This window comes from Dipteris shenzhenensis, chromosome 29 (genome assembly GCF_047967505.1).
Source record: "Dipteris shenzhenensis isolate YYH24624 ecotype China chromosome 29, Dip_SZ_1.0, whole genome shotgun sequence".
NCBI lineage: Eukaryota > Viridiplantae > Streptophyta > Polypodiopsida > Gleicheniales > Dipteridaceae > Dipteris > Dipteris shenzhenensis.
In genome coordinates, this window is record NC_141624.1 from 8,722,108 (window position 1) to 9,010,465 (window position 288,358).

At 43.8% G+C, this 288,358-nt stretch overlaps 5 protein-coding genes across 7 annotated transcripts; 2 read left to right on the forward strand and 3 right to left on the reverse strand.

Moving 5' to 3' along the window:
• Positions 1–26,159: 26,159 nt before the first annotated feature.
• Positions 26,160–29,294, reverse strand: LOC147882397 (uncharacterized). 2 transcript variants are annotated; one of them, XM_087400848.1, is made up of 3 exons: positions 27,143–29,294; positions 27,017–27,066; positions 26,160–26,717 (listed from the first exon to the last, which is right to left on the reverse strand). In XM_087400848.1, exons 1-3 carry the CDS (start codon positions 28,749–28,751, stop codon positions 26,700–26,702), a joined length of 1,677 nt encoding a protein of 558 aa, XP_087256974.1. In that variant the 5' UTR covers positions 28,752–29,294; the 3' UTR covers positions 26,160–26,699. The 2 variants fall into 2 exon arrangements, with proteins under 2 accessions (XP_087256974.1, XP_087256973.1); XM_087400847.1 differs by having other exon boundaries at positions 26,160–27,066.
• Positions 29,295–38,520: 9,226 nt separating this feature from the next.
• APC2 (anaphase-promoting complex/cyclosome 2) lies at positions 38,521–160,274 on the forward strand. The gene is made up of 15 exons (XM_087400926.1): positions 38,521–38,947; positions 39,045–39,143; positions 78,013–78,253; positions 78,458–78,921; positions 79,039–79,110; positions 79,222–79,466; positions 107,114–107,533; positions 107,617–107,818; positions 107,930–108,304; positions 108,452–108,571; positions 108,779–108,867; positions 109,165–109,246; positions 109,472–109,675; positions 113,303–113,371; positions 159,565–160,274. The coding sequence occupies exons 1-15, from the start codon at positions 38,729–38,731 to the stop codon at positions 159,682–159,684; spliced, it is 3,021 nt and encodes a 1,006-aa protein (XP_087257052.1). The 5' UTR covers positions 38,521–38,728; the 3' UTR covers positions 159,685–160,274.
• Positions 160,275–183,059: 22,785 nt separating this feature from the next.
• On the reverse strand, positions 183,060–216,267 carry LOC147882399 (chaperone protein dnaJ A7A, chloroplastic-like). The gene is made up of 9 exons (XM_087400163.1): positions 216,127–216,267; positions 215,792–216,000; positions 202,280–202,415; positions 187,465–187,522; positions 187,293–187,335; positions 185,371–185,419; positions 184,540–184,623; positions 183,595–184,436; positions 183,060–183,305 (listed from the first exon to the last, which is right to left on the reverse strand). Exons 2-9 carry the CDS (start codon positions 215,914–215,916, stop codon positions 183,299–183,301), a joined length of 1,344 nt encoding a protein of 447 aa, XP_087256289.1. The 5' UTR covers positions 215,917–216,000; positions 216,127–216,267; the 3' UTR covers positions 183,060–183,298.
• On the forward strand, positions 193,985–201,818 carry LOC147882400 (uncharacterized). Its single transcript, XM_087400206.1, has 2 exons — positions 193,985–195,167; positions 201,741–201,818. The coding sequence occupies exons 1-2, from the start codon at positions 194,013–194,015 to the stop codon at positions 201,816–201,818; spliced, it is 1,233 nt and encodes a 410-aa protein (XP_087256332.1). The 5' UTR covers positions 193,985–194,012.
• Positions 216,268–259,313: 43,046 nt separating the features above from the next.
• LOC147882401 (actin-depolymerizing factor 8-like) lies at positions 259,314–260,830 on the reverse strand. Of its 2 annotated transcripts, XM_087400275.1 has the most exons (3): positions 260,637–260,830; positions 260,012–260,277; positions 259,314–259,927 (listed from the first exon to the last, which is right to left on the reverse strand). In XM_087400275.1, the coding sequence occupies exons 1-3, from the start codon at positions 260,637–260,639 to the stop codon at positions 259,780–259,782; spliced, it is 417 nt and encodes a 138-aa protein (XP_087256401.1). In that variant the 5' UTR covers positions 260,640–260,830; the 3' UTR covers positions 259,314–259,779. The 2 variants fall into 2 exon arrangements, with proteins under 2 accessions (XP_087256401.1, XP_087256400.1); XM_087400274.1 differs by lacking the exon at positions 260,637–260,830 and having other exon boundaries at positions 260,012–260,283.
• Between the last annotated feature and the right edge of the window lie 27,528 nt (positions 260,831–288,358).

Sequence of the window (288,358 nt, forward strand, 5' to 3'; positions counted from 1 at the left end):
AATTGTATATTTCAAGTGAGTGCACTTGACTTTGAAATCTGCAATTGATTTTGACCTTCACAGCTCGAAAATGGAATATGTAATCAATGGGTCGAAATAAGTGCCTACATAATGGCAACTATCGAGACTGGAAACAATGGTAAAAAGACTTGAAATTTTTTGTTTGATATAGGTCTTTGCATGCATGAAGCTTGGTTTTAGACTGGGTGCGACTTGGCCTTCAAACAACCAAGATACGGGCCTTCGAAGAAGGACGAAGAAGGGGGAAAAAATGTTGGGGGGGTTAGAGATGTGTTAATGTAGTTGGGAACATTGTGTTAAGAATGTGCCTAGGATTCTCCCACATGATTGTGGGAACATGCCACTGCAGATGGATTGTCGAAGGTCACAGTGTAAACTTATGAGCGAATTAGTGCAAAAAGGGCCCGCATGGGGGCACAAATTGACAAGTGTTAGGATGAAAAAATGGTGTGGAATGGGTTGGAAAATTTTCCCATGGCGTGATGTTTCTGTGTGTGAAACGGTGGTTCAAAATGGGTTCAATTGACTGCCAAACAAGCGAGCTATGGAGGGTCAAATGTAGGTCAAAATTAGGCCTTTTTGGGGTCTTGAGTCCTAACTAGGTGTGAATGGACTTAAAGTCTAACTGGGGAAGACTAATTGACCTAATCCATTTGACTTAACTGAATGAATCCAATAAGTGTAATTGTTAGTTAGCCGCTAACCTCACTAGTTAGTTCAATTAACCTCATCAAAATTTGGTTACTCTAACCTAACTGTGAGCCTAACTAACTATAGTTACTAAACTAACTATAGTTAGTTGAACTAACTATAGCTAGTCTACTAGCAAACCTATACTTAAACTACAATCTAACTAGGGTTAATGGGGGTAGGTTAGGGTAAGGACTTTTTTTTTTTGGGGGGCGACGGGGGCGATGGTAGAGGGGGGCGTGAGGTGGGTGGCAGAGGTGGAGAAGGGGGGGGGGGGGGGCATGCAAAAGAAGGCAGGAGGAGGGGAGTCACTTGGCGAGGCAAAGAGGACGAGCTCGATGGAGGGCTGAGGTCGAGGTGAGCACCGTCGTTGGGGGTAGGTGCGGCCATTGCTAGGCAAGCATTGCCGCTTGGCACACGCCACCTCTGATGGGATGGTTGCCTGTAGACAGCACCTAGGCCCTTGGGGCCTTTGAGAGGGGGTTGGCAAGGGGGGACGGGGTTGGAGGGTGGAGGTGGAAGAGGGGGGCTGGTGGAGGGGGGGGTGGTGGAGGTGGTAGGGGGGAGGGGGGTGGGGGGGGTTGGGGGGCCCGGGGGGGGAGGGTGGGGTGGTAGATGGTGGGGGGGGGGGGGTGGTGGTGGGGCAGTGGTGGTGGAAGGGGAAAAGGGGAGGGAGGGGGAAAAGAGGATATGGAGTGTAAGGAGATGGGGGTGTAGAGAGAGGTAGAGAGATGGTGGAGTGGAGGTGGAGGGGGAAAGTACCTTGAGTGGGAGAGATGGGGGATGGACCAAAAAAGTGAAGGTGGTGGGTAGGAAGATGATGAGAGGTGGAGATGGAGATGGAGGGGGAGGAGAAGGGGGGTTGAGGGAAAAAGTGGTGGTGGAAATGGTGGACGAAAGTTGGAGGATGAAAAATACGGAGGCTCAATAAATTTGGAGATGGATGTAGCTTGGAAAAGTGTGGGGAAAGAAGTGACAGGGGGTTGGTGTTGCTTTTATAGGATGTGGGGGGATTCAGGGTCAATTTTGGGTGTTTAGTGTATTAATGTGATTATGTAAGGCAACATTATCCTTTTGCACCATTTGGAAGCAATTTTTCACGCCTTTGCCTTGAGGGATGTGTCTTGAATGGTTTTTCTAAGGGGGTTCTTTTTCACACACGTGCTCCGCTTTTGATTTCGGTGCTAACCTCCTTGGTAGCGGTAGCACCAAAATGTTGTCAATGTTTCTCCCAAGTGCAGTTTCCGAGGGTGTTGGTCACCTACAGTTGTGTCAATCATTGCTTATTGTAGCATAGGTGTTCACAAGTATAGCATAGGTCCTCCAGTCGTATTCTGATGAGAGGTTTGGGCTAAAGCGTGGAACATAGATCTGTGAGAAAAAGGGCCTGATCACAATGATGGATGGAGGCTCTCGCCTCCACGGGAGTTTAAGGTTTTAAAAGGGGTTGAGAGAGCTATCTAGGAGTTTCAGGGTTCAGAGGGTTGTAGGGTTTAGGAGGAGTCTAGGGTTGAGGAGTGGAGAGCTCATCTCCTTCACGGATTTGAGGGGTAAGGGTTGAGGAGGAGGGAGGAGGTAGGAGGAGGAGGAGGAGGAGGAGGAGGAGGGAGGAGGAGGGAGGAAGGAGGAGGAGGAGGAGGAGGAGGAGGAGGAGGAGGGAGGAGGAAGGAGGAAGAGGGAGGAAGGAGGAGGAGGAGGGAGGAAGGAGGGAGGAGGGAGGAGGGAGGAAGCAGGGGAGGGAGGAGGGAGGAGGAAGGAGGAGGAGGAGGGAGTACAAGGGTAGGGAGTGCAAGGGTAAGGGCATGCTAGAACACAATAGTGTAAGACAAAGGAAAAACATGATGGAAATTGATGAAGGAGATGGAGAGGAAGATAGAAGATTATACACTAAATTCCCCTGCCCACCACTGAGTGCTCACAAACGACAAGGTCTAGGAAATGACTATGATGAAGATTTGGTGTCAACAGACAGAACTGATGGCATGAATTGACAGGATCATCGATCCCAATCAAAGTGGTCTTCTGATATGACCTTTGAAGACACATTTCTAGAACTCCCTAGAGAAAGAACACTCGCTACCAACCTCCACTAGTTGAGCCTTAAAAGGGGCTCAGAGACCCTCAAACAAGACAGAATTTCTCCCACCTTGAGTGAAAAACCAACACCATAGGAAAAGAATGGATGCACGTCGCTAGATTTTAGAGCTAGGAGGGGAGGCGCCACGATATCTTACTTGGCTGTTGCTCAAAAAGCTAGAGGAGGGTTCTTCTCCCTCTTAGTGAGAAAGGAGCTTACTACTCGCTTTGCCAACTTAGGAAGGACAAAAAAGGCCAAAGAAGGACTTGTTGCCTCTACTTCAGCCCCCAACCCACAAGAAACCATAGCCCCCCAGAGCAGTTCAAAGCTCTTTGATCATAAAGGAGGTCAAAGAGGAACCCTTTGGAACTTCTCTAAGAGCCAAAATCCACCGAAGCGCGAGAGCGATGGACCCCAAGGGGGAGAAGAAGGAGGAAACAAGGAGCCCCTTCACCGCAAGGAGGAAAAGAATGACTCGCAAACCCCAGAAGACAGCACCAAACCAGCTGAAGAAGAAGAGGCTACTTATGGTGAGGGCCAAGAATCTACAAGAGCTACCTTCATCAATGAAGACTTGCTTTATGATTCCATTGAATGGTTTAGTACCCATGCATTAATTGGTTTCCTCCCAGGGCCTAGACCTCCTCTAGCCTTCATTGAGAATTGGGTGAGAGCAAATTGGGTTAGACACGGCATTAGTGTTACCAATGTTAGATTTCTAAGAAAAGGGTTCTTTCTCTTCCTATTTGAGTCTCCAAGCATGGCCTACAAGGCTCTCAACTGCACCCTCTGGACTGTCAGACACCAACCTCTCTACTTAGAGAAGTGGAAGCACAACTTTAACCCTGATCTCCCTAGATCCACTGTTACTCCTATGTGGGTAGAGCTCCCAGATCTGCCCCTCTCTCTCTGCAACCAACTAGCTTCCTTATGTAGCTATTTGGGTGAGGTAGTTGGAGTTGAGAAGGAAAACTTCATCAATCCTAGAGCAACCCGCAAGTGTGTAATATGATGGATATTGCTGAGGACCTTCCCAACACCTTGGTTATGGTCAACAAGAATGGAAGTGTGTACAGGGAACAACCCCTTCTCTACAAAAATCTTCCAAATTCTTGTTTCCTATGTCGACTCTCTAGTCATGTAGTTAAGAACTGCCCACAGAGGAGGATCAAAGCTAAGCCCCCCAAGGATCCTGCACCCACCAGTAGTAAACAAGCTAAAAAAGGGATCCCCAAGTCAGTTTCTACTGAAAAAACCCTTCTCCAAAAGATAAACTCTATCAAACCTTTACTCCCCTAGGATAAAGGCAAAGGGATGATTGATGACACCTTAGCTTTGAACAATGCTTTTGACACCCTGGCAGACAGTGAAACTAAGGAATGGATAAGAAAAAATCAAAACTTAGACATTGACTCTCAAATTGAAGTAGGTTGGTCAAAAGATTTTGAGGAGGATATAAACAAAGAGGATGAGATGGCCTCTTCAAAATTCATTTGGAAGACCTAGGAGGTGATCAAGATATGGGGGCTGAAAAGGATACTACTGACCAAGGTAAGGCTTTTACTCAGGTACAAAGCAAGAGAAAACTCTCTCAAGAAAAAAATGCCTCCCCTCAGATAAATAGCCCCAATCCCAGGGCTAGAAAGGGAACTAAGAAGAATGTCAAGTAAACCAATAGCCATCCTCTCACTCAATGTCAGAGGTCTCACTGACCCTAGCAGAGGAGGAGCGTTAGCTTATTGGCTAAGAACTAACACTCTTTCTCCTACTTTCCTTACTCTGCAATAAGTTAAAGTCTCTGGACCTTTTTTGGAGAAAAGACTAACTGTTATTGACAAGAGAAGGAAATGGTACTTCGCTGACCATGAGGAGGGCAAGGGTGGGGTAGCAATTGGTATACTATCTAACTATGCTCAAGGTATTTTGGATGTGGAAGTGGATACATAGAACAGATGGATTATGGTTAAATGCATGATACATGGGCAGACATTCACAATGGTGTCACTTTATGCTTCTAACAATTCACAGGAAAGAATGGTTAGCTGGGAATCACTCCTGGTGGTAGGAAATAAATGTTTTGTGACTAGTGATTTTAACATGGTGGAAAGCTCCAAGGATAGATGGATGGGTAAAGGAACAGTCATTAGAGGTAGAGAACTGACTCTCTGGGAGGACTTGAAAGAAGAGCTAAGTCTAGTGGACATGGGGATGAAGGACACCTTCACATGGTCAAACAATCAAGTGGGGGACAACAGACGAGAGGCCAAACTGGGCAGGATATATGTCTCACAAGATCTAGTTAGCCAAACTAGCTCTTGCCAGACTCAGGTCTTTTCCTCTTTCTTTCTTTCAGACCACAATCCAATCCTACTCAAGTGTGACTTTGTCCTAGGCCAAAAAACCACATCATGTTTTAAGGCTGATCCCAAATTTTTTGACTTGAGTGTTCAAGAAGGTGTTAAACTTATTTGGCTTAAGGCTTTCACTGAGTCTCCTTCTGCTAGTGAATCCAGTTGACCAGACTCAAAAGTCCTCTGAAAAGCTAGAAAGGATACAGCTAAAATTAGGGCAAAGAGGATGGATAGCATTCAGAGCATGATTACTACCCTGGAGACCCTAGCTAGACAGGGAGACCCTCAAGCACAGGCTAACTTGGTGCTCAAAGGAAATGAGTTTAGGATTCAAGAGCAGATTCTTCTAAATGACTCTAAGGTATACTTCAAAGATTGGTGGGCTGGCAAAGCTGACAGACCTACCAAGGAATACTTTAAAAGTATAAAAAGGAAAAGGTCTAATGAAGAGGTACCCCTTCTTAGAAAAGCTGACAACTCTTTGGCCCTTTTTGATGAGGAGAACATTGACCTCATTCAGCTTCATTTTTAGAGTCTACTGTCCTCCACCATTCAAGTAGACAATGAAATGATTAAAGCCAAAGAATTTTGCAAGGAAGTTAGAAAAAGCACTGTTCTCAACTTTGATAACAAGTACCTGGAGAAACCTCTGACTATAGAGGAGCTATTTGAAGCTGTCAAGGTGATGGCTAATGGTAAAACACCAGGAGAGGATGGACTACTGAGTGAATTCTACAAAAGATTCTAGTCCATTGTTGGCCCATACCTCCTTCTCTTATGGCAGGAAAGTATTGAAAGTGGGTTCCTACCTATACATAGCAATGGTGATGTTATAAAACTTATTCCTAAGGAAGGAGATAAGACTGAGCTAAGGAACTAGAGACCTCTTACTATGCTCAACTATAGCTATAAAATCTTTGCTAAAGCTCTAGCTCTAAGGATTAAAAATAGAATGGACAAGTGGATCCTACCAGAGCAAAAAGGCTTCATAAAGGGCAGACATTTACTTGAAGCTATCATCAACATTTGGGAGGGATGTGAGTATGCCAGAGAAACAAAACAGAACATATGCTTCTTGAAGGTTGACTTTGACAAGGCTTATAATAGACTTGAATGGGAGTTCATCCTAGCTGATATGGGTCTTGTCCCCCTTTACATTTCTTTGATCAAACTCCTCCTCACAAATGCTACAGTAAAGATTTGTGTTAATGGGATCATGAGCCAACCATTTGAGCTTAAAAGATATATAAGGCAGGGGTGCCCTATTGCCCCTTTACTCTTTGCAATTGCAACAGACTCCCAGGGATGGCTTCTCCATCAAAACAAAGCTAAGAAAACAAGTTGAAAGGTGCTAAGCTACCCTCAGGCAAGCACCTTATCTGTCAATAGTTTGTTGATGATACAAACTTAACCCTTAAGAATGAGTCACAATATATCAAGGTGGCCATGGAGTCTTTAGATATTTTTTGCAAAGCCTCTAGGTCGACCACTCTAAAACTAGATATGCAACTCTCAAATGTGATGAACAATAAATGGAAGGGATGGGATGCTAAAGGGTCAAGCATGGCTCAGTCTTCATGCTACTGGGTATCCCCATGGGGTTTGATATTTCCCTCAAGCAAAGGTGGGACTGGTTCATGAACAGATTCCAAAACAAGATGGAGAAATGGATAGGATTTCAGGCTAGTTTGGCAGGAAAAAGGACTGTTCTTAACCATTGCATTTATCATATTCTTATCTTCTACCTCACAGCTTGGTCCCCCTCCAAAGCTAGAATTAACAGATTCATAAAAATTTGCAGATCTTTTCTGTGGGGAGGCAAGATACCCAAGGTCAGGTGGGACTTCTATATCAAACCCAAGTAGGAGGGTGAATTAGAAGTTATTGACATAGAACAGGCTACTTTGAAACTCTCCTCAACTTGGATTTTAAAGGCAATCCTAAACCCTATTGAAGACTCTGGGCTCAACTTCTCCTTAGGAATGTCAGCTCCCTAAGACCCCTCAGAGTTCTCAAGTGGAAAAACTACTCCATGCTATCAGCAGCTATTTGTAACCCAGAACCCTGCAAACCTAAAGGCAGCCAGCTTTGGGTCTCTCTTTGGACAGCTTTTGAGGGGATTAATAGCGAAATTGTCTTTTCAGGTAAAGGTGCCTTTATGAACTTGGACTTAATTTGGATTTCTGTTATTTTCAAAGAAGCTATTCTTTCTTATGAAAAGAAAGGCAGCTCTTCTATTTAAAAAGGGTTTGCAAAGCTAGGGGCAGCTGTGGAATAGATCTGAACTAAGGTGGAAAACTTGGGTAGAGATAGGAGAGAGTTCAATCTAAACAACAAAAGCCAGTCACTTGTTATGAAGAGATTACAACTTTGGAGTGGCAGCCAACAATGGAAGGGGGGATCTTTCCTTGTGTACAGTAGGGAGTTCAGCTGGGTGGAAAGTTCCTCTTTCTTCCCCATACCCACACCAAGTAGGGACATGGGTGATCCCTGTAGGGTTCTTAATGATAGGTGGAAACTTCATGACTCCAAAGAGAAATGGGAATTTAGGTTCTGTGCCATCTAGTCTCCTTCAATTCCAAACAAACTATCTGCCCTGATGTGGCTCATATTGCATAAAGCTATGTGGACCAATATTAGAGGACTCAGGATTGGGAAGGGTAATGGGGTAAATGTATGAATTGTCCCTCTACTAAATGAAGATATCTTCCATCTCTTTGTGGCTTGTCCAGTGGCTAAAAAGGTATGGAAAATAGTCCAACTAGAGACAGGGGAGCCAGTGAATTCCATGGAAGGCCATCTTGCTTAGAGACTCTTCAAGGACAAAATAGGACAGCTAGTCACCCCTGAGAGCAGATGCACTTTCGTTTATATGGGTAACTGGGAATAATCTTCAATTTAATCAAGCTATTTTGCAAGCTGACTTATTATTTGTTAACTGGCTGAATAGGACCAGAAGAAAATCATAGAACTGATCGACACTTTCCAAGCAGAGGTTGCCATCTTCAATGCTGACTTACAAGAACACACTTAAAGCTGCTTTGGGATTGATAATTCCACACCCTTTGAAGTGCCTACTGAGATCACTAAGTTTCTTAATCAGGTACCCTCCACAAAGGACAAAAAGCAACCTGACTCACCTTGTGAAGCCCAAGCAGATGACATTGATAGCTCTAGAGATTCAGAGAGTTTCAAATACTCTGATTACTTCAATGATGACAATACAAATGACACTGAGGACTCCTATGTCCCTCTCTTTTGATTTTGTTGCTACTGTTTATGTTTTACTAAAAAATGTTTTGATGAAACTCTCCCCATGGGGGCTAGTTGTTCTTTACCAAAGAACATGTAAATACTTATGATGATGATGATATCCTAATATAACAAAAACTTTTTCTACCCAAAAAAATAGTGTAAGAGAGCATGGAAGCAATGGAGATCAATCACATGAACATAATAGTGAGTTTGAACACTAAACCCCAAAGAGTGGGAGTTTCATTCTATTGAGAGATATCTATACATGTTGGTCTCTTTACAATGTGTAGGTACCTCTGTTGTGGGACCTCTTTTGTAGGAGTCCTTTTGGACAAGAGTCCCTCCACTTGTGGGGGGGGACCTTTTGGGTCTCTACACAAAGTGAGGGGGCCTTTTGGGTCTCTACACGAAGTGGGGGGACCTCAAAAAGTGTTGGCTTTTAGTCTTTCTCTCTCTAGATTTAGTATTTCTCTCTCTATATCTTGATTTTGCTAGTGCGATTAGATCTTTTCTAGAGAGGATTTTGGCTATCCTCATCCTTTAAGATTCATCATACCATCTTTTAGGCTCAAGATATTACAAGCAGAGATTTGCCGCTACTCTACACACACAATGCTCTCATTGTTGTTGTCCTAGGCTAAACTTCCCGCCCTTGTTGCCATAGGGTTAACACCCCTCAGCAAATTTAGGACTTGCTATGAAAAAACAAGATCTATTATTAATGCTCGACAAAATAGCATGATGGACTATATCGGCCTACTAGAGAAGGTTGATCATCTCCTTCCACACTCTGGCCATGCCTGCCGATCCCATAATGCAAAGTGGGAACCTTGAGCATAGACACTCATACAATGACAGGCCTTTCTATCTATTGCTTCTGATGCCTCTACCTTTCTCAATGAAGGATTTGATGATGTCAGTCCACAAGGCGGCCCCTTGGAAGAGTCGTAAGAGCCACTTGCAAACCAAGGAGCATTTTTGAGTTCGGACATCTGGGAGGCCAAGCATGCCAAGGCCTTTGGGGGCCTTCAGGGGCTCCCACGGGATGTGATGCATTCTCCTCTTCTGTCCTAGTTCAAAAGCCTTTGAGCTAATTGCTCATGCCATTATTGGTCTTTTTCCACGTACAAAATTGAAAATATTTATATCATTGTAATGGTCAATTCTTATCACCCATTAGGCATTCGCACAACCAATACAATCAATTAGGTAGTTTATGCAACAAAACTTCTTCTAAATCAAGCCATGTTCATTCGAGGAGGTCCTAAGTTTGATTGTCAAATTAAGATAAGATACAAAACTATGTTTACAAAAACATGTTAGGCAATTGCACCACTCAATTTGGATAGTTGTTGTAGCAAAAGCTCTGAAGTACCAAGGCATTCTCATTCAAGGAGGTTCTAAGTTTTGTTGTCAAATGAAGACAAGATCTAAAATATATGTATGAATTGATGTATATAGACATTGCAAATTATTAAATGTCAAACAATAATTTTATAGGCTTTCTCACCTCTACCTCTAAGTAAAAGGTCAAATAGAACCATTAAATTATGGCTAGCAAGAGTATATTAGTCCTACACATTGATAATAGAATGCATGTCTTTATGTTGTAATGATCACTACAACTTTCAAGAATTAGCCAAGGGGGTTCCATTTGAAGCCCTTTTTTCTTATCAATGTTAGTAGACATCAAGGATAGAAAGTGAAGATGAAGTATTCTCTTGCATTTCTATATTAAAATGTCTATTGAAAGCTCATAATAGGGAAAAAGAAATGTGATCATTGCCACAAGAAATTATACTTCACTAAATGATATCAAATTCAAGGATAAATTATCAAATAGGAAGACAAGACGTGGCCAAGAGTTTTTGGTTTGGTACCTAATGATTTGATAAATGAGCACAGCATATATTGTCTATAAACATCCAAGATGATAGCCACAAATTTGGGGATGACCATTTTTTGAGCAAAATCTTCTGAACGAAGGAAAAAAAAAAGCTTCTAACTATGTAAAAGTATGGCAAAAATGGATTGGAAGAAAACATAGTTTCACTTTAGAAATATGCAAAGTATTATAGGAATGCCCATTTCATACACAAATCTTTAGATAAATATTTGGGGATGGTGAATAACATAACGGGATGGCTTTTGAAGAAACCCGCATGTAGAGGAGATTTCTCTATGAAAATTCCCTTATGATCCTTCTTACAACTTTCACTTAATAGGGGGGTGACATTGAAAACCCTCTTCAACCTACTTCATGAAAGGGTTTCTCCAAAGAAAACTCATTGAAGCAACCCATCCAAGGTAGTTTCACTAGCAAAACCTCTTTGAAGTAGGTCTCCCAAGGTAGTTTCGCTGGCAAAACTACCTTAAACAACACTTTAAAAGTGACATAAATGAGGTCATCCAAGAACTCTTGTCTAGCTTTATGGTGATCCATAGAAAGAGCACACCTTACTACCCCTAAGGGAATGGACAAGCCAAATCCACAAACAAAATATAATGCATTTTCCTCACCAAGGTAGTAGAACCAAAGCATTCTGATTAGGCAGAGAAACTAAATGCAACCTTGTGGGCATACTGAACCACACTCAAGGTCAGTATAGGAAGTAAAGCAGCTCAACAATTCAATAGTCTAAAGCTTGCAGGCACCTCAACACTAGGTAAGTATAAAGAAAAGTGCATAGAGTGGCAAAATCAAAAGGCAATAATTTCCCTGTTGGAACTTCATCTACTAGGTCAAGCTGATGATGATGTGGAGGGGTCAGCACAAGTTCTTTTGCTCTAGGGCATCACTACATTATACCAAGAGCTTGTTGTAGTCCTTCAGCAAGAGGATCACCTTGAAGGAAGAATATGCATATCGTGGAAACACTTGCAAATCAAGATGTTACATGCAGTATCTGGTCTTGATTAGACCAGGCCAGTGAGCACAAAGACTCTCTGAGATCTATGCCAACAAATGGATGAAGACAAGAAGAATGTGTTCTATCTCTCAGTGCATGCAAATCTCATACAGTTAAAGGCTGATGCAATACTACTAAATGAATGCTTGATGGTGGGAGGAAGCCTCCCTCTTCGAGTAGAAGAGGGTAGTAGCCGGCCTCCTAGCCTTACTACAACAATCACCAGCAACTTCCTTGGGATATAACTTTTAGAAAAATCCTACATTAAAGTTGACAATGCCTACTAGAAGTGACAAAGATCTGCCATCGGAATATGTGGTCTAATTTCAATCTAATATCCCCTATCTTGCCACTCTCTATTCTAATCTTCTCACATCCCTCCCTAACTCCAATACTATCGTCCATACCTTTCCAAAAATCCACACTAACCCATATTCCTTACCATGCCTCTTCGCCCATGCCTCTCAACACTACCGCCTAATCCAAGAATCTAACTTCTATCATCTAGTTCAACTAACTTTTTTCCAACACTTGACAATCCATCCCTTGAAGACTATCAAGTCACTAAATCCATTTGCCCTGATCTCCCTCTACTTTCCACCAACATCCTTACTTCTACCTTCTCAAATTCAGTACTGGCTTTGACCTCAAGCTTTTCCCCTATACCCTCTTCCTCTCCCCCAAGACCACATATTCCTCAAATCTCACTTGAGTTTTCAATGGAATATACCATTAATGATTACATTAATGAGCTAGAGAATTGGTGGATAATCCAATTCGCACCCCCACACGGGAGTTGCAACAAGATATAGATAGGATTCCCATGCCTCGTAATCCCATTGGTGATTTTTGGAGGCAATATCTAGATATGCAGTCAAGACGAGGATGGGACCTCTCCAAAATTTCAATCAGTATTTGCCAAGTACAAATCACTCCAAAAATTAGCAACAAATTCAAGCCATAGCCTGCTTGACGTAGACCAAAGCTGTTCAACAAAAAGTACATCCTTGAGTACTTACAAGCTCTGTCTTCCTTTCAAACATTTCCCGTATTTGATGTGGTACCTCGTCGCTATCGATGGGATGCCAATCATCATGATCCAGATAGTGTAGATGCTGGAAAGTGTAAAAAACAGTGAAGCCTTACCAGTAATCCTGGAAATGTCCTTCATCTCATTGATGACCATATACCCAACCTCAGCTTCAATCCAAATCTACATATAGATGATCAAACAACAAGTCGCCTCTTACAAAGAGCCATATCTCTTCAAGGGCGTTGTGTGTGTTTGTTTGAAGAAATGGTTGACACTGGCTGCTTAAAAACTAAGCAAACAATCTACAGTGTTCTTGGATTACAAGGAAAAAATCACCAACAAGCTCACCCCATATGTCATCAATGCTATCTTTACCATACTCATTGGGTAAAGACAACTGCAGCAACACATTACCTACAGATTCAACCATAACCCAAGTATGGGTAATCAAATCGGTCTAGCAGAGTTGTTAACCCTATGGCAACAAGGGCTAGAAGTGTAGTCTAGGGCAACAACGATGAGAGCATTGTGTGTGTAGAGTAGCGGGCAAAGCTCTGCTTGTAATATCTTGAGCTTGAAAGATGGTATGATGAATCTTAAAGTATGATGATAGCCAAAATCCTCTCTAAAAAAGATCCAATCATACTTGCAAAATCAGGATCTATAGAGAGAAATACTGAATCTAGAGAGAGAAAGACTAAAAGCCTACACTTTTTGAGGTCCCCCCACTTTGTGTAGAGACCCAAAAGGTCCCCCCACTTTGTGTAGGGACCCAAAAGGTACCCCCTAAAAGTGGAGGGACTCTTTTCCAAAAGGTTTCCCACAAAAGAGGTCCCACCACCATAGAGGTACCTGCGGATTATGTAGAGACCAACATGCATAAATATCTCTCAATAGAATGAAGGTCCCACTCTTTGGGGTTTAGTGTTCAAGCTCACTATTGTGTTCATGTGATTGATCTCCATTGCTTTCATGCTCTTTTACACTATCATGTTCTAACATGCCCTTACCCTTGCATTCCCTACCCTTGTACTCCCTCCTCCTCCTCCTTCATTGTCCTCCCTCCTCCCTCCTTTTTCCCCCTCCTTCCTCCCTCCTCCTCCTCCCTCCTTCCTCCCTCCTCCTCCTCCTTTGCCTCCTCCTTTCTCCCTCCTCCTCCCTCTTCCTCCTTCCTCCCTCCTCCTACCTCCTCGTCCCTCCTCCTCCTCCTCCCCCCTACTCCTCAACCCTTACCCCTCAAATCCACAAAGGAGACTAGCTCTCCAATCCTCAGCCCTGCACTCCTCCTAAACCATGTAACCCTCTCTGGACCCTGGAACTCCTAGACAGCTCTCTCAACCCTGTCCCCTTTTCGAACCCTACAATCCCCTTCTAAACCCTTGAACTCTTGTGGAGGCGATATCCTCCATCCATCATTGTGATCAAGCCCTCTTTCTCACCCATGCATGCATGAGATCTGCTTTCCATGCTTTACCCTACACCTCTCACTAGAATACGACCCGAGGACCTATGCTACACTTGTGAACATGTATGCTCGAACGAGCAACAACACGACTGTAGGTGACCAACACCCTTGGAACCTACACTTGGGAGAAACAATGACAACAAGGGGATACAAAAAGTAAATCCCCATAACATGGAGAGCTTCACTTACAATATTGGACTCCTCAAAATAGGGGTGCTATAATTAAGGTCATAGCTCCCTGATACTAAAATCTAGTTCTTGAACCTTCAGGAAAATCAATATCCCTATCCACAAGCACTAGCTCTATGCTAGCTCTGCATAGACCCTTCCTCCTTTGGAGATAAAGATCTATAGCCTTGATTCACCTTTAGGATTAGGCTTATGCTTCACTTGTGTGCACAACATTAGGGCAAAAAGCCCTTCTTGCATCAACCAAAAACTTAATCTCTTAAAGTCCTCTTCTTCTCTAGAATTGGAGTGATTTGTCCAGTAGAAGGCCTCCCCAACTTGCATTATCATTAGTCTAACCATCGAGTGTATCCAACCCTTACTCGGATCACCATATAGGCACCAAGAAATCCCCAATTTTTCTTCCATAAACTCAACGTTTATTAACGAAGTTAGGTGATTAGATATTGAGGCAATTGCTATCCATCAACACCCAAATCAAAAGGAACAATCCTCCTTGTCTAGTGCAAGGCTTAGTCCTGAGGAATGTTCAGGTTGTTTAGGGATTCACAAGGATTAGCCTAACCCTGGAGATTAGGACTCCCATCCCTATGCTTAGGCATAGGAAAGTCTTAAAGGCATTCCTCGAAGCTCTGTTCATATTGCAAAACCAAGAAATGCCAATTCGGATGTGTCAAGAGCCAAATGGAGATCACCTAATATCCTATTTTCCAAGCACAAGCTTTTAAAAAATTAGCACAAACATGGAAGATAAAGATGCCAAGGTCCTATCCAGAACCTCAACCAAGAAAACCATAGCGATTAACTCTCATGGATGTTCTCTCAAAATCCATTTGAAGAGATGACAAAATCCATCTCTAGCATACCATGGCCTAAAGACTCCCGTTAGAGTGCGAGGTAGGTTTATCTCGTTCAGTGGCTTTGATACCAACTAATATCAACCCTAGGCCCTAGTGGGGTATCCACATCAACTCCATAACCAAAAACACTAAACGGAACACAGGCCAAGCCTACAAGCAACCCATCCGAGTTAGGGCATCTTCCCTAGACACGATACATAAGTTTTAGCATTAGCAACTCACCTCCCAATAGTAGGCTCATCTGAGCCACCCCCGAGCTAGATGTCTAAACCAGTTGTTGCTTTTGTAGAGAATCAGACATTGTCAGAGTCCATACTTGCATCCAATACCACTGGGCAAAGGCTATTCCCCTTCCAAGTCCTTTTCACCAAAATACATGGTTGTTGTGCAAGCTCCCCATAGGAGGTCCCTAAGAGTTGGAACATGCATGAGATTCACAACAGTAGCCACCACATCAGATGATACTTTCTTAGGAGTTATAGAGGGTTGTGGTAGCATGGGTAGTTTTCACTTGATCTAGGAGCTCGTGTTGTTAGGAGTAGATATCAAATGTCAACACTACCTTCTCTCAGGGAGAGGCCCTAAGGTTTTTGGCCCTTGCAATAGGCAAAAGTAGAGCATCCTACATTTTTATTTTCCAAGTATTGGCCCCAGATGTGTTCGATCAAAATGAGCTTATCATAAGGTAGGTAGTGCAAATTGGTTTATGGATAGGGGGACTCTAGGATTATGACCTTGAATATGTCTACCCTTTCTTGCATATAGCAACACCCTATATTTTTTGGAGGTGGCTTACTAAGAGCCTCATAAAGGTTGGCCCTTGGGTTGTTGGACTTCAACCTCCTGGATTTTGAGGGGGACAAGCAAGGTGATCCAAGGGTGATGCAAGGAGTAATGGGTAATTTGGCAGGTGAGACGATGTCAGATCATTCCTTGATTGTGCTTTACTTGGAGCATTCCCATCATGAACTCCCATAGAACGGGTCCATATCCTAGATGCCTTATGATAGGAGAAGGGTGTTTAGTAGGGATGACTAAGATTTTGTAGTAGCCACAGAGACCCTCTAGGGGAAATTGCTCTACCTAGGTGACAGATTTAATTCCAAGGAGTAGGAAGGAGCTCTAGTATCAATCTCATCGTCATTGGCATTCTCTTCAAGAGTACAAGAGAGCTCAAAGACAAGATCTAGCTCCCATAGAGTTACTCAAAGAATAGGACCCAGTCTCATAGAGTGGCTTGTAGACCACTACAAGATCATGAGGCTTGACCTTCAAGTAACAAGGATTCACTGAGCTGACTTCACTCCTGCACATGGTGGGTACAGTAGGGGATAGGGTGACCATGCAATTTTTCTAGACCACTATCCCATGTTCAATATGATCATAGTTCTAGTGATTGTGAGATGCAAAGGGGGAGATTGGTCTAGCATTCACCAATGGGCACTGATTACTCTATTGGTCTAACATCTGCTACTCGGAGTGCTACCATTGTGCCTTAAAATTGTGTGCAACAAAAACTTAAGGTGATGTTGGAATTGCCCAGTCAACATGGACAGAGCTGTTTCTTTATATAGCATATCATTCTCTTATTCTTACCTTCTTTCTTGGATTTCCCCATGTGACATGCATGTCTCACTGATCCTCTCATGATCCATTTTTGGTAGCAATCCCTTGCCTCCTATAGATGTAAATTTATAGAGTGGGACCTAAAGGCCTTATTTAGCCCAAGATAGTGGGGGACCTTGAGGCAGATGAGGTTTTGGACTCGCTCGAATGGTAGAGGATTAGGGTAGTTACCCACTTGGGCAAGCACCAGACCATTAGGCAAGGAGAAGAGGAGGCATGGTGACACCTTTGGCTATGTGAGGGTCTAGCTTTTTTAAGAGATTTGATGCAATTTTAGTGATTTTTTTTGGCCCATACGAGTAGAGCATTCAATCATCAAAAGAATATACGACAAAGTTTGCAAGGGTCATTACTTTTTACCTATTCCAAGATGTCTCAAAGTATATTTAAGAATCAAAAAGATTGAATAGCTTTCCATACAAAATGAAGAAAACATAACTCTTTAATAAATTCTCATAAACACAAGCGAGCTATGGATCGCATATGGGAAGCCACAACCAACAAAGGGTAGGGGACCTACACCAAAATTTTTTGTAAAGTAAGAAAAACTTCATTGTTGCTAGAAGGTTATGATAAATGGAACCCAATCAAGCTCCAAAGATTTGAGGAAAGAGATTATAAGTTATAGGGAGTCTAATTGCAATTGCCAACAATTTTCACACAATAAGATCTTTAAAATAATAGTTGATGAATGCATCACATCTGAATTTGGAAAAATATTCTATGCTCCTTGCAAAAAACCCAAAAAGGATATCCTATGAGTAATATAACATATGGTTGGAAAGAGGAAAGAAACTAAGAGGATAATGTCAGTCATTTGGCGCATGCCTCTATGAATTATTGCTAATAAAATTTTCAAGAAGGTATGCCACAAAATTAAAGGCTAAGCATTTGTTTAGAAACAAGGACAAGCATGGAAACATATAGAAAATTTTTAGACAAGTTTGGATAAAACTACTCATTCGGCATTGATTTTTCTTTTTTGAGATGAGAAATTAGTCAACTTAAACATATGATATGGATAAATAGAAAGCATGTGTCCTTGGTCAAGTCAGTGATAAAATTTTGGCAATCAGTTGTAATGAAGTCATGAGGAAGAGATGTGACACTAACAAAGGATGTAAGTGTGAAAAGGTCAAAATTTATGGAGGTCATGTATGCAAAGATAAGAATGAATGCCATGGGAACCACCATGAATATTACATTAACTAAGAGCTTCACCACTAAAATGTCAAAAGTTAAGGATGAATGCCATGGGAATGTACCATGCCTATTAGATGGATGGGTAAATGGTGGAAATGTACCAAATAGGATCTATTGTAGATGCATTATTGGGTTATTGATGTATCATTGATACTGGATACTATATTGATTACTTTGACACATACTTTAATTTTTGTATATCTTTTGAAGTGGAACTTTTGCGTGGGGATGAGGCAGGCACTAAGACTAATCCCATCTCAAAAAGGTATAAAATCATTGGAGAGAGAGCCCTGCGAGTGTATGCAGATGTGAAGTTAGAACAGAGAGACAATACCAAACATTGGAAAACGGTATAAAATCATTGGAGGAAGAGCATTGAGATTGGATGGAGATGTGAAGATGGAAGAGTGAGATGGAGGAGAGAGACAATAACAAGCATGATTCAAGCTCTACATCAAATCTTAAAGGATCATGGAAGTTAAGAGGATGATAGCTTTTCATCAAAGGGCTCAATGGATCAAGTGGGAAGGAGCCAAGCACTGAATATGAATGCAAATGCTATAGCAATTGTGAGTTCTGTAAGTGTAGATTACATGATAGATGGTGCAAGAAAGATTACAAGGTCATGAGACAGACTTGGAAGCAAGAAAATAAACATCCCTTTTTCATTCATGGGGTCACCTATGCATACAAATTTTATGAGTATTAGGATTAATCTTCATCTCTCATGTCACTATTAATATTTATGAAAATTTCTCCATTTGAAACCTTACGCATGTTTTTAAGCTTAATGTATCACAAGAATTAAGAATTAATGTTTATGCATAGCTTTTTGCTCTACTGGATACAAAATTTCAACATCTATAGGTTTAACAATTCCCCCCACCAAATCAAATTCCATCCCCCATATAATGGGGTTACAAATAGCTTCGATTGTACTTCTATGGATTTGAGATGCAATGAATTCCCAACCCCTTCTATACCCAAGCACGATTGGCTCTTTCTACTAACTCATTATCCCACATATTTTGTTGTGCTTCCACGTATGCTCCACCAAGGGCACTTGCTATAAAATATAGCCAATGGGAGAAACATGGAGAAAGATTACTATTGAGGTTTTAATTCATAAATCCTAACACATAATCAAGATTGGTTTTCACTCATATACACCTAGCCAATAGCACAATAGTATACTACTAAGCTAACATGGGAATTTGAGATATTGTTCTACATGTTTGCATGCACCTCCACATTCTTTTACATGTCACCTTTTTGCTTTCTAGTCTCTACCTAGTAAGACCTTGTTATCTCTCCCTACTCCATGATGTGAGGCTTAGACAAAGGTACAACATCAAGACCATGCATGCACACTGTAAAACAATGGCAAGGTACAACATCAAGACCATGCATGCACACTGTAAAACGATGGGGCCATAAGATATCATAGGCAGTTCTTCTTCTTATTCAAGAGGAAGAGATATTAATCTTCTTTGGGTAGTGGATTTCCTATAAATTCTTCTAAAACACCCTCCTTTGCATTGTGGGCATCATTGGACCCTTTGTAGAGTAAGTATCCACCCTCTAGGAAAATATAGATATTGCTACTTAAAAAGTATGATGGGTTAGGAGGGATCACGAGCCTATTTCCAAATTGAATATATATTTGTTGGATAGGTGTTTATGACAAATATTTCTTTTTCTTGCCAAAAAGTATTATATGATAAACTCTTACTGGGTACTATATTGTGCTAGTAATCATACACTAGTTATCAAAGTGACGTTTCACTTGGATAAGCACCAAGAGAAGGTTTAGTATGTAGTTCATCTCTATGTTTGGGGGGATAAACTCAATAGAAGAGAGCGGGTGTACGGTATGAATAAGAGGGGAGAGTTTGGGATGTTTGAGTTCTAGTATGACCTAATGGAGTCCCATCCATGTCCTAAAAAGTCCAAACTTGAAGCCAATTGGGGTGTTCGTGCTTTGGGGGACACAAGAGAGGAGATTTTGGGACTCTTGACCTCTAGTATCCCATCCATGTCCTCAAAATTTCAAGCTTTGGGTCCAATTGAGGTGTTCAAATGATTTTTTGGTCATGGGTGCCAAAATGTTGTTGGATCTATGGGTTGAAAGGATAGGAAGTGTGAAGAGATTGGGCCCTCATCTTCACAGGAGGGGAAGGTTATGGGAGGAAATGTAGCAAACCGGTGAAAATATGGGCATAAACTAGCTCAAAGAGGTCTAGGAAATGAGTAAATTGCATCCTCTAAGTATGAAAATTGTCTTGGTGTATACTACAAGTGCGACTGGAAAAAGTATAGGGAAAGAGGGGTTTGCCAAACTCACCCATGTTATTATGAGAGCCATAGTCAATTATTTAAGAAGTTGTGATCCTCAATTACTCAAGATTTTATGGGCATTCAATTATTTAAGAACTCGTGGTAGCACATATAGCAAAAGAAAATACTTTAAGAAAGTTGAAGTTTAATTTTTTATATTACAAAGGTAGGAAAATGGTTCAATGCAAATTACAATCCTTATCGCCTCCTTGTCTCCCCTTTCTCTTGGGATTTGTGACACCATAAGCTCAGTGCTATATTCCATGAAGAGGTGTATGTACAAAGGCATGCCTTGCCACTCTCATGTTTGCCCTCATGTCCTAGATTGCATCCATAAGTATATCCATATCAAAATACCCTTCATCTTTCATATCAATGTCCAAACTTTGTACCTATTCTAGTGCCATATGCATCCCTAGTAAGAAGGCTATGCCCACTCAACCATTCTAAAGATGGGAAATAGTCTCAACTAAACCTTCAAAATATCAATACCGAGAGCAGAAAGAGAGGCCATTGAAAGAAAAGAACTTAATCTGTTGCACAAAAGATACAAACTATAATGTGGAACATAAATATCAAAAGTCGGATAGACATACAAATGTGTGGCAAAACATCCCTTACCTTTGTGTTAGTATAATGCATGAAAGTGGCATTTTCGTTATATCTCAACAAGCTTTTTCACATGCCAATTTGTCAAAATGCACAAACATTTGTGATGCAATAGAAACGCACTTGAAAGACTTGCTTAATGTTTGTATCTTCTCATAGTTTAATGCGACTGACTTTTGATGGAGTGCATCTAAGTACTACCGCAACCCCTAGAAAATATTTGAACTATAATGTACCATCAAATATAAGTGCACCATCATCCTAAGCATATCTACAAATGACTCTTAAGCACTTCTCTAAAGAAATATGTTGAAATTATCCTTTTACAATCTGCATCTTCATCGTCCTCTCATTCTTCTCAACTCTCTTTAATGAAAGTAGAAGTTGATCTTGTTATGGAGCAAGTTATGTGTTTGAAATCATTTCCCTGAAATCTTTTTAGATCCTATTAGCACAAACCAAACCATGGATATTGGTCAATTGATTGAAGAAGCACTTCACAACATCTGCTCTAGGATTAATGACATCAAGTAGTTTAGACAAGATTGTCATGAGAAGTGCAATAATTGTAAATTTCTAGTTGGGGAAGATCATTAAGCCATGGTTGGAGAGAAGGAGGAGGAAAGAGTTTGGAAGAGGCAATAAATATGGCTAGTGACTAGTGAGCATTGCAAGGTCAAAATAGAAGCACCTTGGAGACACCATTCATGATGCATTAATGCTTTGTCTCATTTGCAAAATTGTAGAGAGTGATTCAAATAGTTTAGGGTATAGCTCATGCAAAAACTTGAAAGACAAATATTTGATATAGCTTGCACACTGTGCAATTACAAGCTTTTAGACTTTCACAATGAGGTTGAGGTGGAACAAACCCTAGGGAGTCAATTGAATCGAGCCTCGAGCCTTGCTAGATAATTTTAAAAATTGGTGTTCTCTAAAAAATTGGCATTCTTTCTTAAAGGAGTAAATGAGGCCTTTTAGAACCATCTATGCTTTTTTCCTAGAATCCCAAAACCTAGGGTGATGGAGGGCCTACAAAATAGGGCCACAATGCATCCGTATTTGTTGGGATCAAAAGGGCAATATTTTTTAGTTTTACTATGCTTGCTTGAATTTCCAAAGATGCAAATAAATTGGATGCTTGAGGGGATGAGAAATAGGGACACATCTTATCCCTATTTTTTATGCAATACAGAGTCTCCAAATTTAAGACTTGCACGTTCGATCCATTAACTTTAATGGAAATTTATGAAGTGTAAAGCACGTCCCTTTTGTTAAACGAATGGTAGTTGCTTAATTTCACCTATGCACCCAGAGTTGATTGCATTGACATGAAGATCAAGGATAATAGTAGCATGAAAAAGGGACATGATGCATCCTTATATTTTAAATACTTCATCTATCAGCTCTCAATGGGTTTCTTTTTGTTTGAAAAAAAAAATTCTTGTGTTGTGTTTAGTTGAATTTCTATGTTTATGGTTTTGCCTCAAAATACATGTGCAGCATGTCTACTTTTTCCTCTCTTGGTAATCGTAGAGATCTTTGTTCCCAAGTGGGACATTTGAGAACTATCTTCAGAAACATGTGCCTTGCAACTTTGCACTTTGTTTTCAGTTTAGAAATGGTTAGAGAAAAGCCATCACCGTTCTTAAGCTACAATTTTCATTATGAATGTAGTAGGAGTTTGCGTTGGTCAAGCATTGCTTGCATTTCTAGCACAAGGTCAAACAAGAAGAGGACCCACCATATGTGAGGTGAATCATTATTGTAGGTTGAATCCATACAAGAGGTAGTGAATATTAAAGAAAAAGAATTGATGGAATTGGAGGAGCCTTTGATTTAACAATGCACACAAGTAGAAGACAACCCTTTGGGCTACCAACATTATTAGGAAATTCCTATCACAACCCATAAGGCTATCACAACCTATAAGGAAAGACCTAGTGTTGGCCTAGGGAGTTCTAAGGAGCCCATAACACCCCAAGCGTAGTGCAAGTAATCTCCATCACTTGCCTAAAAGAGTGAAGAATATTTTAAAATCCTCTTTCCCTTTACTTGACCAATTCTCTCTAATATCTCAATAAAATTATATTATTCCTTTGGAGGGACCTAATAAAATCCAAGACCCTAATCCATAGGCTATGTATGCCAACTAAGGTTGTTCAAAGGACACAATCTAGGAGATTAATCTTTGTTTGGAGGTAATTGGGGTAAAATCCACCAAGAAAAAATGGATGAGCTATAGTTCGTCCGATAGCCTCTCAATAAAGGCCACAATAACAAAAACAGTGGGAGAAGTCATATAGAAATTTAGGAGGTGCCCAAGTACAATGTAAAGGGTCATCAAGAAAGATTCTTATAGTGTTTGATACACCTTATAGAGACTTGACAGATGAAGCAAAGGTGATATGGGCTTCAATGGCCCTAAAAATGGAAGCCTCCAAGTGGTCATTAGGGGTTTGTTTGAAGACTGTCCCTCATTAGGTTTATGAGGACAACGTCAATATAGGTGTCCCACTCCAAAATCCGTACATGATATTGGAAAATTTCTTCCTTGCACCTAGCTTGGTTTTCAAATGCTTTATTGGAACCACCATAGTCAAAGTCTCTTGGGTTTTTTAGGGTCCCTATTATAGCTTGTGGTGAAGGTTATATGCTCCTTTTAAATGAGCACATGATTCTTAATGACCCTTAATAAAAAGTAACAGTGGTTGTTCTAGCCCAATATTTTATTCCTTATTTGGATATTTCACATTGGTTCCCAACATCTAGGCCAGAAGTGTGGCTTAACTAGTGGTTTTTGCTTGTGATTGGGGAGGGAGAACTAGAGGAGGTAGTGGCACTTCAAGGCCCACCCTATACATCCCTCTCCCCATGGAAGGTTGTAGTCTAACCAATGGATTAGGTGCCTATGGGTTGGATTGATTTGAATAGGTTCCCATATATCAAATTCTTAGCATTGTATGTACAAACACTTGTCTCATGATTTTCATACTTGGCACAAATGACAGTGTATCTATTAATCGGTCTCATTTTTTATGATGGTAGACTCAATTTTTGGGTGATTATGTCCACAAACTACACGACACACTAAGTCTCTTCTTGGAAAACTCTACCCATTCAATTGCCTAGTTTGATAAATTGTACCTCTAGTATTCCCAAGCTACCACCATATTTTTACTTTCCTCAAGGAAAAGAGGCTTATTGGTTGGGTTTTAAGGCCTTGACTCTTGAAAGGGATGGAACAATGATCTTGCCTACAAAGTATCCTCATTCACTTGTGTTTCTATTGTAGTAGAAATTTCTCTATCATCCTCAATTTGAATAGCCTCCTTGCAAAAGCTGGGAAAATTATTGCCATTCACTCACGTGCAAGTATGTCTACTCATTAAGCCTAAATAAGTAATACACTTCTCTCTAGGGGGACCTTAGAACTTCTATTGATAAGAGCCTTATTCTTTCTACATAGTTCCTTAACTTCTCATTTTTTAAGTCGTTTTATTGAATTCAAAAGGTTTGGAGGATCACCGCTGAGTCCCCCCTAGGCTAGAATCTAAAATTTTCTGATGTCTTTACATCAACGTTCTCTTCATTTGCCAAGTCCATTAACCAATCCTAGGCTACCATTGAGACACATTGAGAACCTTAGTGATGCTAATGCCACATGTTATCGTAAACACATTGCACAACAATAATGCTAAAACTACCATGTCACTAGATCTTCAAGGTCTAGTCAAGGCAAAGAGAGATCTAGCCATACATCTTGAATGCCTGAAGGCTTGGTCACGGCATTGAGCACTAACTAGACGCCTCAATGGGATCTCCATCTTGCCACTACTTGTTTGTATAGGGTTATACATCAAAGTATGCTCGTGCCTCTTCACATTTAGTGGGCTAACAAACAAATGGAGTAGACAAAGTATACAACTAGGCAGATCATAGTTTTTAGTTGATTTTGAAGATATCTTGAATGCCTGAAGGCTCGGTCAAGGCATGGAGCTCTTAACAAGACGCCTCAATGGGATCTAAAGGCTTGGTCAAGGCATGGAGCTCTTAACAAGACGCCTCAATGGGATCTCAATCTTGCCACTTCTTGTTTGTATAGGGGTATAAATCAAAGTATGCTCGAGCCTCTTCACATTTAGTGGGCTAACAAACAAATGGTGCAGACAAAGAATACAACTGGGCAGGTCGTAGTTTTTAATTGATTTTGAAGGAGTGTTTTTTTTGTCAATGGTTTTAGCAAGCACAAGTGAAAATGGCAAGCATAAAGTGTCTCTCTCTCTCTCTCTGCATGCAAAAAGGCAAGGTCAGCAAGGTGGAGTGAACAACAGAACTTGGTTGGCCCAGTATGCAGGGTGGGTGCCATTGTACAGTCAGCTAAGATGGCAAGTTGGCCAGCTCAGCATGCTGGTTAGCCAGCCCCTCCTCTACATAGAGATGCCTCATCATGGGCTATCTAGACAGCAGGATCTTAGCACAGTCCCAGCAGTCACTGAAGCCCCTGATTTGGGCATGCGGCAGTAGTACTTTGCTGCAAGGAGAAGACCCTTTTGGTACTCAGTCTGAGCAGCACTTGCCTGCAAGTGTGAGGCACATGCAGGGTACCTCTGTCGTAGGTCTATCCATTTTGAAGCATCACATACGCATGACATTTTGGCTGTCTACTTGGCTGTACTTACACTGGATTCTGTGTATTCACTTCTCTGGTATACTTGAGTGCACATGTCTTATGGTGAGATATTGAGTGTTGAATGATCCTGGGTATATTCTGCTGCAGGAGTTAGGCTGTAGCAAGCTAACCTCCATCACTCTAGCAGTATATATTGGCACAAATTGAGATGGGACAACTTCAGCATGTGTACCTAGACAAATCCACAGGCTGCCATAAGAGCTCATATTTGAACTGAAATGCAAAGGGATCAGGAAGCCAAGAAAAGCTCTAGTAAAGATCCTCCAAAGGCTGCAAATCTTCTTCTTGAATATAATTTTTCCATGAGAACTGCATTATCAGAAATAAGACTTTACATCCTCCTGGTAAGTAGAATCTGAAAGCAGTAATAAAAATCCCAGCTCTAAATTGGCTCATCTATTCCCCTAATGCGCAAATAACAAGTATATACACCTTCATAAGAATAGAGCATATCCAATCTTACAAATTAATTTTTTTATAAAACAAGCAAAAGAACAAAGGAGTAAAAGAGACAAAGGAAGAAGGGAGTTTGTAAGCAACATTAAATAAGGTTAAGAATAAATGAGAAAATTCAAAATAAAAATAACTTGAAAGCAAAGCTACTTAGGTTCTCATCAGTACCCAAGCATAAGCTGCAATCTGGGTTTCAAAAGATTCCGGAATCTCTTGGGTAAATCTAGTGCTTACTAAGCTTTAATATAAAATTCCAAACAACAAAAACTTCAGTAGCAAAAAGGAAGATAAACAGAAGAAAAAGAAGAGAGAGAGAGAGAGAGAGATGTGAGCATAACAAGTGATTAATAGTTACAAGCAGAAAGAAACTCCAGCAGTGACGCTTGAATTAAGCTTGAGATGTTTTCATCCTAAAAGAGATCCAACGAACAAACGGCCACATCGTAGATACAAGACAGGCCAAGTAGAAATTGCAAGCTTGACCACTTTGGACAATATACCAACTCTGTACAATTCACCTTGATGTTTCACGCATCAGATCAAGCCTTCCTAGATCCCTGCTTTTTAAAGCTTCAGAAAAGCTTTTGAGCAGGCTGAAATGAACTTACTACATACATGATACCTGAAGTTCCTGCCACTGATGGTGATGTAAATTCCAAAAAGCTGATTATTTCAAAGGGCCATATAATCCTCCACAGTCAGCATCTCAGACATGGTTGAATTGCAGCAATCACCTGGAAAACAAGCATATAAGCCCCTGCTTGTATAAAATGCAGGGCACTATTTTTAAACCTTCTACCACAGTTGCTTTGTACATACATGAACAGATCATTAATTGTTCACTAAATAGCTGCAGGGGAGTCCATCATTGGGTAGCAATGGAAATCCCCCCGGTCTTTAAAAAATCAAACACTTGTCACTGCTGCGACTACATGGAGCGTAAGACCTCATTAAAACCTAAAATACTGCCTCTCTGGCACAGAACCCAGGTGGAGACATCATTTACAACTCCAGTGACTTAACCTTGTTTCACAAATGCAATCCTTGACACCTTTGAAACTCCTATAAGTTTGGCATTGGTACTGATCGCCATCCCAATAGCCGGAATTCCAGCACTATCCACTCCTTGATAATACAGACACCATTCATTGCCATCCATCTGCACCAAACAAGGGCAATGCACTTCTCTACTGTCCCAGGCATTCCTAGATGCTGTTCTTGCACTACGTGGAGCGAAAATAAGACCCCATTCAAACCTAAAATACTGCCTCTCTGGCACAGAACCCAGGTGGAGACATCATTTACAATCCAGTGCCTTCACTTTGTTTCACAAATGCAATCCCTGACACCTTTGAAACTCCATCAGTTTGGCATTGGTACTGATCGCCATCCCAATAGATGGAATTCCAGCACTATCCACTCCTTGATAATAAAGACACCATTCATTGCCATCCATCTGCACCAAACAAGGGCAATGTATTTCTTTACTGTCCCAGGCATTCCTAGATGCTGCTGGCAAGAACACAGGTTTATTGTGGCACCTTTCCCACCGAGACAATCCATCAGGGGAATGAGCAAGCCCAAAACTACTGCTTCCATCTGCTGCAACACCTTCGTATATCATCAAGTAACCTTTGCCTTCCGGATGAGGGATCACTTGCGGACATTTGACTCCGAGCTCATCAAAGGAACCAGGCTCACCCCCGCCCAAAACCTTTCCAAGCTTGACCCACCGCATTCCATCTCGTGACCTCGCAAATCCAACACTGAAACAACCAGACTTTGGATCAAACGAATGATAATACATCCGTAAATCATCAGCATTAAAATACACAACATGGGGAGCAGCAATGAATAGGGAATCCCAATCATTTTCACCACCCACATCAAAAAGAGAACCACTGTGATGGTCACCCTCTATCCTTGCCCAATTTCGTCCATCATGACTCATGACTAGGCCAGGTCGGGTTCGGTGCACTATGACTTTTCCATTGTAGTACTTGAAATCAGGCAAATTCAAAGGAATAGTATGAGCTTTTGGAATCTCAACCTCCTCGAGGGAGCCTCCTGTATAATACATCCAGTAAACTCCTGCAGCAGCTCTCACCTTTAAACTGGACATAACAAGAACATCAGAAGGACGCATGGTCTCTGTGTCAAATGCCCACCAATTGCTACTGCAATCCAGTACCTTACCGACTCCTTCGCTCCCCTGCTCGTTGCTGTCCACCAACCCATTGCCCCGTTCCCAGTGTATGCCGTTGGAAGAAACAGCGAGACCAATAGCCTCGTTCTTCGAACCCCCTTCAAGACCTTGCTGATCAGCAGCTCTCCCACTGTACCACATTAGCCATCTCTCCTCGTTATCACTTAAGTACCGTCTAATAACAGGCGCCCCAATGCTTCCGCTGTCCCAAGCATCAGACTGCCCCAAGCCTAATACAAAACCCTGGTTTCCTGCCTCTACATTGGACACGGCCACCTCCACACTGCCACCAGAAATTTCCAGCCTGACTTCTGTCAACTCTGCCGGAGCTCCAATTGCTCCTTCTCCTTCCAGGCCTCTGGACTCTTTCTCCTCTGATACTGCATCGCTTCGATCAGCTGTGTCGTGTTGGCTGGAGTCTTTTGCTGCTGACCTTATTCGCCTACATGAACCCCATCTCTTCTCCCTAAAAAACAAATTTACTGCTGCTCCTGGCAGTGCCTTTGCACTATCAATTCGTGGTCGCAACGTCTGCGATGACACAAACCCGAATCTCACAGGACAGCAAAGCCCAAGATGGCTACTCTTGGCTGAAAACTCATCGTCTGTGACACCAAGTTGATAGCGTCCCGAATCTAATCCAAACTGTGCGCCCCTGTGCCGGACGCTAGTCGCAGGGAGGCATCCGGCGCTGCGAAGGACTGTCATACATTCAACGGAAAGTAGGTTACGTTGCTGTCCATTGGGGGCACAAACCAAATTGACCGATTCCATTCGCAGCTTAGTAAAAGCGCCCAGGGGAGACCCAAGCAAAACACTTAGTACAGGCTTGGGTGAAGGGAAGTAAGAAAATGAAGTGGAGTGGTGGTGGAGGATGAAGAAGAAGAAATGGAATTCTGCAAAGGAAAGGGGGGGGGATTTTCACAGAACAGAGGGATGAGCAAGATGGGAGCAGGATTGGAGGATTTGAAAAAAAAACAGCAGGAAACTGCTCTCTCTCTCTCTCCGTCTCTCTGTGTAATATGAATGAAAGTGTTCCTCCTCCTCCTTTGCTCTTTCTCTTTCTTTCACATGTGCATTGGCGCTAGTAAACACATAATTTATAGAGCTAAGACTTTGATTCTCGCGCTGCTCGCTGTCTCTTTCTTTTTTATTCTCGCGCTTCTCTCTCTGTCTCTCTCTCTCCCTCTCTCTGTCTCACACACACACACGCTCTCTGTGCCTCTCCTGATAGATTTCCAATGCGCAACCTGTATTTGACTGCTTGCTCCAATTCTCAACAAGAACAAGAATGCCAAACACTCTCGAATCGGATCTGGAGGACAATTTTGCGTAGTACTTGCTCTTCCATGGCGGCCACATGTACACCATACGAACACAACCTTAGCCTTTCTCTCTAAGCTTTCAACTTCCAAGGAGGACCCGCTACACCAACAAATGCCGCCGTTGGTCGCTCATGCCTGCCCTTGATGTCTGAGAAAGCACCTCGGTTAGCATGACAGACTAGTCTTCCGACTACTTTCGCGGGTCTCTTGCACGCCTCCCTTAGCACTTTCCCTCTGACCCCACCGCACGTTGGATAGGTGAGATCTTGGCCTCTTACCACGTTAGGAAATGGATGAAGAGACGAAGGCAATATGTTTTGTCATGTATCTTCTTGGTCTCTACATTTGTATGTTCCTATCTTCTAGTGTCTCTCTTCCTATCCCTCGTTACGTTTATCGGTGCAGATGCCATAGTGTTTGAGCCCGTAGAGCCCAAAGCCTTTTACAAGCTCCCCAAATGGCAGTATGTACCGTCGATGGTCAGAAATGCAAGAGCTAGAGCAGATAAAGCCCTTCTTCTAAGGGTTGGTGTCTACTTGATATCACCAGCTCAAGTAAGGAGTGAAGAATCCATGGTCTCAGTTCCGACAACGAGTTTCAGTAATATCAACACAATTAAAGACACTCTTACACAACTACTAGAGCTGCACAACAACATTCCAAGATAGTGTCTCAGTTTGGCACTAAGTTGACACATCTATTGGTTTGCTAGTGGACCCAAATATGATTGAGAGGATCTCAAGTTGTTTTTGTTGTGGCCTCGCTTAAACCAACAAATGCAAGATCAAGGTCCCTAGACCTTTTGAAACAATTCTTTACTCATAAACAAATCGATCTCTCTTTCTCCAATTTTGGAGCTAAATTTCTGAAAGTGGTTGTATAATGCTAATGAGAGAGGATGCAGGCAAAGATATTTCATGAAATCCCACGAAGGGACTAATAGCCCATCTTTATAGCTCAAAGAAGAAGGTCAAATAAGGAGAATCAAATTCTCAAAAAACTATAGCAGTATTGTTAAAATATAACATTATTAAGCACTAAAGAGTCTGTGGGCATGTGAGCCACATTTCGTCACTTGCAAGTTTTGTGTAGATTTTGGACCTTTGAACAAGGTCACTACTCAGGATGTATATCCCCATTACCCAATTTGGATGATATTTAAAAGGCAACTTGTTGTACTCATACAACACAATCTTTCTAACTACAAAATGTTCTACTGATAAATTCATCCAAATGATGCTTGAAATCTTGAAACCACATAGAAATGTCATTTTTCAACCTTTTTAGTGATTGTTTTGCTAACACATTCACTATCTTTTCTGATACATTTCCGTGGAGATCCATGATCTGCTTGAATGTTCCTTTTCCCAAACCCCGAGTAATCCGAAATGGATCCATTGTATTGGAGTTTCAATTTGTTTGGAAGCATTCCTTCTCTTTTGGATGACCTAAGTTGTGTATCGATTGAACAGTTAGTCTTCATCTAGTTGTAGCAACTAATGACATTGACATTCCATTGACTCTTTTGGAACTTTGATTTTTTGCTGCAATCTATAAATTGGATGAAACGAACTCCATGGGAACCACTACTTCTAGTCCATATACTAATCTGAATGGAGTCATGCTTGTGTTGACTTTGAATATTGTGCAAAACGTCCACAATTCAGAATCTAGTTTTGTGTATATTAAAGAGCATGCACCTCAACCCATCTGATATAATAGTCTCTTTTCAACCAAAATGTATTTGTTACCAATGTATCTTGCCGCTAGCTTAGAGGGTATGATGAAATCCAACCCTTACTTCTATACAGGTTTCAATGATAATATCGAATTTTGTGGCATCCGATCTACATTCAATAGATGTCCTTCTCTCTGACAATACTAGCATTACTTTGCAAACTCATGGGTATCTTTTGATTATTGTAGGCCACAACAAACCTACCTGAAATATTTTTCTTGCCATTATCTCACCTGAGAAGTGACCTATGGAAAAAATCCTAGATGTGCCTCCTATAGTAGGCTTTCTATTCATGCTCTGGAGCACAACGTCGAAGTACTTGGTTGACTCCACATTGTGAAGTGCTCTTGCAAGCACCATAAATGTCCACTTCTTTAAAGTTGTCATCCTCATCGTCTTCAACAGACCTTTCTCTATTCTTGCTTGCCATAACTCTCAAATTTCCATCATCGTTTCTGAGCCATCGATCTCTGTTGTGCCAATCTACTACTCCTATTACCCAACCTTTTCACTAGCCACCTTCCTCCTTTTTCTGTACTTACGTTATCTTTGTTGTCATGGAGGGAGCGAAGCACCCCAATTGAGAGAAGCAAAAAACAAGCTCTTGTGTTTCACCCTCGCACCCAATTGAGGACTTCTCTAGTGATGTCCTCATAGGAATTCTAGAGGCCAATCATACGCTGAAGTTTATGTAGCTACCATGGAAGGAGGTAGGAGATGAGGAGCATGCGGAGGATATCCTTGACTCCTATGATGAGGATGGTCACTTCCTCATCATCAACAAGACTCATGTTAGCTTGGACCTATTGAAGAGAGCTTTCAGGTTAAAGCTTGGACTTATAGAAGAGAGCTTTCAGGTTGAAGCAATGCACTAACCTTGCAAAGTTGGTGGATGCCAAGAGGTGTGATGCCTACTTTGAAGACGATAGCTACTCTTCCTTGCAAGATTATCTGGTTAGCAAGGCTAGCAACAAAAGCTTTAAGACCACGTGCTGGTTCAACAAAAGCTTGAAGACCACGTGCAGGTTCCTATTCAAGTTCATTGGATTGAAGAAGAGCGTCGAGTATGTTCCAAGGAGTATGTGGCTTTAGTGGTCTCTGCAGTGGAGGACTGGTTGATGATATATTGGTTCACCATCTTCAAAAAGGCATTTGAGAACTAGCTATGAGCGGTGAATCGGGGACAAACTCACTCCAAACTTAGCCCACACCTCTACATGTTGCAACATTGTCTGGTGTCAAGATGGGTGCCTTAATCGAATACATTTCCTCTGTTAGGTAGGGTAGGGTCATCTAGGACACAGAACGATGAATAGAAGGAGCTAGGCAATAAGGATGGTTAGGATGAGCAAGGGCCGAGCGATCAAGGAGGAGTGGAGTAAGAGACATAGAAGGTAAAGGATGGGGATGGATAGGTGCAAGAAAAGTAGGCCACAGAGTAGAATGAGTGTGAGAAGACCCAAGGGCTGGAGGGGAACAATGTTGAGGGCACCTCTGAGGTGAAACCAAGTAACCCAGAGGGAAACAGTGCTACAGGAATCTAAAAACATCAAATAATTGTTCTACACATACATGGAAGCAATTGTTTATTTGAACGTGCACTTGTGAAGGCACATGGACAAACCAAAAAAAGAAATCCTATATGACTTTACTTACCACTACTTTGTCCTCGTCTCTTGAGCCATGTGCAAAAATAATTTGGCTCGATGCATCACCATTGTCAACCTTGATGATCACGCATGCAATAGTGTGCATGACCATGGTAAATGTCCCCTTCTTTGATCTTATCATAGAAGAGGCCCACAGCACATAACAACTTATAGACATCTCAGGCATGAAGCCATGCTTCGACACCATGGGGAAGTTCAATCAGAAGGTGATGCTGAGCCTTTGCAAAAGGTCAAGCAATTCAACATTGGCCACTCTTATTATGTCTCCTTCATTTGCTTAGCTTGATTTGTTCCACACTCCTCGCTACTAATACTAATTGGGTTTATTCAACATTGTATGCACCTATAGAGAGAGAATCTTACAAGACACTACTATTTCATCATATAAATCCCTAAACATTACAAGCCCATAGCTTCTAAATCTAAAATCCAAATGGGGTCACATAGCTTTCACCCAAAAGATAAAATTAGTTTATCAAATATGCATATTACATTTCCCATGATTTTAGTCAATAAAGAATTATTGTGAAGGTCCTAAAATGTCATTTTTGGCTTATGACTTGTTTGAAACTATAGGCATGATTTGGTGATCAACAACAGCCAAGGGCCATTCAATCAATGGCGACCTAACCTTCCCTAACGTTGAGGCCATTTGGGGAGGTAAATATGATGCCATGTCTATTCGTTCAATTGATGTTAACTCCCTAGTTGATTTTGAAGTTTTGCAAATTGCATGGTGACTGAGAGGCTTCATAGGGAGGGAAAAGCATTGACGTAGAAGGACTTCCATCCCCCTCCTCTTAGAGTTACTAGTGTAGTGGCACCGACCATCACATAAGCTCTAATGGTGGTGTAACTTTTACATTTTGTGGTTCTTGCATATTTTCCTATTCGTAGATATAGGCATGCACTAGACATCATGTGCATTGCTAGTCTTCATTGAGGTCTAGCTATATCTTTTGTTTATTAAAGTCTCATCGAGCTCTATCCCTATCATAACTCTGATTAAGATCAAGATTTATCAAAGCAAGGTCTTGAGCAGCTAGTGATGGTTAGCAGAGAATTAGATAAGTTGCATGTTGACTAAGCATGGCTCCAAATAAGGTAATGCATAGAAAATTATGAACAAATTGAAAGAGAAATTATCTCTAATATTTGAAGATTTAAGAAATGTTTGTATACTTTATGGGAGCAATAGTAGAAGTCAAATTTTTTATGAATAGGCTTGATTGATGTTGCAAATGGAGAAAAAGGAAGATAGAAGCTAGCTCCAAAAAATTGCAACGTCCTCGAAACAAGGCAAGGGGTTGAAATGTAGATTATGATAGTCCTTTTCATGTTGATATCCCAATTAATTGGTTGCTTAAGCTAAATTAATAAGATAAGAGGTTCTCCCTTGAACCACTTGTATCTCAATTGAGGGAGTTTGTGGAAATGATGAAGAGTAAATTTCTCCCATTTGGCTATGAGATGTAACTTTATAAGTCTTGCCACAATTGAAGGTAAGAATGGGATCAAAGTATCACACATTATATGGATACTTTTTAAAAAGTCATAATTTAAGGCAAGAATGGGATTATAATTTAAGGCAAGAATGGGATCAAAGTATCAAAGTTTATAAAGATGCATTTAACAAGTTGTAAATTAAGGAGGATGTTCAAGAAGGTGATATTATGAAAGCTATAAAACTCATAAATGAGCTTGAGATAGCTCAAGACTGATATGTTGAGAGAGCTTACCAAATTTCCTTTAGAGTAAGGGAAATGGGGAGAAGGCTTACCAAATGTCCTTAAGAGTAGAGAAAAAGGCTTGAGATTGATAATTGGAAATATGCATGAAAAGTATGAAAGAGAGCAACCTATAAAAGGTAGGCTAATAAAAAGGCTTAAAAGCAAACCCAAGATTGAAATTATGAAAGAGACCAAAATCACATCAATGACCATGAATTTGGTTGGATTCAAAGGAAGATTATTTTTTAGATTTGAGGTAGGTTAAATTAAAGGATATGCATATAACTCTAGATAATTGTAGCATAGATGATCAAGTGCAACAAAAACTGTACATGAGATGAATCTAAAAAGGGAATTCCCCATCTACATCCATATAAGCTTGGCTGGGTACAAAATTGGCATGAGCTTTACGTGCGTCTGCTCAATACCTTGTTCTAGTAGATTTGGGAGTATACTTGTGGCTTCTTGTGATATTTTACTTGGAAGACTTTGGCAATATGTAGAAACTTTTAAATTTACATGTCCTTTCTCATGATTGCCTTAGCCACTTCCATATGGGCATGATACATTGTTTCCACATTGGTCAAGCATTTCTGTTTATCTGCTATATAGGATGCATAAGATCATTTATAAGCTAGTTACTTTTTCTTAATAACAATGCAACAACTACATGGTGATGTGTTCCATCATGAAAATTCCCCACCTTTTTAAGTTATAGCAAGTTGGGAATTTTGAGATGTTCTAGTGATTCCATGGTAATAAACATGCATGATGATGTGGATGGTATTAACATGTTAGGGTGATGTTATGGCTATATAAAACTGTTAATGTATGGGCTTGAATTGGCTTTGTAAACTAGCCTTTTGGGGCCATAAATTTATTTATATTGGCAGTTGTATTGTGAACTAGTAACATTTCACAAGCAAGTGCATAATCATTGATGTCACAAGACAAAACTTAGTATTCGTGTAGCAAGGTGCATATGGAACCATATGCCCCCTGGTAAACCAAGTAAAGTTTGACTCATTATGCTTTGACTTGCACCACCAAAAACTACACTTAATCTCAAGATAATTAAACCCATTGTTAAATAAAAACCACATGACATGGCCATTTGCTATAGCCCATGTTTCGCCCAATGCATTTTTGTTGAAGCATGCAATCTATGTCATTGGCTGTCCACACTCTATTTTCAGTAATTTTAAGAATTCATGGGTGACAATGTAGACACTAAAAACATGAAAGATATCCTCTTGGCTTGATGGGCATCTCTTTGCCATTTTATTTTCAAATGCTAGCTCCTTTAACATAAAATACTCTCCAATTCTAAGTCCCTTAACATAAAAGGTTTTCTCTAGAAGTTTTGTAGTAGTATGGGTGAACTTTATACTCTCCAATTCTAAGTCCCTTAACATAAAAGGTTTTCTCTAGATGTTTTGTAGTAGTATGGGTGAACTTTATACCCCTTTTGCATCTATCATTTGGCTTTTTGATCATTTGTTGAGAATGGGAATGAGTGCATGATCTAGAGCTGGCTATATAGGAACTAGCTTGGTCATCTTGAACTTGCTAAATTGATTTTGTAATGCAAAATTGATTACCCCTTTCCATTCTGTTGAGATGTGCAAGCTGTAGTAAGTTGCCGCTTGATCCTGTGCTTCTTGCAAAATCCATTGAACTCAGTACTCCTCCTAAAAAAGTAGCTAACCTATAAACAATATCTTATATATCCAAAATACCCAAAAAACATAGTCACCATGATGCTCATACTAGAAGAGGAGCTAGTCGCCATAAATGATATCTTACACATCCCAAATAACAAATAGACAAAAATGAAACACATCAAGTGGGAGCTAATTGGGAGTCATTTCTACAAAGAAAAAAAGAAGATAGGAATGGTTTCATAATTATGCCTATCAAATAGGTCCCCACGCTCGAAAATAATTCAATAATTTCCTAATTAGGGGAAAATGTATGACGAGAGGGGTAAAGAGGAGGTGATTAATGAGTGCCTCCCTATATTGTGGATTGAGGGGTGATTAATGAGGATATCCCCCTTATTTATGAGGGGGATAATTTAAAAACCCTTAACAAAAGTTGAAACTCAGCCAGGTGTTGTGAGAGGATGAAAACATAGGTCAACTTTGGAAAAGTTGATCGAGAAAGGGAATCAATATTTTCACTTAATCTTGTCTTAATAAAGTTTAGGGTGTGGCTCTTGAGATATCTATGAAGCACCCTATCCATCTTTTCATAGTGGCTACTAGTGGATTATGTATCTTATTCAATCATTCTATTTTCATGTGCTGATGTAGCATATACCTATGCCTCATCATAATGTACACATTAAGTTAGTGTACACCCCCAAGCAAGGGCAAACCAACCTTGAAATTCATTTTCTTTCTCTTCATTATTACAGAGAGGATGGCATTTAGGTACCCTATAAGCATAACCACTCACACCATGTGCAATGGATCACCTAAATAAATATTGATTTGGAAAATTTATACTCGTATACCCCAAAAGAAAAGGTATCTTGTGCTCTTCTACCCATGATTTTAATAAGAATATTAGTTAAATGTAGTAGAAGAGTTCGCATACAACTCCTAGCCATTGGCCATAGTTTGACAAGCGATACAATCCACAATAGAAAGGTAGTTCTCTTATAACTCCTAGTTGTTGGCCACACTTTGACAAGGGAGACAATCCACAATAGGTGTTGGTGTGAGTACACATAAAGCAATGCAGATGAAAATGAAGAAGACACACCATGCCATATGGTTCAACAATCCAAGCAAGGCACATAACAAAGGTGATAATATATGCCATGTTTGATGGAACTGTGATTAGCCTTCCCATAAAGACATTGCTTGCACTATATGTGTGAGTAGAAACACAATGGTGCATTGAATGATGGAAAGCTTACCTAGTTCATCCAAGTTGAGGTGAGTTCTAGACCACACTTGGGTGAAGTGAACATATACATCCAATACAAATTGCCAATATGGAGAGGTAGAGGGTCAAGGAATTTGTAACATAGTCGGTTGCTAGGTATTTGACATGGGGTATATAAAATCTACACTTCAATGGTCCTTTATTAAAATGCATGACATGGGGTATATAAAATCTATGACAAGTGAGACACTCCCCTTCCCTAATTAATGAGTCTCCCCCTGCTATGTTAATTCCCTGTCCTTGTTCACACCTCTCCTCGACTCCCTCACTCATGAGTGAATGAGTTTAATCGATTTTTTTTCAGACTTTAGAGAAATTATAGGATATGGAAGCTCACATGAACATAAAAATGATGATGGCAAGCATAAAAATCAATAACATCACCAATTACAAATAAAAAGGCTATATTTGTATTATGATGTTGTTTTCTTTACATCTTAGGTTTTGGGATGTGACAATTGTTGAATGAGGGTAGAGGGGCCCCACTAAGAGAGGGAGCACCAATAGTAAAGTTTACCTCCCCCAAATTTTATGATGCCAACGTACAACTTGCTAAAGAGGCAGCAACATTTGACTTGTTTAGAAGTGACCTAGTACTAGGCTTTCAATATTCTTATACTCCTTTCTATGATTATTGCTAGTTGCAAGCTACGGTGCATCCTACACATGGTTTAAGATCTAATATTTAAATACCTTATGATCACATGAATACAATGTCTTGATTTAATAAAAATAGTGCATACTTTGGTACAACGTGGCCTAAATCTCCCAAAACTATGATGGGCTTGTATTGGCCCTATCCTACACTAAGAGTGTCTTATTACCTCATTCCTAGTCGGGCTTGTAGTGGATACTTCCCTTTGATACTATATCCCCCATAACCCATCCAAACGAAATCTCTAAAGTGAGTAGAGGGGCATATTGGATCTCTTTCTTACACTAGGATCTTTGACCACCACAAGCTCTTGGACTACCACCCTTGAACTCTTACACTAGGATCTTCGACCACCAGAATACTATAAGCTCTTGGACTAGCGCCTTGAGACTCTTAGACTAGCACCTTGAGACTCTTAGACTAAAAGAGGGTCTTCAAACTGATTTATTGTAACGTGAGGAGATCTCCCCTCCCGCCTTCAATGTTTGAAGTACCACTTTAGTCCACCTTCTCCACTACAACGACTATTGAAGAGTGTATATGTTCACCTTTCCTATTGTGCAGAAATGGTTTGGAAACCCAATGCTACATTTTTAAGCTTCTGGGATTGGGGTCTTCACAAGGTGTGCTCTAAGGTGTTGCTTGCAACTGTTGCATTTCCCTGTGCCACAGCACTCCATGGATCCTTTGCACGATGGACAAGCAAACACACTCCCTAAGGAAACGCTGCATGAGATTGCACAGGCCTGGCGTGTGTTTTGCAGCTATTCTTCCTGTCTTTTATCCATGTCTCAAAAGAAACAGCTGGAGAACGTAGCATTTTTGAAGAGTGTAACTCTGCTTTCCGAGCAGGGACTACGATCGCTCATGATTGACTACTTCTTACATCTCCTTGAGGTACGATCGTTCTCTATGTTCGCTCAACCTTTATACACAAAAGGAGTTTGTATAAACTCCTGGCTGCTTACCTTGTTTCGCATAATGGGTCTATCAGCAATCATTTAAGGAGCAATGTGCAGCGGCCTTTTGGAAGCGTTTTGATGAATTTCCTGGGCTGAAACACACCATGAAGGAGACGGAAGGGACGATTCAGGTAAGTTGTAGTTGGAAATCAGCCTTGTCACGTGTAGATTGAAACTGCCGAAGAGCTCTGAGCTTATGAAATCAAAATTTTATAATAACTGGGTGTAATTGATGTAATACCGAATTCCATTTCACAATTTACATTAGGCACGTCGAATAAGTTTGCTGTATGATACCTTACGTTACAGCTTTTTAAAAGCGAACAATTCATAATGCGGGAAAGTTAATTTTAGGGCGGGTACACACCGCCCAGTGCCCGCCCAAGTGAGAACAGGAAGCTGCCTACGTGGTCTAAGGTGGGCAGGGGTTCGATTCCTGCTGTCAGCCAAATTCGCTCTTGGGCGGGGATGCTGGCTGCCCATGGGATGGGCGGCCCTTTATGTGCGTGGCCTATAGTTTTTAAACACGTGGTGGCCACATATTCATACGCCCCTACCTGCCCAACTATGGGCCGTCTGTGTGTAAGCGGCCTTAGTTGACAGTCAATGATACATCTAAGTTCACTAATGACATCAAGGCTATCGTTTATGAGGTAGCTTGGATCCCACCATCCACTCAAGCCTTCAGACTCCAACCATGGGCAATTCTGTGCCAAGGCTTTGAATACACAGACACCCCACCGAGTCTAATCGCTCATCCTACTCAACGGCATGTCAAGCATGATAAAATGCAAGGCAATGGGTGCTTGACAAGGTACAAACGTCAAATTGTTTTTTAAAAAAAATTTGGGGAGGAGGTGGGTGTGTTGTGTACAAAGCTGCCAAGCTGTGAATCTTTTCAGGTCTACTTGGTACCACAGAGATTGATTCAAAGCTGCCAAGGTTCACCTTAGGTCTACTATGCCTTTGCTTGTAGAGATGAGGAAAGGTGGTCAGACTCAGAAAATTGCCAAGATAGTGGAAAGGAAGAAGGGTGTAGAGAGAGAGAGAAAGAACAAAGAGAGATTTATTAACGTCTTCTGGACGCCTCACGAGCCTACGAGGCAAAGTACACTGAAAATTAGAATATCATACAAGCCACCATGCAAGAGATTGCTAAGGCCCTTGCTGAGTGTTATACTAAGAAACTCAAAAACTGAACTCGAAGCTCAAAATTTTTGAGAGAAAACAAAGAGATTTGATCAACTATGATCTTGGTGCCTCGGCAGTCCTATGCGGATTCTTGTATCTGACTCAGTCGGGTCATCTCTCCTTGTGGTGGGGGGGGTGGCCTGCGTGGTCTCTATATCCTATGGGCCATCTCAAGAGTGATACCTTGACTCTTGACGGCCCCCCCTGAGTAGAGCCGGGATAGATTCGATCTCCATCATGTGTGCACTGGTCTATCTTTGCACTGTGCGTGGTCTCTGTGGCTCTGGCTCCAATTGGCCTCGTCTCCAATTCCCGCTAATCCATGCTGCCCTCATATTGGCTAGCTCCTCCTTTTCCACTCCATTGCTATGTGGTGCCAACTCGAACGTATAGAAGTCCCGTGACATGCGTTTGTGTCCAGTCTAGCTTTGTCTTTTGTGTCCTTGTCACCTCTTGCTGCCTGATTCGTCTCATAGAGTCTCTCTATATCGTCGCATCTCGATCAAGTAGAGACCGATGTAGACCCGATCATGAACTTGGATCAATTAGGAAAGTGGTCCGAATCCGTGTCCCTCTTGGAAAAGGCAGTCATATCATGCACAAATCTCATAGTAGACTGGGCTTGTACATAGAAAGTGCTCCTCTCTCTCCACCTCTTCTAGTGTGCATAACCTATAGATTTGCTGCTTTGTAGGTGTGCCTGTGCTCTCCCTGTCTCAAGCTGCAACTGGTGGGATGAGACTTGCAACTGTTGAATGACAATCCTTCTGGAAAGGCAACATGTCCCGTATTTACATAGGAAATGTTCCTTTGTTTCTACCTCTTCTAGTGTGCATAGCCTGCACAACCGTTGCCCTCTAAGTGTGCTTGTGGTTCTCCTTGTCTCAATCCGTAGTTGGTGAAACAACACCCACAGCTGTCCAATCCAATGGTAATCCTCAATGCATCTGAAACTCGTTTGTCCTTCAATATTGGGTTTTGATAATCACTCCATATCCTCGGATACTCTCAGGAATTGATTGCGATAGAACTAGAACTTGGTAGGAAACTCCTAGTCCCCCCCCCTTCCCCTTCCCCGAGAAAGAAAGAAAGATATATTAATGTCCCGCGGGAAGCCGAGAGAAAGAAAAGAAAGAAAGAAAGAAAGAAAGTTTATTAAAGTCTTCGGAAGACCGATGGGTCTATGAGACTGTAAGAAACCTCATACAAACAAGCTGTGGGGGTGGAGCTACTGAATGAGCATCCACACCAATGTAGAATGTAGAATGCAAAAATGCAAAATGATAGTACTAATTACAACATGGTCATGCCAGTGGTCGACTACAAATCAGCATCAGCATACTCATCATCATCATCATCATCATCATCGCCATTAGGACATTAGGGTGGATGAGGCAATGGAGGCATGAAATCGGCGATAGAGTGCTGTCGGCTACTCACGGGTGTGGCTTTGTGACGCCTCCTAGTCTTAGCTCCGCGTCTAACAAGGGCCTTAATAACCCCTATTGGTCGGGCTCCAACTCTGAACAGAGAGGGGATGTCTCCAAGTGTAATATGCGCGTCAACCCTCTGAGTTGTTGGGTCATTGGCTCTAGATCGTGATCATGTCGAAGCCTCGTCTCGTGAGTGTCCATGTGATCTGGCAGGAAGAACTCCGTGATAGAGCTTTGAGAAGGGTGTGCTAAGGAAGAAGTCCGCTCCTGTCTCCGTGATTGAAGTATCCTCTCGCGGTGCCTGACTACCTCATGGATGAAGCCCGCCAAGCATCTTTGGTCTGGGTAGGAGAGGAACCGGGACAAAACCCCAAAACTCTCTCTGAAGAGGCAGTAGAAACACCCTCGGATCTCATAGTAAATAGGGCACCTGAAGATGAAGTGCTCCTCCGTCTCAACCTCCTGCCTGTCACATAATGTGCATATGCGCCTCTCCTTGGGTATGCCCTTTGCTTTGCCGCTTTCAATACGAAGTCTATGTGAAGAGACCCGGATCTGCGTATATCTTGGTGGGTTGATGAAACCCTCCTCTGTGATGTGCAAGCAGCGATCTCTGTAGAAGTTGAGCTTCACTGGGAACTCGCTCGGTCCCAACTAGGTCCGGAATGTGTGTAGCTGCAAGAGATCCTCACGGATTACTTGGTTGACCTTGTATTACAGGAGGGGAGAAAACGGAGCATCCATACTGTATTGGAAGGGAGGGAGTCTATCCATGTGGAGGCTTAGTCGCTCAAACCATCTCTCAGTGCGTGCATACCAGCATCTCTGGTCCCCCCTGCTGAAAGCGCCATAGAGGAGGACAAAGCTAGCCAAGGTAGTCTGCTGCGCCCAGAAGTGTAATCCCCGTATTTCCTGACTCGGTGCAAATACGTGATGACGTGAAATGCAGCATCTAGCTGTAATGGGGATGACCCAAACTCAGCCTGAATGATCTGATGAGGAATGGATGGCTTATTGCGAATTATCCGCGATAGCATGAGAACCTGTAGCCACTCCACACGAGCCCACTCTGTATCCGACAAATCTAGCCCCAACAAGGGCTCCCATACATCCCCGCTGGGCGGACCAAGGAGTCAAAAAGCTGCCCCTTGGTTCGTGGATCCTGAAAGTGTGAGCGGAAGCACTGTCTCTCTAGTTTGGCCAATGAAGCGTATCCCCTACCTAGGCGGGCTTGCATCGCGGCATAGTAAAGATGGGTTTGGAGAAGACAACCCCTAGATACGTGTGTGATGAAACTATCTCAATAGGTGACCCATCAAACGTGAACTGGTCCTGGTGCATGACGGCTCGAGATGTATTGAAGGTCATAACCTTGGTTTTACCAAGGTTGACCTTCAAATCATGAGACTCATAAAAAGATTGTTGTGCGTCAAGGTGTCTCTGGAGCTCCTCCACTGAGAGAGACAAAAGTGCCGCGTCATCTGCATATAGCAATATTTGGATCAGAGTGCCAGCAAGAGAGCATCCATCCCCCCCTGTATCTGCACACTGTCTCAAGCTCGTCAACGCAGAGGCCAAACAGGGTAGGTGATAAAGGACACCCTTGTTTGACTCCAATAGTGCTCATGATCTCGTCTGTCCACCCTGACCCTGCCTAGGAGACTCTCGTAAAGTGCTATGTCAGCCCAAATGATCTCCTGGTCATAACCCAAATCCTGTAGGCGTCGGGGGAGGCGGGCTCTCGGGACCGTGTGAAATGGTTTGCGGAAGTCCACAAAGCAACAGTAAACCCTCTGCTTCCGTGCCCTCGCCTCCTCGATGATACACCTGAGCGTGAGAATGTGATCCATGGTCCCATGATTCCGTCAAAATCTAGCCTGTCCTGCTGCTCTAAGTCCTCGACACTCTGCGAATCGACTGATCTCGGAATCAAGCACTGATGCATATATCTTGGACATGACATGTCCAATCATAATGGTCCTGTAGTTCTCTGGGCTCATGGGATCCCTTGCCTTGTGGATGGGTGAAATAGTGTTAATGGTCCAGGTGCGTGTAAGATCGGGGCTAGGAGATTAATCCTGTATGCAATGAACTCAGTGCATAGCCCCTCATGATCCTTCGCTTGGCCATTATGAAGTTTCATTACGGCATCCTTCAATCCCCCCTTAGTGAAGAGGGTGCAAGAAGTGGGGCGTGGTATATGTGAGGTCAGGGACTGTTGGCTGATTTGGGATGTCATATAATGTGCGTGCATAGTTATGCCAGACCTGGGTGTCAGTGAGAGGTGAGGGGGACTGTCCCTCTAGAAATCTTTGCCAAAAGTCCTTAGAGTTGTTACTTAGAGAGAGAGAGAGAGAGAGAGAGAGAGAGAGAGAGAGAGAGAGAAGTAAATAAATTTTATTAGAGTCTTCGGAAGACCGATGGGTCTATGGGACTGAAAGAAAACCTGATACAAATCACAGTAAGGGTGGAGCTACTAAAACGAGCATCATCACCCGTGCTGAATCATAAGTCTGATCATACATAATCAAATACATCTGGGTGTGACAATGAAAAGAAAAAAGACTAGAGCAGAGCGGAATCCTCTGTATGTCATGTCACCCTGGCTGGTGCGTAGCCGGTGATGGGACGTTGGCGTCCGTCAAGGGGTGCCGTGCGTCTCGGTCTCTTGGACGAGGCTCGACGCAAGACTAGAGCCACCGTGACTCCCGTGGGACGTATCTTGGGTCTAAACAATGACGGGAGGTACCCCAGAGTGATCTGTGTAGAGAGAGAGAGAGAGAGAGAGAGAGAGAGAGAGAGAGAAGAAGAAGAAGAAGAAGAAGAAGAAGAAGAAGAATATATTATCGTCCTCTGAAGACCAAAAAATCGGCCTATGGGACCTGAGCAATACAAAATCCTCGTACACAAAGACTCCTTCCTTGGAGGGGAGGGTTTAAGAGAAACTACTTTTATGTCTTAGGTGAGTTCCTGTGCTTGAAAAGCTTATAGACAAACGTTCCTAAAGCTGGGGGTGACCCGCTATGTAGCATATCAGCCAGTCTGTTATGTCCCTCGAGAAGAGAGCTAAATGCTTTCCGGATGTGAGTATAGTAAGGGCATATCATTACCATGTGTTCTTCAGTTTCTGCCATTCCTTGGTCACATAATTGGCATATTCTGCTCTCTTTTGGCATATCTTTCCATCCTCCTATTTCAATCTGCAGCTGGTGTGATCGGGTGCGAAGTGAGGCCAAAGCTCTTCGCTTATGTATTGCCATAGGTATTAACGTCTTCAGGAGACCTCGTGGGTCTATGAGACAAGATACAAGATATATGTAACCCATAGAAGCCACTGTGGGTTGAAAGCAAAGGGCACACTAAGGCCCTTGCTGAGTGCTAAATGATAAGAATGCAAAAAAACCTAGTACAACTAGTACAAAACATAGTAGAAAAAAGAGGGCAATCAACTACTCAGAGCCAGAGCTCCATGTACATGTGGAGGCTCTATATAGCCCGGCTCCTTGATGGCCCTCTAATGTGATGCCAAGACCTCACGTATCTGTCTGTCGGGCTGTCTCCCGTGGTGGCGAGGGGCGCGATCTCTTGGATCTTTGTATCCGATGGGCTACATCGAGAGTACTGCGTGATAGAACTCTGAGAGGGATCAGCCAAGGAAGAAATCTGCTCCTGTCTCCATGCTCGAAGTACCCTCTTGCAGAGTCTGAGTGCCTCATGAACGAAACCTGCCAACTGAAGTCGAGGAGTGGTGCCTGACGAGCGCCCGTCCTCGCGTTGAAGTCCCCAACTAGGAGGACTTCTTCGCGGCTGGAGAAGTCACAAACAACCAGTGCCCCAATCCTCTCCCGAGCCAACGGCAGGGCATCCAACCTAGTAGGAACTCAGTAGGAATGGCTGTAGCAAAGAGTGTAGAAGGAAGATGAGAATTCAGCCAACAGAAAGAGCCTGTTTCAGCCCGAAACAGCTCCAGAAGTAGGATGGGAAGCGGACAGCAAACTCTGGTAGGAGAGTGCTGCCTAGGAGTGTCTTCCAACACCAGAAAAGATCAGAGAGAAGTGCGTCCAGCAAGCTGTAGCAGATCAGCCAATCACCAAAACAGAGTTTACAGCCCACAAACAGCTCCGTTTTCCGTGCGCCTTGCACGAGGCAGGAGTAGGAAGAGAGGTGCCCATGAATATGGCTTCAGATGCAGAAAAGAAGAACTTTTGTCGCGAAGAAAGTCGAAAACAGCCTCAAAAGTGGCTCAGAATGAAGGCGTCCAGGTCCCAGAAACATGCCAGCAACAGAGGGCACCAAGGGGAGGAGAACTGTCGCAAAGGAAGCATGAAATTCCAGTTCAGCAAGGAGAGGGAGAGCTACAGAAATCCGCCATGAAGAGAATGAGGCTGCCCTGGTAGGGGTGAAGTCTCAAAACAGAAAGGAGAGCCAAGGAAGGGATCCAAGGCCTTCCAGGGACTTCCAGAGGTGACACAAGGCAAGCAGATAGGCCACTAGCAGACACCTAAGCAAAATGAGGCGTGGGATTTTTAATGCCCCTAGGGGGTCAGATGGCACACCATGACCCTAGTGCAAAGGAACCAATGACCCTATTTTGAAGGATCTCTAGGGGGCCAGTTTTTAAAGGATGACCCCATTGAACCAAACCAATGACCTTAGAAAATGAAACCACTCTAATAGCACCAGGAGTTGCACTTGTTGCACATAAAATCATAGGTACCTTTTGGGCATTAACTAAGGTCCCTAGCCTGGTATCCTAGGCCAAATTCAGTGACAGTTAGTTTAGACACTTCACCATCACCACCACGTCCCCGTGACATACCCCCCTCTTGAAACAGCAAACTATCTTGTTTGCTGTCCCAATATTACAGCAAATAGAAAAGGGTGTCACAATAGGCATAAAACAGCCCATAATCAATAGTACAACATCACATGAAGTACCAAAAATACAATGTAGATACAGCAGGACTGCAGATCCATCCGTATGTCAGTGTATCAACCAACTGATACGTGCAAAAGCATCATTTGTAGCATACTGCTCCTTCATGGCATCTAGCTCATTGTGATAAGCAATGGTAACTGCAGATACATGTGGTTTCTTGGACATAGCTTCCGTACGTGGCCTTTTGGAAAGTGCATGAGCCACTACATTTTTCTTTCCAGCCACATGTACAATCTGAAAATGAAAAATGGAAAGGAAGTTTGCCCATCTCATGTGCTTTTCTGATAACTTTCTCTGAGTGAGAGAGTATCGCAGCGATTGATGATCAGTTTGCACATAGAAATCAGCACCTAAAAGATAGTGCTTCCACATAGTAAGAGCATGAATTACAGCTACCAACTCTTGCTCATATACATTCATGTTGTGTTCAGCATCTCGGAGCAGCCTGCTCTCATATGCAACCACTCTGCCTTCCTGCATGAGTACTCCTCCAACACTATTGCCGCTTGCATCACATTGAAGAACAAAAGGCTTTCACAAGTCTGGCAAAATGATGACAGGATCTGAGCATAGCTTTTCTTTTAGCTCATTAAATGCTGCAATTTCTTTCTTTCCCCAACGGAAAGGCACTTCCTTCTTCTGCAAAGCATGTAATTCTTCAATGGAGGCCAATTCTTGATTGCCTCTATCTTGGCAGGGTCCATCCTCATTCCATCTCATGAGATGATGTGTCTCAAGAAATGTATCTCTGGCATGAAGAACTCACTCTTCTTGGTGTTGACCCAGTAAACTGTGTTTCTTGAGTTCTGCAAATACAACTGCCAAGTGTTGCCTATGCTCCTCTTCATCTTTCGAGTGCACAATAATCTCATCAAAGAATGTATCCACAAACTCCCTTGCTCTCTGAAAATGCAATCCATCATACGATTGAAGGTAGCAGGAGCATTGGTTAAACCAAATGGCATAAAGCCCAAAAGTGGTCCTGAAGGCAGTCTTATGTACATCTTCGGGCCTGATTCGTATCTGATGGTAACCACTCTTCAAGTCAATGCGACTGAAGATGGCTGATCCCTCTAATCGATCCAAGATATCATCAATGCGTGGAATTCTTGATAGAGATCTTATTCAAAGCCGTGTAGTCAATACACATTCTCCAAGATCCATCCTTCTTCTGCACAAGTAGGACGGGAGAACAGTATGGAGAAGAGCTTGGCTGAATCAGCCCCTTCTGTAGCAATTCATTGACTTGACACATGATCTCCTCTTGCTGTGCCGCACTTACCCCGAATGGTGGTCGGTTAGGTGGAGAACTGCCAGGATTGATATCAATAGTATGATCTTAGGAGGTAACTCCTCTGGAAGTTCATTTGAAAAACAATCTTGAAACTGAAATAAAAACTCAGTTTGCTGTTTTTCCAGCTTGGAAAAATTAGAGTTATCCTCATCAGGTTCTTTTTCTTTGACAAAAATCAAATATGCAGAAAGATGCTTTTTCATTATAGAGTCGCCGAAGAGGATACAACTGGGACTGATTCTCCCTTTGAGTTTACATCAATGATTTGGGTTTTACCCCTATAAGTCAAGGTAAGCTTCTTGTCATGTGTATCTATGATAGCATGCACACGGTACATCCAAGGCATCCCCAGCAAAACATCACACTCAGGTAAAGGCATCACATAGAAATCCTCATAGTCCACATATCCCTGAATGTGAATCCGTAGCTTCCCTATGATAGGAGTGACAGGGGTACTGTGACACAAAACTGGGGGTTTGGTTCTGGTCATGTCTCAACCCACAAATTGAAGAAGAGAGAAGAGATTTGGGCATTAGATGAAGCTTAAAGAGACACTCACTCTCTATCTTAAAGATATAGACGTCAAAGGTGAGGTTGTACTCTAGCATTGGAAATAAGAAAGGCTGAGGGGAAGCATTGATTTGAGCTAATCGGTCAGCCCGAAAAGTAAGGGCAAGCCGTTGTTGGAAGAACATCTTTTGACTCAACACAATGTGAACTGATGTGAAACGTGTGACTTGACTGATTTGGCTGAATGGGACGATCGGGACGAAACATAGATCTCGAAAAGACGAAGATTCTGATATCAGTTTCATTCAAAACGGAGCTTGGAACAGAAAGTTATGACGGTTTACGAAAGGTTCTCAAAACTGCTCCAAACAATAGACCCGACCACTCAGACAACAATAACTTTTATTCTACTAAATGGAACAAATATTTGAATACATCAGTAGATAGATCTTGAAAAGACGAAGATTTTGATATCAGTTTCATTCAAAATGGAGCTTGGAACAGAAAGTTATGACGGTTTCACGAAAGGTTCTCAAAACTGCTCCAAACAACAGACGCGACCACTCAGACAACAGTAACTTTTATTCTACTAAATGGAACAAATATATGAATACATCAGTAGATAGATCTTGAAGAGACGAAGATTTTTATATAAGTTTCATTCAAAACGGAGCTCGGAGTAGAAAGTTATAACCATTTTACGGAAGACTGTCAAAACTGCCCATACCCGATTGCAGTTATGGAAAGGGCAATGATCTCCTTCAGCAGAGAAGTAGCTTCCCAGATATGGCAAATTGAGGTTGCCTAGGGGAGTAGAGAATACCCTTAACACAGATCTAGAAATGGCTCACTCATGTGGGTACACTAAGCTTTAGAGCGAGGAGATGGAAGAAGGATGAGGAAAAGGGAGCATGAACTTTTCAAAACATCAAAAGCAAGAAGAGGGGTACAAAGTGAGAGCCTAATGCTCTAGGGAGAAGGGAAAAGATAGGCAAAGCTAGATACAAGTGATGGCATAACTACAAAGGGAAGAACCAGATGCTGGAGAGGGAGGAGAGAGGTCTCTTTTATAGAGCAATTCTCACCCTCCTTCACCTTGTTACATTTTAAGCCAGTATATTCCTTCACCCCTTGGTGACATAAGGACATGGGTCACCATCAAATGTCCTTTTGGGCACAGTTTGACAAGTGTCCCATCACAAGATCCTCATGACTCTTTAAAAATTGAGAAAGTCAAGAGTCTTTCCCCTTGGAGTCCATAGGGACCCTCTCTTTTCCATATGTCAACATCCTCCATATACCACCTTGGAATTCTAGAAGGATTTCTCTTGACTTTACACTCTTCCACACTCCTCCACATGCCCTCCATGTGCTTGGCATGTGCTCTCCATATTATTTTAGTACATTATGGAGGCTATGCAGTCATCTGGTCCACTCAAAATACATGACTCATTTCTATTTTCCCAATTACAAAGCAAATAATATCTCTCTCAAACCATTCTATCCCTATACCAAGGTATTTATAATTCATACCTGTGGTATTTACAATGATGCACTCCACTCATAATCACATTTGCAATCATTTTCACTAATTATTCTATTTAGTGTCAAATCCACATTAATGATTACATGAAATAAAGTAGTCGACATCAAAAGATTGACAAGCCACAACGAGAGTAGCCGCAAAGAGCCATCTCCCGCCACCAACTTCCTCGTCATACTTCTTGGTTCTTTTTCTCCATGGCTAGCTTTTGTCACCTTGCGGGCCCCACAAATCCTCCCACAGGTTTCAAAACAAAATATCGTTTTTTGTTGTCACATCTTTCCCTCCCTAGCAGATCGCCAAGCTTGTCTTGGGGGTCTGCTGGCCAACAAGGTGGTTGATCTTAAAAGAACATGTGCCAATACTCACGGGTGCAACCTGGTGTATCCTTGCCTTGATCAAATACATAGTGTACCATTTGAGAAGGATTTCCTTGATCAGAGGTACAAGATATTGCTGGAGAAATATAAGAAGGTCCTCGATCAAATACATTATGTGAAGATGTATCATGTGCAAAACTATAAATGCTCTTTGTATATTGAAGATAAGCATCTATCTCGACCTCTCCCTCCTCCTTGCTGCCCCCCCATCCCCTTGCTGATTCCTCCTCTGCTCATCTTCTCTCTCCCTCCTTCCTTTCACCCTCTCCCCTCATCTGGAGTACCCTATTCTCCGTTAGGGGTCTCCTGGGCTTCAGGAAAGCGGACGGAGTTCTTCCTTGCGTTTGAATCGGCCTTTTCCACCTCGATTGACGAATGGGTTCCCACTCAGTCAATCCGTTACCGCCCACACCGGCCGCGAGAACCATCACTTTCTCAAAAGACGAGCTGCAGCAGTTGCAAAAGGATTTGGAGCATGAGTGTTCCATGACTCTCTTCGCACGCATTCATGGCTCCCACTCCTCCAGGTCACAAGCTAGAGATTGGATGCTTGCGACACTTTCCCAAGAGCTCGCCTCCCACCTCAAGGATGTTCGTTTGTTGGGACGAGGTTTCTTTCAGGTGTGCCTAGATTCCCCGGACGTCACGAGAGACCTGCTACAGGCCGGGTTTCTACTTCTAGGCTACAAGAGGATTTTTTTGTTTCCCTTTCATCTGGGCTTTGACCCAGTTGAAGAGGACAAGCAGGGAGTTTCTGTTTTCATCAGGTTCCCTGGTCTCCCCTCAGTTCATCACCGGCTTCTTTCAGTTATTGGAGAGAGGTTTGGTGTGGTAGCAGAGATCCCCCCTCTTCCTGGCGAGCTCTCTTCAGCTGCTGAGGTGGTCAGGATGGATGGGGTACCCAGGGTTAGGGTCATTTATAAAGAAAATACTTGGAGACAAATAAAACAATACTGAAGACAATCAATGGCTGAAGAAGATATATATATCACAAACGGAACTCAGTACAAGTGAAGATATGAGAGAAGCTCTGGAGGAAACAAACGTCAGTCCTGACAACTGTAGTGGACTTCTGCACTAGCTCCACAAGTTGGAACTGAACCAAATCTGAGACAGCAAACTGATGCAGGGGTTGCTGCAGATTTGGAATAGAAAGAACAGAATCTGGAGCGGAAGTTGGAGGTAGATCTGGAGCAGAAGTTGAGGGCAGATCTTGGAGCAGAAGTTGGGACAGATCTGAAGCTAAAAGAAGGCAGATCTGGATCAGAAATTGGAGCTGATCTGATGCAGAAAGGAGGGCAGAACTGAAGCAGAAAGGAAGGCTGTTCTGGAGCAGAAAAGAGAGCAGCTCTGGAGCTGAAAAAGGGAACAGATCTGGAGCAGAAAGGAGGACAGATCTGAGCAGAAAGGAGGGGCAGATCTGGGGCAGAAAAGCGGGCAAATCTGGAGCAGAAAAGAGGACAGCAGAGGAGGCAGCCAGGAGGCAGAAGTGGAGGCAGCCAGGAGGCAGAAGTGGCTCAGGGTGTGCAGGAACCTCTGGAACTGGAAGAGAGATTGTATTTGAATACCTAGCCCCCCCCTTTTAAATAGGAAGGGGCTTTAAGTCGGTCAACCAACAGGTTGACCGACCTGGTCAGATTTGACCGACCAGGTCAATCTGGTCGGCCAGAAAAAAAAACATTTTTTTTAATTTTGTTTATCCTCTGAACCGGGGCTTTTGACATTTCTTTGGTTGTGGTTTTTGCCTCCGATTCGGGGTTTCTTTGACAGGATTTGGAGAGGCACCAGTGGTGTTTGTACCTGTTTATCTGGTCCTGGAGAATTGGAGATTGCCTGGCTTAACATCATTGTCCAAGACCCTAATATTTCAGATGACCACATCATGCTACAGCGACCCGATGGGTCCTTCCGCCAGAGATTTGAGGTTGCAGGTCGGCAGGACCAGTGCAAGATTTGCAGATCCTCGGGGCACTTCGCCAGAGATTGCTTAAAGAAGAAAAAGAGGCCCAGAAAGCAACCAGCTCGTACTAGCTTATGGCAGAGAGCAGGAGCAAGACCCACTGCTGCACAGGCACCGCCTCAGACACAGGCTCCTCCCCCTCCTAGGGCTACTTGAGTCCCTCTTGCACCCCGCACCACCTCTGGCCCGCAGTGGGTTCCGGTCGCAGTCAGGCCCTCTACTTCAGATCACACATCCACCGCTTCGGAGGCTACCCCCTTGGAGCCTCGGGAGGAGACTAGTGTTCAGGAGCCTTGTTCGACTCCACCCCAGGATCAGGCTGTACCTTCCTCAGCAACCCAGGTTGTTGGCACCTCATCCGCAGCACTTCTTGATCAGGACTCAGTACACGTGCCTCCTTCTGTGGATAGAGGGAAGGGGATCTTACATTCTATCCCTGCTTCGGTAGGAATCCTTCACACCCCCTCCCCAGGACTGGCTTAGCGGAACTCCTTTTCCGCTCTGGAGGACTTCTCTGACCTCCCAGATGTTGATTTTGTACCTTCCACTTTCGGAGAGCCAGTTATCGGCATCCCTCTTGAGAGATCTTTCTCTCTCTCACCTGTGGACTTTCCTCCCCTTGGATCTCGTGTGTATGGCAGGAGGTCAGCTCCGGTGGAGTTCTTTTTCCGCCACCAGGTCGGGTAAGGTATTCCAACCCGCTTCCTCCCGCTGATGAGGATAGCCAGTTGGAATATACAGGGATTGGGCGGCATTCCTCATCGCCGTCACAGACAGCTGATTAGGAAACAGCTCCACCATTCAGGTGTTTCAGGTGGTTCCCTAGACATGCTTTTTCTTTAGGAACACAAATTGGATGTCAGAGATTGCTCCAAGTCAGGTAAGCTATTTTCAGGCCGGACTTTTTGGCTTCCTGCCTTGGGAACCAGAGGAGGTACATGCATATCAATTTCAGATTCTATTCTCCCTCTGATCATTGGACACGGTACCATAACCCCCTTCAGGGCCCAGTGGGTTTTACTTCTGATTGATGGACGTAAGTTTCCTCAACCTCTATGCTCCGAACAACAGAGGGGACCACGTTCTGTTTTGGAAAGAGTTGCTAATAAGCAAGGAGGCAGAGAAGGTGGTATTCATTCCCTCGAAAGAGCAGCTTGGGATGCCTTCTTGTTCAGGTTTAGTGGTAGAGATGTTTGGTCAGATGATGATTTCATGTTCAGTCTTAGTCACTTTTGTTTTCATGGTCGAACCATAGGGTGCAGATGCCTATCCATGCCCGGATTGACAGATTCTATGTGGATGACTGGGCTCTTGATAGAGGGGGGACAGTTTGCATTGCACCTAGTGTTTCCACTTCTGACCATTTTTCGGTAGTTTTGTCCATCTCAGAGCTCCATCTGAGAGGACGGTCTCACAGTATCAGGATCCTCGATGCCTTATATACGGATGAGACCCTCACAGAGGCAGTCTTGGAGATCTGAGTTTCTCACATGCAGGGGGAATGGCCGGTCCTTCACATGTGGCCACAGCACTTGCCAGTATCAGCGACTTTTATCACTCCGTTGCTAGTGCTCGGCGAGGTGAGGTACTCAGGCGGGAGATTGGTATCCGTCAGCAGTTGGCAGCCTTGCAGAGGGAGGAGCAGAAACGACCATCTGATGCTTGGGTACAGGAGCGCCTTGCTACGACAAGGGCTCACTTACAGACATTGCTAGATCAGAGAGCAGAGTATGCCTTCCATGCACGGGAGTCCTTTTGAATACAGATGGGAGGGAGAGTCAATAAACACTTTTTCTCTACACTTGGTCCCAGACATAGTAGAGAGAGTGTCAGGCAGCTTATTGACTCTGACGGCGTTTTGCAGTCTCATCTGGATACCGTCATGCACTTAGCGACAGCTTTCTATGCCTCCCTTCTTTCCGCAGATCCTGACACACAGGCCAGAGATGTGGCTAGAGATGAGATTTGGTAGAGTTTACCTGTGTTGGTCACACCAGAGATGATATGCTTACTTGATGCACGCTTTACCAACACAGAATTCAAGAGTGCTCATAAGGGTGTTCCGATGGTCTTACTCTTTTTTTTACAGCCTTTTGGGATATGATAGGTGATCATATTACTTCAGCCCTGCAGGGCATTTGGGACTCGGGTGACATGTCTGACTCATTGACCGAGGGATTCATACACCTTATCCCAAAAGGTGGCAACATGAATTTTGTATCCCATTGGAGACCCATCACTCTCTTGGGCACTCTGTACAAAATCCTGGCCAAGGCGATCAGCATCCGGTTGCAGCCCCTTCTTCCAGACCTCATCCATAATACTTAGACAGGCTTTGCGCATGGCAGGAGCATATTTGATAATATATTTTCCTTTTGGGAAGCCACAAAGTGGGCTATGCAGAGCGGGCAGCGGCTGGCAGTTCTACTCCTGGACTTTGAGAAAGCCTATGACAGAGTAGATTGGGGTTTTCTTGAGGGCACTCTTTTACGGTTTGGATTTTCAGATGCATGGATTAGAGGGGTGGCCTCCCTTTACAGATCAGCCCACAACCAGGTTTTGATTGGAGGGGTAAGGGGTGACAGGTTTCAGTTTCGAGATCAGTTCGTCAAGGATGCCCTTTAGCCACCTTCCTCTTTCTCTTTGTGGCAGAAGCTATGAGTGTCTTCCTTAGATCTCAGGCTGAGCTTTATGGGTTGAGATTGCCCTTGAGACAAGAGCAAGAGCTTCGTGACTATGAGTTGGCTGATGACACTGCTATTTTTATTGAGGCCTCTTCGCAGTCACTTGATTCTTTCCGGACAGCCTTGGATATTTTTTGCTCAGCTGCAGGGGCACACATCAATTAGCATAAATCCTTTGGCTTTTGGATCAGTGATGAGGACACTCCAGACTGGGGAGTTGACATTGGCTTTTCTTGGATTCAGAGGAGTGTTCCTGTCAGGTATTTGGGATGCCAGGTAGGATTGGGCATCTCTCCAACATAGCAGTTCGCCACAGTATTAGAAAGTATAAGGAAAAAGCTCCTTTTTTGGAGCTCAGCTAGGCTCTCTTGGCCACCGCCTGGTTTGTGTGTTCTTACTAGTGCCGGTCTAGGGAGGATTGCATCACTCAGCTCATTAGACCAGTCAGGAATTTTCTATGGAGTGGACTTGATGGCACGGCAGATGCTGCAGCAAGGGTGGCATGGGAGACCATTATTTTCCCTACATGGGAAGAGGGACTTAATATCATTGACTCGGACTTGCAGTGCAGGGCATTGCTTTGTAAGGTGGTGGTGAGGGGAGTCATGCCTGGGTAGGAATCTTGGAAGGATTTCTTTTTTGGACGCATTCAGGCTTGCACACCTACCTTAGGAGATGATTGGGTAGACAGCCCTCGCTGGATTTTTTCTTCCGCCTCTCTCAGGTCTCCTGCCTCTCCTCGCATGACTGTCATCCTCAAAGCTTGGGGGAGCTTCAGGAACACTATTCGAAGGGTTCCGCCCTCTACCCTTGAAGAGATTGATAGGTAGCCGATCATTTGGAATGATAGTATACTTGATGAGCATGGCAGACCTCTGGGCACTTCCCATTATATGCAGTGGTCTGGATGGGAGAGAGGCCCCACCTACACAGTAGGCACTTGGAAGGCTTTTATCAGGCTACCTGAGGATCAGAGACTACAGTCCGTGAGTCACCTCAGAGGGATAGCACGCAGGATTCAGTAGATAGATGCAGCCATCCCGGTGGAATGAACAGTTGAGGTGCCTATTACTTCCACCACTTGGATGGGAGCTTTTTCGAGGACAGCAGTTCCTCTACAGGTGATCGCTCTTCGAGGTTTCGGAGAAGATGCTTTGGTCTTTGACGTTGGGGATGGAGGTATACTCTCTAGATCCACGGATGATATTCTTCTACCACGGATGATATTCTTCTAGAGGTTGCCTTTCAGCCTGTTAGGATTGCTGGTTTTGTGGACCATGGAGAGGGCTTGCAGTGGTGCTTAGACCCCGACCCTCTGTTCTTGGGAGTGGATAGATCATGGGCACCGAGAGAGGGGGATTTTCTTCTTTCGTTTCACGGTTGGTAATGCCAGGAGATTTCAGATGAGCAGTAGAGGTTGGATTCCCTCCAGAGCCCCCCATTGGGATAGCTTCTTCATCACCGCAGATTTGCATAGGAATTTCTGGAGGCTCTGGAAATCCCTCAAAAATAGAAAGATCACTCTTTTCTTTTGGCTTTCTATTCATGGAGGGATTGCAGTGAACCTGTGGAGATCATGATTTGGGGCTGATTCCACTTGCCCTTGTTGTCATTCTGCAGAGGAGTCAGTGCGACATTGCCTTTGGGACTGCAATCAAGCGAGAATTGTTTGGAAAGGAGTTGCTCGGATACTCAGCATTTTTCATACTTTCCCTTTCTTCATGACTTGGGGCTCGGTCGCATGGTTATCCCTTACTGGGCCCCAGGTGCTTTATGAGGGTGAGCCTTCTTCTTGGCCACTCTCGATCCGCCGATAGGAGATAAAGCCCTGCTCTCTTCAGGATGTGCCACATATTCCTTTCAGAGCTTCACATGTTTCAGTGGACACCTCTTGGGAGATTTTGGCTAGCATTTCCTCTTGGCACATTTGGAGAGCCAGATGCACAGAGGCCTTGGATGACACCCAGATACACCCATCACAGGTGTTCACGGGTATTTGCAGTGACACGGTTCACACTTTGATAGCCATATGGGCTAGCATGCAGGGCCCTTCACAGGCAGCCTCTTCTAGGAGGACTGTATTTCTTCGAGTTTGGAGGGGTTCTCCCTTTTTCTCGGAGGTTGCTACCGGATTGAGATGGCACTATCAGCCCCAATCCTTTCTTTTTGGCTCTTGAGCTTTTCATGCATTGCATGGTGTATCCCGTATGTCCTTATGGAGCTTCCTGTAACAGTAAAAAAGGCATCATCGAGAATTTCATAGCATTCTTTGTCATTTTCTATCATCATCTTAGATTCCAAGTCAGCATCATTTGCAAGTGTCAACATTGCAGGAGCCTCAACATCCTTAGGATCACTAGCATAAACGTCATCCTTCGGGACTATGTGGCTCTCTTGATTAATAGCAAATATGGATTGCTTGCTCTCAAGACGGTCAGTATCTAAAAGGTCAACACTTTCATAGTCACATGTTTCAAATGCAACAATGTCAAGATCTTCACATGGATCTTCAACGAACAAGCATGAAACTCCATCAAGAATAGAATCAAAGATATCACTCTCATTATCCATATGGGTTGATGCACTAGTTGTGAATGATAAAGGAACATTTTCAAGATTTTCATATTCACCTTTTGCTTCACATTCATATGTGTCAACAATTAAGATTTCTTGATCACCACATGAGTCTTCAACAAACAATCCAGAAACTCCTTCAAAAGACTCATCATGTTTTGTAGGAGGAGAAACATCACCCAATAGAACAGAGGTAGAGGTATCCTTATCCAAGGATGGAAATGAATGAATCTTTGACTCCCCCCAGTTTGGCATTTCTTTGAGAAGTTCAAGAGTGGAGGATCCAAACCTGCTTGAGGATTCATCTTTTGTTGGGATGACCTTCACAACTGTCGGTTGCTCTATGCTCTCTTCCATTTTCAAAGATCTTGCTTTCCTTTGAGGAGTAGAAGGCACAATTTCACTGTGTTTCACTGCAAGATTCCAGACCTGAAGTTCTGAATCCTTTGCCTTCGCTTGTTTTGTTTCTTCCATCATGAGACTTTCCTCTTTCCCTCGTAAGGGAATTTCTTCCATCATTGCTAATGTCTTTTCTTCTTTTTGCTTCAACCCAGGACACTCATTGCGATAGTGTCCCCTTTCATGGCATTCATAGCAAGTAATCCTAATTATACCTGGAGGACTCTCTTCACTCTTATGACCTCTAGGCAGCCATGCATTTACCAAATGTAATTTCAAATCGGCAGACTCAGCCATCAATTGAGAAATATTATGATCTAACTTTGAGGACTTTTGTACTTGAGGAGTTTCCATCACCTTCGCCTGGGAAGCCAAAGTCGATGATGTTGGAGTAGACATAAATAAGGATTCAATTTGTAAAGAAGCTTCCTTCTTGGTTGCAATACGAAGTGCCTCCATGTATGTCGTTGTATCTTTACACATTACTTTTGAATGAAGACGAGGCTCCAAAGCCATCACAAACTTGCTCATCTTAAGGTGCTCCATTACCAAAGAATTTTTAGAGTCCCCCATGGTAGAAGAAGAAGAAGCAACAACATGTAAAGCAGCCTGTTGATACTTCATGAATAACGCCTCATACCTCACTGATAAGGTGGAAACTGACTCTCCTTCCTTTTGGGAAATCTGGTCCAACTGCAATAGTAAGGCATTTGGTGACTCCATCGTCCCAAATCTCTCATTCATTACTTTGGTCAACCTTTCCAAATCACTCTTGGTCTCTTCTGGCAAAGCCTCATGTCAACTTAAGGCCACGCCCTCCAAGAAATCTGGAAGTATTTCAGTTCGCTCCGTCATAGACCAACCTTTCAAGCTACATGCTCGATTGAACTCTCGGAGATAATTCCCTAGATCTTCTTCCTCTGATCCATGGAACACTGGGATGTTGAACATTTTTGCACCAAAAGATGAGTAGAAAAAAAAAACTTTTCCAAAGATGACTTTCTTTCCTTCAATCTAACGGGACCGTGTGGTTATGATAGAAGGATTCTAGGCAAAACCTACCCGGCGTCTCCACCAAAAGATGTGACACAAAACTGGGGGTTTGGTTTTGGTCACGTCTCAACCCACAAATTGAAGAAGAGAGAAGAGATTTGGGCATTAGATGAAGCTTAAAGAGACACTCACTCTCTATCTTCTCAGATCAAAACAAAGATATAAACGTCAAAGGTGAGGTTGTACTCTAGCATTGGAAATAAGAAAGGCTGAGGGGAAGCATTGATTTGAGCTAATCGGTCAGCCCCAAAAGTAAGGGCAAGCCGTTGTTGGAAGAACATCTTTTGACTCAACACAATGTGAACTGATGTGAAACGTGTGACTTGATAGGGCTGATTTGGCTGAATGGGACGGTCGGGACGAAACATAGATCTCGAAAAGACGAAGATTCTGATATCAGTTTCATTCAAAACGGAGCTTGGAACAGAAAGTTATGACGGTTTACAAAAGGTTCTCAAAACTGCTCCAAACAATAGACCCGACCACTCAGACAACAATAACTTTTATTCTACTAAATGGTACAAATATTTCAATACATCAGTAGATAGATCTTGAAAAGACGAAGATTCTGATATCAGTTTCATTCAAAACGGAGCTTGGAACAGAAAGTTATGACGGTTTAACGAAAGGTTCTCAAAACTATTCCAAACAACAGACCCGACCACTCAAACAACAATAACTTTTATTCTACTAAATGGAACAAATATCTGAATACATTAGTAGATAGATCTTGAAGAGACGAAGATTTTTATATAAGTTTTATTCAAAACGGAGCTCGGAGTAGAAAGTTATGACCATTTTACGGAAGATTGTCAAAACTGCCCATACCCGACTGCAGTTATGGAAAGGGCAATGATCTCCTTCAGCAGAGAAGTAGCTTCCCAGATATGGCAAATTGAGGTCGCCTAGGGGAGTAGAGAATACCCTTAAGACAGATCTAGAAATGACTCACTATTGTGGGTACACTAAGCTTTAGAGCGAGGAGGGAGGAGATGGAAGAAGGATGAGGAAAAGGGAGCATGAACTTTATTCAAAACATTAAAAGCAAGAAGAGGGGTACAAAGTGAGACCCTAATGCTCTAGGGAGAAGGGAAAAGATAAGCAAAGCTAGATACAAGTGATGGCATAACTACGAAGGGAAGAACCAGATGCTGGAGAGGGAGGAGAGAGGTCTCTTTTATAGAGCAATTCTCACCCTCCTTTACCTTGTTACATTTTCAGCTAGTAGATTCCTTTATCCCCTGGTGACATAAGGACATGGGTCACCATCAAATGTCATTTTGGGCACATTTTGACAAGTGTCCCATCACAAGATCCTCATGACTCTTTAAAAATTGAGAAAGTCAAGAGTCTTTCCCCTTGGAGCCCATAGGGACCCTCTCGTTTCCATATGTCAACATCCTCCATATACCACCTTGGAATTCTAGAAGGAATCCTCGACTTTACACTCTTCCACACTCCTCCACATGCCCTCCATGTGCTTGGCATGTGCTCTCCATATTATTTTAGTACATTATGGAGGCCATGCAGTCATCTGGCCCACTCAAAATACATGACTCATTTCTATTTTTCCAATTACAAAGCAAATAATATATCTCTCAAACCATTCTATCCCTATACCAAGGTATTTATAATTCATACCCGTGGTATTTACAATGATGCACTCCACTCATAATCACATTTGCAATCATTTTCACTAATTATTCTAATTAGTGTCAAATCCACATTAATGATTACATGAAATAAAGTAGTCGACATCAAAAGATTGACAAGCCGCAATGAGAGTAGCCGCAAAGGGCCATCTCCCGCCACCAACTTCTCCATCACGCTTCTTGGTTCCTTGTCTCCATGGCTAGCTTTTGTCACCTTGCGGGCCCCACAAATCGTCCCACAGGTTTCAAAACAAAATATCATTTTTTGTTGTCACAGTACTAAGCTTTGGATTAGCCATGTTGGCCTCACAAAGAGGACCAATCTCCTCTGGTCGAAGACCCAACTGAGCTGCAAGTTCAGGAGTAATGAAATTTGATTTGGTTCCTGAATCAAAGATGTACAGAAAATGCTGATCCCGTAGCTCCCCATGCTCTGCACATCTCTGTCTTCTTCATGCTCACCCCCAATAATGTCAGGTATATGGCCAGCACTTGGCTTAGGCTTCTTGCCTCTCGGGTCCTCTCTATTGCCTTGATTAGTGTCAGCCCGAGTTGCTGCAGGTTCTTTCCTCTTCTTGTTAGGACAATCTGCTGCCCTATGACCCGTCTCTTTGTAGAGGAAACACCTCCCTTCAGTAAACAACTTGTTCCTCTCCTCAGGAGTAAGAGAAGAGGGCTGCTGTTTTCTCCTTTGTCCTGCCACAAACTTTGATTTAAGAGGGACTTTTCCAGCTTGCTGTGGTTTCTTTGGCTCCTCCTTGAAGTTGCTCTTGAAACCTGAGACTCTGCCCTGCATGAGTGAGTAAGCTGTGTTGGCATTCTCTATCAACTGTGACATGCTGGAAATATGTGTCTTGGTGCAATAGTCCCTCAACTCTTTGGGAAGACCACAACAATACTTTTCAGCTTGCTCTGATATGGGGACGGTTCTGTAAGAGCTCATAGGTAGAAGTGCATCCCAAAACTTCTTGTTGTAATCCTCAAGATTCCTGCATTCCCTAGCATTCAAGTTATGCCACTGAGTCATGACATCCACTTCAAAAGTAGTGGTGAGCCATGCGGCTGAGAATGCCTTTTTGAATTCAACCCAAGTAGCAGGTGTTTGGGCCTAGAGGAGAAGGTTAGACCACCATTGCATGGCATTTCCCTTAAGGAATGTGGCTGCCTTTCTGATTTTTGAAGCGCTCTGAAGTACCCTCCAGCAAAAGCCAAATCAAATTGCTGCAAGAAAGTAAGAGCCTTCATTCTATCTGCATGACCATTAAAGGTCTCAAACTTAACTGCTGCCCCCCCTTCCTTGTAATCCGTCATCTTGGGCCTGGGCTCCAGCTGATCATAGCCAGGGGGCTGCAAATAAAGTGGCTGCTGTCCTTGGGGTCCTTCAGGAGCTTGAAGAACACCCCCCACAGCTGGGTTTGCAGGCACAGGTGGTACTAGCTGAGTGTGTGACATCATAGGGCTGCCTCCCTGCAATCCACGCTGCTGTATCCCCACATTAGCATACAAAGAATTTGGGGCTGGCTGTGAGGTCATGGCCTGAAAAATGGATTCTTCTCCAAAGTGTGTAGGCTTAACCACTACTGTGGTTGGGCTTGCTGCCCTTGCTGCACATTCTGAGCATTGCTACCATGCTCATTCCCATTTGGTCCCTGCCTTTGTGGCACTGCAAGTGGCTGTACCACTGGTGTAGGTGGCTCTGATAGTGGCTGTCCCACATGCATCTGTGGGCCCTGAATGGATTGTGCCTCTGCCCTTGGCATCAAAGCTGGATTATGCACCATCTCAGCAAAGCTCTGAGTGACCTGAGTCAAAACTTGCAACACAGAAGCCATCTGTGTTTGCATTACTGCCATAGCATTTGCCTGCACACTTGGGTTGACACCCAATGCAACTGTACCCACAGGATTTTGCATTTGTGGAGCTGGCTGCCCCAATGCATCAACTTGAACATTCTGCCCTTCATGGGCTGCATTTTGCACTCTTATTCCGAGGTGTGCTCCCCTTATCTGTGGCTTTGGGTCAGATTCTGAGTTTGCATCATAACCAAGCCTGATATTATCCCATCCAGGAGACAAGCTGGTGAGCTCCCCCTCTGTCCGTGGCGGCCTGACTGCCCCGCTACCTCTTGGCTGCTCCGCTGCCCGTTGCTCCTCCGCCCCGCCCCCTTTCCGCCTTGCCGCCTCTCCTCCTCCCCGCCCTTCCACCTTGCAGCTCCTCCTTCCTTCCTTCTCCCCGCCATCTCGCTGCTCCTCTGCCCCTCGCCCCTGCTCCGCCCCTCCTCCCCTCCATTTCGCCCCCTCGCCTTCTATCCCTTCTGCCTCCCCCGCCAGCGCGGCCCCCCCCCCCCTCCGCCATTTCGCCTCTCCCTCCATCCTTCCACTCCGCCTCTCCCGGCCTCTTCTCTGCCCATCTTCCTCCTCCCCCCGCACCTCCACCCCTTTACTCCCTCTTTCTCTCCTCCTCCTCTCCTTCTTCTCTCCTTCCCCTTCTCCCTTCTACCTTCCCTTCCGCCCTCTCCTTCTCTCTCCTCCACCTCTTTGCCTCGCCTCGCCTTCGCCTCGTCCTCGGACGCCCTCCTTCCTCCCCCCCTCCTCTTTCCTCTTCTTTCTCCCTGTAGCGGGAGCATTTGTGCTTGTTAAGGTGAAAAAAAATCTTGGTGGTGACCCTTGGTCTGGCTAGAGGGGCTCTATGGCAGCACCCTCGACTCCCACAGCTGTTAAGGTTCTTTTCCCAGCTGACAAGCAACAGGTACAGCAGGCTATTTAGTCCCTTCAGGACAAGGCGCTCGTGGGCCTCACGCCTACACGGAGACAAGTGTGAGAGTGGATCCAGGCGAGCTTGGCATTAGAGGGAGACCACATCCAGGAGGTCACCATCTATGGAAGAGGCGTTATCCTCATTCAGTTGAGCTCCCCCGACACTGCCTCGACACTTGTGGAGTAGAGCCCCATCCTCCTTGGCCCGCATCTTGTTTACCTCTTTCCTTGGTACCATGGGTTCACAGTGGAGGACATGGATACGACACATCATGTTCCACGTTTTTCGGTAACACTCTGCTTCCCAGGGCTCCCCAAGGAGTATTGAGCCATCCTCCCTTCCATTGGTCGGGCATCTGGCACAATACTCGAGTCCCCGCGAGAGTCGGCCGCCTCAGTTCTAGCAGATGATGGAGTCCCCAGGATCAGACTGGTGGTTGAGAGTCCAGAGTCCCTCCCAGAGTTGATCCTTCTCGAGACCCTTGAAGATTTTCGGGTTACTAGGCCAGTGTCTTCGGTGCAGACAGATGGGTCACCTCGCCAGAGATTGCCCCCGTGGCCTCCCCTGTGCGCCCCCCCCTCTACTGTAGAGTAGATAGAGTCAGAAGGCCCGAGTCCAGCGTCCTCTAAGGCAGGAGCAGCAGGAGTCTCAGACCCCATGGGTTACCCCCTCAGAAGGGGACTGGACCCAGGTTAAAAAGAAAAAGAAACCAAGCAAGCAGGCCTGCAAGCGCTGCAGGCAGAGGGCCGATCGCAAAGAGAGGGACAGGGTTGACCCAGAGGCCTCGAAGGAGGAACAACATGAGCCATCTCCCCGAGTGGCAGGGGCCACCGCCCATCCAAACGATCCTCCAGTTCCGGAGGTTCAGCCTCCGCACCCACCCTTACAAGAGCAGCGAGCCCAGGAGCTTTAGATGCGGTGATGGCGAACGCCGTAGACGCTAGCCCGACCGGGGCCGCAGAGGAGCCGATCTAAGCAGGGGGGGCCTGAGGTCGTCCTTATCCCTCCTCCTCCCCCTCCCCCTCTCCCCCCAGACCCCTCCCCCTCTTCCTCTTCACTTCCCCTTCCTCCTCCAGGGTTTCCCCCGTCCCCTCCCCCCTCCTCAACCCTCCCTTCTATGGTCACTCTCACCACCCGTCCCCCTCCCTCTGTCCCCCGCGTCCCTATCCCTCCCTCTCCCGCTGTCCCCCTCTCCACTTCAGCAGCAGGTTCTTCTACTTCGGCACCCCTGCCAACAGGCAAGGGAATGATGACGCCCCCTTCTACGTCCTCATCGCAGTAGGAGATCCGTTCAAGAAGGGATCCTGAGGGACGAGGCTCGTGTTCTCGGTCAGCAGCTCCCAACGTCTAGCCTAGGCGTCTCTCATCGCGGGACTTCTGGAGGTTAGGACCGTGGAACTATCTGGAGATTCCGGACTCATATCCTCTACCATTGGAGGTAATGCTCACGGTCCTTCAGCCTCGGAAGGGGGGTTTGATCAGTGCTGTGGGATCTCAGACACACCCCGTTTGGAGATTTTCGTTTGCCTCCATAGGGTTGGAGAAGTGGTCCCCGGAGGTGTTCGATGCTATTTCGGGAAATCAGATTACACTCATGATGGACGAGTGGATGGGGCCATAGGGACTAGACCTTTGGTACGCCCATGGCGCGGAGGTGAACTTTTAGTTGAGCTTCACGCGCAAGTAGCCGGTGTGTGGTTTGGTGACAGGAGTTATCAGATTTCCGCTGGAGGCAAAGGTGGAGCAGGCACATGTCTGGCCCCTCCAAAAGTGTGCGGAGCTGTTCGGGGTGGAAGTCTCCTTCATGATGAACTGGGCACGGAAGATCGGTATTGAGCCGGTATCCACCCTAGTACGGCGCCGCATAGACACTGATTACTCGCCCTCCAAACCCCTGACAAAGCCACACAAGGCAGTCTTTCTGGGACATGCACCCACTCACAGGAGGGCCTTGTTCCGGACTCCCCGTCCTCATGAGTTGGACCGTAGTGAGTTGGAACGTACACGGGCTCCATGACCGTGTTCATAGCCAGCCGCAATACCTGATACTCGGGTAGGAGTTGCAGAGGGCAGTGGTAGGGCGGGCAGTGGACATCCTTATGATTCAGGAGCACATGTTTTCAGCCGCAGACATCAGACGACGCCATCACCTTCTCCCAGGGAGAGGTCCAGAGGAGTGGTCTCCCGCAGTAGGACGGAGCGGAGGGGTCTGCATCTTAGTCGTGAGAGGGGTCTGCATCTTAGTCTCATGACTGTGGCTCCAGAGGACTACAATTAGGGCGAGCTCATTCCAAGACAGGCAGTTTGGATAGGAGTTCGGACGGGAGAGTCCAGGATTGGGATCGTTTTATTGTATACTCACTAGGTTTTTATGTGTAGCTTCTTTAAAGAGTATCTGCACCCTTGGACTCAACTTGCTAAGTTGAAAATTCCTTTCATATTGATTTTTTTTTTAATTGAGTGGACTAATCAATTGCATATACTATGAATGGAAAGTCCTATTTTGAATGCAAATGCAAATTTCTCTATGTTGATTGCCAATTGCAAAGTGCTATGTGCCAAATTCAAATTGCTATATGCTATATGCAAATTGCTATGTGCTATATGCAAATTGCTATGTGCTTAATGCAAATCTATATGAAACCTAAGAAAGGGCACGTTCCTTGGTCTTAGAGGAGAGGAAGTGTGAAACTTTCCCCCCATAAAAGTGTGTGGTTATGTGTTGAACTATAAGCCAAATGCAAAGTGCTATGTGCCAAATTTAAATTGCTATGTGCAAAAATCAAATTGCTAAATGTGATAATTGCATATTAAACTAAACCCAAGGAAGGACACATTCCTTGGTCTTATAATTTTTAGAGAGGAAATGTGCCAACTCTCCCCCGATACAAATGTGTGGTTATGTGCTAAATGCAAAGTACTATAGGCCAAATGCAAAGTGCTATGTACCAAATTCAAATTGCTATGATGTTGGAGGTGACTTTAACAACCTAGAGTTTGGGGAAGACAAGCAAAGCGGCGCCTTGTTCTCTGAGATGCAAGCAGCAGAGCGTAGCACCTAGGAGCAGTTCATTTTCATGATCAGTGGCAAAGACCCGTGGAGAGAGCCAGATTTCAGCAGGATACCTGGCAGCCTTCTCTTCTTCTTTGGACAGAGGAGACACGATGGATTGCTAGAGAGATTAGACCGTTTCTATGTTGGGGACTGGGCACTATACAGAGGCGGTTCTACCGGGATTCTAGCAGGTACCACGATGTTAGACCACTCTCCAGTGGTACTTCACTTGGATCAACCCTACCGAGGTCTCCCCCAGAAGGGGGTCCGCATTCCAGAGGACCTCTTGCAGGATGAGGAGATTCAGCAGGTCATGGCAGGGATTTGGGAGCAGTCAGAGATGACACCGTGTGAGGGCTGGGTTGCGTGGGTGGCCGATGCGATTCAGAGGAGCAATGAGGAGCTGCAGGCTCATGCCCTTAGGCGGAGGAGGACCCTTCAAGAGCGTGAGCGGGCTTTGTGGAGAGACCTCGCCTCCATCGAGAGGCTCAGGGAGCAGGATCCAAGTTCTTAGTGGCTTAGTGACAGATTTGAGAGCGCTCGTCTTGAGCTTCAGGACACGGAGTTGCGGCGGGTTGAGTTCTCCTATCACTCCTCTCGGGCTAGATGGGTGTAGCAAGGGGATAGAATGACAAAGCAGTTCTTTCAAACCACTGGGCCCTGATCGGCAGGCACACAGCTATAGCATCTCCGGGACTCGCTGGGCATCATGCACACTGACCCGCAGGAGATTCTGGACATGACCACTGGTTTTTACAGCCAGCTCTTTCAGACGGAGAGGATGACCCTAGCTAATCTTGTGGCCCGAGAGCTAGTTTGGGATCACGTTCCGACAGTAGTCTCGCAGGCCTTATGCAACAGACTTGAGGAGCCTTTCACAGATGAGGAGCTCTGGGAAGCCCTCAAGGCTCTCCCGATCCAGAAGTGCGTGGGTGAGGATGGCTTGACTCCGGCCTTCTTCCGGAATTTCGGGGAGATTATCTCCACCCCTTTCCATTTAGCTTGCTAGGAGATTTTTGACACAGGCCTTCTCCCTCATTCCTTGAGTAGGGGGTGGATTTGTTTGATCCTGAAAGGGGGAGATAGGTCAGACATCCGACAGTGGAGGCCGATCACTCTGCTTGATATTGCATACAAGATCCTCGCCAAGGTCTTGAGTTTGTTGTTACGGCCCCGTCTCAATCCTAGACAACATCTTCACGTTTTGGGAGGCAGTGGATTGGTCCAGGGACGAGTCACAACCGTTGGCCGTCCTTCTCTTGGACTTTGAGAAGGCCTATGACAGGGTGGAGTGGTTTTTCCTAGAGGGCACTATGAGGAGATTGGGTTTCTCAAACAGATGGGTCAGAGGAGTTTCAGTGCTATATGTAGAGAGGTCTAGTCAGATGCTTATCGGAGGACACACAGGTGAGGCCTTTTCTCTCTCTCGCTCGGTCCGCCAGGGCTGCCCACTCGCTCCCTTTCTCTTCTGATTTGTGGCGGAGGCTTTGGGCTACTGTTTGAGATCACAGGTGGCGGGTCTCACAAGGTTGAAGCTCCCAATTAGACAGGAGGAGGAGCTACTTGACTCGGAGTTTGCAGATGACACGGCCTTGTATGTTGAGGGCACCACATCGAGTCTGGAGAGAGTCAGGGGCGCCCTGGCTACTTACTGTGAGGCACGGATTCAACTGGACAAAATCTATAGGTTTCTTCACAGGCTTTGAGGAGACACATGAGATCCGTGAGTGGGGAAGTGACTTTGGCTTCAGATGGATATCGCGGGGCCAGACAGCGAGATACCTCGGATGCCAAGTGGGTATTGACATTACAGCAGAGCAGCAGATTGCCCCGGTCCTTGAGAGTGTTTGGCGCAAGCTTCTTTATTGTAGCTCGGCCAAACTCTCCCTAGCAGGTTGCGTCGTAGCGGCAAACCGGGTTCTTCTTGCCACAGCCTAGTATATCGCCTCCTGCTGGTGCTTTCATAGAGGATGCATTGGGCAGCTCTGACAGTTGGTATGGAACTTTCTTTTTGCAGGTTCAGACGGCACGAGGAACACTAGGGCTCGAGTAGCTTGGCAGACGGTGATGATGCTGCAGGCACTGGGAGGCTTGGGTGTCATTGATCCAGAGATGCAGAGCACGGTCCTTCTGGGCAAGTTGGTGGTTCGTGGCCTCACCCCAGGTGCAGAGCCTTGGAAGCTCCTCTTACAGCGAGGGCTTTTGAGGAACGCCCCACGCACTGGGGGACAGTGGCAGCCTTCACATAGATGGATCTTCTCAGAGGCTCCCCTTACGGGGAATGACTCCTCCTTGATGAGGAGTCTTCATAGAGTATGGTAGAGACTGGAGACAGAGGCGAGGCTTGACGCCCTAGCGCATCTGCAAGGGACAGGGCAACGGATGGGTGAGATTGACTTAGCCATTCCTGAGTCCTGGTGGGAAGGACTTCACGTTTGGAGAGACAGCAGATGGTTGGGGCAGTTTTTCCGTACTGGTGTTTCCTTGAGGATGTTAATGCGGCGCGGCAGCACGCACCATGGCTTCTTCCGTGTAGGACCTGGAGGCCTACTTCAGCCACTCACTGAGAGAGACCCCGAGATGGATGGGGATCTTGATGGGATTCACTGGTAGATGATCAGAGTGGTAGGGCGTTTGGGGAAGGAGTGGCACATTGATCCTCCCAGTATCTCTCAGCAGGACGCCTCTAGATGGCACCTTTGGTTGTGGGAGGGTAGACCCCTGAGGGAGGTCCAGTGGGATCCGGGAGAGTGGTTTTGGCCCTCCAAGGGCGGTCTAGCTGAGCCGGTGGATGAGGTGCCCTTCTTTTCTTACACCACACGGATTGGCAGGAGGCTTCAGATGGACTCGTTGAGGTGGACCCCCTCGAGGGAGAGACATTGGGTAACCTAGAGAGTGCCCCGGGATGTTCGCTCCAGGTTTGGACGCGGTTGTGGTCCAGCTTGCGGTCGAGGAAGATCTCATACTTCTTCTGGTTGGCCGCCCACGGAGGCTTGCCCATTGGATCGTGGTTGGAGCATATGCGAGTGGAGGGGCAGTGCCATTGTTGCTCTGATGGTGTCCTGGAGGCTATCCCACATTGCCTGTGGAGCTGTCGTAGCGTAGGCTGCAGTGAGGATTTGGATGGGAGCCCTCACAGAATCCATTCTACCTACATGGCTCTCATCCAATGCTCATTGTCTTGAACCTCCTCAAAACTGCATGGTTCTTCTGTATCATACAGGGAACTCATCCAAGCTGTATACATAAAGTTTGCTCCATTTGTCCCTCTTGAACCACTGTCAGTTCTACTAGAGAAAGACGTGGCTGTACACTGAATCTCATAGTCACATGAAAACCCGTTTCGTCGTCCTCTTTGAAACCTGGAAACGTGAAACAGACGAAACGTTTCAAAATAGGACGAAATGTTCTCAATGAAACCTTTGTTTCGCTCAAATCAAAATAAACATTTTTGCCCCGCTTTTTCTAGAATTTAAGGTGTTTATGTTTTGAATTTCCTTTTAGTATCTTGACTTATATTTCTCTTTGTTCACTCTAACTTAAATATAACATATCTTTTTGTCCTTATAAGGGTATATATATTAAGTATCAATTCGAAACCTATCCGTTTGATCTGACAACACGAAACGAAACGAAACAAAACTTGTTGAAACAACGAAACAGACGAAACGTTTCTTGTGACTATGACACTGATGCACAATTCTTTCCTTCAAGAATTATTTGAAGACATCTGACATGTATTCCCCCCCTCTGTTTATTTTCAAACTTGCACTTTGCACCTAGACTCATTCTCAGCCATAGCAACAAATTTCTTGAAGCACTGAAAGACATTTTCTTTCAAGAAAAACTTTCTGTCCCCTCTTTTGGGAAAAGAGGCTTGGCTGTCATGTTTTAAGATGATAAGTGCATTGTTAGGAGTTATTGTAGAGACATGGGATGGTACATGATATGCTTGCTTTGGAGACTCCTCTTGGACATGTGTGTGTTGGGAAGGTCACCTCCCCATCTGTAAGCCCCCATATGAGGAGAGCATGGGGGAGGTAGACCAAGGGATATTGGGGCTGCCACATGGGCAGCACACAGAAAGGGCAGAGGTTGCCACATGGGCAGCACATAGTCTGCCATGTAGGCAGCTGTCAAAGCAGGAATTCATGGGCCTGCAAAAGAGGCCCACAGGTGGTGGCATAGGCAGGTTGGAGGCGCCTGCGTGGTGGGCTATCTGGCATAGGAGATGGCGCAGAAGGGCGGGGCAGACCAGCAGATTGGGTCGGCCACATGGAGGCCAGGTGGAGCAGCAAAGGGGGCTGCTAGTGGGCAGTGGCATGCCTTATATAGGGCTGGGCCCTTGCCTTGATTGGAGGGCCAAGGCCCTAGAAGTGTGGGACAAAGGGCCCCGGTTTTAGAGCCCTTAAAGGGCTGGACCAGCAGCAGACTGGTCGGCCAGTATGAAGCTGACTGGTCGGTTTTTATGACAGGCCCCTGGGCCTATAAAAGGAGGGCCTCCAGCCCTCATAAATCATCACTTGGAGCAGCAGTTCAGGGAGCAGAAGGAGCAGCAGATCAGCCACCTGCGGGCCTCTATCCAGGAGGATTCAAGTGGGTTGTAGAGCTGCAGACCTAGCTCAGAGTGCTGCCCACCTAGGCTGGTGCAAAGACAGCAAGGTGGAAGGGATCTGGACAGATAGTCTACAGAAGCTCGAGGTGGAGCACGCGGGCTCGAGTCTAGAGATAGCTAGCAGATAGGAGAAGTACCTTGTGGTAAGATCAGAGGACCACACCATTGGTGGGACTCTGGATCTATCTCTTTTGTATTGTGTCCATAGCTTTGGACGAAAATATATTATTTTGGTGGTTTCTCTATCTGGCTGGTTCAGTATCTATTGATGAGTCTGCACATCTATTTCATGCACATAAGTTAAGAAGTTTGTGATTCCACACTCCACACCACACTGTGTGAGCTCCTGGGCTTTTCTATCAGTCTTCCGCTGTGCGTACCCTCTGTTGGGTAATTTCTAACAGTGTGAAGGGTGCATATTGATAGAGAAAAGGACTATCAAATAGTCACTACAGGAACTTTAAATCAGGGTTTGTACGAGGGTTCACAAGATCCCTGATAGTGATCATGAGCAAGCCTCGAGCTCCCCATCACAGGTTGTATCGGGGGTGTATTTCATGATGTATTCAAATTTTGGTCTCATAGGTAGTTGTCGGCCTTCTACACCAGGGTACCTACAGCCTTCTTTCTTTCTCGCATGAGGGTACCAACGTTAATAAGGCTTTCTTTCGTTCTTTCTTTCTTTCTTTCTTTCTCGCACGAGGCTACCTACAGATTCACCTTTTGTTGGAAAGGTCACCTCCCCATCTGTAAACCCCCATATGAGGAGAGCATGGGGGGGGGGTGGACCTGGGAACTGATGGAAGGCCACATAGGCAGCACTATGGCTGCCATGATAGCAGAGATCAAAGAGGAAAAGGAAAGTACCTGGACGCATCAGAGTGGCTGCAACACATGGCGTCAAGACCATGGCAGATGGCGATGCATACATGGCGTGGATCTGGCCTGGAAGAGGCTGATCTGAAGCAGCAGACATGGCGTGGTATTCTAGAGGAAAGTCGCCTACAAGGAGGGGTCTTGGGCGAGGTATATGAACAGGTTAAGGGCCCTGCAAGATGGCCTGCGAGCATTGCAGGGAAGGGAGGGGCTGCAGTGGGCAGCACCCTGCCCTTATATAGGGCCAGGAAGCTGGTCAGACACATAGGCCAGCCCACAGCCCCATGCATAGAGGGGAGGGGAGGGGGGGGGGGGGGCTGGCACACAAAGCAAGGGGGCTGGGCCCCCACTTAAAGGCAGGGGGCACACAGCCCAAGAGAAGCTGCCGACAGCCCCAAATAAAGGGCATGTGGGGGCGGTTTTAGGGGCAGACTGAGTCGTCCAGAAGGCCTGCTCCAGTCAGCTACTTCAAGGGACCCTTTGGGCCTAAAAAATGAGGCATTAACAGTATCCAGCAGTCAGCAAGAGTGAGTAGACAGGAGCAGCCAAGCAAGCCTCTCCCTTGGGCCTGAACACTGGACGTGAGGGTGAGCGAGAGGTGTGCTGCAGACTGAGTTTACAGGGCTGAACCTTAAGCTGTCTGTCAGGGCAGCAAGAAGCTGAGACGGAGAGTCTACATATGCTCGAGGTGGAGCACGCGGGCTCAAGTCTAAAGATATCCGGCAGATAGTAGAAGTACATGGTGGTAAGATCAAGGGACCATGCTCTGGTGGGACTTTGGATCTGCCTGTCTTTTGTATTGTGTCCATAGCTTTGGACAGAAATATATATTCTTTTGGTAGCTTCTATATCTGGCTGGTTGATTGTCTATTGATGAGTCTGCACATCTATGTGATGCACATAAGTTTAAGAAGTTTGTGACTCCACTCACACACACACACTGTATGAGCTCCTGGGCTATTCTATTAGTCTTTTGTTGTGCGTACCCTCTGTTGGTCGATTTCTAACATGGTATTAGAGCCCAAGTAGGAGGCTCACAAGTATGGGAGCTTGAAGGCAAGGACCTTGGTGAAGGACGGCCCCGATTGAGAAGCTCTTGGGAATCGACTTCCACGATTGGAGGACAGTGCCCTTGTGAGAAGGAGGGTGACTCAGGTTCAGTGATGAGGACACTTCCACGAAGAGGAGGCAGAAGAAGAAGTGCTTTTATTGTGACACGCCATGCCATTTTGCGAAGGATTGCAGAAAGAAGAAGGCGGATATAAAAACAAGGAGTCGTCGTCCGACTCTGATTTAGAGGGTGACACAAAAGCCAAAGCTAATGTGGCAATCAGAGAACTGTTCTTGGTGACATCTCTATCTGTTACTGAGATGTTTGACATTGAGATGTGGACTGACGAGGAGTCAGAAACCTTTGTGAAGAAGAAGGACATCATGGAGTGCTTTGAATCTTCAAGGTATATGGCTGTTGATACTCACATGAGGGTGGATTCCATGGAGTACCCTAGGGTTTCATGTTCAGATGGATAATGTAATTCAGAAGGAGGTAGTACAGGATTGCACAGGTTATTGGTATGTGCCTCGATGAGGTGCATGGTTTGCTTTCAGAGCAAGCACACAGGCAGTACGACGATCTAGTATGCACTTGATATTCTTAATTTGAGCCTTTATATCATGTTGTGCAGAGAATTTGCTCTTCATATATCTCAGGTAATGCGAGATTGGAAGGAATGGGCCTTCTTCGAAGGTAGAAGGGGAAGTGTGGGTGCTTCTTCAAATCTCGGACACAGATTGCTGGAAGGTGATAGACAAGGTGTACTGAAGCCAGAAGAGTACCTGCTTGAGAGCTCAGTGAGATTGCGTGGTCTAGGTTATGTGGATATATTCTTGGGATTTCATTTCTCGAGATGGTTTTTTTGTTGTGGACCTTGCCAAAGGAAGGACGGGGTTGAAACAGACCCTCAGAGCATGGTGCTTGGAAGACTTCACTCATTATGAGGGGGACAACTGGAAGATCGTGGCGTTTGGATTGCTCGAGTTCGAAGGCGGGAACGTGACTGAAGGTGTTGGTGCCAGGAGGTGCTACTAGAGATGGACCTATGTACCAGGATGGTGTGCGGAAGCGGAAGCAGACTTGGTGGAGCAAGAGCCATTGGATGAAAAGCCAGCAAAAGACTTCGACATCGGAATGTTCCAGAGGACTATGACCAGGGAGTTACTAGAGCATCGTCATCGATGTGTTGGCATTGGGCTGAGATGTGTCGGTGAAAGGCGGTGTTGGAAAGGTCACCTCCCCATCTGTAAGCCCCTATATGAGGAGAGCATGGGGGGGTGGACCTGGGAACTGATGGAAGGCTACTTGGGCAGCACTATGGCTGCCATGAGGGCAGAGATCAGAGAGGAAAAGGAAAGTACCTGGATGCATCAAAGTGGCTGCAGCACATGGTGTCAAGACCATGGCAGATGGCGATGCATACATGGCATGGATCTTGCTTGGAAGAGGCTGATCTGAAGCAGCAGACATGGCGTGGTATTCCAGAGGAAAGTTGGCTACAAGGAGGGGTCTTGGGTGAGGTATATGAGCAGGTGGAAGGGCTTGCAAGATGGCCTTGTTGGAAAGGTCACCGCCCCATCTGTAAGCCCCCATATGAGGAGAGCATGGGGGGGGGATAACCTGGGAACTGAGAATGCCACATGAGCAGCAGCATGGCTGCCATGGGGGCAGAGATCAGGGAAAGAAAGAGGCACCTGGAGGGAACCTCGTGGCTGCAACAGATGGCGCCTTGAATGGACAGAAGCTGCAGCAAGCCAGGGCAGGGATGGTGGCTTTGGATGGCCAGCCATCTGACCATAGGAGTGCCAAAGATTGGGGCCCAATGAGGGCCGACCTTAGGGCCTGGCAGCAGCACCACAAAGCCCCTTATATAGGGCAGGAGAGCCAGCCAACCAGGCCGACCAGCAGGTCGACTGGTTAGGGCTGATCAGGCTGACTAAGTCGACCTGCAAGAGGGGCTGGGCCCCTGCATAGAAATGAGGGCAAAAGCCCCAGTTTTAAAGGCACCAAGGGGGTTGGTTTTTGGGACAGACCAAGGCGGCCAGGGAGGGGCTGACTTAGTCGGCTATTGCCCCTCTCCTGGTCGGTTATTTTGGGCAGGGCTGGGGCCTATATAAAGAGGGCCTCCAGGCCCTCATATATAATCTTTGGAGCAGCCTTTAAGGTGCAGAAAGGAAAAACACCAGCAGCAACAGTTGGGCCTCATCCTGGAGGTGAACTTGGCTGGAGACCTGCAGACTTAGCTCACTCATTGGCAGCTCACCTAGGCTCGTTTGCAGACAGCAAGGTGGAAGAGATTTAGACGGAAAGTCTACATACGCTCGAGGTGGAGCACGCGGGCTCAATTCTAGAGATATCCGGCAGATAATAGAAGTACCTTGTGGTAAGATCAAAGGACCACCCTCTGGTGGGACTTTGGATCCATCTCTCTTTTGTTGTGTTCATAGTTTTGGACGGAAATATTTTGTTTTGGTAGCTTTTATATCTGGCAGGATTATTGTCTATTGATGAGTCTGCACATCTATGTGATGCACGTAAGTTAAAGAAGTTTGTGATTCCACTCCCCACACACAGTGTGAGCTCCTCGGCTATTCTATCAGTCTTCCGCTGATCGTACCCTCTGTTGGTCGATTTCTAACAGGCCTGGCAGCAGCACATGTGTTGCAGAGAAGGGAGGGGCTGCAGTGGGCAGCACCCTGCCCTTATATAGGGTCAGGAAGCTGGTCGGCCACAGGACAGCCCACAGCCCCATGCATAGAGGGGAGGCCGGGGGGGGGGGGGGGGAGGGGCACACAAAGCAAGGGGGCTGGGCTCCCTCTTAAAGGCAGGGGGCACACAGCCCAAGAGAAGCTGCCCACAACCCCAGATAAAGGGCATGTGGGGGCAGTTTTAGGGGCAGACTGAGTCGGCCAGAAGGCCTGCTCCAGTCGGCCACTTCAAGGGGCCCTTTGGGCCTATAAAAGGAGGCACTTGGGCCTCATAACATTATCCAACAGTCAGCAAGAGTTAGCAGACAGGATCAGCCAGCAAACCTCTCCCTTGGGCTTGAACACTGGAGTGAGCCAGAGGTGTGCTGCAGACTGAGTTCACAGGGCTGAACCTTAGGTTTGTCTATCAGGGCAGCAAGAAGCTGAGATCTGGACAGAGAGTCTACATACGCTCGAGTTGGAGCATGCGGGCTCAAGTCTAGAGATATCCGGCATATAGTAGAAGTACCTGGTGGTAAGATCAAAGGACCATGCTTTGGTGGGAATTTGGATCTCTCTCTCTTTTGTATTGTGTCCATAGCTTTGGATGGAAATATGTATTCTTTTGGTAGCTTCTATATCTGGCTGTTTCATTGTCTATGCAAATCTATGTGATGCACTTAAGTTTAAGAAGTTTGTGATTCTACTCACACACACACACAGTGTGAGCTCCTGGGCCATTCTATCAATCTTGCGCTGTGTGTACCCTCTGTTGGTCAATTTTTAACACCTTTGCCATGCAACATGGATCACTATGGGAGAGCTTAGGACTTCATCTCACCAATTCTTGATCGAGGCAAATCGTACGGTTGTAGCAACCCGACATCGTGGAGATCTAAGGCTTCGCACGCTTTGCGACACATAGGAGGCGGAGATAGAGGAGCATGTCTTGAGGGATTGCCTTAGATACTATGAGATCCTGGGAAGATACGACTATCTCTTACACAGATATGGTGAAGCATTGATTACCCATACTAGAGTTGTGCTACACTACGCATGTATGAGGTTACCGGACTCAAGTTGAGACTCATTAGACTTGTCATGATCAAATAGCAAGAGATCATAGACTTGTTCTTCATAGGAAAAGTTGTCACAAGACGCCATGACCGTAACCCCGGTTTCCAGTCACGTTGGACTAGCATGGGACTGGACATTGGTCCTGCGAGCACCTGCCTCATTCAAAATACCATCATTGCTGCATCATGGCGTCAAGCGGGTTCACATTGCCCATGACAACTCCCTACGGAGAGAAGTTGAGGATGCCAACAATAGATCTCAGACATGTTCCAGAGACATCGAGACTTCCTATTGGACCAAGGTGGATCTCAGACTACTCATGATAGACACATGATACTTGACACATGCTAGAACATGACATGAACTACTCTAGATGTCAAGATGCCTCATGATCTTGATGCCTCATGATACTCGACACATGCTAGGACATGACATGAACCATTCATGATATCAAGATGCCTCATGATACTTTGGAGAGAACATGGAGCAACCTAGGCTCGGATACTATATTGGAGTAAAGGGGTGAGAGGGAGAATAGTGTAGAGACTAACTTTACACTATATAAGAATGAAGAACAAAAGGTATTTATACAATTGAGTGGATAGGGTTAGGTCCCATCGCCCGTTCTCTTATTTGAAAGGAGAATGGGTTCGGTTTGCTTCTGGTCTCCATCTTCCCTTTCTCCTGCCCATACTCCCTCTCTCATTACTTTTTCTTTTTCAATGCAATATACTTTTCTCTAAATTTTTAATTATCGAGAGTGCAGTCTCTTTGTACAGTTTACTGTGTAATGGAAGTCTTGTATTGATGTTGCTTTGAGGGTCTCCACTATTTTTTAAACTCTTTTATTTGTTTACAGTAACTTACAGGGGTTTTTCACAAATGCTTACTATGCAAGAGTATTTAATGGTCACTAGCAAAGCAAACTGTTCTTTTCATCGTCTGATTAATCTATAATTAATCAGCAACAGATCCAATGGTATCCGTTACTTCTGAGCATACAGCAGGAAGCCAATTAATGAATCTCCCGGATTGTTACTGAGAAATTTGGCTACATATTGTAGCTCTTAATATTCACACTAGTGTAGGTTTCGGCATCTCTGTCCCAAATGCAGATATCCACAGCCAATTGCTTCAAGGGTTTCCATATTTTAATGTAGTGATAAAGCTATGAATGGATTCTATTGTGCCATGCAGATTACTTGGGCCAGTGCAAAAATGTTTGGACATCTAGATCTCTAGTTATTGACTTCAACCATTCCTGCAGTTGTGCGACTGGATACAATCTACACTTCCCCAAGCACTTGAGGATGTTTGTGTCGCCAAGTCTTATCAAGAGGAATGCTTAGCTGTCCTGGTGCATGCACTTCAGGCTCACACTGGGGAGTTCAATCGTTGCAAAAGGGGCCAGGTTACCCCAGGTTCAGAAATCGGTGATGGTTTATGCTCAAAATATCAAACTTCTGTCACAGCTCTGCTTCTAACAAGTGCTCCCAAACACTTTATTGGTGCGTTTTTGGAGTTTTGAACTTAGCTTTCTTAATTGGTGTAAGCTGCACAGCATGACTAGTCTTCAATTTACATTTATTGGACTGTTTGTTAACTCCAGAGGTGAAGGCTAGCAATGATCACCTTTACATAAAATTGTAGACAGTATATTTGTGCAGTTCTTGAGGATGCTAACTGATGCACACTCGATATGGAAGCTGCAGAGGTTCTGAAGATATACTTCAAAGCACGATTGGAAGATTTCAGTAGTGTGGCAAACAAGCATGCATCGCTCTCTAGAGAGAGAAGTGACTCAGGTAAAGATGGTGATGAGTCTCAAGCTGAAGCAGGCTACAATAGTGAGATTGATGAACCAGAAGACATTCTTAGCAGCAGGCGTACCTCGGGGTTTGGGGAGGACATGGAAATAAATGGAAACTGCAGTCCTTTCTGCACTCCAGATGGTAAAGGTGAGGATCAAGCTGGGGTGCAAGACATGGAAGACATCGTCTTCTGCTCTCCTAACAATGCAAGGCTGGGGGTTGGTGGAAGTTTGCTGGAGGCTGCTGAACTTGCAGGCTCTTCCTGGGTCACAGAGGTTTCTAGTGTGGTTCGGAATTTACAACAGCTAGGATTTGCTGCCATGACTGAAGAAGCATGTGCTTCTGCTGTATACTCTCTTCTTAAAGTAAGCCCGTGGTTTCTTCCTTTCCTTATCCTTTCACCACTGCAGTCTAGTTTGCGTTTTCCATTCTGCGAAATATCCTTGCAAACTCAAGCTGCTTGTTGCCTGTATGGTTTGCAGGACAAAATTCACTCTGTTGCTACAAAGCATTATGAGAAACCTGTCCTCCTTCGAATTCGACGATGGATTAAGGTTTTCCTCTTTCCTTTCTTGGAAGGGGGTGGCAAAAAGCTGATGGTCCAACCTAAGCGCTGCAGTGACAAAGTATAACTTGATGTATGACCAATAGCTGTGTTTCTGCAGGCCATCCCTCTGCAGTTTTTGCATGTAGTATTGGCTTCGAGTGCTCCAGTGAGACAAGATAGTACAGATTCTTATGTGCTACCCTCCCCTCTTGCTTCTTCCACTTTTGGAAGATTGGGTGGGAGTAAAGAAGCACATGAAAGAGCTATCAGGTGGCATTTGCGCCTTGAATTCTTTGCATATGAGACATTGGGAGATCTGAGAATTAGTGAGCTTTTTGACATTATTGTTGACTATCCTGAAAGGTGAGTCTATTACACACCTACGCAGGTCACCCACTCTTTTCCTTCTTCCACCCCTCCTCTTTCCTTCTTTCCCTTCCTTTCCCTGGTTTATTTTGTTCTGGGAATGGTTGTCAGTAAGTTACAATCTCTGTTTTTGGAAACACTCCAAACACCCATTGCCATGCTTTTAGAGTAGCATTTTGTATCATTGGTTTAGATTGTTTATGTGTATGGACTTTAGATGCATTCTTTGTAGTTTAATTGGGATGGAAGCATTACTCATGATGACCAAAAGTTTACATCTGGGGCTTTGTTTTTCTTTTCTTTCTGGGATCTGATATCCAATTTCTTTCTTCAGCCAACCTGGAATTTTGTGCCTCATTATTTCTATACCTGAAGACACTGATCGCTAATGACTGATGTGACATCTCTCTTCCTCTCTTCATTCAACCACATCAGTGATCAGTGAACAGACTGGAGACAGCCATGTTATGGGCATGATGGTCGCTTGCATGCTGCCACAGGAAGACGTGTACATGACAGGTTTCTATATGCCAATTTTGAGGGTTAATTGGCTTGGAGCTTGCTTGTAGGGTCATAATATGGGTAACATCCCTAAGTGTGGGGCCTTGACCTGCTTGAAGTGTAACATGCAATGGTGATCTGATCGTGTAATCACAGCAAGACCTTCTTTAAACCTTTAGTGAAGAATTAGTGTTATGCACCATAGAGAGAGTGTTGAGAAACCATGCTCAACATCATGTATTTGATATGTGCACAACACTAACCCAATAGAGTGCTATAAAGGAAAGGGTTAGATGCCGTAACTCTAGCCCTAAAAGGGTTTGTATATATTCTACAATTTCAACTAAATCTAGTGTACAGTTAGTCATTTGTGGTGTGCTCTCTAGCTATGCCCTCTCTCCTCATCTCCACTCTTCTCCTCTCCCCTCTCATATTTTGTCATGGTATCAGAGATGGTTCTGCCTTCCGCTAAGGTGCCATCTTTGTGAGAGTATGTGAGAGCGATTGTGAGGTCGAGAGATTGAGAGTTCTTGAGTGTTCTCTTCCGTGAGAGACTTCCGTTCATGTGAAGAATTTTTGTCCATTGGTGAGAGATTTCCGTCATAGAAAGATTTAGATTCATTCTTCACTTCATTCTTGAGATTTTGTTGTGAGAGAAATTGAGTTCTCATTACATTATGAGAGAAATCTGCTCATTGCATTGATAAATTTAGATCATTGAAAGAAATTGTGAGAGGATTTGCATTGAAAGAGAGAGATGTGGAGAGACTAAGGAGAGATCTCTACTCTCCTATCGTGCTTTGAACAAAGACTTTTTGAGAGAGTGACTACTCTGCACAAGCTCAACCCCTGATCCATGTGTCTGAGAAGCCAAAACGAGTAAGTATGCCCTCCGGAAAGCCCCAGTCTACCCTGTCATAAGATTTCTCAAAGTCCAAGAGTAGAATGGCCAGCCTTTGGCCATTATGCATGGCCCAATCCGAAGCCTCCCAAAATAAGAAGATGTTATCAAAGATGCTCCTACCATGCACAAAACCTGTTTGTGTATAATGAATGAGATCTGGAAGACAGGGGTGCAAACGAAGGTTGATAGCTTTAGCTGGGATTTTATTCAAGGTACCGAGCAAGGTAATCGGTCTCCACTGAGACACTAAATTCCTGCAACCCCCTTTCGGAATCAAATGAATGAGGCCCTCCGTAAGTGAGTCTGGCATCTCACCCGAGTCCCATACACCCTGATCCCAAAAAATAATAAAAAATAAGGGGGTAAGTCCATCGAACCAAGACACTTGCCCTTGTGAAGGGCAGAAAGAGCAGTCCCGAACTCTACGTTGGTGAAGGGTGCATCAAGTGAAACAGTCGTATCCCTTGTCACCAACCCCGGTAAGTGCCGCCAAATAACCACTCTAGCATCATTTGTGGCCTGAGTGTCAGGATCTGTTGTAAGAAAGGAGGCATAGAAATCGGTGGCAACCTGCAAGATGGCATTTGGATGTGTCTGAAGAACTCCGCTTGAGTCAACAAGCTGTGAGATGCTCTCCGTACTATGTCTGGGGCCAAGAGTAGAGAAGAACTGCTTGTTGACCCTACCTCCCGTTTGAGTCCAAAATGACTCTCCGGCATGAAAGATATACTCTGCTCTTTGATCTAATAGTGACTGCTTTTGAGCCCCTGCTGCTGCAAGGCGCTCCTGAATCCAAGCCTCTGTAGGCCTCTTTTGCTCCTTCCTCTGGAGGGCAGCCAATTGCTGGCGGATACCTATCTCACACCTGAGGATCTCACCCCTCCTGATACGAGCAACTGAAAGATAAAAATCACTAATATCAGAGAGGGCTGCGGCTAAGTTTGAAGGAGAAAGCTGCTCATTCTGCAAATGAGATACCCAGGTCCTCAAAACTGTCTCTGTAAGGCCCTCCTCTGTATAGAAAGAATCTGGAATCCTAACACTGGCAGAGCAGCGCCTCACATGGGAGTCTGAGACCATCAAAACCATTGGAAAATGATCCGAAGTGGACACCCTAGCTGCAATGCAAATAGTACGACCTCTGTCCAGAGCCCAATCATCCACATAAAATTTTGTCAATCCGTGCATGTATAGGCATCTGCAATCTCCTGTTCGACCAAGAAAACAAGAGAGAAAGTGGCTGAGTGTGAAAAGCATCATCGTGCCAAGCATCCCTATCACTGTACTGAAAAAGAAAGGCATCCCACGCTGCTCTCTCTAGGAAGTGAATGCCACGTTCTCTACCATCCCTTTTGTCTGAGGGCATTTCAACCATGTTGAAATCGCCTCCTATAATCCAAGCATCTGCAATATGTGAACGCAATATGTGAACAAGAGAGCAGTTCCTTCCACAAAAGAACACGATCCCCTCTAGAATTGGGTGCATACAGGTTTAAAAGACCAACCTTATGTCCACCAATCAAAAGTAAAATCCACTGAGCTCTGGAAGGGACTATGATCCCGTGTCCAATCACCAAGGGGAGTATAGAAGAAGAAACATAAATGCAAGTACCTCCCTTGCTGCCCAAGGCGGGTGACCAAAAAGTATGGCCTGAAAGAAGCTTAACCGACTTGGCACAATCCCTGACATTTAATTTGTGTTCTTGAATCATCAGAATGTCCATGGGACTCCCCAGTAACACCTGAATTAAGTTGGTTATGAATTAGTTGTCTGCGGTGGCGATGAGGTACACCTCCGAGGCCCTGAACGTTCCAACTGACAATCCTCATCTACAAGAGGAGGTCAGATGGAATATCCTATGCGACCTGGTTGCAGAGAAAGCCCTCTCCTGCGAAAATTTCCTCCTATCAAGAGGAGGGAAGTCGATTGGGGAAAGCTCACCCACACCTGCTAAGGGGAAAACTCTGTCCACGGATTTCTGAAAGATGTGCTCCCCGAGCGTAGAGGGTATAAACTCCTCCTTTGTTTCAAACTGAGCCAAATCTGCTAGAACTGAAAATTAATTCCTATGAAGTACCTCTGGTGCAGGAGTGCGAAGGAGCCCTGTAGAAGGAGTGGAACCAATAACCTCCTTACATCTGTCAGGTGTAGACATACGTGTAAGAAAAAAAGGGGGCTGTCGCGGCATGACCTCTACATGAATCTTCATGACCTCAGCCACAACTTTGGCATTGTTCTCAAGTAAGTCACGGGTCTCTGCAGAAAGGTTCTCCCTAGGTGAGCGCTCCTGAACATGAACAGGGACAGGAGCAGTCTCATCTGCACATGGAACCAGGACATGAATGTCTCATGCCTGAAGAAACGGGTCCGTGTCCCCATTAGTGGTAGCGTGAGGTACTGGCTCCCCAACTTTGACAGGCACCCAATGGAGGACGACCGAAGCAGGACATGTTGACTGTCCTGTCCGCGCTCTAGAAGTACCAGGACGAGAGGTTGATGGTCCTGGCTGTGAAGTACAAGGTCTAGCAGCGCATGAGGTGGTAGGAACTGGTTGTGATGAAGGTCCAGGTTGGGTGAAGCTATAAGGCGCACTCGTGGATCTTTTTGGTCTTTTCTTTTTCCTTGGGCTATCTCTAGCAAAGTGCCCAAGGGTCTTGCAAATCCTACACTGATCTAGTCTCCCTGCAATCTCGACTCTCTGTCTGAAGAAGGAGCCGTCTAGACGCTAAAGCATAATGTGGTCATTCGAGATGTTAGGGTCAGAGACAATGACTATAACACGTGGTACCCCATCGGACTTGACTGCCTCTACTGCTGAAGTAGGCATCTCAGGGAGAGGGGGGACCTTAGTAACCACTCCAAAGGCGGCTCCAATGGAATGTAGCAGTCGATGGTACACCTGAGGAAGGCCTAGAAATCTGATGAAGAGTGACGTCGTCTGGCTGTCCTCCTCCACAGGATCAAACCCCAAAGAAAAAGGGATAAAAAAAATCCTCCTGGAGCCCAGTGCTAACGAGCTAGCCTGTAGCAATGTACATGCTACCTGCGAGGAGTCCAAAATAATCTGGAAGAAACCTCGGTCAAGCAGATGAACATCTGTGAAGGGCCCTACGAGGTCTCTAGGTAGAGTGGCGAGCATCCAGTCCTTGGCCTGTAACTTGGAATGGTGGGACTCATGGATGCGAGCAAAGAGCAATGTCGAGCTCTCCTGTTCAGTATCTTTTTTGAGCTGTTGCAACTCGTCTTTTGAGAAAGTGATGGTTTTCGCCCGGTGGAAGCGGGCAAGGATTGACTGAAGGCAGGGCCATCGTCAATCAAGGTGTGAAGGCTGACTCGAACACAAAAAGCTCCGTTCGACCAACAGTGAGAGGGAGAGGGTAAGGGCTAAGGGGAGAAGGGGCAGCAGGGGGAGAGGGAGAGGGTGAAGGGGGCAGCAGGAGGGAGAGAGTGAGGGCAAGGGAAGAAGGGGGACAGCAGGGCGGGAGAGGAGAGGGTGTAAGGAGGGAAGGGGGAGGAGAGGGTAGGCGGAGACTAGGGAGGAGAGGGGAGCGCGGAGAGGCTAGGGAAGGGGGAGGAGAGGGTAGGCGGAGAGGAAGAGAGGGCTAGGGAGGAGAGGGTAGGGCTGAGAGGCTAGGGGCGTGAGGGTGGAGAAGAAAGGGCAGGCGGGGAGGAGGCCGTACTGCCATACTGCAAGGAGGGCAGTAAGGGAGTGGGGTAGAGAGGAGAGGAGAGGAGCAAGGTAGAGAGGAGAGGGCGGCGAGGCTGAGAGGAGCTATGTGAGGGAGAGGAGAGCGCAGAGGGGAGAGGGCGAGAAGACCGTACAGTCGTACGGCTGAGGAGAGGGGGGGGAGCAGTAGCAAGGGCGAGGAGGAGCAGCAAGCTCACTAGAGTGCCAACGTTTGTATTGGAGTTGTAGACAAATGCATCATGTTTGGCTACAGTGAAGATAGCAAAGCATACAAGTTGTATGATCCTATCAACTGAAAGGTTATTATCTCCAGAGATGTAATCTTTGATGAGGAATCAGAATGAAAAACCTCAAATACACAGGAGATAGACACACTGATTACAGAGTCATCTACAGAAAGGTTGATGAAGAAGAGCAAGAATAGCCAAAGATACCCTAAAAGGGTCACAGCAACTCAGACGGTACTAGGGAAAGCGGACTCCCTGCCAGATTGACATGTGCTCAGAAAGGCAAAGCAATTCAAGTCGAAACCACCAACTATGCTCTTATGACTGCCATCATGGCTACAGAGAAGAGCCAGTGTACTTTGAAGACGTAGCTGACAAGCCAGAATGGCTCCAATTAATTGCTCGGTGATTTGTGGTTCCAAACCGCCTTCTTGATTCGAGCTTCTCAGATTTTGCAATGGTCTTCATCTTGTCGAGCTCCGATCCCTTATAGGAGCCTCCTTTCTCTTTTATACGCCCTTGCTGGTCGGTGAGGTGGCTTAGCACTTGAGTTGTAGGTCGCCAAATGGAAAAGAGTCTTCTTGAGTTGGCCTTTAGAACACTTTGGTTGAGAGGTCTCCCCAAGGGCGGTGGCGCGTAGTCTCTCGCAATCTGTGAAAAGACGTAGGATTGCTCACTGCTATGAATGAAGAAATGGAAGCTTTGTACAAGGATAATACTTGGGAATTATGCGACCTTCCACCAAGATAGAAGGCCATAGCAAACAAATGGGTTTATAAAGTGAAGTACAATCCAGATGGAAGCATTGAAAGATAAAAAGCGAGGCTATTTGCAAAAGGATTTGCACAGCAATATGGTCAAGACTATGATGAGACTTATGCTCCAGTAGCAAAGATGGATTCCATACGGTTCTTGATATCACTAGCGACACTCAGCAAATGAAATGTGTACTAGCTCAATGTCAAGAATGCATTTCTCAATGGTTACCTAGACGAGGAAGTCTACATGTAACAACCGGCAGGTTATGTTGAACCAGGAAAAGAGAATCATGTTTGCCATCTCAAGAAAAGTCTCTACGGCTTAAAGCAAGCACCCAGAAGTTGGTACAGATAAGTATTTTGCTAATCTAGGATACATGAAGTCCAATGCAGATCATACTCTCTACTACAAAGTTCAAGGGGAAGGCATTACTATTGCACTTTTGTACATAGGTGATTTGATTGTGACTGGAAGCAATGATAGCTTCATTAAAAAGTTGAAACAAGACTTATTAGCAGAGTTCGACATGAAAGATATTGGACTTATGTACTATTGTCTTGGAATCGACAAGACGAACCAGTGAAGGAAGACCATGAGAGCCATTAGTTGCATTGGATGCAAGTGGGAAGGCCCTTCATCTGAAGCTCTGCGAGTACGGGAAAGAGCATGCATAGAAGTGCAGCTAGAGCCGTTGAAGGAAACATGGAAGAATTATGGCTGCACTATATTATGTGACGGATGGTCAGATGTACGCAGGCGGAATGTGTACAATATTTTAGTGTCTTGCTGCAAAGGCACTATGTTTTTGAACCATATGGGGAGCTTTGGTCGAGAGACGGAAAAGTTTTGAGAGACTCAGCTACAGCCTGTCTCATGGTGGGAGAAGTATGGGAATTGTGCTCCCACATTGGTAATTTACTACCCATACACTCAAGTTTCAGCTACATGCATGATGCATCATGCAACATAGTATAGTTATAACAACTTACATTCTACTTAATTTTAATTTCTAAATCTTAAATTTTAATGTGTGTGCAGAAACACATTGCCATTCGAGTGCTCTCTCAGGATTGCAGTTCCGGTCCATGTGAGAAGAATTGGAGCACTTGGGTACTCTTCCATACAAAGAAGAGAAATAGGTTGAGTACCTCTCAGCTAGAGAGGTTGGTATTTTGTCATTGCAACCTCTAGCTCCTTGAGAGGAATGCCAAGAATCTGGAGCCTTCTCAGGTGAATGTGGACAAGATTGACATAGAGAAGGTGAAGTTCATTCCAGAGATCCCACAGGAAGAGGTGATATGTACTCCTTACTTTATGAGGAGTTTAGATCATCAACCCGTACCATTCGCTCTTCCACCCGCTCTCAGAGGCAGAGATCGAGGGTTGTATCCCATCGCTTCCACTTCAGCAGGGCGAGAGGCGCATGTGATTCTTGGAGCATGTATGATGCTTGTCAGATTTTTGGATCCGATATATCATATCATATATGGATTAGCTTTGTATTGGCTACAGCATAGACTGTAATACTTATTTTTAGAATTTGTCATGTCACATGTGACATGGATCATGTTTTGTATTCACTTTTATGAGGCTTCAGCCTAGGTCCCAAACTACTTGCCATTTATGATCTATCATCTATGGTAATTGATGTAGCGTGTGGGGCTTTGCCGAACTTTGAATTCTTTAAAGTTATAAGTTATTGTGAAATGTACTATCTTTCAACTTTGTAATGTATGACATATCTTTCAACTTTGTGAAACTCCGTTTTCACCATTTCTTCCAGTGGCCAAAACTCCGAAACACTGTTTCCCGCCCATTTCCATTTCCTTGTTTTTGAAACTCCTGGGAACTATGATTGCAGCCACTCCCATGGAACAGAGTTTGAAACTTACAAAAGATTCAGAAAAGCCTATCGTCAATGACAGGTACTATCGGCAGCTCATCGGACCTCTTATATATCTAACTATCACATGGCCAGATATTTGCTATGCAGTAAGCTTACTAGCACAGTTTATGGCAAATCCAATCTCACTGGAATGCAGCCAAAAGAGTCTTGAGATACATCAGAGGTACAAGACAGTTTGTAATATAATATAGAGGAGGTCATCCAAGGTTGCATGGATATTGTGACAGTGACTATGCCGGAGATCATGAGACCAGGAGATCGGCACAGGGATATGTATTTTTCCTTGGTCAAGGTGCTATATCATGGTTGTCAAACAAGCAGCGAACTGTTTCTTTGTCTTGAACTGAAGCAGAATATAGGGCACTCACTACAGGTGCATGTGCGGCTATATGGCTTAGAAGACTGTTGTCAGAAATAGACTACTTTGATGAATCAAAGCCAACAATAATATATTGTGATAATCAATCGGCTCAAGCATTGGCTAAGAATCCACATCACTCCAAGACAAAGCATTGATGTTAGAGAGCACCTCATCAGAGAAAGAGTGTTACTTGGTAATATCACACTGCAGCATTGTGATAGCAAAGAGAATGTTGTAGACATCTTTACGAAATCACTTGGCAAAGAGCTTTTCGAGAAGCATCGACAAGCTCTTGGTTTGACGCAGAGGAATGACATTTCCATTAAAGGGGTGTGATGGAATGTAATGCTTAGTCTTTCTTCGATTCCCTTGAATCATCATCTTGAGGGAAGGCCTACTTCATGATGTTGATCTTGAGGGAAGGTGTTGAGAAACCATGCTCAATATCATGTATTTGATATATGCATAGCACTAACCCAATAGAGTGCTATAAAGAAAAGGGTTAGATGCCCTAATTCTAACCCTAAAATGGTTAGTATATATTCTACAATTTCAACTAAATCTAGTGTACAATTAGTCAGTACAATTAGTCATTTGTGGTGTGCTCTCTCTCCTCATCTCCACTCTTTTTCTCTCTCCTCTTCATATTTTGTCAAAGAGAAAGGAGATAAGGGTAGAGAGAGAATGGAGTTGACAACCTATTGGGTCCCTTTACCCATTGAGGGTCCCTCCCCCAATCAGGGGAGAATTTTCTTTATACTTGGAGAATTGAGAAATACAAATAACACTCTTCGAGAGAGTACGGAAACGCGCTTCTGAAGAGTACACTGTGCACACGTATAGCAGACCCAAAGACCTGAGAGGAAACGTCTGCCAATATTGAGATCTCGATGCTGCCCACACTAACAAGGTAGGGCACTTCTGCAAGGCAAGGAAGAGTCTTGTGCTGTCCACCGGAATGCAGGGTTACTGCGTGAGTGAGAGAGTGAAAGCTAGGAGTAATAGATTCTAAAAGAGAGCTGAGAGATGTCTGAAATATAGAGCTGAGAAATGAGCTGTGCAAACTGTAAAAGATAACTGAAAAGAGCTGCTGAAACAGTACCCCAAACCTTACTCCATTTGTTGATCCGAATCCCTGACTGATACGTTGTGTAAACACCTTCCAAGAGGGCTGAATTGAGGCTGGTTAGAGGCCAACTTTTGGAAGTGTCAGGCTGCTCAAGAGGGGCTGGAGTGGAGCTGTAGGAGTGCTGAAGGTAGGAGGGCTGGATGAGATATAAGAGGGCAGCAAGGGCCCTATTTATAGGGGCTGGGGAGCCAGCCAACCAGCTTGGCTGAGCTGGCTGAGCAGCCGACTGGTTGCTGGCCCCTTGGCCTATAAAAGCCCTTCCTTGGCTCATTTGCCAGGGAGCTTTGTGGGCAGCCTTTGCAGGCTGCCCTGCTTGCTTCCCTCTGGTCTACTGATCAGCCTTTGGGGGCCCCTCTGGGGCTCCTAACCTAGGCTATGCTAGACCTAACCTAACCTAAGATGGAAACACTAACTACCTACTGTTCTCTAGTGGGTACCAGTGAACAAGACTGACTGTCTGACTTGACCTAAGGCTTAGAGACTGACTTACGTAGCTTGTGCCTAACTGTCCCTAGACAAGGGCTCACAGCATACAATAGAATCTCCTATTAGGGAACTATTATGCACTTGTCGATGTAGCCAGTGTGTCACATTGTATCCAAGTGCAGGGATGCATGTGGCATGAAGGCCCTTCCTAACAACATTGGGTTTAGATTTTGAGATTGGTTTCCTTGGACTTATTCATCTGTGCAATACCGTATCTTAGTAAGGGTGTCTTGAAATAACTTGGATTCTTTTGGTGAAGGAGATGATGTCAAACAAGATTTCTCTTGGAGTGAGTAGAGGTAGTTGAATGAACAGGCAGCAGTAAGAAAATGCAAACAAGCAATCATGTAGACAGTAGGAAAGACAACAAGATCTGCTAGTTTGCTATAAAATGGCAAAGCTGTTGGAGGTGATGCGCTAGGATACATGACATGAGGGGGAGAACAGAAAATCAAAGAGGAGGAGCCACATGTATCTTAGTTGGGACAGCGATGTCGGATCATGCCCCGTTAGTGCTTTACCTAGAGCAGCCCCGTCGCCCCAGAAGGGGGTGCGGATCCCCAATGCTTTGTTATAGGAGGAGGTGCAATAGGCCATACTAGAGATTTGGCAGTAGTCGGCCCTGCCCCCCCAAGAGGGCTGGGCCAATTGGGCAGCAAAAGCGATCCAGAGGCTTAGCAAGGAGCTATAGTACATTGCAGCGACGGTATGCTGAGGGGGAGAGTTTTGAGAGGTGACTTGTCTTCCATAGAGAGAACATAGTGACCAAAAAATGTGTTTTGTCAGGTCAAAACGTGACGAAATGTTTGTGTTGAAAACATTCCCATGAAATGTGCAAAACGTGGCGAAACGTCATTAACATTTTTTACATTACTTTCAGAAAATGTTTTAAAAAACATTTGGGTTGGCTTTTTTTTGGGGGGGGCGGTGGGTTTTTTTGTTTGTGTGCATTGTGTACTATAATCTATGTATGTGCATTGTTTTTTGTGTGTGTGTGTGTTGTCATATGTGTGTTTGTGCATTGTTCACTATAGTCTATGCGTATGTGCATGTGTGTATATTGTGTAGTCTATGTCTGTGCACTATTTTTTGTATGTGTATGTGTTTTTGTTTTTTGATCATGTGTGTATGTGCACCAAAAGAGGCCAACGCAAACCATGGTCATGGAAATGGATCAGTTGGGAGAGTGGCCTGAATCCATGTCCTTCCTGAAAGAAACAGTGGTACCATCCTCGGATCTCACAGTAGGCAGGGCAAGTACAGAGGAAGTACATAAAAGAGAGATAGAGAGAGAAAGAAAGAAAGAAAGATGTATTACTATCTATGGGAGCCTCGTGGGCCTATGAGACAAAGTACAATCATAGAGTAACTTATACAAACTGCTATGGGCTGAAGCAGAGGGTTTTCTCCTAAAGAAACAGTGGTACCGTCCTCGGATCGCATAGCAGGCGGGGCAAGTACATAGGAGGTCCATAGAAGAGGGATAGAGAGAGAAAGAAAGAAAGATGTATTACCATCTTCGGGAGGCCTCGTGGGCCTATGAGTCAAAGTACAATTACAGAGTAACTCATACAAGCCGCTATGGGTTGAAGCAGAGGGCTCGCTTGTTAGAAATGAAATCCCCCCAGAGTGTATCCCATAGAGGAAGACTAATAGATGAGCCCAAGAATTACACGCGAAGTGTTTCACTACGGAATCGAACTTCATAAACATGTGTGTACTTCTCAACCATTCAAGTGTGTGCAGGCCAGTAAATAGACTGTGCATCAAGACAAACATAGAAGCAACACTTATATATTTCCGTTCGTCCACAAGCTAGACACAATACAATACCAAAATGTATGCCTGGCACCTCTAGATCTCTGAGCCCGCATGCTCCGCTGAGCTTATGTACACTCTCTGTCCAAAGATCCCTTCCACTTTGCTGTCTGGATACCAGCCTAGGTGGGCTGCCACTCTTGAGCTAAGTCTACAGCACTTATAGGTCTCCTTCACCTCCTGGATGTAGGCCCAAGGAAGCCCTCCTAATCCTCCTTGCTACTTTTGGATTGGCTGCTCCAAGTGATGACTAATGGGGCTGTTTGCCCCTTCCAAAAACCTGACTGATAGGCTGACTCAAACAGGCCCCCCCACCAACTGCTTCCTTGCAGCCTATAAAGTCCCCCCTAGGGGCACGCTTGCAGGTCTTTTGGTGGCCTTGCCTGGCCACGGGGCAGGCTGCCATTGGCCCAGGCAGGCCTCCTCATATCCAGCCTCAATTCCAAGCCCATAGACCCTCCAATACAACCATGATTCTTGTCCTTTCTGTCTGCAACAGATCTGCCTCTGTTCAGGTCACTTCCAGCCTCCGGAACAGATCCAAAACTGTCCGCACATGCTGACGTGGCATTCCATACACTTGCTGATGGCATCGCAGCCTTGCTTGCTGGTTTTCCCCCAGTCTGTCCTCTCCAAGCATGGACAGCATCTGGAACCTTCTCTGCCAGATCTGCGCTCCATGGTGGATCTCCTGTGCTAGCTACTTGCCCTCTCTCTCTGCTGCCCACATGGCAGCCCATGTGTTGCCCATGTGGCAGCCCCATGTCTACTCCTATTCTATGGTCCACCCCCGGGATGCACTCCTCATATGGGGGCTCATAGGTGGGGAGGTGACCACCAACCCAATCCAACATCCCCTCACCGACCCACATTGGCCAGACCCAACTCCGTTGATGAAGATGCTCCGGTAGCTTTTGTGTCGTAGCCCTCTAGAACACTTTGGTGTCGTCATAGTCTCCTCGTGGCTTTTCAACCTCCTACTCCGCCAAGTCCGGTTCTACTTTCGCTCACCAGTCTGGTACACAGGTCCATCCTTGGCAGCACCTGATGGCACCACCACCTTTAGTTACGAACTCGCCTTCAAACTCAAGCACTCCAGGTACTTCCTCCAACTGTCCGCCTCATGATGGGTGAACATCTTGACGTTCTCCATGCAGCACCAAGCTCTCAGGGTCTGTTTCAACCCATCCTTTGTCTGGCTAGGTCTGCAACCAAACAACATGCCCGAGACATCATATCCCAGGCATAAGTCCAGTTCCAAGTGTGGTTATGTGTTGGCCCCCTCTAAGCCACAGCCTCCGTTTGTCCTTGAGTCCTCAGTCCTGCCCCTCTACTTTAGCAACACTAGCCAAGCGCCCAGATGACTCTAGGCACTCATCATTGTTCATCACCTTTACAAAGGATCCTAACTCCTCTTCTGACCACTCCTCAATGTCTGACATCTTGACAGTAACACTGGGGTCCATGTATCTAATCTTAGCAGCACTCGGATTTGCCACCAAGAAAAGTTCCTTTGTCACCATCAATTGAGCTGACTCTTTTGACTCTGAGTTGGCACCCTTCTTCTTCTGATTAGCCTTCTTCTTTTTGCAATCCTTCACAAAATGTCGTGGCTCATCGCAATAGAAGCCTTATTCTCTCTCTCTCTCTCTCTCTCTTGTTGTCTTCATTTGAAGAGTCCACTTCGTCGTCAAATTTGGGCTTGCCTTTGCCAGGCTTACCCTTGTCCTTGCATTTGCTTCTGTCGTGAGCTGTTAGGGCCTTGTCATCCTTATCCATACCATCGTACTTCCTTTTCTTGAGCTTCTTGTTGCAACATCAATGGAACCAACTCCTTGAAAGTCACTGGCGCCGTCCTCTGCCTTGCAATCATAGTAGTCACAAAACTACTATAGCTTAGGGGGAGCATTCCCAGCAACAGCCTTGCCATTCCAGTGGAGGTCATCCTTTGACCAACTGCGCCCACTGATCCTGCGGCACCTTCATCTTGGTGATGTGATCCTTTACTGAGTCCCCTTCATCCATTCTCATGCCGTATAGCTCCATCTCGAGGTCCAAGATTTTTGCCTTGTTGTTGTGCTCATACATATCCCTCAATGTTGTCCAAGCCTCAAAAGAAGAGTTCGCCATATGAGGAAGCACCATATCCGCCGTCGTACCCACAATGATAGCCAAGGCTTCCGCACCCCGGATCTGCCATGACCTCACTAGTACAGGGTCTGTTGGTGTTATCACCGCTGCTTGATGTCGATGTGGTTGGGGTAGTCACGGTGGCTGAGGCAATACCGATCGCAATCCCCCATGCCTCTCAACACTAAGTGGCTCCAAACCTGCATTTTCCACAATGGGTAATTGGTCCCGTCGAGCTTCCCTGTCTCACCAAAATTTGGGATCTGATATCTATTGGCCATGATAATGAACTGAAAGAAGTAAAGAGTTATGAAGTTTGATTCTGTAGTGAAACGCTTCCGTGTGTAGTGCCTAGGCTCGTCTATTAGTCTTCCGCTACGGGATATCCTCTAGTGGGATTTCATTTTCTAACATAGTATCAAAGCTCTGACGGAAGTTCTCGTGAACTGAAGCTTGAATGCAAGGACCTTGCTGAAGGATGACCTTGATTCATTGCTCGGAGGAATTAGCTTCGGTGTTTGAAGGATTGTACCCAAGCGGGAGGCTCAGGTTCATGCAAGTATTCGAAGGATTGTACCCAGGTGGGAGGCTCACGACATGTGTGTATTTCACAACCATTCAAGTGTGTACAGGCCAGTAAATAGACTTTGCATCGAGACAAATATAGAAGCAACACTTATATATTTCCGTTCGTCCACAAACTAGACACAATACAATACCAAAATGTTCCCCTACTATATGCATGGCACCTCTAGATCTCTGCCATGTGCTCAAAGAAAGAAATATTAACGTCCACAGAAGGCCTCGTGGGCCTATGGGACAAAGTGACACCAAAGAGAAAAACTCATACAAGCCACAAGGGGCTGAGGCAAAGGACGTGCTAAGACCCTTTGCTGAGTACTGTGCTGAAATAAAAAGAGCTCAATGGCTCAAACAAAAACAAGTACAAAAAATATATCATATCATATCATGTGCTATCTACTATTGGGAGCAGGCTGAGAAACTCAAAAACCGAAACCAGGCACTGTGGTGGCTCGTCTATGAGCGGTGAAAATGTCTCGAATTTGAGTCTGTTTGGCTATCTCATACTGTGGCATCGGAGGGGGACGTGGTCTCCTCCATCTTTGAATCTGCTGAGAGAGATCCAAAACTGTGCCCCTCTTGAAAGAGACAATGGTATCGCCTTTGGATTTCATAGTAAACCGGGTAAGTACAGAGGAAATGCTCCTTTGTCTCCACCTCCTCCTGTATGCATAGTTTACAGATCCGCTGCTCTCTATGCGTGCCTGTGGCTCTCACTTGTCTCAATCCTTAGTTGATAAGATGGGACCCGATGGTGATCCTAGAACCGGATCCTTGTGGGGAGATTCCCCCGTGCCCAAAGTCGGCGATGTATAGAGCTAGAGTAGGTCCAACCGTGCATATATATATATATATATATATATATTAGGTAGGTAGTTAGTTTATTAAAAGTCTTTGGTGTGTATAGTGTGTGTGTGTGTGTGTGTGTGTGTATAAATATAAAAATATATATATATATAATACACACCAAAGACTATATATATATATATATATGTATGTATGTATGTATGTATGTATGTATGTATAAACCATGGCAATGTGTCCTCCCTTGGCTCCTTCTGATCATCATCAGGATGATAGATCCCTAGCATTCTAGGGTCAAAAGTACCACTGGATGAGGGTTCTCCCTCAAGGAAGCATACATGTAGTGCTGTATCACTCACCGGTACTGTTGGAATTGGTGCACTCAGCATGTCTTTTGACATAGGTGGTTGTGTTGGGGCATGCAGTATGAGACTAAAAGAAACCTGATACAATAAGCTGAGGGGTGGAGCTGCTAAGCGGGCATCAACACCGATGAGTACAAAAACGAACGGAAAGTCCATAATCATGATCATAACGGCACCGATGTGTGTGTGTGTCTCTATATATATATATATATATATATATATATATATAGATAGATAGATAGAGAGAGAGAGAGAGAGCGAGCGAGAGAGAGAGAGAGAGAGAGAGAGAGAGAGAGAGAGAGAGAGAGAGAGAGAGAGAGAGAGTCTTCGAGACGAGGCGTCAATCCTGAGAAGGGGGCGTTGCCATGTGAGGCTGTTGCGGTGGCATAAAACCTGTGATGGGACGTTGGTGGTTGTCGACATGCGTACCCCACTGTGGTCTCTTGGCAAGGGCCCTACGGCGAACAAGTGCCACTATCACCCCTATGGGTCGTTTCTCGGGTCTAGTGAGCATATATATATATATATGGAGAGAGAGAGAGAGAGAAAATAAGAAAGAAAGAAAGTGTATTATTGTCCACTAGAGGCCAAAATGGGCCCATGGGACATCAAGAACTCTGCATACAAGATAGCACAAAATCAACGTGCCCCAAAGAAGAGGCATCGTCGAACTCTGACTGTGGTTCGGGTTCCCACGACCACCGCCTTTGTGAATCTTGTTGGTCAATAAATTTCTGGCTGGAAAAACTCAGTGATCATGCTTTGAGTGGAGTCTGTGTGTGTCAGGATCTCCCCTACGTGCCCTGAGCATTTGCTCCCTATGTCGTACGGCCTCATGAATGAAGACTGCCAAGCATCTCTGGTCTGGGTAGGATAGGAGACAGGGTAGAGAGCTGAAGCCATCTCTGAAAAGGTAGTGGTATCGGCCTCTGATCTCGTAGTACATTGGACACCTGAAAGCGAAATGGTCCTGTGACTCGATCTCCTTTGAGTCGCACGAAGTACAAATGCGGCCCTCTCTGGGTTACGGGTATCCCCTCCACTCGACCACTCTCTATACGGAGGTGGTGTGACGAGATCCGGAACTGCCCAATTGCAATCCTCATAGAGTGGGGGAGGTGGATCCGTGTGTATCCCTGTGGGGGGTCGGTGAAGCCCTCCTTTGAAATATGTAGGCACTGGTCTATGTAGAAGCTGAGCTTCACAGGGAGCTCATGGGGTGCCAACCAAGTCGTGAATGTGTGTAACCGCAAGAGATCCTCTCAAATGACCTAGTTCACCTCGTGGTATGTGAACGTGGTAGAGGGGGCCTCAAAGCTGTACTGAAAGGGGGGTAGCTTGTCTATACCAAGACGAAGGCTCTCAACAATCTGCAAGTACATGCATACCAACACCTTTGGTCTCCCTCTGTTGCCAGTGTCATGGAGGAACATAAAGCCAACCAAGGAAGCCTACGTCGCCCTGTGGTGCAAGATCCATACTGTCGAATGCGGAAGAGATATGTGATGACCTGGAATACTGCATCGAGCAATATTGGGGATGCATAACTATTTGATGTGGAATGGAAGGCTTATTGCGGATCATCTGTGAAAGCATGAGAACCTGAAGCCCCTCAACTCGACCCACTCCGTCTCTGATAGATTAAGCCAACAAGGCCTGCGGGTTGAACCAAAGAGTCAAAGAGTAGAGACTTGGTCTAAGGGTCCTAGAAGTGAGAGTGAAAGCACTGTCGCTCGAGACTAGCCAAGTGTGACATAGCCCCTGCTCAGTCGAGCCTGTAGTGGTGGTCGAATTGTAAAGATCTGGCCGTAGAACAAGATTCCCAGGTATGCGTAGGATGCAACCACCTCCATTGGTAACCCATCCAAGGTAAAATCCTCTGTGTGCATGGCTGCTCGGGATGTGTTGAAGATAATGACCTTGGTTTTACCTAGGTTGACCTTCAAGTCACGTGTCTTACAAAAAGCATGTAGTGCGAATAAGTGTCGCTGGCGTCCCTCTGCTAAAGAAGATAATAGGACCACATCATGTGCGTATAGAAGTATATGAAGCAATGATCCGGCAAGAGAGCAACCAGTCCCTCCTAGGGTTCCGATAAACGTCTCAAGCTCATCTATGTAGAGGCCAAACAAGGTTGGTGATAAAGGACAGCCTTGTTTGATCCCAATGATGCTCATGATCTCCTCTGTCCATCAAACTCTATAGCTACTTCTTTTTTAGCAGTTTGTACTTGAGTATGAACTAGATCTTTAACCGTAGAAACTAACTCAAGGGTAGGAGGGGAAGCCTTGCAGGACTTTACAACCTCATCAATGACTACTTGCTTGCCAAGTCCTTCAAGGATTTGAATTCTGGCCACTACATCCGCTAGTTGCAGATTCAAATCTCTCACGTCTTGCTGTAGATAATAAATTTGTTAATGGTGCCCAATGATGGGCTGGTTCATACCTCCTCGTTCATACGGAGAGGGTGTCATAGCTGCAATTGTGGCATATCGTAGCCTGCTGGCTGAAGCTGTTGGGGTGGAGGAAGACTTCGAAGAGAGGCTGGGCCACTGCTTGCTGGCCATGTCTGCTGCTACCCCCTTGCTGAGCTAACCCCCCAATTGGACTAGGGGTTTGAGCCCAGCTTGGGGTTAAGAAAGGCTGCTGCCCTCCCCCCTGGGACTTTTACGTTGGAGCTAATTGTTGGAAAAAAGAGCGATGTTTTGACCCCTGTGTGTGGCGTTGTTGTTGGGATACGCTGAGGGCTACATAGAGGGCTATGCTGACGCTGATGACGAGGCTACGTTGGGATACGCTCCGGGCTACATTGATGTGCTACATTGACGTTGATGATGAGGGCTACGTTGAAGGGCTATGCTGACAACGTTGAGAGAGGAAGGGGGCAAGGGCCCCTTGTGACAAGGCAAGGAGGAGAGAGAGAGAGAGAGGAACAAAGATGAGGAGGTTGACAGTGGCTCAGAATCACTCCTACGTATAGCCCAATCCTCCAAGAACTCAAGAGAGTATGACATGGGTTCGGATCCAAGTGCACTGAGAATCCTTGCCGTGCTCCACACACCCTATGATCCTGATAAGCTGAAATGGAATGCCCAAGCGACTATCATCTGAAGATTTGGACAGCCTCCATCTGACTAAACATCAAAGACCAAGGCATCCTCTTGTGCTCCTCGAAGGGCTATGACTTGAAATGGAATGCCTATCCCTCAAAAAGCCCCTATCCAAGTAGAACAATCGGCTGGCCTGTCATTTGTATCCACCTAATCGTCAGGTAAGCCTATCCTTGAGAAAGCCCCCTTCCTTTGTGGAAGGATCAAAGTCTCCCAAGCCATCCTGGCTAAAATGTCTGCGGTGCCATCTAGCCCATTCCACAAAAAATTCCTTATAGGCATCTTGAGCTAAGTAATGCAATCCCTAGAGTTCCACTAGCAAGAGCAAACATACCAAGCCGTGGCCAGCAAAAGTTGGTTAACAACCACCACTCTGGAAGCTAGGTTCAGCTTAGTTGAACTCCAAAAAGGAGTTTCATCTTCATGCTCTCGAACACTAAAGCAGATTGCTTTGAAGAAGAGATACCCATACTGACTTGCCATCCTAGATATCTGACGGTAACACCCCTATAAATCTAGAATCAGCCCCCCAATTTGGAGTGTCCCGTTACTAACCCAAAAACCATTGGTTTTGTCCCAATTGACAAATCCAAGACTGCCTTGAAAGAAATGAGAGTCTGAGGAGTGGCATCCAAAGAAACAGCAGTGTTATCTGCCAACTCACAATCCAAGAGTTCCTCATTATATTTCAGGGGAAGCTTCAGCCCAAATATATTAGCTTGTGATCTAAGAAAAATGCTCATAGCTTCAGCCACAACAAGAGGGCGTCCCCGATGGACTGATCTGGTAGTCTGAAATCTCTCTCTCTCTCTCTCTCTCTCTCTCCCTCTCTCCTGCTACCCCTGCGCTACCCCCTCCGCTCCCCCTCCGCTCCCCCTGCGCTACCCCTTGCTCTCTCCCTACGCTACCCCTACACTACCCCCTACTCTCTCTGCTACCCCCTACTCTCTCTCTCTCCCGCTACCCCCTACTCTCTCTGCTACCCCCTACTCTCTCTGCTACCCCCTCGCTACCCCCTCTGTACCCCCTTGTTACCCCCTCGCTACCCCCTGCGCTACCCCCTGCTCTCTCTGCTACCCCCTCGCTACCCCCTCCGCTACCCCTCCGTACCCCCTCGCTACCTCCTCCGCTACCCCCTCGCTACCCCCTCGCTATCCCCCGCTACCCCCTCGCTACCCCTCTGCTACCCCCTCCGCTACCCCCCCCCCCGCTACCCCCTCTGCTACCCCCGCTACCCCTCCGCTAGCCCCTCGTTACCCCTTGCTCAGCCCCCCCCCCTCTCTCGTTTTAAAAAAATAATAATAATAAATTTATTATAAAAAAAAAGGGTCGGAGCTGCGAGCGGGGGTTCTCCAACAGCTCCGACCTACTGCAATCCCTTCTTTGCCGCTACTGCCTCCCCCATAATGAAGGGAACAGGGGGATGAGGACAGGAGACTAGGCGGGACACCCTTTGGTCCAAATTTGCATACGTGTGGAGATGGTGAAGGGGAACGGTGACAAGGTGAAAACACAAAAGCAACTCAATCTGGAGGACTTCAACAAACGCAGCAACCGGAGCGGTTTGACAGTAGACAGCACCGCGGCCCAGAAGAAAGGGGCCCACCCAAAGCCCATGCCGCTCACCACATCCTCGACCTCTATGGTTACCACCACTATTTCACCACCATCATCCGCCTCATCATCTACGCCATCTCTCTCCTCCCCCTCTCCTGCATCATCATCACAGGTCTCCTCTCCAGTAGCCTCACCACTGGCCCCACCGGCCACGGCTCCATAGTACACCTCTATCTCTCAGTCAGCCACCCTTCATCACCTCGTCCAGCCTCGCTACTCCTACATACCACTCCCCCGCCCAGATCATGCTGTCCCCACCCTCAGTACAACCTCAGCAGCCCACCTTCATTCCAACCCCTCTCGAGATCCAGTTCCCACCTGGACCAGGACATCTTAGGCCCCCACCAGATGCTTGGGACTCCCTATTGGCTGAGATACGCAGCATCCGGCCCCGTCAGGTAGAGCTGACACATTACACCCAGGAGCCAGCCTGACACACCCAGGAGCAGGCCCGCATTATACACGAGCAGGGCACCCTTATCCAGGGACTCAAGCACGACATCACATAGCTTCGAGAGGAGCTCGGGACCTCAGAGCAACGCCTGGAGGGACCGTAGTCACAGAGATGGAGGCACAAATAGCCACGATACAGTCGGCTATAGCAGAGACGACTAGATGGGTGGACGTGGCAAAACGGGAGCCCGCAAAGGCAACCGTTTCAGCCGCCATACAGGAGCAGTAGCAGAGGGCTTTGAAGGCCCTCAACATCCGGATATGGCACCAGCACCACTACGACGCCCATGGAGGAGGCGATCACCTTTGTGACCACTACCATGGGGGTCCCCGACCATGGCATAGAGGGAGCATGGCGTGTTGGGAGAGATCCCAACCGAGAGTAGCTCCTAGTCATTCGCTTCAGAGATTCACATGCTGGACTTGCGACACTCCGACGCCGAGCCGCTCTACGAGAGCATCCCACCCTGTCCATGGACGAGGATTTGACACCACTACAGATGGAGGAGCGACGAGTTCTTCCTGCAGCAGCGGGATGTTGCCCGCAAGGAGGGGAAATGGGCCGTGGTCCGAGATGGTAGGTTGTTGACCGGCACCCGTTGGGCTCCCACCTGTACCCCCTAGGGGGACGGGGCGTATGAGACTCAGGTTTTCGAGACCCTAGATTGCACCATTTGGAACTGTAATGGTACCTTATGGTTAGACCCAAGGAACTTCTCAGAGTCTTATACAGGACGAGACATAGTCTTTTACACGGAGACACACTAGAGCCCAGAGCGTCCACTACCGATAGTCAGTGGCTACACATGGGAGTTAGCCTTCAGGGATGAGACGAGGGATACAGGAGGAGTCCGAGGATCAGGCGGGGTCGCAGTATTGTACAGGTCTTCCCTCGCTGGAGCCATCTCCATTGAGAGGAAGGACGCACACTCCCGATTCATGTGGATCCGGATCGGACTCACAGACACCCGTGACCTTTTCATAGCAATATGCTACTTCCTGCCAGACACATCCCACTTCGCCAAAGTGGCACGAGAGGAGGGTGAGACATCGCCATATGCACCCTTACATCAGGATATCCCAGACATTTCAGCCCGCGGGGAAGTTTTCCTTGTTGGGGACTTCAATGCCAGGACGAGCATGCGCCAGGTACCACTCCTGGACTTCCGAGACGACTCTATCATGCTACCAGACATGGACCTAGACGGAGCAGGTATGACCAGGACCTCATCGGACCAACACAGGCGTGTTACATCATATGGACATGTGCTCCTTGATCTAGGCAGGATGCATGATCTCATCATCTACAACGGGCTTGACCTATGGCCCTCCTCAAGTGGCTGTACTTGCTTCCCACACGGGGGGGGCACTAGTGTAGTAGATTACATCATGGGATCCCCTACCTTCACTTCATGTATCACCAACTTCACCGTAGCACCACTCCCTCCAGGAGCTGATCACACATACCTATTCTTCACTATTGCCACCCCATGCTTAGCCACACCACACACCACATAGGAAGCACGACACCTACCACGACATACACTTTGATCATAGCCTCTCACCGGCCTACTCTAGACGCCTAAACAGACTCCTAACCTACATCGATCACATACCACTCATAGAGGACCGTGCTGCCCTGATTAGTCGCACACTCCACGAGGCTGCCCTCCAAATCTTTCTCCACACCACACGGTCCACTAGACCACCACCTCACCTCCCGAACACACTAGACACGGTACGCAAGTATTGACGTCTCGTACGTCAAAAGAAGCAGGCATTTCTTCGTCGAAACGAGGAGCTACTGCTGCACATCTTGTACAGCAGCAACTCTAAGGATTTTTGGGCGGAGATTCCTTGAGCGTAGGTCTCCATCACCCCTCACCGACACGAGAGTCTGGCACACGTATGCACACCATCTTTATGATGTCCCACACCAGCCCACTCCAGATCTCATACACACACGTCGCCCCACCACTTGCACGTTGTTCACTAGAGGGGGAGTTAAGGACACGACATTGAAACTGCACATGGTCGAGCTAAGGATCACGAGGGGCTATGCACTGAGTTTATCGCATATGGGATCGACACGTTAGCCCCGATCATAGCAAAGCTATTCAATGATGTTGTTTGCCTTGGCTTCCCCTACACCTGGACACTCAACACCATCACCCCCATCCACAAGGCAAGGAATCCCATGGACCCGCATAACTACAGGACTATCATGATTGGACATGTGATGTCCAAGATCTATGCAGCTGTATTGGATGCGTTGGTCAGCCTGTTCGCAGAGATGAGAGGGCTCAGAGCAGAGGGTCAGGCTGGGTTTCAGGTGAGACCATGGGACTATGGATCACATACTCACACTCAGGAGTGTCATTGAGGAGGCCAGATCACGGAAGGAGAGGGTATATTGTTGCTTTGTGGATTTCCGCAAAGCCTTTGACACAGTACCTCGAGCTCGTCTCATCACACGCCTACAGACATTGGGATTTGATCAGGAGAGCATCTGGGCAGTCATGGCACTGTATGAGAGAGTCTCAGGCCGAGTTTGGACAGGCGCAGGTTGGACAGATGAGATCTTGAGTACTATAGGAGTCAAACAGGGTTGTCCCTTATCACCGACCCTATTTGGCCTCTACATCGATGAGCTTGAGATTTTCATGGGGGCGCTCGGAGGGACCGGTTGCTCACTTGCCGGGATCATCATCAGGATTCTTGTTTATGCAGATGACGTGGCACTCTTGTCGTCCACACCCGAGGGGCTCCAGCGACACCTGGATGCATTGCCAGCTTTTTGTTTATCCCATGATTTGGAGGTCAATCTTGGCAAGACCAAGGTCATGATCTTTAACACCTCTCGAGCAAACATGCAACGGAAGCAGTTTACTTTTACTTTTGGTGGGTCATCAGTTGAGATTGTATCCTCATACACTTACTTGGGGGTCATCTTCTCCGGCCCGATCTTCACGATGAGACCAGCGATGCAGGCCAGACTGAGCAGGGGATACGCCTCACTGGCTCGGCTAGAGAGACAATGCTTTCACTCCCACTTCCAAGACCCTTGGACCAAGGCTCTTCTCTTCGACTCCTGTCTCATAGACCCATCGGTCTTCCGAAGACTCTAATAAAATTTCTTTCTTTCTTTCTTTCTCTCCTGATCCCTCTGATAAGCGCATGGCTGTGCCTAATCTATACAAAGAGGAGACCCAACATTTGAGAATCCAAAACGAGGAAGGGTGCCCTCTAGAAAATCCCTATCTACCCAGTCGTAAGCTTTTTCAAAATCCAAGAGTAGAATGGCTAGTTTCTGGCCGCTATGCATAGCCCAATCTGAAGCCTCCCAAAAAAAGAAGATATTATAAAAAATGCTCCTGCCATGGTCTGCGTGTCATGAATGAGATTAAGAAGAAAGGGTTGCAACCATAAACTAATTGCTTTCTCCAGAATTTTGTATAAGGTGCCTAAGAGGGTGATAGGTCCCATTGTGACACCAAATTCTGCAACCCCACTCTGGAATGAGATGGATGAGAACCTCTTTGAATGAGTCAGGCGTAGGATCAGAGTCCCAAATGCCCTGACAAGGCTGAGGTAATGTGATCCATAATCTCATCCCAACAGGCGATAAAGAAGGTTGGTGAAAGCCCATCCAAACGCGGGCACTTGCCCTTATGGAGAGCAAGAAGTGCAGTCCTGAATTCCATATTAATGAAAGGCGCATCTAACGAGATCCTCATATCTGGTTTCACCGATAATGGAATGTGCTGCCAAATGTGAAACCTGGCATCATCTCTGCCCAATGTATCAGGATTTGCTGCAAGAAGGAAGGCATAAAAATCAGTATCTATATGCAAGACGCCATCTGGATCTGTCTGCAATACCCTGCGTAAGTCAATAAGCTGTGTGACACTCTCTCTACTATGTCTTGGACCATGAGTAGAGCAGAAATGCCCACCCATCTGAGTCCAAAAGACTCTAGTGTATGAAAGGCATACTCTGCTCTCTGATCTAGCAATGTGTGATGATGAGCCCTTCCTGTAGCAAGGCGCTCTTGAATCCAAGCATTTGTAGGCCATTTCTGCTCTTCCCTCTGTAGGACTGCCAACTGCTAGCGAAGATGAAACTCTTGTATGAGAATCTTATGCCTTCTAGTACTAGCCATTGAACGGCAGAAGTCACTAATATCAGAAAGGGCTGCTGTCACATGCATAGTCACATGAAAACCCGTTTCGTCCTCTTCGAAACCTCGAAACGCGAAACAGACGAAACGTTTCGAAATAGGACGAAACACTCTGAACGAAACCTTTGTTTCGCCCAAATCAAAATAAACATTTTTGCCCCGTTTTTTCTAGAATCCAAGGTGTTTATGTTTTGAATTTCCTTTTAGTATCTTGACTTTATATTTCTCTTTGTTCACTCTAACTTAAATATAACATATCTTTTTGCACCTATAAGGGTATATATTAAGTATCAATTCGAAACCTATCCGTTTCGTCTGACAACACGAAACGAAATGAAACAAAACCTATCGAAACAGTGAAACGGCAAAACAGACGAAACGTTTCTTGTGACTATGGTCACATGTGAAGGGATGGCACTTCTCCCTGCATATGAGAGACCCAAATCTACAATACTGCCTCAGTGAGATTCTCCTTTTGCATAAAAGGCATCCATGGTAACCAAAATGTGTGACTTGAAAGCAATTTAGCTAGCTTTGCACAATCTTTGGCATCTAGCTTGTGTTCGTGAATAGTAATACATGGATGGAGCTGTGTACGGATAAGTTGCCTACGATGGCAATGTACCAGCAAGGCATTGTGGCAAAAACAAACCCCTCCATTGGGGAAGACCTCTTGCTCTGGAAGAGCGCCAAGTGGGAGAAAATCCATGGGGGAAAGAACTTGTTCACTTGAGGAGGAAGACGCTCTGTCAAAAGGAATACCAATCATTGCCTCACCGAAGGTGGAGGGCACAAAATCCTCCTCAGGAAAGTCCGCTAGATCCACCAGGGCACAAAAAGAGTTCCTGAAAATAAGGCATTTCGTTGGGGTACATAAAATCCACACAGTGGAAACTGGAGAGATGGTATGCACAACCCCTTTCGCTCGGTCCATGAGGGGAGATGTGGACGAAGAATGGGCCTACTCGGAAGAACCATGACCATGAAGATCCGCCGGAGGAATAGTGTCAAGGAGAGGAGTTGCAATCGGGGCAGTGTCCAAAGCAACAAGCAGGGCAACATCTAGAGCAGTTCATCCTGAGCTGAGCAAGGGGTACAATTGCGGTTGCATCTTGAGGAGGATCATGAGAATCACGATGTGCAACCAGAACATGAATTCTCGAAGCACCAATTGGGACTGGGTCCAGGATGAGTGAGGGCCGGTCCTAATCTACAAGTGGTGGATGGGCACGGACACTACTTGAAACCCAATAGGAGAGGCCAAGAGCAATGGGTGGTGCATCCCGTGTCGGATGTGAATGCGGTGCCGGAAGAACACTCTGTCAAGGTCGAGGAGGAGCTGCACCAAAAGGCTTTTTAGCATCTTCTTCTTTATTGGGCAATCCTTAGCAAAATGCCCAAAGGTCCTACATAACTTGCACTGGTCCTGTTTGCCCGCAATCTGGACTCTTTGTTGAAAGAAAGAACCTTCAGGGCACTGGATCATGATATCGTCATCGATGACAACCCTAAGTCTAGGAATCCGATCCGATCTGACGCCTTTGCTACTGAAGAGGGTAAACTAGGGAGGGGGGATCTCTGTAACTACTCTGAAGGTAGCTCCAATCGACGGGAGAAGCTGATGAGTGAAAAGTGAAAAGCCTGGCTATCCTCTTCTACTAGGTCAAAACCCAGCGTGAAATGCTGCAAAAAGATCCTCCTAGAACCCAAGTGCAATGGGCTGGCTTTAAGCACAATGCTCGCAGCCTCTAGAGAATCAAAGACCACCTCGAAGAAACCATGTCCCAACAAACAAACATCTTTAAGCCATGGGACGAGGTCCAAGGGTAAAGCCGCAAGCATCCAATCTCTGGCTTGACGAACATCTTTAAGGCATGGGATGAGGTCCAAGGGTAAAGCTGCAAGCATCCAATCTCTGGCTTGAAGTTTGGAAGGGTGGGATCCATAGATGCAGGTGAAAAGGTGGTGAAGACTGCAATTTTATATCTTTTTGAAGCTGCAGCAACTCGTCTTTTGAAAAGTGCATCTTCTTGTGGCGGGTGGAAGTGGATGGGGATTGGTTGAATGCGCCATTCTTCAATTGAGGGAGAGAGGCTGACTCAAACTGAAAATAAATGGCTCTGTCCGTCTCGAGGGAAAGAGGGGAAGCATGAGGGAGGCTGAAAGAGAGAGAGAGAGGGAAACGGAGAAGATGGAATGAAGAGAAAAGAAGTGGGAGAGGGCTGAGAGGGGCGGAGAGGCAGGGAGGGGGTGCGGGGAGGCAGAAAGGGCAGGCGGGAGGGCTGAGAGGGGGAGCAGGGGGCAGGGAGGGGAGGCGGGGTGGCTGAGAGGGGGGACGGGGGGTAAGGCGAGGAGGTAGGGAGAGGGGGCGCAGGGGCTTAGAGGAGGTGGAAGGCAGGGAGGGGAGGCGGGGGGACAGGAAGAGGGGGTGGGGGGCTGAAAGTGAAGCGGGGGTCTGGGAGGGGAGGTGGGGGGGGCTGAGAGGGAAGGAGGGGGGGCAGGCGGGCTGAGAAGGGAGGGAGGGGGCTGAGGGGGAGACGGGGAGGAGCTGCAGCTCCACCTCAAAATTTTTCTTGTTTTCTTGTGTCTCACATGTGTGATAATTTTCTTGTGTTTTGAAGCTTGGCTGCTATAGAAGATTTGCGGCAATGCTTAGCCAACACAGGACAGCATACAAAGCTTGTGGAGTCGTTTCGCACAGCTCTGCGACATCGGTTGCTCACTGCTGGTGCAGCTACAACGGATATATTACTTCAGTATATCTCGACCATTAAGGCTCTTCGAACTATGGATCACACTGGGGTTTTCCTTGAGGCTGTGGGAGAACCTATCAGGGAGTATTTGAAAGGAAGGAAAGATACAATCCGATGCATTGTCACTATGCTCACAGATGATTCAGGTGCTGGTGGTACTTCTTGTCTTGGAGGGGTGGGAGAAAGTCTTTTGGAAGAGCTTAGCAGGGGTTCATCTGTTCTGGATAATGTGGACAGTGAAGATGAGGGGATTGTAGATGATGAAGAGGCCTGGGCTGCTGCTGAACGGTAACTTTCTACCTGGTTGGAAAAAAAGTTGTCCTACTTTCTTCACAGGGCTCCTTTTATCACTCTATGTTGCCTTGTTGCAGTTGGGAGCCTGATCCAGTGGAGGCAGATCCGTCCCGAACAAGTAAGAGCAGAAGGTCAATGGATATTATTGGTATGTTGGTTGGTATTTATGGATCAAAGGAGTTATTTGTAAATGAGTATCGCATAATGTTGGCGGAAAAGCTGCTGAACAAGTCAGATTATGACATTGATCGCGAGATTCGCACATTGGAATTGCTGAAGGTACTTCATATCTTTTTTTTACGAGTGATCCAGAATGCTTGTTCTTGTTTAGCTTTCAGTCATGCCATTTTTGTCGCTTTCTATGTGATTTCAATATATGTGTAAATTCAGCTGCGCTTTGGAGAAAGCAGCATGCACAGCTGTGAGATTATGCTGAAAGACATTGCGGACTCAAAGCGGATCAACTCCAATATAAAAGCTTCAGTCTCAAATACTTCTCTACAATCTCCTGTTCCCAGGGTGCAAGCACCGACTCCATCTGGTGGGTCAGTGGCTTCAATTGCACCAACAATGCCTTTATCAAGAGGTAGTGATTCTGGTTCAAGGCTCGCAGCTTTCTATGCACGTGCCAGAGGGGTATTTTCGCAGACAGAACAGACAACTGGTAGCTCTGTCAATCTGACAGATGAGAAGAGGGACAAGGATTTATGCTTGGATATTCTCGATGCCACAATTATTTCATCACTTTTCTGGCCTCCATTTCAGGTGTTAATGCTAGCCAGATACATTTTTTGTCAGCTGGAGACCCTAAAATTCTCAGCTGGAAAAGCTAAGCAGGATGCTAGTTTCTTTTGCTTTTCACCTTGAGTAGCTTCATCTGCATAGGAATTCTCACTGACAAATTGACTGCAGGCTGAGACTATCAAGATACCTGATGCAGTAGATCATCTTCTTGAAGATTATGCACAGAGGTACCATGCATTAAAGGCACCCCGCAAGCTTCAATGGAAAAAACATCTTGGAATTGTCAAGGTTACTGAAACATATCTTAATCGTTCCTAGAACACATATTTTGAATCTTTGTTTGGATCAAAGTTTTCTGCTGCAAGCTTCAATGGAAAAAACGACTTGGAATTGTCAAGCTTACTGAAGCCTATCTGCTGGTTTCTAGAGCATAAATCTTGAATCTTCATTTGGATCAAAGTTTTCCATTTTTTCACGAAGTTCAAGTTTGTGCAGTTGGAGTTGCAATTTGAAGATCATGCTGCTCAGTTCATGGTTTCACCCATGCATGCATCTATCATCATGCGATTTGAAGGATGTTCAAGGTTGGCTCTTGGTCATCACTCTTGCACATTAGTAGATGGTTTCCATCAAGCAGGAAACGAGGAATCAGAATCTGTGTACTTATATTTGTGGGTATTGGGTTGAAATCTGATGCATATCTAAAAATCTGACCTTTACTCACTTAAGGCCATCAACAACTTGAATACAGATGCGATCCTATGCATTAAACTTTTATGCTTTGCCTTTTTTTATCGCATCAGAAATTTGAGGCTATTTTGGGAATGAACTTGGCTGTTTCAGTAATGTAGAACTGTTGTGTTTATGTACCTGGAATTCAGTTGGGCAGCTACAGACCTTGCTGCTGCTTTGGGAGTGCCTGTAGCAACTTTGCGCCGACGAATAATGCTGTGGGTTAACCAAGTTAAGGGTCATGCCTATCACACATCCGTAATAATGTCTGATTTGGTGATTGTTGTTTCCTGATCTGCGCATACTCTGTCTGGATAGGTGAAATGATGGAATTGGAGTGTGTTACTGTTATGATGTCTGGTGTTCGTGTCCAGCCATAGCGTATCATTATTGATTGGAGTATGTATGATTAAATTTATTGATGTTGCCTTTGGTATTGGTTTTTATCTTGTTTAGGGTGTGCTTCTGGAGTCTTCTGGTGACAAACCAGGGGAATCTTACTACACCATAGTTGAGAACATGGGTGATGTGGGAAGTCGCAGTGGTGCCCCTACTCTAGGGGCCACTGATTCCGCTGTACCACTTCTTGGAGAGGAGGAGGGGGAGAGTGCAGTGGCTTCAATGGAAGATCAATTGCAACAGGAGATGAATGTTTATGAGGTTCTATACTCTTCTACTCAAATGTTGTTTGTTGACATACAGTTCTTGGCACGGACCCTTAAGATAATAAGCATGGTGTAAGTTCAGGGCATCGATCATATCCATGTACAATTGTCCCCATCTTCCATCTACCATTGTATCTCTAGAGAATAGAGAGTTAGCCATGGCTCCAAACTTTTTTTTGAACTCACTTATCTGAGATGCTTTAGGATCCGTGTAGGCTCTTTCTGCTTATTAATGATGATTGGTATTATCATATGAAGTGGGAAAATTTAATTTTTGCATCCTTGAGTAGTGCATCTATCAAACCATTTGGGTTTTCAGTACATTTTGCTAGCACAATGGTTTTAAATGTTTTTGAACCAAGTTGTAGCACTGGTACTTCCTTTGTTTCCAATTCTTTGTGGTGCTTTGCCAAGTATTTTTCCTGGATCTTTTACCAGTAAGCAGGTTAAAGCTGCCAAATGCTCACCATTTTACTGGCTGTATCGCGATGAGATTGGAAGGACTGCAGTTGATTAACTTGTGGTAGAATTTTTATCATGGATGATGCTGGCGTTTGGCTCCTGATGAGTAATATTCAGCATGTACATGCATCCATATATATATATGTCTCCATTGGTCATCTCCCCCTACACAAATACTCCCTGGATGCACTCTTCGTACGTGTGACACAGCTGGTCATCCCTCGGATTACCTGAGACAGCTATCATTGGTGTACACTCAGCAGACATAGTATTCCTATTATAGCCACATGTCACCAAAAGGTCATTATACAAAGAGCATGGTATTTACCTTAGCGAGGATGGTATTCATTCAGGGACCAGGGTACCTATAGATATACCTCTCTGACACATTGCGGATAGGGTCAGCTCCAAACATTACCCCAGTGATTCTAGATGATGTTTAGACAAGAGGTTCGTTACCCTTCACAGGAATCCATTACGTGCTTGGTGGAGCATTTGATGGGCCTGGGTTCCCTTAAGGAGACGATGAAGGTTGTGTAAAGTGGTGGATTTTGGTCTCGTCCCTGTTTATTGTAGCGAGAGAGTGGTTTGCAAGTGGGGCATTCTCCATCATGATCACATCGCAAGTCATTCAAAGCTTGTCGGGTTAGGTCAAAGTCTATGTGTATTTTGTAGCAACACACATTCATGTCCTTGTGTCTCTTGACATACCAGGCTTGCAATGCTCAAAGCTCTTCTACCCAGCTCTTGCATTAGAGTTCTCAGCCGTTAGGTAGAGACCTATCTACTCATCCAATAAAATGTAAAAAAGTACATTGTAGACCCATTAAGAACATTCATTGTGTTTGCAATATCCTTGTTTGAATATGGTAAAGCTTAAGGAAAATGAACATTCCAGCACACTAAGAACATTAGTTCACTATAAGAGAACCCCAATTCATGCAAAGTATATTCAACAACCTTGCTAGCTTATTGTTTTGACCATTGGGCTGGTCCCTAAATCAACAGGTTGGCTAGATAGGGCCAACAAGCTTCTTGTTCCAACCATTGGGCTGGCTTCTCATTTGAGGTCAATGATAAGTGGTACTGAGAAGCTAGTAAGGCATGCTCATACCAAGTTTAGTTGCATAGGGTATAACATAACGTTTCTTGAGTAGAAGTCTGTGAATATGCTTGTGTGGCACACTGATCTGATCTTGGTTATATAGAATACCACTTACAAGGAATAAGCAGAGAATATGCGGGAATATGAACTTTAAAGGCAGTGCTGAAATCTTACTCATGAGCATATTGTGCTTCAAAGGAATGTGGGCTATCCTTTATGGTTCTACTCAGGGGGATTAGTGCATTGGAAATCCATGGCATTGCTCTTCAATGGAAATCCATGGCATTACTCAGGGGGATTAGTGCGTTGATAATCCATGGCATTGCTCTTCATTGGCCTTGTGGCAAATAGATGTCAAATGTATATTCTTCAATGAAGACTTTGATGGGAGGTAAACATGGAGCAAGCACCTGATTTGTGTAGAAGAGGTAAGGGGCAAGAGTTATGCAAGATTTAGAAGCCTCTTTATGGACTTAAACAAGTACCCAGGTCATCGTATGATATTCTCATTACTGGCAGTGGGCTCAAAGTGGATGATCTTATCACTATAGGCGATGATGTTGGCTCTCATAGGGCAACTCAAAGCAGCTTAATGCAAGGACTTTAGGATTTAGGACAGCTGAATTATTTCTTGGCATAGAAGTATGGAAATTAGCCTGGCAAAATAAGATAATTGCTTGCTGGAAATTTTCATGCAATACTACAAATTGATTTCGACTCCCATGGAGATAGGTCTAAATTTGTGTTGATGGTAATCAACTAAATGCAACTAGTGGGGCAGCTTCCTCTGTCGTATGACGAGTAGGCCTAACATTCAATGCAATCAGTTGTGTCAGCCAGTATAAGACACATCCCTAAGTGGGCTACGGGAAAGTAGCAAAAGGAATCCTTATGTATCTCAAAGCTACTCTGGAATTTGGGATTTTTATGGGCAGTCCAAAATTGTCAAGTTGCAATGGTTCTGCAAAAGGTGATTGAGGACAGAAGTGCACAATCAGCTGCACCTTTTCTCTGAGAGGTTTTCTCAGATGAGCAAAAAGTATAATATCATTGCGCTTTCTTCCATTGATGCTGTTTATATGTGGCGGCAAATGCATAATTATGTGAAACCATTCAGTATTGGAGATTGCTCGGTGATCTTGGCATAGCAGAGGAGGGTTCAGTTTCATTGGTTGTGATCACCAGCCATGTAGTGCGTGGCCAAGAATACTGTGGACACTTCCAGGACTGGACACATTGATATCAGGTATGATGAAATTTATAAAAAAGTATAAAATGAGGTGGTTTGGATGTCTACCAAGGACAATCCGGCATACTTTCCTTTACCAAAGGATATTTTCAAAATCTCCTTGGTACACAAGATTCTAAAAGGGTGATTGATGTTGCATATGATGCAGCCTTTGAGAACTAAGTCAGATTCATTACAAACATTTGCATTGTGGGGGGAGTTGTTGGGATAATGCCCACAATGGGTTTGGTAACACCCTCATGGGTTGTAAAACTGAGTCTCGGCTTGTATGACCAATGTTTGGTCCTTGCTTATTTGTAGTGTTTAGATCTCCAATCTTTAAGCCAAGGTATAAGGACTTAATCTTAGTCTAGGATCCACCTTAAAACCCACAATTCTTGTGTTTGTCCGTGTGTGTGCAACTTATTTGAGCTTTCTCCAACTTTCTGTCTTCTGTTGCTCTCACAAGCTTCACTACTGGCCATCCTTGTAAGGAGATTTTTTGTGTGATCCATTTTTCTTTCCTACAAGCACCACATAGCATTAAAGGCTCTACATAATAGAGTTAAAATGCGGAATTAATCCTATTATGTAATAACTTTAGAATTTTATGAAAGTAGGTTTTCTTTCCTACAAGCGCCATATAGCATTAAAGGTTCTATGTAACATAATTAAAATGTTGAATTAATCCTATGATGTGTGACAACTTTAAAGTATCTGAAATTGGTTTTTGAAAGATTATTTTGCTCTGTAATTTATCTCCATTTTTTAATTTGTGTTTTTTATATGTTATTTATTAATTCTTTTATGTTTGCTTGTGTATGCAGTCTTATGTGTTAGGCATGCTCACCAACTTTGACTCATTGCCACTCGATCGGATACATAACATGCTTAAGGTACTGTCTCTCTCTCTCTCTCTCTCTCTCTGTGGAGCAGCCAGCCAAAAGCTAGGAAGCTACTTAAAAGAAGTTTTGGAATATTGCAACAAGGTACTAGGGCTAGCACACAAGCTAGTGCCACAAGTGCTCACTACATAGCAAGTTTGTAATGTTTTCTTTCTTTCATCGGATGTAAGGGATCACTATTAGTTAATAGTGATAGCTAGCCCCATAGATCTTGAAGGGTCTCATGTGAACTTTAATAGAGTCATATCATATTATCTCTCTCTCTCTCTCTCTCTCTCTCTCGCAGCCCCTCCTCGCAGCTCCCCTCTCCCCCTCGCAGCCCCTCCTCGCAGCCCCTTCTCCCCCTCGCAGCCCCCCTCTCCCCCTCGCAGCCCCTCGCAGCTCACCCCTCCCCCCCCTCTCCCCCTCGCAGCCCCTCCTCGCAGCTCCCCTCTCCCCCTCGCAGCCCCCCTCTCCCCCTCGCAGCCCCTCGCAGCTCACCCCTCCCCCCCCGCAGCCCCCCCTAGCAGCTCACCCCTCCCCCCCTCGCAGCCCCTCACCCCCCCCTCGTAGCTCACCCCTCCCCCCTCGCAGCCCCCCCTCGTAGCCCCCCCCCCCCCTCGCAGCTCCCCCCCCTCGCAGCTCCTCGCCCCCCCCTCACAGCTCCTCCCCCCCCCCCTCGCAGCTCCCACCTCTCCCCTCGCACCATCGCAGCCCCCCCCCCCCCTCGCAGCCCCTCCCCCCCCCTCGCAGCTCCCCCCCCCCCCCTTCCCCCCCCGCAGCTCCCCCCTACCCCCCTCCCAGCCCCTCGCCCCTCGCAGCTCCTCCCCCTCGCAGCGGCTCACCCCGCTCAGACCCTCCCCCTCGCAGCTCAGCCGCTCAGGCCCCCCACCCCGCTCACCCGCTCATCGCGCATTGGCAGCGCTCGCCATCTCCCGCTTTTCAATGCCGCCGGTTTCCCGTTTCCCGTAATTAAACATGGCCGACATCGTCGAGCATGTTACAGAAGGAGCAACAGTAGCAACATCAATGGCCTCCACGACCGACATGCTGCACTATAGTAGAAGAGGACTTGCATCCTCTTCAAAGGACAGAGCAGTACCCGCACTTGCCGCACTCCCAGTTGCAGGTACACCGGTTTCAGCTCCACTATCTCATCTTCCGCCCAGCGCAGTGCCCGCACTTGCCGCACTCCCAGTCACAGGTACACCGGTTTCAGCCCCATTATCTCATCTTCCACCCATAGCCACCTTGTACCCGCAGTTTTTTTCACCCCTCCCCTCTCAGGTCCCTTCTTCTCCTACCCCTTCTCCAACTTTAGCCTTCCCCTCCTCTCCATCCTCGGTACCCGCTTTCTCTCCCCCTCTCCGGCCTTCTCCCTCATCCCCGCTACCCACCTTACCGGTTTCCCCCCTTTCTCCTTCTCTTTCTCCTTCCATGCCTTGCACTGTTTGTCCTTGCCAGCACATCCTACCAGAGCTTCAGCACTTTCAGACCCACCTCCGAGCTGCCCTTCAGATGCTTCACAGGAAGGACGAGACCATTGCTCTACTTACAGCTCAGGTTGCATCTCTTACTGATCGAGTGACACAGCAGGATCGGGAGATCTTGTCTATTAGAACAGATCTTCAGGTCTTACAGGCGACTCATAGGACTCTTGCTGGAGAGATTCATGGACACACAGAGCGAGTGCAACAGATCGAGACTCGCGTTCAGCACATAGACACATCTCCCACTACAGCAGTAGCAGCGGTTGAGGAGCGTTTGACCTCCCTTCAGACAGAGGTCCAGAGAGCCACAGAGTGGGTGGATGTCGTCCGCCGTCAGCCATCACAGCCTCAGAGATCGACTGTATCAGCTACATTGGCCGAGTCACAGCAGAGGGCCACAAAGGCCCTCAACATTCGCATTCGTGGTATCTTGCCCTCGGAGACAGAGTCCACGATGACACAGGCTGTGACCTTTGTCTCTCAGACATTGGGAGTACAGGATCATGGCATAGTAGGAGCATATAGAGTCGGGAGAGATCGTACTAGAGAGCAGCCCCTCATTATCAGATTCAGAGATGCCCAGGCACGTCTAGCTGCCCTCAGGAGGAGAGGGACACTCAGAGACCACCCACAGATTTCCATGGACGAGGATCTGACTCAGATACAGGTTGAGGAGCGCAAGGCGCTCATGCCTCAGAGAGACGCAGCCCGAGCTCAGGGCAAGTGGGCAGTGATCAGGGATGGCAGACTCATCACAGGCACCTTGAGGCGTGCTCCCACAGTGCCTAGGGATGACAGACCAGCAGATATGGCCCCACCTCCACCTCCTGCTCCGACCGCCTGACGGGACAGGGCTCATGGGACACACCACCTGTCAGATAGTCTACGCATCGCTGTATGGAACTGCAATGGTTCTTTTACAGCACAGCCAGGCAATCTACGGGGGGCATTCTTTGGGAGAGATATCATCTTTTTCACAGAGACACACGAGAGTCCAGAGAGACCTTTGCCACGAGTGACAGGATATACATGGAGATCTGCCTTCAGACAGCACACTCGAACATTTGGAGTGAGAGGATCTGGAGGAGTGGCCATTTTGTACAGAGAGCATCTCGATCGGATCATCACAGTGGAGAGAGCGGATTCACATGCCCGATTCTTGTGGGTACGCATCCACCGCAGAGCCCCTCAGCGAGATCTCTTTATTGCAGTTTGCTACTTCCCCCCGGCGCAGTCGTTTTATTCTTCCACTGGACCAGGCCAGTCCATATTTGAGGATCTCTCAACGGACATTGCAGATTTTTCACATCGCGGAGAAGTCATCCTCTTAGGAGACTTCAATGCGAGGACCTCAAACAGACAGGCCCTCACTTATGACTTCATGGAGGATCCGGTCATACTTCCGGCATCTCACAATGATAGCCTCTGTCGGACTTCATCAGACTGCACAGTACAGCCCACAGATCAGGGACGTCAGTTACTAGAGCTCCTCACCTCGCACAGTATGGTCATTTATAACGGCTTGTCCAGGTGGCCACAGTCTTCCATGCCTACATTCTCTTCTGCTTCTGGGCGTGGCACTAGCGTGATCGACTACATCATAGGTCCCCCGACTCTAGTCCCTTCCATCCATAGCCTTACTGTTAGCCCCTTCATGCCCTCTGCCGACCATGCACTCATCCACTTTACTTTGACTCATGTCTCCCATGACCCACCCCCCCCTCGTCATCACGACCGCCAATCCTATTATGAGGTTCATTTCGACCACGAGTTCGATGATGTATATAGCCAGAACCTCAGCCGCCTACTCCGTCCTCATCTATTAGATGCTCTACCATCCACGCAGGACCGGTGGGAACTTGTACATTCTTCACTCGTTTCTGCCGCCCACATGTCCTTCCCTGCCACGTGTCATTCGTCTAGTCCCCCACCGGTTGGTCTTGTTCCTTGCAACGGTTGGTATGACGAGGAGTGTAAGGAACTCTGCAGGAAACTTCACCTTGAGACCAAGGAGAAGTCTCCCCTCCTTACCGAAACCAAGAGAGACTACAAGTGGTTGGTTAGGCGCAAGAAACGCCGATTTCTAGCCCAGAATGAGGAGGAGCTGAGAAGCTTGCTTTTCAGCTGTGACTCCAAGGAATTCTGGAGAAAATTCCTCCGCTCGAAGTCTCAGAGCCCCCTTACAGATCCACGTGTCTGGTCTGCATATACTTCAGCTCTATACGATGTTCCAGATCAGCCAGCCATCGATTTATCCCATTCCCCTAGGCCAGCTTCATCTAGTCTTTTCACACCAGAGAGTGTCCGTGCAGCAGTCCACCGATTGAAGAACGGGAGAGCTAAGGATGCAGGCCCAAAATATTATTGCAGGATTGCCTAAGTTCAAGGTTGTAGAAATGCATAAGGTATGATGGATTGCAAGCGGAGTATGTAATCCATGGGATTGATGCCTTAGATTTTGTTCTTTCCCGTCTCTTCAATGAGTCTGTTTGTACAGGCCTACCACAGTCCTGGCTAGGCAATACCATAGTATCTATCCACAAGTCGGGGGACCCTATGGAGCCGTTGAATTACAGGACCATCATGATCGGCCACGTTATGGCCAAGATCTTTGCATCAGTTTTGGAAAGCCGTATAAATGACCATGCCGAGACGACAGGACTCAGAGCCAGAGGGCAGGCTGGATTTCGTAGGGATCATTCGACACTTGACCACATCCTCACACTTAGGGCACTGGTGGAGGAGGCGAAGTCACGAAGGCAACGGCTTTATTGTTGCTTCGTGGACTTCAGGAAGGCATTTGACACAGTTCCGCGATTCAGATTGTTTCAGAGGATTCGCCAGATGGGCTTTAGTGGAGAGATACAGTGGGCTATCATGGCTTTGTATGAGAGGGTCACTGGTCGGGCTCGGACACGTGAGGGGCTCTCAGAGGAGGTATGCAGCACGATTGGGGTGAAGCAGGGCTGCCCGCTCTCTCCTACTCTCTTTGGATTATATATTGATGAGCTAGAGATGTTTGTACAGATGACAGGTGGTGTGGGCTCTACTCTCTCAGGATCCTCCATTCCTATCCTCCTGTATGCGGACGATGTGGTTCTCATTTCCTCTACTGCTCAGGGCCTCCAGGCACATATTGAGGCACTCCACAGGTTTTGCCAGGACAGGGGGTTGACCGTAAACCTTGGCAAGACCAAGGTTATGGTTTTCAACACCTCTGATCGTATTTACAGCACGGATGAGTTTTGCTTCACTTATGACGGACAGCCCATTGAGCTTGTTAGAGAGTACACTTATTTGGGGGCAGTTTTCAGGGGACCGGTCTTCACCATGACATATGCAGCATGAGATAGGATTAGTAAAGGGTATGCTTCGTTGGCTCATCTTGAGCGTCAGTGTTTTCAGTCCCACTTTCAGCATCCCGATACGAAATCCTTGCTTTTTGATACACTGGTGAGACCAGCTGCGATGTATGCAGCTCCTTTCTGGGCAGGAGACCTCGGCGCTGCAGATTGGAGACGAGTAGAGAGATTACAGATCATCATGTTCTCCCGGCTCATTAGGGCCAAGGCTACAGTTCCGCACGAGATCATGCTAGCAGAGTTTGGAGCTACTCCCCTTGCATTGGATGCAGCGTTTCAGTCGGTCATGTATCTGCACAGGGTCAGGGAGTTTGGAGACTCAGCAGCAGGCAGAGCTCGGTTGCCATGGTTAGCACTTGCATCTTCTATGGAGTTGGCACGATCAGGGACCCGATACTGCTGGTACTTCAGACTCACTAGGTGGCTCACATCTCTTGGACTAGACATGGATAGACTGCCTCCGTTCCGATACAGCATAGATGCCCCTCATCTCGAGTTGACTCGCCACGAGCTTAGCCAGGTCATGAGAGCAGACTTGCTGCAGCTTCATACGTATCGCACTTGGATTTATCCCACGCAGCTTCCGGTGAAGATGGCCACATATCGTGACCACTTCCTTCGGATCTCAGAGGATGGATTTGTCATCCCACCAGGCTATACAGGTACCCACATGTCCCACTCACTGAGGATTGCCCTCGGCCAGCTTAGAGTCTCTTCGCATCAGCTCGAGATAGAGGCTGGTAGGATGCGACGCATGGAGGATGGACGGCGACCAGGCCGAGAGACCAGGATCTGCCCTTGTTGCACCATGGGAGAGGTGGAGTCAGAGGAGCACTTCATCTGCAGATGCCCGCTATATTATGAGATCAGAGGTAGATTCCACTGTCTCTTCACGGATGGCTTTGGACCTCTCTCACGAGTGATGGACTACGAGGATCAGCATTGCCTAGCCCTTTGCTTCGGCGAGACTACCTCAGAGAGCACAGACCGGAGCGTGATAGAGCCCAGCCTCATAGAGCTCAGGCACACGCCATACCAGAGGACAGAGACCAGGAGGAGCACGAGGACGGCAGAGCCCACACAGGACACATGCCTCCACCATGTGGATGTACATATGAGATGGTTTGTAGATGCCGCAGGATCTTGTTACATAGGGGACGTACTCGCCGCTTCATCTCCAGACGATCCAGGATGATGGCAGCATTTCGGAGGAGACTTACTCATGGAGATCTCGCCCCACCAGCCGCTCACCTCACCTTTGCCCAGATTTGTACTCTCATAGCAGGAGGCAGAGTCGATGGACAGGATTTCCAGTATTATTTTGGTTCTCAGACTCCGTGACACCTGGACTTGTATCTTTGCATTGGCATATTGTGCTCATCCCCCCATTTTGCACCCGGGGGCGATTTCCTTGCATCTAGTTTACTCTGTATTTTAACATTATGTACTTTCACTTGCATTATATTGCGTAGCACTTAGATGATATTCGACGATGCCTCTTCTTTGGGGCACGTTGATTTTGTGCTATCTTGTATGCAGAGTTCTTGATGTCCCATGGGCCCATTTTGGCCTCTAGTGGACAATAATACACTTTCTTTCTTTCTTTCTCTGTGTGTGTGTGTGTGTGTGTGTCTCTCTCTCTCTCTCTCATGATTGGCCACACTCTAGCTAAGATATATGGGGTCGGTACTAGAAAGGGAGATCAACAGCCACACAGAGGGTCCTTGGCATCGGGCTTTTGGGTAGGCAGGTTTTACTCCGCCTTGGACCACATCTTCACTATCATTGAGGAGGCGAAGCCGAGGCGCCAGAAAGTCTACACTTGCTTTCCAGACTTTTGTAAGGCACTTGAAACTGTCCCATGTTCCCACTTGATCAGGAGGTTACAGGAGCTACAGCTCCTAGAGATCATGATTTGGGGGGTGATGAGTCTATATGAGTCTATTAGAGGGAGAGTACGTGTCCCGGGAGGTCTATCGGACTGGGTTGAGAGCACTATCGGAGTGAAGTAAGGCTGCCCTTTCTCACTGACTCTCTTTGGGCTCTATATCTATGAGATTACATCCTTTGTAGACTGTCTAGGTGGAGAGGGTTCACTTCTAGCTGACCTAATGGTGCAGATACTGTTGTGCGCAAATAAATAGTCCTCATATCATCCTCAACAGAGGGATTGAAGAAACATCTAGAGGCTCTGGAGATGTTCTACAGAGAGACTTGACAGTCAACATTGGAAAGACCAAGTGTTATCCCGCCAACATAGTTTCATGTACTAAGATGAGCCCATAGAGATGGTGCATCCTTACATATATTTAGGGCCAGTGTTCACCGGACCAGTTTTCATGATGACCCATGTAGTTACAACACAACTCATACGAGGGCGGGGAGAGAGGTAGTGCTTCCAGGCACACTTTCAAGACCCTCCGACGAAGGGTTGGCTTTTTGACACCGTGGTGAGACCCGACTACCATGTATGCAACGCCTTTCTGGGGGAGTGACATTTCAATGACAGAGTCGAAGAGATTTGAGAGGTTACAGATGACTATGGGATCTAGGATGATTCGGAGTAAGCCCTCGGTCCCCCATCAGATTATACAGGCAGAGTTCACCATGACCCCTCTCCAGGTTGATGCCATCTTTCAGATAGTGACATTCCTCCACAGAGTTTGGGCCTTACGCCAATGGAAATTACTGAGGCTGGCACTAGAGTCTTCCAGGCGATTGACAAAGAGCGGTGTTGATACAGCATGGTACACTTGTATCCACATGGTTTGCTAACCACGGCATTCAGATGGATAGACTTTCCCTCTTTCAGTACATCATGGATGCACCACCCGAGCTGATCCCACGAGATGAGATCAACCGTATCATACGGTTGGACCTCCTCCAGCTTCATATGTCTCGGACCTGGGGGGGAGACTGGGACTTCCCCACCAAGATCCAGGTCTACATGAACAGTTTCTTAGGGTCTTGAAGTATGGTCTCGTCATCGGATCCCAGTATCTCAAGGATAGGAGAGTCTCACATGCATTGATGACTGTCATCGGACAGTTGCGAGTTTCATCACATCATGTGAGGATTGAGGCAGGGAGAGCTGCAGGCACACCCAAAGAGCAGAGGATCTACATACTATGAACGAAGGGAGAGATCGAGACAGAGGAGTACTTTCTATGTGTCTGCCTAGTCTACTATGAGATCTGTGGACGATATCACTATCTCTTTCAGGAGGGGCATGGCTTAGGTCCCCGCTTACACGGCTAATCCATTGTTCTGACAAGGTTTGTGTTGGGCTCTGTCTGATTGAGATGTGACGACACAGAGATTAATTGATCTGACAGACCAGAGAGCAGCAAGGGGTGATGCCACAGGTCACCGAGATCGACCGAGCAGAGATACATGTCACATACTTCTATGCATCTGAGTCAGCTCCCGTTGAGTCAGCTTTCGAGAGGTTGAGGGAAAGGAGCTAGATTAGATGAGAGCATCGTGGACTAGCAGTGAGCTTCCACGATGCTGCCACATGTCATAGACTTCTATGCATCTGAGTCAGCTCTTGGGAGGTTGAGGGAAAGGAGACACATGTCACAGACTTCTATGCATCTGAGTCAACTCCCGGGAGGTTGAGGGAAAGGAGCTAGATTAGATGAGAGCATCATGGACTAGCAGTGAGCTGCCACAATGCTGCCAGACGAGAGGCACACATTCCACATGCGGCACAGAGAGTGACCAGAGCACACATGATCAAGTTCTGGTCTAGTTCTGGTCTATTTAAGCCCTTAGAGGAGACCGCCAGAGAGAGGCGTCACCCTTAACGTAGCCCATCAGATACGGAGATCAAGGAGACCATGCCCTCCGCCACCCCGAGAGATAGCTCGACAAACAGATATGAGAGCTCCTTACACCCCATCAAAGAGCCACCAGGATGCCTGGATATGGAGCTTCTACATGTACTCGGTGCATTAGCTTTGAGCACCTGATGCTATTTGGCCCTTTTGCTACTTTGCTATTTTGCTCACTAGTTTAGCACTTTAGCTTTCAATAAGGGCCTTAGTGATCCCTTTGCTTCAGCCCATAGCGGCTTGTATGAGTTACTTTTGGTTTCGTACTTTGTCTCATAGGCCTCCCGCAGACTGGCGGCACTCCGACACAGATCGACGCAACGTGACCACCCCACGATCTCCATGGATGAGGACTTGACACCATTACAGATTGAGAAGAGGCGTGCCCTCTTATTGCAGCGGGATGTGGCTCGTAAGGAGGGGAAGTGGGCTGTGGTTCGTGATGGCAGACTCCCTGTCAGGCAACCACACGCCCTCCACATAGGGGGGCGGGGTCTATGGGACTCAGGATACGAATCCCTTGCATGCATCATTTGGAACTGCAGCGGTACCTTATGGTTAGACCAAGGGAATTTGTTGAAATCCTACACAGGACGTGACATAGTCTTCTACATAGAGACACACCAGAGTCCAGAGCGCCCACTACCGATCATCAGCGGATACACATGGGAGTCAGCATTCAGAGACGAGATGAGGAAGACAGGTGAAGTACGAGGGTCAGGAGGAGTGGCGGTGCTTTTCAGATCCTGTCTCATCAGAGCCATCTTCGTTGAGAAGAGGGATATGCACTCCAGGTTCACAGGGGCCTGGATCCAGCGCACTGGTAGCCGTGACCTCTTTATAGCGGTATACTACTTCCCACCTGAGACGTCTCACTTCGCTAGAGACATGCGCGAGGAGGGTGAGTCATCACCATATGCATCCCTCTTCCCAGACATTCTAGATCTCTCAAGCCGTGGGGAAGTCCTTCTCATGGGGGAGTTCAACGTTAGGACGTGCACCCGTCAAGCGTCACTACTAGATTTTCGAGATGACTCCATTCTGCTACCCGATATTGACTTGGATGAGGTAGGTATGAGCCGAGTATCAGATGACAAACAAAGTCCAATCACATCGTAACTAACACTCACTTTTGGATATGGGGAGGATGCATGATCTTGTCATTTATAATGGTCTTCAGCTATGGCTCTCTTCAAGTGGTTTCACTTGTTTCCCACACGGGGGGGGGGGGGGGGGACTCTAACATTTAACTATATCATGGGATCCCCTGCCTTTGCATCACACATCATTGACTTCTCTGTCTCACCACTCACTCTGGGGGCCGACCACACTTATCTCTTCTTCAGCATCTCTACCCCCGTCTCACAGTGCCGTCTACTGCTCCGATCACTCACACTACTTACCATGATATACATTTTGATCACGACCTAGCTTCAGCTTACTCTGCACAACTTTGCACACTACTCATGTACATCAATCACATACCCCTCTTAGAGGACCGAGCTGCCTTGATTAGCCGCTCACTCCATGAGGCTGCCTTACACACTTTTCCCTACACTACACGTCCCACTTGACCTCTATCTCTTAGATATGTGCCTTGTAATAGTTGGTACGATGCGGAGTGTAAGGCCTTTGTTGACAGCTCCAATTCGAAGCCAAACATAATCTTCCGAACAGTCCAGACACGATACGCGAATACCATCATCTAGTACATCGAAAGAAGCAGGATTTTATCCGCTGAAATGAGGAGTTACTGAATACACTATTTAGTAACAACTCCAAGGTTTTTTGGTGCAAGTTCCTTGAGCGAAAATCACCCTCACCTCTCTTCGATACCCGAACTTGGCTCGCATATGCACGCAGCCTTTGTGATCTCCCACACCAGCCCGCCCCGAATCTCTCTCACTCACCCCTCCCCACCACTTGCACCCTGTTCACTAGAGGTGGCGTCAAGGACGCTGCATTGAAACTTCACAATGGTCGAGTGAAAGATCACGAAGGGCTCTGCACTGAATTTGTTGCATATGGGGTTGATATCCTACCCTCATCCTAGCTAAGCTTTTCAATGACGCAGTTTGCCTTGGCTTCCCACACGCCTGGACCCTTAACACTATCACTCCTATTCACAAGGCAGGGGATCCCATGAACTCAAGAAACTACAGGACCATTATTGGACATGTCATTTCCAAGATTTATGCATCAGTACTTAACACAAAGGTTAGCCGGTTCGCAGAGATGCAGGGACTTAGAGCAGAGGGGCAGCAGACAGGATTCCGGGGGGACCATGGGACCTTGGATCGGCTATTATGGCACTCTATGAGAGAGTCTCAGGCCGAGTTTGGACACATGATGGATGGACAGAGGAGATTATGAGCACCATTGGGGTCAAACAAGGTGTCATCAACCTTGTTTGATCTCTACATAGACAAGCTTGAGACATCTATGAGGACATTAGGAGGGGTTTGTTGCTTTCTCGTTGGTACCTTGGTTGAGACCCTCCTATACGGAGATGATGTGGTACAGATGTCCTCCTGTCCCGAGGGTCTCGAGAGACACTTGGACGCATTGCATGCCTTTTGTTGGTCGCACAATGTGAAAGTCGACCTTGACAAAACCAAGGTTATGATCTTTAATACATCTCAAGCAACCATGTACAGGGAGGAGTTCACTTTCGATGGGGAGCCGGTTGAGATTGTCTCCTCGTATACCTACTTAGGTGTTGTTTTCTCTTGCCCGATCTTCACGATGAGGACAGCGATGCAGGCCCGTTTGAGTAGAGCCTACGCGTCACTTGCCCAATTGGAGAGACAGTGCTTCAATTTACATTTTCAGGACCCTCGGACCAAGACTCTCCTATATGACTCCTTGGTTCGACGACTGGGCATGTATGGCCGCCCTTGTTGGGGGCCAGATTTCTTAGACACAGAGCTGGCTCGAGTAGAGTGATTACAGATCCTCTTGCTCTCGTGGAGGCAAGCCATAAGTGCCACACCATATAATCTAGGGCGAGTTCAGAGCTACTCCCTTGTAGCTAGATGCCGCCTTCCAAACTATCACCTATCTCCATCGAGTCAGACAGTATGGATCTTACACATCGAAAGGACGTAGGTTACCATGGCTGGCTCTGGCATCATCCATGAGTCTCATAGATGGAGGAGACAAGAGGGGTTGGACACGTAGGTGGTTCAAGAGACTGGGACTCCAAGGTTGCCTCCTTTCTGATACAGCTTAGACGCTCCATCTATCCCACTTGGGTACCATGAGGTGAACCGGGTCATTTGAGAGGACCTCCTACAGCTACACACTTTCAGGACTTGGTTGGAGCCGAGGGAGCTTCGAGCGAAGCTCAACTTCTATAGGGATCACTGCCTTTTCTTCTCGGAGGATTACCTCCCAGAGTATACGTGAATCCATCTACCGCACTCACTGGAGATCGCCATCGGGCAGTTTCGAGTGTCATCGCACTGACTCCGTATCGAGAGGGGATGAGATGAGGGGATCTCCAAGGAGGGCAGCATATGGATCGACAGGAGATCGAGTCTGAGGAACACTTTACATTTAGATGCTTTCTATACTATGAGATCCCTGGCCAATATCATTGCCTCTTCATAGACGGTTTTGGGTCCCTCACCAAGCTCCTTACATACCCAGACCAAAATTGTCTTGCTGCCTTCCTTCACGAGCCACTTCGGCATAGAGAGCTTCTACTCAGGGCGCGGAGATAGACCTACGACACACAGTCCGCTCTCTCTTAGAGCATGATTACTGAGTTTTTCCATTCAGACCGTATGGACCACACAGCTCCTATCGGGAGACGTAGCAGAGTCCTAGAGCTCGAGACACGCCATACTCGACAATGGACACATAGATTATACTTGGCGAACTCCCTCCTTATTCGGATCTAGAGCACGGCCCACAAGAGTTACAATAGCTTTGGTTAGGAGCAGGGTCATCGCCAAGAGACCGAGACAGACTGCACCCACAGACTGCACCCACAGACAGCCATCAACGCTTCACCACAGGCTACACATCATCACGATCTCGCCCTTCCCTCGAGTCCCCCTTGACACCTACACCATCATGAGGTTACATTGTACTTATAAGGATGATGTTGATGACACCACTGATGCTATATGACTATCTATTTTTAGGACTTAGCGTTCAGCTTTGGTGATGATGCTCGCTTAGTAGATCCACCCTTCTGCTTGTTTGTATTAGGTTTTTTATCAGTCTCATAGACCCATCAGTCTTTCGTAGACTTTAATAAACTTTCTTTCTTTCTTTCTTTCTCTCTCTATCATTGAGGAGTCGAGGTCTAGATGCCATAAAGTCTACGCTTGCTTTGTAGACTTTTGGAAGGCCTTCGACACTGTCTAGTGGTCTCGCATGATTAGGAGACTATAGGAGATGTAGATCCTAGAGACACTGATTTGGGGTGTGATGATCCTATATGAGTCTGTCAAAGGGAGAGTTTGTGCCCCAAGAGGTTTATCAAATTTGGTCTAGAGCATGATAGGGATGAAGTAGGGTTGCCCCCTCTCATTGACCCTCTTTGGACTCTACATTGATGAGATTACGTCCTTCATAGGCTGCCGAGGGGGCAAGGGATCACTACTGGCCGAGACCTCATGATACAGATATTGCTATACGTTGATGACACCATCGTCATATCATCTTCAGCGGAGGGTCTGTAGAGGCATCTGGAGGCTCTAAAGGTGTTCTGCTAAGAGAGAGACCTGACAGTCAACCTTGGGGAAACCAAGACTACGATCTTCAACACCTCGCATGTAGTGCTTCATCAACATAGCTTCATCTACCGAGGTGAGCCAGTGGAGATAGTGCATACCTGCAAGCAATCTTCTGCGAGCAATCTTCACATGACCCATCTTCATGATGACTCATGCAGCCCAGGGACGACTCACACATGGGAAGTGTGCTATGGCCCGACTAAAGAGACAGTGCTTTTAGGTGATCCATCGATGAAGGGCTGGCTTTTTGACACTCTAGTGCACCGACAGCCATGTATACATGACCCTTCTGGGGGAGTGATCTTCTTTTGGCAAAGTGGAAGAGATTTGAGCGGCTACAGGTGACTATTGGGTCTAGGATGATTCACAGTAAGCCCTGAGTCCCACATGAGATAGTACAGGTATAGTTCGCCATGACACCTCTCCAGGTTGATGCCCTCTTTCAGACAATCACATTCATCCACGGAGTTTGGGACTTACCTCACTAAAGACTACCAAGGCTGGCCTTAGAGTCATCCAGACGACTAGCAGAGAGTGGAGCAGATATGTGGTATGCTTGTATCTCCACATGGTTTTCCAGGCATGGTATTCAGATGGACATGCTTATCCCCTTTCAGTACAGCATGGAAGCGACACCTAAGTCGATCCCATGAGATGAGATTAACCATATCATACGGTTAGATATCCTCCAACCCCATACATCCCGGACTTGGAGGGGGTACTAGGAGCTCCCTACCAAGATCCAGTTTTATCGCGACTACTTATTGTGAGTATAGGAGGAGGGTTTCATCATCAGACCCCATTACCTCGAGGACAGAGGAGTCTCATATGCATTGAGGATCGCCATCAAATAGATGCGAGTTTCGTCCCATTAGTTGAGGATTGAGGCCGGGAGAGCTGCATCTATACCCAGAGAGCAGCGGATTTGAATGTTATGCACACTGGGGGCAGTTGAGATAGGAGCGTTTTCTTTGTGTCTGCCGAGCCTACTATGAGACGCGAGGCCGATACAATAGTCTCTATCCGGAGGGGAGCGGCTTCGGTCCATTGTCATGACTAATCCACTTCCGACACAGGGAGACAGTACTGCCGCAGATCAGAGAGCAGTAGGAATGCGACCAAGCCACAAGGTAGAGAGGTTGACCGAGCACAGCGACGCATGACATACTTCTATGCATTGAGTCAGCTCCAAGGCCTAGTAGGATAGATGAGGAGTTAGCTGATATGAGGGCAGTCTGGATCAGGAGCAGGAGCCGACATGAGGCCGTCAAAAGAGGGACTAGAGCACACTCTATTGAGGTCTATCCTATTACAGCTTTCCTCAATGGAGACTGCCAGAGATGAGGGGTCACTCTGGACATAGCTCCGTGGGTTCAGAGATCGAGGAGATCGCGCCTTTGCCACAGCGGCAGACAGCCTGACAGGCACAAATTCGAGATATTTTCACAGCTCACTGGAGAGCCACCACGATGCTGGGATTTGGCTTTTGAGTCCCAACTCTCAGTTTGCTTTGACTAAGCTCAATAGATCACTATAGATTAGTACTCAGCAAGGGCCTTAGCCCTTTGCTCCAGCCCATTGAGCTTGTATGAGTTTCTCTTTTGTGTACTTTGTCCCATAGGCCCACGAGGCCTCCCGCGGATGTTAATACATCTTTTATTCTTTCTTTCTCTCTCTCCCCCTCCCTCTCTCCTTAGACTCTCCCGCGAGACTCAATGATAGTAGGCAAGAAGCAAGATTCTCATGAAAACCAATAAGCTGAGAGGTACCAAGATATGGATCTCGGAAGAGCTCACCCAAACCCAACTCAAGATGAAAGCCATAGAATTGAACAAAGTGAAGGACACTCGCAAGGAACGAAAATGGGTTGTCTATAGAGACGGAAAAGCACTTATCAAAGACTTTAAATCCAAACTCAAGGACTCTGTCAATGATAGGAGGCCAAGAAGCAAGATTGTCATGCAAACCTATAAGCTGAGAGGTACCAAGATATGGATCTCAGAGGAGCTCACCCCGACTCAGCTCAAGATGAAAGCCATAAAATTGAACAAAGTGAAGGATGCTCGCAAAGAAGGAAAGTGGGCTGTCTACAGAGATGGAAAAGCACTTATCAAAGACTTTAAATCCAAACCCAAGGACTCTCAGTCTTAAACTGATGTAATACAGGCCGATTATCTTACGTAGTATATTGTAGCTAAGCTATAATAACTTTGGGAGTGGTATATACATTTCCAAGAGACCCTCAGTCTATAACTAATGTTGGTGTTTATTCTTTTTGTGTGTGCTTTGCCTCATAGTCCAGTGAGGGCTTCTGGAGATGTTACTCTCTCTCTCTCTCTCTCTCTCCCTCTCCCCCGTCCGTATGTAACTCTCTGTATCTCTCTCTCCCTCTCGTCCGTACAGCCCATCACCCGCCAGCAGCAGCCCGTACCTCTCCGTTCGTGCCTCTCCATATAACCCGTCAGCCGATTAGCAGCCCTCCACCCATCAGCCCTTTGTCTCAGCCAGCAGTTACCTCGGCTAGCAGCAAACACACTAACCCTAACCCCGAGTTAGGCTAAACCCCCAACCCAATGCGGGGGTTAGGTTAACCTAGGGGGTTCAATAGACAACCAATCATGGATTGGCCTATCCTCTCCTCCAAGTCCCCGTCAACTCCTTCAACCTTCATCAGGACTCGGTATCTACAGTTGCAGCCATGACACCCTCTCCATATGCACAGAATTACCAACAAGAAGGCTCAAAATGACCCATCCTTGGGCAACAAGATCAGATTTTTTATCTGCAGCAGGCAGTGAGAGAGCTACGATTGGAACTGGCAGAAGTGAAGGCTCGACTTCACATTCTGGAAGGGCTTGGTAAGTAGGCAATAATTGATGAGGCTGTAAAATCTTGTAAGGATTCCCCTCCTACTCCGCAGCTAGTCGTCAAAGATCTTGTCCACATTGAAGTACAAACTGCTAAGAAGGAAGTGACTGTGGAAGTGGACACCAAAGCAAGAAGGCAACTCCACCATGTTGAAGTCATCTCCAATGACCCACAAGTCTGCAATGGGGGCCCAAGAGAGAAGCTCCTTCCACAAGAGGACACGATCCCCTCTATTGTTGGGAGCATAAAGGTTGAGGAAATGAACCTTACATCCCCCAATCAAAGAATGATCCCCTGTGCTCTAGAGGGTATGATGATACCATGTCCAACTACCAAGGGAAGAAAAGAATCTGACACTGAAGTACAAGTCCCTCCCCTAGTGCCCAAAGCAGGTGACCTAAAAGTTGTTTACCGGACGTTGCACAATCTCTAACGTCCAATTTGTGATCGTGAATAAAAAGAATGTCAATAGATCCCCTAGTGACGTCTGGATAGAGCGAACTACAAATCAGCTGCCTACGGTGTTTATGAGACACACCACCAAGGCCCTGTATGTTCTAGTTGACAATCCTCATCTGCGGGAGGAAGCATGGTGGAAGACCTTACACAACGTGCGGAAACCCTCTCCTGTGAAAGAGCCTCTTGCCATAAGATCTAGAAAGAGGAGGGAAATCCACATAGGAGAGAGCCCCCACACCTGAAGAGCAGATGCCCTGTCAAAAGGAAAACCAATAACTGGCTCACCAAAAGTAGAGGCCACAAACTGCTCATCACCAAAATTCTCCAAGGCAGAAAAAGAGCTCTTGTGAAACAAGCCTAGCGCCAAGTGCGTGGAATCCCGCACTAAAAAAGGGTGAGGAGGCAAAAGCCACCCCCTTTCCTCTATCAATGAATGGGTCCCTCCCCTAGTGCCCAAAGTAGGTGACCTAAAAGTTGTTTACCGAACATTGCACAATCTCTAATGTCCAATTTGTGATCCTGAATAAAAAGAAGGTCAATAGATCCCCCAATGACGTCTGGATAGTGAAACCATAACTAAACCAAAGAACAGCCCTCAAACCAATTGCAAATTCCTCCTGGGCTCCCAGGCACGGCTTGCAAGCTTCTTGGATTGTGGTCACCAAAGAGAGCAACCAACCTTGGAAATACGCAGATACAGCCCGGGGAATCAGGGCCAAAAATACGCAGATACAGCAAGGACCTGCGAATCTCTGAGCCTGCAAGCTTCTTGGATCGTGGTCACCAAAGTGAGCAACCAACCTTGGCTCTGATACCGCTGAAACCGTAACTAAACCAAAGAACAGCCCTCAAACCAATCGCAAATTCCACCTGGGCTCTCGGGCACGGCTTGTAGGCGCTTACGGGCTTCAATCCACTCGTAGAAACCAAAATCGCAGCAAAGGGAACACTCTGGCACAGAATCGCAGCAAAGGAAACACTCTCGGGCTCAAGAACTTGGCACACAATCCAAGACAGGTTCTGTAGAAGAAATCACAATTTGCTCCTGCACTAGAATCTGTAACTGGAACTTGAACAAAGTGTGGGAACTTTGAAGAGCTTGTGAAACGTGATTGCCGACAAGTAGAGTAGCTGGGAGATGAGGGGGAGAAGCAATAACACAGCACTAGGGGCCAGAAAGAAGGGCTGCCCCCCCGCCCGAAGGTCTTTATTGCAAAAGAAAATAGTCTTTGTACAACTGGCTCTTCACAAGAGCATGAACTGAGTACAAAACTGAATGATCTTGAGCTCTTTGGCTCTTCTTTTATAATCTTGGCCTAGCAAAAAGCTAAACCTGCTTTCTGAAAGCTATTTCTAGCTTTAGTGCTTTTTAAAAGCTATTTTATGCTTTTGTTCTTCCTAAAAGCTACTTTTATACAAAACCAAGCTTTCTAGCTTTTTCTGCTGCTTTTAGGGCTTTTTTTGAGAATTGCACTGCTTTTTCTGCTTGTCTACCTAGCTGGGGCCCTCCTCCATATTAGCACCCACTTTTGGGTGCTTTTTGCCTTTGGTAGGACCTGATTTTTGCACTTTTCCCCTAATTCTAGGGCTTCTTTGCACTTTCCTTGGTCCTACACATTGCCACAAACAACATTCAACACTTTAACCCGTTAAAGGTTAGTCTAATGCATGCATTCTAGTTCTTGGACTATTTCTAGTCCCTTGTGGCCGTCCCCACAGTTCTCTTTTTATTGATGCAAAGCAAAAGTAAAACAATAAAACTTATTCTTGGTTAATTAACTTAACCATTCTTTGACCAAAGTCAATTCTAATAAAGATTATTCTTTATTTTCTTGGGAGAAGCCCCAACTGGTGATAGATAGAGTTAATTACAAATTAGTTGCCTACGGTGTTTATGAGACACGACAAAGGCCGTGTATGTTCTAGTTGACAATCCTCATCTGCGGGAGGAAGCAGGGTGGAACACCTTACACAACGTGCGGAAACAATCTCCTGGAAAGAGACCTCCTGCCATAAGATCTAGAAAAAGTAGGGAAATCCACATAGGAGAGAGCCCCCACACATGAAGAGGAGATGCCCTCTCAAAAGGAAAACCAATAACTGGCTCACCAAAAGTAGAGGCCACAAACTGCTCATCACCAAAATCCTCCAAGGCAGAAAAAGAGTTCTTGTGAAACAAGCCTGGTGCCGGGGTGCGTGGAATCCCGCACTCAAAAAGGGTGAAGAGGCAAAAGCCACCCCCTTTCCTCTATCAATCAATGGGAAACAAAGAGTTGATGAGGGAGGGGGCTGCTTGGATGAAGGACCTGGACCATGAGGAAGATCAGCAACACTGGCCCTATCCAAGACTGGATTTGGAGAAACTCTGGCTGCAACCTGAAGGTCATGATCTCATCAATGTAGAGCCCAATAGTTGTCGGTGAGAGAGGGCATCCTTGCTTCACTTGGATCATGCTCTCAATCCAATCTTGAGGCACGTACCCTCCATTTGATTGATTCATCGCCTCCTAAAGTCTCCTAATAATATGAGATCATGGAACTGTGTCAAAGGTCTTTCAAAAGTCTACAAAGCAAGCATAGACTTTCTGGGATCTTGATCTCGCCCCTTTGATGATGATCCGTAGCATGAAGAAGTGGTCTAGAGTAGAGTGTTGTTCTCGTAATCCAGTTTGTCCCAAAGCTCGCTGCCTTTGTGCCTATGTGAAGGTATTGATCTTGCCTCCTTCAATGCACAAAACATACGGGCTGCACTCGGTCGGCTCCATAACCGAAGAGCTCAAGATCATAAAGGAATAATGATTGAGCATTTCACACATGGACAAGAGGTCCTGTCTCTGATTTTGGTGCAGATGTTTAACCAGGTTGTATGCCATGGTTTCCTACCTACTTGGAGCACTACCACCACTGTGCCCTTTCACAAAGCAGGGGACCCCATGGACCGTGGGAATTACCGCACTCTTATGATTGACCTCACTCCTACCAAGATCTATGAGTTGGTATTAGAGAGGGACATCAGCAGTCACACAGAGACACATGGGCATCGGGCTCTAGGCCAGGCAAGTTTTTGATGACAAAACTCCACTCTAGACCACAAATTCACCTCAAGGGCTATCATTAAGGAGGCAAGATTGAGGTACCAGAAAGTCTATGCTTGTTTTGTAGACTTATGGAAGGCCCTTGTCAATGTCCCACTATCCCATATGATTAGGAGGCATCAGGAGATGCGGGTTCCAAAGGTTATGGTTTGGGGGGCGATGAGCCTATATGAGTCCGTGAGAGGGAGAGTTTGTTTCCTAGGAGGCCTATTAGATTGGGTTGAGAGTACCAAGTGAAGCAAGGATGCCCTCTTTCACCGACTCTCTTCAGGCTCTACATTGACGAGATCACATCTTTCGTTGATTGTCTAGGAGGTGAGGGATCACTATTGGCTGAGTTGATGGTATATATGTTGCTATATGCAGATGACATAGTCCTCATACGGTCTTTAGTAGAGGCATCTTGAGGTTTTAGAGATGTTTTGCAAGGAGAGAGACTTGATAGTCAACCTTGAGAAGACCAAGGTTATGATCTTCAATATCTCATGCGTTGTGCTAACTGACATTGCTTTGCATATCAAGATGAGCCAATGGAGATAGTGCAATCTTACACATACTTGGGGGCAGTCTTCATAGGACCAGTTTTCAGGATGGTTCACGCAGTCAGAGCACGGCTAACACGGGGACAAGGAGCTTTGGTCCAACTAGCGAGGCAGTGCTTCCAGGTGCCATTTTAGGATAAGGTGTGGCTTTTCGACACCCTAGTGAGGCGTCTGCTGCACCTTTTTGGGAAGCTCAATTCCCCACCAGACAGTACAGGTAGAGTTTGCCATGACCCCTCTCTAGGTTGATGCCATTTTTTAGACAATGCCTTTCCTCCACATAGTTTTGGGCTTGACATCACTGAAGACTACCTAGACTTGTACTAGAGTAATCCAGACGAGTAGCAGAGAGCGGGGCCGATACAAGATAGTATGCACACGTATCCACATGGTTTGCCAAGTAATAGTATCCAGGTGGATCGGCTTCCCTCCCTTTCAATACAGCATGGATGCACCGCTTGAGTTGATAGCCTCAAGATGATCATACTCTTAGATCTCATCCATCTCCACACGTCTTGGACTTGAGGGGGACCAAGAGTTCCTCACCAAGATCAAGTTTTATCACGATCACCTCCTGAGAGTATGGAAGGACGGACTCATCATTAGACCCCAGTACCTCGAGCACAGAGGAGTCTCACATGCGCTAAGGATTGCCATTGGACAGATGCGGGTCTCATCACATTCGTTGGGGATTGAGTCAGGGAGAGCTGTAGGCATACCTAGAGAGCAACGGATTCGCAGGTTATGCATACTAGGGGAGGTTGAGACAGAGGAGCATTTCTTATGTTTATGCAAACTACTATGAGAGTTAGGGACAATACCACTTCCTCTTCCAGGAGGGACACAGTTTTGGTGCACTCTTACGACTGATTCACTTCCATGACCAAGTATGCATTGGGCTCTATTTTATTGAGATGCAATAACACAGAGAGATGCTACTACAATAGATTAGACAATAGCAGGCTGTGACTGAGCCGTAGGATGTTGAGGCAAACTGAGCACAACGGCATGTCACGGACTTTTATGCATTTGAGTCTATCCCAGGACATAGTGGAGTCAAGGAGGAGTTTTGAAACCGGCCTCTAATCACTCAGAGGGCAGTGGAACTAAACCTTTAATCACTTCAGCACTTATTTACAGCTCACAAAGCATATATCACAACCATTAACCATTGCATGATCACCATCTGGCATTTACCCATTTGTTCACAAACAAAACCACTGAAAAAGGGATGGAGGCTAGAATGCCCCTGCTCAACAGACATAGACAAGTGCACCCGATTGGCCCCAAACACCGTGGCGCCCCTTTCGGTATTTCTTTATATTTCACAGTGAAATGATTACAAGTTGCATCTGGGAGACCTTCCCTGCAACTGAGCACGCAGCCCCAATTCACTAAGCCTTCGCAAGGCTTTCAAGCATAGAACACCATCACATAAGTGCACTTAACCCATAGGCTCAACCTAAAGGTATTCTCTTTTCCGAGTGCAATTCCATTGGCTGTCCAGATGCAATCACACTGCACCCCAGCTGCACTCTCTTTGAGTGGTTTCCAGATGGCATTCACAAAGCTTTTCAAAGCTCCAAAATAAAATCAGCAAAGTACCCAACCAAAGAATGACTCATGTAGCTCTGCCTGGGCACCTGCGAACCAAGAAAGAGGCGGCACACGAGGCCAACCAATAGCTTATGGCAAAAAGAAATTGCAGTAGCAAATTCACAACTCACCAAGCCCTGAAAACTCGAACCAAGTCCTCAATCGCCAAGAGGACATAGTAGCCAATGCCCAATTGCATTCTTAGCCAAAGAGGAGTGCAAAGGCATGAAGAAAGAGCATTTACAAGAGCCGACCAGCAAGAATTCCACTGAAAAATGCGAAAAGAAGCACTTCTGTCGCGAAGAAGTGGGAGTTCTTGGGCTCAAAAGAAGCGTGCTTCAGAGAGGAATGCATTGAGAAGGTTTTGGAGAAGTTTCATCGCCGGAAAGTCCTCCAAAACTAAGAAAAACCAGTCAACCAGCGCGTCGGACCACTCGAAATTCAACAGAAAGCTGTAGCTTTGCAAGAGGAGAGGCCCAGGAGGCGGTAGAAGAAAAAAGGTCCAGAAAAAGCCACTTTTGCAAATTCGACCAGCAAAAGAAGTGCTCAGCTCTGCCCGTTCTACCAAACGCACGGAGGGAAAAGCATATCACTACGAAGGGGAGGCAGAGGGGAAGCCATCGGGCCAAACGGAAGTTGAGGAATCCAAACGGGTGAGGAGTTATGAAGAAAAACGGAATTCAGCTGAAGGAGGCTGAAAAACCAGTCCAAAATCTCAACAAAGGGAGAAGATGAGAGAGAAAACCACACATGTGAAGTTTAGAAGGCCTAGGAAGGTCCAGGAATGGCAAAGGAGCATGTAGAATGTTATGCTCTAGCCGAGATAGCATGACCTCGGATAGATCGGTGGGCATTTTCTCTTAGATGGCCAACTTTTGTAATAATTAATGTGCGTAATTAAATGGTCAAGAGAAGTAACTGCCAAGGTCCAAGGTGAGGGCGTAATGGCATTGACTAGATAGTTCTAATAGGGCTAGGGCCTAGGTGCATCTAATGTGTAAATTGCCAAGGGGCAATTGTTTTAAAAGGGAACTCCAAGAGAGGGGTGAAAAAAGGATGCATCTAAGTAAGGGCCTAAAATGTGACATGTGGCCAAGAACTATCTAGGGAGATTGGGGTCTCAAGGATAAGGATGAGAAAAGAATAACGAAAATAGATACGTAATGAGACGAATCCTTCCTTGAGAGTTTGGCTGGGTGGATAAACTTGTTGCCAACGCCCGTGATTACTTGGGTTTTAGGAACGGACTAGAGAAGGGTGTTACACTTGGTATCAGAGCGCAGGAATTTAGAGAGGGTTCGAGGGACAGACGGAATTTATGCTGGCGCTACTCGTGGATTACGGAGGGAGACCTTCGACGAGGATGGTCCGTGACTGACGTCAGTAAGTGAGAGTCGACGGGCAGCGAAAATCTGATCGACGAAAAACGCGCAGCAAAGGGGTTTCGTTGAGTTCGAGAAACAGGTACTGTAACAGTTGAATGGATCGCCCTCGCCGGAGATGCCATCGCCCATCTGCAGTGTTGGTCCTGAGGCTTAGCTCTTGCAAGGGCGAGGGGCGAGTTCCTTGAGCTATGGTGGCTGGACCTAGAGGGTCGTCGTGACGACGGAGAGCAGCAGTTTGGAGCGATGGGAAATCAGAGACGTGATTGACCGACGAACATAATCAGGCGCAGCTTCAGTTTACACCTGACGAAAAGCCCAGGGAGCATTTTTTCCGTTCGCTTCAGTTTATCGTTTTTCGCAGAGTGAAAATTTAAAAAAAAAAAAAAAAACCAGAAAAAGGAGGCAGTATATATTTTCCTTTATATTTAAAAAAAGAAGAAAAAAAAAAAAAAAATCCCTTCTAACAAAATGGAACCAGAAGGGCAGAGTTCAAGGGTGAATCCTAGTGAGTCTAGAGCTCAATCTACACAACAGATGTCACATCATGCAGCACCTACATTGATTGGTAGGATCTCAATATTAGAGGATGCTTTACAGCAGATTATGAACCAGCAGCTTCAGGTGAATGCTGGTCAAAATGAGATTAGGGAGATGGTGCAAGCCTTGTCGGCTAGACCGTCTAGGATTGACAAGGGCAAAGCTCCAGCAGAGCCAGAGCCCAGTGTACATTCCTTAGAGCGCGCTAGAGTCAAAGTGCCCAATATTGCTAATTATAGACCGGAGAAGTACGCTGGTCGGATGACCGAGCGCAGCTCTGATGTGATCGAGGTTTGGTTGCACAAGTGGGAAGAAGCCTTCGCCATTTGTGAGATTAAATCCGATCTAAAGAAAATCCGCGAGGCCACACACCTGTTTATTGAGGCAGCGGACAGATGGTGGATAAAGCAACAGAAGGATCAAGTTGCTCCAACCACCTGGGAAGGGTTCAAAACTGAATTCAAGAAACACTTTCTCCCACCTGATGAAGAATCCCGAGCTTGGGATGCTTATAGAAATCTTCGTCAGAGGAGTTTGTCAGTGGCAGAGTACACTGACAAATTTAGGGAATGTGTTATGAAAATAACAGACCCTCTCCCTATGTCGGTTCAGTTAAAAGACTATATTTATGGACTGAACGACAAGATAAAAATGGAAGTTCGGGCTAAATATGTGACTACATTAGATGAATCTATAGCAGTAGCCCTGAACTACGAGGATGCCAGAGGTAGGTCTGGTGGATTTGTGCAGGCAGGGACTCAGTATGAGCACCCGAGGAAAGGGGGATTTCAGAGGAAATGGGTTTCAAAGACAAGTGTCTCGCAGCCAAGTGGCCAAACCAAGCAGGTGAAGCCGGTTGAGGGACCAGCAAAAACAAGTACCACCGTTGGAGTGAAAAGGAAAATAACTCCAATGGCAGCCCGGGCTTGGTCAAAGTCCTCATTGACCCCTGAACAAAAAGAGAAAGCTAGGAAAGAAGAATTGTGCTTCGGCTGCCTTCAGCGACATCAGTGGAAGGATTGTCCACTGAACAAAGATCGTCGCACGGCTAATATGATAATATCTGAATGCGACGTAGAAATGCAGGAGAGTCCCAGTGCGGAACATATGCAGATGCAACTGGCGGGACCTTCTCAGAGGTTAGTACCTTGTTTGTTATGTGTATCTGTTGCTAAGTTAGTGACGAGTGCACCTGATAACATCCTATCTAAGCCCACAGCAACGGGGTATACAGCCTTCAATGATACGGAGCTAATCAAAATGAAAGGGCAAGTGGCCAATCATGATGTCATTGTGTTGTTTGACTCAGCGTCGACTCACAATGTGATTAACTCCAAGCTCGTGAAGAGGCTGAAATTAAAGACAAGTCCATCTGACTATGCGTACACAGTCAGGATGGCAGACGGAAGTTCAACTGAAGTATGGGACCAAAGGGTTACCCAGTTGGAGCTTCGGATTCAGGACTATACTGAGAAGCTTGATTTTGAAATGACCAAGCTTGCTCATGCGGATATAGCCCTGGGAATGGCGTGGCATTCTAGTAAGAATCCAGCCATTGATTGGAAAAAGCACGTGTATCAATTCAAGATGAATGATGTGCTTTATGTCTTGCGAGGTGAAAAAGATATACCTCAGGGACCGTTGGTTTCCGTGATGGAAATCAGAAAGGCTCAAGTAGAGTTTTTGTACCTTTGCACCGCATCGGTAGAGCCGGTGGATGAGTCTTCGGCTAGCACTGATGTTACGCAAAGTGGTGAGATGGCCAAGCTGGCTAATCTTATAACAGAGGAGTTCTCTGAATGCTTTAGGGATGAACTACCCTATGGGTTACCTCCAGAGCGGAATGTTTAGCATAAGATAGAACTGATCCCGGGGACAGAGCCTGTAAATAGACCTCCCTATAGAATGAGTTTTACTGAAGAAGCAGAGGTGCATAGGCAACTGGAAGAATACCTCAAGTTGGGGCAGATTCAACCAAGTTTCTCACCTTTTGCTTCGCCAGTGATATTAAAGAGGAAAAAGGATGATACGTTTCGCCTCTGTATAGATTACAGAGCATTGAATAATATCACTGTTAAGCACAGGTATCCGATGGCTCGGATTGATGATTTGCTAGATGCATTACATGGAGCCGTGATTTTCAGCAAGATAGATCTTAAGTGCGGCTATCATCAGATCCGGATTAGAGCCGAGGATGTGCATAAAACCGCTTTTAGAAGCAGGTTTGGTCATTATGAGTTTTTGGTAATGCCCTTCGGACTTACCAATGCTCCAGCGACCTTCGTCATGCTTATGAACGATTTACTACGTCCGTATATCGGAAAGTTCGTAGTACATTTTATTGACGATATTTTGATATTCAGTAAAAGTGTTACTGAGCATTGTGAACACTTAAGGATAGTGTTCAGTACTTTGAGGAAAGCCAGTCTTTACGTGAATAAAAAGAAAACTATACTGTGTATGGTTAGGCTTGAGTATTTAGGGTTCATAATTACTCCACAGGGGGTAGAAATGGATCCGAAGAAAGTGGCTGCGATACTAACTTGGCCAATCCCTCAGAGTCTGACCGCGTTGCGATCATTCTTGGGATTTGTCCAGTTTTATAGAAGGTATATCAAAGGATATTCCGAAATAGTATCGCCATTGACTGATCTGACCTCAGATAAAGTACCTTTTATTTGGGGACAGAATCAACAAGAAAGTTTTAACACCATAAAACAAGCTGTGGTCTCAGGACCGGTGTTAAAAATAGTTGATCCCCAGAAACCGTTGTTCCTAGAAACCGATGCAAGTGGCATTGCGGTAGGAGCAGTCCTCCTTCAAGAGGGAAGGCCAGTAGCCTTTGAAAGCAAGAAGCTTTCTCCCTCTCAAAGGAATTGGCCAACTCATGAATTGGAGTTGTATGCAGTTATCCATGCTTTGAAAACATGGAGGCATTATCTGTATGGTTCAGAGTTTTATGTGGATGTAGATCATGATACTCTGAAACATTTTTGTAAACAACCTGACTTGAGGGGCCGCCAAGCTAGGTGGGCAGAGCTCATGCAGGAGTTTAATCTAACGATTCGGTACCGAAGAGGAAAAGACAATAAGGTGGCTGATGCGTTGTCTCGCATTATGCACAACCTGAGTTTCACGGTATTAGAGAGTGCTCTAATGACCGAGATCAGAGAAACTCAGAAGGTGGACGAGTTTGTCCAGAGCTTATGGCCTAAGGCTCATGTGTTAAAACCCGGGGAAAGTGAAAAGGATGACCTGGCATCCAGAAAAGGCCAAACTTATGCAAGATATACCATAAGGGATGGTATGCTAGTTAGAAATGGCAAGGTTGTAGTACCTGGTCAGAATGATCTCAGGCAGAGAGTCATTCGACAATGCCATGATAGCCCGTGTGCGGGACATCCAGGTGTCGAGAAGACATATGATCTCGTGAAGCGAGATTTCTTTTGGCCAAAGATGAAAAGCATATTCATGAATATGTGACACGGTGTTTCTCGTGTCAGGTAAGTAAGGCCGAGCGGGTGAAGCCACCCGGACTTTTACAGCCCTTGGAAATACCACTAAGTAAGTGGGAGAGCATTTCCATGGACTTCATTGTAGGGTTACCTGCAACACAAGGTGGGTATAATTCTATCCTTGTGGTGGTTGATCGTCTAACCAAGATGGCTCACTTCATTCCGACTAGAGAGTCTATTAGTGCCCCGCAAGTAGCGGATTTATTTATTAGACATATATTTCGTCTGCATGGATTGCCTAAATCCATAGTGTCAGACAGAGATGTCAGGTTTACCGGTCACTTTTGGACAGCGGTATTCGAGACACTGAGGACTGAGTTAGGAATGAGTAGTGGGGATCATCCTGAGACGGATGGTCAGACGGAGAGAGTCAACCAGACTTTAGAGGATATGCTGAGAGCATATGTGTCATTGAGGCAACATACATGGGACAAGTGGTTACCATTGTTGGAGTTTGCCTACAATGATAGGAAACATTCATCTACTGGGTTCAGTCCGTTTGAGCTGAACTATGGTTATAGACCGGCCAATCCGACTATAGTTGGAGTACCTCAGAAAGTGCCTAGTGCCGCGAACTTTGTAGTTCAGATGCGGGAGATGCTAGCACTTGCGAGAGCTAATATCCGCCAGGCTATGGATAGAGCCAAGGTGTATGCGGATGAAAATCGGTCTATAAGAGTATTTGAAGAAGGAGAAAAAGTTTTTCTCAGAATTCCTTCGCACTCGAAGTCGTTGACTTCAGGAGAGTGTGCTAAGTTATCACCTCGATACTGTGGGCCGTGGTTAATTCTGAAAAGAATAGGCAGTGTAGCCTATAAATTAGAATTGCCACAGGGGTGTAAGGTGCACCCGGTTTTTCATGTTTCACGCTTAAAGAAATTTTTGCATACAGGTGACTCACTAATCGAAGGTGTGGTTTTGTTTCAGGAGATAGAGGATATTGCAAGGCGCAAACCAACAAGAATCCTGGATCGAGGAACAATGCAAATACGAAATCGAAAGATACCCACGGTGTTGGTTGCATGGCATGGTCAGCCTCTATCGGAAGCTACTTGGGAATCCGTGTACCAGTTGCGGAGAGCATTCCCAGATTTCATCATCGAGGACGCTGATGCTTGAAGAGGGAAGGAATGTTATGCTCTAGCCGAGATAGCATGACCTCGGATAGATCGGTGGGCATTTTCTCTTAGATGGCCAACTTTTGTAATAATTAATGTGCGTAATTAAATGGTCAAGAGAAGTAACTGCCAAGGTCCAAGGTGAGGGCGTAATGGCATTGACTAGATAGTTCTAATAGGGCTAGGGCCTAGGTGCATCTAATGTGTAAATTGCCAAGGGGCAATTGTTTTAAAAGGGAACTCCAAGAGAGGGGTGAAAAAAGGATGCATCTAAGTAAGGGCCTAAAATGTGACATGTGGCCAAGAACTATCTAGGGAGATTGGGGTCTCAAGGATAAGGATGAGAAAAGAATAACGAAAATAGATACGTAATGAGACGAATCCTTCCTTGAGAGTTTGGCTGGGTGGATAAACTTGTTGCCAACGCCCGTGATTACTTGGGTTTTAGGAACGGACTAGAGAAGGGTGTTACATAGAAGGCACTAGAGCCACCTGGAACTCTAGGGGGGCCACTGAAGGTACATGGCCCTCTAGGGGGCCCATTAAAAATGCCACGTCATCATTTCCCAACAACCACTCTTTTAATTCCTTGGAATGCCTTTGGGCCTAGGGATTAATTACGCTTATGTGCTAGGCACCATACCGCGTTTAATTACACATTATTAAGCCCACGCTTGGACTTTTAAAACCAAAGCTATCACGGTCTTGTAGTACATTAAAGTACTTAGAATTTCACGCCCCCGTGACATACCCCTCTCTTGAAACAGCAAACCACAGTTTGCTGCCCCAAAACACAGGAGCGAGCATGAAATATAGCATAAAAGAGTATACAAGAAAGCCGCAGCTATAGTATACAGAGACAGTGAAAATATGGCTAGGAGAGGCATGCATCCATCCATATATACTGCTCAAAATCTATGTGATCCTCGGCGATCAATAGTCAAGATGCATCAATATCATGAAGTCTCACAGCAGAAATACTGTCAGCTCAGTATCTCGGATGAAACATACAGTGTCATCAAGCGACCTCATGAAATCACAGTGAGCCCGTCTGTACTGAGGGAGTGGAGGTGCTACCCCCCTCTCGAACATCAGGTAATGCTCCAGACGCTCGCTCTGCTGAACTACCTGTAGGAGCCCGGACCGCAGTCGGCTCTAATTGGAAAGCATCAAGGTAAAGCTGCAATATCCCAGGTGAATCTGCCAGTTCACCTTCCTCCATCCATTTCGCATCAAGTGATGGGTAATTTTGAAATTTTACCCAGTAGCGACGGATAACTTTACCCTTGAGCTTTCTATCTCTGTGTGCCAGAATCTACTCTGGGACCAGAAGTTCATCCTGTTCTTCCACTTTAGGCTGCACCTCATCAGGTACATCCTCGGGAATATCTCCATGATATTGCTTCAATAAACTCACATGAAAGGCATTATGTATCTTCCAATGCGGAGGCAACTTCACCTCGTTTATCTTTTCAGAAACCTGGAAAGGACCATAGTAACGCATGTTCAGCTTTGTGTACAACCTTTCCTTGCCTTTCTTATTTTTCAGCCTTGCCTTCTGAAAACGCAGCAAAACCCAATCACCTTCTGTGAATACCGATTCCCTGCGGTGCTTATCTGCTGCTCTTTTCTGCTTGTCTTGACTTCTTTGCAAGGCATATTTGATCTTCTTGTAAGCCTCTTCAAGGCTTTCCACAAAACGATCAGCTTCGAAGATTTTCTCTTTTGTATGCAAAATGGGAGGTATCTTCCTGGCACCTTCCACTATTTCAAAAGGTGCTTTACCTGTGGATGTGTGCACCGTATTATTGTAAGCATATTCCAGCAAAGGCAAATAATGCTCCCATTTGCTTTTGTGGTCTGAGACATAGCATTTAAACATATCCAAGATGGTAGAGTTTTCCTGCTCTGATTGTTCATCAGACTGAGGGTGAAAAGATGACGAAAAATTCAGCGTAGTGCCCATATTTTCAAACAGTCCTCTCCAAAAGAGGCTAGTCATCCTCGGATCTCTATCACTGATTATGGATTCAGGCATCCCATGATACTTGAAGACATGCTGCAAAAACAATTTGGCCATTTGATCTGCTGTAATTTTCTTTCTTACTAGCACAAAGTGGGCTTGTTTGCTAAACCTGCAAATTATTGTCCACAATCCATCATGTCCAGTAGGAGTACGTGGAAGATCAAACACAAAATCCATAGCTATGCTTTGCCATGGTCTATCCGGAATTGGCAAAGGGTGTAACAACCCAGGTGCCTTCTGCCTGTCAAACTTTACTTTCTGACAAACCATGCATGTTCTCACATATTCTTCCACATCTTTCCTCAAAGATGGCCAATAAAAGTATTGCTCCACTGCTGTAATTGTTGCTGTAATTCCCCTATGTCCTGCATATGGAGTAGCATGACTTTCCATTATGACTTTCTGTCGCATTTGATCAGTGACACAGAGTCGTCCATGCATCAAAATGAAACCCTCTTTCAACATATAGTGATCATGCCTTTGACCATCAGAAAGCTGTTCATAAATAGTTGAAAAATCAGCATCATTAACATACTGATCTTTCATCACATCTAACACATTGTTATAAGCAATGCTCACTGCTGAAACACTGGGTTTCTTGGAGACTGCTTCAGGCTGTGGTTTCCTGGAAAGTGCATCAGCCACGACATTTTTGTTACCCGGCACATGTACAATTTGAAAATGAAACATTGAGAGGAAGTTAGCCCATCTCATGTGCTTTTCAGATAATTTTCTCTGCGTGAGAAAATATCTAAGTGACCGATGATCAGTTTGCACATAAAAATCAGCTCCAAGAAGGTAATGTTTCCATGTGGTCAAAGCATGTATCACTGCTAACATTTCCTTCTCGTATGTCTGCAAGTACAATTCAGCATCTTTGAGAACTCTACTCTCATATGCAACCACTCTGCCATCCTGCATCAAAGTGCCTCCTATGCTGTTCCCACATGCATCACAAGTTACAGCGAAGGGTTTTGCAAGATCTGGCAAGATAATAACGGGTTCAGAACACAATTTTTGCTTCAGCTCTTCAAAAGCTGCATTTTCCTTTGGTCCCCACCGAAACGGTACAGCTTTCTTTTGTAAAGCATGCAAGGGAGAAGCAATTTCTGCAAAGTACTTTATAAACCTCCAATAGTATGAACACAACCCAAGAAAGCTTCTGACTTCATGCAGATTTTTCAAAATTGGCCAACTCCTTATGGCCTCAACTTTTGCAGGATCCATCTTGACTCCATCCTTTGACACTATATGACCGAGAAAATGAATCTCATGCATAAAGAACTCACTTTTCTTGGTGTTTATTAATAGCTTGTGTCTTTTCAACTCTTGAAACACAATAGTGAGGTGTTTCCTGTGCTCCTGCTCATTTTTAGAGAACACAATGATGTCATCGAAGAAAGTGCCCACAAACTTTCTGTGTGCTCTAAAAATTCTGTCCATCATTCTATTGAAAGTGGCAGGTGCATTAGTCAAACCAAAAGGCATCACAAGGAACTCATATAAGCCAAATGAAGTGCGGAAGGCAGTCTTGTAGACATCTTCAGGCCGTATCCTTATCTGATGATATCCACTTTTAAGGTCAATACGACTGAACATTGAGGAACCTTCCAACCGATCCAATATATCATCAATGCGTGGAATTGGAAAACGGTTCTTAATTGTGACTTTATTCAAAGCCCTATAATCAATACACATTCTTCAACTGCCATCCTTCTTTTGCACAAGCAACACAGGGGAACAGTAAGGAGAATTACTTGGCTGTATTAATTCCTTTTCCAAGAGTTCCTTCACTTGTGACATTATCTCTTCCTGTTGTGCCTTACTGACACGATAGGGAGGTATATTAGGCGGTGAGCTTCCTGGAATTATATCAATTTGATGATCCTCGGGCCTCTTGGGAGGTAATTCTTGAGGAAGTGCATCTGAGAAACAATCTTGAAAATCTGAAATAAAAGCAGCCCTTTCTCTATCTAAAGCAGAAAGAGTAGAGCCTTCTTGAACTGGTTGGCTGTCCTCTTTGACAAAAATCAAGTACGCTGAAATATGACGCTTTATTACATTGGAAATACAAGAAGCTGAAACTATAGGGATGAACTCCCCTTTCAACTTTACATCAAGTACATGATTTTTGCCTCTATGAGTTAAAGAAATCTTCTTGTTTCTCATCTGCACATCAGCCCCCACCCTGTACATCCAAGGCATCCCAAGCAAAGCATCACACTCTGGCAAAGGCATAATGTAGAAGTCCTCTGCATCCTGATATCCCTGGATATGCATCCTCAACTTGCCAATGATAGGAGTGACAGGTGTGTTGAGTTCAGGGTTGGCCATATCACACATGCCGGATGGCCCCATTTCCTCAGGCTCGATGCCAAGCCTTCCTGCCATATCAGGAGTTATGAAATTTGCCTTTGCCCCAGAATCAAAGAAAAACAAACAATTATGATTTCTGATTTTTCCCCATGCTCTGCACATCTCAGTCTTTTTCATTTCCTCTTCATCATGTGCATGTGGCAAACTCCCAATCACATCTGGAAGAAGTCCTGCAGAAGGTTTAGGCTTTTTGCCCTTCCGATCAGCCTGTTTATCACCATTCTTATCATCATCTGACCTGTCTCTTTTCTTGAATGGGCAATCATAAGAGCGGTGTCCCTCTCCTTTGCATATAAAACATTTGTTTTGCTCCATGAGTGACTTTTTCTCTTCATCAGATAACTTGGTACGGGGCTGTTTATTAGGCTGTCCACGCCTTTGACCAGCTTTGAATTGGGCTTTTCCTCCCTTTTGAAACGGTCGTTTGCCATAATTTTTATTTTCAGATTTGATGTCCTTATCCTGGTGTTTGGCAGCCCGTTTGTTGTCTTCTTTCTTGCTGTCCATAAAGCCCAAATTCTTCTCTTGCATCCATGCATATGCTGTCCTTGCATTCTCAATTAATTGAGTCATAGAACCCACCTTGGTTTTGATGCAATAATCACGTAGCTCACTAGGCAATCCACAGCAGTACCTCTCTATTTGCTCTTTCAAAGAAACATGCCTATAAGAGCTCAATGGCAGCAAAACATCCCAAAACCTCTTGGTGTAATCATCAAGATTCTTACAAAGTTTGTATGACAAGTCATGCCAGTGTGAAAGTACTTCAACTTCAAAAGTTGGAGTAAGCCAAGTAGAAGAGAACACTTGCTTAAATTCCAGCCAAGTAGTAGGTGCATCTCCATGAAGCATAAGGTTGGTGTACCACTTAAGTACATTGCCTTTCAAAAATGTGGCAACCTTCCTCATCTTGGATGTTTCTGTAAACAAACCCCCAAGAAATGCAGCATCAAACTGTTGAAGGAATGTGAGGGCTTTGTACCTGTCCTGTACTCCATTATATGTATCAAACTTGACATGAGAACCACCATCCTTAAATTCTTTATATACATTTGATATTGGCTGTCCCAAAGATGGCTGTATATTTGCAGCATTCCCTTCACTAGGGAGAGCCATGCTTGGCTGAACATTAGGCATGGGAGCATATGCTGTGGCTTGCATGCCTGGCTGCATTCCCACATTGTCATACATGGCTTGCTTTCTATGCCCAATTGGCGGTGAAATCAACATAGCATCAAAGATAGAATCTGTACCAAAATATTCAGGTTGCTGCCTCAAATATGGCTGAGGTGGTTGAGCCACATTTATGGACTGCACATTATTATTTTGAGGAGTAGAAATACCCAAACCAAGGCCTTGTGCTGGCTGCTCATACTGTTGCACTGGATGTACTTTTTGTACCTCTTTCTCAAGTGCTCTTTTGGGCGATTCCTCTCTCTTGGAAGTCACTTTCTGAGTCATTTTTGATGGCTGTCCCTCATGGGAAACTGATGCATGAGTGTGCGGTCCGCCATGAGAAGCTGATGCATGTGTGTACTCACTCTTTCCGTGCTTGTGATTTCTTGATTTCTTCTTCTTCTTGGCATTTGTTTGCACAATCTGAGCCAAATTTTGAGCCAGCTGAGTCAAAGCAGTCACTGCACTTGCAAGCTGTGCATTCAACATAGTAGCATCATCTGACTCACTGCTAGAACTAGTATCACCGTTGAGCTCAGTTGTAGCTTCATGTGTGGCCTGCTCAAAAGGCATTTGTTGTGCTTCCTGCAGCTGTACACTAGCTGGATCATTAAGGCTTTCCTGCCTTCTCCTTTGAGGAGTTGTGGAGCTCTCTTGCTCATGGGTACTCACCATGTTTATGGTTGTAATATTCAGGTGTCAAAAAGTGCAGCAAAGATATCCTTCCACCAAACTACCGAGGCCCACCTCTTGAGAAAGAGTGTGTGGTGTCCCGGCAACGGAACCAATGAAACCGGCCTCTAATCACTCAGAGGACAGTGGAACTAAACCTTTAATCACTTCAGCACTTATTTACAGCTCACAAAGCATATATCACAACCATTAACCATTGCATGATCACCATTTGGCATTTACCCATTTGTTCACAAACAAAACCACTGAAAAAGGGATGGAGGCTAGAATGCCCCTGCTCAACAGACATAGACAAGTGCACCCGATTGGCCCCAAACACCGTGGCGCCCCTTTCGGTATTTCTTTATATTTCACAGTGAAATGATTACAAGTTGCATCTGGGAGACCTTCCCTGCAACTGAGCACGCAGCTCCAATTCACTAAGCCTTCGCAAGGCTTTCAAGCATAGAACACCATCACATAAGTGCACTTAACCCATAGGCTCAACCCAAAGGCATTCTCTTTTCCGAGTGCAATTCCATTGGCTGTCCAGATGCAATCACACTGCACCCCAGCTGCACTCTCTTTGAGTGGTTTCCAGATGGCATTCACAAAGCTTTTCAAAGCTCCAAAATAAAATCAGCAAAGTACCCAACCAAAGAATGACTCATGTAGCTCTGCCTGGGCACCTGCGAACCAAGAAAGAGGCGGCACACGAGGCCAACCAATAGCTTATGGCAAAAAGAAATTGCAGTAGCAAATTCACAACTCCCAAGCCCTGAAAACTCGAACCAAGTCCTCAATCGCCAAGAGGACATAGTAGCCAATGCCCAAATGCATTCTCAGCCAAAGAGGAGTGCAAAGGCATGAAGAAAGAGCATTTACAAGAGCCGACCAGCAAGAATTCCACTGGAAAATGCGAAAAGAAGCACTTCTGTCGCGAAGAAGTGGGAGTTCTTGGGCTCAAAAGAAGCGTGCTTCAGAGAGGAATGCATTGAGAAGGTTTTGGAGAAGTTTCATCGCCGGAAAGTCCTCCAAAACTGAGAAAAACCACTCAACCAGCGCGTCGGACCACTCGAAATTCAACAGAAAGCTGTAGCTTTGCAAGAGGAGAGGCCCAGGAGGCGGTAGAAGAAAAAAGGTCCAGAAAAAGCCACTTTTGCAAATTCGACCAGCAAAAGAAGTGCTCAGCTCTGCCCGTTCTACCAAACGCACGGAGGGAAAAGCATATCACTACGAAGGGGAGGCAGAGGGGAAGCCATCGGGCCAAACGGAAGTCGAGGAATCTAAACGGGTGAGGAGTTATGAAGAAAAACGGAATTCAGCTGAAGGAGGCTGAAAAACCAGTCCAAAATCTCAACAAAGGGAGAAGATGAGAGAGAAAACCACACATGTGAAGTTTAGAAGGCCCAGGAAGGTCCAGGAATGGCAAAGGAGCATGTAGAAGGCACTAGAGCCACCTGGAACTCTAGGGGGGCCACTGAAGGTACATGGCCCTCTAGGGGGCCCATTAAAAATGCCACGTCATCATTTCCCAACAACCACTCTTTTAATTCCTTGGAATGCCTTTGGGCCTAGGGATTAATTACGCTTATGTGCTAGGCACCATGCCGCGTTTAATTACACATTATTAAGCCCACGCTTGGACTTTTAAAACCAAAGTTATCACGGTCTTGTAGTACATTAAAGTACTTAGAATTTCACGCCCCCGTGACAAGTTTTCTAACATATGAACCATGTGGATCATGTTGAGATATCGAGCTCCACTCGCGATATGCCAGGGTGACCGTTGTGCATTTATGTCACCGACTTGTTAGCTGCAGATGCGGTTGGTACACCGCCCACGAATAATAGCTGGATGACAGCTATCCTTATCTACTCTAGTTCGTGGCTCAGTTAGTATGCCACCTTAGTTAGTTGAGTTTGGTTTGAGACCCACATATAGGGTTCTTCTATTTCTTTGTACTAGAGTTCTTTTGGCTTTCACAACTTTCAGCCTCCACCTTTGTGTGTATTCCCCCATTGTGTATGTGAGAAAGCCGCAAGTGAGACTCCTTCCCTCTCTCCCACTATCTTCACATGGTATCAGAGCCTGGTTCGTGGTAAGGAGCTCAAGAAAGCAAACCAAGTTCGTGGTGTCCTGGTAAAAGGACCAGTGTTGCTTTCCTTTTTCGAGTTTGGAAGCAAATCTCTGCAGGTAACATAGCCGGAAGTGCAAGAGTGCACTGTCTCAGATTGAGACGCCCTTCGCGGTGTGGCGAGAGGGCAGTATTTTCTGATTCGAGGCCATTTCGAGGCCCGTTTTGAAGGCGGAAGTTCTTCGCAGGCACTCAGAAAAAGGCCCTTTTTTGCTGTGCGACCATTGCTCTGCTGGTCGGTGAAAAGTTGCCGCAGAAATTGCATCGTATGCCTATGTGTAGAGATATTGAGAGTTGCAGAATCATGCTTGTTGCCTGTTGATGCAAAATCGTCACTAGGAAGTGACTGTGTGGTCAAATACCACTTTCGTCCGTTTTGCAGATCTGCCCGTGTGAGGCAAAAGCTGTGTTTTTTGCAGTGACAGAATATTTTGCAATGTTTTGTAATGGCGTCTGATTCTCTTTCACAGATTGTCACTGAAAAGCTTGACAAGAATAACTTCCAGGAATGGAAGTTTAGAATGACGAATTTCCTTATGGGAAAAGGCTATTGGGAGTTCATTACAGGAAATGAAGAAGAACTAGTTCTTCCTAATGTTCCCAATCAACAGGAAATGCAGGCATTTAAAGGATGGCATGAGAGAGCCAGAAAAGTTATGTACTGGCTGTCTATCAGTATTTCGGATTCTATGATTGTGCATATTCAGGATGCAAGTACGCCAAAGCAGGCATGGGATACTTTGGCAAAAATGTACAGCACAAATACGCAAGCCAGGAAAATGCAGCTCAAGCAGGAGTTGCACAATGTGCAGAGAGAAAATATGAGCATCAATGACTACCACATGAAGGTGAAGAAAATTACAGATGCATTTGCTTCCATTGGGTCGCCAGTGGAAGATGATGATCTAGTTTCTGTGACCTTGAATGGTCTAGGAAAGAATTATGCACAATTCCGGACATCCATTGCCGTCCGTGAAAAATTTTCTGATTTTGAAGAGTTGTTTGCTCTTCTAATTTCTGAAGAGCAGAGAAATGGGGGTGTATCTTCTTCAGGAGGAACTTCAAAAGAAACTGTCTTCTACTCAAATGCTGGAAGAGGTAGAGGCAGAGACAGAGGCAGAGGCAGAGGCAGAGGAGGCCGATCTGGAGGCCGTGATAGAAATCAGAATATGCAGCAAACTCAAGAAAACCAGTCCTATGGAGGAGGACGTGGTAACTCTAGAGGCAGGGGGAGCCAAAGAGGCCATGGTAGATGGCAGAGAGGCCAAAATGCAAACAGCAATGTTGAATGCTACTACTGTGGTAAAATGGGTCATATGGCTAAGGACTTCTACAAAAAGCAGAATGACATTATGAATGGAAAATTGCAGCAAGGCAATTATGCATCTTCTAGTACACAGGGTGATGACAAAAATGAGCATCTATTTATGGTACAGCACATGACCAATTCTGTGACAAGTGCAGAAACGAAATGATGTGTGGTATGTTGACTCAGGTGCGTCAAACCACATGACAGGTCATGCAGAATGGATGCAGGATGCAAGGAAAATGGAAAAACCAGGATTTGTGGAGACTGGTGATGATACTGTACATCCTATTGTGCAGATTGGTAGAATTTCTTTGTCTATGCAGGATGGGAAAAAGAAATACTTGTCTGATGTATTTCATGTCCCGAACATCACCAAGAACCTGGTTTCTGTTGCTCAAATGGTTGAGCAGGGCTTGCAGGTCAGATTTAATCCTCATGGATGCTTTGTTGAGGATATGAAAAATAACGGTCGCTTGATAGCAAAAGAAAGAAGAAGGACATGATGTTTACGTTGGATGCGGACATGCCTGAATTGAGTGCAGCAATGTTTGCACATGGGACCGGTGTAGTTGCAGATATTGATATCTGGCATAAATGCATTGGTCATGTTAATATACAGCGACTTAAATCAATGCAAGCCCAAAATATTATTGCAGGATTGCCTAATTTCAAGGTTGCAGAAATGCATAAGGTTTGTGAAGCCTGTCAATTTGGAAAACAGGCAAGGAAATCATTTCCTAGGCATGTTCAAGAGAGTAAAAAGCCATTGGAATTAATCCACTCTGATGTGTGGACTACTAAAGCTGCATCTATTGGAGGCTGTCACTATTTTGTCACTTTTATTGATGACTACAGTAGAAAAGTTTGGGTGTATTTTATGAAAAAGAAAAGTGAAGTGTTTGGGCACTTCAAAGCTTTTAAAGCTATGGTTGAAAAAGAAACAGGCTTGCAAATAAAATGCCTAAGGTCAGATGGAGAGGGAGAGTACCTCTCAAATGAGTTTGCAAGGTTCCTGCAGGAGCATGGCATAAAGCAACAATATTCATGCAGTCATACCCCACAGCAAAATGGACTTGTAGAAAGGAAAAACAGGCATATTGGAGAGGTATCTCGAGCCATGCTAAATGAAAAAGATCTACTAGATTATTATTGGGTGGAAGCAGTTGCTACAGCAGTTTACATAATGAACAGGACTCCCACTGCAACAATACATGGCATGACGCCAGAGGAGATGTATACTGGTAGGAAATCAAATATTTCTCATTTGAAAATTTTTGGTTGCATTGCCTATGTTCATGTGCCAGATGAGTTGAGGTCCAAGTTGGATTCAAAAGCTGAGAAGTGCATCTTTATTAGTTATTCTCTGCAGCAGAAAGGGTATAGATGCTATAACCCTTCTACTCGTAAGTTTACAGTGAGCAGAGATATTGTTTTTGATGAGATGAGCAGCTAGTATAAACCAGTAAATGTGATGATTGATGTAGATGCATAAAATGGTAATGCTGCACAGAATTCACAGCAGCAATCACAAAATATCAGTGGACCTGCAGTGTCCTCTAGCAGTGGTTCACATACTTCGCCATGGACAGACAGATTGAGATCAGGAGAATCTCCTCAAAGCAATGCAGATAGTGGTACGCAGGTATCACGAAAAGGAAAAGAGAAGGTAGATCAGCCCATGTTTGATGTAAATGCAGGTCACTCTTACGTGGATGGTGAATCCAGTGGCTCAGAACAGAGCATTGATGATGAGTTGGGTATTCCTTTCTGTTGTTACACCTGGAGTAAGGAAGACCAAGGATGTTTTGAGAGCACCTGGAAGTGAGCCTATTTTGCGCAGGTCTACCAGAGCTAGGTATCCTGTGGATAGGCTGAAATATGATGGATTTACAGCCATTCACTATGCCTATATGGTCAAAGTGATACAGGAACCAGAATCCACTTCTTTTGAGCAAGCCATGGGAAATGAAAAATGGGAGAAAGCCATGGATGAAGAAATGGATGCCTTGGAAGCAAATGCTACATGGAAATTAGTACCTTTGCCTAAAGACAAGAATGCAATTGGCTGTAAGTGGATTTATAAGATCAAGCACAATGCAGATGGTTATGTGAACAGATACAAGGCAAGATTAGTTGTCAAGGGGTATGCACAGACATATGGCATTGATTATAAAGAAACATTCAGTCTAGTTGCAAGGATGGCAACTGTAAGAGCAGTCATTGCTATGGCTGCATCAAAGGGATGGTCTTTACATCAGATGGATGTAAAGAATGCCTTCTTGCTTGGTGATTTGCAAGAAGAGGTCTTTATGGAGCAGCCACCAGGTTATGTTCATGCTATTCATCCTGAGTTTGTTTGCAGGTTGAAGAAAGCCTTGTATGGCTTGAAGCAAGCACCTAGAGCATGGTCTGACAAGATAGGACAGTATCTTGTCACTATTGGCTTTCAGATTTTCAAGGCAAATTTCTCACTCTATGTGAGAAAAACAGAGAAAGGTATTATGCTGCTTGTCATTTATATTGATGATTTGATCATCACATGTGATAGTGATGAAGATATCCTTCATGTGAAAATGCTATTGAAGCAGAAGTTTGAGATGAAGGATTTGGGAGAGCTGCGTTATTTCTTGGGTATTGAGGTGATTAAATCACCAAGTGGGATACAGCTCTTGCAGAGGCAGTATGGATTGGACATGCTGTCCAAATATGGGATGACAGGCTGTAAGCCTATTTCAATTCCTTTGGAGCAGAATGTGAAGCTGAGCACAGATGCAAGTGAGCTTCTGGAAGACCCTACTATGTACAGACGCATAGTAGGAAGTTTGATTTATATGACTATTACCAGGCCAGATTTAAGCTATGCTGTTAGATTGATAAGTCAGTTTATGCAGGCTCCAAGGAAACTGCATTTGGATGCGGATAGACGCATACTCAGGTATGTGAAGTCTACATTGCAGTATGGACTATTTTATGAGGTTGGGGTTCAGATATAGTTGCATGGATACACTGATGCTGATTGGGCTGGTAGTATTTCTGATAGACGATCTATCAGTGGATATGTGTTCTCTTTTGGGAGTGCTGCAGTCACCTGAAGCAGCAAGAAATAGCCTACAGTTGCCTTGTCGAGCACAGAGGCTGAGTACAGGGGTGCAGCAATGGTTGCATGTGAGGTAGCTTGGTTGCATAAGCTACTTTATGATATGCATCAGTCTATCATGCTAGAACAAAGCACATTGAGGTGCATTATCACTATGTGCGGGAGAAGGTTTTACTAGGTCTTATTGATCTAGTAAAACCCAGTCTATCATGCTAGAACAAAGGACATTGAGGTGCATTATCACTATGTGCGGGAGAAGATTTTACTAGGTCTTATTGATCTAGTTTATGTCAGCACAGAGGATCAGGTAGTTGACATATTCACGAAGGCATTGGGCGCAGAGAAGCTGCACAAGTTCAGAGACCTGCTTGGTGTGCAGGAATTGGGATTGAGCTCGCGGGGGAATGTTGAGATATCGAGCTCCACTCGCGATATGCCAGGGTGACCGTTGTGCATTTATGTCACCGACTTGTTAGCTGCAGATGCGGTTGGTACACCGCCCACGAATAATAGCTGGATGACAGCTATCCTTATCTACTCTAGTTCGTGGCTCAGTTAGTATGCCACCTTAGTTAGTTGAGTTGCAGCAGAGACAGTCAGGTCCGATGGGGTACCGCGTGTTAGGGTCATCGTCTCTGATCTAACATCTCGGATGATCACATTATGCTTTAGCGTCCAGATGGCTCCTTCTTCAGACAGAGTTGAGATTGCAGGGAGACAGGATCAGTGTAGGATTTGCAGGGCCCTTGGGCACTTTGCCAAAGATTGCCCAAGGAAAAAGAAAAGACAAAAAAGATCCATGGGTGCGTCTCATAGTTTCACCCGATTGGGACCTTCATCACGACCAGTTCCTACCGCCTGACGCGTTGCTAGACCTTCGGCTCCATAGCCAAGACCATCAGCCTCTCGTCCTGGTACTTCTACAACGCGGACAGGATAGCCAGTACGTCCTGCTTCGGTCGTCCACCATTGGGTGCCTGTTAGAGTTGAGGAGCCAGTACCTCAGGCTACCATTGATGGGGCCCCAGACCCCTTTCTTCAAGTAGGAGACATTCCTGACATGGTTCCATGTGCAGATGAGATTGCTCCTGTCCCTAGGAGAAACTTTTTGTAGGAGAGGGCTTTTTGCACAACCAAGTCGAGTAGGATATTCCATCGGGCCTCCACCTCTCACAGATGAGGATTGTCAATTGAAACATTCAGGGCCTTGGGGGTGTACCTCATCGCTGCCGCAAGCACCTGCCTGATTCATAACCAACTTCATCCAGGTGTTACTGGGGGTCCCATGGATATTTTGATGATTCAGGAACACAAATCGGATGTCAGGGATTGTGCCAAGTCGGGTAAGCTTCTTTCAGGCCATAATTTTTTGTCACCCGCCTTGGGCACCAGGGGAGGTACTTGCATTTCTGTTTCGTCTTCTATACTCCCCTTAGTGATTGGACACGGGATTATAGTCCCTTCCAGAGCTCAATGGATTTTACTTTTGATTGGTGGGCACAAGGTTGGTCTTTTAAACCTGTATGCACCCAATTCTAGAGGGGATCGTGTCCTTTTTTGGAAGGAATTGCTCTCTTGGTCACATATTGTAGATGCTTGGATTATAGGGGGCGATTTCAACATGGTTGAACTGCCCTCAGACAAAAGGGATGGTAGAGAAGGTGGAATTCACTCCCTAGAGAGAGCAGCGTGGGATGCCTTCCTTTTTCAGTACAATGGTAGAGATGCTTGGCACGATGATGCTTTTCACACTCAGCCACGTTCTCTCCTATTTTCTTGGTCGAACAGGAGGTCGCAGATGCCTATATATGCACGGATTGACAAATTTTATGTGGATGATCGGGCTCTTGACAGAGGTGGTATTGTTCACATTGTAGCTGGGGTGTCCACTTCGGATAATTTTCCAATGGTTTTGATGGTCTCAGATCCCCATGTGAGGCGCCGCTTTACCCGTGTTAGGATTCCATATTCTTTTTATACAGAGGAGGGCCTTACAGAGACAGTGTTGAGGACCTGGGTATCTCATTTGCAAGATGGGCAGCTTTCTTCTTCAGACTTAGCTGCAGCCCTCTGTGATATTAGTGATTTTTATCTTTCAGTTGCTTGTATCAGGAGGGGTAAGATCTTCAGACGTGAGATAGGTATTCACCAGCAGTTGGCTGCCCTCGAGAGGAAGGAGCAGAAGAGGCCTATAGATGCTTGGATTCAGGAGCGCCTTGCTGCAGCAAGGGCTCAACAGCAGTCACTCTTAGATCAAAGAGCAGAGTATGCCTTTCATGCCAGAGAGTCATTTTGGACTCAGACGGGAGGTAGGATCAATAAGCAGTTCTTCTCTACTCTTGGCCCCAGATATAGTAGGGAGAGCGTCTCATAGCTTGTTGACTCAGACGGAGTTCTTCAGACACGTTTAGATGCCGTCTTGCAGGTTGCCACCGATTTCTATACCTCCCTTCTTACAGCAGATCCTAACACTCAAGCCACATATGATGCTAGAGTGGTTATTTGGCGGCACTTACTGGGGTTGGTGATAGGGGATATGATTGTTTCACTTGATGCACCCTTCACCAACGTAGAGTTCACGACTGCTCTCTCTGTCCTTCACAAGGACAAGTGTCCTGGTTCAGATGGACTTACCCCCTTATTTTTTATTACTTTTTGGGATCAGATTGGGGATCACATTACCTTAGCCCTACAGGGTGTATGGGACTCGGGTGAGATGCCAGACTCACTTACGAAGGGCCTCATTCACTTGATTCCGAAAGGGGGTTGCAAGAATTTAGAGTCTTAGTGGAGATCGATTACCTTGCTGGGTTTCTTGTATAAAATCTTAGCTAAATCTATTAGCCTTCGTCTCTAGCCCTTTCTACTAGATCTTATTCATGATACGCAGACAAGTTTTGTGCATGGCAGGAACATTTTTTATAACAACTTCTCATTTTGGGAGGCCTTGGATTGGGCCATGCATAATGGCCACATGCTGGCTATTCTACTCTTGGACTTTGAGAAAGCTTATGACAGGGTAGATTGGGGCTTTGTGGAGGGCACACTTACTCGTTTTGGCTTCTTAGATACATGGATCAGAGGGGTGTCATCCCTCTACAGATCAGCCCACAGCCAGGTTCTTATTGGTGGAGTCAGGGGGGACAAATTTCAGATTACCAGATCAGTCTGTCAGGGATGCCCCTTAGCCCCCTTTATATTCCTTTTTGTGGCTGAGGCTATGAGCTATTACATTAAAGCTCAAGCTGGGATTGTAGGGCTCAGGCTTCCTCTGAGGCAAGAGGATGAGCTCTTAGACAGTGAGTTGGCAGATGATACGACTGTTTTTTTGGATGCCACTCCACAGACACTGAATTCATTCAGGACGGCATTGGATTTGTTTTGCATTACGGCAGGTGCACACATAAATTGAAACAAATCCAATGGTTTTTGGATCAGTGATGAGGACACTCCAGTCTGAGGGATTGACATAGGGTTCACTTGGATTCAGAGGGGAGTCTCCGTCAGGTATCTGGGATGCCAAGTTGGGGTGGGCATCTCTCCGGCACAGCAGTTCGCTCCTGTATTGGAGAGTATCAGGAGGAAACTCATCTTTTGGAGTTCAGCCAGACTTGATCTTGCATCCAGGGTTGTGGTTGTAAACCAGGTCTTATTGGCCACTGCCTGGCCAATTTTCCTTTAAGGGAAAAGAGCCAATGAGCATACTATCCAATGCCCGTCAATACACTGCTGGGAGATTGCAGGTGATTCATGGATGCAGACCTCCTAGGAGGATGTAATTCAATAAACTTGTTTGAGTCTGTAACTCAGAACCGTCCAAGGGGGTACCCAATTATCTGACGTATGGAGATTGCAATTATCATTCAACAAAGGCACAATAACCAGTTAAGAAACATGACCTTTGGCTTCTAGGGAAGCATCTTCAAAGAAGTTCAAGCAGGGGGCCCTGTTCAATTGTAAAGCCAGAAGTAAGTCTGCTAGCAATTCAGATACTAGTGTCAAGTATGATTGTTTAAGGGTGACTAGGAAAGGGAGAGACTGTTTTAGTGGGAAATGATGGGCCTAAAACAGATTTGAAATGCCAGGATGAGGAAGATTTTCAACAAACCATGATATATGCAGATTGCACGAATGATGAAGCCAAGTCTGTCTTCTGTTGTTTTACCTGTCAGCGGGTCTAAGGGGTTCCGCCACTGAAACTTTAAAAAACCCTAACAAACAAAATTCTGGCTCTGCAAGTGTAGGGTAGGGTCCATCATCGAAAGAGGCGAGGGTCTGCAGTTTTCAACTGGGGATGGACATGAAGGTCGAACGTGGTTTGGGCTTGGTTTGGCGTGGTTTGGGCTTGGCCAAACCGTAGGTCCTGGCAACAAATGTTATATTCAGACTAAGTGGATATGTATAAGTACGTGCAGGTGAAATTATAGGAACAGAGCAATTGGTCTGGTCAGAATTCAGGGCCTCAGGGTCCTTGACCCAGTTTGGAGTGAGAGGGCAAGCGTGTGTATGTGTGTGCACGCGTGTTGTGTATTAAGTGGGTGTTGGGGAAGGGGGGCAGCTGTGGGAGGCGGGTATAAGTTGGTGGGGTGGGAGTGCTGAGAGAGAGAGAGAGAGAGAGAGAAAGAAAGAAAGAAAGAAAGTGTATTATTGTCCACTAGAGGCCAAAATGGGCCCATGGGACATCAAGAACTCTGCATACAAGATAGCACAAAATCAACGTGCCCCAAAGAAGAGGCATCGTCGAATATCATCTAAGTGCTACGCAATATAATGCAAGTGAAAGTACATAATGTCAAATCTGAGAGAGAGAGAGAGAGAGAGAGAGATTAGCTTGAAAGTTAATTCCTTTCTTTTTGGCAGATGTTTGTTTCAGATCCTCCATATGACAAATCGCTTCAACAACTGCAAGGCTTCTTGGCTGGCCTTGTTGCAGAAGAAAAGTTAGAGATAAGGGATGGTTTGTATAGGAGGCGGCAATAATAAATTGAACGTCCTATGTGCAGAAGTCATTTAGTCCGTGCGATCTTCAGATCTCTAAAAAAAGAATGCAGTCCCTTTCAAAGCACACGAGAGCAGAAAAGGAATGGCAGTGAGAAGGGCATTCAGAAGGTCGGAATAGGAGCAAATAAAACTCAAAATCACACGCGATGTGGTACATCCCACACAGCCTTCACATACGATGACATATTTCCCTCTTCCACATGGGTGTCATGCATTATGTGGACAGCCATGGATTGGACTTGACTTGCATTTTTAAGTTTTATCAAGGATTGGGATGAGAGGAACAGATACTGAAGGCATATGGGAACGTGTCCCATGTCAGCATTTTCCCTGTGAGGATGCAAGTTGTGCAACTCACCTTGATCATTATAATCAGTTTTACATGGGAACTAGATGAGAAATAATAATTGCTTCATGGGTCAAATCTTGTAATTCAACTAGCTCCGTCGAGATTCTTACAGATTTACTGCAGACATGAGTGCATACTTGACCGACCATAAAGTGAGTTGCTTTGATTATTGTTCTGACCCGTGTGTTTTTCTTTTTAGTAAACTGTTGTGCAATACATATTCTGGTACGTGTTAATGCCATATAAGCATGTAGATCTCGTAGATCTAATTTTGAACAAGAAATCGCTGATTCTTGAAAATTTGGGACTGAGCAACAGTCATGCCAGGAAGTTTTAGTTTTTGTGTGACAACTTGCTAATTTCTTCAATAAATCTTGTGCAAAGAATTTAGGTCCCATTGTGGATTATATTTCATTGGTTAAATGAAGGCAAGACAACAAATGCATATCACGTTTAACAAAAGTAAGGGATATTGTTCTTCATTGAGGATGGCGCCTTTCGAATCTAAGAAGGCATCCGAAGATGACGAGACTTTAAAGACTACCTAATGTGCTTGCTAGCCTATTGTTTTTTCTCTATTAGAAGAGGCACACCACATCTCTTTACTATAAGTTTGCATTCATTAGGACGATTCATATCAAGAGTGAGGATACTTGAAGCACAATCTATGAATCTTGAGGGAGTTATACATATCAACAATTAATGAATCTTATTTGCATATGGCTTGGACAGTCCAATACTAGTTAGAAGGTGAGAATAAACGTGGGGATCCTTGTGCAACCTAACATGTTGAGATGGACTTATGAGTACACCTATAGTTAATTTGAGACGATCAAAGTGTGATATTGTGAGCCTTCACTATCTACATGACATAGTGTGGTAGAGTTTTTACGAAGCTATACTCCTACTAATATTCTCTTATTTTAATAAGTACATTAGTATTTCTCAAGGAGCCTAACTACAAACTTATCTTGATCTATATAGGTCTATCTTCTTACATCATCTAGTGTATTTAAAGAAGTAAATGTAATTAAAGAAGTGAAGCCTTCCTCACCCACAAATGTAATCTTTCATATTTGTTTGAATAATGGCATGTTTGTTAACTCTATATAGGAAGCTGATCTAGTGGCACACATGACAAAATACAAGGAGTTCAATAAAGGATTGAGCGAACTCAAATAAGTTGGCCAACAGAATTTAGTCAAGCCATGAATTGTGACATATATTTAGTATGCAAGCTTTCTACTACAAAGATCTTATTAGTATTCCAAGTATTAATGATGACAATACACATGACAACAATGTGCTTATCATACACATATACATACGTATGTCATTGCCTTGTAATTGTCCTATGCACATAACATTCCCCCTTTAACACTAGTTTGGTAACATGACTTAAAAATGTCATGCTAAGTGGCCATGTTTGAGGACTTTTCATGAGCTAAATGCAATGAATTTTCATATCCGATCTTCATCGCTTCCTCTCTTATAATCCAAATTTTATTTAAAAACATTTTAGGGTATAATTATGTGTCCTAGGATTAAATTTCATAAACATTTCTCCACCTTAAAATCTTGATGGTAGAAACAGCAGCTTTTGGTTTTGTGAAAAGTGGGTCTTACAAGGTCATAATGGATAATTTTTTGGAATCTATAAAATTATAATCATTGCTATATAGTCGAAAGCATCTTATTTGAATTAAAAAGTTCAAAATTTAGGGATGTATCTAGGATTTGATTGCTATTCCCTTATTTTTGTGAAAAGTGGGTCTTACAAGGTCATAATGGATAATTTTTTGGAATCTATAAAGTTATAATCATTGCTATATAGTCAAAAGCATCTTATTTGAATTAAAAAGTTCAAAATTTAGGGATGTATCTAGGATTTGATTGCTATTCCCTTATTTTTATTGTCAAACAGGCTAAAAATGACTTGTAATTAATGAATTTTTTCTCAAAATAGATGATAGGGCCTCTTCTATCCCAATTTTGATGTAGGTGAGTACTAGTTACTTTTATCCACTTTAACCATTTTATAAATGGAAGTAGGTTGTTCATTTATTGCAATCGACCACATCCATTGAAAAGCCACTATGATCGAGCTAGTTGTTTGCACACCAACGATCTTTGACGTTATTGAATTTATTGGAATTGTTTTTAATTTATTTTGCTAGATCCAATCTTACTACCCTATATTCTAGAGATTCTACCATTGATACTCTTGCATGATTAAGTTTCCAAGCTTTTTTGAAATTTGCAATTCTCAATTTAAAGAGGTACCTACAAGCAGTAAAATTTGGGCCATATTAATCATGCTAACTTTTAGGACTTTGTTGGAGCTTCAAGCCACAACCACGGCTCCTTGTTGGTGATGATGACGTTCAGGGAAGGGATGACCACACCCCTGGCATAGGAATTGCCTAAATGACCTTCCTAGCTGGCCCTGTGGCCTCGGCGAGCTCCTCCCTCCCCTCAGAAACCAAACAAGGAGCTTACCTTGCTAGCCACCTTGGCTCGCCCTCATCCTGCTAACACCTCTCACCTCACCCTCGTCATGCTAGCCTTATTTGCTGATTCCACCCCATGCCTCCGACTTTGCTCTCAATACGCTCCATACCTCAGCTAGCTTCAAGAATTCACAAAATGGTAGGGAAAGCACACTTTGAAGAAGGAGAAGCCATCAAGCAAAGTGCATGGAAAGGAGAGCTGCAGAGCACATGCAAGGAGCCATGCACCCTTAGTGTCTTCCAGTTAATAAGAGTGTAGCCGAAATGAACGTTAGAAAATACTATCCATCATGCACAAGCTACCTACATATACTAGATGCCCGCAAGGGCGGTGGAAAACGGCATTCGTGGTGGAGGGAAGGGTAGGTTTGGGTTTGCATGCATGTAGTTTGGTTTGTATAAATCAGTAAAATAAAGCTAATGTATAAAAAATCCATCAAATAAAACACTTAAAGGATTAATTAACAAACCAAACTTATATAAACAAAAGGGAATCTTGTGAGTTAAAGCCACAAGATCATGTATCATATAAGCAAAGCAATTATAACAAAGTCAAGTATGGGTAAAAAAATGACTACCAGTGATGGTTAAAAGCATAGAAGTGTGTGTGTGTACATAAGTATGTGTTGTAAGAAAAACAGGGTTAATTTATGTGTGTGTTTAGATTAGTGAGAAAAAGATAATTAAGGGATAATTAGGGGCAATTGATAAATAAAGCTAGCAGAGTTTTTTAAAAAAAAGCTAATAAGTGCCAGGTAATGAGACAATAAAGAAAAGGCGACACTAGAAAAGGGTGTCAATGTTGAGTGTTGGGGGAGGGGACAATCATGGTTAGCCATATTACATGTATAGGGTCAACAAAAAAGGGGGATAATAGGTTTAAGGGGGGAGAAGGTTAAAAGCAGGTAAATGGAGAAAGTAAAAATGTGTGTGTGAGTTTTAAAAACCCAAAAAAAATAAAAAATAAAAAATAAAGGAATTGAAAAAGTTTAATAATGTGTAAGTGTGGGGGAAATAATCTCTGACTAAAACCAAGAGAAAATTGTGCTGGAGAAGGGGGAAGTATGGAAGTGTATGAGTGTGTTTGTGTGGGGGGAAAAAATCCTAGGGCAATTTGTGTGGGATTAAGAGTGTGCATTCATGGGAAGTGTGTGTGTGTGGGGGGGAGGGGGAACAATTGGGGAAGCAAGTAAAAGGGATAATGTGGTGGTTAGAGTCAAGGAGATGTGTTTGTGTGCATGCGAATTTTTTTTGAGAAAAATGTGTGTGTGTGTGTGTGTGTGTAAGCAAAGTGGATGGGCTCTCATAGGAACTCGCCTTTTGTTTTGCGAATAATTATTTGGTGCTAGTATTTAATGATATGCATAAGAAGGGAAATGACTATAAAAGATGAGATTCTCAAAAAGTGAAATTAGCACTATAATAATATAGCCTATGAATTATGAGATGTAGCTGGGTGATTTTGAAGTATGCATGGAATAAGAAGGCATTCAAGTTAGTGTGGGAAATGTGACATGCCCTAATATATCTTATGCTCTATAAGGGGGAGGTAGGGTAAATGAATTAGGTACAATTTTAATATGGGTAATTTTATCTTCCCCTCCCAATAATGCATGAAAAATGACCATGAGTTGGCAATTCTATCATGTTTGAGATTTGGTGTGTCGATGTGGGAGCTGACGAGAGACAAAAGGTCATTTTTTTCCTATCTTCGAATGTGACTGCTGAGTAGGCACTTGAAAGGGATGTTTGCTTGGGATTCTTAAGGAATAACATGGTGTTTATTTAATTTGAAATAGATTAGCTTTGCAAAATTAAGAGGGCCTTTAAGTAATTCAAGTCATATACATGCAAATCATCTTCTTCATGAAATAACTAAAGGAAAATGCTTGCTATGTCATGGATATTTCAAATAACCATTGGTCCTTGCTTTTCAAATGATAACTTAGAACTAGTACATTTCCTTTCCAAAGGCATGAAATCTTAGTATAGCACTCCCACAAAATTCTATCAAAGTGATTTATGTGTTTTTGTGAGTTTTGAGAATTCATATTTCGACCAATTCCACCCCTAAAAGCTATGATGGGTTATTTATGGCACTAGGAAATGGCATAGATAAAGAATTCAACGTGCAAATATAAATTTTGGGATTTTGTTGCTTGACCTTGGGGCCTAATAAAACGCAGATAAATTACTTGTCTTCTTAAGAAAGGACATGAATAGAGAACCCGACATGTATGCAATTGAGGTCACATGCATGCAATTGAGACCTCAAATAACGATACTTTTGCATGGATGAAGTGGATACATGATGTCGATAGAAAGAAGAAAATTCTTGTGTTGTGGTGGCATTCGATGTGCCGGGCTTGATAAGTATGTGCCTTATCAAGCACATAAAGAAAAGCATGTTTTGCAATTGGGGTTCATTTTGAGAGCTTTGCATTCTTTGTTGGAGCGAAGGCAGTTCCAACCACACATCTTTCTTCTTTCTACTTCTTTAAGGAAAGGTTATCCTTTCCTCAGCAATGGAGGGCTCCAAGTGGCCATAATAAGTGGGCTGAAGGGAGAGCTGGGAGCATTTCCCACCTTGCTGCATGGTAACAGAGGAGCATTGCATAGGAGCTGAGGGGCAAAACAGAGAAGGGCATCGCGTAGCAGCAGCTGAACTACTCAAGGGCAAAGGGCGGCTGATCAGAGACTGCGACGACAGACACTGTTTACTGTTCAGACTTTAGAGCCATAGGGGCGGTCTGCAGAGTCCAGACTATCATGGCGGTTTGCAGACGGTCCAGCTACAGCAAACGGGCCATTTGTGACTGCGTAGACCAGAACGAAGGAAGGAAAGTGACCAGAATGAATGCGAGGATGTGCAGGCCTACAGCTGAGCTCTGAGTCCCATCAGTCTGGACATCTTTCTCAACGTGTTGCACTGTGAGACTGACTGACCAGTGGTGCAGCAACTTGACACATGGCGAATTGACACGACATCTGTGGCAGACGATCGCCATGGAATGCAAGCCAAGTGGATAAACAAAACACGTGGACATCAATGGGCAAATTTTAACACGGAAGCAAAAATAAGGTGTTGCACTGGACATCTTTCTCAACGTGTTGCACTGTGAGACTGACTGACTAGTGGTGCAGCAACTGGACACATGGCGAATTGACACGACACCACATGGCGTGAATAGCACGATAGTAGATGGATGACATGTGGCAGACGATCGCCATGGAATGCAAGCCAAGTGGATAAACAAAACACGTGGACATCAATGGGCAAATTTTAACACGGAAGCAAAAATAAGGTCATTGAAGGCAACAAAAATTTCAAACAAATAAAAAAAATGTGATACATAAGTCCTCCAACAAAAAATGAAGCCACACAAAGGAATGTGTTAGATTAATTAAATAAATGTACCAAGAAGATTTTGCAAGAACACCCTTTGCTATCTCAACGTCACCTACCAATGAGTTTCTCAATGTTTTTTTAACTATACTACCAAAACAGCTATGGCCAGGGCAGCTATGGCCAAGGAGGCTAACCGAAGGGCAATAGGAGCTAGACGACTCGAGTATTGCGTTAGCTCAGGAAGCCAATAGTTGTGTATGAGATAGCAGCTATGCATGGGGACATTACATAGATAGCACATGGCTGAACCAACCCAGTCGGTATACCTTCTAGCGTCGATCCAAATTCATGTGACCATTTTAATGTAAAATCACTTATACCTCTCATGAGAAGTCGTACAGATCTCATGCAATTATCCATGAAATTTATGTAACCCTATGAGCACATGAGCACTCCTATTCATTTTAGTTATAGTATACGTATTCTTTTATTGTCATCACGAGGCTCAATCTGTTGTCAATGTCTAATATAGATAAAGCCTTCATGCTATATGAGTTCAACCTTCATCATGAGTTTTTACTGATGGCATATAGTCGTAAAAAATGCTTGATAAGGTCCCATCATAAGCCTATCTTAATTGATATATTCACAAATTCCAGTCAAGTATGGGCCAAAAAACTTGCCTTAATCTATATAACTTATTCGTGATGTACACCCGTGTTTTACCATGATTCAATTCTCTATTAGAAGTACATCATGAAGAAAAATAATCATGGTCTAGTAAAGATGGTCTCGCCAACACAAATTATGTATATACAAGCGTATGTGTGTGTGTGTGCGCACGTGCGCATGCTCAACCGTTCGTCCACCCGCACAATCACAATCCCACACCCTACGAGGGTCACCATGCCCCCTCGTGCGTTTTACACCATGGAGTGTTGCTTTGGCTCGGTGAGTGCAATGAGAAGAGTGAGTGTCAATTTTGTATGCTTGAAAATACCTTTGCGTGGGATAGCTTGGATAGCAATAGCAAGAACAAGGCTACACCTTCGATACACAATATGTCAAGCTGAGTCTTGCCAGATTTGCAGTTGTAAAACCACCAGAGATGTATACCAACGAGGCTTTTGAGCTGGGGGCCAGGGAATCATGCTCCATTTCTAAGTTTAGCAATGACGGAGCTTGAATACCGCAAGCTTCTAGATATCCGTGAAGCTATGTCTCTTGCTATACAAGCCGGGCTACAAGGAGCAACTGGAAGGTTTCAACATAAAAAATGCTTGCCAACTACTGTGAAGGGTGCTGACAAGAAAGACATATCTCATAGTTTTGGACGATGTGTGCAACAAAAGGGGTGATTAGGAGAAAGAATTTATTCATATTCACCGTGTGATCAAGCAACAAAAAGGGTGATCAAGCAACGAAAGGTTATCTTTGTACACTTGATTCAGCAAGATAACATCAAGAACCTGTGCTACTACGAGCTTGCAAACAATGATAAGCTACTCTCTCCCAGATGTGAGCTTCCATAGCTATGAGGTGATGCCTTAAATAAAGTACAAATAGGGACCCCGAGTTAACGTTTTTGCCATTAATTAATTTGTGGATCGCTGCTGGGGGAGTGATTGCTCAATTAACCTAAGCGTGCATGAGGGGGGGCGCAAAATTTAAGTTGTGATTAAGGTAAGGGGGGGAGGCTTCTTCTAGAAGCCTCCACTTCTAGAAGTCTGACAAGGGGAGTGGGGGGGAGAGAGGGGGGAGGGGAGAGAGGAAAATAGGAGAGCGGAGAGATGGTAACAGGAGGGGAATCGAGGGATGGAGAGCGAAGCCAGCGAGGGAGAGGCTACAGAGGCTAAGAGATGGCGAGGGAGGGAGAGGCTGGAGAGGAACGAGGGAGGGAGAGGTTGAGGAGAGGCGAAAGAGAGATAGCGAGCCTACAGAGAAAATCAAGGAGGAAATTAATCCATGTACCTTAGCTTAATCGGAGGGAGGCAGAGAGTGACACAAATTAATTAATAGGATTTGGAGGAGAAGCGAATAGGAGAATAGGATAAATTGGAGGAGAAGTGAATAAGAGAGGAGTGATGATACTTCATATTTTTACCAAAGAATGGATGAATTGTCTAATTCCATAGCTAAGAGGTGATGTTGTAAATAAAGTACAATGATAAGCTAGATTATTCTTGGTTTTGCAAAGTATTTCTTCTAAAAATATATGTGAAGATGTGGTTTCCCCCTAGGCACTTGTGTTACTATGTTTTGGCCATGCTTGAATGGACCCACTTACAAGGAAAAATAGACAACAATCTAGCATTGAATGCAAAATTTTCAAATGGGGATAATGCAAATGCCAACCCATTATTTCTCATCCTACATGCCCACATAAAAAATCTTAAATAAGCACCAAAAATTTCTAAGCACATCACCATAACTTTTGATCAAGTCTTACATGCAATGAGTGCCCTTTTGATCCCAATAAATACAGATGCATTGTGCCCCTATTTTGTAGGCCCTCCATCACCTTGGGTTTTGGGATTCTAGGGAAAAAGCACAAATGATTCTAAAAGGCCTTATTTACTCCTTTTAGAAAGAATGCCAATTTTTTAGAGAACACCAATTTTTCCAATTATCTAGTGAGGCTGCTCTATTGACTCCCTAGGCATCATCATTAAATACTTCCTTTATTACTACAATGAGCATGAGTTTACTAATTTAATATATTGTAATAGGTTATGAAATGAACTTTGAATGCATAAGTGGAAAAATTCTACATTTTTGTGTGATCGATTTCAATTTCATTTTATTACTTTCATTGTATAAGAGGCACAAATCAAAAAGTACAGGGAGACCTTAATAATTGTTTTGCTAGGTCACAATAGCATAGCTCAATAGCAAGAGTTATTTCTACTTATCTAGGAAGGTAGGAGACTATTTATGACTCTAGTTAACCTTGGTTATCCTTTTATGCACAAGCATGCCATGTGTCCCAATCAAACTCAAAACATCCAATCAAGCTTCTATATCCCACCATCATCATGTCATGCTAGTAGGTGATCAACCTAAACATTATAGCACAAAGCCCTTGATTATATGTTGATAGACTCACATGTAATGTTGTATAAGAAGTAGCATGTGTTGGGATCTAAGTATAATTAAAACTATGTAATGGGTAGTCCATAATATTAGAGTAGTGTTGGAAAGAAGAAACAAGAGTAGAGGGCAAGGGGAGAGAGAGAGAGAGAGAGAGAGAGAGAGAGAGGGGGGGGGGAGGGACGGAGGGAGGGAGGGAGGGAAGGAGATGATGCACTACCAAAAACAAAAATTCAAGCAATGTCAAGATTTAATTGGTCTCCGAATAGTTGTTTATACGGTGGATTTTTTGCTAGAGTATGTTGCCATTTACATATATACCATTGTAAGAGTAGCATATATCCAATCACACAAATTGAATTTTTTGTTGTTCTTTTGTTGTGTTTTATAGAGATACAATGAGTGACAAAATGAGAGAGACAAAGAGAGGTAGAGTTCATAGTTGTATTTAAATTTTCATTGTAAATGAACATGGAAAGAAAATGCGTAATGCACAAATATATTATATTCATGTAGTAGTGCATAGGTCATGAATGGATAAGTTTGACATAGAGGTGACACATGTAAGCACATGCATGCACATATGTGCAAGCAAGCAGATGTACATACATAAATACACATACACACAGATAGTGGCACACGCCCATACACGAATATCACATGGACACAATAGTACACACACATCTGAATGGTTTATATACAGGTATATGTGTACACACGTGTGTGTGTGTGTGTGTGTGTGTGTGTGTACAAATATGTGAGGTCAAGAAAAAAGTTAACTATGAGACAATTAAAAAACCAAACTCTTAAAAAAGGCAAATGAATTAATTAAAGTAATCACAAAATCCAACTTAGGTAACTAGAAAAAAATAAATTCAACACATCTTATATAATAAACGTAGAACAAGACAAAAATGTTCTATACGAAAGATGTAATCAAGCTTATATATATATATATATATATATATATATATATATATATATATATATATATATATATATATATATATATATATATATAGCCAGAGAAAAGGAATAGTCATTAGTAAAATCATTAAATAGTTAACAAAGTGTAAAATAAATGTATACATAATAAATATTAGCTAGAAAAGCGCTTACAATAACTCTAAGAAAGTAAAGACTTACGGAAAAGCACTAATAAGAAAAAATGTAAGAATAAGTTTACCGAGTAAGTGTGTGTGTGTGTGTGAATAAAAGGCTAAAAACAAATAAAGATCCAAACAAAGGATAAAAAAAGAGCCAACCCAAAGTCAACCAAACTGTTGACTCGACAAAAAGCAAGAGACTGCCATGCAGCCAAGCCACTAACACCTGGCAGCACTAAGTAGTAAAGAGCCAAGAGCAATAAGCTGAGTGCAGGCATCGCGACAACACAGATGAAGTGTCCGGTCACCTAAGCTTGAAGAAAGGCCAGAAGTGAAGAATCACGGGGTCTCCTAGAAGTGAAGGTACCTGCTTCGGTATGGTGAAAGCAAAGCCTGACGATAAGTGAAAGGTGAAGGTCTAGAGAGTCATGGCGGTAGGCTGGCAGAGTAACAAAGCCCCAAGAAGGAGAAACCCACCGTGGAAGGTGAACGACTGAGCGATCGCCTGAGCAAGCCATCTAAGAAGTACGTGGAGCTTGAACAGAACGGAGCTCGAAGGAAGGCATGGAGGCGGAAGACAAAAAAGGCGGCCCGAAGAGCAGATTAGACACTAGTGAAGTAAAAAGGTTGCCAAGGGCATCGAAGCCAACGCGGAAGCTAGCTCTGGAGGCTCAAGAAAAAGGGGTACCACTTAAAGCAAAGGGAAGCACATGAACAATCAACGGAACTTGAGCACGGGCAGTGCCGCGAAGGGCTGGAGAAAGACCTGTGAGAGAAGGGTGGCCAACTAAGAAGCATGTTCCAACCGGCGTAGAGTTCAGTGACCAAAGAAGGTTGTAGAGCGGGATAAAGGGCAGCCAGGAGGACGCAAACACACACACACACACACACGATAAGGTGGGTAATTTGAAGTCTTTTCTAAACCTTTTTTGCTTTGGACATTGTCTAAAACTTTCAGCGAATTGGAATGAGGTATCAATAGGATGGTCTTTTTGCCCGACCTTGTCAAAGCTTCTATGTAATGCAAAAACTACTTTCTTATCGGATCAAAATATAGAATGTATGTGTTTTGAATTTCCTGTTTTTTTGGATGATAAATGGAACATGTGATTTAAACTTTGTTGGGGATCCAATGGTCATTACTATGCTAAATAAAGGATTGAATCATATGCCATCTATGCCTTTTGATAAAGATGAAGCTATCTCGGTACTTCTATATCTTCTTAGGCAACTCATGCAAGATGATATTATTTCTTCCAAGAATCTTCATGAGGTCGAGGATTCCTTTTTGTTAAAATGAGATACCCACTCCACAAAAGGACTTGATTTCAAGCTTGGGATCTCTCAACAAGAGGCTGGCTTTTATTAAGAAACATTTCTTAATAACCCAAGTTGACAAAGCCTCGAATAATCCAGCTTTTGTTTGCAAGAAATTCATCACCTCTCTTGCTTTGGAAAGACTCAAAGGACGAGATTTTACTTCTAAAAATATAAGTACTAACATGATCCGAGAAGATCTTCATATGCTTCACCCTCTACTTGTGAATGAAGCCCCACCTCCTTTTTTAATGGCCATATTTAAAGTACACAAACATGATTTCAGATGGCTAACCAATGGCCATGAGTGTATTTTTTCCCCAATTTCTCTCTTATTGTCTTGTATCCTTAAAAGTTGCATTGATCCACTTAAAAAGAGAGCTTCCATCCTTAACAAGTGGATTTTCTAAGTACGGGATACAAAATCCAAAGTTTTTGGAGTATTGATTCTTTGTTTGACCTAGCTGTTAACCTCCCTAAGAATGCTACTTCTCTTTTCTCAGCAGACATTAAGAAATGCTATGAGAATATTCCCCACCATGGGGACTTTGGCCTCAAGACCATAATTGCCAAGATTGTAAAAGAGGCTTACCGAATAGCTGGATCTCATTACATTGGATTTAAGAATTTCCCTAAGAAATGCATTTTGGGCAATTGGACTAATAGCCCCTTTCAAAATGGATTATCTTTCAGCTATGAGCAAGTAATTCAAATAAATGATTGGCTCATTGATAATGTTCATGTTCAATAGTTCAACCTCACTTTTACTCAAACAAATGGCATTCCAATGGGTCTCTCTTGCTCCCCCGCATGGTGCAATCTATATTTGCATTCATTAGAATATGACTTCCTTATAAAATTGACTCAAATAAAAGAGGTTCATCCTCTATTAGCTATGTTTCTACATTGCTATAGATACTTGGATGACATTCTATGGTTTGACTACCCTAATGCTTTCATCTTTTTCATTACACAATGTGTAACCTTGCCACTTCAAATTTACCCAAGGGATCTAATAGTCGACTTCTCAGACACTATGTTTCACAAGGATACAATCGGCAATTTTATTGGGACATCTACGACATTTTTATCAATATATATTACCATTCAAAATGATAACATTAGCTTAAAGAAAAGTGAATAGCATATGACATGATACAGTACACTCAGTCCCATTCAGGTGTTGCTACAACTGCCACCCATTGACTTCTCATTCAAGTATTATTGCATGGTCTTCTTGTTACGCCTCGACTTTCCAATAGGCACCAGGGAAGGACGGGCCGTTGTTGCCTCGTTGAGTGTGGAGTGTGTAGATCGGTACCTACGTTTCTCTATGAAAGGTTTAGCCCTTTTGATGGAGTTTCCAAAACCATCATCAATGGCTTGGAGTGCGGTGGAGGGGTGTAGGGCTTGGTCATCCATTCTTTCTTTTAGCACCTGCATATCTATCGCGGCATGGTTTTCACAAAGCATGCTAGAGTTGACCTTACCCTAACAAAAATAGGATAAGGTCAACTCCGGCATGCTATGTGAAAACCATTTATATACTCTGCACAAAGCATCCGTTTGGTTGATACCTCTATAGTATGTAAAGACTAATTTCCTCTTTGCTTGAGTCAACGAAGGTGCGTACCTCGAGGTCCTCCAAATAAGGGGTTGTCTAGCTTACAAGGGCACAACAACCGTAATAACATGTGAGAAAAAAAACCATAATCCAGTCTCGATAAAGATTTGATACACGTACGGATATATGAAGGTTATGCACACAACATTGGAACCATGAAGCCCTTTAAGTGTTGTCGTATAGATACAATCCAGGCAGAGCATTAAATTTCCAAGAAGTAGAAGTGACCCTGACTACAAATAATAATGGACCAAGAATGACACTAAACCCATTGGGAGTGACCTTTAAGTGTCTTACCAATAAAGACTTGTAGATTCATTCATCGCAGCAGCAATCAACCTTGTTCTTGGGCACACAAAGTTATTATATCACAAATTAAGCCAATCATCTATGGACATTCAAATGCACCTGAAGTTGGTCTTGCCATTAAAGACCTTGTATAATGTTTTTGTCGTAATGGCTTTGAGAGGATCAGACTATGGAGACTTATAAAATCCTACCTTACTAATTACAACCCACCTGGATGTTAATTTGATATGTATGAACTCCTTCTATTCCTAAATATTGGTGACACTAGGACCTAGTGTACCAATTATGTATGACACCAAGGGACCCTACTAGGGTTTGTCTAAAGTGTTGTTCAAGACAATTAGATGTATGGTTTTCCTCTCTTATGAAAAATACATCTTTTGTCACTATTCTTTGAATGGATTACCCTAAAGTTTATAAAACAAAAATGGGTCACCGAAGGCTCCCTTTGACTTAAAAACTATATTTAAAACAAAGGGGGAGCAAACAACTTGCCTAAAAAGAGGACTCTAAAAGGTGGGACATTAGCATACCAATCAATTTGGCAGTGGCAACGCACCACCACTAGATGGAAGAAAACGCTCCATCATGTTGCATCAAGATAACAGACCATCGTTCCTCTTTGGCACAAGTGAAAGTGGCATAAAAGAGGGAGATGGCATGAAAATTGAAGCCATAATTCCTATGCATTGCAACAAAGTAACCTCACCATGATGGAGAATCAGGTTCGATAGTGTTTTGTGAAAGGGATAACAACCAGCACTCCCCGTTGACACCTGCATTCCCAACTTCTGAACTAATTTCTTTTTTTTGGGACTGGATGGTTGCAGGTACCAGGAAGGTGCTCTCTTTACACTTGATGTATCTGTGTTCTCAAAGAACTCGTATTTTTTCAAAAAAATAGCTTTTGGTTCTAGTCATGGTTTCTCTATCTATTGATTTCTCTTGAGCATTACACGTTCAGATTTTGACTCTACACACACACACACACAGTTTCTACACTCTTATACTATTACACATTTACACACACACTAACACGCCCCTTAACCCATTTGTATATGATCACATATAGTTTACTAGTTGCTCTGTTTCTCACTTCCACACACACACACACACTTCCCATTTCTCATACATGCATGCATGCTCTCATGATATCTACACAAATTATCCTAGTAGGCCCCCCCAACACACACACACACACACACAAATTTTTTTTTCTCACATGGCCCCTTTTCCCCCCTCCCCCCTCTCCCTCCCCCTTCATTGTTACCTCTCTTGCTAAAACCCCCCTTTGTTTGTCCCGCCCCCAGTTATTCTTTGCCATACTTATCACTACAGTTTTGTTTACCTCCACTGATTATTTTCATTTTAAGTACCATTTAACACCTACTTAATAAGCCTCCCAACCCTCGTTAATATTCTCATTTTTATCAGATAACTAAAACCCCCTTTTTTTCATTTTTATTATAATTTATTTTCTAATTTCTTTTAACTTTTAACTAACCATTTCCCCCTCTTTTTCGTTTATATCATTCCCACTCCTCGTACACGTTTTTTTAACGCTATAAACTAGTATTAATTTTATTGTTGACCTTGTTTATATCTATATAAATATATAAATATATTTGCTTGCCCCTTCCTGTCTAGTTATATTTATATTTATATTTATTAAAACCAAGCCCACGCTAACCTAAGCCCCTAACACACCACCTTTACCCCTTCCCTAACTTAGCTCCCTAAAGTCCCTATGGCTTATAACCTTTTGCCTAGCTCTCCCTAACTTTACTATTCCTCTACCTAACTAACCCCTAGCACACATGCTTTAAACTTCACTTGCATGGCCACTACATACTATTAACCCACAACGTGCCACCCAATACCTCTTGTTTTTATCCCTCTCTCCCTTGCGTAATGTCCTCTTAGCCCCTTAGATCTTCTTGATCTTCAACTGCCTTATGTAAACTATGATTGTGGGATAGCCCTTCCTTATCCTCCTACATATGTACTTGTTGGATTTCTTTATTATGTCATGAAATGCTTTTGTTATAGTATTATCCACCTTTTTTAGGCACCTTTTATAGGCAGGCTCAACACCCTCTAGGTCATCCCCTAGGGTTAATCAAATAGATCGTAGTCCAACCAACTAGCCGACTGGATGGTTGGCCACTTAGAGCTGTTGGGCTGGCCAAAGTAGGCCATTCTAGCCCAGATATAAAGGGGGGCTTGCCCCTCATTTCAGCACTCAGCTTCCAACCTCCAGCAGCACTTTTGAGTGAGCATCAGGGAGAGTTTTGGTGCCCTATTTTCTTAGCATAGCTCCATCTTCGACATCTCACAATAGTAAGGGGAGTTGTCTCAGCGTAGTTTTGTATGTGGATTTGTCAATCATGTACAATAGTAGTAGTCAGGAAGATATCTAGTGTATCTCATGCTTGAGTCCTTCCGTGTATGTTCATCTAAATTTTGCATAGCTAATCCTTGCATGTTACATTAGTATGGTTACTCTTGCTCTAAAATAGGTTGGAGGGAGCCCTGGAAGAAAATCTTAGTAATGGGACTCAATTACTAAGGAGCATGGCTAGGACATTTTTAATTTTATCTTTTTTCCTACCCTAGACTAGTGGTAGTACCATGCTCCATTAGCGTCTCCCTTCCTTCCTTCATCGCGCATTGGTCCAGCTCCCATCTTCACCCATATGCGTTTACACCTTGCGGGGAAAGGTTAGGGGGAATCCCTCCCCACCCCCCCTTCTAGTAGTCATTGTTGTAATAGTTGATGGGTCTACAAGTCTTCCATCATGGACCCATCTAGTATAGCAGATCTCAAGCAAGTGTTCATGGATCATGATTATTTCCTTGACTAAAATCGGCTCTTTTCATAAGCATCCCAAGTAGGAAAAGAAGAAGAACGAGGATACAATGACATTGGACCATTTTTGGCTTCTATTGGAATAGGAACGCCTTGAGGTGACTGTGCATTAACCTAGACATTGTGCTGACTTGGCAGCATACAAGGCCCAACATAGGCGAGATCGAGAGAAGATGCTTTTATTACATCAGCAGTTTCTCATGTCCTACTCACAATTCCTCTCCTCATCAGTAGCAACTACTAGTGTAAGTCCATCATCTGCTCACGAGAATTCCACCCTCAAGCATAGCATAGTGGACTATCCTTATTCAATACCCACAAACAGTTCTTAATCATTAGATCTAATCAAGAGTCTTCCAACTTCGAGCACATGTTAGTGGACTATTCTATAATGGTTGAGACAATGGCTCCTCTAGGGTCTACCAGTCCAGAGGGCCATTCAGTTTCCACAATATCTACATAGAGTTCCTCAGGGTCTCCCATTCATGGGGGTAGTGCAGCTATTTCCACAACCAGCCCTCAAGGGTCTTTTATCCCTGGGTAGCTCATCTCAGACAGCATGCCTAGACAATAAGCCTCTTGGGTCTACCACCCATGGGAATCATCGAGCTTCAATAGCTTAGAACTGAGCAAAGTCAAAAGCCTCAATTTCTTTGGTGACTAAGCAAGTATGAAAGAACCAAAAATTAATTGACCCCGAAACAGTAGCTACTTGGAGGGTTGAATTTGCATAGCTAGAAGAGCTATTTGAAAGGGATTTTTATGCAAAAATTAAGGACATATACCAGAGAGTATTCTCAGCCAAGGATGGGCAAAATGTTGCGCCAGGTCGCTAGGACAAGCTGCTTCAATCCCAAGTAGTTTTTCATTGATTTCTCCTCAACCACTAGTCCAAATGCTCTCAAACTTGAACAAAAACTAGCTTATAAGGTCACCCAACTATACCTAGGAGTGTTGGTCAAAATTTTACTCCTATAGGTCATATGCAGCAGAAGTTCATTGGGCGATAATCATGGTGGCAAAGGCAAAGGAAGGACAATTTCTAGAAACCCTATGGAGTGGAAGTGCGCCTATATGAGAGGATTATATGGCTGAAAGGGCTTGGAGAATGGTCGCCTATATTCATAGAATCTGAAGCTCCAAGGTCAGGCCAAAAGAGGGGAGAATGGGAGAGAAGGTGGAGGATGAAGGAAATGGTGAAGAAGGTGATGATCTGCCTCAAGGAGGGTGTGGTGGCTCTGATACCACATGTTGGAGTATCAATGGTGTGGGCACAAGATGAAGAAAAAGCTTGTTTATTCATGAGTAGAAGTGGCCTTAAGAAGGCAACTGATATAATGCATGTACCCAAGAGAGAGCATCTCGAGATCCACTAATCTCTCCTTGATTCCTCAACCAGGTCCATGATTCTCTTAATCACACTTACTAGAACTTTCTACCACCTAACCTAGTCACACTAACCACCATATGGTCACACACAAGCACACACTGGCCTTGTACCCGCCGTTGGTATAATCCCATTACATCAATTTGTCCCAACATCCTTCTCTTCTAGGGTTCCTCTACCTCTAGGATTCCATGTTCCCTTTTAGCTAAAGGACCAAAGTTTTGATGTTAATGTCTTGATGAAGACTGAGACTATCTATCGTGGGTGTTTTCTCTTCCTAAATTGTTGCATCAACCAAAGTTTTTTCTTTGGAGCTATGAAATCGTCTTCCTCTTCTTACTAAAAAATCATGGTCATGATTCTTGGAATCAGTGCTGAGACCTCATCTCATGTGCTCCTGCATGAGCATATCGTACATGAGTTAGAAAGAGAAGGAGACATGTGCCCCACTTGCAGTCACAAACTAGTTGTAGTCCTCTCCTAGGCCATTGAGGGCAATATGGACTAGTCACTTTGGCTTAATCTCTCCTATTGAAGGTCATGATCTCCAACCTTCAACCTAACTAAGTAATCTGAACCTATCTCGATGTATAGCTTCATAGCATTATTCAATCCATTTTCCAATAAGATGACCTTGGACATGTTATTGGCATTGAAATGGGGCCTTCCATGCAACCATAGTAGATGTATCTCCTTGGAGGATGGGTATCATGATACCTTTCAGATTGAGATTAATTATGTTCAATGCAATCCATGCATTCACATGCCAACCGAATCGTTTCTTCATTAGCTCTTGAAGCTAATCATTAGTGAGGGGAGTTGTCAAACTTGTAGGCAGAGGCTCACGTCTTTTCTTTATTTTGGTGATGGCATCCTACAACATCTTGAGCTAGAAAATATTGTTCATCTTTCCTAGTTTCCATTGTAGTTATCATTTAGCTTGCTATTATGGTCCACAAAGATAATATCATCATGAGATCTAGCCATGATGAACAAGCATGCGCACAAAATCAAAACCTCTATATAGTGTATGGCAATAAAGTGCCGGTGATGGCCAGACGCTTTACAAGGCTTGAAATGAGAAAATGTAGGAACCAATGCCAAAATAGTTAGGTAGTGACCTTTCATGGTGGTGTCAATTGTCCAACTGCAAAGCGACTCACAAAGTATCAAACTGCCTACTACCTATTATTGATAGGGTATCCGAGTGAGTACCAATTATAAAAATGAAGGGACTCATGCCATTAAGAACTAATCAGGAGTTTCGAGCAAGGTATCTGTTGGCTTGGTGGATTTCAATCTCCTCAAAATATGCTAGTTCTATACCAAGGCCACACATCAATTGAGCAAAATGCGGCAAGATATTGTGTATGTATGTATGCACATGTGTGCATTCGTGCATGCGTACGTGCGTGCGTACGTGCACACACACACACCCCTTTGTAACCTAGAATATATCTTATCATACAAATTCAAATTTTTGCTTACGAACTAGAATATATCCAATCGTACAAATTCAGATTTTTTGTTTATCTTAATTCTTTTTCTCTGGTAGGTTCGAAGCAACTACAATTGACCAAGAGTTCTGATGAAGAGGCCTAAGAAAATAATATACACTCTGAAGGTCAAAACTCATCTCTAAGTAGACCATGTGAGGAGCACTAATAATCAACCACTTCTCCTTTTCGTTGCTCGTGCTCCCTTTGGGATCAAAAGTTATGACAATTGAAAGATTGGCTTAACTAGTGATGATGTGTCAGCCAAGGTGGCATTAGATGCCACGTGTTAAGGGATGACAAGACGTTGATTGTGCACATATATTGAAGTGGACTGCCTAATGATGTGGTGGTGTCCATGTGTCAACTCATGACTGTGGACTGTGTTTGTGTAGCATGTCAAAGCTATTGTGCCACCTTTCAATGACAATGGTAGCTAATGAAGCAGAGTGAGGTGTCATGAGCTAGGCTCATATGAGTTGAGAATTGCGCATGGACAACATGGTGCAGAGCAACCTAGTTGGTTGACTGCCAAGGTCAAAACACACAGTCTACATGGACATCCCATCTAACGAGGTGTGGGCAGAGAAATAGTTAGCGGTAGTCTGATGCAAGCCACATGATTACAAGTTAGAGCAAGCGTGATGTGGCATGATGCAGGGGTAGTAGAGGTAGGACTAGAATGGTCAAAGGAATACAGGACAGGGAGATGTAGGCAGAGACAGGATTGTAGGTTAGAGCAAGCGTGATGGGGAAGAAGATCCAAGTGTTCAAGGAGCAGTCATTAGAGAATGTAATAAAGTACAATGTTTCTGCAACAAATTGTTCATCTCAAGATTCAGAATGTTCATCTAAAGAACATTTGTGTTTTGACACTAGGATGTTGGAAATGGTTGTTTGTGTTGCTTGCCCATGCGACAAGACTCACAAATATAAACACACTTGTGGAAGTCCTTATACCATATTTGTCTTTTTCAAGGATACAAGGCTCCATAGTGTAATCAAGTAAGCATCCTGACTTTGATGACGAGTTACTAGAGCTTTGCAAATTGGAATGGCTGAAGATAACTTGAATAGACAACTAATTTTGGACCATTGGAGTTGAAACTCTCAAGCTCCCTCGTTGTGCATCCATATTTGTTGAAGATGAGCTCCATGTTGCTCTCGATTATTTGTCCAATAGAAAATAGGTATTATGCATTTGTGGGACATAGAATGCATTTTTTATGCTTGCTACGATGCTTCATCACTATGCAACAGTACACCCATCACAAGGATTTTTTTTGTGTAGGTGAGAACCATTACCTCTCAAGGGTCATGTAAGTGATTCTACTGGAGGAGTCAAACCACCATATGCCTTCATCCTTACAATTCTAAGTCATTGGCTTCTCAGATAGAGCATGCTGTGAGATGAGGACTTTATAATCCTAAGAGTTGTCATCCTCATAGGCTCAGTCTATAGATTGTCCAAAATTGTTGTCAATGTAGTAGGCTCCATCAGAAATTCTATCGATCAGCCTCACCCAAATCCATGCAACACCATGCCCTAGCAAAACAAACCCAAGGTTCGGACTTTGTTGTGCATGCCACTTGTGCATCAATTCGCATTGTTTGTGATCGCTTGGAACTGTGTTGACTACTGCCTCTACTGCCATGTCATAGCCGAGCTGTCTTCTATCACTTTTGAACCTCCAACCTAGTCATGCCTCTGCTAATATGAAAGGCATGGGTAGGACATAGGTATCACTCTCTCAAAAGACAAGTACACATTGTACCCAAGTAGTTTCATCTCCGTGACTGCAAACCATTCACTAGGAGTAGGGAGTGGCTTGCAATTATGGCACACAAACATTGCAAAAAAACCACAAGCTCTCTTAGAGATTCATATTCAAGGGGAAAGGGGGCTACTAGACACAACATTCATCATTGAGAGAACATTAATCAATGGAAACAAGCAAATTCTATCAAGAGCAAAATGGCCATTCGTTATGCCTATTCATTTTTGGATATGTCTCTTATTAATTAATTAGTGGCCGAATACCATGGCCCAATTAGCATAAGCTTAAACATTCAATCTTAATTTCCTTGGCAAAAACTAAGATAAGCTTAAGCATTAAATTTAACCTTACATTTAAGGTTTAAAAATACAAGTTGCAAAAGTATTCACAATAGGTAAAATCATTGCCTTCCTATTCCATCACAAAAGTATTTACATAAAGTCGTTGCTTTCACATTACATTCATTCCTCAACGCCGTTAAAGCCTTCACATTACATTCATTCCTCGACACCGTTAACCTTACCCCCAAAAAGTCAAGATCACTCCACTGCCTTCTACCATGTGTCACATTGCCACGTGCCATAGAATCACGTCCATAGAGTAAAACTCCACCTTCTCCCCCCATTTTTACCTCTCCCCCTCCCATGTGCACAAATTAATTAATAGGGCCCCAAATTCAATTTGGGATTCCCTAAATGGGCACCATTATCCATACCATATGCAACTTAACCAATATATAGAAATTGAAGTTACCAACGAAAAAGCTTCAAAAATACCGCAAGATTGCTTAGAGATTCATATTCAAGACACAACATTTGATCACTGGAAACAAGCACATTCTATCGATTAATATTCAAGACACAACATTTAATCACTGGAAACAAGCAAATTCTATCAAGAGCAAAATGGGCACCATTGTCCATCCCATATGCAACAAGTTGCAACCAATGTATAGAAATTGCAATCACCAACACAAAAGCTTGATTCTTAAAGACGCAGCTGTGACTCAAAAAAAGTTTCTCCAATCACAATTAATAAGAGCCTAAGACTCGAAGGATCAAAAGATTTCACTAAAAATACTACCCTTTGCTATGGGAGCCCATATATGTTTACTAACATTGGTATGTCTATATTTTTTGGAGATGCTGACCTAACAATACTCTTTCCACATAGTCAAGACTAAGCAAATGACCCAGGTTGGCTGGCTTATGGCTGAACTGCCCAGGCTTTTGTTACAAAGTCAGCTGAAGTAATCTCACCTCAATCGGTAAACCAACAGAGGTGAAGGATTAAAGACCATGAAAATAACTTTAGTCCCAATGATTAATAAGTATGATCGCAATGTATACAGCACCTTAATGTACCTGGGCTGCAGAGATAAGTGCACTTGGAGGCCATCAAATGAGTTATACCCAGACATGCCTCAATACATTTCTAAATGCGGAGTGTCTCTCCTTTAGAGGCTTCACAATCACTAATCAAAGAAAGTGCATCCTCTAAAAGGTCTAGCCTCCAAGCACATCAAGAATTCGTGATTTTCTTATGCAACATCCAATCAATGCCTTAGATTACAACGAAGCTGTGGTGCTCTCGCCTGTGCTTTGCCTGAAACATACTACCACCACTCGTTGAAAGATTCCTTATTTCTAAAAGATGTGCAAACACTAAAATAAATGTGACCGACTTCCCAAAGACTTTCACAACTAATGTATCGGTCAGTGGTCAGAAGTCGTTAACAGGGCATTTCCTCCAAATGACAGATATCTACTTTCTACGGCCTACCACCCAGAAACTCAATGCAAATATTCAAGTGCATTACAGTTCTCATATAAATGAAGTTCATCCCGTATGTGAAGAACTTTGGTCCTCTAAAGACAACATACTTCATAAGACACTCCAGCTTCTTTTAGGAATGGTGCACCTCTTCCATAACGTCATATTGTCAAAGCTTCTCTATGCCACTCATTTGCTTGGGGCCGAAGTTACCAATTCAACACGATAACCAAGACCAGTGCAATGTTTAGTGACCATACTGGAGATAACATTTGTAGTTCAATTATACGACTGAGGACTAACACTCGAGATAATCAGCTTTTCTGATACTCTTCTAGTGACATGGTAAAATTTTGAAGTCCAGTGCTGAGCTAAGCCTTGAGAAAGAGAGCTTACATACCAAAGCTTTATCACTTTAATACATAAGCAAGTAATGTGATGGCACAAATTCACAAATAAATATGGTCATAACCACACATGCAATCATTCTAGGTGCACCAAGCTAAGTTGAGATCTCCTTAGTAGCAAGAATTGACTCCTCAAGGAAGAGTGAAATAGCTCCACAGTGCTGCAACCTGTCCTTAGACAGGGTCAACATTTCTGGAAACAGTCCTGAATGGTATTTCTAGAACCGGATTATACCCTGCATAGGACAAGACAATGAGCCCATCAAAAAGACTCCATACAGTGAATCATACTGACCTACCAATGACTAGGACTATTAAAAAGTGCCTATATATCTCCCACTTCCAAAAGTCATTAAGGTAAAGCTCAGGCAGTCATCGTAAAAAAATAAATTGTGGGACCTGTATTCAATAAAGCTGCAAATACTGGAAAAGAAAAGGAACAAAAGAGACCAGTAATTACAGTAAACTCCATGCTTCAAAATATACTTTCAAGAGACTGCTGGGAGCTCAAAGCAGAATTATTACCGTGCATTTGCAGGTCTTAGTTTACTTAGGTCCGCCAATTGTTCGATCAGCTTCCGCTCATCACCACTCAAACGTTTAGGAATCTCAACTTCAACACGGACCAATTGATCACCTCGAAGGTTGCTAGGCTTTCCTAGTATAGGAACACCTTTCCTGGACATAACAAGAGTAGTACCTGGTTGTATCCCAGCAGGAATATTTAGATCTACCTTGCCATCTACTGTCGGTACCTGTTTGGAAGTCCCCAATATAGCCTCAATATATGACACTTTACAACTTGTCAATATATTATTGCCATCCCTGCTCAAATATGGATCTGCTCGAACATTGATAAAGACATATAAATCACCCGGAGGACCTCCACGTTTTCCAGCATTTCCCTCTGAGCGCACTCTGAGCCGACTTCCTGAATCAACACCAGCAGGTACCTTAAGACTTATACTCTTCTTTCTTCTTACGCGCCCATCACCTCGGCATGTACTACAAGGAGTTGACGACTGCCCAACTCCACCACAGGCAGGACATGTAGAAATTTGTCTAAAATCTCCCAACGGGGTACGCGCAGTAGATACAACTTGACCCTGACCCCCACAGGAGCTGCATTGTTTGGGTGAAGTGCCTGGCTTGGCACCAGATCCAACACATGTGTCACATGTTTCCAGTCGAGCGACTTCAATCTCCGTCATTGTCCCAAAGACAGCCTCTCTGAAATCCAATTGCAAATCATACTGTTCATCATCACCTTGTATGGGCCTGTTACGTGCTGATCTGCCCCCCATACCACCTAGACCTCCCATGCCTCCAAAAAATGTTTCAAACAGATCAAATGGATTGGAGAAGTCCTGTCATAACAAGGAAGAACAAAAATCCTATCTATTAGAAGATCCCTGGTTTTAAGGAATTCAAAACAGCAACTGAGAAGCAATAAGGTATATATGATTTTACCGACGCTCCACCAGCACCAACACCTTTCAAACCAGCCTCACCATATCTGTCATAAATAGAACGCTTCTCATCATCAGACAGAACCTGTCACCACTGAGAAGTTAGAAAGGCTACCCTGCAAACAAACTTAAAAATGGAAACTTCATGTCAGTTATGAACCCAACTTTCCATACTCTCAGAGCTAATCAGGACATCCCAGCAGTTAAAGGGAAGTCTTAACCTTAGAACTGTTGTTTAAAAATGAGAGAGTCATATATCCTCATCACTCAGATTTCAAAATATTCAATAATATCTACAAGAAAATCACTGGGAGAACATAAACCCACTGTAACAGAAAACCAGCAAATCAGACGTACATTTGCATACGGCTCAAATATTGCATTAAAAATCACATTCTGGAAGGCAAGATGTGCAATGCCAACGGAAACTGAAGCAGAGGCATGCATACAATACATCAAATCGTACAAATTAGACTAAATATATTCCATCTTACAGATTAGAAAGAATCCTCAAGGCATGGTCCTTTCTCCCTAATCAGCACAAATTCCTAGCGGTAACTCAATGGCACACAAAAACATCTGTTAGAGGATTTCAAACTCAAGCGAAAACCCTGTAACTATGGCTCTTGAACCCATTGATTCTGAAACAGACACAAACCCCAGCCCAGGAACAACGGACCCTACACAGAGGGAATCATCCATTTTAAATAACTTCCTCTTAGACACTCCTAGACTTATCACTAAATCTTGTCTGACATCTGAACAATCAAAACAAAGACAAAATCAGAAGCTTCTCTAATCAGATCCGGGTAGAACTATCACAAATTCGTACCTCGTACGCATTGCTGAGCTCTTTGAACTTTGCCTCTGCTCCCGGTTCCCTGCAAGGTTTTGTAAAATCAGAGTATAGAAAAAAGCCCATGCAAAGCTTTAAGTAAGCGCAATCAGAGAATACCAAATCTGCTAGCTTTAATAGCTTCTACTAGTAATATGGGTGCTAAAGAGCTGAATCGCACCCTGAAAATCCCTCACACCACATAGTAAATCCATAGGACAGGCCAGATAACAACAGGTTAACAAGCAATGGAAATAAAATCAAACAGCTGCAAATCTTGCTAGATGGCCAAATCATAGCAGATTTCCTTTCTCGATGGCCAGATGATAACAGATTGACAAACAGTGTAAAACCACAATGGAAACAGTAAATGTTTTTTCCCCAGTGAAACTACAACTGGAAGGGTAAATGGCTTTTTCCAAGTGAAACTACAACGGAAGTTAAACAAAATTTCCCATTGAAGCTAACAATGGAGAGTGTGAATGTTTTTTCCCACAGAAGCAATAATGGAAATGTTAAATGCTTTTTTCCCGGAGAAACTACAATAGAAAGGGTAAAGGTTACATCTACAGATTAGCAGTAATAACAGGGCATACCCTGCTCTATCATGGTCTTTACAAGAAGAAGGTGCATGCATCTTATGAAGAGGATGCATGTAACACAATATTCTATCTCTCATAGTCCCCCATCAAAATTTCACACAGAGGCTTCCCAGAGCTTTTTCATCGTGCATTTTCCTTGTCTGAATGTTATTTAATCTGATGGGAATAGTATAGCTGATGACAAAGGGACCAAACAGCTTAGGATAGGCCCACAGTGCAGCATTGAATTGGCCTGCAGACAAGGCAGCATAATCGCGATTCGCAGCCAAGGTGCTGCACAACAGCATGGAAACGTACAGCAGCGCGTGGAAGCACATCACCTCATCTCGCAGGGATAATGGGTAAAACAGCCAGCACCGCCAATCTGACAACAAACATCACTTAGTTGGCAAGTTGGCAATCAGAAAAATCACCGGTGTGTCTTGACTCTGATTGAAACCTAGACTCCAAAAGCACCTCTTATGCCTAGGTGTCCTCCACTAGTATTGTCGTGGTATTCAAAACATATTTGATGCCTAAATTTAAAACAACATATGTGCAATGAGTGGATAACCAATGGTATACTTTTTCCCCTGGAGTCTTTTAAGGACAAAAACTATCGAAGGCTTGGAAGGTTTCACTAATGTTATAATTTCCCTTCCAAGGCCTTACTTGAATCGAAAAGGACAAAAACTATCGAAGGCTTGGAAGGTTTCACTAATGTTATACTTTCCCGTCCAAGGCCTTACTTTAATCGAAGTCTTGCATTAACTCCGGGTTGTCTTTCAACTTTTGTCCTCTTGCAATATACTTTAGTAAAATAAAGGCCAACACCAAGTTACAACAACACATGTCATCAAAATGTGATATTGTTCATGTGGTCCACATTGCATTTTTCTTTTACCTAAGCCCAAGACATCCTCCATAGCCATGGGATCACATGTAGATACATGATAGCCATGACTATCTACATGTCTCTGAGGCTCCAACAAACATACAAGTGGGGAGTTGCATACATCAAATTTTACTTGAAGCTTGTACTATCTGTTGATTTTCTCAACTGGGACAAATTCTATAAAGTTTATGACTTAAATCAACGAGTCAATCTTCCCTAGGAAAACATCTATAAGATCTAACAGAAGGACTGAAAAGTCAAGACTCCACTACACCTCTAAATCTAACATTTGGGATGGTATTATCCTAGACTTACTTGTCTCAGTTGAAATGGCAAAACCAACAGCATATGGTTTAACTCCACACAGGTACAAATGATCACAAATATTTTGATTGCTCATGCTTATCTAAGTATGTCAACAATCAACATTCCAGTAGACTTACTTGTTGACATCTGGATGATACTGTCTCGCTAATTTCCTGTAGACTGTACAATCAAAAATTAATCAGGATCTCAAAAAATGAGAACAACACAACTTTGCAACTTTTACATGCTAAGGTTTTGAAAAGGCGCCTCTGTACAATGTAAATTGGGAAGAAATGAGTCAATACTCACCAGTTTTGATTTCTGCTTTAGTTGCGCTTTTGGATACTCCCAATACACTGTAAAAGTCCTGTAAAATATAGCAGATTGATCAATTTCTCTGATCAAAATATGTATTAGAATTTCAGCTAGTCAAAATGATACGAATTACCCAATGGATCCATGGCTTTTGTTATTTGAAGCTAATTGGAAATTGTCATCCACACAAACAGTCTAAAGATATGTGTGCAATTGATTGAAAATTTATTATTTGAATTCGATTGAAATTTTTTAAAATGGCAATCAGCATAAACATATGTGTGCATTTGATTGAACATTTGTTATTTGAATTTGATTGGAAAGTTTTAAAATCGTCATCCTGACAATCAGCATTAAAAACTGTGTCAAAACAATTCCATCATATCAGAGCATTCTCAAGATAAGTACTGACTTGTAGATTGTGCATTCATTAACAGACAGATGTAAGGAAATGTTATTCAGACGTGTCCAGGCCACAACCACGTACTGAATCAATCACATCCCAAAACAGATGAATATGGTCAACTAAGCACTATCGTGAGGGCCTTCTCAAAGTAGCATAACTATGAAGTTTATTATGCAATTATGCACCACTTGACCTTGTTTTGTGGATTTAACTGCAATAATTTTCCCTCGTTTTCTTATTTGCAAAAAAAAGCTACTCCTGCATTAGTTTCCTGTACTTTCCCAAATTACTCCTGTTGTGTCTATAAAAGCATATATCATTTTATACCTCTGATCCCAAAAGGATCAAAATACAAAAAACCTTGGAGAGGACTGGTAGGGCTGGTCAAGAGCTAGTCTACCAGGTCGGATCAAGGGCAGCAAGAAGGGACCTGGACCCTGTATATATAGGGGGGCATGTGCTCTAGTTTTGTGGGCCAACAGGCCCTTGTTTTGAACCCCAGAAGGGGCGCATTTAATGGACCAGAGGGGGCAGGTTGACCGACCAGCAGGTCGGCCATTTTAGGTCTGCTGGGTCAGTTGGTTGGCCAGCCCTCTAGGCCTATAAAAGGGAGGGCCTTGTGCCCTCATTTCTCATTCTCTGGAGCAGCAGATTTACAGCAGACAGGGCTTCCTAGGGCCCTTTCCCAGGAGGAGGTGGAGACCTAAATAGGGCTGCAGACTGAGCTAGTAAGTGCTGCCTACCTAGGCTGATCTACAAGCAGTAAGGTAGAGAGAACCATTCTGGACAGAAAGTCTACAGACGCTCGAGGTGGAGCATGCAGGCTCGAGTCTAGAGATAGCCAGCAGATAGGAGAAGTACCTTGTGGTAAGATCAGAGAACCATGCCATTGGTGGGACTCTGGATCTCTCTCTTTTGTAACGTGTCCATAGCTTTGGATGGAAATATATTAATTTCATGGTTTCTCTATCTGGTTGGTTCATTGTCTATCGATGAGTCTGCACATCTATTCTATGCACATAAGTTTAAGAAGTTTGTGATTCCACACCCCACACCACACTGTGTGAGCTCCTCGGCAATTCTATCAGTCTTCCGCTGTGCGTACCCTCTGTTGGGTCATTTCTAACAAGAGACCCGCCCACAAGGCAGTCACAAAGCAATATGCTGCTGCCAAAAACACACCCTACTGCAAGAACAGCAACAGGGCAGCTGAAACCAATCGCAGCTCTTTCCCACAACAAAATAGATAGAAAAATAAGAAATCTTCACGATAGAAAAAATCAAACGCAGACTGAAAGCTCAAAGATGAATATACAATCACTTATCCATAGAGCTTCGAGAAAGAGCGCGGGGAAAGAGAAGAGAGAAGCACCACGTGCAACACTAGGGACCAAAAATAAGAGCTGGACCCCCCTAAAAGCCTTTATTGCAATAGAAAATAATTCGTACAATTGGCTCTGAAAAGAGCATGAAGCTGAGTACAAATCTTGTATGAATCTGGGAGGCCTGTGGCCTTTCTTTTATAGACTAGGCCTAGCAAAAAGCTAGGGCCTACTTTCTAAAAGCTACTTTTACAAAAAAAAAAACCAAGCTTTTTAGGCTTTCTTGCTTTTGGTGCCTTCTTTCATCTCGTTAACCTCCTTTTAAAGAGGCGCCCCCTTGTCCATGCTTTTAGGCCTTGTGAGACCTGCTTTTTGTGCTTTTCTCCCCACTCTTGGGTCCTTTGTGCACTCCCTTAGGTCCTAACATTGCACAAACAAGTTCCAACATTTCAACCCATTAGAGGTTAGTGAAATCATAAATGCATGCATTCCTAGTTCTTAGACTAATCCTAGTCCCTTGTGGGTGCCCCCACAATTCTCTTTTACTAATGCAAGCAAAAGTAGTAAAACAAAGCTTATTCTAGTTAACCAAAGTCAACTTTCTTGACCATCGTCAATGCAATAAAGATAGCAATTCGGTGATAGCAGCCTTGCCAAATGAGTCGCCTAAAGAAGGCACACCCACGGCCTAAGGAGCGCCATGAGCAGCTCCCAAGGCTCGAACTACAGCAGCTAGCTGTCGCGAACGCCAAGAGGGGACGGACCTGCAAAATGAGTAAAGACGAGGCTACAAGGAAAGCAATGGCAAGTTGAAAGGGCGAGAAGGAGAGTAGAACAAAGGGGAAGGAGCAAGGGAGAGGCGGTAGGCAAAAGATCAAAGACATGGGAGGAGGAGGGCAGCGTGAGCAAAGGAGAACATCCCTTACTAGCAAAACCATGTTCCTGGCCTCTCATGAGCATTGTTCATTTATTGTATGCACATCTACAATAGTACACACTAAGGAAAGAAGTTGGATTTGAATTTACCACTGTGTGATTCCGGACAATACATCTTTGATTAGCTTGCGTTGGGGAACGCATTGTCCTTAGCAAGCAACTCAACCACACTTTTCTAACAGTTAGGTTGACCAAAGCTAGTTATGTTCAAAATTCAGTTAAACTATAATAATTGCTCATTGGTTAGGTCAAAACTTACCATATATTTACAAATGACCCTTATCCTTGAAGCCAATTAAGTCAGAATTGTCCTATTTTTGAAGGTCTGTTTGATATCCAAAATCAACCCTATCTAAAGGCTGATTCCAAGCCACTGGAGCCAAGCATGGTGTTGTTACGACAACTTACGCTCATCAATGGCACCAAGAACTTCAAGAGTAAATCTTCTTGGTCTTCCTCCCATGCCACAAGCTTGAGATGGAAACCTCGATCCTTGCCAAGTCCTTAGGAATAAACATGATTAGCTGCTTCTTGGCCTTCCCTCCATGCAGGAGGTCTATAATGGAAACATTGATCCTTGTTGAGCCCTTAAAATAATACCATATTGGAGAGCCCTAGTGTGTTAGGGAATGATGCTTGGTTTAACGAGATCAATATGACATTATGTTGGTTTAAGTTTGGGGTGGGTTAATTTGACTTTCCCTATGGAATTTATGACCCTAGCAAGCCAAGAATTATGATTTTTTTCTAGGCCTAACAGATTCCGTGCTTGGGTAGAGGAGTCATCCGGTAATATTTTAAGAGGAATATTAATTTCGATTAATTTATTTCTAGCCATTTAAACTAGATATGTACAATAAATGTATGAAGGATCGTCCGTGTGCGCGTGAGAGAGAGAGAGAGAGAGAGAGAAAGAAAGAAAGAAAGTTTATGTAATGAAGGTGGGAAAAAGATGGATTTTAAGGGGGAAATAGATGGGAGAATAGTAGGGAAATGTGGGAACTGTGGGGGACTATATAAGTCAACCCAAAAGGATTGTAAGGGGCTATTGATTTGACGTCTAATCCACTTCTCCTTGCTTCCTTCATCACTTGTGTACTTCCAGTCTTGTTCTCTCTACTTCCCTCCCCTATTCCTTCTCTATCTCCCCCTGCCTTCTGTGGCTTTCTCTCACTTCCCCATTCACCTTCACTACATTGGTATTAGAGCCCAAGCTCCTGGCACCTCTCAAGCAAGCCACATATTGAAGAAAATGAAGCATTATCAATTCAGCCTGCTACTACCCCCCTCACGTTTCCGTTACCTGCGTCATCTTCTCTCTCCTCCATCCCTTGAGATTCTACTCTTCGCCGATTCCCTTCTCTACATTGCGCTTCTGCTGTCCACGCCCACCACTCGACTCCTCCCCGTCATCTTTTCTTGTGGTCTCGTAACCGCTACAGGTCAACACCGCGAGCCTGCATGGTGGTCTCCACACAAGGGTCTTCTCAGCGAAAAGATTGACCTGTAAAGAGGGACGTCGACGACAAACAGATTTGTGGGCGTCGAATCTCTATTTGCGGCCCTGCGTCCGCTAAGCCACCACGCAGCAAGAAGGGGCGACCACCGTCTGCCACACCGCCTCCCTCGCTGGCTGCCGTTGCGCCTTCCTCTGCCGTCGCGCCTCTCTTCGCTGCCGTTTCCTTAATCGCACCTTAGATTGAATTTTTTTTAATCTTTATTTTCCTAAGGTTACTAGAAGGTAAGGCAACCGGGTTGGTTTGGGTTGGTTGGAATCTCACCTAACCACAGGTAGGTCAGCCTACCTAGGTTAGGTCACTCTAACCTAGTGTCCTAACTGTCCTAGCTGCCCTATTGGCCTTAGTTGAGACTACCCTAGGTGTCTTAGTTGTCCTAAGCTTCCCAAAAAAAAAAAAAAAACCTCTTTTAGGGTACTCCTACAGCCCTATTCTGGGCCTTTCTTAGCCACCTTCGTGGCTCATTTGAGCCCCGTTTCCAGCCTCTTCACCGAGCTTTCTTTGAACCTCTTCAACGACTGCTACTAACACCTCTCCAGCCTCTACATCGAGCCTTCGACACTTGGCACATTTTCCTCGTGTCACTCATGGCACCCAGGCGTGCACCCCGGTCGGATGAGTCATCTCAGCACGGCGACGATGTTGCTCAGCAGGAGCAGATGCCGGTCACAGAGGGTGCATCTCCTTCATAGCCAGTTTCTGCTATGCCTACCGACACACAGTTTCTAGATGCATTGGCCTCGATGCTTCAGGGGGCTTTTTAGCAGATGGGTCAGCAGTTGGGGCAGCAGCTCACCACTGCTATGGCTATGCACGATACAGCTATCACCCAGATGGGTAAGAACATTGGGCAACAGATCACTACCACCATCAGTATGCACGATAAGGGTAAGCAGCCCGCACCCCAGCACGGGGATCAGTCGGATAGCCAGGGTGATTTTCCTAACCCACACAGGGGATTTATGGCTGATGGCCGTCACACTTATGATGTTGGTTCTATGCATGCACCCCAGCATGGGGATTATGTTGATTCTAGTGATGCCTTGCCCGTGCCGCCGAGCACTTCTCTTATTGATTCCTATTTCATTGGCTGAGCCGTCCATTTTGGGCCGGCCCATTGGCACATTTTTGCCAACGGCGAGCATGCCTGAATTGGGTGTTGGGTTTCAGGGCAGTTCGGAGAGGGGCCAATCCTCTTCTCAACCTTTTTCTATGCCACCCACCCACCGAGATGTTTATGGCAGGCAAACTCAGCAGGGATTGCATGCTTCGATGACACCTCTTGTTAATACATTCAGTCAGAGTCAGCCTGCGTATCAGGGAGGTAATGCTTTCAGTCAGACGCACTTTATGCATCAGGGGAGTGGTTCTCCTAACCAGCATGATGATGGAAGTGGGCAGCATGCAAACATGGATGATATGCTTTCAGATGCCTTACATTCATATAGGGCTTTGCCTGAGGATGTTCGTAATAAGATGCCCTTTTCACAGTATGTGAGCTTCAAGCGTGAGTATGCTGGTAGTCACTATAGGAATAACGCAGCCAAAGATGTGAAAGATAAAATCTCTGTGCATAAGTTTAAGGGTGACACTCGCACTCCCAATGAGTTGGAGGAGTGGCTCACGAAGCTTGAAGATTATTTCCGCTTCTACCCTAAGAATGATGAGGAGAGGATCATTTTTGCTGGCATGCATTTACAGGATTATGCACATACATGGTGGCGTTACATGCGAGAGTCACCTCAGAAGCCTACCACCTGGAAACAGTTCAAGGAGCTTATGGTCACGACCTTCGTCTCGGCCCTGATCCTTGAACAGTACCTTGCTGAATTCTATGCACTATCACAGACAGGTACGGTCCAGGAGTACTTGCAGCGTTTTTGGAGACTTTCTTTGTTTGTACTGGATATTTCTGAGAAAGGGAAGTTGCTGCGTTTTATACAAGGCTTAAATCCCTCTCTAGCTGCTGATGTGAGAGCTCACAATCCTCTGACCATTGAGCGAGCAGCCCAGCTTGCTGAGGTGTTTGAGCCAAAATATGCTGGCAAGTACAAGCATGTGTCACATAGCTTCTATGGTACTGCTTATGATGCTGATAGGAAGACAAATTCTGCTGATTGGATTGATAAGAAACCAGCAGCTGCTTCCTTCCCACGATATCCAACGGTTTCTGGAAGTAAGATGCCATATGCAAAGCCATACAGGCCCATGGATGCAAAGACAGGTGTCAAACCCAGTGCTGGTTTTGACAAATCAGAAGTTAAACAACATTCCAGAGCCATAATGGACAGTAGGAAGAAGGCAAATTTATGCTTTAGGTGTGGAGAGAAATGGACACCTGAGCACTGAGATGTGTGCAAAATGAAGAATGTCAGCTCAGCCAAACTCAGCATGATAATTGAATTATCTGATGATGATGAAGTGGCTGATGTAGCAGACCCCCATGATGTCTCTCATGAGGAATTGACAGGAGCTCATGATGCAGATGAGTCTCCTGACACAGATGCCACAAAGGGGACTGTTTTTCCTTTTGATCCGGGTGGGGCTATTGAGCAAACCTCTCATGTGATGCATGAGATTGATATTCAGCCTACATGTAGCAGGAAAGGCCGTAAGCCAACACTCTCTGTGTTGGAGCATCAACCTACAATGCCTTTTCATGTCAGAGGTGATGCTAATGGTAATGTTCCTGTGGATGATGAACAGATTTATTGGGATGCCCAGCCTACACTGTATACCATCTCACTACATGCCTTGATGGGTGCCAAAAGTGATGACACAATCAGGTTGAAGGGAATGATTAATGGCAGATCTGTCCATGTATTGGTAGACAGTGGTAGCACTCACAGTTTCATTAATTGTAGAACATTGCAAAGATTGGGATTAGTTGCTACAGAGATAGACCATGGTCTGAAAGTGGAGATCGCGAATGGACAGCACATGATCAGCAGACATTGTTGCCAGGATGCCAGGATCGAGTTTTCTGATCATTACGAGTTTGCAGGTGATCTTTTGGCATTGGATATGGGGCCCATAGATGCTGTCCTGGGTTGTGATTGGCTGAAATCCTTGGGGAAAATTAGTATAGATTTGAATGCTTTATCTCTTGGGTTTTGCCACAAGGGTAGAACTGTTACATTGCAGGGCATTGTGAATCAGAAATTACAGGTCATTTCAGCAAGGCAGCTAGCTAGGGAGCTCAAGAACGAAAGTGCCATTTATGCATTGAATGTCTCTGTACCTCAGGAGGGTGGTATTCCCCATGTGGATAATTGTGAATTGCAGAAATTGCTCTTAGAATTTGGGGATGTGTTTGCTGATATGCCATCTCAGTTGCCCCCAAAAAGAGATGTTGATCATGCCATAGTTCTGGAACATGGCAGTAAACCAATAAACAAGGCCCCGTATCGACTTTCTAAGGTTGAACGGGAAGAAGTGGCAACACAGGTGCAGGATTTACTTGAGAACAACTTCATTGATCATAGCACCTCGCCTTTTGCATCTCCAGTACTCCTGGTGAAGAAGAAGGATGGCTCTTTTCGTATGTGCATTGATTACAGAGAATTGAATAAGACCACCATTAAGAACAGGTTTCCTATTCCCAGGATTGATGACCTGCTAGATGAACTCAAGGGTGCTCAGTATTTCACGAAGATTGATTTGAGGTCAGGTTACCATCAGATCAGGATGAAAGAGGGTGATGAGCATAAGACTGCCTTTCGTACAAAAAGAGGATTATATGAGTTCAAGGTGATGCCTTTTGGTTTGACTAATGCACCAGCCACCTTCCAGGCACTCATGAACAAGATCTTACGCCACCTTCTTTTCAAATGTGTGCTGGTATTTTTCGATGACATTCTCATTTATAGTAGGATGCACAGGAACACATTGACCATGTCCGACAAGTGCTAGAAATCTTGAGGATGCATCAGCTTTATGCCAAGGCCAGCAAGTGCACATTTATGGCAGAGGAGGTTGAATATCTTGGTCATGTTGTAAGCAGGCACGGAATCAGGGTAGACCCAGCTAAGGTGAAATGCATTAAGGAGTGGCCGCAGCCATAAAATACCACGCAGCTCAGAGGTTTCTTGGGTCTTGCTTCTTTTTACAAGAGATTCATTAGGCACTTCGCCAAAAGGGCTGCCCCTCTCACTGATTTGCTGAAAAAGGATGCCTTCCAATGGTCAGAAGCAGCACAACTCAGCTTTGATAACCTCAAGGATGCCCTTAGCAATGCACCTGTATTGGTGTGCCCTGATTTCTCACGATCTTTCATTATTGAGACGGATGCCAGTGGCAAAGGTTTAGGGGCTGTCCTAAGACAAGAGCATGGTGTGATTGCTTTTGAGAGCAGGAAGTTTAATGCCAGGGAAATGAATTATCATGTTTATGATCAAGAGATGCTGGCAATCTTGCATGCTTTTGCAAAATGGCACCACTACCTGTACGGTAGCAAGATTAAGGTCAAAACGGATCACAGGACACTCAAGTACTTCTTAACGCAGCATAATTTATCCATGAAGCAGAAGAGATGGCTGGCTGCAGTTCAGTCCTATGATTTTGACATTGAATATAGAAAGGGGAAAGAGAATGTGGTTGCTGATGCCTTGTCCAGGATGTGGTCATGCAAACTGTCTGCCATTTCCACGCTTCATCAGGAGTGGATACTTGGGATTCAGGAAGAATACATGCAAAATTCTAATGCAGCCCCTATTTTTGTGGAGTTACAGAGTCCGTCCAGCCAAGGACATGTTCGATTTCAGCTCCGCAACGGACTGTTATGGTGCAGGGACAGAATTTATCTTGTGCCAGACTCCAAGTACAGGTTGATGGTATTACAGGAAATGCACTCATCCCCTATATCAGGGCATACGGGTATCACAAAAACATATGAAAAAGTCAAGGAGAGCTTTATTTGGGATGGTTTGTGGCGAGATGTGGTTAAGTTTGTCAGTGAATGTTTGCCCTGCCAACAAAATAAAGTGGACAGCCGGTTACCCGCAGGCCTTCTGCAACCGCTACCCATTCCTGAAGGCAAATGGACTCACATTGTCATGGACTTCATTACAGGCTTGCCTTCTTCAGATAAGGGTTGGGATAGCATATTTGTGGTGGTTGACAGGATGACTAAGCAAGCCCATTTCATACCGACTAGGACTCGGTACTCCACTTCACAGGTTGCCTGGCAATTCATTGAGTATGTGTTCAAGCACCATGGTTTTCCTCAGGAGATTGTCAGTGACAGGGATGCTAAATTTATGGGTCACTTTTGGCAGGAGTTATTCACTGCAGTTGGTACTTCCCTTGCGCCTAGTACTGCTTATCATCCACAGACGGATGGACAATCAGAGAGGGTGAACAAGTGGTTGGAGGAGTATCTAAGGCATTACTGTCATGACACGCAGAAGTCTTGGGACAAATGGTTACCATTGGCTGAATTTTGCTACAACAGCACCAAACACCTCTCTATTGGCATGAGTCCATTCCAGGCTATGTATGGATGCAAAGTGGGAATGCCTTCCAGGGTTGCATACTTGGCTGTGAAGAATCAGCAAGCAAGGAATGATTTGGAGAGTATGAATGCCCTTCTGCAGTTGGCTAAGAGGAATATGCAAGATGCCCAAGCCAAGCAGAAGAAGTATGCGGATGAACAAAGGAGGTACTTATCTTTTGAAGAAGGGGATTATGTGCATTTACGTCTCCATAAGAATCGATATTCCTCGCTCAAAGGTAATACCAACACAAAGCTTGCCCACAGGTATTATGGCCCCTACAAAATCATCTGCAAAGTTGGGCAGGTAGCATATCAGTTGGAACTACCCAGTACCTCCAAAATCCATAATGTTTTCCATGTATCCTTGCTGAAACCACATGTCGGACAGCATGTCCAGGTTCTTCCTGAGTTGCCTCCTATGGATGAAGAGGGCCACATAATCTATGTGCCGGAGCAAATCAAGGGCTTCAGAGATCATGTACTCAGGAACAAAGCCTACACTGAATACCTCATCAAATGGAAAGGTTTAACGGAAGATGAGAATTCTTGGCAACCCGAGATCATTGTGCAGGACTACCCCTATCTCCTACAGAGCTGATCAGTTTCTGTTGTATCCTTCTCATCCAGGGCAGCCTCTTGGAAATTTTGAGGGCAAAATTCTTTGGGAAGGGATGGCTGTAATGAAGGTGGGAAAAAGATGGATTTTAAAGGGGAAATAGATGGGAGAATAGTAGGGAAATGTGGGAACTGTGGGGGACTATATAAGTCAACCCAAAAGGATTGTAAGGGGCTATTGATTTGACGTCTCATCCACTTCTCCTTGCTTCCTTCATCACTTGTGTACTTCCAGTCTTGTTCTCTCTACTTCCCTCCCCTATTCCTTCTCTATCTCCCCCTGCCTTCCGTGGCTTTCTCTCACTTCCCCATTCACCTTCACTACAGTTTATTAAAGTCTTCGGAAGACCGATGGGTCTATGAGACTGTGAAAATCCTCATACAACGAGCTGTGGTAGTGGAGCTACTAAACGAGCGTCCATACCAATGCAAAATGCAGAATGCAAAAAATGCAGAATGGCAGTACTAAGTCCTAAGTACAACATAGTCATGTCAATGGTCGACTATATATATCAATCTCAGAATCATCATCAATATCATCATCATCCCCAGCAACAGCAAGATATCATGATGGATGAGGCAGTGGAGGCATGAAGTCGGCAATAGAGTGCTATCGGCCACTCAGAGGTGCGGTCCCGGCACCTCTCCTGGTCGTAGCTATGCGTCTAACCAAGGCTACTGTGACCCCCGTCGGTCGAGCTCCAACTCTAAACAAGGACGGGATGTCTCCAAGTGTGATCTGTGTGTCGACCCTCTGTCTGAGCTGTCGAGTCACGAGCTCCGGGTCATGGTGATGTTGAGGCCTCGTCTCGTTGGGGTCCATGTGATCTAGCTGAAAGAACTCCGTGATAGAGCTCTGAGAGGGATCAACCCGAGGAAAAAGTCTGCTCCTGTCTCGGACACTCCACGGATTATTACCCTCCCGAAACGTGAATTTTGTAAGCAAATAAGCTATGACTAAGTTTGTTACCAGCTTGGCCATGAGGGACTGGCCTAGAGGAGCGGTGAGTTCCTGAAAGCCCCTAGTGTTATAACATCTAACTGCACACACTAGCTAGACCTAACTATTAAAATCAAGGCATGGCATCACTTTGACCTCGTGGAGGGGTGCGACAGAGCTAGGAAGTTTGCCCCCATATAGATTCCCAAGTTTCATGTGGGAAGAGGGGTTAAAAAGGATTAAAAGGTTGCCCCTAGACAGTACCAATGTTTGTCATTGGTTAGTGGGGTTAGAGCCTTTAAAAGTTACCCCTAGGAAACCAACGTTTCCTCGGTACAGGGGGTTAGGGGCATTAAAGTGCCACGTGCCAGGCATGCAATCCATCAGCTCTACTTTTAGCATCTCTGTCCTATTAGGGCAGATGGCGTCCAATTCTAGAGCCTATTTTCTAGAATTCACCATCTCCTCCTTCTCCGTTTGCTGCGCCAGACCTTCTCCAGGTCATTGGTTGCTATCTGTTGGCTGTTTTTCTATGTTTCCTTGCCCTCCAGCCTTGTTGCACGCAGTCCGAGCCCGAGCAATCCCGGATTTCCAGTCCAGTTTCTCTTTGCTTTCACTGTGGGATTGGTTTCTATTTCTCTGTTTTGAGATTCTCTACAGGAGTCCCTGGGTCTATTGCAATCATCCAGTTACAGAGGGTGAACCCAGGTTGAGACCAGGTTGTTGAGGTCAGAGTATGCCTATGCCTTGCTCTAGCAATTGGGATGCACAATTTGCCAGTTCGATGCAGTGTGTGCCTAGTGTAGGCTGATGAACAGTGATAGCCAGTGGGATCAGTTCAAGGTGCGCCCTGGTTGTAATTTTGTTAATACTTTTTCACTAAAGAAGAATTAAGAAATACCGCAAAGGACACCAAGTGTTTGGGGCCAATCGATGTCGCTGTGTGATCATTGAGCAGGGGCATTCTAGCCTCACCTGTACTTTCTTTTATGCTATTTGATGTGGTGTGTTTAATTAGGTGCTCAGTGGATGTGATTGACAGTGTGATCAAAGATAGTTGTGGTTTACCGCCCTTTGGGGTTCCGAAGGCCGGTTACAATACTTCAGCCTTAAACTTTACCCCCAGAATGATCAATAACCCTTGAAGCTGATCCAAAAACCTTTGTGGCAGTGGGAAGATAACCTCATTCATGTCCTATAACCCAAACCGAATGTAGCTGACTTGAATCTCCAACAGATTGTACATGGCTAACTTATCTTCGTTTTTCAAGGCATACGTCTTAAAAGTCCTTTAAGATTTTTTAGTTACGTCTTAAAAGTCCTTTAAGATTTTTTAGTTTTCTCTTTGACTGGAAGAAAAAATGTTAAGACATTAGAACATCTTGAAAACTTTCAAACTTCAATACTCCATGACGCACAAAAAGGAAATAATGAAATGCTTACAATTTCATTCAACCACCACCTTTTTAAAGAGACACTTTCGTGAATATACTATGCACTCTAATAAAAAACCTTGGTAAAAAAACATGGATCTACCATAAACAAGTACGACAACTTGAACAAAAGATAAAAGAGTTACTTGCTTGGGAGTAACTACTTTCTTTAACGAAGCTACACTTCCAACTACCGACATTACCTTCAATAGCCATCCTAGGTGGTTTCCAAAGAAGAGTAACATTAGCTAATCATATGCAAGTGCTCAATAGCATAGACAACAACCACAACTTGGTGAAATAATGCAATAGCTTATACCTAGATGAATCCAGGAACATTCCCAGACTCATCCTCTAAAAACACAACATAGTGAGTTTCAATCTCACGATAGTCACTCGTAAGATTGGAAACTATAAACTCCATCACGCATAGCAGGGACTAGCTACTATGACATCCCCACTGGCATCATCAGCGCCCAACACTAGGTGTAGGCCATAGTATAAAAATATGCTCTCACACATACAAATCCACACACCCACACATACTTGAGCATCCATTTATACAAAGTCTTCGTACTGAGTTTCTGTCGGCACTCCGGAGGTGAAGGGCAGACTCAGCCATGACGAAGGCTAGCACTAAAGGAGAAGGGTAATCAAAAAGTAGTCCAAAATCTCTTCATTCAAGCTACAACTGCTTGTGAAGTCTAAATGATTTCATTTTAGTCTCTCCCAAATGAGCATCTAAATCTAGTTGATAGGGCGACGCACCATTTAAGATAGAAAAAATTATTGCAATACCAACAGGCCGCAACTTGGACAAAATAATGCAATAGCTTCTTGACTGAGAGTAACTAGGTTTCAAAAAATGTGAATGCAACTCCTAGCTCTTTCCATTCAATTATTGGAATGAAATCACTACAAGCTGCCATTGTCAAACTCCACTAATAATTTACACACTTCAGTTGCTTAGTCTTGAGTACCATAGCCAACCATTTAGTACAAAGATGTAATGTCTACTTCTCTGAGTTTGTATCAACAACAACAAAAATGCAACCGAATTTCCAACAAACAAAAGTAGAATTTAATCACCTTATAACCTTCCTCCAATTCATAATGCATGTTGCCTAACTTCACAAACCTAAAGCATTATTATACGATAGATAAGATCTTGAATGTTACTCAGTGATATGTACGGCCGTCTCCTTGTCACTATTTCTAACATTAAAGGATACAAAGAGACTTAACAAACGCTGCAAATAGGCTAATAAAGATAAATGATTATTTGACATAATGCTACAGCATTTTCACCTACTTGTTACTCAAGTAGAGACTCTTTCCTACGTCTGACAACATTGCATGTTCATGGATATGAACGGCTGCCTCCTTATAACTATTTCTAACATTCAAGGATACATGAGACTTAACAAACGCTACTAACAGAACCTAAATAGTAATAAGTGCAAGTGAGTGCCAAATGGGCAGCAATCTACAAGAGTGTTGGAGAGATGCATACATTGTTGCCACCCAATGATGTGAAGGAGTTTGTTAATTGGGCCGCCAACAACCATGGAGAGGTGCTTGTTGTTGACTCCTTGTTGTTGTCGAAGGTGACTCTTGTCAATACTCCATTTGTTCTTGTGGTAGCAATGTCAGTTCTGGCATCACTGGCTCATTCACCTCAATAGGTTCTTGTAATGCTACCCCCTTTTTAGGGATAGATTCTTGTGGTACTACTGAGTGGGGAGTGGATGGGATGTTACTTTGGTGTCCCTTGCTTGAATTTCCAAGGGTAGCTAAAATTTGCCAGAAGGGTGAACCTTGGCATTCATATCAGAATGTTCCTTCTGTAAGGATTGTAATAATAACAATCTTCTCTTTTAATTAAGAGAGTGCTTAATGTTATTTCAAGTTAGACGATATAAGCTTCACCCCTCTAGCAGCTCCATGCATGCCGCGAGCTAGCAAGTACTGCACCATGAATGCAAAACGGCAACTAGGACATATTCACCCAAACATCTTGGCATGCTTCAACAAAGATTTCCCATATGCAGCACATCGCACACAATTAGGTGGACATTCATCACAAATAGAAAAACAGAATAAAACATTCAAAGAGTAGAGAAAAAAAATGTGCTCAACACTTAACTGCACCAGCCTTCACATTTAACCTAAAATTGTGAAGGTGCCTTTTTTGATGTGGACTAAATAGAGCCGACTTTAAAGCATTTGATGCCAAAAACTCTCCAACCGATGAGCCCACCAATCTTTCTTTCCACCTAATGCTGCTCAGTAACAAGAACAAGGCACTTTAATACCAAGATATAATTGACTAAAGTCCAACCAATTGATAATAATGTAGTTCATGAAAAAATAGGTAAATGATATACTCAAAACTCTCCAAAAGCTAGCATGCAAACTTGACTAGAAAGGTGAGATTAAAAAAACTCTTTCATATCTATGTAAGACAAAGATAGCCAAAAATCAAAGATTAAGCCCAAGACTATCAATGCAAGGACATCACATTTATCACTTTCCCTAACAATAAAGAGAAAAAGAACAACGAATGTCAAACAACACTAAGCCCATACATGACATGCTGGCTGGTGAGGCCAAGTATGGGCCCTCTAATTAGCCAACCTTCCAAGCCGGGATGATCATTTCCCACCCATTAATTAAATGCCCCCCACTGTAGTATTTGTACCTCAAGATGCCACTCGTCTATCTTAAAGTCCTCATATCTTATCCTAAATAATGGAACAATGTTTGGTGTGTTGAAACAACAGCAATTCATTTTCTATTTCCAGATGTATTAGGTAAGGTTGTCTCTAGACCTCTACATCATTTTTCTTTTATAAAAGAGATCTAAATTATTTCTACATGCCATGAGTCATATCTACATATGCATGAGCAAGGCTTGTCATATTTCTAGAGCAACCATATAACATTGTATTTTGTCTCATTGTCGATTTCTTTTGGCTGGAGGACATTGTCATTTTCTCCTTTATGTCACACATAGGGGATGTCTCTTCCCATTATACTAGATGAGGTGCCGGATGATTCAATCTCAAGATAACAAAGGCTCTATGCACACACAAAACGTGTTGCACTCTTTGATGCTCTCGTTCATCTTCTCTACTAAACAAGAAAGAAAGAAAGAAAAAAAGTTTATTAATGTCTACGAAAGACCAAAAGGCCTATCAGACTGAAAGGGTAGGGTCACTAAAAAGGGCTCCTCTACCCCAAGCTGATGACTGTGACGAGAAATAAAAGTAGTACATCACGCCATCGCTGCGAGAGAAACCCACAAAGGGGGAGCAAACACCAAGGAGAATCACATGATCGTCTATCAGTTGGTCACGCGCCCCCGAGTGATTGGACCTGTGTATGTTGTCTATGGGACCAACAAGATTGGACGACTGAGGGGAGAGAGGAGGAGCTCGTGTCATAGTTCTGGTTAGGGCTGGCATTGAGAGAGAAAAACTTGACTCCAGCTAAGACTATAGATTTACCGCGGTTCCTAGAGACACCAACCGTACACACCCTAGCTTTCGTGTTGGCCTAGGTACCAGTCATTGCCACCTCACAACATGCACCAATTTTGAAGGACATCAAGAAGCAACAAGAACCTTGCATAACTAAATAGTCACAATGAAACCTCGCACAAAAATGGTTCCAAAGTTTCTAAAATGCTCCATGGTCTTTCCTACAAGTGCACTCGACAATAATTAATTTCTTTTAGAGAACTAAGGACAACCTTAGAGGAAGGGAGACGACGAATGAATGGGATGATGGATGGATGGATGGAAAACATGGGCATTATCGATATACATCAACATTGAAACTTTTCATAAAGCTTGAAACCTTGCCAAAACTTGAGAGGTAACATCTTAAAGCCCCAACTCATGAGATTACAGCCACCTCAGATTTGGGCCATAGTGATATGAGTCCATTTGCCTTCTATAAAAGGGAGAGGCTGTAAGAGACATGTGGGTAGCTGGCTGTCCATCTTATTTTGTTGGCAAGGCAAGGCAAGCATTCAGTGACATATTTAACCACATCCCGCCACATGCCATCCCAGATGAAACTCTGTTTGATTCTTTCATATGTCTTAGTGATACCAGCATGTCCTGCTGTAGGAGATGAGTGCATTTCCTGCAAAACCAGCCGTTTATACTTTGAATCTGGCACAAGATAAATTATGTCCTTGCGGTACAACAGCCCATTATAAAGCTTAAATTCAGCATGCCCTTGGTTTGAAAGGCTCCTCTAACTCCAAAAATATGGGAGCTGCCTTCGAATCTTGCATATACTCTTCCTGAATCCCATGATCTTGATAGATGGTGGAAACGGCAGACAAATTGCAAGCCCACATTCTAGACAAACCTCTTCTGCTTCATGGACAAATTGCGCTGCGTAAGGAAGTACTTCAGTGTCCTATGATCCGTCTGAACCTTAATCCTACTACCGTACAGGTAGTGGTGCCATTTCTCGAAAGCATGTAGTATGGCCAGCATTTCCTGATCATACATATGATAGTATAATTCCTTGACTGTAGATTTTATGCTCTCGAAATCTATAACTTCATGTTGCTGTCTCAGAACAGCCCCTAGGCCTTTGCCACTTGCATCCACCTCTACAATGAAAGGGCGTAAAAAATCAGGGCACACTAAGACAGGTGCATTACTCAAGGCATGTTTGAGGTCCTCAAAACTGAGCTGTGCTTCTCCTGACCATTTGAAAGCATCCTTTTTAAAAAAGTCATTGAGAGGGGCTGCCCTCTTGGCAAATCTTCTGTAGAAAGAAGCCATACCCAAAAAGCCTCCCAGTTGGGTGGGATTTGGCGGCTCTGGCCAGTCCCTTACGCATATTACCTTGGCTAGATCCACCCGAATTCCATCCTTGCTCAAATGTGTCCAAGATATTCAACCTCTTCCGCCATGAGAGAGCATTTGCTGGCTTTAGCATAAAGCTGATGCAATCTCAAGATTTCCAAGACTTGTTTGACATGCCTGATATGTTCCTGCTTGTCCTTGCTGTAAATGAAGATGTCATCAAAAAACACCAGCACATATTTGTAAAGAAGAGGCTGCAAAATCTTATTCATGAGTACCTGGAAAGTAGCCGATGCTTTGGTCAATCCAAAAGGCATAACTTTGCATGAACCTCTTTCTGTGCGAAAGGTTGTCTTGTGCTCATCTCCTTCTCTCAAATCAGCTCTCGTTCTGACTTGATGGTAGCCTGAACTCAAACCAATCTTAGTGAAAAATCGAGCACCCTTGAGTTCATCCAACAGGTCATCTATACTAGGGATCGGAAACCTGTTCTTGATAGTAGCCTTATTCAAGTCTCTGTAGTCAATGTAGTCAATGCACATGCGGTACGAACCATCTTTCTTCTTCACCAAGAGCACTGGGGATGCAAAAGGAAAGTGCTATGAGAGACAAAATTCTTCTCAAGCAATTCTCACACTTGTGTGGCCACTTGTTCTCATTCTACCTTTGACAGACGGTACGGAGCCTTACTAATTGGCTTGCTACCAAGCTCAAGCACTATGGCATGATCAACATCTCTTCGTGGAGGCAACTGTTAAGGCATATCAGCAAACACATCTGTAAATTCATGCATACACTCCTGAGAAACTGACACATTCAATGCATAGATGGCACACTCCCTCTTGAGCTCTCTAGCCAGCTCCTTTGCTGAAATGACCTGCAATTTAGGGGTTGCAATACCATGCAATGTTATAGATCTTCCCCTGTGAACAAAGCTGACTGAAGTCCATGCTGATTTTGCTCAAGGATTTCAACCAATCACAACCCAGGACAGCATCGATTGGGCCCTTATCCAATGCAAAGAGATCACCAGCAAATTCGTAATCATCCAAGAACTTGATCCTTGCATTCTGGCAGCTATATTTGCTAATCATGTGCTGTCCATTCAACACCTCTACTCTCAGCCCCCGATCGATTTCGGTCGCAATCAGTCCCACCTTCTGTAAGGTTCTGAAATTAAGAATCCTCACGTGCATGAAGATCCCTAGCAACCTGATGCTCCATAAGAAAAGACGTAGGTCTGCGACCTTGCATGCCACGAGTGGGCTGAATGTCCAGTGATGACATATACATGAATATCATGACCAGTTGCACCACCCGGATCAAAAGCGAAATCAACCCCCTTCGTGGCTCCATTTTCAGGAGCCTCATCCGCATCATGTAATCTTGTTGTCTCATCATGAGAGGCATCGAATGAATCTGTGGCATCAACCAAATGCTCATCATCAAAGATTTCAACGATCATACTGAGCTTGGCTGAACCAGTATTCGGCATCTTGCAAACATCCCAATGCTTAGGGGTCCATTTCTCCCCACACTTAAAGCATAAGTTTGCCTTTTTTCTACTGTCCATTATGGCCTTGGTATACTGCTTAATTTCTGATTTTGCATTTCCAGCAGTAGGCTTAGTTCTTGGCTTGGCAGCTGATGGCCTGTATGGCCTGGCATAGAGCATTTTACTACCTGAAACAGTAGGAAACCTTGGAAAGGGCACTGCTGCAAGTTTTTTATCATGCCAGTCACTCATCTTAGGCTTCTTCTCAGCCTCATATGCAGCACCATGTATGCTGCCCATTCCACTCTTATGCGCTGGAATATTTCGGCTCAAATACCTCTGCCAAAAGGGCTGCCCTCTCAATAGTTTGAGGGTTATGCGCCTTCACATCTGCAGCCAGAGAAGGACTTAATCCCTGGATGAAACGCAGCAGCTTCCCCTTTTTAGATATGTCCTGCCATACAGGGAAAGCCTCCAGAAGCACTGCAAATACTCTTGGACCGTAACGGTCTGCGACAAGGCATAGAATTCAGCGTTGCCTAATATAAATTCTCTCAAGTATCCCAAGCTAGCTTGGAACTCCAGGAGGAACAAATATGAGGTATGATGAACCTCTTAACACACAATGCAATGAGTGATGAGTATGGGCATGCTAGGAATGTGAAAATCCACACTTTTCGAAAATGCAAATGTGTGCAATGCATGCAGAATTTGAATGCCGATTGGCCCTCCAATGGGGAAAAGCGCCCTCGTGAGAGTACTTGTTTCTTTTTCGACCTACATGCAAGGTGGGAGAGAGATGACGGATGAATGCAACGTGGTAGAAAGAATGCTACGTGAGATTCACAATGAAAGGGTGATACCCTTTCATTAATGTCCCTTGAGATCACTCAAGTTCCATCTTCCCATTTACACCTACCCTTAGCCTATGACCCATGCACCTACCATTCAATGCACTCTAATGCACCCTTTCCCTTTCCTATTGCCCCTAGGACCTAGACACGTGTGTGCACATCTTTATTACTAATCATTGGCCAATGTTACATAGTTTTGGCGGTACTATTTACACCGCTTGATCGATCATAAATACAAACATATAACCGCACCATCAAATTGGCGCCTAACAATAATAAAGTTCTAATGACTATTAATTAACTAAATAATCATTTCTCTTGTCATGACACTCCCTCCTGCTTGAATGAGCAGAAGTCCTCTTCTGGATTATTGCTTGTCTCTTCCTCTTATGTGCACTTTCTCTTGTTACTTTTGCCATTGCATCGCCTCTTTGTAATCTGCGAGTATCTGTGGAAAATCTGTAAAGAACTCTTCTTCCATCCATTGTGCATCACTAGCTGGCTGGTTTTTAAACTTCAGTAAATACATATATCTCTTCTTTCCACGAGTACTCTTCTCTTTATGGTATACGATCTGTTCCGGAGTAAGAACTTCAGTCCCATCTTCAAGTTCAGGTTCTTCTTGCTGCTGAGTATCCAAAAACGCAGAAGTATCGCCATGGTATCTCTTCAAATTGCTCACATGAAAGATGTTCTTCATACGCCAGTGGACTGGTAACTTCAGCTCATACGCTCTGGATCCTTCTTCTGGATATAAAGCTGCTGAAATCTGAAATGGACCATAAAACTTCAGTGCTAGCTTGACATGTTTGGTACTTCCTCTCACTGACTTGATTCTTCTTTTATCAATCTTCAATAAAACCCAATCATCCTCCTTGTAATAAACTTCTTTTCTTTTTTTATTGGCTGCCTTGGATTGTTGAACCTGGGCCTTCTTAATATGTTCTTTTACCTGCTCAATAACCTGTGACATATCCTCAGCAAACTGGTCAGCAAAATCCATTGTAATGTGTTCCCACCTTTCCGAAGGAATAGACAAAGGCTGCAAAAGACCAGCAGTCTTACTTGTGTCAGATTTAATGCGCTGACATACGTCACATTGTTGAACAAAGGTCGAAACTTCTTTGCGAAGTTTAGGCCAATGGAAGTATCTCTCAATATTGTCAATGGTTCCTCTAATACCTCTATGTCCAGAATATGGACTCGCATGTAACTCACTCATGACTAGATACCGAAATGTTTTGGGTACACATATGGCACGTCCCAAAAATAAGTATCCATCCATGATGGAATAAGCCTCTAAATCCCCAACCTCATTACGTTGAATCTTCCCATAAATGTCAGCGAAGTCCTCATCTAAAGGATAAGCTTCAACCATTGCTCCTAATGATTTCTCCTTAATCACAGAAACGTGATTAACTTGGGGCCGTCTACTCAAAGCATCACCTACTAAATTCTCCTTTCCCGGCTGATATTCGATATTTGGTTGCCCAAAGGATTGAATATATTCAGCCCATTTGATTTGTCTTGAAGAGACAATGGGTTGAGAGAACAAGTGCTTGATACTTTGATGGTCAGTCTTAATCTTGAAAGCAGAACCATATAAATAATGCTTCCATAACTTTAGAGCATGAATGACTGCCAATAACTCCTTCTCATACGTGATATATTTCAATTCAGCCCCTTGAAGTTTTCTACTCTCATAAGCAATGGGATGCCCTCCTTGCATCAACACTGCCCCAATCGAGGTACCACTAGCATCCGTACATACAACAAAGAACTCTTTGTGCATGTCCGGAAGTGTTAACACTGGTGCAGTCACTAATGTTCTCTTAAGCTCCTCAAAAGCTACTTGGTGAACCTCTCCCCACTCATACAAGGAATGCTTCTTCAACAAATCTGTTAGTGGGGAAGCAAGACGTGCAAAATTCTTAATGAATCTGCGATAATAACTACACATCCCTAGGAAGGATCTCAGCTCATGTAAGTTTTTGGGTATTGGCCATTCAATTATGGCCTTGACCTTTTTAGGGTCAACCCGAATTCCCTCGGCAGACACAATGTGTCCCAAATACTCTATTTCTGTCTTGAAGAACTCACTCTTCTTGATATTTAGGAACAATCGATCCTTCCTTAGGAGCTCCATCACCTTAGCAAGGTGATCCTTATGCTCTTCCTCATTCTGGCTGAACACTAAAATGTCATCAAAAAAGACTATGACAAATTTTCCCAAGTAGGGTCGCAAAACCCTTCTCATCAGCCTACTAAAAGTGGCTGGAGCATTAGTTAGGCCAAAAGGCATGACCAAAAACTCATAATGTCCAGTGAGAGTGCGAAAAGCAGTCTTATGTTCATGCCCAGCTTTCATACGAAGTTGATGATAACCAGATTTCAAATCCAATTTGCTAAAAACTTTAGCACCTTTAAGCATATCCAATAAATCATCCACTCTTGGAATCGGATACCGGTTCTTAATCGTAAGTTTATTCAAAGCACGGTAATCTATACACATACGATATGATTCATCCTTCTTCTTAACCAATAATACAGGTGCTCCAAATGGAGAACTGCTTGGTCGAATCAGGCCTTTTTGCAACAGATCTTCAATTTGTTTTTCTACCTCCTCCATTTCTATCCTGTTCATCCTATATGGGGCTCTACATGGAGGGGAAGCTCCTGGCTCTAAGTCTATGGCATGATCATCTTCTCTCTCCATGGGCAATTCGAATGAGTCATCTCTTGAAAATCGATCCTCATAAGCTCTAAGGAACTCATTTCTCTTCCGATCTTCTTTTGAGATATGAAGATCTCGTGAATCCCGTATATACACAAGATTACAATCTACCCCTCTTTTTACCAATCTTTTGGCTTGGGTAGGAGTAATCAATGAAATTGTATACACGTCCCGATCCCCTACGATCCTTATGTTTTCATCCTTATGTACAAAGCAACAATGATGAGTATGAGGATGAATAGCAGGGTTAAAATCATACCGCCATGGTTTACCTAGTATCATGTCAACGTCTTGTAAAGGGGCTACTAGAAAATCCCTTCGATCTCTATATTTTTGTATACGAAAAGGAATATTTCGTACTATGGATGTGTCTTCTTCATTGTGTCCCCTAAAAGCTCCTGAAAGCGACATGTTTTTTATAGGTTCTCGTTTAAGATGGAGTAATTTTGCCAATCTATCACTTACTAAGTCATAATTACATCCATCATCTAGAAGAACCACTATTCTCTGTCCATTCACGAATCCATACACCTTAAAAAGATCATGAGGCCCAAAGGTATTGGCTGAATGGACAACATTCACTATTGGCTCAATAGTCACAGTAGATTTCGAGGGTGACAAGGTAGAAGCCTCACCCTCCTGCTTGGATGCCTTGGCTTTTCCTTTTACTGAATTCGTCTTGGCAATCTTAGCCAAGAGAACGGGACACTTATGCCATACGTGCCCTGGCTTATGTTTCTTACAACCGAAACATTTTCCTTCCTTAATCAACTTCCTCTTCTCTTCGTCAGTCATAGAAGGAAATGGCACCCATCCAGGACGTGATTGGCTATTCACATTCCTTACAAGAGCTTTACCCTTCCCTTTATTATTCTTAAACCGGTTTGGTTTCCTAAAAGTGGGTATATTATTGGTCTTAGATGATGACCCATACTCCTTATTGAAGGGTTTACGAGGATTCCATTTTCTCTCGGCTATTTCAGCCAGCTTAGTGAGGTCCTTAAGCGTGGTTGGGTTAAACATTTCAACCTCGTACCTTACTTTTGGGCTTAAAGCTGCTAAATACTTCTTTCTCCTATCTTCCTCACTCTTTTCGGGTAACTCTAGAGAGAGTTTCCAAAATCTGGCTGCAAAATCTGGCTGTACGAAAGGTTAGGTTCTCTTCATGCCTCGGTGGCATGAAGGTGGTTTTTAGTTGCTCCACAAATTTAGCCCATTCATGAATAGGCTCTTTTCCTGTTTGTGACAAGGACCACCACATTAGAGCATCCTTCTGCAGATGCAATGTGGCAAGAGCAAGCTTCTCTTGCTCGGTCTTGTCTTGATGGGCAAAGTATAGCTCAAAATGACGAATCCAATTGAGGATTTTGTCAGCCTCCCTTGCCCCATCATATTTGGGGAACTCAATTCTCTCTCGCGGTTGGAATTTGGACCTCTTAGAAGGGTTCCTCTTAGTCCCTAATCTTGTCATAATGGACTGCTCAATCATATTGCTAAGCTGGAAAACCAGCTTATCAACAGGAGTCTCCTCTCTTCCTCTTGCACTTGGATTAGAATCCATGTGTAGGTTTTGAGTTAAAGGCGTGAACTCATCACCTTGTTCTTGGCTGGTCTCATTTCTTCTTTCATTACGAAAGGAGAACTCCCTATCAGTAGGTTCTTGAAGGAGAGACTGCTGTAAATCTATTTGTGGGTTATCATACTCAAGATGTGTATAACTCTCACCTAATCCATCCTCTTCAAGAGGGGGTGAAGGTGTTCTTTCTCTCTCTCCTTGGGGTAATGGAGGAAAAGGAATAAGTTCATTGTTATATGTCCCTTCCCCTTCCATTCTTTCCTTTTATTAATACAAGAGAGAAAATGTCTTGCTGTAATTTCAAAAAAGAAGGTTTATTTTACAGCAAACTTCAAGTGTTGTAGAGGTGGTGGTACTTATCCGACTCCCGCTTCGTTTGTGTTGAGAAGACACTTAAAATGACCTCCTTTCCCTTCTCTTTGAAGCTTTTCTTCTTGTATTTCTGCTGTAAACTGGTATGCTCCGTTTGGGCTACTTGTTTTGAGCGGATTGGAGCTCTAGATACCGTTATAGGGGTTACTTGATGGGTGGATCACTCCCTTAAAATCTTATTCCGATCCGACTTCTGGTTGGGTAGAACGGGAATCCCTTTTTCTCACGATTTAAGGGTACATTCACATTTGGGGGGGGGGGGGACAAAAGAGAACACCCCGTTCGCCGTTGAAGGCCAAAAGAGGCTGGTCGATCGTGATCCTTTTCCGCCAACCTCTCTTGCGACTTCCATCGTTCACAACTGTCGCCCTCTTCTCGTCCCGCTCGTGGATCGTCGCCGCTCTGATACCAAATGTGAGAATCCACACTTTTTGAAAATGCAAATGTGTGCAATGCATGCAGAATTTGAATGCCGATTGGCCCTCCAATGGGGAAGAGCGCCCTCGTGAGAGTACTTGTTTCTTTTTCGACCTACATGCAAGGTGGGAGAGAGATGACGGATGAATGCAACGTGGTAGAAAGAATGCTACGTGAGATTCACAATGAAAGGGTGATACCCTTTCATTAATGTCCCTTGAGATCACTCAAGTTCCATCTTCCCATTTACACCTACCCTTAGCCTATGACCCATGCACCTACCATTCAATGCACTCTAATGCACCCTTTCCCTTTCCTATTGCCCCTAGGACCTAGACACGTGTGTGCACATCTTTATTACTAATCATTGGCCAATGTTACATAGTTTTGGTGGTACTATTTACACCGCTTGATCGATCATAAATACAAACATATAACCGCACCATCAAATTGGCGCCTAACAATAATAAAGTTCTAATGACTATTAATTAACTAAATAATCATTTCTCTTGTCATGACAAGGAATCCCATCCCCTCAGGTCCGAACTACAAGCAAGGTGCATGTAGCCTCACTTCGCATCAATCACACGGATTATCTCCTTGCTGAGGTGTACCACAAAAAATAGCATCTCAGCATCTCTAGGACAAGCATCTTCACATGTAACAAACCCCATAGAATCTTTGAAAACAAAAGATTCTTGACCATAAAGCTGCACATGGAACAATTAATTGGTGCCATCCAATTCATTCGCCTAGGCCAAAAATCCAAAAGCATCTACCAGATTCTGATTTTCATTCTAAGATTGACTAGGCAAATGCAGCCTGCATGTATTGATTCTGAAATGACAAAATACACTATTCGAACAATACCAACAAGAGTGAAATCTGCCTGAACAAGCCAGTGCTTGGCTCAAGCAAAACAAAACCCTTTTGAATGTTGTGTGTACCAAAACTGAGGTATTATGATGTTTCTGATAGGGAAACGATTCCAAAAAGTAGGAATCTTGCGTGAAAGAGGTACTACCCCAAAATCAATCGTTCAGCTTCAAATCAAAGGCAAGCTAAGGATGCAAAGTATGCACAAAAGTACAATGGGTACAAAAACAAGTACAATGATGAAAAAGGTTGAACTTCTCCCAAGTCCACACCTTTCACACATTGGCCAATATTTAGACAGATACTGCATGGAAGGGTCCTCCCGGGCTGCCTTTGCTAGGAGGGTTACCTTCCTTAGGGAATGGAGAGGCTCCCCCTTCTTCTCAGAGTCCTCCACAGGTTTAAGATGGCATTTTTCACCTCAATCTTGGTTGTTTTTCTAGCTCTTTAGAGGAGCTTTTTGACCATTTTGAGGCTTTATTTCATGCACTTCATGTTGTACTTTCATAAGACTTTAATAAACTTTCTTCCTTTCTTTCTTTCTTTCTCAACTTTTGTTCATACATAATAAAAGTGTTTTTCTAGATTATGGCAAGAGCCAATAGCCATTGCAGGCTGCTTATTTCGACAAAGTGTCGAGGCGAGGTGCCTTGACCTCCATAGATTGCAGCACCAATCAAGGTGCTAGCGAAACTACACTCTACTTTAAGGTCAGCAAGAAGGGAGCTCACCCTATGTATAGTGACAAAAATTTGGCAGTCCGCACTAGCCAAAAAAGGATGCACAAATACTTGCATTCAGTCAAACTCAAGGGGTTGGCACTCAAACGCTGAAGAGCTTAGTATAGGACTGAAGTCGTGGAGGGGAACTCAAGGAGCCACTCACACTAGTGTTTCATAGTGAGTCGTAAGTGCAAGTTGGAACTCTAGAAGTGCAAGCACCAATCATACAACGAAGGTTGGGACTCCATTAAACCAAATCTCAAAAGTGAGTAGCAAACGAACTCAAGGAGTTGCAAGCTACAAGTGAGACAAAGTAATTGTTACTCCTAGGACAAGTTGATGCAACGGTAGGCTACAAGACAAACAATCCCACTAAAGCCCTCACTCCAAGCATGCCGAAGAGCTACTATCAATATTTGATAGTAGTCAAACAAGATCGAAGCTTCTTGATAGCTAGTGTAATCAAGAAGCATTTGTGGATGCAATCAGCACTTGCAATTTGGCGTGCCTCTTGTAGTTCTTATGCTATATGCAATAACCGATTGAAGGACTATGATTCAAATATGAGTCGTCTCTCGAAGTTATCACAAGTAACTCTTGCACTTCGCGAGTTCCAATACGTAACGAGTTCCAACATCCTATCATAGCAAATCACAATTCTATGCTTCAAATTTAACCAGTGAAACTTGAGTGAAAACAATGAAATGACAAACTTGTGACATCTAATTTCACTTCTAATCGTTTAATATATCAAGAAATGCTTTTGTTCCTACGTTTGAAGAGGGTTTGCATTCCAATATAAAATTCACAGTTTTCTCAAGCAAACATGCCCTCTCACAAACATATGGCTCATGAGGAGGACAAGCTTAATCGGCGGAATTATCGATGGAGAAAATGTTGCTTATTGACAAAGAGCTCCAGAAGATTGTGGATGACACAACTACCAATGCTAAGATAGATGAATGGAATAGTGCAACGCACTATTATCAATCACATTATGGGTACAAAAACTTCTACTCAAGCATGGAAAATACTCAAAGAGAACTTTGAAATGAAGTGTTACAGCTCCAAGGTGAGTTGCATTCTCTTAGAATGAGAGGGGGAGACTCCTTGTCTACTCATCTCACAAAAGAGAGGGCAGTCCCCTTTCTTCTTTTAAGGAGTGTCTAGGGTTACAGGCCACTTCAGCTGTTCACTCGAGGCAACCTTGCCAAAAAGACAATTTTGAGTCCTGCAAGTCAACTAGATGATTTTTTAGCCTTGGAACGCACCGTTCAAACCATACGCACATCTGCCTCAAAACACCTTGAAGTCACAAGAAATGCTCTTTCCTCTCGTATCTTATTAATATTGTGCCGTAACACACAGTGCGAGCATACCACAAGTCTACGAGGCCCTCCTTTTTCTAACAAATACTAAATGTTAAAATTCAGCCGGACCGAGTGCCTCTACACTGGCAGTAACTTCCACTAAAGGATGATTAAAAATTCAGAGAGTATTTCTTGACCCAAAAAAAAAAACGAAGAGCGACATTAAGTCAGTAAAAGCGATCCCTTTCGTAAATTTTATTATGCTTTAGAAAAACACATTGAAAATACATTAAGGGATTCGAACCAATAATTTGTCTCCACTATCCTAGAAAAACTCTTCAGTGACAGCCCCTTTCGGATTTTAGAATTCCACTTTGCATAGAATGCAAGCATCACTAATGTGCGTCACAGCGCCCCCACTCCTACTTCACGAAGGTTACGTGTCACAAGTATCGGATTGCTAAACGAACCTGTACTGTATGCTATTCGACGTGGACAGAAGAGAGGCTACAGGTTGAGTATTATGCCGCAGGGACTCCGATATGGACGTTTGCTGCGCTCCCAGAATCAATGACCGTGAACCCATGAGCGCCATAATGAAACTTGGTACGCAAGAGCAGCTAGAAGGCTGGCGACGTGGCTCAAAGGGCTATATCATGAGGGTAAAATGTCTTCGTCCCTGGAAAGCAATAGAGAGTCAAATGGGGGGAAAAAAGGACTCAATTTTTGAGGTGAAAAAAGTGAAGGAGGGAGGAGAAGGAAAGGAAGAGAGGGGAGAGAGGTAGAAAGAAGAGGAAGAGGAGACCTGGGCTGAGGAGGGGAAGCTATGGAGATGGAGTTCCATGAGCAGCCAGCCACTGCAGAGAGTCCAAAAGACCAAGCATCGAGGGTTTAGGGGACTAGAAACAAGGGGTTTTTTGAGATATTTTCTCCCCCTACGTTCCTCACCTCTCCTTCTTCCACGTGTTCATCCTTTACCCCTTTCCATCCACTACTTCTTCCTCTTGCATCTCCCCACATTCCTCTCTCTCTCTCTCGGTACTTCGCCGCTCATGCTTCGGGGCCGAAAGCAACGCACACCGCAGGGGGATGGCATTACGGCAGTCGATGGCGGTGGCGACGGTGGGGCGACACCGTATTCTTCACGGACACACTTCTTTGGATCGGGATGTGCACTCTTACGTGCAGCAGCTACTTGGGGTCACTTGTCGAGTTCTCTACCCTTGCCATGCATAAAATGAATGCAATATATTTTTATTTTCTATGATTGGAGTCAATACAGATTCTCTACCTTGAGTAGTCCCTCTAAAATGAATGTTTGAGGTGTCAATAAAGGTTCTCAGCCTTGGATAGCTCGACGTCCAAGAAGTTCACCTAGGTCATCAAGCGACCACCGGTCACCTTCACAACTCCCTAAGGCCCTTCCTTATGGCCGTCCTATAATGGTAGAAGCTACTAGCTTTTGACACAATAAAAACATTGGACTTCGCCACTATAGCCACAAAGTATCTGCTCAGAGTGGGCTCAATTCATTTCCTTAGGGTATTTGCGAATGTACGTTAACTCACCTGGGAGTTGACTTAAGACTTCACCTCACATTTATAGATTGACCACACATTACCATTCTTGGCACACCATTATGCCTAGATGACAAGTACCCACCTTATCAAGGCATGACACACATCACCATTCTTGGCCCACCATCAAGCCCACATCACAAGTACTCGCCTTACCAAGACATGACACATTTAATTGACATTGGGTAGGAAGCAAAGTTCTCACCCCCCGTTGTTATTACTACCTACATAAATGACGACTTTCCATAAGATCAATGTTTGCATCGTAGGCATGATGATTTACGTAATCACTTCGACAAGGTTAAGAACAAGTACCTTATTGTCGGTTGCCGTAGATAGTCAAACCCTCTTAGCAAGGCTCATTGTAAAGTGCCCTTTTTTTGTCTTTTGAAGTTGATGTTGGCATGGTCAAGTCATGTCACTTTGGGAACTTAAATCCAACATCAATGTTTGCAAGACATGCTTCACGTTGTCGAGGATAAGCACTTTTGTCTTACCTAAAGGAGAAGATTAAAGGAGCATGGAGGAACGTTCACTCCTACATGATCAAGGTGGATTATCACACACATAGCCCAAGGTTCCATAGATTTTGACTTTTGCAATGTTTGCGAAGGGAGAAACAACAAGAAGACATAAGACTTCTTAAAGAGAAGCAATAGAAAATGGTTGCAGTTGCATGCCATTAGAGCAAAGAATGGGAGCTTAGATCAACTAGCTACAAAGAGGGCAACATTAGCTATGTTGATGCCCTCCAAAATACAGTAAAAATAGCTAGGGCACACAATGTCAAAGACGTTGTCAATCAAAAGGACCAAACATGGCTCCGGTTGTTGGATGTAGAGTAGAAGCAAGGCACAATCATACCAATCTGAAAGAAGGACATCTATAGAAGGTGGACGAGATCAGAAGTTGGATGAGCTCATCATACACATGTTGGATACAATGTGGGTCAGTGGTTACCTAAACCAACCTGGTGGTTGTCTATGATTGAGTTTTATAATTGTTTAATTGTTTAATTGTTTAATTTCAAAATTGGGCTAGCTTGGACTTAATGTGATTGTCCTAAACCAACCCAGTGGTTGGAATATCATGTGAGTGTCCTAAACCAGCTCGGTGGTATGTCTGTGATTGAGTTTTGGAATGTTTAATTTCTACATCAGGCTGGCTCAAACTTAATGCAATTTTCCTAAACCAGCTCGGTGGTTGGAACATCAAGCAACCGTGGCTAGTTCATGTCAAACACCAATTATGTGATTGTCCTAAACCAGTGTGGTTGAACAAAAATTAACAGCAATATATTTCACACTAGTTATACGATTTTCCTAAACCAACTCATAGCTTGTGTGTGATTGAGTATTGGAATGTTCAATTTCTACATCAGGCTACCTCGGACTTTATGTAATTGTCCTAAACCAGCCAGGTGGTTGGGAACATCAAGCAATAGTGGATGGTTCAGGTCAAACACTAGTTATGTGATTGTCCTAAACTAGTGTGGTTGAATAGAAATTAACAACAATATATTTCACAACAAAACAATAATATATTGTTATTGTCTAATTGATGACCAGCTTGGTGGTTGAAATTGTTGTGTTTCCTAGTAGTTAACTATTTAAATTTAAATTTCTGTTGGTCTAGGTCATATACCAATTAATGTCTAAACCTCGTTGTCCTAAACCATCCCAATGGTTGGAACATCACCGAGCCGGTTCAAGTCAAACAATAGTTACACGATTGAAATTGTGGTGGGAAAAAAATACAAAAGTGAATAGGTGAGACCTGTTCAGGTCAGACACCAATTATGTGACTGTCCTAAACTAGCCCGGTGGTAAAATTTGTTTTGTTTTCTAGTAGCTTTGATTAGCTCAATTATTAGCTTGATTAGTTTAATTATTAGCTTGATTAGTTTAATTAGACTGTGTTTTTTGTAGATACAACAATATATTGCTGAGCTGGTTCAGTTTAGACACGAGCCCAATGGTTGAAATTGTGACTATTCTGAACTAACCTGGTTGTTTTTCTTTACTAGTAACTTGATTAGTTTAATTATTACCTTGATTAGTTTGATTGATGAGTTTAATTATTAGCTTGATTATATGTGACTATCCTAAATTGAAATTGTTTTATTTTACTAGTAGCTTGATTAGTTTAGTCGATTGGTTTAATTAAAGCTTGATGTGATTGTCCTAAACGAGCCCTGTCATTGAAATTACTTTTTAAAGCATCATTTTTGCACATGCTATGTTTTGTTTTGTTTTCCTCATAGTAGTGCAAAAAGGGGGCTTAATCTGATTGCTCATGCATGTTGGGTGCATAGACTCAAGACCATCTCATTCAAAAGATCCACATTGTAATACCATCCTTCAAATGGACCAATGTCTATTCCAAAAAGAGACATCTAATTCGCAAGCTCAGATTTTGAAGATAGACATTGCAAACTAGTGAGACCATCTAATTTGAAGGCTCAAATTTTCAAGTTCCACATTACAACCTGAAATGTCCTTGAAATGGACTGATGTCTATTCTTGGACAGTTGTAAGATTGTGGACGATCAAAGTTCATTTGGACAATTATAGTGACTAGTCCTACATGACAACGGTCATGACCATCTAAATTCTCTACCTCACATTAGCTTGCATCATGTTGTTCTAACACTGTTAGTACTGCAAGCTTGAATCAACATTGAGCTTGAATCAGATTGTAAAAACAATAGGAAATCAGACTATTAGAATTTCAAAACTTCTAGTAGTGTGGAGTGCATACACCGATGCCTGCGTTTCTCTATCATGAAAGGTTTAGCCCTTTTGATGGAGTTTCCAAAACCATCATCGATGGCTTAGAGTGCAGTGGAGGGGTGTAGGGTTTGGTCATCCATTCTTGCTTTTAGCACATGCATATCTATTACAGCTCGGGCTACCATGGCTAAGGCTTCAGACAACAAGAACTCATTTCCTCCTACAGCATCCAAAGACAAAATGTCTAATCAGTACACAAACCTATAATGCCCAAGCTGAGAACATGTTGATGCTTCTGATTTTTACCTACTATGTTTTTCAGTATAGATATATAACCCCCAAGTTCATGATAAAGTCTCTCCACCTTCGTTACAGCATCAGGAGTGGCAGTTTCTAAAATGCTAACAGCTTTGGGTGCATCTGAGGCATCCACCTGAGATCCAATAGCCGACAGTAATTCTCCTAAAGCAGATTTGAAAGCATGTTACTAACAACATCATCAAATTGCACTATTACTAACTCCAAAACCCATAGTACCTCACAAACCTTGGTTGTCAAACTCTATGAAATTCCCACCACGTAAGCGTAGTGCCACGACAACCATTGTTTCCAAAGGAAATCCGTGGAGGATCAGAACCTTTTCTTGGTGCTTGCAAAAATTACCCTTGGAAGACTAGCCACAATCACAACAAGCCCACTCACAGTTGGCATTGTACATAGTATACGTTTCCCCGACTCTTGACATGCTTTCAACCATAGCTGTGAGGTGATCACCTTCTAGGAATGTAATGTACTTGTCTGGAATGTCCTTTGCTCTACGGACACCATGCTCGATGATGCCCTCAATATTACAATTCCTTTTAAATCCCTTGTTCTTCACCATGTCAACATACCAGTAGTAAGGTAGGCACTTACACAACAACTTGTCCAACAACGAATCGATACGTCGACCAATAGAGCTCTTCCTCCCTATGAGAAATCTAGACTTCAACATGCTATGATATGACTCTATGGCACCATGTGTGTCTTGATTTGCATGGGGCAAGCGCCTAGTTGCTCGTACCCACATGTCTACATGCCAACGAAGTAATGAGAAATAAGAGAGAAGGACTAACATTACATTTTCTTAAAGTTATGCACCCAATTAGTCGTACAGCTCACCGAAGTGGGGCAACCAAGTCTTCTGAAAATATGCCATGAACTGTGTCCGATGCTCGAACTCCACCATGAAACCAGCCACAAAGTACTTCACATGGTCCTCTTGAGTCTTCGTCGATTGCCCTAGCAACGCACACATGTTCATGATGGCTCCGAGGCTCCTAAACATGGTAGCTCTAGTGGGCCAATCATGCACCTTCTTCACTAAATTCTTTAGCCATGAACTCCGGACGTGCCATAGGCATAGATATATGTCCACTCCAAAACCCTGCCTAAATCGATCTATGTGTTATGACATTGAGAGATGCATTCAGATCCTATCATGCAAATGAAAGCATCTATCTCGGCGAGGGCATCATCTACGATGAATGTAGTAGGCTCCCATGACTTGATGTCATATAAGCTTTCATAAATCTTTGTACACGCATCTTAAATATGAAGTGGTCCATTTCCACATGACCTTGTAACATTAAGATTTCACCATTTAGTGTAACCATTTCATCATTTTTCTTTACGACATTGTAAGTAAAGCATTTTACCCATCATATGCATTGTCTTTACAACCATCCCTTTAGACAATGAAGATATGCTTTTAACTTGCAAATATCTGTATGTAATATAAATTTTATTGCCAGAAATAGAGATTGCAATGTACTGCTTTACAGATTCGTTACTCCTCTATAGTGCTATCACTTGTGCTGTCATTATCATCATTAGTTAGAGGGTCACTTGGAACCTCCTCTTCCATGTCCTCTTCTATGCAGTCCTACCCTGCATTATTGATGTAGCCACGGCTCAAGAAGACATACACACAAGCCATGATGTCTTTAACTTGATACTCTTTACATATGTCGGCGATTTCTCTAGAGCTTGTTTAACTCTCTCAAGTTTTCCCATGCATACTTCAAAGCATTCTTCTCGAAGCGTTCTATGGCTCGATCCGATGTATGCACCATGATTTTATGTGCCTTAATACAAGCTGTTCGGGCTTATTAGATCAAATTACATCCCGCAGTCATCTTGGTAAATTTAATTAAGAAAATTGTATAATGATTTTTGTATGCCTAGTTGCATTGAGGTCATCTAAATTCACACTCTTGTGCATCTTTCTTTTTAGTTTGAGGTGCGGAAGCTCCTCGGTGGAGGCACAATGTGGATTTGTAAGAGGCTAGATTATCGCAAATCCCCTGACATTCCGAGGAGCTTTTGTTCTAAGTTTAGGTTCGATGGTCACCATGTTCGAGATCACAACTTGCCCCCTGCACCCTACCTTTGTGCTGCACACAGGACCCTATGGTGGCACATATTGCTCCCGTACTGGCCTCGATATGTTTTTTGGTTGGCCATTTTGTTTCATGTTGTATGACTATGCAAAGTGTTCTTCCCTTCATGTTGAGGCCTTGCATGTTTCCAAGATGGAGTACCATCCACATCGATCTAGAAATGCCACCTACAAACAAGGGAAAAACTTTAGTGCATGTGGATCTCACATCCCCAAGTCCACATTATGTAAAGGAGTAGAAACTGATGTAGGATGTGACATAGGTGCGTAGTGCAATCCACTTCCCCCATCACTTGAAAGATCTTAGGAATTGCTTCTAAGTAATTATCGCTAGTTCTACTCGTAGGACTCCTCCAGTGGCGACATTGAGAAGGCAGCCACCACAAAGATAGCTGACAGCATGAAGCTTGTCTTGCAAGATGCCTTACCATGAGCACATAGATTAAAGGCTAAGGTATGTGCTAAGGAAAAAATCAAAGTAGCCACCCTAGGATGTGGACTACATGATGTGGAGATGTGGATTGAGGATATCCACAAGGAGAGATGTGGATCAGAGGATCCCACATGGTTGACTATTCAAAGGGCACTTTCTATAAGAGGCCTATCATGTATTGTTAAAAACACACACATTGCAAGAGATATAGATTTGCTATCTCCCTCTCATGTCTTATTTAGTGTGCTTTGAGCCTCCGTAGTTCTTATGCCCATCTAGTTGCACTAGGTTTAGCATGATCTTACATTCTTTGGCACCATCTTCTCTTCGCCATTGCTGCTTCTTCAAAGGCTACTTCTCTCTTTTCTCATCATGTATCTTACCTCTTATGTTGTCAAGGGTTTGTTCACACCATTTAATCTCTCACACATACATTTTATGGGATACTTGTTCCATCCATGGATCTTTCGGGGCAATTCAGGACATTCATCTTCTCTTCTGATCAACTCCCTTTAGCCTTTTCCCATGATAAAATTTTCCATCCTATAGAACCAAGCACTCAAAGTTGTCCTTTGTATGTTTTTCACCAATGATTTGTGTGACCTTTGAACTCTCTCCCATGATGCTATCACTAATTCAGCACGTTCAAGGCTTAAAAATGCATCCAAAGATCTGATTTTTTTTAAATTTCCAGCATATATTCAACCATCACTGCATATGCATAACTTGGAGCACATGCATCTAGTTCAAACAATTAAACTATAGCACTTTATAACAACCTTTTTTTTGTTTTAGACAACTCATATATTTCAAGTGATAACTCAAATGGAAATGCTTTAAACATCAAAGTTGTAGTTAATCTATAGATCTACAACTTTTCATTAAACACAAATTTCAATTCCTTGTATATTTTTTACTATTTACCTCTGAAAATAGCCCCCTGCTCACTTTTGGCTGCTGTCATAAAACTGCCAAATTGCCAAGCATAACCCACCGTTGCACTCTTTAACCCCAACAACCTCAAATCTGGACAAAAAAATTCAGTCTTTGTAATCTATAATTTTTGCTATTTTGCACCCAAATTTGAAGGATGAGAACTTTAACAAAATTATATAGCTTAAAGTCAGATTTTTGTAACTTCAATCCACTTGTCATTGCAATTCTTCAATCAAAAGTTATGGCCTCTTATGTTGCTTGTCTTGCTTAGGTTCCTTGCTCCTTTGTTGTGATTGAATTGTTGCTACTCTTCTTTGCTTTCTCTACTTGCTTTTTGTCATTTTGCTGCTACCTTGCCTTGCTGCTGGGCTACATTGTTGTCCTTCACTTGTTATGCTACTGCTTGTTATGCTATAGCCGCTAGATTTGTACTTGCTTCTCATCTTGCTTACTGCTGAATGTTGTGGGGCTGCTAAATTGCTCACATTATTTGCTGTTAAGACAATGCTTGGCACTAGTGTGCTTCCATATGCTTCGCTTACTTCTCTACCATTCAGTCTCCCTTTCTGCCCACTCACCCATTCAGTCTCCACTACACCCTTCCTCTCAAATCATGCCCCCCTCTAGCCCCAATTCACTTTTGCACCCCTACATCCCCCTTTTTCTTCTCAGTGGAGCCCCCTTTTCCCCTCAAGGGAGGCCCCCTTTTCACTTGCCCCCCCCCCCCCCCCCCTCTTTTCCTCATTATGTCCCTCTCCCTTTTAGCCCTCTCATCCAACCATTTTGTAAGAAAACAATACAACGTCTGTGCTCAACAGATAACAGGATCTCGTATGTAAGAGAGAAAAGCAGATACTATGGAGAATCAAAAATTTGATTACTATAAAATTGATACAATAGATGGTGCTGCCTCCCAGCCGTGCGCTTCTGTATGAGAAGCTTCGATGGCGTGCTGAAAACAGTAGAGGACGGAGGCTGGATGCTAAGGAATCAGGGTTGCTGTAGCCAGTGATAATTATGGGCTTCACGAGCTTGCTCTTATATAGCCACAAGTCGTAGTCAGTTAGACCCAATTGGGAGACCGACCTAGTCGACCCAAAACGGCCGACTGGAGGTTGGTCCCGCCACCAACCACACGTTAGAACCATGGCACTGAATAGAGCAATTGAGCTACGGTATCCGTTTGGGCCCAGAGCCATCCGGGATCATCTGGGGCTCTAAACGGGCCCCGCAATCCGAGAGTGGTCTGCCCCAGAAAATGCTCCATCTACCCTTAGTGCGATCAGTCAAGGGATGCCTTCTGGCACTTGCATGTACCCTAGTTGGCAGTGTGCCAACTCTATCTGAAGCCGTCCAGCCATCAGGCCACACATGGCCCCCATCTGGTGTCCAAACCAGGACCTACCGGATAACCTAGCTACTCAAATGCCTTCTCCTCATATGGGGGGCTTACAAGTAGAGTTATCTGGTTCCTGCGTAGTTACACGAGAGTGGAGCATTGATATCTAACACCCCCCCTCAATGTCCACCCGCAAGTGAACTTACTTTTTCGGCCCAATGCCAAGTCGATGAAGATGCCTCTCTAGCAAGTCTCTTCCAAGATCCTTCGTGAAGATGTCTGCAGCATTCTCTGTAGTTGGACAGTACACCAAGTCGACCTCTCCATCCATGATGAGCTCACGTACAAAGTGATATTGAATCTCAATGTGTTTTGTGCGAGCGTGGAACACAGGGTTCTTTGCAATTGCCATGCAACTCTGATTGTCACATGATAACTGCATAGGCTTGTTCTGCACTGCACCCATGTCCCCTAAAATCCTCCTCAACCACACTGCCTCACAAGAAGCAAAACATGCTGATTTGTACTCAGCCTCGATAGAAGAAAGAGCAACTGCGGGTTGCTTCTTGCTGACCCATGACATAGCTCCAGATCCAAGTGAGAAACAGTAACTTGTCACTGAGCTCCTGCTGTCCATGTCTCTTGCCCAATCCGAGTCATAGAATCCGATCAAGATGTTGCCCTTGGTATAGGTGATGCCATAATCAAGTGTGCCTTCGATGTATTTCAGCACCCACATCCCTGCCCTCCAATGGTTCTCCCGGGGCTTATTGGAAAACCTGCTTAGTACACCAGTCGCAAAGTTGATGTCCGACCGCATGTTGCACAAGTAAAATCAAACTGCCCACAAGCCTTCTGTACTTTGCTTCATCCACCAGTGGTGATGAATCCTCGTTTGAGAGCTTCACGTCAACCTCCATAGGGGTGCCAACTGTCTTGCACTTAGCCATGCCAAATGCCTCCAGTATCTCTCAAGCATACTTCAGCTGTGAGATGATCTGTTTTGGCTCTTGCTAAACTTCAAACCCCAAATAGAAATGCATCAGTCCGAGGTCAGGCATTTCAAACTCTGTTCCTAGCAAATGCTTTGTCTACGAGATCTTCTCTTCATGGTTTTGTGTTATGACAAGGTCGTCCACATAAAGGACCACGATCATACACCTACCTCCTTCTCTGTGGATATACAAATTTGCATCAGATGGGCTCCTCCTGAACTCGTTTTGCAGAAAGTAGGCATCAATCCACTGGTACCACGCTCGTGGGGCCTGTTTCAACTCGTAAAGTGCCTTCTTCAATTTACAGACTTTACCTTCTGAACCAGGGATCACAAAACCTGGTGATTATTCCACGTATACCTCCTCCTTGAGATCTCCATTTAGAAAGGCAGATTTTACATCCATTTGAAACACGGGCCAACTTTCCTGTGCTGCTAAAGCCAAAACACTGCAAATTGTGGCTAGTCGAGCTATGGGAGCAAAAGCATCCTGATAATCAAAACCATGTACCTGTGCGAGTCCTTTTGCCATGAGCCGAGCCTTGTACTTATCCAACGTGCCGTCGGACTTGTACTTGGTCTTGTACACCCACTTGGTTCCGATTACCTTGCGTTTTGGTGGTTGATCCACAAGGTCCCAAATTTATTCTTCATTATGGAGCCATACTCCGATTGCATAGCCTCCATCCACCTATCATCACCCTATGCCTCTTCAAGACACTTGGGTTCTTCAACACGGATCACCTTTGTCATCAAAGTGTAGTTGACCAAGTGTTCATGCGCCCTTCTTTGCTCCTCTAATCTCTTAGACTGGTGGTGTTCGGATGGTTCCTCCTCAATGGCTGGGGGTCCTCTACCGTCCAAAAGCTGCTTTACCAACTTTGGGAATGGCCATTGCTGTTGTGGTTCTGCAGGCTCTTCTTCCTCTTCTTTATCTTGAATCCTCCCAAGCACCATTGGGGGAGTTCGGTCTGCTGTTGGTGGTTGTACTGGATGGATATCCTAGTCTTGGTTGTCTGAAAAGGAAGCATCCTCCTCCAATTGATGCGGCTGTTCTGAGAAGACCACATCGCGACTTACTATTATCTTCTTGGTAACAGGATTATAGAGACTGTAACCCTTCGCCTCTTCACTGTAGCCCAAGAAAATACACTTTCGGCTCTTCGGCTCCCATTTGGTCCTGTTAGCATCAGGGACATGCACAAAATAGTCACATCCAAAAACTCTAAAATGTGCAGCTGAAGGTTTCTTACCAGAAAAGGCCTACAGTGGAGATCCCATTCATAGCCTTTGTGTAGCTACGATTCAGAATGTAAACTACTGTGTTACATGCTTCAGCCCAAAAAGTCTTTGGCAAATCTTTCCCTTTCATCATACTCCTGCCCATTTCGCAGATGATGCGCAGCTTGCACTCTGCTACTCCATTTTGCTGTGATGTATGTGGCGGGGGTTTCTGCCTCTTGATCCCGTGACTTTTGTAGTAACTTTCGAATTCACTTGATGTGAACTCACCATCTCTGTCTGATCTCAACTTCTTCACCTTCCTCCCCATTTCTTTCTCGACCATTACATGCCATTCTTTGAACTTACTAAAAGCCTCATCTTTAGTCTTCAGGAAGTATATCCATATCCTTCTACTGTAGGCGTCATGAAGTAGTAGGAACTATCCAAAGCTTTCGTCTCCATCTTTCCGCAGAGGTCCATGTGAATGAGCTCTAGAGGAGCCTTTGCCCTACTGGCCTCTTTAGGAAAGGGTTGCCGATGCTGCTTGTGCATCATGCAAGCTTCACATACATTGAGCAGATCTATAATTTCTGGTAGGTCTGCAATCATTCCACTTTTATGCATCTCCTTTAAAGAACTAAGGTTTAGATGACCAAATCTCTCATGCCACAACTTAGTGTTACTCACATCGGCTCGAGCACTGAAAGCTGAGAGTTCGTAGATGTTGTTGCGCTGTGTACCTTTACTAATGACCTTCCCTTGAAGATCTAAAATCTATGCACGATTCTTATCGAAGTGAACTTTGAGATACCGATCCGTGATCGCAGAAATGGACAACAAGTTCCTCTTGATATCTGGCACATAAAGAACATCATACAACTGTTTTACAACTCCATCTGACTTGAGAGCAATCATACCTTTTCCTTTTGCTAGACATTTTGCATCATTGCCAACTGCTACTAGGATGTCATTCCCTACCGGATGTAGAGAGGTATACCAATCCTTACAACTGGTCATGTGGCGCAATGCACCACTGTTAATAATCCAAGGTTCATCCGCAGGTACATGAACTGCCTCCGTGCAAATCTCCTCAATTGCTATGAACAGCTCTACTGGTACTACTTGCGCACTGTTGCTGGACTCTTTCTTTACTGCATTCTTCTCATCTGCAATATTCTTCCAGCACTCATTCTGCTTGTGCCCTGCCTTGTTGTAATAGAAGCACTTAATCTTCTTCTTTCTCTTTTTATTATCAAAAGAAGATGGGTTACTAGAATCCTTACCCTTTCCTTTCTTTGATCCAGCCGAGAAAGCCGAATCTTCTCCAGTCCTCATCTTTTGATGCATCTCCTCCTCCAAAAGCATCGCGCTGAAATCCTCAAAGTTGAGGGGCAGATTTCTATTTTGCATATTCAGTGCTGTAATAAGATCGTCGTACTTTGGTGGGAGAATCCGTATGCACCTTCGTGCTAGATTCTTGCTGGTGATGGTGATGCCAATCGCAGTCATCTGATCACACAGATTCTTCACCCTGGTGATGAACTTCTCTGCCATTTCAGACTCAAACAGTTTCTCGTTCACGAGTTGAGTCTTCAGATTTTGAATCCGCGTCTGATTCGTGGTCTTGTACTGATTTTTCAAGACCGTCCATGCCTCCTCCGCTGTGGTGACATGTTGAATTAATGCCATGATAGAATCACTTACACTGCAGACAATAGAACACAGCACATCTACATTTCTTCTTGTCCACACGAGAATCTCATCTGCAGTTGGTACTATCTATTGTCCTGCATTGGCTGGATTCGGTCTTGCAACCGGCTTCACGTCCACCCCAGTAGCAGTATCCCAAAGCTTGTATGCGCTTAGGATGGTCTTCATCTTGAACTTCCAAAGTGGATAGTTAGTGCCGTCCAACTTTTCGCTTTCGCTGAACGGTGGGATTCGCAGTCTTGTGGGCGGGGCCATCTCTCACAATCTGCTCACAAACAGAAATACACTACCAAATCTTCTTGCTAGAGCCCAAGCTCTAATACCATGTAAGAAAACAATACAATGTATATGCTCAACAGATAACAGGATCTCGTATGCAAGACAGAAAAGCAGATAGTATGGAGAATCAAAAATTTGATTACCATAAAACTGATACAATAGATGGCACTGCCTCCCAGCCGTGTGCTCCTATATGAGAAGCTTCGATGGCGTGCTAGAAATAGTAGAGGACGGAGGTTGGATGCTAAGGAATCAGGGTTGTTGTAGCTAGTGATAATTATGGGCTTCATGGGCTTGCTCTTATATAGCCACCAATCGTAGTCGGTTAGACCCAATTGGGAGACCGACCAAGTCGACCCAAAACGGCTGACTGGAGGTCAGTCCTGAAATAGGCCACCAACCACACGTTAGAACTGTGGCACTGAATAGAGCAACTCGCCTACAGTCTCCATCCGGGATCATCTGGGGCTCCAAACGGGCCCCGTAACTTGAGAGTGGGCTGCCCTGGGAAATGCTCCATCTACCCTCAGTGCGGTCAATCAAGGGATGCCTTCCCATACTTGCATGTAGCCTAGTTGGCACTGTGCCAACTCTATCTAAAGCCATCCAGCCATCAAGCCACACATGGCCCCCATCTGGTGTCCAAACTAGGACCTACCAGATAACCTAGCTACTCAAATGCCTTCTCCTCATATGGGGGGCTTACAAGTAGAGTTAGCTGGTCCCTGCGTAGTTACACGAGAGTGGAGCATTGATATCTAACACATTTCTCCACTGCACCTTCCTCTCAAATCATGTTCTCCCTTCAGCTCTTATGCCCATTTGCACCTTACATCACCTTGTTTCTCCCTCACCTACTTCTTGCTCTCACACATATTTTATAGGGTACTTGCAACTCGGTCGATGGATCTTTTGGGCAATTCAATACATTCATCTTCTCTTCTAATCAACTCCCAATATCCTTTTCCCATGATAAGTTTTTCCATCCTATAGGACAAACCAAGCACTAAAGTTGTCCTTTGTATGTTTTTTGACAATAATTTGTGTGAACTCTCTTCCATGATGCTACCACCAATTTCACACCTTTGGATACAATGATTGCTACTAATGTGCTTTCGTGGGCTTTGCTTACTTCTCCCCCATTTAGTTTTCCTTTCGGCCCATCCCCCTTTCTCCACTGGATGCTCCCTCTCAAATCTTGCCCCCCTTCAGCCCCGATTCAGGTTTGCACCCCTACATCCCCCCTTTTTAGCTTGCATCCCCCCCCCCCTTCTTTTCTTTTCCTCATTGTGCCCTCCTTTTGGTCTCCCTTTCAGTCCACTCATCCCCTGATTTCTCCATTGTACCCCCCTCTCTAATCATGCCCTCCCTTGTGCTCCTATGCACATTTGCACCCCTACATCACCCTTTCTCCCTCACCTACTTGTACCCCCCCCTCCCCCACTTTTCGCTTTTCTCCCCTTAAGCCCCAGTTAACTTCAATCATCCCCTGTTACTCTGTTAAACCAACTTTATAGCCCACTCATCCCCTTTTCTTTCTCCTTTATAGCCCCCATTTTAACGTATAGACATGTCAATTTTTACACCCCTTGACTCTACCACCAAATCATAGTCTAGCTTCACCATTTCTTAGCTAAAAAAAGTGATGCAAATACAAAATTGGATTGGATTTCAAGGCTAAATATTATATATATAGTTCACAATTTCAAAAACTTGAACATTAAATTAGCTTGCTCATTCTTAGTTTGTGTAGCTTTCTAAGGAAACTTTTCCAGCCTTATGAATAGTATGGCTTTGGTACTCTACTTCAAAACCCATTTTCTTGAAATGTAGAGACCTTGATCATCCTTCTCTACGACTTGAAATAGGCTAAATCTGTGTGCACTACATTCTAATAATGAAAAACCATCCATGATTTAAAGCATCCTATTACATATTACTATTGACTTCTATATTTTATTAAATATTACTAGGGTCATACAGCTACAATCTCATTCACTAACCTACTATTGTCTCCTATTTTATAGTTGGTGAAATTCTAAAAATTCTTTTTGAATAGCCCTACTAGCTTTTCCCAAGTAGCTTTTTCATCATACCACTGCACATTCAGGAAATCATAAAATAAATAAAAATTGTCAAAGAACAGAAACAAGATACATAGGTAGAAATGTCATTTGATAGTCCTATTGTAAGTATACAAACAGAGAAGACACAATGGATTTCAGCATATCGTATTCTTTGGTTGAAATATCTCCAAGGAACACCTTCCACATAATCTGAATATGCAGTTTGAAGACATGTGTTTGTCTATATTTTGCATTTAAGAGTGACCCATTGTATATTGTGTCTACTATCTTCCTGGTGTAAGCCAACCTCATCCTCTTCCCCAACCCATATCTACAAGAACCACAACATAGACCATCAAATACCTACCTGCAAACATAAAAAAGTCTCTTGGAAGTTATGGGGGTCGATTTACACACCTGCCCACTGCTAATCACCCTATGCACCATATTTTTTCATATGCTCAGCCAACATGGATGCATATTTGCTTGGGTTAAGCATAATCAATACAGCTCCGAAACATGATGAGAAAGTTCCTTGTGGTACCTCTATTCAATCTTCTGTCCCAACTATCTATTATAGACATGTTAACATATCTATGTCATAGCATAAGACAAGTAGCATACATACACACACACCCCATCTTATAGATTTTGCCACATTATTCCAAATACCCACATTTGTTGCTCATTAATATGGTCTCTACTCACTTTTGTTGATGCCTACCTCTCGAGCTCTTCACAAGAACTGAGAGTTGCTACTACTAATGCTTCATTTGTTGGACCTTGTTGCTGCCTTTGGTCCACCTTCTCTTGTAAGTGGAGGCACATTTAAGGGCACGAGTTGATGGTTGTATGTTACTTCCTTTTTGCTTTAGATATCTAGTTCTATAGCCTGCAATGTTGATTTGATTACTCTCTACAATTCCTTTATGCCCCTCAAGGGGAGATTTATATCAAGAGCTAAAACCCTCTGTAAACTATTGATAGAGCCCCAATCTAGGTGATGGGTCAGTTTGTTGGCTGACCCAGTCTTTAGGCTGGCTAACCATGATAGGCCCTTTAATTACCCTCTTAAATTGCACTGGGTAAGTAGAGGGTGCATGTACAAGACCTTTTTGTGGATTTCGTTTGGTGCATATGATAGCATCCAAAACTGAAAAGAAATCAAAGTAGTATGCGCATGCGTATGTGAGCACAGTGACTGTAGCGGAAGCATGTACAATGAGTACAACTTACGTTCCTGTACATAATGTGGATTTCCCCCTCTTAAGTTGTGGGTCATCCTTTGCCTTTGGGAATAAAACCCAGAAGATAGGTGGAAAGGAAGAGGAAGGAAATATGCAAAAAGTCAAGTCCACCTGGATCAAAGACTAGTCGATCGAATGATGACGACATGAGAAATTGTGTGTATGGTTGCGTACTGAACATGTCATGAGTCAAGGCATCCGGATGTGAGGGTAGTCAACGTAGTGATGTAGATGTGATCCGGCAGGTTGTGACATATGAGGGTGTCACCAACCCAAAAGAACTGATAGCAATGTGAAAGGTATGTTGCAGTAATGTAATCTCTATCAAATGATGCAAGATCAAAGAAGAATGCATAGTTGGTGTGGACAGAGTGATCCAGGGGCTGAAAATCTGGGGCTGAAGGTGCAAGTGTGATACAATGCTGAAGAAGAGGCCTGTACAAATGACAAGGTATGGCAACCTGTCAAACCTATATGCTCAATTGTCATGAAGGTCATCTACTGTGTGCATAGCTAAACATCCATTAGCATGGGATGTAGCATCTGTCAAAGACTCGTCGAGAAGGAGTTGATAGTGTGAAGACCTAGAAGCCTGAAATACAACTATGAAAACACATGATGTCCATGAGGCAAATGAGGTGCCGAATCCTTATGAAGGGATCGATCTATAGTCATGGATCCAACCACTCAACTGCATCAAGTATGGAATGTATACAACAACCATAAGTGCATGCTAAAACAATGAGTTTCCCAAGGTTGCGCTATGGCTAAACTTGATGATGTCAACTACATTGAGGCAAGACGCACTGGTGCATAGGTATCCTCGTGCTAAGGAATGATCCGTTGATCGAAAGAGGTGGTGGTGGTAACTGGATCCAAGGATGCAATGCAGCATGATTAAGCCGATGCTGAATTGTCCAAAAGACTAATGTGATGATTTGAACTGCAGAAGGGAACTATCTCCATGGATGCTCTGTGTTAGAGGTGACAACATCAAAGATGGATGCTAGAATGGAATCACTTGAGGAGCTGAATGCGTTGGGGCATATATATCTGCATGCGGTAGAAAATGTGAGTGCCTCGTACTACGGACGGACTTGCTGTAAATTTGCATGATCATTGAACTGCTACTGTGAGTATCTGCATCTATGGCAAAGGATGGAGTCGGATCCATGCATGAGGGTGATGGTTATACGTCATTGAAATCAAACTGAGCTGATGTAGATGGGACTCCCTTGTACTAAGTACTTAGCGTCAAATATGCCTCGTGCTGAGGGCTTACTGCTGAATGTGCCTCATGCTGAGGGCTTACCAAGAAACATGCCTCATGCTAAGGGCTTACTGAGGAATGTGCACGATCAAAAACTACGGGCTGATCCATGCTAACATCTAAAGCATCTGCATTTGATCTATCAAGGCCAATGAGGCTTGAGTCTGCATCGTAGACTGGTACATACCTTGTGGTAATGAAAGGTCAAAGAAGGTTCTCTTTCCACTCATGGATCTTGTTCGAAGTCATGACTGGTGTATCATCAAGTGCATGATGTGAATAACTCCATGCTAGAGGCGGTCTGGTGCTTTGTGCAAGAGGCTTACTTGTGTACCGGCAAGAGTGTCTACCCATGAGAACATTGTAAACGAGCTGCCGCTAGGGGGCTTACACTAAATGATAAAAAACAAGTCATGTGAGAATGTCTCGTGCCAAGGATCAAGGCTGTAGTAGAATGATGACAACTGCATGTCGGGCGTAGCCAAGAGGTTGTACAAGGTTGATGTATGTGTGTGGAAACCAATGCTAAAAATAGTCAACAAATGTGAATTTACATGGGTGGCATGTGTGCGTGCAAAGGTGCAACAATCTTGAATCAGAGAGGAAGATCACTGCCAAGTGTCACACTAAGTGATGAAGTGCCAAATGCCAAGAGAACTGTACTAGTGTCAGATGTGTGAAAGTGAATACCAATGATAGAACCGCATGGACTGATGCTACTAGGAACTAATTGGGTAATGTGGCAATGGCTTGCTTGGCTTGGTGGAGTTGGATCTCCTCTATGGTAGTGCTACTCTACAACTAGACTACACGTCGAGGCGTCAAATGCAACAGAGTTTCAGTTCGTTCATTTTATGTGATGGATGCGTTGCAATGGATCAGGAGGTGGTTTCGATGATGAGGATTTGATGATGATGGACTTTGTAAATATCAGATATGAAATTTGATGTGCTCAACACGTAGAGCGCGAGATGGCGAGAATTTTGCTTTTTGGATCACCTCCAAATTCCCCTTGGATCAAAAGTTATCTACCTCGAAAGGATGGCCAAATTTTGATCCCAAGAGGGTGATTAAAAATGATGATGTGGCATAGAGGGTGATGTGGCATTGTGGGTCACATTTAGGATGCACTGTGTGCCTGTGTGGAGAAAACTATGCCTGGCTGGCACTCTACCATGTGGCAGTGCTGACTGGACATGCTGATTGGGCAGCTGAGGTGAGTTGGCAGGTGATTGGACCTGCAGATGTGGCAGCAAGCTTAACCCTACTCAAACCTAACCATGGTTACATTAACTCAGTGATGTGGTAGGACAATGGAGGTAGCCACGTGTCACTTGAGGCCCATGAGATAATGATCATTAGAATGGGAATATGCAACAGAATCTTTAAAAGATTTCGTGTGTGGAGCAACTGAACTCTGAGACTCCATGGCATCGCGTGGTTGTCACAGCTTTGGAGGTTGTGGGTCTTTGAGCATCGAGGGAGCCCGGGCTATTGAGGCACCTATGACCATGTGCTGCAGGACGCTGTTGTAGAGCCATGAGCAGGAGTGGTTGGAGAAGATGTCGTTTGGGAGCTTCATTGCCTTGTTGATGAAGGTGTTCCTTCGTAGATACTCGCTGGAGGTCGTTAACGTTGGCATTTCACTGCTCGCAAGTGGATAATGTTGGAGCTGCCCATATGGCGAAAGCGCAGTGGCTAAAGTGTATGTGCTTGGAGCTTTGAGTTGGCTCGAGCTAGCCTATTTCATCATTGAGGGCTGTTTTGCAGCTGGAGTCCGGTTCAGCATTGGTGGTTGATTTTTTTGGCTATCCCACATGCCTGAGTCGACATCGTTGGAGGAGGCATTGCTACAAGGTTTGGCTAGAGGGACAGGGCTGTTGAAGGAGCCATAGATTTGGAGCTTGCAGGTCATCATAGGAGGTCTTGCAATGGAGTCGACTGTTGAGGTCAATGGGCCGATAGTGCGATGTAGCCCTGAGCTTTTGGAGCATTAGGGCTTGTTAGTCGGCTATGGAACTGATGGGAGTGGAAAGAGGAGGATGCATGGGAGGCTATGTCATCATAAGGAGCTCATGAGCTTGCAAGCCAAAGATCTATTGCAAGAGACGATACAACAAGATGTAGGTCTTCATCGAGCCTTGCCATTTTGGACTGGTTAGTCAGATGGCAAATGCACTGGTCATCCTTTGGAGTAGACCATTGTGCTTGGGCTCTTGTGGAGAAGTGTTGAGCCATCAAGTTGAGACTGAGGGTTATAGATGCCACTGCTTGGAGCGTGAGTTGCTAGTTTATCGTAGAAGCATTGTTTGGAGAGCTGTTGTAGGCTAGGAGCACGTATGGTCAAGCAAGAGAAGCTCTGAAATGCTGAGGCTTAGAGGCTCTCTCAAATAGGAGCTACAGATATTGCCTTCTCTCTCTAAAAATTAGCTCTCAAGTATACGGCTCTCAAGAAACCTCTATATGCATGCGCAACCATGTAAACGGTGCCTGATGGACATGATATTTTTCACGGGACTTAAAGTAAATAGGTTTAAGACATGGGCAAAGTATTGTACCCATTGGACCAATGCACATGCGATAGGATCATGCCGATGCATATTTTTTTATACTCATGTATGGGACGTGGTAAAAAATGCAAAAATATGTGTGCCCAACCATGCAAATGTTTTCTGATGGACATGATGCTTTGCATGGGCCTTAAATGAGTAGGTTTAGGGTGTGTGCAAACTATTGTACCCATCGGACATATGCACATGCGGTAATAGCACGCCGATGCATATTTTTTCATACTCATGTATGAGATGTGGTGAAAAAATAAGAACATATGCCTGCCCAACCATGCAGATAGTGTTTGATGGTCATGACACTTTGCATGGGCCTTACAGTGAATAGTTTTAAGGTATGTGCAGAGAATTGTATCCATTAGACATATGCGCATGCGATAGGAGCATGCCAATGCGTATTTTTTCATACTCATGTATGAGACTTGATGAAAATAAAAAATATATGCGTGTCTAACCATGCAAACAGTATCTGGTGGACATGATAATTTGCACAGGCCTTAAAGGTTTGTGCAAAGTATAGCATTCATTAGACAAATGCACGTATGATAGGAGCACAGTGATGCGGAGTTTTTATACTCATGTATGAGACATGAGAAAAATGAGAACATATGCATGCCCAACCATGCAAACGGTGTTTGATGGACATGATACTTTGCACATGCCTTAAATAGGTTTAAGGTGTGTGCAAAGTGTCATACCAATCAAACAAATAAACATGTGATAGAAACACGTCGATGCGTATTTTTTTATACTTATGTATTGGATGTGGTGAAACACACAAAAAAAAAGTGTTCTCAACTATTCAAACAGTGTTTATTAATGGACATGTTACTTTGCATGGGCCTTGAAGTGAATAGGTTTAAGGTGTATGCAAAGTATTGAACCCATAAAACATATGCACATGCAATAGTAGCACGTGGATACATATTTTTTCATACTCACATATGAGACGTGGTGAAAAAATAAGGGCATATGCCTACCCAACCATGCAAACAATGTCTGATGGTCATGATACTTTTCATGGGCCTTAAATTGAATAGTTTTAGGGTGTGTGCAAATAATTGTACCCATCGTACATATGCACATGCGATAGGAGCATGCCGATAACACAAACGAGACGTGGTGACAAACTCATGTATGAGATGTGGTGACAAACGATAACACATGCATGCCCAACCATGCAAACATCATTTCATAACCATATTGGGCATTGATGGTTGAAAGAAGATGAAACTTGGTAGGACTCTAATACATGATGGCATAAAGCTTTTGAATGGGTGCTATTACATTTGTAGTAGCATAGCATATTGTTTCAGGGTAGATAACTCCTTTTCTGCCGCACCATGAGCTGAAATATGTTTGATAATCCATGGCCCTATATCTTGGAATGAATCGAGACTTGGTATTCCTGCCAATCACATTTTACCCAATAAATATACCAAATCTTATTCCATGAATAGGTCTATACATGCCTTTTTGTTTAAAAAATCCCCATTGCACACACTACAACACATGATGGTCACCAACGTTGGTTTTTCATAACCATGTAGAAGACAAAACTTTTAGGAATCTTATACATGATAGCATTAAGAGTTTTGCTAGGCTTTATTGCATTTGGATAGCGTAGCATATTGTTTTAGGGTAGATAACCTTTTCTTTGCCGCATTGTGACGAGAAATATTTTTCTTAGGGTAAGGTCAAATCCATGGCTCTCTATCTTGTAATGGAGCGAGACTTGTTATTCTTTTCACTCATATTATACCAAATAATTGTATCAAATCTTGTCCCATAAATAGGTTTACACATGACTTTTTGTTTTAAAGAACCTCATCGCACACACTAGAACACGTGTGGGTCACCAACATTGGTTTTTCATGACCATGTTGGACATCAATAGTCAAAACATGATGAAACTTGGTAGGATTCTAATACATGATGTAATAGATATTTTTTCTAGGTTTTATTTCATTTCTAGTAGTGTAGCATATTGGTTTATGATAGACAACCCTTCTTTTGCCACACTGCAAGTTGAAACATTTTTGATAGGGTAAGTTCAAATCCATTTCTCTATATCTCATAATGGACCGAGAATTGGTATGAATCTCAATAACATTTTACCCAAGCACCATACCAAATCTTGTCCCATAAATAGGTCTATATTGTTGAGATATCGAGCTCCACTCACGATATGCCAGGGTGACTGTTGTGCATTTATGTCACCAACTTGTTAGCTGGAGATGCGGTTGATACACCGCTCACGAATAATAGCTGGATGACAGCTATCCTTATCTACACTAGTTCGTGGCTCAGTTAGTATGCCACCTTAGTTAGTTGAGTTTGGTTTGAGACCCACATATAGGGTTCTTCTATTTCCTTTGTACGAGAGTTCTTTTGGCTTTCACAACTAAGAAGAGGAAAACTATTTTCAGCCTCCACCTTTGTGTGTATTCCCCCATTGTGCATGTGAGAAAGCGGCAAGTGAGACTCCTTCTCTCTCTCCCACTATCTTCACATGGTATCAGAGCCTTGTTCGTGGTAAGGAGCTCAAGAAAGCAAGCCAAGTTCGTGGTGTCCTGGTAAGAGGACCAGTGTTGCTTTCCTATTTCGAGTTTGGGAGCAAATCTCTGCAGGTAGCACAGCCAGAAGTGCAAGAGTGCACTGTCTCAGATTGAGACGCCCTTCGCGGTGTGGCGAGAGCGCAGTATATGCTGCGGGATAAGGCGAAGCCCTTAGTGACTTTATTTTTATGATTTGAGGCCGTTTCGGGGCCCGTTTTGAAGGCGGAAGTTCTTCGCAGGCACTCAGAAAAAGGCCCTGTTTTTGGCTGTGCGACCACTGCGCGGCTAGTCGGTGGAAAGGTGCCGCAGAAATTGCATCGTATGCCTGTGTGCAGAGATATTGGGAGTTGCAGATTCATGCCTGTTGCTTGTTGATGCAGAATCATCACTAGGAAGTGACTGTGTGGTGAAATACCACTTTCGTCAGTTTTGCAGATCTGCCATGTGAGGCAAAAGCTGTGTCTTTTGCAGTGACAGAATATTTTGCAGTGTTCTGTAATGGCATCTGATTCTCTTTCACAGATTGTCACTGAAAAGCTTGACAAGAACAACTTCCAGGCATGGAAGTTTAGAATGACGAATTTCTTGATGGGAAAAGGCTATTGGGAATTCATTACAGGAAATGAAGAAGAACCTGTTCTTTCTAATGTTCCCAGTCAACAGGAAATGCAGGCATTCAAAGGATGGCATGAGAGAGCCAGGAAAGTTATGTACTGGCTGTCTATCAGTATTTCGGACTCCATGATTGTGCATATTCAGGATGCAAATACGCCAAAGGAGGCATGGGATACTTTGGCAAAAATGTATAGCACAAATACGCAAGCCAGGAAAATGCAACTCAAACAGGAGTTGCACAATGTGCAGAGAGAAAATTTGAGCATAAATGACTACCACATGAAAGTGAAGAAAATTGCAGATGCACTTGCTTCCATTGGGTCGCCAATGGATGATGATGATTTGGTTTCTGTGACCTTGAATGGTCTAGGAAAGGATTATGCACAGTTCCGGACATCCATTGCCGTCCGTGAAAAATTTCCTGATTTTGAGGAGCTGATTGCTCTTCTAATTTCTGAAGAGCAGAGAAATGGGGGTGCATCTTCTTTAGCAGGAACTTCAAAAGAAACTGTCTTCTACTCAAATGCTGGCAGAGGTAGAGGCAGAGGTAGAGGGGGCCGATCTGCAGGCTGTGGTAGAAATCAGAATATGCAGCAAACGCAAGAAAACCAGTCCTATGCAGGAGGACATGGTAACTCTAGAGGTAGGGGGAGCCAAAGAGGCCGTGGTGGATGGCAGAGAAGCCAAAATGCAAACAGCAATGTTGAATGCTACTATTGCGGCAAAATGGGTCATATGGCTAAGGACTGCTACAAAAAGCAGAATGACATTATGAATGGAAAATTGCAGCAAGGCAATTATGCATCTTCTAGCAGGCAGCGTGATGATAGAAATGAGCATCTATTTATGGTGCAGCATATGACCAATTCTGTGACAAGTGCAGAAGAACAAAATGATGTGTGGTATGTTGACTCAGGTGCGCGTCAAACCACATGACAGGTCATGCAGCATGGATGCAAGATGCAAGGAAAATGGAAAAGCCAGGATTTGTGGAGACTGGTGATGATACTGCACATCCTATTGTGCAGATTGGCAAAATTCCTTTGTCTATGCAGGATGGGAAAAAGAAATACTTGTCTGATGTATTTCATGTCCCGAACATCACCAAGAACCTAGTTTCTGTTGGTCAGATGGTTGAGCAGGGCTTGCAGGTCAGATTAAATCCTCATGGATGCTTTGTTGAGGATATGAAAAATAATGGTCGCTTGATAGCAAAAGGAAAGAAGAAGGGCAGGATGTTTACGTTGGATGCAGACATGCCTGAATTGAGTGCAGCAATGTTTGCACATGGGACCGGTGTAGTTGCAGATATTGATATCTGGCACAAACGCATTGGTCATGTTAATATACAGTGACTTAAATCAATGCAAGCCCAAAATATTGTTGCAGGATTGCCAAAATTCAAGGTTGCAGAAATGCACAAGATTTGTGAAGCCTGTCAATTTGGGAAACACGCAAGGAAACCTTTTCCTAGGCATGTTCAGGAAAGTAAAAAGCCATTGGAATTAATCCACTCTGATGTGTGGACTACAAAAGCTACATCTATTGGAGGCTGTCACTATTTTGTCACATTTATTGATGACTTCAGCAGAAAACTGTGGGTGTATTTTATGAAAAAGAAAAGTGAAGTGTTTGGGCACTTCAAAGCTTTCAAAGCTATGGTTGAAAAAGAAACAGGCCTGCAAATAAAATGCCTAAGGTCAGATGGAGGGGGAGAGTACCTCTCAAATGAGTTTGCAAGGTTCTTGCAGGAGCATGGTATAAAGCAGCAATATTCATGCAGTCATACCCCACAGCAAAATGGAATTGCAGAAAGAAAAAACAGGCATATTGGAGAGGTATCTCGGGTTATGCTAAATGAAAAAGATCTACCAGATTATTATTGGGCTGAAGCAGTTGCTACAGTAGTCTATATAATGAACAGGACTCCCACTGCAGCAATACATGGCATGACGCCAGAGGAGATGTATACTGGTAGGAAACCAGATATTTCTCATTTGAAGATTTTTGGTTGCATTGCCTATGTCCATGTGCCAGATGAGCTGAGGTCCAAGTTGGATCCAAAAGCTGAGAAGTGCATCTTTATTGGTTATTCTCTGCAGCAGAAAGGGTATAGATGCTATAACCCTTCTACACGTAAGTTCACAGTGAGCAGAGATGTTGTTTTTGATGAGATGAGCAGCTGGTATAAACCAGTAAATGTGATGATTGATGTAGATGCACAAAATGGTAATGCTGCATAGAATGCACAGCAGCAATCACAAAATATCAGTGGACCTGGAGTGTCCTCTACCAGTGGTTCACATACTTCGCCATGGACAGGCAGATTGAGATCAGGAGAATCCCCTCAAAGCAATGCAGAGAGTGGTACGCAGGTATCACAAAAAGGAAAAGAGAAGGTAGATCAGCCCATGTATGATGTGAATGCAGGTCACTCTTGTGTGGATGGTGAATCCAGTGGCTCAGAACAGAGCATTGATGATGAGTTGGGTATTCCTTCTGTTGTTACACCTGGAGTAAGGAAGACCAGGGATGTTTTGAGAGCACCTGGAAGTGAGCCTGTTTTGCGCAGGTCTACCAGGGTTAGGTATCCTGTGGATAGGTTGAAATATGATGGATTTACAGCCATTCACTATGCCTATATGGTCAAAGTGATACAGGAACCAGAACCCACTTCTTTTGAGCAAGCCATGGGAAATGAAAAATGGGAGAAAGCCATGGATGAAGAAATGGATGCCTTGGATGCTAATGCTACATGGGAATTGGTGCCTTTGCCTAAAGGCAAGAATGCAATTGGTTGTAAGTGGGTTTATAAGATCAAGCACAATGCAGATGGTTCTGTGAATAGATACAAGGCAAGATTAGTTGTCAAGGGGTATGCACAGACATATGGCATTGATTATGAAGAAACTTTCAGCCCGGTTGCAAGGATGGCAACCGTAAGAGCAGCCATTGCTATGGCTGCATCAAAGGGATGGTCTTTACATCAGATGGATGTAAAGAATGCCTTCTTGCATGGTGATTTGCAAGAAGAGGTCTTTATGGAGCAGCCAGCAGGTTATGTTCATGCTACTCATCCTGAGTTTGTTTGCAGGTTGAAGAAAGCCTTGTATGGCTTGAAGCAAGCACCTAGAGCATGGTCTGACAAAATAGGACAATATCTTGTCACTATTGGCTTTCGGATTTCCAAGGCAGATTTCTCACTCTATGTGAGAAAAACAGAGAAAGGGATTATGCTGCTGGTCATTTATGTTGATGATTTGATCATCACAGGTGATAGTGATGAAGATATCCTTCATGTGAAAATGCTATTGAGGCAGAAGTTTGAGATGAAGGATTTGGGAGAGCTGCGTTATTTCTTGGGCATTGAGGTGATTAGATCACCAAGTGGGATACAGCTCTTGCAGAGGCAGTATGGACTGGACATGCTGTCCAAATATGGGATGACAGGCTGTAAGCCTATTTCAGTTCCTTTGGAGCAGAATGTGAAGCTGAGCGCAGATGCAGGTGAGCTTCTAGAAGACCCTACTATGTACAGACGCATAGTAGGAAGTTTGATTTACATGACTATTACCAGGCCAGATTTGAGCTATGTTGTTGGGTTGGTAAGTCAGTTTATGCAGGCTCCAAGGAAACCGCATTTGGATGCGGCTAGACGCATACTCAGGTATGTGAAGTCCACATTGCAGTATGGACTATTTTATGAGGCTGGGGTTCAAATACAGTTGCATGGATACACTGATGCTGATTGGGCTGGTAGCATTTCAGATAGACGATCTACCAGTGGATATGTGTTCTCTTTTGGGAGTGCTGCAGTCACTTGGAGCAGCAAGAAACAGCCTACAGTTGCCTTGTCGAGCACAGAGGCTGAGTATAGGGGTGCAGCAATGGCTGCATGTGAGGTAGCTTGGTTGCATAAGCTACTCTATGATATGCATCAGTCTACAGATGGGCCAGTTGTCATTTATTGTGACAACATGAGTAGTATACATTTGGCAAAGAACCCAGTCTTTCATGCCAGAACAAAGCACATTGAGGTGCATTATCACTATGTGCAGGAGAAGGTTTTACTAGGTCTTATTGATCTAGTTTATGTCAGCACAGAGGATCAGGTGGCTGACATATTCACGAAAGCATTGGGCGCAGAGAAGCTGCGCAAGTTCAGAGACCTGCTTGGTGTGCAGGATTTGGGATTGAGCTCGAGGGGGAGTGTTGAGATATCGAGCTCCACTCGCGATATGCCAGGGTGACTATTGTGCATTTATGTCACCGACTTGTTAGCTGGAGATGCGGTTGGTACACCGCCCACGAATAATAGCTGGATGACAACTATCCTTATCTACACTAGTTCGTGGCTCAGTTAGTATGCCACCTTAGTTAGTTGAGTTTGGTTTGAGACCCACATATAGGGTTCTTCTATTTTCTTTGTACGAGAGTTCTTTTGGCTTTCACAACTAAGAAGAGAAAAACTGTTTTCAGCCTCCACCTTTGTGTGTATTCCCCCATTGTGCATGTGAGAAAGCCACAAGTGAGACTCCTTCCCTCTCTCCCACTATCTTCACATATATATGCCCTTTTATTTTACAAATCCCCATCGCGTACACTACAACATGTGAGGGTCACCAATGTTGATTTTTCATAGCCATGTTCGCCATCGATGGTCAGAAGAAAGAAAAGATTTCTAGTAATCTAATAAATGAAGGCATAAAGAGTATGGATAGGCTTTATTGCATTTGGAGTAGCATAGCATATTGTTTTAGGGTAGATAACCCTTTCTTTTATGCAATACAACGAGAGATAATTTTGTTAGGGTAAAGTCAAATCCATGGCTCTATATATCGTAATAGACTAAGACTTGGTATGATTCTCATTAGTATTATACCAAAGCACCATATCAAATCTTGTCCCATAAATAGGTCTATACATGGCTTTTTGTTTTAAAGAACTCATCGCACACACTAGAACACGTATCGATCACCAACGTTGGTTTTTAATAACCATGTTGGACACCTATGGTCAAAAGAAGAGAAACTTAGTAATAATCTAATATATGATGGTGTAAATATTTTGGCTAGTTTTTTATTTCATTTCAAGTAGCATAGCATATTGGTTTATGGTAGAAATCCTTTTTTTACCACACCGGGGATTGAAACAATTTTGATAGGGTAAGTTCAAATCCATTGCTCTATATCTCATAATGGACCGAGAATTGGTATGACTCTCAATAACACTGTACCCAAGCACCATAAAAAATATTTACCCATAACTAGGTCTATACATGCCCTTTTATTTTACAAATCCCCGTCGCGCACACTACAACATGTGAGGGTCACCAACGTTGGTTTTTCATACCCATGTTCAACATCGATGGTCATAATAAGACAAAGCTTTGTAGTAATCTAATACATGATGGAATAAATATTCTGGCTAGGCTTTATTGCATTTGGAGTAGTGTAGCATATTGTTTTAGGGTAGAGAACCCTCTCTTTGTCACACTACGAGATGAGGAATATTTTTGTTAGGGTAAGGTCAAATCCATGGCTCTATATCTTGTAATGGACCGATACTTGGTAGTCTTATCATTCATATTATACCAATGTACCATATCAAATATTGTCCCATAAATAGGTCTATAAATGGCTTTTTGTTTTAAAGAACCTCTTCGCACACATAGAACACGTGTGGGTCACCAACGTTGGTTTCTCATAACCATGTTGGACACTGATAGTCAAAATAAGATGCAACTTGGTAGGATTCTAATACATGATGCAATCGAGATTTTGTCTAGGTTTTATTTTATTTCAAGTAGCGTAGCATATTGGTATATGGTAGACAACCCTTTTTTGCCACACTACAAACTGAAACATTTTTTATAGGGTAAGTTCAAATCCATTGCTCTATATCTTGTAATGGATCGAGAATTGGTATGACTCTTAATAACATTTAACCCAAGCCCCATACCAAAGCTTGACCCATAAATATGCCTATATATGTCTTTTTATTTTATAAACCCTCGTCACGCACACTACAACACGTGAGGGTCACCAACGTTGGTTTTTCATAACCATGTTTGACATCGATGGTCAGAAGAAGAAAAAGCTTTGTAGGAATCTAATACATGATGGCATAAATGTTATCGCTAGGCTTTATTGCATTTGGAGTAGCATAGTATATTGTTTTAGGGTAGAGAACCCTTTCTTTATCACACTGCAATGAGAAATATTTATGCTAGGGTAAGGTCAAATCCATGGCTAACGGCTCTATATCTCATAATGGACTAAGACTTTGTATGATTCTCATTAATATAATACCAAAGCACCAAATCAAATATTGTCCCAGAAATAGGTCTATACATGGCTTTTTATTTTAAAGAACCTTATCACACACACTAGAACACTTGTGGGTCGGCAACGTTGGTTTTCAATAACCATGTTGGACATCGATGGGTCGAAAGAAGATGAAACTTGGTACGACTCTAATATATGATGGTATAAATACTTTGGCTAGGTTTTCATTTCATTTCAAGTAGGGTAGCATATTGGTTTATGGTAGACAACCCTTTTTTTGCCATCCTATAGAGTGAAACATTTTTGATAGGGTAAGTTCAAATCCATTGCTCTATATCTCGTACTGGACCGAGAAAGTTGAAATCCATGGATCTATATTTTGTAATTGATAGAGACTTGGTATGATTCTCACCAAAGCACTGTATCAAATCTTGTCCCATAATTAGGTCTATACATGGCTTTTCGGCTTAAAGAACCTCATCGCACACATAGAACACGTGTGGGTCACCAACGTTGGTTTTTCATAACCATGTTGGACACCGATAGTTGAAACAAGATGCAACTTGGTAGGATTCTAATACATGATGGAATAGAGATTACACTCCAAATCGGTTTAACCTCACTGAATATGTGAGTGAACTCAAAATAAGAGCTTTATTGTGAAATTTAGTAAGTACATGGCTTAAGTACGAGGCAATGAGCCCAAAAGACACACTTCGGACCCTATTATGAGAAGAACCATAATACAAATGAGTAAAATGTCAACACTAGTGAATGAGCAGTTACTACTAAGAGAAGAATCATAGTACAAATGTGTATAATGTCAACACTAGTCAATGAGTAGCTACAACACTCAAATAACTCCCAAGAGGAAGTGGAATGACCTCTAATAGGACAAGGATGGCCTCAAGTAATGAATGAACAACTATACCACTCAAATTATTCCAAGGACGTGGAATGACCTCTAGTAGGCCAAGGATGGCCTCGAGCCCACCTCGGGTAGTTGATACATCACCTAAGGTAATCTTGGATAGGTGGGTATATCTTGGTCTCATCATGGTGGTCACATGGCAAGATGTCTGATTGGGATTTTTTCTACTATCCTATGATATTAGAAGGGATTATAGTGATTCCTGATGCAACTCCTAAGCAAGTGTAATATGTATGTCAATGCTATATTCATTATGCTACAATTTATTCCTGGGTTGCACAAAGTCAATCTATGTAGGAACTAAATGTATACTAAATGAACTAATTGCATGCTAATGCTATGCAATGTCAATCAAATGGAGAACTTAGGTTACTCAAATGGTAACTTGAGGATGTGACCCACATTGTTGGTACACAAGCTACCATTTAAGCACAAGTGATATCGTATGTAACAAGCTAGTTAGCTTCCATAAACTACAATATGTTCACCATATCAAGTTTGTGTGTGGCAATGAATTAGCTTCTAAGCAAGTGTTCTATCAATGTGATAGTTGAACACTAAGTGAACTCAATCTATCCATGTTAGGCTGATCTCAATTTGTCCCCATTAGGCTATTGCTTTACAAACCAAGGCTCATTCCTAACATCAATAGAAGGTGTAAGGAAGGGGCATGAAACATGGACGAGAAATCACTATTGATCATGATTGTAGTTTGGTCTAAGACTATACATGATGCAAATTTAAACTTTGTATTTTGATGAACAATGTATTTGCAATGTCTTGAGTTTGAAATGCTTGCAATTTATGGATTCTTGTGAAATTGGAAAGTGACCATGATAATCAATACCCAATAGGTTCAAGTTGCTAGCTTGGGCACCAAATTGTCAAGAAAGATCAAGGCCCATGTGCGAGGTTTGATGACTTCATAAAGGTTAAATAAAGTTATGTAACATTCCAAAGAGTAGCACATAAGTAAAGTCTTTAGGCAGAAATCTACACTATTCCCAATGTGTAGAATTGATATCAAATTATGGTTACACATTGTTTATGTTAAGGTGACATCATAACAAAAAAAATTAACATCAATGTTAAGTAGGAACGGTATGCACACCAACCCTGGCTTGATTGAAGGACATTTTGTAAACATTGTATGCATCTAGTGCTTCTTACACTTTAGGATATGAACATAAGCATCACTAATTCAAAATTATGTGATATTCAAGCACCAAATTATTTGGAAATGTTGGTCTTCTTATCTAATTTCAAGAACTACACATGCATGCACACACACACAAAAGGGCAAGGTGATATGAATAATATTAAATTAGTGGAAAGACACCATGGATGTTAAATAAGCTATGTGTATCTTACTTATTCATTAGTTAATCTAAACCACAAATCTCATAAATAAAATGATCTCCTAACGTGATGGTTATAGCAGGTCATGGCCTACCATGTCCTATTACCCCACCAATGGTGGATATCCATTGACATGGCACCGAGACCTCAAAGGAAAGCAATAGGTATTGATGATTAAAAAGATATGAGCATGACCCCTACGTGATTGCGGCAATTGCAATATTGTTGTGGCATGATTGAAAGGTTGAGAAGACTAAAGACTTGGCTTAATCAATCTGTTAAACTTGCTCTTGATGTTGAAGATTTTTGGGCACTGTTGTACAAGTTTGAAAATGGGAGCAAGAAGTGTTGCAAGGTTGTATTGCAATAGAAACTCTAACCCATAGTAGACGGGTCACCTTGGACTAGCTCTCAGAATGGGGAGGAAGGAGCTTTGATGATGATGCGACAATAGCAATAGGAGTCATAGTCACTGAAGCACCTACAACAAACCAAGCTTTGATTCAAGGTTTTCAAAGCTCACGCTACAAACAAAATTTGCACAGTGGAAAGTCTTAGTAGAAGAAGAGAATTGAGCCATAGGAGCTAAGTAATATGAACATCTACCATAACTATCAAGGAATAAAGCTATAGAAGCTAAACAACATTAAAGGTGAAAATTCACTTGAGATAAAGATGTTGAAATCTCTATAAATGTTTTGTTGTGTGGAATATAATTGCACCCAAAGGACCTAGCCATCAAGACTATTAGTGAGAGTGTCATGATTATAGCTTGCTGCACATATAATACCTAAAATGACGATTCAAACCTACTGCATGCTTCAAACTTTTAAGCCACAATGAAACTATAAACCAATGAAAATTTAAGCTCTAACATAGCCATTTTTTGTAATTACCCATTGTAATCTAATGGAAGGAGAGCAAACTCATGCTAAAATCTACCATAGTAGGAGACTTGACGAACACTATTAGCGCCATGGCCAAACACATTAATGAGAGCTGTGGTTGAGTAGAAAGGCTATACTAGATGGAGCATTTTCAGCATCTGTGTATCCACATTTGTGTTGCTTGTGACTAGGAACAATTGCTGCACATTGATATCTAGCTTATTAGTATTTAAAACATAGTACTGGGTCTCTATGTGGTTAAGTAATTGAATCGGTCAAGTAATTGAATCATTTGAACCTTGCATATATGCAATTCATGAAGCCATGCTACACATCACAAGGCATGATTGAAAAAACCAAAAGTTTCCTACAATTCCAAAGAGCTAATCGGTGATGAGTAGCGGGGGCTACAGCAAAGAGTCAGGGATATAGGCAATAAGAAGCGGGTATATAGATTTTGTGGCATATGGGAGGCTCTTTCTCTCCATAATACAATTTGCAGACTTAAAGGAGACCTTATTGGTCTGTCATTCAATCAAGCATTAGTTCAAGAGAGTACCTGCAGCAGCTTTACCAAAGAAAGGAGATCTTATTGGCCTTGAATTATGCATTCATTCAAGAGAATACGTACAAATTGATTGCCAATTCTTCTGCACAAACAAATTGCTTGAGAGGAATGATCAGAGATGGAGTTGGTGAGTAATGAAGTTGGCATTGCATTGTTTGGGGAAAAGGTTGCCTATGATTGTTTTAAATGTTCATAGATTCACCCCTTGATAGAACGTTGCTTTTGGTATTTTTTTAAGGCTTTGCAGATCCAACTTGATAGTGAACATTGATTGCCTTCTGTATTTGCATTCGTTCAAGAGAGTAATCATAGCTTTGGATATGTTGCCAATTCTTTCCATAACCAATCAAAGGAGATTTGTTACTAGCCTTTTAGGAAAAATCTATCCGTTCCAGCCTTAGTATAGCCACACATTAATGTTGAATTTCTGGGTCGAATTTATGTTGGGAGTGTCCTCGCTCTATTGTAGATTTGCAGAATTTGACATTACTGCTCGCCTATACCGACGAACAACGCTTCATGCTGAGAAAGCAATCCCCTTCTTCTCACTATAGTGGTATAGTTCAATTTCAACTATTATATAAAGCTTGAAGATGAATCATCACAATCCATTGTTTAACTTGATGGATATCTTTGGCTTCCTTCCAAAGCAAGCTGTGTTATGTTTAATTTTTCCATTAAAACATCAATAGATGTAAACTATATCAAGAGGCTCTTGGACCCCCTTCCCAAAAAGCTGTGTTAATATGTTAAAATTTTCCATTTAAATATCTATTAAATTATCTCACGTGGCTTTCCTTTATGATCGGATGTTGGCTCTTTCCCACAGCTTCCGCCGGAAGAGCAGGGTAATCTTAGTTTACAAGGTTCCGAGGCTTTTTGTCACCTACAGATATATCGGTGTTGTCGTTTGTAGTATAAGTGTAGCTTAGGACCTCGAGTCGTATTTGGATTAGAGACGTAGGCTTAAGTGTGGTAAGCAAACATAGTGCATGCATGTGTGAAAGGAACGTGCATCATCATGGTTGGGGTAATGAAGGCTTTCGCCTTCATTGGGAGTTTAAGGGTTAAAGTAAGGTTTAGGGTTCAGAAGGAGGTTCCAAGGTTCAGAGAGAGGTTCCAAAGTTTAGAAGAGGTTTAAGGGTTAGAAAGAGGATCCAAGGTTCAGGGTAGAGTACATGGTGGAGAACTCATCTCCCTAGTAGATCATGGAGATCAAGGGTTGAGGGACTAAGGGTTTAGGGGGAGCATAGGAGTGAGAAAGGAAGAAGGTGTAAGAGCATGGGAGGGAAGGAGAGAGAGGAGAAGGGAGGAGGAGGAGGGAGGAGGAGAAGGAGGAGGGAGGAGGAGAGAGAGAGGATGGGTTGCAAGGTTAGAGGAGAGGGGAGGAGGAGTTGCAAGGTTAGGGCATGCTTTTGGACGTGGAGTACAAGGAAGCATGGACACTTGGAGACAATTGCTTGGAATACCAAAATAGAACTCAACACAATGCCCCAAAGAGTATGGGCTTTATTCCATAATGGGGTATTTATAGAAGTTGGAGAGCTTCTCTCTCTGCATGTAAGAATTGTAAGACATTCTCTCTCTACATGTAGAACTTACATATAGAAGTTGCATGTAGGAGTTGCATGTAGAACTCGCATGTAGGAATCGCATGTAAGACTTGTATGTAGAACATGCATCTAGGAGTTGCATGTAGGAATCGCATGTAAGACTTGCATGTAGAACATGCATGTATGAGTTACATGTAGAACTCGCATGTTGCATGTAGGAATTGTATGTAGAACTTGCATGTAGAACATGCAAGTTGGATTTCTAAGAGGGATTATTCCCAGCCTTATGTAAGTACAAGCGGAGCTTTGCCGCTACTCTATACACACATTCTGTGCTACCTTAGTCCATGTTGGCACGGAGACAACATCGGGCAATCATGATTTGGCTTCATAATTCTTCGGATTTCTTCTCACAAGATTGTTATAGTTCAATTTTAACTACTATACAAGGAAGGTGTATTTAATGGAATCCATTGTTCAACTTGATGGTTGTGCTTGGACCCCCTTCCAATAAAAACTACATTCTACTTAATTTTGCCATAAAATATCAATAGATGCAAAAGTATTTCAAGTAGCCTCCCATTTATAATTAGGCAATCATATTCAAGCTTTATCATTCTTCAAATTTCTTTTGTTTAGCATTAATTTTGTAGGCCTTCATAGCCTATTTTTGGCAAACAAAAGGTTGTTCCTAAGGGCTTATGTTGAAGGTCCAATATTTTTCAAAAATTGCATGGCCTAGCCTATTTCTAGCAAACAAAGGCTATCTATGATGGCTATGTTGAAAGTACAAGGTTCTTCAAAAATTGTTTGACCTGTTGTAAGAGCTATCTCAAAGGAATTATTAAAATACTTATTTTTGTGCATATCCACACACCATAAGCTTCCATTATCAAGGGAACTTTTTTGGTGGTGTTTGTTTGGTTTTTTGGAATGGCATATGTGTGAGGTGGTTATTGTTTATATTGTACAACATGGTAGAGATGCCATAGCTTTAGTTATTTAACGTTTGGTTAATTCGCTAGAGTGACCACAATAAACAATGGCTCACAAATGGACGGGAAATGATTTTGGCCCTGGTAGAGTTGCTTGAACAAGGATTTAACTTCATTGGTTGCATATGACCACAAACAAGTAAATTGATGTTTGTGTTGCAATGGGTAATTAAACACGTAAAGATACACATCCATGTACATATACATGCATACACACAAGCTCAGCCTGCATGCATATCTCTATATCTAATCTAACGACTTCCCAAGGAGGAGTTTTGAGGGGGATCTACCGGGCATGCCAAGTGCTTTTGGGAGGTGGAGTGGAGAGGAGTTGCTAGGCATACCACGTGGTGCTTGGGAGGGGTAGTGGACAGGGTGCTATCTTTTAAGAAAACAGTTCTGGGATTTTTCTGGAGCACTTTGAAGCAGCTGTACCAGCAGACCAGACAACAACAGCTTGTTGTACTGTTTCTGCAGCAAGTGGCATTGGAAAGTGGAGTGGAGAGTGGAGAAGAGAAGCTAGAGTGGGGCAACATACAAATCGAGTCGAGCTGATAGCCTTGAAATGCCCAATAGCACCGTAGGAGCGCCAATTAAGGAATAGACTTGAGATGACCAATAGCGTTGTAGGAGCACCAATTAGCACTCGAAGGACTTGATCTTGGAGCACACATGATTGCGAAATAGATTGCCACGAATAGCAAACAAGCAGAGCAATAAACTGCCATCATGAACGCTAGACATTACCCTAGCATGATGAATGCTAGCCATTACTACACGAGCAGAGGCCAAGAATGGCAAAATGAAATCTATGCGCTACCCAAGAGTGCAAGAGCTGAGCTAGCAAAAAAGAGAGAGCAAACTAAATGTGCACACGAGCCACTCTGTGAAACCGCACCTTGACGTGGGCAAAAACAATCCAAAGAACAATGACATGGCAAGAAGCACTAGACAAAACCCAAGCTTGACACATGGAAAAACACAAGATTGGCATATAGATAAATAAATCACACACACACACACACACACACACACACATATATGTGAACTACGCACGCAAACGCGCACGCAAACCCCCCCCCCTCCCCAAATGGAGGGAGTCTCTAACCCATCACGAACAAGTCATGCTACTCGTCTTATCTAATTTCAAGAACTACATATGCATGCACACACACAAAAGGGTAAGGTGATATGAATAATATTAAACAGTGGAAAGACACCATGGATGTTAAATAAGCTCTTTTACAAAAAAAAAAAAGGGTATTCTTGCTCTTGCTCTTTCTGCTTTATGCTTATTGATAATCATAAGTTAAACCACAAATCTCATCTAATAAAATGATCTCCTAACGTGATGGTTAAAATAGGTCATGGCGTCCTATTCCATTTCCATCGCTGTGATGGTTATAGTAGGTCATGGCCTACCATGTCCTATTCCATTTTTCTTGTAAATGCGCATTGCATAATATCTTCCAACATTGAATCTCTCCTCTTCTAATCATCCTCTTCCTTGTGGAATTAGGGGGCAAAGTTAGTAGCAGAAATTGTCAAGAAAAATCACAACCCCCACATGACGTATGTCTACAATGTGTAACCCAAAGTTTAATTTATATTAGTCACACGAGAGATTTTTAAAGCCGTGCATAGAAGCTTGAGTAGCCCTAATCAAGAGCAGATGGGATATATGAAGAGAGTGATAAAGTGTAGGTTTAGATACCTTAAGGTGAATACGACAAGCTGAAGAAGAGAGTGGACCATGCAAAGTCTTGGAAGGTCAATTCAAATGCTTACGAGGAAGAGATACCAAAACTTTAAAATGTCAACTAAATTCAAAACTTTACAAACTTGTACGACTACCTTGCAGCGAATCAGCCTAAGGCAAACCAAAGAAAAGAAGATGCCCCAACATCATCGCAAATGGGCTTGAAGGTGAAGATCCATAATACATCCTAGATGAGCAAATCACGAGGATTAGGAAAAAATCACAATCAAGAGGAACGCAAAAAGACATCAATGATAGTGGAGCGCTTTTGACATAGACTACAACTCAGCTGAGTATTTGGCATCTGGTAATGAGAATATAAAATACACATTGAAGCCACTAGCAGTTTTCAACCAGGTAGTATATCAACAAAAGTACAGCATACTCGCCTTCATGGGCAAGATGTGCTAACAAGCTAGCGTTCACATAAAACCAAGAAAAAAATGCATGCTCACTCATACTACATTGAGGTCTCGAGTTGTCTATCACAAACTTTCTAAAATTGAAGAACGTGAGTCCTAGGTCACACCTCACAAAGAAAGCACGCACCCACCTGTTTCCTGCCTGGTGGAAGCTTAGTCTCATTTTGACTGATCAAAACAGTGCTAAGGTTTTACGAGGGGAAAACTACATGGATTGTCATAATACAGATAATCAGTTTTGACAACGTTCAGAGTGTACAGATTTCGAATAAAAAGAAGACCGGTTTTGTGGGATTATATGAGGGCAAGATACAGTAACTTTGCGGCATGAAGGGTTTGGTATATACTAGGTTGTAATATAAGTATTATAAAGGACTGTAGGTTCTCAACGTTCAGTATTAATGGTGTATTCTAATAACTTTGAATTAACTATGTCAATTTGACACGCAGCAGGCAGCCCTTGACTTAGAATAAAGAAGAGACTGGTTTTCTGATACTTTAACTGGTACTCTAAAAAGTTTGAATATCAATTTGACATGCAGCAGGCAGCCCAACAGGGTTTTGTATACACTAAAATCATTTCTTGGCGAGCACAAAAGCACAGGGGTCTTTTCTAGCATTCACTTAGTATGGTAAGCATTCTCCTATGTACTCAATGTGATCTTCTCTAGCCTAGCAACTTCCAAGGTTCCAATGGTAGCCTCTTACTGCCAAAGGGATTGCTCATGTGAACTTGTGTTATACAGCTTCATCACATGCCCAACCCAAGAAAGGATGCTTATTAATGAAAGCTGAAACATTAGCTGGCAAGTGATCCATTCCGGACGCTAAGAAGTTTAACAATGACACTGCCTTCGTGTCTAAAGTGTTTGATGTTAGTCACCTGCAGGGCAGGTTCATACAGATCTTGTTTCACAAGAACTACATATACCTTTGTAAGACTAGAATAAGTCCAATCATACAATTTTAGAATTTTTGTTGTTCTAAAGATCAAAAATCTACAAATAAAATGAAAGAGAAAATGAAAGAGAAGAAAAAAGAGGTAAACAAAAACTTTTATGAAAAACAAAAGGAAGACATACTTAGCAAGCAAAGCAACACTTATGTCGTCATCTGTGCCCAAGCATAAGCAGCTATACTGGGTTTCACAAGAACTGCCTCAAATGAAGAGGGATAGGTCTACAATTCAACCTTGAAGGATCTAAATTAGCATTCGGTGCTGCTGTATATTTTTTTAAAAGCTTGAAATGGACCAGTAGTGTTTTGAGGACCAGGAAAAGCCGCACCCCATTGTCTTTTAAACTTGAAATGGGTAGCGGGCAGAAATGTTGATGAGGTCTCCAAGCACATGTCCTAGAGTTTGGATTCCATGAAAACTGTGCTTGCTGTAAGCTTTGAACTTAGATTCGGATGTAAGAACATTTGCAAAGACAAAGGAGCCAATCTAAGCAAAACCCTATATTTATAATGCCGCCTTTTTCCAGATCCTCTGAAATACCTCAAAGTCTCACTCTTTCCAATAGGCAGTAATGTTAGTGGGTCCCCAAAAGAACACCCACTAAAACCAGATCTGCTCATTGCAAATGATTGAAGAAGTACGAGCTGAATCAGAAAAGATACTATCATTCACTCAATACTTTACAAAGCCTAAGGCCAACAGAACAGGTACAGCAGAAGGTAGTGGTACTATCAGAATCAGAAAAGCTACTATCATTCACTCAGTACTTTACAAAGCCTAAGACCAACGGAACAGGTACAGCAGAAGGTAGTGGTAGGGTCAATACAGTGAATGAGACTTGCCAAAAGCCATAGCAGCTTTGCATGTCCGTGTTAAAGGACACTGCACTGACTTTTAGCAAAAAACAATGGCCTTCATTAATATAGATGCTGAAGGTGGGATCACAACTTAAAAACACTTAATAGTCACATACAATATTCTCCAATGCATTGATGGGGCAGACATTAATGATGTCACTCTTCAGAACTTATGGCTGCACCAAAACCCTACTCGATGTGCCTGAAGGAAAGGCTTAGGTAGCAGGAATACACTCACAGGAGGCTGTGAGGGGGGGATGCTGGTTGTAGAAATGAATAGGGGAAGAGGTTTAAATAGGGGTCCACCCCCTAGACTGGACAGAGGAAGTCAGCCCACCGGCCTGGCTGGCTGGCCAAGAACAGATTAGGTCTGACCAACCTGTCAGCTCCCCTACCTGGCCTATAAAAGGCCACTCTGCTGGGCCTTAATTACCAGATCTGGGACAGCCCAGAGCAGCTTCTAATGCTGCCAAAGTCTGCAGCAAACTCCTGCAGACAGCAGGGTCTGTCAGGCCGTGCTATGCTCAACAAGAGAACCCTCCCTATATAAGAACAAGCCTAGGCATCCCTTATGTCCATGCAAGGGGGCTCACAAGAAGGCACAGCCCTCTTTCAATAGTGACCATTAGTACACTGAGTATGATAAGGCCAAATCTCATGCCAATAGAAAGGCCAATTTACTGGCCAGATATCTCAAAAACCCTGCGGGCTTTGTTACAAAAGAAAATCACAGCGAACCATATTGTTGAAAGCTAAGCACTCCAATAGCTCACTCCTTTTAATATAAGTTCCTTTGACTCATAGTGCCCCATTATACAACGTCAAGAAACATGCATTTAGAAAAGGCAATTTTTAAAATACAACTAAGACTAGCATTAAATTTCAACGAAGTAACAATGACAGGATTTCCAAAACAGCAGCCTTCACTTGCAGGCTCAATCCAAAACAGCAGCCTTCACTTGCAAGCTGAGCCACTGTGCATGCATCAGTTGGCCATACTCCAGTATGGCTGGAAATTCCAATGTGACATGCTTAAGGGTAAAGATACGCATCCAGACGATGTCACTGACAGAACTCATCTCCCAATATTCTGAGGGGAATTCACAGAAAAGTGTATCTGCCCATATTGTCCACTGCACTAAGCCTAGTAGACAACAATACTTGAACCCTCTTGATAAATCGGTTAGAAAGCTTGCAGAGACAAGCGAAGCCTTGAACACAAGCTCAAAGCCAAGATGTCATAGTATCCTAAGAATGTGGTCAGCATCAGGTAAGATGACAGGGAAAGTAACAAAACACAATTCAAAGCTCATTGCTGCTGCAGCCTGCACGAAGGGCTGCCAAAAACATCAAAACCAGCTAAACGTATACCTTTAATTATCCCAGGCGCCACAAAGTAGTCACAGTACACTGCCCCATACACATGGAACACATTCCACGTGTAGACAGAACAGCCCACCCCTGCAGGCTCAGTGTCTTTTTCCTGACACCATGGGTCAACACCTCTGCAACAGACAGGATTGGACAATAGGGCCCACACTGCTCAGAAAGAGACTCTGATGCAAGACATAACATGGGTGATCTATGGGAAACCATCATTTCCTTGCAGGGGGGAGTGAGGTACCAGCACAGGCTGGTTGCCTAGGCTGAGTTGCCAATGAGGTTCCTCTCCGCCTACAAGTACCTCAACTCCCATGAAAGACTCACATGTGGAACATCAGAAAAACTACCCTACCAGATGCCAAGCCACACTAGCACGAGGAACTCTGAAGCCCTCTACATCCATATATTTCACAATTGCACCACTAGTAACTCAGATATCCCAAACGCCACAAAGTAATAACATTGCACTACCTCATACACATGGGACACCTTCCACATGTAGACAGAACTGCCCATCCACTGCAGGCTCACAGTCTTTTTCCCAACACCATGGGTCAACACCTCTGCAAGACAGGATGCAGTCAAACAGGAAAGAAGACTCTGATACAAGACAACATAAGTGATCTGGCACCTATAATTGGCACATTTGCATCATTTCGACAGGCCTTGCATGACTATTGATTTGGGAGTTCAGAAAGGAGATGCTCTGCGTTCATTCTCAAAACCTTGGTTCTCTCCCTTCCTGGATCAAGCAGCCATTCACAATGGCCGCATCTCACATAAGACTACTTCTCTCCAGTCTTAAAATGGCCGCCCTCATTCACAATAACCAATGATAATCCACACAGAACTAGAAACAGCATTGACAAGCAGCAATTGGCAAATTTCAGCTTTTACACATTCCTGGCCATAGACATACAAAACCTAGATCACATTTCTTTGATAAGTGGAGACCCAAAGAACAATTCCAAACTCCAATGTCACTTACTGGTAGATTGGGCCCATAACCTCAAACTTAGTGCAAATATAAATTTCCCCCAAAAGAAAAGTACTGACAATAGCAAAGGGGCCTAAGTTATGTCACCTTACAAGGGCTATGCCCTAGCCACACACCCCGAGGAAGCAATATACATCAAGATTTCATGTCATCACCCACTGTGTGATTTACACCACATATTACTTTGCACCATGGGCGATTCACACGCTGGCCTGCGAGGGTGGGGTCTCTTCCCATCACTTTTCCCCTCTAAATAAGTTGGCTTACTGGAGTGCCTAGATCTTACCTGCTCCCCAATACAGTCATCTTGAACAGTCTTTGACAAAACATCTTAATTAAAAATCCCACCCTGGTGCTTTGTCAAAGCTTGATCCCTTTCTTGGTTTTACACCCCCCTCCATTTTAATAAGCCCAGAAAGGAAAATACAATCTATGTTACGTCCATAGAATCCTAATTCCTCCTCGTGTCACCTTTTAAAATCTGCTTTTCCAATTTTGCATGCACACCTAGGCTGGCTGCATCTGTTGCCACATTGTTAAACATGTCCTCCCACTTTCCAATACATATTTTGCACAAACGAAAATACAAATGGGAAGATGTAATGTCCTCTGTCAGGCCCACTTGTTTGTATTCCAATGCATATTTTGCACAAACGAGAGACTTTTTTATTCTAATGATAAAGAATTGGTGCCGAGTCCTAGGAGCTTTAAGGCATCCGATATGTAGTCACCCCTCAGAGACAGCATTCAGTACATGCGTGCAAAGCAATAATAACACTTTCTTCAAAGGAGACGAAAGACCCAAAACATTCAATCATGTATTCATGAGCAATAATCAAAATGAACGTGGATATATCACCAGCGCAAACTATTGAAAAGTGAATAAAAAAGTTTACTCAAACAGACACCAAGCCAATAACATGGAAAATTTATTCTTCAAACAGCAACAATAGCACAAATTCCTGGTGCCATGTCAAGATTCTGCTCTCAGCAATCGTGTAATCCCCAAACAAAAAATAGTGATGAGTAGACATTAAATGAAATTCGAGTAAGTTCAAAAATCAACAGAGATATACCACGACTAACAAGCTGTTTACAAAGGCCGCATATTACGACAACTGGCCAAAATAGGCTCATAGAACAATACCCTGACAACACGGTCACTATTATGATTCCAAAAGCAATTTCCCCAATTCAATCAAAAGCCCTTTCAAAACATAAAGTTTCCCTAGCCTAATAATAACACCCCCAAAACATATGCAGAAGGCATCAAGCAAGGCCAACACCTTTGCCATTCAAAATGCCTCGAGCAGTTGATTCAGGCCCACATTTCTAAGGCGACGGTCACTTCATCCATTAGGGCATTCTTTTTGAAAACTCAGGCTACAAACAATCTAAAGACTATACAACTTATAGACCAGAAATGTCTTGCGCCAATAGCCACAATAAATCACATCGTAGCGCGGTGGACGAAAGCATGACGTTCATATTGCATCTTGAAAACTAGAAACGTCCTTAATAGGACCGTTCCTTAAGTTTTTCGATGTCTACTTCAGTCGGATCGGTCGCTTGAACTTCGTACGTTATGTCAAGCTCCCGCTTAAAACGATCCTTTGAGCTTGCGTAAAGCATCTTCGTCCTCACACGGGACACATCAGGAGACCTGGTCACAAAGGCAAGTGATTAGGATCTGACGATCGTAAAACTAGGAAGAGCTCACCCAATGTACCAGCAGCTCAAGACTGACCACGCGATAAAGAAGATCTTGCTCTTTTGACAATTGTCCTCCGTCACAAAGTCAAAATCATAAACGGCATATCTACAATCCTTTTCCGGAAGAGAACCCGTAAACGCCTCGTAGCTTTCGTCTGGCCCACCCATCTTCTCTACAGCAATCTTCTGCGATGCCTCGTCAATTTTGAAGATGATGTAGCGGTAGGTCTTCTTCCGCTTCAACTCAAGGAACTTGAGTTTACAGTCGTCATCGACAGCCATCCCAGAGGCGGCATTGGCCTGCATAAGGAAAGAAGATGCAGCTATCAAAAACCCAAGACGCCAGATAAACGATTTCTAGAGGCCAACCAATCCGTCGAGAAGACTCAGACGGTGGCTGAACCCACGCACGCACACGTTAGCCATAAAACGAGCTAGAACTATGGGAAAAGCATCGGCCAGCATAATGGTATGCGACCGGACGAGTTAAAGAGCGAGAAGGGGGATGGAGGGGCGAGATCTAAGGGTCAACGAACCCTAAAAGCGAATAGATACAAGGAGGCGAGCAAGAGAAGAGAGAAGGGAGAAAGGATGGGAAAGAGGGAGAGAAAGGAGGATCGAGAGAGGAGAAAGGAAGACAGAGAAAGGCCGTAACGTACCATGGTGAAGCGACGCCGGAGGAGCGAAGAGGAAGGGAGGGAGAGGAAGGAGGAGGGGGAAGGGATGAGCTAGGGCAAGGGCTGGGGCTGGGGCTGGGGCTGGGGCTGGGGCTGTGGCTGTGGCTATGGCTATGGCGATGGCGAGCTCGAAAAAAACACAGACGTTGGGAGGCAGAAAATGAGAGAAGAATGAAGAAAATGAAGAAGAAGAAGAAGATCAACAAGCCCTACCCTTGGAATGCCCATCCCCTCGCCCTCATACGTGGCCCAATCATCTCCCTCCACATCATCCATTCCCTCCTCCCCCTGCCATCCATCATAACTCCATCCTTCCCCCTTTCTTAGGTCTCTTCTCTCCTTCACCTTCTCTTGTGTTGACCAGATCTCACCCTACCTTCGCTCCTCCCAGAGTCTCACCCAACCTTCGCTCCTCCCACAGGGCCAGTAGCCCCCGATCGCCTTGCACCCTCAAGTGAGCTTGTTTGACTACCTACAATCCTCGGCTATCCCGCCCAAATCATCGACCCACCCCCAAAGACTCCTCTTTCAATTGCAAGCACTCTATGGAATGCCATTTTCCTAACCCAAACATAGCCTCCGAGAAGCTGAGGACAGTAGAACCATTTCAATTTCACGCACAATGGAAATGCCCTTTCCCAACCCAAGCATAGCCTCCCAGCTCCTAACAGTAAAACCATTTCAATTGCACGCACGATGGTCCCAACTCAAGCATAGCCTCCCAATTGAGGACACTAAAACCATTTCAATTGCATGCACAATGGGAATGTCCTTTCCCAACCAAGCGTAGCCTCCCAAGAAAACCATTTCAATTGTAATGCCCTTTCCCAACCCAACCATCTCCTTCCAGCCCACGACAGTAAAACCTACTAAACATAAGCTATAGTCCCAAGTTGGATTGTCCACCTGTATTTATATCCCTTTACCATACCTAAAAAGAGAACCTATGGCACATTCCTCATCTCCTTTTTCCCCTTTTTTAAGTCCCTTTCCCCCCCCCCAAAAGAAAGCTTTTCGTTTACTTCATCAACGTGACATTTCTCTTATTTCACACGATGGTTTCTTGTAAGATTCCCTCCCTCTCATATATGTATCCTTGTGAACATGAAAAAAGTGAATCTACAAGTACCATAGATTCCCATGGTGACTAAGCATAGGTCTATGCCATATTTAATTGGAAATCTATGGCCCACAAATTTCATATCAAGCCACAACTTCAAACTAGGATAGGATTGTGCACTAAAAGTGGCCTTTGTGAAGGCCCTTGATGTGTAAGAAGTTATAGGGGATACAAAAAGCTTAGAAACATGTTGACATCCTATGTAATGTGCATTCCCATTCGAAATTGGTGCTTTTAGACAATTTAAATAATGGGAGGCTCTATCGCCCACACAAGAACATTTACTACTTTCCATAGTTGAAGACCTCCATTTAATTTACAGGCACATTTACACATCATCATATCTTATTTCTTTTCGACAACTTGTGTCCACATCTCCCCTTACCTCATCAAAAATGCATATACATTCAACATCCTAGCGTGCACTTCATCAAATAAGGTGAGCAACATCCCACCTTACACAACCTACTACATCCATGCCACAAACCCCCTCCAACAATATCTTTTTCTCAAAACCTTGGATCCATAAGAAAGTGGTCCATGCTACAACGTTCTTTCAAAAAACAGAGGCCACATATATCTATAGTAATTCTCATTATTGTGAACACATTTAATACATGGCATTCCTCTTTATCAAGTTGATAAATACATAGCCTCATATTTGGGCTATACTTGCATTACCAATGTTGTTTAATCTATGCATGGACTTCCAAAGGACTAGCTCTATGTATTTATATGGTCAAGCCATATGTTTAAATCGTTCAATAGTAAATTAAACGTCCAATAACATTTTTGCTATAAATTAAATTGTTGTTTGTTCTAAAGCTTCATGTTAAAAGTTATCAACGTTTGTGAACAACCTTATTTGATGATATTACCTGGCTCTCCAATTTTAGTTTTATTTATGGCCAGTTTTGGATTATAGACATAGTGTTACATGTTTAAGAGACAAAGTTGCTATCAGCACTAACACACAACTATCAGCACCATCGTAGCAAATGACATGAGACTCTTTTAGGTTGAATTTCTATATGTTTTTTGGCGTTTGGAAATCATGTCTTAGTCTAATTTTTTGCATACAAACGTTATTTAGTTATCTTCCTTCCCCATTGTTTTACTAATTTAGAATACATCTCTCTCTCTCTCTCTCTCTCTCTCTCTCTCTCTCTCACACACACACACACACACACACACACACACACTCACACACACACAACACACACACACAAACACACTTACTATCCCTTTCCCACTTTACATTCAATTTACTTTTTATCCCTTTCCCCTATTTATTTCCATGTTTAATCCCCCCCTCTCTTCCTTTTTCCCTTCCTTCCCCCCACCCCCTCTCTAATTTTTCCTAGTTTTCTCCTTTATTCCCCCTAATTTTGCTTAAATTTCCCTTAATTTTTCCTATATTATTTTTTAATTTTCCTAACCCGCCCCTCTATTTTTCCCTAGTTTTCTCCTTTATTTCCCCCTAATTTTGCTTAAATTTCCCTTAACTTTCCCTTTATATTTTTTCTAATTTTCCTAACCCCCCCTCGCCCCCCCCTTTTTTCCTTTAATTTTCACCTAATTCTTCTCCCAATTTTCCCTATTTTTGCTCCCTAAATTTTCCCAATTTCTTCCTTTTTTATCTCTCTCTAACTTTTTTTCTCTCTCTCAACCACCCCCCCTTCTCTCTCTCTCTCTCTCTCTCTCTCTCTCTCTCTCTCTCTCTCTCTCTCTCTCTCTCTCTCTCTCACGACACTCACTAACTAACTTGATCCCCCTAACCACCTTAACTATCCCCCCCCCTTTTTTATTCTACCGCCTTTCTGCACACTTCTCAAAGTCCCGACTGACCCGCAATTTTATGACTCGCCTTCCCAAAACTCTCTACTCCCCCCCGACTCCCTAGCTACCCACTTGCTAGCCTACTTAAGAAGACCCTCCCTATACACGACCCACCCCGTTGCCTCTACGTCGTTCTATGCAAGGTACTCTCTACTACCCTTAATACCTATAATGACTGTTGCTGCCGCCACCCTCTTTACTCCCCGAGTCCTCTCTTTACTGCAAGGTCCCATTTGTCTAGCACAGCGTATCCACTGAGGCCCTCTAATCGCCCGTTGTCCATTGTTACTCCCGTAGTCCTGCAAATCCTCGCCCGTTGGCTATATTGCCTTCTACCCATGCTATCTTAAGTGGCTGAGAGCTTCTTGGCTCTCTACCCAAGTGTGAACGAATGTGCTAGTTCTTGGAACAAACTCTCCCTAAGCTCCACCTTGAATAGCGATAGCTCGCTCGTGTGCTCATAAGAGCTAGACCTAGAGTGCCTTGTTTTTTCACGACACACGCCTTCCTTTCCTCAAACTCCTCAAAATTTGGAAGCATGGACTCTTAGGTTCATGTACTTCTAGTGTTTCTTGCATTATGTTCATTGAAACCCCCCCCCCCCCTCTCTAAAATCCCCTTCCTTTTCTTTCATTATGTTTATTGAAACTCCCCTTCCTTTTTATTTTTGATTAATTACTCAAAATTTATGATTTTTTTACCTATTTAATGTAACTTCCCCCCTTCCCCTTCTTTAATCTTTTATCTTATTCTCCTGTCAATTTGTACTTTCTTTATTACCCCCTCCTTCTCCTTATAACACTTCTTGCCTCTTGACTCACTTCTTTGATCGCTCAGCAATTCTCTCTTCCCCACTTACCTTTTTGGTCTTGCTCTTCTAGACCAAACAATTCCCATAGTAGCCCCAAAAAAAACTTCTATCCCAAATAATTCCTAGGTTAGTCCACCTCCCTCTCCCACCCCGGTATTGCTTAACTTTCTACCTACCATACACCTCTTCTTAAACAATTGCCTTCGCTTGTCAAATTTCAAACTCACCATACTCTAATACATGCTTTCCACTCCTTAAACAACACTTCTATTCCTCTGTGGGTAGACAGTAGGTCATCACACTAGGTGATGACCTATTGTCTCACCTAGTGTGTTGTATCCTGTTGGGGTTAAGTTGGGTACACACACACACACACTTACAATCCCTTTCCCACTTTACATTCAATTTACTTTTTATCCCTTCCCCCTATTTATTTCCATGTTTAATTCCCACCCACCCCCCTCCTTCCTTTTCCTTCCTTCCCCCCACCCCCTCTCTAATTTTTCCTAGTTTTCTCCTTTATTCCCCCTAATTTTGCTTAAATTTCCCTTAATTTTTTCCTATATATATTTTTAATTTTCCTACCCCCCCCTCTAATTTTTCCCTAGTTTTCTCCTTTATTTCCCCCTAATTTTGCTTCAATTTCCCTTAACTTTTTCCTATATATATATTTTTTAAATTTCTAATTTTCCTAACCCCCCCCCCCCTTTTCCCCTTAATTTTCATCTAGTTCGTCTCCCAATTTCCCCCTATTTTGCCCCCCTAAATTCCCCCTAAATTTTCCCAATTTCTTCCATTTTTATCTCTCTAGATTTTTCTCTCTCTCAACCCCCCCCCTCTCTCTCTCTCTCTCTCTCTCTCTCTCTCTCCCCCCTTTTTTCCCTAACTACACTCACTAACTAACCTGATCCCCCTAACTACCACCTTAACTATCCCCCCCTTTTTTATTCTACTACCTTTCTACACACTTCTTGAAGTCTCGACTGACCCGCAATTTTATGACCCACCTTCCCAAAACTCTCTACTTCCCCCCCACTCCCTAGCTACCCACTTGCTAGCCTATTTAAGGAGACCCTCCCTATACACTACCCACCTCGTCGCCTCTACCTCGTTCTACGCAGGGTACTCTGTACTGCCCTTAATACCTATAATGACTGCTGCTGTTGTCGCCACCTTCTTTATTCCTTGAGTCCTCTCTTTACTGCAAGGTCCCATTTGTATGGTGCGGCATATCCACTGAGGCCCTCTGACCGCCCGTTGTCCAACACTGTTACTGCCGCAGTCCTGCAACTCCTGCCCGCTGGCTCTATTGCCTTCTACCCATGCTCTCTTAAGTGGCTGAGAGCTTCTTAGCTCTCTACCCAAGTGCAAATGGACGTGCTGGTCTTTGGAACAAACTCTCCCTAAGCTCCACCTCGAATAGCAACATCTTGCTCGTGTGCTCACAACAGCCAGACCTAGAGTGCCTCGTTTTTTTGTGACACATGCCTTCCTTTCCTCAAACTCCTCGAAATTTGGAAGCATGAACTCTCAGGTTCATGTACTTCCAGTCTTTCTTGCATTATGTTCATTGAACCCCCCCCCCCCCCACCTTAAAATCCCCTTCCGTTTCTTTCATTATGTTTATTGAAACTCCCCTTCCTTTTTATTTTTGATTAATTACTCAAAATTTACGATTTTTTCACCTATTACTCTCTAACCTATTTAATCTAACTTCCCCCCTTCCCCTTCTTTAATCTTTTATCTCATTCTCCTGTCAATTTGTACTTTCTTTATTACCCCCTCCTCCTTATAACACCTAAAACTTAATCTATTACTTCTTCTTCTTCTTTTTTTCTTCTCTAAATTCCTCTCTCCCCTTACATTTACACTCTAAGTCCTTTCTTTTCATTATTCTCTTCGTGTAAAATTTCCCCTCCACTTTAAATTTGATTGCATAATCCTTCACATTGATTTCTATCCAATTTTTTTCACAAATTCTTTCCAAATTTTGCATAAATTACCCTATTTTTAAATTCTCCCCTTCTCCACCTCTGACACCTACATACATTAATCTTTTCTACCTACATAACCATTTATCTATTATTTTCACCCCAACTATTTATTACACTCAAAAGCGCAATATCAAAAATTTGCTTTATAAGTCTTTAGCGTGAGCAACTATTTTTTATTGTGATCCCGATAACAAGGGAGGGGTGTCTATGACACTTGTCTTTCCAACTAAGTTAAAATATGGTTCTTATCATTTTTCTTGTTGGATGGTGGTAGGTATGTAGACTCCCCTCTTCCATAAAAGTGATGCTTGCTATGACTTATCAAAGCGCAACCTTTTGAACAATTGTACATTCTATAATTGAATAGTTCATAATGCATATACACCTTGAATAAAACATTGTCTTGATCCTTGTTCTCTTGTGAGGCAAGCACAAAGAATCATTGAGATGTTGCAATAGAAAAACAAGAATATGGTTGTTGTTCCATTGGCAAGAGCATACAGAAGAGCATCTAATACACATGATCAAGTAGAGTGAAGCAATGATGAGAATGCCTCAACTAATATCTTCTCTAGGAGCTTTTTGAACCACCGTTGTGTTGCCTAATTGAAGCATTGGTTCTCGATTGGCTGGAAACTCATATTGCAAAAATTTCATGAATTTGAGAGTATGACAACTACTTCTTCAAGGTGTAGGATCATAATTGTTTCTTATAACATTACATGCTATCATTAATCTTTCTTTATAATCCATTTGGTTTCTTGGTATGCTTTGCAATATGATGAATGGATCAAAATGTCTAAATAAATCTTAACAAACAATGTTATATAGTTCACATATAGCCCTACTATGTCTATTGTGCTGACAAAAGAGCAAGAATTAACACTCATGTGAGAGTGCTCTCAACGGAAGCAAGAACGGAAGAAGGAGAGAGAGAGACAGAGAGCCACACAAGTTTGGTGGGTGCAGAACCACCCTAATCTTCTTTTTCATTCATTTATATATGTGTTTGAGTATTGTACATAACCGGGGTAAAGGCACAGTGACCTTTAACCCCCACAACCTCCCACTTAAAGGACAATGTGCCTTTAAGGGAGAACGACCAGTGAACATACTATCCAATGCCCATCAATACACGACAATACTCAAACCGCTAACTAGGTAGACTCTTCGTCAGCATATCTGCAGGGTTATCATCAGTATGAACCTTGACAAGCTCTATGCGCTTGTCCTCAAGTACCTCCCTGATGAAATGGTACCTGACCTCAATGTGTTTGGTCTTTGCATGAAAGACCGGATTCCGTGCTAGCTGAATAGCACTCATGGAATCACTATGCAATGTCGGTACACCTGTATGAATCCCCAAATCTCCCACTAGCCGATCAAGCCATATAGCCTCCTTGCAACCCTCTGTGGCTGCAACATACTCAGCCTCTGTGGTAGACAAAGCAATGCACTTCTGTGCACGAGACATCCACGACACTGCACCACCTGCAAAGGTGAACACATAACCAGAAGTGGATCTCCTACTATCCACATGCCCTGCATAGTCTGAATCTGTGTACCCAAGTACACGCATGTCTCCTTTACCAAAGCAGATGCACATCTCCTTGGTATCCTTCATGTACCTCATGATGCACTTAACTGCCTCCCAATGCCTCTTTCCTGGATTAGCCATATACTGGCTAACAACGCCCACTGCAAATGCAATGTCTGGTCTAGTAGCTATCATAGCATACATAAGACTCCCAACTGCTGATGCATAAGGAACCTTGGCCATCATGGCCCTCTCCTCATCTGATTTGGGACTATCTGTATGACTCGGTTTCACATATGGAGGCAATGGAGTATTCACTGCCTTCCCCCCCTCCATATTGAAACGCTGCAATACTTTTGTAACATACTCTTTTTGTGAAAGCCAAAGGAGTTTCCTACTCCGATCACGCGTGATGCGCATACCGACTCTTCGTCAGCATATCTGCAAGGTTATCATCTGTATGAACCTTGACAAGCTCTATGCGCTTGTCCTCAAGAAATGGTACCTAACCTCAATGTGTTTGGTCTTTGCATGAAAGACCGGTTTCCATGCTAATTGAATATAGCACTCATGGAATCACTATGCAATGTCGGTAATAAATGCAGACCCATTTGCAAAACAAAACTTTATGTCACCTACTCCCACTATGTCACATGCATAGTCATTTCCAAGATGCACACAACCTGTCTTTCCACTGTCATAAGTGGAGAACCATTCCCTATGGGGAGTAACATGGAATGAAGCACCAGAATCCAAAATCCAATCCTGGGAATATGCATCATTTGAAGTGGTAAGCAACTCTGTAGATAAACTAGACATGAAGAGAACATCATTGTCACTATCATGTGTGACTGCATTGATCTCCTCGATCTTCACTTTTCCTTTGTCCTCCCTTGGACTCTCTTCCTTTTGATTTGCACCCCCTTCTTGCCACAGTGGTAACACTCAATGTTTTGTGCCTTGGATTTGCTACGAGACTTCCCTCTTTCTTGGGACTTCCCCCTGAACTGTGATCTGCCCCTTTACACATTTAAGGCTGCATCCTGCTTGTTGCCGTCCATAGACTTCCGTCTAATCTCCTCGGCCAATAAGCTACCCACAACATCATCAAATTTTAGTACTCCACCAGGTGCAAAGTTACTGACAGCTTTACGAAAGGTATCCCATGAAGATGGCAATGAACATAAGAGAAATATTGCCTTAGTCTCCGCATCAAAATTCATCTTCTGAGCCTGAAGTTGGCTGAAAATAATATTGAATCCATTCAAGTGAGAAGCAATGGAGACCCCTTCCTTCATCTGCAGCTCAAACAACCTCTTCATGAGGTAAAGTTTATTAAAGGCAGTTTCCTTTTCATAAGTGGCACATAGTTTCTTCCACAAATCTTTCGTAGTCTGCTCATTTACTACTGTGAAATAAACTGACTCTGCAAGATGAAGTCTAATAGTAGACTTTGCTAATGCATCCAACTCATTCCAATCATCCTCAGACATATTTACAGGCTTAGCTTCAATCAAGGGTTTAATCTGCTTCTTTTGAATAAGCACATCCCTTATCTGTTCTTTCCACAAAGAAAAGTTTGTCCCATCAAACTTTTTAATGTTAAAAACTCCTTTTCAGACATGGAAGAGGATGCCATAATGCAAATAAAACAAAATCCCAAATGCTAGTGCATACAGGAGAGAATCACACCAAATACCAAGTGCACCCAAATCTGTATGCCACAATAGAGTGAAATATCACCGAAACTCATGTCTCAAAGCATCTGACTCATGTGCATATACTATGCATCCATATGAGCAAATCTGGCCCAAAAGAAAATGCCAACTGCAATGGCAATCCAAAATGCCAATAAGTGCCAAATGACTCAAGCATAAACACCGTCCACTAGCATATGCATTAATAATATCTCATCCAAGAGAGCATAGCACTATCAGTGCATCACCTGAAATGTGTCAAAGCTGTCCCTCAGCATAAAATAGCATCCATGTGCAAAGCATCCATAAAAATAGCATCCCACAAGGCAATTTGGGCCTATCAGCACATCTAATAAGGACCGCAATGCATCCAAATGGCCTATAAATCATCCACTGCAACCAAATGCACACCACAAATGAGCGCACACTACTCAAACTGCAACCAGAGTGATCTGCAGAAGGTATGCTCAAGAAATCATGGTCCCACGGTAATGACCGCTACTAAAAATAGAACCTGAGATGCCTCAAAACATGGGCGCCATTGCATAATTGGACTTAGCAAGAAAATCTACAAATATCTCTCTTCTGTCGAAACTCCAAAATCCCAACTGATGAGTGAGAAATGGGAGTCAACACTTATCCACTGCCATGTGGCATAAATCTAAGGTTTCAAAACCTTAGAATGAAAAATGCATAACAGAGAGACGAAATCAAATACACAGAGATCTATAACTCTGAAAATCCTCCACTGAATCACGCAAGAACTGATAGGTAGGGGTTTTTGGGCGTCTGGAATGCAATGGGACAGACGGTTTTGGAAACCGTGGTCTCAATAACTAGGTCCAACACACGGGCTGAAAAAAGGTTTTTGAAACAGAGCTATTTGTAAACTCGATCGGAGTGCGAATGATGAGCAATATAGAAGTTTTAGGACCTCCTGAGTCCACCGGAACTGACAGATCTGCAAATGGTTGCTCCAAACTTGAGTTCCAACACCCGGGCAAAAAAACGTAGGAACTGACACAGTGAGTCAGAAATCCAATGAAATGACCCCAGATTCAAGAATGAAGGTGTGTCCAAGCTCCTGAAGTGAAATAGACACTAAAAGTAAGCAATAGTTGCCTCTACAAGTCAATACGGAGTCTCTGTCATCGAACAGAACAGGGAAAAGCTCAAAAAACGACTTTTTCTTTAAAACCACTTAACAGGCTCTCAAAACCACTTTGCAAAGCCAAAGTGACTTTTCCAAAGGTTCCTCCAAGGTCTCTGCACACTCAAATGCAAGTAAAGTCACCCACAAAGCTTCCCACAGAGCTTCTCCTTCCTCCCACAGAGCTGCTGAGCTTCAAGCATTCACGCATGCTCAGTTAGATCACCCGGGCTCTGATACCAGTTGAGAGTGCTCTCAACGGAAGCAAGAATGGAAGAGGGAGAGAGAGAAACAGAGAGCCACACAAATTTTGGTGGGTGCAGAACATCCTAATCTTCTTTTTCATTCATTTATATATGTGTTTGAGTATTGTACATAACTGGGGTAAAGGTACAGTGACCTTTAACCCCCACAGTAAGTTGTGTGGCTCCCTCGCAAAGTCTGGCCATGGATTGTCTATGTACTTCCAAGCTACACAATCTATAGAAATCTTCAATGTGTCATCAGTGGACCGATGAGATGCATGCCATGTCATCAACTCCGCTATGGATTTGCATCGGAACATGTGCTATATTCTTGCAATGATGAGAAAGTGTCTCAAGACCTTTACCAGTATTTGCTCACCCAGCAAGTCATCTCTATATCATTGTTCCCCACACTTCGCACAACTAGCCAAATCTCCATGCTCACGACGAAAGAGAATACAATCATTACGGCAAGCATGGATGGTATCATAATCCATACCCACCATTGTTAGCATCTTCTTCGCTTCATCTCTTGATGCGAGCATGGTATTTGGTGCAAGCAACATCTTCTAAAGCAACCTATCAGAATTCAAACATACATAGGCTTCGAATAATGATGATTTGGTACACTAATCCTATAGCTTAGAATCCCTGTAAGATATTGAGCAAGCTTAGAATCTTACAACATACATAAAGTGGGGATACAAAGGCTTCGAATAATGATGATTCTCAAACATACATGATGATTCTCAAAACAAACAATATCCAAATAATGAGTCAAATTAATGCAGGAGCTAACCTCATTAAGGTCGAGACACTTGTATCCGACCACCCATACTTTGCTTGCAGATTCAAGATTGAGAGACAAGCATGTAGTTTAGACATCCTAGCATCCTTATACAACTGTATTGATTGCAACTCTCGCATTTTGACCTCAAACTCTGACATCACATGTACATGTGATGTAGTGCCCCTAAAAATAGAATCCATCATGTCAACCATACCCTCGTCATCATCCAAGAGACTATAGTCTTGCTCAAAGTGTGAAGATATATGTGCACCCTCGTCACCCTCCTCATCCTATTTCAAGATTTCGTGTAAATATAAGATCTTGTCTCAAGATTTCATGTCATAATGGTATCCAATATTAACCACGAACTCAAATAGCATTGATTTACTGATAATCCATCACCATGTGTAACACCAACGGTGGGTATTGGTTCAGGTTCCTCCCCATACATCCACAAGTGGCGCATCATAATACGACATTGATGTCATACTTCTCGCTTGCAATGAGTGCAATGATAATACAACCTCTCCGTAAGCCACTCTGTGCTCTCAGGCATTGGCGCATCATCTGACGAGCTTCCACTTGTCCCTTCCATCTGCACACTTCCAAAATCACAACATGAGTTGCAAGGAAATCTATTAAGAGTCAAAAAATAGCCACCCTTGAGTTCTTTTCTCTTTTCTAACAATAAGTGCCTTGAATCCTCGCTATATAGCGATGCTTTGCTCTGTTCTGCATCACTATATAGCGATGCTTTGCCCTATTCCGTCGTTATATAGCGACACTTTTTGGGATATAAGCATTACTATATAGCGACTGACCAGTGTCGCTATATAGCGACGCTGGGGGCTTAAACCCGAAATCCCATGCCGTGATGCTTTCTTTAGCATCTCTATTGCGGGAAAAGCAAAAATCTCTCCTCCCACCTTATATTCAATGACCTCGCTTTCCTCCTCTCTATTCTCCACTCCTCACCACTACTCAGCCCCTCTCCTAACACTTGTGCTCCCTCTCCACCCTTCTCCCTCTTTGCTTGTGTGAAAAGAAGTTTTTCAAGAAGGTGAGTCTCTTTAAGCAATGTAAGTTCATTTTTTGTGAGATTTCATTTTGTGAGTATTAAAGCATGTTTCTCCTTGTATTGCTAAGGCTATGTGCTAGTTTTCATGCTTGATTTTCAAGGGTTAAAGACAAAAAACGAGATTTTATAAAAGAAAGAAGACTCACCTCTTCTCTTTTTGGTATTTCTCTTCCTTCTCTTTCTCCTTGTTTTTAGGCTTATGCTTGTCTCCTCAATCCAATCCCTTTAAGAAGTTGCTTCTCTAAACTCCTCCTTCCTCTAACTAGTTGTTTGAAAAATGGTATGTTTCCTCTCTTTTTTAGGGCTAGTCCACAAACACCAAGCGGGACTATTCCAGGTAAGAAAGTCCTTCCTCTTTTTTCCTTTTGTTATTTTTGTTATTTGCATTGGCCTGCAGCTAGCACCTTAAGCGCTAGTTGCAGTGATGGGTGTAGGAACCCTCTCTTCCCTTATTTCCTCTTCTTTCCCTCTCTTCCTCTCTTCCTTCTCTTCTTTTTCCCTCTTCTTTATCCCCTCTTTCTTTCTCTTTTTCCCCTCTTCCTCCTTTCCTTCTCTTCTTTTTCCTCTCTTTCAATCTCTTTTTCCCTCTTCCTTCTCTTATGTTTATGCTCTTTTTCCCCCTTCTTTTTTCCCTCTTTCATCCCATCTTTGAATCTCTTTTCCTCCCTCTTTCCCCTCAATGTCTTTTCATAAGCATATGTATTTGCCTATGCTTAAGCTTTGTTTTCTATTTTTTGTTTTTGTTTTTGTGTTTGTGTCTACGTTAGACATGGGATCACGTCGCACGTCCAACGAGTATAGAAACCCTCGTAGGAGGAGACATCATGATCTCTATTCTCCAGAGGACTCTGATTCCCCTTAGGCGACACCTCAAGGGCCTACCCCTATGACTACGACTCCTCTCAAGCGTAGCACTGTGACTATTCCTCGGGAAACTCCTTTGCTAGCAGCCCATGGCTTTGTCGGGAGTCCCGATGTGTTTGTGGCACAAATGACCGATGAGGAGGCAGTGAGATTCTTCTCTCTGCTATCGCAGAGAACCTCAACAATTCCCTCTCCTACACCGACGACTGGACCTACTACCCAGCCATCCCCTCGTGCCCCTTTGATTGAGGGGTCATCACCTAGGTATGCCCATCGTAAGGGAAGGAAGAGTAGGAGGGGTCGCTTATGTTGTGCTGACTCAGGAGATGTAGACGAGTTAGCACACTCACATCCCTACAGGTCTCCACTTGGTCCCGAGACCCTGTACCAACCAGTTCCCTTGCCCTCTCCTACTCCCACTACTACTCCTTACTCTGGAAGCGCTCGCACAAATACCACTCGCTCTAACTCTGCCACTACCATGAGACTTCCTTACCCAGTCGAGGACCTGTCCTATCAAATCATGGCTGCTAGAGAGATAATAGAAAATAAAAAAGGCAAAGCAGTGATGGCCACCATGAGGCGGTTGATGAGCCACCACTTCAAGAGCAGCATTGCTACTGATTGGCGGTATCATGATGACCAAAAGAAGCAGGCGGTCATCGATGAATTGAAAGAAAAATACCCTAATCCCCCAAATTGGGAGTTCAATGAGAATTACATGCGAGAGCACATGGGTTTGGTCTTGAAGCATCGTAGATCAACCTTGCGTACTTTCATCGCAAAGGGGAGGGCTAAACCCAGCTGGGTAGACAAAGCTGATTGGAAGTTTTTCAAGAGACACACAATGTCAAAGATGTTGTTAATTAGAAGGACCAACGTGCCTCCAGCGGTTGAACATAGAGCAGAAGCAATGCACGATCATCCTGATTTGAGAAGTCTGTGGGCTTCAACAAAACGCAAGAAAAGGAGAGACAGCCTAAGTGCGGAAGTCATTGCTCTAGTGACGACATTTTGGCACAAAAATACGAGAGTTTCTCTAAATAGAAAGGATATCTGTAAGAAGCGGATAGGACGCAAGGTGTTTGAGGAGCACATCATACAGATGCTAGATACAACACAGGTCAGTGGTGCCTAAACCAGCCCGGTGATTGTTTGTGATTGAGCTTTGGGAAAGTTTACTTATTTCATTTCTTAAGCTAGACTTGGACTAAATGTGATTGTCCTAAACCAACCCGGTGGTTGAAACATCATGCAATCGTAGGCTAGTTCAGCTCAATCGCCAGTTATGTGATTGTCCTAAACCAGCGTGGTTGAACAAACATTAGTTGTTGTCCAGCCCGATGGCATGGTTGAGCATTTTGCAATATATTGTTATTTTACTAAACTAGGCTGGTGGTTGGAACATCATGCAACCATGGCTACTTCAGCTCAATCATCAGTTATGTGATTATCTTAAACCAGCATTGTTGAATAAACATTCGTTATTGACCAACCCAGTGGTTGAAATTATTGTGTTTCTTAGTACTTAAATTCGTTAAATTTAATTTCCTACTATTCAGGTCATATACCACTGTTAAATTGTGGAATTCAGAAATAAAAAGCAATATATTGTTATTTTCTAATGGTGAAATTCAGAAATAAAAAGAAATATACTTTTTATTGTTTAATATGTGAAGTTGAGACCATTAGCCTAAACCAACCCGGTGGTTGAAACTGTGATAGTGTCTTAAACCATTCCGATGGTTGAAATTGACTGTCTTAAATGTGTCCTTAACCAACTTGGTGGTTCACTATCCTAAACCAGCCTGGTGATTGAAATTGTGACTGTCCTAAACCAGCGCGATGGTTGAAAATTGTTTTGCTTCATTATATACTTTAATTAGACTGTGTTTTATATTCTTTTAGTAGTAGCAAAAAGGGGGCTCATTGTTTTATTGTTATCGCATGTTGGGTCAGCAAATGGAGTTGTATCTCAAGTTTGTGGATCAGAATCTGGACATTTCAATTGGGCAGAGGAGCTTTGAGCATTGTAAGCCCTGGTACATCAGGAAACTCAAAGATAGGAATGTTTGTTGTTACAAAACACACTATAGACTTTGACCTGGCCCGACAAACTATGAATGAATTGAGATCTAGTCATGTTGGAGCATTGCTCCATGGAGATCGATGCCTGTGCCTCCCAATGAATGCATAGTCTATAGGCCACCTGGATCCTCATCATGTGTTGCAACGAAGGGTAGGTTTTATAGCTTGAGGTCTCTGTGGGAGCCAGTGGTTTGTCCAAAGGGAGATTGTGAGTGGCACAGGATTGAATGTATTTGTGATACATGCAAGCATTGCAATTTGAAGATGAAGAAGAAGACATTTAATGTCTGTCCAAATGAAATGAGGGAAGACAACCACGTTGCTCTAAAATGAGGAGATTGAAAATGTCAATGATGAAGGATCCGATAAAAAGAGATGGTTACTGTCATATAAGAGCACCCAACCAAGGGAGCTTGTAGGTCACATGTTTCAATCCATCCCAAAATATGTGCTTCAGAATTTCATGGCCACCTAGTAGGATAAGCAATTCAGGATGTGCCTTGCCAATTTTCCATGTGACACTATTGTATTTGTCATAGATTTTGTAAAAAATTATTCTTTTCAAGAACAAGATGAGATACAAAGTGCTCACTAGTACAACAAGCAGATAACAATTCTTGTGCATATCATGTACAATCATTTGCATGATTCTTCCACGCCTGATGCCAATTTGCTTGCTGACTCACACAAGTCCAGGTCAGTGCAACGCACTTACCATTTCTACATTTCAAATGATAGGGAACATGACACCCTATCTGTGCAGCATGCTTTTCTACTGTATTGGGAATGGCTGACAAAGGATATCCTCATGTAGGAAATATAAAACAACATTGGGTGTGGTCAGATGGTGCTTTCTCTCAATTTAAATTAGCACGTGGATTCTACTTTGTGTCTCAAGATTCAAATTCCTGACCGGGGTCTAGACATGATGTGGAATTTCTTTGGGTCTTAGCCATGGCAAGGGTGAACATGATGGATGTGGTGCTGTTATTAAGCAAGCTCTGCTTAAATACCAATCAGCATGCCCTTAAGAAAAACTCAATGATGCCCATGATGCTGTAACATGGCTTACAGCCAACCTCTCCACAGCAGGCACACATTCAACATACACTATACAACGCCTTAAGAATATTGTAGTATGCAGAGTGTTCCATGAAGTGAAAGTGGATGAAGTGCAAAGGAGAAGGCATGATTGCGAGAAAATCAAAGGAGTTCATGGTCTGCATAGCATACGAGGCTTTTCAAACAACCAATTGATTAAAACGAGAAAACTTTCTTATTTCTGTAGTGCGTGCATCATAGGGGTGTGAGAACATTGCAACCGCAAAGACATGGGAGCAAGTTCAAGTTTTCTCTCTACGTTCAAATGGAGTGACAAATAATGGAGAGACAAACAACTTGCCACACTTTGGGGGGAGTTTTGATGACCTCACTGACTGCTTGGAAGAGGGGGATAACTTTGCAGTTGTTGCAGATTCTAGGGAGAACGAGGAAAATGACCCATACTTTCTGTTGCAGTGCAGAAAACCTAAGTACAAGGTTGAGGAAACATTTAAGGATAATTGGGGAACAACCTATGAGAAGTGGGATGTAGTAGTTGGAGCTTTTTGGTACAAAAAAACATCCAAGAGAGGCCACAATTATGAACTACTACATAAGAGTCCACAAACATGTGTGTACTCTCATCTAGTAAGAGCTATTAAGTTCCAAATGCAACCTATGCCACAATGAAAGAAGGGCAAGAGTGTCTTCAAATTGGATTTAGACACACATAAACACATCTTGGGGTGTCTTGGAGCAATGGTTGAGGACGATTGAGATAGTACTAAGAAAATGTATGTAGTCTTATTGTAGGGAAACACTATGTCCACTTGTCCTACAAAATGGAATTTGTATTGAGACTACTTCTTTTTAGTATATCCCAAATAACCACCAATGCTAGTTTTATTAGATTGTTTTTGTAAATCCCAAATGGTAAAACCCATGCTTGTTTTTAGTATATCCCAACAACCATCGTGCTAGTTTTCCATAACGAATCCACACATCCTACAAATCCATTCATCTTGTAATAATAGAAGCAAACCACCATGCTGGTGGCTGTTCGTATCCTAGTGCAAACCAACCACTGTGCTGGCGATAACTTATCCTACACTACTACCGTGCTATCCCTACACTACTATCATGCTATCTTAAAATTTGTCGCACAGTGCTATACTAAAATAGTGCCAAAGTTTAGATTGTTTATCGTTTTGTTAACTATCAGATTTCATCCCATGCTTGCTTTTAGTATATCCCAACCACCACACTGGTTTCCCATAACAAATGCATTCTTCTTGTAATAATAGAAGCAAACCACCATGCTGGTTGCTGTTCATATTCTAGTGCAACCAACCAGCGCACTGGGGACAACTTATCATGCACTAATCCTGCACTACTACCATGCTATCCCTACACTACTGCCATGCTATCCTAAAATTTGTTGCACAATGCTAGTGCCCCTTAGATTGGTTATAGATAACCATCAGATTTCAACCACCGAGCTACTTAAAACATTTAAGTACTAACATGAAAGTAGGTCGATACAAAATCAGGTATTACAAGCACCGTGAGAATATCCACAAGTTCAAGAAATATTTGCAAGATTTTTATTATTTCAAAACACGACATTTGCCTTTTTCTAGGAAATTCCAGACTCCCAATTATTTTATCAACCTCTCTATAGCAAGCATCTCCTAGCTCTTGATGCTAGTCTGCTACATAATGTCAAACCTCTTCACACACTCAAATTACACACTACTTGCTTGACTCTACCAACTTATACATCCATACTAACTCCTTCTTTTGCTGGGGGTCCTTTTCATCCTGGTCTTTGCAGTCTATACATCTTCGTGCCTCTATCATGTCCTGCCAAAAGAAACCTACATCATGAGCTTGACAAGTACCTTAAAGGAGTAGGAAACACAATAGCCAGGGAAATTAATATTCATTGTCTGTGCCAACTTCAAGTAATAAACCCACCATCGAAGCATATCCTCCTTGCAACTATTTTCCTCCTTCTTCTTTGGGTCTGTTTCTACAAGGATTTCATCCAACATCATTTTCAGATAGAACAAAAGCATTCCAAAGTCTTCTGGGTATGCCATAGATTCGTAGTAGGTGGATCGGTGTACAGAGTTTGGGGGCTAGATTTTGTAATGGGCTCTTAGTTGTGTTTGCACTACACTTAAATAAGGGGAGAGTTCATTGAGCCCCACCTTCTCATTCTTCAGTCTCATGTTAGTTGTCTAATTTAAATCTTTCATCTCACATTAGTTGTCTAATCGAAATATTTCATCTCACATAAGTTTACTAATCGAATCTTTCAGTCTCACATTAGTGATCTAATCAAAATCTTTCATCTCACATTACTTGTCAAATCAAAATCTTTCATCTCATTGTTATCACCGCATTGGCGTGGATCAAAGGAGACTATCTAGTCAATAGCTGAGAAAACATTGCGCACAAGTAAACTCTGGAGAATATTAACAATTCAATAGATTACACACAGATTACATAAATTACAATCTCAAAGACTCCTTTACTTCAGATTACATCTCAAGGACACCTTGTTGAGCTCCCTGATTGTAGGCTTGGCCCTCCTTGCTCCTTTCTAAAATGGGGCTGGTTCCTCCTATAGGGGCCTAGCCCTTCCCTTCATGCTGCTTCCTCTTTCCTTGATTTGAGCTTCTTGGTTGCAGGCTCAGCCCTTCTTGCTCCTTTCCTGAAAGGGGCTGGTTCCTCCCTTCAGGCTCCTTTTCCTCGCAATCAGGTTCGGTCTTGGCCTTCTTCAATTTGAGCTCAAATGGCCAATTGAGCTATAGCATCTACTTTCTCATCATAGATAGCTGTAGGAGGTAGGCACATTTGATCTGTCCATGACCTGGGCAATGGCAAATGGCATTCTCTATAGCTAGATTTTGTATGCACAAACACTCCAAAGCAAAAAACGTGCACAGGGTGGTAGCACATAGGCCATCGGATACATCAGTCATCTATGATGGGGGTATGGCATACCATGCATTTCGAACCCTACTACATAGCACGATAGGCATCCAATTTAACTATTGTGGTCATTAATACCACAATCTTGCTTTGTACATGATGAAGCTGCTTCTTGATTCCTTCCTCCCTCATCCTAAGGCTGCAGATGTTCTCCTTCATCTGCTCCACTTTTTGCTCTCTTTGTGCAACAGCTTCATCTAAATCCCTCAGTATTTGTTGAACCTGCGTAAATTGCTGAAAAACATCTTCATGGGTGGTCTCTAAGACTTCCACTCTAGCCTGGAAATCTCTAGGACGACGGACTGCTTTTTATAATTATCAAAGGCCACAGCAAGCTCGTGCAAACATCTATCATGATCTTCTTGTAGAGTATTGTAGCTTGCTCTTTGAACTTTCAATAGTGTTTCAAAAAAACAACCCTCACCGTGGCTGCTACAAATTGCTCCACCATGGTGACTGGAACTTGCTCCATCGTGGTGGCTAGAACTTGCTCCACTGTGGCTGCTCTCTGTATCCTTCCTGGCTTGGGGAACTGCCTCATTGTCTTCTCCACCCATGCTGCTCTCTGCCCCATCCTTCCTAGCCTTGAAGCTCTCTCGCAGTTCCTGCATCACCTTTCTGGTTTTTCCATTCTCTCTTTTCAACTCCTCCATCATCTGGTCTTTTTCAATGTTCAATGTGTTCTGCATGTTGTAGAGCCCTTTGTAAAGACCCTCCTTTTTGGCTCTCTAGTCTTCAAGGTCCTTTCGCATCTTTTCTAGCTCCTTGTCTGCCATGTCCCCATCATTTCTCACTTCTTCAAGCCTATCTCGAAGCTCCTTCGTGCCCTTCTCTGCTTCTTCTCGTCTATGCCTTTCCATGTCGACCAATTTTGTAGCGGCCTCAGCTTGCTCTTGTGCCTGCAAGGCCCTCTCTTGTGCCTCCTCTACCTTGGCTTATGCACCTTCCCTAAGACTTTTCTCAAGTTGCGCTGCCTTTGCTACATCAGTCGCTTTCTCTTGTAGAAAAGTCACCTTCTAAGACATCTGCTTCTCGTATTGCTCAAAAATCCCTTTGAGGGTAGATGCCATCAATTGCATTGCAACTCCAGTGGACTGAGATGACAATTGGGATTTGCCATCCATGCAGTTCTTCAGGTTGGTTAACACGCTCTTGGAGATTGCCCTTGAGGAAGATACATCACATCCTTTGAGTTGCTCTACTACTGCTTGAACTTGCCAAGTCTTGCAGGTTCCTCTCATATCAAGAAAGAAGTGAATGGTCTTCTTTAGCACATTTTGGATGTCTATTGGCGAGCTTGAAATCTTGACTCCACCATCTTTACTAATCTAAGCATGTATATGTCTAGAATATCTTGTCTCTTCCACTACTTCTTGAAAAAGTGTGCTTGCAAACTGACTCCAGAAATTCCTAAAGCATTTTCAATCATGCTTTCATTGATGGTAATCTTTTGACCTTGACAGACTAGTTGCCCCTCCACGTTTACCTCCTACACCATCCTGGTGAAGTTTTGGAGAGCATCCAAATTGGGCTTTTGAAGAGCGAGAGAGGAGCTCCCATATGTCACAATTTCAAGATCAGGGGAGGAGGGGCTCTCACACTGTGCTATAGAGGGGGAGGAAAGATTGTGTGAGGAGCTCCTAGACTATGCAAGGTCCATTACAAGAGGGGATAGAAGTTGCAGGAAGAGTACAAGGGAGATAGAAATGGTCGAGAGGGATAGAAGTTGAAACAATGAAGGAAATGGAATAGTCAAGGCTTGAGTTTGCAGTCCGATTGCAAGGGAGAAAGAAATGTTCGAGAGGGATAGAAGATGAAATAGTGAAGAAAATGGAATAGTGGATGCTTGAGATTGCAAGGGAGAATGAAATGTTTGAGAGGGATAAAGAGGAAACGGTTAAGGGAATGGAACAGCAGTTTGTAGCCCTGACTACACTATCAAGGTGAGAGCCACCATAGTGGTTGTAGCCCGACTATTGTCAAGGTGAGAGCCATTGCGATGGTTGGCTTGAATTTTGAATAATTCAAGGCAACAGTACATGGTAATGAATGATTAGAGGTGGTGGCATCTAAGATTCCCAACCACATCTATGGTGGTAGCTAGGATGGCTAGCAATTAATTACCAGCTGACACAGTGGTCCGCAATTACTCAGTTTCAAGTTACCACCACCGGTCTTGCATGCATGATTCTTATGAGTGCAGTAAATTATGGTAATGAGGGATTAGAGGTCATTAGACCAAGTGGTTGGTAGTTCTACAAGAATATGATTTTTCTTTCAAAATTGTAAAAGGGGTTGTAGCAATTTGAAAAATGCTTTGACTGATTTGGAGGAGTGCCCCGATGTAAACCTTGTAGTAGCAACCATAGAAATTGGAGATCCATGGTATGATGGTATCTACATGTTTCTGACCACTTTCTCCTTTCCCCCAAGAAGTACTAGCTATGAGAGAAAGAAGATCCGTAGAGATAGTAGGCACTACACTCTCTTCAATGGAGTGTTGTACCGCCAAGGCATGGATGAGGTGCTGAGATGGGCCATTGATGCAAATGAAGTACCTAAGGTATTGAAGCATTATCATGATGGATTTTGTGGAGGCCACTATGTCAGTGACTATACAGCTAAGAAGACTTTACATACTGGAAGCTATTGGTCGACCTTGTTCAAGGATGTCACTATGTACTACAAAACTTGTGAACCATGCCAATTCTTTGGTAGGAAATATATGCAGCCTAGGCAACACCATCCAGTGATGTCCATCCATCCGTTTCAAAAATGGGGAATAGATTTTGTCATGCCTCTGCCCATGACAGCCCGCAAAAAGAAATATCTTTTGGTGGCCACTCAGTATGTCACTAAGTGGGCTGAAGCTGTTGCCCTCCCTACGGCAAATGGTAAGTAGTTTTAGATTTCATATTTGAACATATCTACACAAGGTTTGGGACACCCATGGAAATAGTGTATGACCACAAGAGTTCGTTTTTAAATGAAGCAGTGGAGTTGCTCATGGATTGTATGGGTATTAATCATCACACTTCTAGCATCTATTATCTAGCATCCATGGGACAAACGGAGCAGACCAATGGCCTCCTTCGTAAATCCATGGGAAAAATGGCCATAGGATATAGGAGCCAATGGGATCAGAAGGTCATTGAAGTCATATGGGCTTACAACATCACTCATAAAATGTATAGAGGTCACACTCATTTTGAGTTGGTGTATGTTACTGAGGCAATTTTACTGCTAGAGATGAGATTCCTGCCTTGAGATTGGCACAAAAATAGAGGACAATAGAAGATGAACATGTAGAGGCCAGGTTGATACAACTTGAGAAGTTAGACAAGACCCAATGCCTTGCACTACATCAAATAGAGTAATAAACACACCATAGGTCCATCTTTTTGCACCTTGGTGAGTGACTTCCAGAAGCCATAGAATCCCATTTTCCTCCTTTTGAGGTCTTCTTGGGCTTTTTCTCCTCTTCTACTACAGACTCATCACTACTCTTGTCAGATGAACTTGCTTCCAAACTATCTTTGTTCAACTCATCGTTATTGTCTCGATGCTTCTTCTTTGAAGATGACTTCTTTAAAGATTAACTTTTTTCCTTGGATGACTTATGATGTTTAGCTGTTCCACCCTATAGTGCCTCTCCTAATGGATCGCTTAATCAATCAAATCATTTAGAGGTATGGTTGTTGTGTCCACCGTTGCCACAGTCGTCTCGCATCCTTGGCTAGTCCATTGATAAAATACTCATTCAACACCTCTACTTCCGGCTGCTAGGTGGTTGGAACCCATTGCAAGAGTTGCCAGAACCAAGCCCTCTAGTGTCTATACAACCATCTTTTCCTTGTGAAACTGCCTCAACAATGCGGCTTTGATTTCATCATAAGTTAAGAAGTGATATGAAGGGTTTTTCACCAACCATATTGATGCCTTCGTCTCTAGTGTGGACTCAAAAATGACTTCCTTTTGCACCATATTTACCAACCTTGGGCACGTTGAGTGCATAGATTTTATCAAACAGTCGAACATTGTGCATACATATCATCATGAAATTTCCCCTGAAACTTGGTGTACTTCACATTTTCTGCCGCCATCCGAATTGGATTGATCAGAGAAACCAAAACAATCAGTATTGGTGGAGCCTGTCCTTTTGTCGATGAAGATGGCGAAGTGATGAACAAACCTTGTACCACCAAAGAGACGTGTCCTCTAGTCAGTGAAGATGGTTCACTCAGCACATGTTGACCATGCAAAAAGGGATGAACAATAGTGTTTGAACTCAAATGTTGCCTTGCACAAGGCGAAGTGCCCTCTCCTAGTCTTGCGGGGTGCTCGGCTCACCATGTCCTAGAATAGCTCCTGCAACATCTTGCAGATTTTGTCAAGCATATCTCTTCCCCAAAGGGTCTCTATCAGCACAACAGTAGAGATGGACCTCCTAGGCCAATGGGGCAATCTTGTTGTCAGAACTAGCAGATCCAGAGGTCCTTGTGAAAAGTTCGCATTCATGCAATTGGATAATTCCATGATTTGGCTAGATATATGGTTGCTCTCCGCATGAAGGTGCAAAATCTATCGAACCAGCTCGTTGGCAAAATGGCAATCACCAAATCGTGTATGTTGTGACTAGGTATTCACCATTGTGAACATTTCTTCAAGCACTCTGTTAATCTATTTTCACTTGCGGTCAATGCAAGCTTGCATATCAACAACCAAAACCACAGGTCGTGTTCGAGTCAGATGTTGTCCCACCCAATGATGTAGACATGACTGGTGTGCCAAGGATCTTGACACATGCTAGGATGTATAAAGGCAAAGATACTTAAAACTCGAGTTATATAGAAAAGCCAAATGTATTTGAGGGGTGGTTAGCCCCTTAAAAATGATCAGGGAGTATATATCCAAGGTTTACTCTTATACATTTCAAATTTGTTTCACTCAAAATCAAAAAGTGATTTTGAGGTTGAGTCAAAGCAAAAAAGGAAAAATAGGTGAAAAAAATAAAATAGATAGCTGAGATTCCAAGAGAACAAGTTGAGATCTCTTATATTTAGTAAGATCTTGTGATCTACATAAGGCTTCCACAACATGGGCTTGACACATAGCAACATACTTCTCAAACTATAGATGTATATTACCCGAGTCTTTTATAGGGGCTGACTATACATTTGGCTTTTCTATATAGCTTCAATTTAAAGGTAATAAATTGTCTTTGCATTTATTCATCCTTGGATATGATGGTTCTCTCTTTTAGGACCACTTCACTCAAGGCCAATGTGCCTTTAAGGGAGAACAACCAATGGACATACTATCCAATGCTCATCAATACACAACAATACTCAAACCACTGACTAGGTAGACTCTTTGTCTCACCACATCTATAGGGTTATAATCTATATGAACCTTGACAAGCTCTATGCACTTGTCCTCAAGTACCTCCTTGATAAAATGGTACTTACCTCAATGTGTTTGGTCTTTGCATGAAAGACGAGATTCTATGCTAGCTGAATAGCACTCATGGAATCACTATGCAATGTCGGTACACCTGTATGGATCCCCAAATCTCCCACTAGCCGATCAAGCCATATAGCCTTCTTGCAACCCTCTGTGGCTGCACCATACTTGGCCTCTATGGTAAACAAAGCAATGCACTTCTGTGCATGAGACATCCATGACATTGCACCACTTACAAAGGTGAGCACATAACCAAAAGTGGATCTCCAGCTATCCACATGCCTTGCATAGTTTGAATATATGTACCCAAGTACACACATCTCTCCTCTGCCAAAGCAGATACACATCTCCTTGGTACCCTTCATGTACCTCATGATGCAGTTAACTACCTCCTAATGCCTCTTTCCTAGATTAGCCATATACCAACTTACAACTCCCACTACAAATGCAATGTCTCATCCTAGAAGCTATCATAGCATACACAAGGCTCCCAATTGCTGATGCGTAAGGAACCTTGGCCATCATGGCCCTCTCCTCATCTGATTTGGGACTATCTACCTGACTCATCTTCACACATGGAGGCAATGGAGTACTCACTGACTTTCCGCCCTCCATATTGAAATACTGCAACACTTTTGTCATAGACTCCTTCTATGAAAGCCAAAGGAGTTTCCTACTCCAGTCATGCGTGATGTGCAAACCAAGAATATGACCTGTAGGTGCCAAATCCTTCATGTCAAAGGCTTCATGCAATTTGGCCTTCAATGCATCTAGCTCATAAGTGGTCTTGCTAGCCAATAGCATATCATCCACATAAAGTGCCAGGATTATCATGCTATTATCATCATTAGCACTTTTAGTGTAGAAGTATTGATCAATCTCACTTCTTCTGAAACCCTGGGACCAAATGAAAGCATCAAACTTCTTATACCATTCTCTAGGTGATTGTTTAAGGCATAGAGACTCTTTTTCAACTTGCAAACCAAACGTTCTTTGCCCTTTTGTTCAAATATGTCCGGCTGTAACATACAAATTTCCTCATGCAGATTCCCATGCAAGAAAGTTGTCTTGACATCCATTTGCATAAGCTCCATATCCTCTGCCTGTGCCACAAGTCCAAGTACACATCTAAGTGTGGTCATCTTCACCCAAAGAGAAGATCTCATCAAAGTCTACACCCTTCTCTTGCTTGAACCCTTTAGCAACCAAACAGGCTTTGTACTTAGGCACATCATCACATGTGATCTTCATCTTGTAGACCCATTTACATGGCAATGCTTTCTTTCCATGTGGCAAAGAAACCAAGTCCCAAGTCTTATTCTTCATGAGTGAACTCAACTCTGATTGCATAGCATACTCCCACTTGTGCTAATCCTTGTGCATCATAGCCTCTATGTAGTAAGAAGCCTCCCCACAATTAATAAGCATCGCATAGTCTACCCCTGGAATAAGTCTATCAGGTGGTCTAGACGTTTTGGTTGATCTTCTCAAGGGCATTTTAGCTTGTTGTCCCACCTGCATATCAGCCACATTTGGCTCATCATTTCCATCAATAGATGATCCATCAATTAACCTTGATTGTGTACCTATGGGAGTACCTGGTGGCACACCATTTCCTACACATGTCATGCATCGACAACTTGTTGTCTATCAACATATGTGGGTGGATTCACATCTTGGAAAGTGATTCTCCTCATTTCCACATCCCTCATGGGTGTGTTATGCATCTTCTTCTCATTTAAGACCACTGTCAAAGAGAGGGATCGAGCTCTCCTAGTCATGAGACAACATCCTAATACAACACTAATCTAAGGAGGATGCAACCTAAGTGCAAACATGATGAAGAGAGTGCTCATGACATGTACCTCAAGTCAATTAGGTTCCAAGATAGATTAGCTTGGACTCATAAAGAGAATCTTGAGATAGTGCAAAGTGCTTGGTTGATATTACTTCAAATGATCCTCCCTTTTATAGGTGAGGGTACTTACATCCATTTGCTTGCTCACATGTGAGATATGTCCTCCATGCCATGTGGAGGCTTGCCCTTTACTCATACCTTTACTCTACATGTGCTCATGGCACCATAACTCTCAACACCTCCCCTTGGTGCCATGATCCTTTGGCTATTGCAAGGTGGTCAGATGTGAGTTACAAATCCATCACCTCCCCTTAGTGCATGCATTGCTACTTAAGGTGGTAAAGTGTGGTTTACATGTCAATACCTCCCCTGGGTGCTTTCATAGCTACTCTCAGGTGGTCAGGCTTGATTTACAAAACGTAGGCAAGGTTGGCAAGGTTTTTGTTTTCAATACATTCCATTGATGTCACCTTTTGGCTCATTGCTTGATGTAGCTTCATGCATGATGCTTTGTTCTTCCATGTGCCTTGATGTTTTATGTGTGGATGCCATGTTTCGGGCTATGGTCATCTCATACACTTGTGCTTTTGGCATGCTTATGACAATGATGTGTGCATTCATGCCTTGCTTTTGTCATTTGTTGCAAAGGTCTTACCAATTGATTTCTTTCAATATTGGCAGTGTCTAATTGCATACAATGATTCTGACTTGACAAGCACGTAGAGCTCAAAAAGACGATCACTTTTCCTTTTTAAAGCATGTGCAGATTCCTCCTGGATTGCAAGTTATGGCTTGTCAAAGATTCTGTGAAGAAGAGAGCCTTTGATGATGTGGCACAGGGATTCACATGCTGAATTTCAAACTATGCTTAACAAGAGGCTGTGTGCTTAGAAGGCACTACTGACTGTGCATGCTTATGTGGCAGTTAATCAACCCTACCTCTAACCATGGTGGGTTAAGCTAACTAGACCATGATTAAGTTTTATCTGCCATGTGGCAAAACTTTGACCAAACATCATTAAACTAAACCTATAATTAACCACGGTTTATTTTCTACCATAGTGGCTCTTCCACGGAGCTGCCACGTGTCCTAAGGTTGAACCTTAGAACATTTCTAAGGAAATGGAAG

What these genes read in the sequence shown, in the direction of transcription:
- LOC147882397 (XM_087400847.1), bottom strand. Translation starts at nt 28,751, where the DNA reads ATGGAATCGGTCAATTTGGTTTGTGCCCCCAATGGACAGCAACGTAAC. An exon ending in GATGGCGATCAGTACCAATG is followed by an intron (nt 27,067 to 27,142) that starts CCAAACTGATGG and finishes TTGTAAATGATG; the next exon opens with TCTCCACCTGGGTTCTGTGC.
- LOC147882400 (XM_087400206.1), top strand. Translation starts at nt 194,013, where the DNA reads ATGAAGAATGTCAGCTCAGCCAAACTCAGCATGATAATTGAATTATCT. An exon ending in TTGCATCTCCAGTACTCCTG is followed by an intron (nt 195,168 to 201,740) that starts GTGAAGAAGAAG and finishes TTGTTGTCGAAG; the next exon opens with GTGACTCTTGTCAATACTCC.
- LOC147882399 (XM_087400163.1), bottom strand. Translation starts at nt 215,916, where the DNA reads ATGGCGCTCATGGGTTCACGGTCATTGATTCTGGGAGCGCAGCAAACG. An exon ending in TATCATCCAGATGTCAACAA is followed by an intron (nt 185,420 to 187,292) that starts GTAAGTCTACTG and finishes AAAACCTTGCAG; the next exon opens with GGAACCGGGAGCAGAGGCAA. An exon ending in AGCTCAGCAATGCGTACGAG is followed by an intron (nt 184,624 to 185,370) that starts GTACGAATTTGT and finishes CAGTGGTGACAG; the next exon opens with GTTCTGTCTGATGATGAGAA.
- LOC147882401 (XM_087400274.1), bottom strand. Translation starts at nt 260,283, where the DNA reads ATGCAGGCCAATGCCGCCTCTGGGATGGCTGTCGATGACGACTGTAAA. An exon ending in AAGATCTTCTTTATCGCGTG is followed by an intron (nt 259,928 to 260,011) that starts GTCAGTCTTGAG and finishes CTTTGTGACCAG; the next exon opens with GTCTCCTGATGTGTCCCGTG.
- APC2 (XM_087400926.1), top strand. Translation starts at nt 38,729, where the DNA reads ATGGATCCTTTGCACGATGGACAAGCAAACACACTCCCTAAGGAAACG. An exon ending in GAATTCGACGATGGATTAAG is followed by an intron (nt 79,111 to 79,221) that starts GTTTTCCTCTTT and finishes GTGTTTCTGCAG; the next exon opens with GCCATCCCTCTGCAGTTTTT. An exon ending in GCCTGGGCTGCTGCTGAACG is followed by an intron (nt 107,534 to 107,616) that starts GTAACTTTCTAC and finishes GCCTTGTTGCAG; the next exon opens with TTGGGAGCCTGATCCAGTGG.